We start from the raw sequence: 215,966 nt of genomic DNA on the forward strand, positions 1-215,966 counted from the left end.
CGACTAAAACAGCCGATAGTAAAAAGTACTCAATGCTATAATATATATATATATATATATATATATATATATATATATATATATATATATATATATATATATATATATAGATTATATTTATTGAATTTGATTCATAAATTTATTTTATAAATTAAATCGTATTTAAATTTTATTGGTCAATTATACATGACGTCAGAGCTGACCCCTTGAGTTTCTTCTCCATTACTTTATAGTCTATTCAAAGTTTTTTGTACATACGTCATCGAGATGTTTAATGTATTGCCTGTCGCAATTTGTAAATTCGTTTCAGAATCAGTTAAATAATATTTTCCTTCTCAACTTATTTTAGTTTAAAAGAGGCACAATGCTATCTGATTAGTTCGAACACGTACATGATTGAGCCTGTCAAAGTTGTCCGGTTGTCAGACGTACGCAAAATTCTTAAAGCATATCGATAAGAGGTTATAACTCTAACCTATAACCTATTATGGCTGTATACTTAACTGTAATTTTTAGATGTACTATAAAGTTAAAATAAATTATATTTGATAACGGTTTTGTTCATTTATTTTATTTTGATTAGAATTTTGCTATATGTCAACCTCAAGAGTCAAAACAAACTGAACTCAGAGTTGATGCGGCAACATTGCAATGTCACAAATTGAAATGACGTATGTACAAAACAACCTGGAACAAACTATATGCATAGAAGTATGGCTCACATATGGAATAGCGCCTTTAGAAATTAAATTATTAGTTCATTATTATATATAAGTAGGTAGTACAAAAAGTAAAGTGAATTATCGGAGGAATTTTGGTGTAAAATTTATTGGCCAAGTAAGAACAAATTTGTTGAAGTGCCATCAATTTAATAGCCGCCTTGAGGGGTTCATTTCATTAAACAAAGAAAAAGTGTAATTATCCAAATAAATATATGGGTTTAAGGCTACTTAACCAACATAGTTTTTTTTGGATCTAGCTCATGGATTCAGGAATATACATCCTCGGCTACTATGTTTTAAAAATCATTTGAAGCGCTCAACATAAGTTAATTTGTTTCATCTCATTGACCTTTAGGTAATTGTGAAGAGGATGGACATGAGGGCTCTAAATATTTACATTCTATACAAAACGGGGATGAAATGAAAATAGGCGTAGGCTATCTCATTGTCGATAATAACAAAATCTTTGTCAAATGTTTAAAAAAAAAGTAAATTTAAAACCCTTCAATTGTACATTTCATAATGATCCTTCAGATAAAATATTAAAAGAAATAACAAGGTGCGCTATATACTTTTGAATAACAGGGGAAGACTCAAAAGTTTGCTTTCAGTATAAGAAAACAAAAAAGCAGAACTCTGATAGATCCTATTAAATTGATGACACTAAACAAATACGAAAAAGAAAAAAGGCGGAAGAGATAATTTGGATTTGCAATGGACCAAAGTTTTTTGTTTACGGTGTTATATATATGTATATAATATTTACATTTTTTAGATATATTTATCTTCATATTATATTTATATTTTATAGATAAATTTACATTATATATTTATATTTATTTATTTTTATATATTATATTTTTATTTAATAAATTTATTTCAGAAAAAAATAGTTTTTTATTTAAATTTCATCGGTCAATTAAATATGACGTCAAGGTTACCGGTGCCAATAATGAAAATTTAAATTGACCAATCAAATTATTTGAACGGCTAATTATACTGCCCTCTGGAGGTTGGGCAAAGCAAAACTTTGCGTCAGAGTCCCCTATTGAGTTACATCTCTATTACTCTATGGCCGTACGGAAAATTGCGTTCAAAATAAATAAACAACAAACGTACCATAGAAACGAAATGAGGCAATCAAATCCCATCGGGGTTTACAGCGTACCGATTAAAGCAAGTAATAAGTTAAAAGTAGCGATATCTAGATGTTGGACATCGCAAAACATTTCCCCAAAATTTCCTATGAAGTTAAATGTCTATTTCTCTATGACTATATGCATTAATTTATTTCCTGTAGTCTCATGTCAGAATGGCATCTGATATATATCGATACTACTTACAGTGCGAGATATAAGTTAGTGATGAGTTATAACATTGCAAATTTCTTTAGAAATGTTTCTAATTGTTCCTGAATAATTTTTTCAATAAATAATTATACCTCCTCTAAAAGAAACCAAGGTTAACCGGTCTCTCTTCCTAACCTCAATAATATGATGTATGTATGCTCCGTCTACATATCAATAAATCAAATAAAAATGTCCTTATAATGTACCTAAATAATTAAGAAATATGTTTCAGTCTTTAATAATATATTATAGATAAAATATATTTTTATGATACCAAAATATACCAAATTTATCCTGACAACTGACATTTGTCATTTGTCATCATCGTAATCAACTTTTAATCCCAATAATTTTAAATATTAATACAAAAACAATTATTATTATTATTATTTATGCCTCAATAAACCGAAGAATTATTGTACTAAATATGTAATAAATTAAACCTTAAAGCAAATACGAGGTTGCATAAACATCGTATCTATATAGCAGCATTACTGCGCAATCTTGGAATAAGGGCACTCTCAACGTAATGAATATCCCGTCATTCATGCGTTTATATTCACTATCCTGACTTAAGTTGTAACCCAAGCGTGTGAAATATATTTTAAAATACCTGTTGAATCTGTCTGTCTTTTAACAAAAGCAGAGATACTATAAAGACGATCACAGTAAGCAACTATAAGTAACTCTGTCGAAATACATTATATGAAAGACATGAAGGTCGAATAAATAAATTACAGAACGAAATATATTTCAATCACGAACACTGTGTTTAATTGTCACTTTCGATGTACATCGTTCATTTTTTCAAATGGCCGGTGAAAGCGCTGCTATTTGTGTCAGACAATTCTTCCGACAGCGAGAAATTCTTCAGTGCTTCTAATCGTCCCGTACAGTATCAAATGTTTCCGCAATAAACACCGTGATTTTTGACCTCCAAGTAAGTATGTATAATAGTTGCACTGCGTATATGCAATTGTCGTTTAAGAATCATATACTAAACATTTCGCCAATATTAATATCACTACAAATATACAATAATATAAAATTGAACGATATGATAGATTACATATTAAAGGGCTATACCAAACAATATTATTATATGCTAAAATCAAAATAGATTATTAATAATTAAAACAATAATTAATTAATCTAAATTTTTCATAGAAAATAATAAAAATAACATAACTTATATAGATTAAGAACTATTATATACAGTTTTATATTAATTGTACATAATGCATTCTGGTAACCAACGTTAAAGCATTTAAAAGTAATACTAGGTGCGTAGTGTATAAAATCACATATCTAGTAATGATATGGGTAATAATCTATGATTAGAGTCATGTATAAACATGTATACGGTAAACAATTATTTAAACTAAACGTTATAATAAAATCAAAACACATATATATACATATATATATATATATATATATATATATATATATATATATATATATATATATATATATACATGTATATATATGTATATTTAAATATATATATATATATATATATATATATAAAGAATAATACATAAATATGATTTATTTTTATCATTATTTAATTTAATTTATCATTCCCTTCGACAGATTTCAGGAAACAACGTACATAAATGACAGACTACAAAAAGAAAGGTGAGTAACTCGATTTCATATAGTTTTCGCACAACTACTAGAAAACTTATTTACAGTATTCATATTTTACAGAATATTGGATGTAAAAAAATCAATTTATAGTTTTTTTTTATCTAAATCGAACAAAATTAGTAACTTCTTGCTGTTTTTCTATATTATTATTATGTTATATAATTATAAACAGAATTAAATTTATGACAAATAAAAAACAAATAATGAGGTGAATGTTCGAAAAACTCTCGCTTTCTTTTACTTTTTCGCATATTTAAACGAAATAAAATATTACTTGGCGGTATGTTAACACGTTCTTTATGCTTCAGAATATAATCTTTCAATTAACGTTTTATTCAAGAAAAAAATATTGACATATTGACATCGCCATATGTTAAACAAGATGATACCTTAAACTGACTTCTTTTTCAATTATCACATTGTTATAAAATTAGAATATATGGATCAATTCTGGTAATTATCTAATAGGAACTATCTCTATATAATGTATTATAATCTAATTAAAATATATGAAATACATTTTTAATTAATGAATTATTTATTTTTATCGTAATACAAATCTTTCAAATTTTTCTATAACATAACCTAGATAAAATGCCAAATGTCATTTTGCCAATTAAAATCAAACATATAGCTATTCAAAATAACAGTGAACTCACGTCATCATAATGTCGAATGTATTGCCTATCGCAATTGGTAAATTAATTTTAAAATCACACAATATTTTTCTTCTCATTTTATTCTAGTTAAAAAGAGATACAATGCTATCTTCATACATTCGAACACGTAACCAAATCAACCTACTAAATTCACCTGGTTCTCAAACATCAAAATTCTTCAAAATATTACTGATAATAAATAGAGATTATAAACCGGCAAAGGTTGTTTTAGCCCTTTGCTTGTTTTGAAAGAGATAATATATGCATTAGATTTACTATAATATTAAAATACATTATATTTTATAACATTATTTTTGTTTCATTATTTTATTTATTTTAGAATTATGTTGTCAAGCCAAAATAAACTAAAACTCAAAGTTGATGCGGCAACACTGCATAGTTTTGACGTCACAAGTTCAGATAACGTTAGTTCGCCGATTTATTGAACGAGCTATAATTCACACATATAAATATATAATATATAAATAAAATAGTAGCACCAGTAATAAATCACAGCAGCACTATATAATAAAATCATAATAATAAAAATCGTATCGTTGTTGATTAGAAATATATTCTACCAAGCCAAACTGGTCAAAACGCAATTCTTCGACAAGATTTCATTACTTTTTTATCAGAAATTCAACTGACATTACTCCGCGATCACCCTACTGGCCTGATTTAGCTCCATCAGAATTATAGGTATTCCCTAACCTCAAAAAACTTCTGCGAGAACATGGTTTTGGATCAACCCTGGCAGAAAATTAAGACGGAGCTAAATAAATTTGAAAAAAACAAATAATTCGTTGCGTTTTATTTGAAAAACATTACTATCTTTTGATTCAGAGGCATCAATAACTGTAAAAGATCATAATGTTTCTGTTTTAGCGGAAATTTTTGTTCAGCGTTTGCTAGACGAGGGAGCATCACAAAGTTGCGATGCTGAATCAGAAGCGTTCGAAAGACAAAATGAATTGCCGCAGTTTTATGATGAAAAGCTCTTTAAAATGTAAGGGAATAATATCGACCTTGGCTAAAAAAGTATACGTTATTTTTATAGGGGGCAAGCTTTTTATCACAAAAATATATTCGCCTTTACCGGCGCCAAGCTGCTCGGTCTGATGACAGTTCTTTCCATACCCACCATCGTTAAAATTCTGATACATACCGGAATGTCTGGTAGTGATTTTTCAGCTTACAAACGATACGTGGCTACTGTAATACACATGACAATTTGGTACGATGATGACTTTAAACCAGGGTCCCAGTAAGTATCGCAATAGCGTACGAAACACTCGTCCCACAGCACTCTCGACGTTGGCTCATTTTAAGGCTGTGGAAGTCTGTCAGGAATGTGAGGAACTTGCACAACTTCGCTAGCAATCGTTGTTGCAAAGCAGGCATCAATAGAATATCTCAGAAAGATATGGCACTGACGCAATTTGGTTTTGTGGGTTATCAGTTGGTTAGAGGACACTTTCTGGGTGTTCAAACAGCTTCCGACAGCGAGTGGCAGGCTTACCTTCATTTATGGCGTGTTATCGGCTACATTTTAGGTATAGAAGATCGGTGAGTTACCAAATTGTTAAATAAACTATATAATATTTGATTCAATATATTTTTTTACAATCAATAGGTTTAACATTTGCTCTGGCACAGTTGAGGAAACTAAGGCAATATGCAACGAACTTATCCATAAAGTATTTTTACCACAAGTTAGAAGGAAAGATCCCGAATTTATCAACATGTCACGCCACCTGATAAATGGACTATGGGCTTTTCAACCAATGCTTAACTTTAATGTATCTTACTGTTCTTTGTTGATGGTATTAGAGAACAATTTGAATATTATTCATAACAAGCAGGAAGAATATAAAAAACTCACCTGGCTGGAGACGTTTATGCTGTTCTTTACAGCGTTTGTGTTCAAGAGTTTAAAATGGGCGCCTTTGAGGTGGTACCATAACCAGACAAGATACCGCGATATGTGGTTGATAAAAAACTTCCCATTTTTAGCGTACTACCAGTTCGGATATAAGCACTCCATTGTGAATATTTTTAGTGAATAAAAGAAGTTCAAACATACAATACCAATATTTATTTTAACATTTATAAAGCACATATTACATTATTGATAAAGTATTTATATAAATGGCTATATAACAATTAATCTTGATGAGTTGAATAAAACTTGGAGGAAAATATCGGTGACACTGCCAGAGTTCCAAATCTTTCACTTTTTCTTCTGTCCAATAAACTATTTTCAATAACTTTATCATAGAATCTAGACAGTTTGACTGCATTTGAAGTTCCAGCAGCCAAATATCTCGATTGCCTGCAGTCTAATAGTATTTCTTCGGTATTATACCTACATCGAAAACTCTTATTAGTTATGTTGGACCTTTTATCATCTACTTGATCCAGTTTGGTACCAATTACCAACATGGGAATTACGTTATTGCCACCTAGCAAATTTTCAGCATCCAGATCTTCTCCATCACAAGAGACAGAGCTCAGATTAGATTCGCCATTGTTTTCATGATCTAACAACTCTGTAAGCCACTTTTGCAGATTTTCCTCGGATTTCCGATTGGTCAAGTCATGCACTAAAATTACCCCATGGCAAGGATTATAAAAAACTTGGCGTGTGTTTCTATGATTGTTGCTGCCCCCAACATCCCAAAATTCCACGAAGAATGTCCTCTGATCTTTGGTTCCCTCTTTGTATTCATGCAGTTTTACTTCTACTGAACAACCGATAGTCCAGCTGGGCGACTTTATAGACTCGTTATGTGCGGCTAAGCTAACAAAGGACGTTTTCCCTACTCCAGAATCACCTAAGATCATTATACGTACCCTATCTATCGAAGACATATTTTGACGTCTACAGTAAATAGGTTATGTTTACTTAATAGTACAAAACCACACAAAACAGAATTCTCAATATTTTGTGCTTAGTAGCCTTTAGCTATATAATTGAAGGTCATAATAAAAGTCTACGTTTTATCAAGAGATGTTGCCAGACCATACGAATTGTATTTACATATGGAGATTTTGTTTTATTTATAACACAACACTTTTAATGTTGTAGCCATCACCGCCAATAGCCCCAAAAAGTCCATATTTCAGACTTTATAATTTCTATGAATAATTTATATAAGAAAGCTAATAAGTTTGTTAATCAGCTATTAAAACTAATTAATTATATTAAAGTTTTATAATATTATTAATTGATTCAATTCAAGGAACATTTAACTCTTCCTGAAATTTGGAAAAAAGTTTTATTTGCACAAGCTGACAACATCGTGTACCCTTCAATGGTAAGGATTATTACTAAACATTTTCATAATTGTTTATAACCTAAGAATAAAAATCAAAATAAATAGTATTTTATAACATTTTATATTTTGCGATAAATATAATATTGCAAAGAGAATACGCTATATAGTGATACACTCTAACTAGTATGAATTATGGATAAAAAGGTTACTAAACAATCATGCTTACCCTGTAAAATAATTGCGGTTTGTTGTTTAAGTAGTATGGGATGTTATTTAATTTATTCTGCCAGAAATTACAAACGTAGCTCTAAAATATTTACAACAATTCTAGGAGGTGGTATGTACTTAAAATATTATATATCTGTATTTCTGTACTCATGTACTGTATATTTTAGGCATACTATGTTTAGGATTAGGAGAAATAGTGGATAAAAGCCCTTTCAGATTATAGAGGTCCTTTCTGAATAAAAATCTAGTCAAACTAAAATTCACTTCAATAATTTATTAGCAAAAAATGGTTATAAATAAATCTACATTTAAGATGCACCATGATAATTTATTTTCATCCAATGTCCAGTCTTGTTATTATAATTTAGCGCCCAACTTGTCCCAATTTGGTATCAGTTTTTGGATTAGCTGTTACACTCTGAACACCAACAATTAGCTCATTAGCTTTTGTTTGTAAGTTTCTCAAATCTTGAATGTATAGCATCCTAAGAATTTTGGCAGCCTTATTTAACACAGGATCATTCAAATCGAAACCTAAATCAGCATCTTGAAATGGAAAAGGTGTGCCCTAAAATTAAAACAAAAGTAGTGTATATTCTTATTATTATAAATAACTGACCTTTGCTATATATTTATCTGGATGTTCAACACAATCTGGAGCTAATCTAGTACATACAATTTTGCGCACTGCTTGAAGAGTTACAAGCGGATCAGGGTAAGGCACTATTTTTAAAGTTTTAGCCAACTGATTGATTCTATCCTGAAACTCTTTACTTCTAACTAAAAATAAAATCATTGAAAACATATAAAGCTAATAATTGGGCAGCCTTACAATCTAATTTATCAAGGGGGTTTTCAGCAATGACTTTGGGAGCACTCGAAACCCTTATATTTTCAACAGCATGTTGTAGGTAGACATTTTCTAAAATTTATAAAAGCCCAAATTAAGTGTTTCATCACTAAACACCAAGTACACCCACTATTTTTACTAGTCTCCAGATGAATAGCTTTGCCAAGAAGCCAATGAATTTCTTCTTGCTGGGATTCTAAAGGTGGACAACCCAACTGATCTTTGTAGGCATCAAAGTGGACGACCCAGTCCTTCGAACCTACGTCCTTCAATCCATTCAAAGTGCTGGTTTTGGCTCCATTGATCTTGTTAAGCTCCAACCAAACTACTATGCTTCTGATGGTTTTTTCCTCTAAAACATCTTAAAAGTTAAACCAATGTATTTGATTAAAATATTCTATACCCACCAGATAAATTTACATTATCGGCATTGGGATATTCAAGAGCAGATAACAACCTCTTAGACATTTTAAATTCACTTTTATATAGTTTTTATAAATTAAAAGCCGACAGATAAGTAGGGTTATATTGTTAAGCTCAGAGATGCCGAAATATTATCGATAGTTTTCTCCGATCATATCGATATTTTGTGCGAAGAAGTATCGAACTTTCTATTGAGATTTCTTTTTGTGACATTTTGTATTCGCCAATATATAGTTTGCCTTCAATTTTGTTTCATTGGTCATCAAAAAAACAAGCCCTTAACTTTATAATTATACTTGGTGCTCCGCCTTAAACAATCTATAATTCTAGCCGCTTTATTGCCAGATTGTATGAATTCCTTTATACATTGGGAATCACATGGAAGATTTAAAGAATAAAAACATCAAGATTTATTAATAACAATATTTTACAATTAAAACTTGATTATTATATATTAATTTATTCATATTAAGCCACAATCTGGCCTCTCTTACTTAATCACAGACTTATTTTCTAACTATACAAATAATATATCTGACTAAACTGGCAACATCAGATTCTCTTCAATTGTGAGAATAAATACTACCTGAAACGGGCCGCACTTTTTTCTATAGACCGCAAGCACTTGTACATTACGACAAAAGGAGGAAAATTACAACGATATATTACTAATCAAACAATAATAATTGCTTATATAAAACAATAATTGATATAATTTATTTTTGTATATAATACACAACTAATAAACATCTCAAATAATCTATTTGACTTGAATTGAAATAGGTGGCGTGAATTTCCAAATATGTCCCATAGGAATGAGTTGTCCGGTAGTATGAACACTCCCGTCAGGTGAATGGCATTGTATGTCCATTTTATACAGTCCAGGAGTAAAAAATACCACGTTACACTTATGCTTAGCGACATCCCTCGGGTCCAAACTGGGCAAAACTTTTCTGAAAAACAAATGAACTGGTATCGAAATAATTTTGTGGATATGCCGTTTACTTTGCCGTTCCGGACAAAGCCAGTCTTGTGTCCATCCTATAGTTAAGGGTCCCGTTGTTATAATCCTGGTAGAACTGAATGGACAATGTTAAATCCTTGATGGATATTCCCAAACTGTTGCCTATAGACATTTGTAGTTCCAAAGAGTCGCCCGCTTCGCAGGATATATCATCTTGTGCTGTGACCGTATCTCCATTAATCCTGACATCTTTAATAGGAAAGACAGATATAATGTGTTTTTGGTCAGTTTTAAAGATACTAACAAAATATTAATAGTGAATCGGTACAATAAATTCAAAATGGATTAAATATTATATATATACACAATATTTAATAAATGAATGAATCTAGAATCCTAGATTTTTATAAAAATCGTTATAGAATATATCGTTACATAATTTGATGAAGTGTTAATCCCTATTATTGTCCTATTAGTCCGTATTATTGTATATATATATATATATATATATATATATATATATACACACGATAATTTAGATTTATTAAATAATCTTAACACTTTATCAAATTATATAACGATATATTCTATAATGATTTTTATAAAAATCTAGAATCCTAGATTTATTAGGTTTACAAAACAGTCTGCCATAAGTGGGACTGCCTCCAATAAGACCCTTTATTCTAAATTAAATAAAACTGATATATATGTATGTCGTCACACGAATAACATGCTATCAGAACAAAAAACTATCCAATATAAATACATAGAAGTGCAAGGTTATCTTATAGAATGATTTAAGTTAAAAAGTATAAAATGGAGCATTCAATTATTTTCATACTTTTAATTTAATATATTTAAAGTATTTTAATTAATATACCAAATGCCTTACCCCAATCCAATGGCGACATTCGAACGATATCTAACATTCTACTGCTCAGAGTGATACCCTTCAAAGATGCGACTCCTTTAGCATCGGTCGTGTTCAATAGCCATTTTAATTTAGCTTGGTCAGAGATGTGCTCAGAACATATCTTATTTACGTCCATGAGCGTTCTTGAGGAACGATCTCCTTCGTCGTAAAAGTCTGAAACAATGCATAGTGACATCCGAAGGGCTTAATATTTTACATTCGTACTGGAGAGTTTCGATAAGGGGCATCTATCTATCGGCACAGGCACCCTGCAACTTTCCTGCGCTTCTACCAGCATCCGTTTAGACGGAGCATATTCCAGTTCCATTTCTTGCGATGTTAGATTAACTATGTCTAACACCAAATAAAATTGAGTACTTCTGTGAAATAAAAACGGGGATTGCAGGAACTATATGGATACGTCAAAGTTCTTACGTTTCAGCCGGCAGAACATCCCAATTGGTAACGTGCAGAGATGGTAAAAGCTCCACCATAAAGAAAACCGTACTGATACGGCAATACTGCGCCTGAAGGCCGCCTCCTCCGCTGTATCTTAGCTTTAATTGAGCTTCAACTGTAGAAGAGCCAGGTTGTTGTTGAAACAGTGTAGTTAAACCACCAGCTAGGCTAGAATGGCCTGAATTGGATGACCGAAAACTGAAAGGACACATATTAATGCCTAAACCCTCCAATTAATATTATATATGTATTATATTGTTAAGAGAATAATATTTATTTCTAAGTTATCTATTGGTAGTTCAAATATTTCTAAGAGTAGATATGTTACATTATATGATTAGTACTGGTACTGCATTTGCTACGGACTGCACTGTTATCTGTGGGTTTCCATCTGCTTTGAATGGTTTTATAAGTATCTAAAAATAAACGTCGGAATGATTTTTATCTGATTTTACCCTCAATGTCTCGCATCGCCGTTCAATCAATCGTTTCTTCTTCCGTTACATCCAAACAGTTTTAAAGTAAATTAACAGTTTTTAATATTTAAACCCCTTTCCCATTTTATACTGGCACAGCCGGTATGATTCTTGAGGCTGTTCTTTTTTGAATTCATTCAATTAAACAATATCAAATTAATTATCAAGAGAAGAAGATAGGTTGAAGTTGGATTGACAATGTTTTCGCAGCTGAACCTATAAGGTCCCAACAGGTGGATTGAAACTACTCAAAGACCGCTAGCCATAAACTGTTCCAACCAAGAAACATTCATATTTTGAGAAACACCCTTAATCCGTGGATTTCTGACACATGCATCACAGTTCAAAAGTAAGACCACCAAAGGTGGATTGAAGTTGCTGTGAATATACTCTACCGGAATTTGGACAGAAGCTTGTAGTTCAGGCTTTAAGAGAACGACCACCAAAGGCTAATATTGGAATATAGAGTCATCAGAATTTGAAAAACCATTCCATAGAGGGGTACGATAGAAATTTAGTTAAAAACCGAGCCATTTCTTAGACCTTCAAAGGCAAACTGACGGGCAAAGATACAGGCGATACTCAAACATAATTTTGTTAGAACTCTAAGCTGTCCAGACTGTTAGGAGGAATGTATTACATTATACTAACTACTACTACACTGACTACAGACTGAAGTGTGACATGAGGAATTTCTATTTGTTTTGAATTATACAAGATACCTGAAAATAGACATCCAGATGATCTCTATCTGTTTTTAACCTCAGTGTAGCTTTGTATCGCGGTTCAATCAGTCTCTTCTATTTCTATTTTAAATAAAATCGATTTTTTTAAGTAAATCAATAGTTTTTTGATTTCTAAACCCTTTCACATATTCTAATTCATATACCTGGAGTTAACCCTAGACAATGATGTTCCCGGTAATGATGTGGACATGCTGCTGAAAAAGCCACTGTTGTACTCATTGGGAATGGTTGGAGATGCGGCTGAGTTAGGAGCCAGGAAATTTGCGGCTCCGTAAATTCTAAACCAGAGTTTTGAATATAAACACTTCCATTCATGTTTCAATACACTTGACATTACTTCACCGTAAAGGTAGCAGACTGGGCTGGTAATAGCGGCAGTATTATTTTAACATCCTCTTGGTCGAACTGGAAAATCTGATCTTGTACCGTAGGCTCAAGCCCGCTGCTAATCAATACGTCCAACATCTCTATCGGGATCTGACTGGTATTGGTAAGGGTGATCGTGCAGCAGACGGTCTCTCCATGGTATAAGCTTACACTAGCAGATGTCACGATATTATCATCGTGGAAGTTTGAGAACGAGGCGCTCTGAGGCAAGGACGTTGAGGCCTAGATGAACGAAATAGATTCACACCAACATGAATGGAGTGAACGTATGTTTATCTTACTTGCAAGACTGGAAGATTAGGCACCACGTCTACCTTGTACTGGGACGGGAAGGAGTTACTCATGTATTTTAGTCGGCAGTTAGATTTCACACCTAGCGCGTGAGTACTATAACCTGGAATATTAACCAGAAGTTGACTTTTATTTTAACGAATGTTGAAGTCATATTAACAACACTATATCGTACCTGTGATTTCCAGTTCTCCACTCTCTCTGGCCCACCCACTAAGAGTTAGGGACGTGGGTACATCGGGAGCCAACACTACAGTCTCTGGTATAGACTCGAACACTACTCCAGACGTCAAGAGTCGCATGTTTGACACCTTTAGCTCAAAGGGCAAAGGATTGACCAGTTTTAAGGTCACTTCGCACACTTCATTCTCCACCCAGACGAATTCTAGTATAAATGACATCTAGAGGTATTCTTTAACAGTCATCCATGAAGCTTACCCATTTTAGGGTTAGTTTTATCACGTCTCCTATCCAAACTACCCGTGCCAAAGTGTATGGGAGTAAACAAGAACGGTCCGGTATCCTCTTTCTCCTTCTCGATCACTTTGGGTCGGAGATGAGGCTTCAAGTCCCGCAGTGTAAAACTACAACAAAGCGGGATATCGGTCAAGTTGGCTGGCGGCACTACAACACCGGAATCCAACACAAGCGGCACCGGAGAGCCCTCACATTGCACCGACAAGCCCTGCAGCTGAATGGATAATTCCTTTTGCTCGGTGTCGCTAAGATTATGCCACATTGTTTGCAGCAAAAAAGTCATGTGACGAGTAGCAAGTGCCGAATAGCCGGCTCGCTTAGCAGCCACTATCAGGTCCTAAAACGCGCCAATTATAGAATTTAGAATTGGTCAAATCATGTAGAAAATGACACGCAAACTACCTGAAGTATTTGGACCTGTAGTATGGGCCAACCCTGATTAGCCTCTATCATTTCTACGGGATCCAGGATGAGTTTATGTCCGGATAAACTCTGCAGCATCAAGGCGTAACACCTATTCCAATTGGGACTCGGATTTTGCTGCGACACGTACCTTGAGAAATATCTAGATTAGTTTCATGTTTTTTAAAATAACTGTTTTCAAATAATTTAATGCCGAAGATGCGGCGCTGTATCGTTAATGGGAAAAACCGTCAATAGATCAATCATAAAGGAAGGCTACAAGGAAAATTATAATTTTATAAAACATTCTTTAAATATTGCTTTTATTTTTCATTTACAGAAGTTTTTAATCGAAACTGGAATTAAAAATATATAAACTAAACTAGCATTAAAAAGACTAGCACTCTCAAAAAGTTTGCCGGCTTGGTAGCCAAAGAGATTAAGGCGACAGGATGACCCTCTTACTGCTGCGATAGTCACGGGTTCAAATCCCGAAGGGTCTGTGATTGCTTCTAATTGTATTTGCCCATATTGAATAAGTGTAAAATCCGACAAGGAAAACCATCCGTTGATTAAAATTAAAGCACTTAGTAGTTGCTTCAATTGAAACTATTTTACGGCAAAACTATTGATATTTCATTGGTGAAGCAGCACTTTCTTTTTCTTCAAATGTGGCCGTTTTCCGGCGATTTCGTCCTTCAAACGGTCCAATAAAACTATGTAATAGTCGCTGTTGATGGTCCTTCCTTTTTCAAGATAGTCAATAAAACATATACAGACGCCATAACGTTTTCTCGACTGTTGCGCTTTCCCACGCTTTGGAGCGGGTTCATCGTGTGCAGTCCACTCGGTCAATTGGACTTTCGAGTGAAATGATGGAGCCATGTTTCATACATTGTCACGTATCGACGCAAAAACTCGGGTTTATTGCGCTTAATCATCTTCAAACACTGCTCCAAATTATAAACTCGTTGTTGTTTTTGATTAAAACTCGCGCGGCATCCACTTTGCACACAGCTTTCTCATACCCAAATATTCGTGAAAGATATGATGTACACGTTTGTTGATATTCATTTCAATTAAATTTCAATTTACGGACATTCAAAATCATTTTGTGGATTTTTTAAATGTTTTCGTCGGTAACAACCTGTTTTGGGCGTCCATTACGTTCACCATCTTCAGTGCTCCAATCCTTGATGGTTGATTTTCCTGGGGCAGTCTCCGGAAACTCGGCATCAAGCCAAGTTCTTGCTTTAATTGTATTTTTTCCCTTTTCAAAAAGCAATATTTTATCAACACGCGAAATTCCTTTTTATCCATTTTTTCACAATAACAAAAGTTGCACATTTATAAACGCATCTTTGAAGGTTAGGGCTAACTAAAAATCATATGGATGTAATTCTGGTAGCGCCATCTATGTGTCAGGCCGGGGACTTTTCAATTAACCTGTTAAATATTAATATACTATAAATACTTATTTATATGCATTTATTATTTACAACATATTTAATATCGCCTTTCTAGGTAATAATCTCAATAATCAGACTGGATAAGACCGAATGTCTTCTAGAATGGTATCTAATTTGAATAAGTTGCTGACTCGCCAGTTGGTAAGGTTCGTCCATCGATCGATGGACAGTAGTGGCTACTTCTGAAGAATCCCAACTGTATTCAGCAAACTTCTGTAGTTTCCACCTGATTATATGGTACCATTTACAAGCAATTGAGAGGTCGAATCCAACGTACTACAAGTGCCATTTGGATTTAGCCATTGGCGTTGGAGGGGCTCTGTTTTGTAAGGTTAAGAATTGTTATAGTTTATTTGTTCTTGTGCTGTTTATATTTTGATTATAAATGGTAGGCATTCATGGATAAATCATGGACGTGTGAACATTGTCAAAAACTAATAGAACACTTTTAAACTGAGCAGACATAAGTACTACATTCCATCAACTAGATTCAATTATATATTCATATTTTAGGCATAGTTGACCTTGCGAAAGTAAAAGTACGGATAAGTATGCCTGGATGGTCTTTATGTGAGTATATCTCATCAGAATCACAGCTCGTTGATCATATAGTCGATACTTAGCAATAAAATTGAACAAAAAACAGTCAAGTTTGGGTCGCTTGAAGAAGATTGAGGGTTCGTAATTTGGTAAAAATATATTCAATATAGTATATAGTAAAAATACTATTTCTAAACTTGAGCGTCATCGATCAGAAGTTGATAGGAGGTAACTAGATAAAAAATATGACTGCGCCTAAACCCACTGCTAAAATTCAAACGAATTCCAATATTGGATAAAACACGAGCTAATTTAAGTAGTGGTCATTTGAAAAGACTAGATTTATTGACTCAAAGATTTATATAATATTCAGCAAGTAAACCAATTGAATTTCACCAAGTACAAAACATTAAAGAGACGCTACAAGTGTTGAAACATTGGTAAATGAGATCAAAAATAGAGGATGATTGTTAAATAAGCCGTAATCTTAGTTTCTGAGTACTTTCCCTACCTTAAATAAATAATATTTTATGTTAATCATAATAAAATGACAACATGAAATGTTAAAAGTTATATGCGCATGGATTTGAATTGCATTCATTGCTTTTATTGAATAAATTGAGAGGGGTTTCCATCGAAGCCTATCGAAGAGATTCGATGAAAAAACAATGAAGGTATTTTTTAGTGCAGTGCAAGATATATTATTGAATAATTTTAAAGATAAATGGATGCTTGCGCTTTTATATATTGATAAATAAATTATATTTGTTACATTACATGTTCTATGTTCCCTTTTTTCCTTTTAAAATTAAAAATATGTTTATTAAAGGTCAAATATAAATAACTTAGCCATAATATATAAGCTTAAAATAATAGACAGTAACCTTAGTTAAATTTGAACTTGAGTTTCAAGTGAGATTCTAAGTTAATTTGTGAATTCCAGAATATATATATATATATATATATATATATATACATATATATATATATATATATATATATATATATATATATATATATATATATATATATATATATATATACATGTATGAATAGTGTTTATGTATTGATAAATATTACATATTATTTTATTTTCTCTTTTTTTCTTTTCAGAATTATTTTATAATGAAAGATGTTTATGAAAGGTTTTTTATATTACATTTTTAATATTATAGGGGACGAAACATATATAAAATATTGTAACTCGGGCTTCTACAGAAATTTTAAGTTCTATCATATTAGGTTAACTTATAATTTTTAACAACTGGCAACGTTGCAAACTCAAAGCATTCTGTACAGGGGACTGGGGATTCTCCATAATTAGACTTTTGTCGGTAAACTGATTGTCGAGCGGCTCTCCTTAAGCTGTAGGTTCAGTCAATAAAAATCCAAGAGATTAACTTGACTACAATCCATGTACGTATATATATGTGACCATCCACTCCTTGACACAACTAGTCAGGATAAAACCCTGATTGCATATCCCCAAGAAACGTGAGAATCGGGACGCATCTTCCAAACTTGGCACGGTGACCTGGAGATGACCGAGAATCTCACGTCATAATCACGTCTCAGGCAATTAAGTTAATTTTAAATCCGGAGCGGATTTTTCCTTTCTAGTTTATCCTAGTTAAAAAGTGTCAGAATGCTGTCCGATGTGTCAATCATAGAAAAAACACAACATGTAACAGAATCAGCCGATAAAATTCGATTTGAATTGATGCCACTGGACCATGTTGCCAAATGTATTCAAAATTCTTTAAAACATTGGTGATAGAGTACTTTTTACCAGTTTTATCTATCTGATTAACTGAGATCATCCCAGGTCTTACCCGGCCTATCTAGTTATTGGTGCGATAGGTAAACAATCACAAACATTAATTCGAATTATCGCAAAAGTAGGCTTATTTCAAGTATTATTATTTTTTGATCACAGTGGCAAGAGAGAACCAACTGACTCACGTAGACTCCGAACCATGAATCAATGGTTACTCTCGATACATTAAGCCCTACTCACTCACTATGAGTTAGTGAGGTAGAAACTGGCTTTACCCAGCCCGGTTATCAGCGTGACAAAAGTTATTATTCCATGGCAGATTTTACACAGACACTTATAAACAACGGCTAACTTTCATGCTCTAATGTAATTTGAGCCTGTAACCCCTTTAATAGAGAATGAAGTTGCCTATGAATCCATCCAATTCCTGTGGACCAATAGATCCATAAATTAAAAAGAACTAAGTTCACAACAATTTAACTATATTGATAAAATAATTTTACTCACCTAGTGGCGGCTAATCTCAGACAAAAAGCAGCTTTTCTATTAAAACCAATCTGGGTGTACAAGTCCGAAAGAGTTTCAAATCGCTGAATTTTTTCCTGCTCCGACAGAGATAGATTAATATAAACGACATTTTGCAGGAAACTAGCTGCCTGCAGTGCATGATTCTGCTCTACGGAAATGCGGGCAGCTTTAAAGCTGGCTTCCGTTTCGATAATACCAGCATTTTGATACTTGCTATAATGAATGATAGCTTCCCTGTACCGTTTTGCAATGTCGTCTGGTGACAAAACATTGGGAATGTTCTTTTTTACTACAACTGTTTGATTTTGTAAAGTATCCATAGAGGGCTTCTTGGGAGAACCTTCTGGAAGGCTACCAATACGTTGAAAGTGCTCATTCCGTTGCATATTAGGATATAGAACTAAAGCTGATGCTGCACTGAGACCTTCAAAAGCACCACCCAGCCACAACCAGTCATTTACACTTTTCAAAATATCAGCAGCATTTGTATAATACTGCAGGCACTCAGAGATTAACCCAGCTTGCAAACATAAGTCACCTAGGTGTTTAGTCATCCTTCCAGTACATCTCTTTTTGTTCTGGCGTGATTCCATATCCAACCCAACAAAGTCTTTCTTTTCAAAGGGAGCATATAGTAATGATACTCTTTCCAGCTTTTCCCGTGAACGCTCTAATCGTTTTGATTCCAACACCCAGAACAGCGCACTGATGAATTCCGTTATTTGTTGCTCTAAATCAGCACACACTGATAATTCATCATAAAATAGTGCTCTTGTTTTAAAATTACTGGGAGTGGTAAAATGCTCCTTCTCAGGATCATCAACAGATCCTGCAGGGCCAAACAGAATACACCTGGAGTCATAAAGAGTAGCATTATACTTCACCTTAAGACTTTCATGAACTCTGCATACTTCATTTAGTTCAACTTGGGAGTCATATTTACCTAGAGATACCAAGCCCAACAACCGTCGATGTGTTTGAAAGTCTCCCCAATCATTATTTTCCACGGGGTGTTCTTTGATGAAACGAACTAGAATATTTCTCACTTGACCTGTAGAATCTGTTACTTTTACTTCATTAATCTTAGAAATGCGGTCATAAAACTTGTTGAATATTTTTGGTTTCAGTTGGGCACCGATGTGTTTTAGTAGAATTAAAAGAGCAGCGTGATCATGTGAAAACTGTTCGTAATCCGGATGAGACATATTCGGTTCAGTTGGACCAGTGGACAAGATGTAACTTACCGACGAACGCATTGGAATACAGGGCAGTTAAGCATTTATGCTTTTAAGTGACTTTTACTTCGACACATTCTAACTATTAGATCATAAACTTAATATGCAGGGATCGTTCTTTTTCAATAACAAATATCAGCTGTTTAATCATTTATTCGAAATTTTGACATAGTTGTCAAACTTAGTTCAAATTATCTAATAAACAACTATATTTTGACATTGCCATTAGATAAACAAACGATCTAAAATAATTGATGCAAGGCATGAATTCTAAACATAGTACCTGATATAAATTAATTGGCAATTGAACAATGCATATGCTTTTTTTATCAGATTCCACATCACCTCATGAAAAAAGAGCTGTGCTATCTTTTTTAAAAATTTTCGATAATAAATAATTAAATATATTTGCAATATTTTAATATTGTAATACTTGATACGATATGTCCTTGTTATATATATTAATTATAGTAGTTTTGTTGTCTCTTGCTAATGTAGTTTTAGCTAAATGATATAATCGATACCAGAAATCGATACAAGTTTTCATTATTGAAAACTAGTTTTCCCCCCCCATGAGATGTTGTCAAATTAATTCTGTGTACCAGAAGGTGAAGTTCATCAGCTAAAATTATTCGAAGAAAATTGAGACGTGAAAAGACATTTTTTTTGTAGATTAAACATGACTGAATTAAGAAATCGCAGAAAGTCTGAGTTATTGAAAGAATCACAAGTGGAAGGTAAGGAATAACATTCAATATGAATGTAAATATAACGTGTGTAATATTGGTCGTCACAAAGTAATACATTTCTGACTTCCACTTCGACTATTTTTACATTGTGGTAATTGATTTATTAATATTTTAAAACGTATTATGGGTTATTAGCAAACAGTGCTTTTATCCAGATTCCAAAGGTGTTTTTAACAGGTACAAGGTTATATTTTTTATGTCATTTGTTGACTATTGAAGTATAAGTAGGACATTTTTTCTAATTACAAGTATAATTCATTATCTGTTCACTTTATTACCTAGATGTTTACGATGATGTCGAATACACCCAACCTCATGCTGTGCCAATTATTGTTGCAAATAATGATCATACATTTAGACTGGATGAAGAAGCACTCAAAAAAGTTTTACTCAAGGATGAACTCAAGGACAGATATGTTGTTGTTATATCAGTAGCCGGAGCTTTTAGGCATGGAAAATCATTTCTACTTGATTTTTTCCTTCGATACATGAATTCAAAGGTAGTTATTGAATATTAAGTGTTATTGTTATTTTAATGTAAACATTTATTCACTAATTTGTGCTAGTCATTTCTTCATGAACCATAGTTAATATTATTTAAATTAGAAACGTATAATATTTATTTTAGTATGTGCATAAACAAAACACATCGGATTGGATAGGATCAGATGATGCACCTCTAGATGGATTCTCATGGAAAGGGGGCTCTGAAAGAGATACAACTGGTATACTGATGTGGTCTGAAGTATTTTTAACTGAATTGGCTACAGGAGAAAAGGTTACAACAGATTAAGTGTTTAAGAAAAATGTTACCAATCATGTTGTAATTTCAGGTAGCTATAATCCTATTAGATACGCAAGGAACCTGGGACAGTAAAAGTACAGTTAAAGAATGCGCTACAATATTTGCTCTTAGCACAATGATCAGTTCAGTTCAAATTTATAATTTATCTACCAACATCCAAGAAGATGACTTGCAACATTTACAGGTACAGTTAACTATGGTACTTTTTTTGTTTATGCTTTGTTTTAAGATAATGTAACCACAAGATATTTAATATTTAATTATTAAAACCAAACAATACATTTTGTACTGGAGTTATCAATACCATTTAATTAATGTTTATGTTAGGCACTGTGATTAAATATTGAATTATGGTTATTATCGTGTAACAATAAAATTATACAGGGTTATTTGAAAAGGAAAAAAAAAATTTTTTTCCATTAGCTGTTTACTGAATATGGACGTTTGGCTTTGGCTGATTCTGGAAAAACCCCATTTCAACGCCTTCAGTTCCTAGTGCGGGATTGGAGATTTCCCTATGAGGCGCCATATGGTGCTGTCGGCGGACAACAGATTTTAGCCAATCGACTAGAGGTGAGCGACAATCAACATCCGGAGCTCCAGTCGTTGAGAAGGCATATTACAGCATGTTTTTCGGAAATCGCCTGTTTCTTGATGCCTCATCCTGGTAATAAAGTAGCCACTAGCCCAACGTTTGATGGAAGACTCTCAGGTAATAGTTTACACCCACTGAACTGCAACAAACTTTTCCAACCCACTCTATTGTAATCTCAGAAATCGATTCGGAATTCAAGGACAACTTAAAGATATTAGTGCCGATGTTACTCTCCCCAGAAAATCTGGTGTTGAAGAAGATCAATGGGGAAAAAGTAAAAGTTCGTGATTTTGTACAGTATTGCAAGTCATATATGCTGATCTATGAAGGAAATGAATTACCTGAACCCAAGTCAATGTTGGTGGTAAGTTTTTTTTTTCTAGTTCTTTTTTGATTCATTCTCTTTCTTTTTGATGATAATGGATTGTGGCTAAAATGAAATTTGATTTCTTTTCATGTTTTTCAAAACATTAATAAATTATATGTGCGCATTTAATTGATTTACTATTTTTACTGTTAAAACTATAATTTGAGTAATTTTTACATAGCTCGTTTGAAACTTCGTGCCATTAAATTTTGGAAAAACCGGAACAAATAGTAAACGAAAGAGCCTAGGACCGCGCTATATGGTGGATACAGTTGATTACATCTGACTGTTATGTTGATATCTTTAATTGCCTGTTTTGCATTGATTGTTGGCATTAGAGGTTCGAATGATTTATGATGAAGAATTAATGTTTAATCGCCCTAAACACTTATCGTTGATATGAGCTTTCCAACCATTAGTAGAGCTTCTTCAGGTTTCTACTACGACTTATGATGTCCACTTTTCATCGCCCGTTTAATTTGTCTCAAACATAGCTCGATCTACACATTCTGTTCGTTCTCTTAAATCATGTAGATCGCAATTATCGAGCTTATTTTGGTATCGGGTCTTACGTAAATAGTTCAAAACTGTCTTGTGGTCGATTTTTTGTAGCGTAGTGATATCACGAAACCTTTGTATTTTTTAAAGAATCGTTTGACTGGTCTGAAGGGGTTCAGTGACGTTTACATAAGAACTCATCACCATAAATACAATCTTCAATGAGCTTGCGCTAAATTTTTCCCATTTTGAAAGCCCAGTAATGTTTGACTGAGTAAACGAATGACGCTGCTTTTATCTCTAGAATGTTTTATGAACTGCCACCTTTCAAACACTATTAGTACTACTTCATTGAATAATATTATTAGGGATATGCGATCATTTTTTTTTCGTTCATGCTTTATAACCATAGGCCACCGCTGAAGCCAACAACTTGGCCGCTGTAGCCGACGCTAAAGACGTCTATATGCAGATGATGGAAGATGTGTGTGGTGGGAATAAACCATACATGAAATCCGAGGCAATTGAAACGGAACACAAGCGGTTCAAGGATAAAGCGATTGATCAATTCGACAAGAAGAAAAAAATGGGAGGTGATGAATTCAGCGCCGCCTTTAGAGATCAGTTAGAAAAGGTGAAGCGACGATTGACTGTATTTTTTAAACGAATTGTAACTCGAATATTACACATTTTCAGGATATCGATGACGCGTTCTCCCAATTCAAGGCCCACAATGAAAGCAAGAATATCTTCAAGTCGGCCAGGACGCCCGCGGTGTTCTTCGCTCTAGCTGTTATCTTCTATATTGCGTCAGGACTGTTCGGTCTGTTTGGGCTCTACTCTCTAGCCAACCTCTGCAATCTGGGAATGGCCATAGCATTTATTACACTGATGACGTGGTCCTATGTCAGGTAATGTTTTTTTTTTTAATTTTTATTTAAATCATGTTTCTTTTCAGTTTCAAATTTTATTTATTAGGTAGTGTTGTGAATGTTTTGAAACTGTTAAAATTTCTAATTATTCGCGAATTAATTTGTGTCCAGAACTCTTGCTCTTGACGTATCGGGATTTATAAACTGTTACAGTTAAAATACTATCGTTCGGATGTATACTATTTATTTTTTACTGTGGTTTCTAAAATGAGAATTTTTTTAAATATCTAAAGTCTATGGTTTATGTATAAAACAGACATTCAAGTGAATGGGCCAACCCTTCATGGGCCCTGATTCGTACCTGAACTAGAACTAGAACATGCCTTGGAGGTGGGGGTTTTACCAAGAACGCTAGATAAGCCGATACAAATATTAAGCTTACAAAGATCATTATTTATTAGCAATGAAAAAACTTTTGGGGTGTTAAGTATTAAGTATAAGTATTCCTTTTTTAGAGACTATAAAATAGCCTTCATTTAAAAATTTTCTTATTGTCATAATTGTTAATATTAATATAGTCTAATAAAACAGCCAATGCACGTCATAGATAACGTTGAGTATGCTGCCAAATGCAGTTTGTACAAATGTGAAATTCGTTTTAAATTCGGACAGGATTTTTTCTTCTCATTTTACCCAAATTAAAGAGTATGCTGTCTGATACGCTGTAACATGTAGTCGAATCAATCTATAAAATTCGATTTGTGTTAGTTCTGATCAACTCTGTTGCGTATATCGGAAAAAATCATAACAGTTTTTACATCATTCTCTACGAACCTTAAAGGATGTAAAAATATTGTATATAAATGACAGCCCTGTAGGATATCTGTTTCGGTGTCTTTGGAGTGGCGAAAGATCGATAAATTGCCATATTTGTGGTGCTTTTTCTATTGATCTGAAACCATTCTTTTTCATTAAAGTTTCTGATATATACAGGCGAAAGAAAATTGAAATTGTTTTAAAAAATATACAATTAGAACTAAAGTAAAGTGTAAACTGCTTTTACCCCAGAAAGACAAATGTTTTCAAACAGTTATACATGTTACATTTTTAAAATTTGTAATTCAGAATAGAGGCTCCTTCGTTAAATATGCCAGTAGCAATGTAATGAGATTTCAAGCATTTTTGGAGAGCGTTGGATTGTCAAATTGTCATATTAAAACTGTTGTAGCCACCCATGTATCTTTACATTAAATCATCTCTAAACAAGTTTTCAGAAGTTGGATGTGTGGATGTTCTTTAATAATAGTTACAGTAGTACTACTAGTTTTTTATGGTTAGAAATGTGGACTAATAAGTAACTAAAATTTATTTTTTCTGTTTTCCTGGCTGTTTGCTTTAAGTAAGCTTTTCTCATAGCTCCATCGATCGCCTTTTCTGAAAGTTTTTTTTATCTATCAGTGTTAGGTGCCCATTCTCTGTTCTACATCATCAAAACGTTCAGTTTTAATCACCATTTTGATTCAACGACCAAACGCTTTGGCTACCAGACTCGTTAATTTACAATTTCTCGTCCTCTCGACTATGTGCGATAACTCCCTATATGTTTAACATTTGGACTCTTGCCAATATATTCTAAATACATTGTCCCATTATAAGATTTTTTGAAAATCATAAATGATGACATAACGTTATTATTCAGGTATTAACACATAATTACTCAAACGTATTTAACCATTGTACGCAAATAATTATTTTTTAATTATTTCAGTGCTCGTACAATTTGCTGTGGTTTATTTTAGGAAAGGAATGATCTAAGAGACTCGGAATATAAAAATTGTTGCAAACTGTGTCTCGATAATATTGTATGGAGGTACCGAGGGAATACAATTAGATTCTGATAGTGTTAATACTTGTGTGTTTCCTTCAGTATTCAATTGTAAATATATATATGATTGTCCAATTCTATTATTGCCAACCGATCTATGTGGTTCGGTTAGTTCGCGCTAGTTCATAGAAGTTACGAATGACCTGTTTTTCATAATTAGCGATGATTCATTTTTAAAATGGAACAGCTCACCCTATACCGAAGCGTCGATAACCTGAGTTCAAGATTTTTAAAATTATCTTTAATCGGGCGTGCATTAATATTTATTGACCTAGTACAGACAAAACATGGATTTAAGATGTGAATGTTATTTGAGTATTATGCGTCATTTGCAAAAAGCTGTTCGTTCTAAGAGACCTGACTGGTTATTCATTATACTCAAACACCGTGTAGAAGATGGCTTTAAAGGCCATTGCAGAAACCGAATTTAACAATTGTTTCGGATACACCCACATAAACGTTGCGATATCCAAAATCGCAATTCAAAAGAAATTACTTTTGGAACTAAAAGAAATAGACAATCCCTTCATACTCAATCATTTAACAGATTCGTTCATTTAGTTCATTAGACCAATAGACTTGCATATTTTAGAACCGTTATGGTTTAAAATTATGTATGGTATCAATACTATTTTTATTATGCACAATTTTTTATTTTTCTTCTGATGTCCACTTAAGTGCTAAAACAGCTCTAAATAGTTCTCCGTACATTAAAAATATATTTCCCTACATAAAATATCATATCATAGAAAGTACCTGTGTAATTAAAATAGAGCATCAAAATATTCTTTTGTCATATTTAAATATTTGCTAACTCTAAGTCACATTTACTTTATTCGGTATTTTTTAAAGATATTTCATGAAAAATAAACGATATCTCTTGAGCATCATTACAACACACAAGCTTAGTTGTAGGAATCCTATCCACCATCACCTACACATTCAATCTTATTCCTCATCTAGTGTTGTATATGGCGAAATCACAGTTTTATTAATATCTTGATGACTTGGTGTGCATTTTTTTTTCATTTTTTAATATTTTATGAGGCTTTTCCTACATCTTTGATATGATAGTATGAGGCACAATAATTTTTCTCCATTTTCTGTCTTGTTATTACATTTAACTCAGAAATGCATGCCTAGGTGATACAATAAAAACTATAAGTCGCCAGTATTATCATCATTTCATTGGTATGTATATAAATGATAAGACATTGATTCGTTTCACCTCGTTAAAGGCAAAGGAATAAAGTATGTTGTACATTCAAGGAACGTAGGTAGAATGACATTGAAACCGAATAATCGCCACAGTCAAGGTCGTAACAAATGATATCCACAGTAATTTTGCGTAGTGTTATTTTTAACGTAAAAGTTTGGGTTGATGTACCTAGGAGTGTCGCCGCCGAGAAAAATATCGATATTTCGATATTTGTTATAAAAGTATCGATATATTGGAGGAAAAAAATATCGAATGTTTTTGCAACTAGAAAAAATATCGATATTTTACATAAAATATATCGATATTTTCAAGAAATAATGAAAATATTAATATATCGGCCCAAAAAATATCGATATGCTCTATATATTTAAAATTAAGTACCAATTTTATAATGTTTATGAAATATCTTTTTTTTAATATCGACGTATCCCTACGATGTACCTACAACTTGATAAATTGTCGAGGGTCTAATATAAGGGCTTTAAGAGTTGTTAAACATATGTTCCAAATATTATCAGTTAATGTGGTGTGATAATATTAAAAAAACAATATACTGACAAAAATATATCGAAATAATTAACGATACCTTGATATGAAAACGGATAATTATCCTCCCAATTGACTATTATTAGTTAAAATGCAGTGAAACCGAATTATCCGCAGAGAGTACCTTATCCGTATAATTAATATATTTTTCTTTATTGCAGATATAGCGGAGAAATGCGGGATGTGGGCGGATACATCGACGAGACGGCTAATTTCATCTGGGAGAATGTAAGTTGGTCATCTATACGCTTGGTTGTGTTTAATTTCCTTCTAACCAACTAATCGGACCGTTTAGGCCGCCTTACTAATCATACATTTGTTGGCGTTCTAGCGATCCTACTTTAAAAAGAGAAAACTGAGAAAACAGAGTACGTATAGAGCGATGCGGAGTATTTGTTGCATGCTGCTTTTCCGCACACGAAATTATTTTTGTTTATTTAGTTTTCTTTTGCATATAAAATCCAGTGTATTTAGACCGACTGTTCACACGGTCCAATATTATCTTTTTAAATTCCTAAACATTCCTAAATTTTAAATTAAAAATTTCCTTTTAATATCCCTAATTTTTTTAATGATAAATTGTACCAAATCTCTTCAATAATAAATTTTATCTGTTTCAAGGATATCTCGATATAATGTTTCTATACTCAGTATATTTTTTTAAATATCAATCTGTCTCCATGCTAAAACTGTGATCATTTTTTCTGATATATTTTTGTCCTACTAAATGTCAGTTGAGTTGTTTTAGTGCATTAAGCCTTATGGAAATATATAATACAATCTGGTGAGAATTGCTACTATTGATTTGTTAAATTCTTGGGTTCAGTAAATTTGAATCGATCGCCTCCATTAATAATCCAGAAAAGGTTTTTGTGTGCTTATTATTTATTTGTTTTTTTTTAATGTAAGTAGATTTATATGGTTGTTATTTGTATTGTCGTTATTTTGAACGGTAAGGATCATATTGGAACGGAATTATTTCTAACTGAATCTAGTAAGCGTCAATTCAACGTTTTATCGTTGATTGGTGTAGATGTTGCTCAGTGCAACCTTTCTCGCGAAATAAGCTAGAAGGGAATCAAACATTGGTATGTCCAAAATTATTTTATCTGTTTGCTTAAGTTAGAATGTAGCATTAAAAGAAAGATCGAAAACAACCGAATGATAATTTATTAAACGACATTATTATCTTATTTTGCATTGTATGTAGTTTATTGTCGAGCGAATTTTTCAGTTTATCTTGCTGTTTTATTTAATATTTGGATTTCTAAAAATAAGACGTCTAAATTATGGTTGTATTAGGTAGGTAAAAGAACACGGTATTATAGAGAATAAAAATCCGCATTTTTTATTCCATATCACTTCTATGGCAACTTGATTCTTGCGAAATTTGATCAAGTTCATGAGTCATGATAAATCGTGAGATGATCCCAGATTAGGGCTGTATGACTTTTTTTCCAGGAAATCGCACCTAATCAAGCTTCGGTAACTGCCGCCACAATCTACGGTGCGTTATGATATGTAAGTTTTTACCATTAATACCTGAATTTAGAGAAGAGCTAAAACTACTTCATTACGTGGCCGTTGGCACATAGTTACCAAAACGTTGCACAAACGCGGCAAGGTTGTCTAATGCACCCTGCGGCCCCACCATCTTGTTCCCTCGCATTAAGCGAAACTTGAAAGAACGCCATCCGAAGACGTTGAAAACAGCGTTACCCCAATTCTTTCGGGAAATCGTATTCGATGTGTAGTATTATCTGGATTGATTTCCAGTTCGTTACACCAGCTCAGGTAACGCCTTCAAATATTCCTTAACAACTCGCCCAACTAACACTAGTCCATACATTCATATCTAAAGTCTTCACGAAATATCAACAAAAAGCAAGGTACTCTGAGAATAAGCTCATCCGAAATCTGACTGTCTTGTTAGGCTTCCAGTTACAGTGGCCAAGTTTCCATTCGTTGTTTAACAGGTGACCATTTTCCCGGCGTTTCCCCAAAATATTATCCAGCTACGAGAGCCAAATTTATCAGGAGTGATTGTACAATTGAAAGGATGAATTTAGTGGGTATTATCAGAGGTAGTCCCACATAACCTGGTAAAATCTATCTTAGACGCGGGTCTCCCTGTATCAAGCAAGTAGAACAAAAACAGGGAGTAAACAGCTCTTGAAATGCGCTACCTAAAGACCGTTATCTTTCAGGATTGACATAAACGCACTGTATCCAACGCCTAGGGGAAGGCTGCATAAAGGAATTTATGTAGCCTTCCCCTAGGCGTTGGTATAAAGTATAGTAAAGTATAAAGTTATAAAATGGGAAAGGGTTTTAAACACAGAAAAACTATTAATTTACTTTAAAAACGGTTTTATTCGGAGAACAGCGTTAAAAAACGACACTGAGAGTTTTTATCTATTAGAAAACAGGTCAAACCTATCTCACTCGTTTATTATTCAGGTAGTCGTAACACCGATGGCCCTTGCTCCTGGGATTATAGCTAGAAAATTACAGCTCCCTAAAATATTATCCAGCTACGAGAGCCAAATTTATCAGCAATGATCGTAAAATCAAAAGGATGGATTTAGTGGATATTACCAGAGGTAGTCAAGCAAAGTAAAACAAAAACAGGGAGTAAAAGCTCTTGAAAGTGCTGCCTAAAGACCGTTATCTTTCAGTATTGACATAAACGCACTGTATCCAACGCCTAGGGTAAGGCTACATAAAGGAATTTATGAAGGCTTCACTAGGCGTCGGTATAAAGTATAGTAAAGTATAAAGTTAAAAATAGGAAAGGGTTTTAAAGACAGAAAAACTACTAATTTACTTTAAAAACTGTTTTATTCGGAGAAGAGCTTTAAAAAACAGCACTGAGGGTTTTTATCTATTAGAAAACACGTCAAACCTATCTCATCCTTTCACCATTCAGGCAGTCGTAAAACAGATGACCCTTGCACATAGCCGCGATAGTCAGGGCTGTAGAGTTGCAATATATAACATCTCCTTCCTAAAGACACGGCCACAGTGATGTACGTCATCGTTGTCCTGTCTGGGCAGCTTACAGTTATAAAATTATTTTTGAATATCGATTGTTCCTTCGTCCGCCAATTTGTCTTCCATTCCATGGCATCCCTCTACGGTGTGGTTTTCCAAATGTTGGTGACTCCAGATTCCAATAGTCTATGTCTAAGAGACTGAACTACTACAATCCGCCTTTGACGACTGTTATCTTCTGTCAAAATTTCAGTAGACTATATTAATTCACAGTAACTCCAGCCCGCCTTTGGTGGCCTTACACCTTGAACTGTAATACATGTGCCGGGAATTCACAGGCCGGGGGTGTTTTTCAAAACTAGAATGTTTCTTACTTGGAATAGTTTATGGCTAGGGGTCGTTGAGCATCTTCAATCCACCTTTTGTGGCCTTACAGTTTCAGCTGCGATATGTTTGCCCAAACTATTTAACTACACCATGTTTCGACTAACTGCGACTAGATTGACAATCTAACGTCAACCTGTCTTCTTGATTATTAATTTGATTCCGGTTAATTCAATGAATTCAAAAGAGCACGGCCTTATGGCCTCCCCGGATGGACCAACTGCACCGATTAAATAATGTGAAAGGGTTTAGATTACAAAAACTATTAATTTGCTTTAAAAACTGTTTTATTCAAAGAAAAAAGAGGCAATTTGTTGAACAGCGAAACAAAACTACGTTTTATCTATTAGAAAACAAACCAAACATATCTCACTTGTTCACCACTCAGATAGTAGACAGATGGCCTTTGCACATGACCACGATGTCAGAGCCGTAACGCTGCATTATATAACATTGATACATTTATCGAAAGCTTTTAAGACGAGCCCTAGACTTTATTGTGAATTCGATACTATAATTAATGGTAGAATTGTATAGATCAGTTTAACCTAGACTGAATTGTCTATTTTGCCAACCTAATACAACACGTTTGCATTCGTTAACTGAATACCGACATTATTAAAAAGGCAGATTATGTTGAAATAGGTTTATGTCATGAGTAGGCTTTTTGTGTTCTTAATTTTATTAGTTGCGTAGATCAATATTCGTTATCCGAACACATTAAGAGCTGTTTAAATGTCGATATAGTCACGGTAATGTAAAGTCTCGGCGCGATAGAACCTTAGTTCAGCGCGGTGGTTTTTGCTGATCCTACCATTTTTATGTTACAGATATTGAAAACGGCCGTACAAGGATTCGTCGATTCCGGTATGCAACAAATGGCTGTCGAAGCAGCTGAAAGGACAGCTGTGAGCGCCACCCGCATAGTTCTCAACGGCAAGGCCCACAGCTCATGATTCTGACGAAGCCGTCGAGCACAAGAAGTCCCGCTGTTCCCACCACACCGCCCCCCCTCTTCCATCTATTTTATTTTTTAAATTAATACCGTAGATTTAAGCTAGGTCAAATGTTTAAGGTTATAATTATCGATGCGTCCACCAGCGGACATTAAATAATGAGTTTGACTGTGTCTCCGCTTACCGGGCCTTCGTATCACCCGTTGGGCACCGTTGGACTGGCCCATAGTGCTACGGGTCCGTCTCAGTAAGATTTAGAGCGATGTAATGACAGCGGTGCTGTAACACGTCTGTTTGTTTGTTTTCGTCTATTTTCCTTGTATTGTGTAAACCGCCATTACATCCAACAGGAACGCGAACCTCGTTGTACAGCTGATGTAAATAGGTGTCGTTTTAATCGTTTAAACTTATGTGATATGCATTAGCAATGTTGGTATAATTACGTTTTGTACTTGCTTCTCCGAACTCTTCATCAATCTTCGAGATATCTGGCCACTTTTTTCTGACCAAACCGACACAGATTTTACCACGAGACCCAGCAACTGTTATTATTTTTTATGATTATTTATTGTTAAAAGAAACTTGTGATATACAGAGCACTGAAAATTTTATTAGTCGCTTCATAACAGCGTCCCCCTTCCCCCGCCCGCGCCCCCTTATATTTCTACCCGATATTATTTTTTTATTTTAACGATTAGTTTTTTATCGAATAATTTTTATACATTATTTATGTAGGGAGTTGTCGAGCATTGTGTTGTCCACTCTTACTTTTATTTTACGTACTAACATTGCCGAGATAAAAACACCAACGTGCCTCCACTAGTGTAATTGCTAACGTAACTTAGTATAATTTGTTTCGGCCGGTCCTTCTGAACAGGGGCGGCCGGATTTTTGTATTCTGTACATCACCGATAAGACACGGACCGGTTCCGGATCATCCGCCATGACTATATATGCTTTATGTCTGACTGACGACCGTCGCCCGTTGCTTATTCCCCATTATATCGGGCGACGCCGTTAGCTATTTGAAAACCGTAATTTAAGACATAGATTAATCGGGTATATAAGAGTCGTGAATTAAAATTTGTCTGTTTTTTTTTTTGGTTTTGTTTTGTGTTTTCTCGTCGGGAACACGATGAACGCAATGCGACGCGTCCTCCTCCCAGGCCCTGTCCCCGTTTGTTTTCGTTGTTGTCCCTGTTCGATGCTATTCCAGATTGTTTGGTCTTTCGATGCTCAATCTGTTGTTTTGGATGTTGCAGACAAACAAAAAAAATGTAAATATTTATCTGGTTTTGGTAATAAACATTAATATGAACTTGGTTGTTGTAGTTTTTTTTGTTCGTGGGTTTAAAACGAGACTCCATCGTTATACTCTAGTTGTATATAAAGAGAGAATTGTGAATATATACTCATAAAGTTAAATGGTGAAAGTGACCTCTAAAGCTCATATTTCGCGACTAACTCGTCTATTTCGTTCTCACAATGAACCTTCTGTTCCCTGAGGTATGTGACTAATTTATATAGTCCCAGATAGAAATTAACAGCAGTTAACGAAACGCGGAAAGTGAAGCTAATACACACAAACACAAGAGAAATGCAGAAATGAACAAGTCTACAAACAATGAGTAATGAAAAGAAGAGAAAGGTCAAGACAAGATTGAAATAAAGTGCGAAGAAAAAAAAACAAAGATAAGGTAAAGAAGAAATCTAACAGGATAATAAAGAAGTGAGAAAGGAGATTGATGGGACAAATACAGGCAATAAAGATTATTACGTGCATGCACGTATTTTAACCATTTTTTCACTACGAGATTCGAAATTTTCGAATTAACAAATTTCGAAATCATTGTCAGTAAAGCCATGCGGCATCAATTCAAACAAAGGGTAATCAGAAAGAGCTATGTCTGGTAAGAACGCTGGAACAGTGATATCACTCAACTTGCGGCTGAGATTTGTCATCCACAAAAAAAATTATGCGCCTGTTACTATTACTGGTCTTTTTGCAACAATACTACAATATGTTTTATGTTTAACGACCTTCGCTGGTTGCTTTAAGATATAGATTAATCAGTTATATAACAGTCATGAATTAAAATTTGTCTGTTTCTTGTTTTGTTTCCTCAACAGGAAAACGATGAATGCAATGCGACGCGTCTGCCTCCAAGGCCCTGTTCCCGTTTGCTTTCACTGTTCGATTCTATTCCAGATTGGTCTTTTGATGCCCAATCCCGTTGTTTTGGATATTGCAGACAAACAAAAATAATGTAAATATTTATCTGGTTTTGCTAATAAACTTAATATAAACTCAGTTGTTGGTTTTTTTTTGGTTCATGGGTTTAAAACAAGACACCAACATTAAATCTAAATTATATTTATTCTAAATATATATAAAGAGAGAATTGTGAACATATATTCTTACAAAATTAAATGGTGAATGTGACTTCTAAAGTTCGTATTTCGTGACTAACTCGTCTATTTCGTTCTTAGAATGAACCTTCTGTTCCCTCAGGTATGTGATTAATTTCCATAGACCTAGATAAAAATTAAATGTAGTTAACAATGCGGGAAAGATGAAGTTAATACACACAAGAAAAGTTTAGAAATAAAATAAAATCTACAAATAATCAGAAATGTAAAAGAGCACAGAAAAGGTCAAGGCAAGATGAAATGAAATATGCAAAAATAGAAACGAACTAAAGAAAGAACGTAACAGGATAATAAAATGTAAGAAAGGAGATTGATGGGACAAATACAGGAAATATAGAGATAATATTATTAGGTATATGCATGTAGATACATTTCCACGCTTAAGCATTTGGAAATCGTGCGTCAGCAAAGCCATTCGGCATTAATCTGAACAAGGGATAATCAGAACAGTGTATTCCTCACAACTTGTGGACGAAATTACTGACCATTACTGGTTTTTTGCAACAACGCATCTTCCGATCTGTTCAACTGACGTCGTTAGTATGACGCTACAATTTGCTGATCCTACCATATGCATAGCAAGACTTTATGACCATTAATATTCCGGTTCAGTATCCTGGACTAACCCTTGGCTTTTTGCGCTTGAAATTGCCATAGTAGTAGTCGCAATTCATTACAAAAAATGATCCCTCTGACCGGCGAGTCCTTTTAAAATTTCCCCATCGATTTTAAACGCCTGGAAACAGTCGATTCATCAACGAAAGTTGTTTTCGTCCAATAAGTCTTAAAATTCATATTCTTTCAACCTTTTGGTCTTCTTTATCGCTGACATCTAAATCATTGAATCTGGAGTGAAAACAGGACAAATAAATGGGACCGTGAATAAGCAAAGAATAAATATAACGAGAACTGAAAATATAAACGCAGAGAAAACGAGACATTAAACCAAGAATTAGAGGAGGTAGTCGATTTTTTTTCAACATCTAAGAATGATATCAAGAAATAGCGACAGATATTAAACGAAAGCATTCTAGATAAAGAAATTACTTAAAGAAATAGAATAGAGTTACGATTAATGATGGATTATTAATAATTTTAATACAGAATGTAATAAAATTTATAATTAGAATAATAGAATATGTCAAAAAATTCCATCCGTCCGATGAGTAGAGGTGCTTTACTTTTAAAGAGAGAGAAGTAGATATAGTACGAAAATAAAATAACAGAGCACAATGGCAATGGTATATGTTGGAAGTGACCAGCAACGAAGAGAAATCACAAGTATACTAGCAATAAAAACGAACATCTAGGATTAGTTGGGATCTTACTTATTATCTTACCATCTATTAGTTGGGATCTTACTTATTATCTTACCATCTTAGATATGGTGGGATCAAGTAGAAAAAAGGATTAGTGGTGATAGGAATAAGTGAACAATAAAGAGAAAAATTAAGTAAAATAAAAGTAGTGTTAACCCAATTTTTCAAACAGTAATGGACAATTATACCTGACTATGAATTACGTGTATATTACATCAAGAGACATGGAACCAATAAAAACCAAGGCATTTACTTACAGTTTTTATCCTTTGAGTCCAAAAACATCACCAAAGTAGAGAATCTTTTCACTCTGGTTAAATTAGACATATAATCAAAGACATCCTCTTTCTCTTGGATAAAATATGTAGCCAAAACATCTAAAATATTGCTGAATATATTGCTCTCCAGAGACTCCTTAAAGATATCTGGTATTTTATTTGCTTTTACTCGCTTGAGATACTTAAACTTATCCTCCTGAGTTTTTAATGTCTTCCAAACCGTGTAAAACTGAACAGAACTTGTTGGAAATGGAAAAATCTGATCCTGCTTCGTTAAGTTCTCTATATTTTTAACATCTTTGAGATTGTCTTCTGACGGTAATTTTTTTTCGCATACTTGCATGTCCTCACATTTGATTACATTGCAGTTAGCTGTGGGAGTAGGCCATCCAACTGAAGATAACTGGTCGTTTTTTTTGTTCATGGTTTCTTCCCTTTTCATTTTGAAAGCTGATATTTTAGCTGGTGGTTCATTTTCAGTGCTCTTCAACTGTACATGTTCAATAACATGTTTCTTCACTGGATCAACATTTTGTTTGTTGTCGGGCAACTCACAGTGATCCACAATTTCAACACGTTTCAATGGTTTAGTTGACCGTAAATGTGGCGGTTTATTAATAGTTTTAACTAAGGTAACGTTGTCTTCTTGATTTTGCCAAACAGAAGCACTTTCCCCTATTTCCGGAGCGCGCGCCTGTTGATGTTCTACTTTGTTTCTTGATGCAGTAAATTTTGAAACAGGTCTCTGCATATCGATCATGGCCTGAAAAGTTTGAAGTTTTATTTTTACATTGCCAGTTAAAAAACACTTTACCTTTTTGGTCTTTTCACCCATTTTCTTACGAATACTTTCGAGAGCAGATAAAGATTCTTTATTCTTAGGTTCATATCCTAATACAGTTTCCAAATCATTGGCAGCCAGTTCCAGCTCCCCTAACTCTTCTCTAGCTACTGCTCGCCGCTGCAATGCTTTCACATAAGTTTTATCCAGCTTGAGAGACAAGGTACAATCAGCCTCAGCATTATCAAATCTAACGACAAATATTAGGCAGTAATAAGTATATTTTAGTTTGGTATAGAACCAAAGTATCTCATACTAATATAATTACTTACTTATTAAGCTTTATATAGCACAATGCCCTATTGGCATAGAATACTGCATCATATGAATAACATTTAATAGCCTTTGTATAACATTCAATAGCCTTATTCCATTCCTTTGACTTGACATAAAAGTTTCCCTAAAATAATAAAAATTAAACTCTGTTAACATTAAACAAACATGTAGAGATACTTTTTCCTTGTGAACTAAGGCTTCATCATGTTTACTCTCTTCAAATTCGTCTGTAAGCTCAGAATCATCTTTAATATCATCCTCTAAAAGATCACACTCTAATTCTGCATCAAATTTTTCCCACTTAGCATAATCGGTTGGCCCTCTTTTGGTCTTATTATTTGGCGTTTTCTGAGACTTCACTTTCTAAAACGTTTTTAAAAATAACGGGAAGATAAGTTAACAATGCTATTACCTTTACTACGCTATCACTTTCTTTTCGCGAATTTTCTTTGCGTTTCATTTCATCTCCCCAATTCTGTAGATCTTTGTGAAATTCTTCGATATCATTTACATTATTGTTTAACTGCTTTTGTAGTAAAATTGGATTTATCATTTTTCATAAGTAATTCGCTAATAATCAACAAAATTTTGGTTGTAACGTCTTGTTTGAAATGGTTGCTCAGGTTGGAATTTTATTTGTTGTTGACAAGGAAACTTAACCTAATGCGAAATTTTTTTATATCAGCTATTTTCGATATCGCGAGTGCTTGAAAAATAAGTTTATATCGTAGTATTGAAAGGCACATTTTATGTTATTAGCATAAAAATGTTATTAGCATTTAATCCCTATTCATCAGATTTAATAAATCAGTTAGCTGTATTAATGCTTAAAATACTAAAATACGCTAAAACTTTAGAATTAAGTACTATTTGAAAAGGTTTATTAAAAATAATTAAATGTTTGTTTATAACGTTTAATAAATACATTTAATTTGGAAATATAGGAAATTAACCCCTTAGTAAATATCGATAGATCGGCCAAAAAGTATCGATATATTTTTCAAAAAATAATTATCAATCGATATTTTTTCCTCATCCCTAACAATAATTTTATTTAAAGGTTAAAACAATTTTTTTTTTAATGTAAGGTTATAAGTTGATTTTCATTTTCAAAATAGGTTATATTTGAGTGTGTTTTGTAATATTTACCGAAGTAATTAAGTTAATATATATTTAGGAAATACGAAATGACAGTAAAAACGCAAAAGGCAAAAATTGTTATCGAAGGTAAATATATAAATTTAATTTAGTAACATAGCAAAAAATATATTGTGTTTATTTTAATAAGAGGATGGTCAATCCAGTTCAGACTCTTTAAGTGACATTGATGTTGCTAAAGAAGAACATGTTGAAAAGCCAATTCAAAAAGGTAAATTTATAAGTAAATGTACTTTCAAGATTAAATTTAATGAATTATTATTTATATTTTAGAAGATAACAATGAGTCAGATAGTTCAGTTTTGGATCATGAGTCCGATCTTGACAATAATGAGGATAGTAGTGAGGAAATGATTGATAGTGAAAGTAAATCTTTATTGAATGAAGCATGGGCAGATTCAATAGCCAAAATTTTGAATACAAAAAAACCTAAACGAAAGAAAACACTGGTGTTGTCAAAAGCCAAGAAATTAACTGATCAAAAAAAAAGGAAGGTAACAGAAATTTATGAAATTGCTACAGCTGATGGGCAAATTAAAAAGGAAGTGGTTGAAGCAAAAGAAGGTCCCAAGGAAGAGACAAAACTAAGGAAAAAGGTAATTTTGAGATGTGGTTAACTGTGTGGATGTGATGTAATTTAAAGTGAAATGGTTATTTTCTAATTAAAATTCCAGAGGAGAGAACTGCCACAACTGAGAATTAAACCAGATATTCTAGAGAAGGATAGAGAAAGGACCTTGCAGAAAATAGCTACCAAAGGAGTTGTTCAGTTATTTAATGCTGTAAAAACCCAACAGACAGACATTAGTAGGCAGTTGGAGGAAGCAGGGCCTTTAGAGGTACGTAAGGAGAAAGTGCTGAAAAATATTGACAAACGAGCTTTCTTGGATGTTTTAATGGGAGAGAAATCAGACACTATACAGAAACAACCTATAAATCCTCCTAAGACCACAAAAAATGAATCTAAGCAGCCAACATGGAGTGTATTGAGAAATGACTTTATGTTAAGTGCTAAAATGAAAGACTGGGATAAAAACTTAGAGGAAGAAATGGTAGAAAATTATGAAATTGAATTAGAAGGTGTCGATTCAGGCTAATAGTAATAATAAAGTTTAATATTCTTAATAAATAATAGTGTTTTCTTTAAATAAAAGCCAAATATTCATATAAAATAATATTTATTGGAACCAAAATGAATTACAATTATGATTAAATTTTGTTATTTAAAAATAAGTATATAACAAGGGAGTAAGTATTTACAGATCTGTCTTAGGACCTAGTGACAATGGTATAGCTGCAAGTTCTGTCCTCAAGCAAAAGAATTCAGCACAAACACACATTATTGTAGCACAGGCAATGTTCAATATCCACCAAGAAAATGTGGTAGGAAATTGTTTATTATAGTACCAACATATAACTAAATGAATTATGTGCCATGTAGAACTGAAGTCCATACACTGTTTAGTCCTCTCAACTATGAACCATAGCACCAGAGATCTGAAAGTACCTCTAGTAAATAAGACTGCTGTATAAAACGATATGCTTACCCAATAAGAGAATTAACAATAAATGCAATTATAACAATTCTTCCTCCTACATCTCTCACTTGTATTTCCTACATACATAAACCAATATAAACATTTAACTTAATATTTACGTTGATGGTCTTACATGATATTCAAATATATGATCTAAAGTGCGGGTATCCCCTACTAGCGCCCCAAAAATCACTAACAATATCCCCAAACTTAAATACAATATACATTGAACCGACACTATTTGTGATATTATTAGCCAGGGATCCCATTGTGTGTAGCGAAATGAACCTGTTAATTTCTTCATATTTTCTAATTTTACTCAATGACTCACTAGAAAATTATTTAAACCATCTTGTAACTCAAATTGTTTATTTAACTAAAACTTTAATCAGAGTGAATAATATAACCTATTAAATTTGTGTCAAAATGTAAGAAGAGTTTTTCTATGGAAGAGTTGTGGCAATTATCAACTATAACCAAAATTTCATGTTTTAGAATTTTAGATTGTTGATAGATGGGAATTAGTAAACATATTTTTATTTAACAAAAATGTCAGAAATAGATCAAGAAAAAGGATCACATTTAATTTCCGATCAAGAGAGAGACTTGGCTTTGAATGCTTCTACCGAATTTAAAAAGTAACAATTTGTTGTAACCCAAAAAAAAATGTGTAAATGTTAGTTTTTCAGGAAAAACTATTCAGCATGTTTTCAAATCATTAATAAATTAGAAACTAGTCGCCCAAATGATTTCAAGGTGGTTCATAACAAAGCTGTAGTAGAATATTTCAAAAGTGATCTTTACAAAACTGAACAATTTCAGAAAAATTTAACCAATGTATGCCAGCAGGCAAGTTAAGTAATCTTGTAATGTTTTTTTTGTTTAAAATTGTGGTTATTTTAGTTTAAAATCAAAGTAGATAAACTGGAAGAAATTGATTATTGCATTGCTCAGTTTAATCAAGCAATTATTTTGTATCACCAAAGGCAATATACAGCTGCTCAAAGGATTATGGACAGAGTTTATAAGTTTATTGAACCAATGGGTATATTATATGAAACAGAGATGATTTTTGTTGAATGAATTGTGTTGTAGAGGAAAATTTGGCAAAGCAAGTTAGCTTACTTGCAATAGAGCTACAGTTATGTCTCAAACAACCAGAAAAAGCTTTAACTTTTATTAGTTACTTGGAAAATAATCTCATGTATGGTGCCAGTATTCCTTTAAAAGGCCTTGATAGGAATGGTCGAGATAAAAAGGTTAGTATTGCTTAAGGTATACACTGAGATGCAATATAATTAATTATTTTACATATAGTTTCCATTGCCTACGCCAAAGCCAATATCTGAAGATTTTCAAAAGAAATTACTTAAATATAAAATCAGATGCTATTTACTGAAGCATTCTCTTACCATAGCTTCAAAAGGTCTTAAAACATTGCTCAAAGACAAAAATGTAAGTAAAACAGTTTTAATATAATTGGTCTTTCTTGAAGGTTGTATATTGTTCATAGAATGTGGATGCCTTGTTTATGGCTTCAAATTTAAAATATCTTAAAGGCAATTTGGATGAGTCCCTCAAAATATTATCTACAATACCTGAGGACTGTCTTAATTATAAGTAAGCAGTTGTTTGTATGTATGTGTGAATATATAGTGTTTATTTCATTCATAGTGATTGTGGAGAATCTTCAAGAATAATGCTTAATAATAACCTTGGTGTTATCCATCATGCATTAGGCAAACCAAACCTAGCTTGCCATTATTTTCAGAAAGCTTTAAAAGAAGATATTAATCTGAACCAGAATACACAGAAAAAAGGTAGTTGTATATTGTATTTTACGCGTACGCCTTGGATAGATTGTATTTTCCTGACATACAGAACGGAAAGATAAAAACTAGTATTTTTTGCTGCTGACCGCCACTCATGCCAGTTTGTTCTCTTGTTTTTTATTCTTTATTATTTCTTCTTATTTTCCATTGATAAAATAAAATATAATAAATATTTTTTTTTATTGACAACTAAATGGCAACTATGTTTGCTATGTATGCTTTGTGTACAGTTTTTAAATTAAACCTGTGTGTTCAGACCTCAACTGATGTTTTTTGTAACTTATAAAAAACCTTGTGTGAATGAGGAATACTTCATTCATTAGTATATTAATTATTATTTTGTAAATTATAAGACTTGAATAACTACTTCCTAGTAGTGCTATTCTATATCCTAATTTTTTTAAAATACTTACATATTGAATGCAAGGCAGAAGAAAATCCGCAAATACAGATAATTAGAATGGAAAGGTATTTTTTAATATACTTTATTTTCGATTTAGGTAAATTTTGAAATATAGTGTATAAGTTGCGATTGTGAATTTCCATTATTCGATGATACCTTATACAGTTATCACAAAATAAAGAAATCTGTTCGATGCGTACAGATGCTCGCTTGCTTTAAACGTTCGAAAAATAATTTTATTGCAGATGATAGACACCTTTATTGTATGGGTAGTTCCAAATATCATGAGCTTATGTACAATTTGGGGGTATCTCTGTTATACGCCGGAAGAGCAGCCCAAGCTTTTGATTGCCTTATCATCTGTGTGCGCAGATATCATAGAAATTCGCGATTATGGCTACGAATCGCCGAATGTTGCATGGTCGTCCATAAACAGTCGAATGAAATAGACTTCGACCTGAAGACGAAACAAAAGGAACTGATAGTTGAAGTGATCGGATCCAAACGACAACAGATGGTGATCCTGACTGACAAATTGTCCAAAGACAAGAAATATAGGTACTGATTTAACGACATTTTGTTTCGCCTCTTTTATTCATTCGTCTAGTGTAGAGAGCCAGTCGTATGCGGTACCAGTGCCATCGTTGGAATTCGCATCTTTATGCCTGAGGAACGCTAAACTGTTATTGCCAGCTGATGCGGCGGAACTTCCCGCAGTACCTCTCTTTTTAGTTCCCGGGGTTCCCGTGCCACCGCCCAGTCCTAGTCTAGCTCCATCTAGCCCATCCTGTGCTAGTGAAATACAGGTAAGATTGCATCTACATGTCTTAAGGGTTGTTTTTGTATGTTCAAAACACTTGCCTATGTGTTGCCTGATAACTTTTTAATTATCGTTTAGATTTTGAAGAACACTATTTTAGTCGCTAGCAGTTACGTTGCTCTCTGCTTAGGCGACTACATTATGGCTTTGAAACACGCTCAAGAACTATTGAGCCAGGAGAGGGCGTCTAGCGTGCACAGGTGAAAACAATTTATCACCACCTCCATACTTTTAGTTAAAACATGTTCGTTTTCAGACTATTAGCGCACATGTACGCAGCCGAATGCCTGATCTTATTGGATAGAATACCCGAAGCGTTGGAACATCTCAGCCTCGAAAACATCAAGGACCTAGAATTTAACCTCCCCAACGGTGCTTGCGTGAGCGCAGACGACCAAATCAAGACAAACCCACCGCCAAGTGAGTAATCGCTCTTTTTCTGAACGAATAAAATATTCCTAACCCTCCTGGTGATCCACAGAATGGGTACCCAGTAATCTTGAGAGCGTCCACGCGGTTTTGCAATACAACATTGCCGTGGCGAAAACGATTAGGGGGCAGTTGGATCAGGCGTCTGCGATATTGAAACAAATCTGGCAGAAACGTACTCCTACTTGCCGGGTACCAGCCCATATTATCATGTTGGTGATATATATCGAACTACAACTAGGTACGCATGTTGTACTTATATCCCATCAGTATTATACGAACTTTCCGTTTCAGGACATGCGGATGTAGCTCGAAACTTGTTAAGACAATACTCCATTCAGCATCGAATAACTGGGTGATAACTAGCTCGCGAATGTATTTAAAATGTGAACAATACCAATAAAATATATTTTTCATTGTTTTTTGTTTGTTTTTATTACTATTTTAAGACGGCTATTCGTTTTATCGTTTATTCGTCGGCATTTTACATTTTTTGCAGAGAAAACAAATTAATATGTCCGCTTTATCGGAACGTATATGACACAAAAACCTGTGACAGAAAAAACCAACAAAGGTGAAAATTTCATCCCAACATAAAATTCGAGAATAACAAGAATCGTCTGCTTACTTTGCTTACAAAATATTTATATTTTTGAAATCACAATATTAATTTAATTTGTGAGTCTGGTGTCTGGAATTCTGGTGAAGAAAAAGAAAACAAGAAATATTATTCTTGTCTCGATGTAGGTAATCAGTCCTATAGCATTTGGGTGCGCCCACAATACCTCCCAGGACTTTGTTCTGAATAATTTGTATTTTGTTTATGTTACTCTTTGCAGAACATCCCCCATAATTGAACTCCGTATGGACATAGGTTTCAGTATTTGCTTATATAATAGCAATTTATTATGTACTGGTAATTATGATTTTATCGAGTGATATAAGTTTTTGCAGTAATTCTTCTGTTATTAAATCGTAGCCTGGCGATTTCCTGGGTTTAATGTCAGTTTTAATAACTGGTTAGCTCTTTCGGCGTTACTAATTCAATCATCGAATTTTCAGCTTCTATATCCGGCAAATTATATTCAAAATTTGTTTCGTGTGGTTTGAAAGTTTTTTTTCTAGATATTCAGCAAATGCTTCTGCTTTTTGGTGATCGTCACGTGCCCAATTCCCACATAGGTCTCTTATAGGTGGACTGTGTAGACATGAGCGCTTTAGATATTTCGTGGCTTTCCAGAGGGAATAATCAGTTTCTTTAGCATCTGTTAAATTTCTCGTATAGTCATTTATGGTTTTGTTTTTAATCTCCAGTATTTCCCCTTTTCAGTCTTTCTTTTCAGGGTTTAAAGTATTTTTATATTCAGGTGTTCCGTTTTGTTGCCATTTTTTTCGTAATTTTCGTTTTTCAGCTACCACTTTTCTTATTACAATTTCGCTTAACGTCAGAATCACTGGCGTATGATCTGAGATTAGCGCAAAATTTTCTTAGACTTTTATATAGTTGGATGTTATGTTTAAAAGTGAAATAAATAAGAAAATATGTATTAAAAAATGCAATTTAATTTAGAGATTTGGGTAAAGAAATCATTCTTTTAATCAGCCTAATGTAGTTATTTTTGTAGTATATATATTTTAGGTTAGAAATATGGATAAAAGATAAGGACTATATGAATATGTACATAAATGAAGTAATAAAAATATACAGCGGCTAAAATGAAACTAACTACATAATTTGCACAGATAGAACACATATATATATTAATATATAGGTTTTTGCCATTTCACCGCAATGCAAAATTATATATATATATATATATATATATATATATATATATATATAAATATATATATATATATATATATATATATATATTTATATATATATATATATATATATATATATATATATATATATATATATATATATATATATATATATATTTATCATCTTTTGCCATTATATCTGTGTCGTTAGCAAATGTTTCAAGTACTGTTTCTTTTGTTGTTGGGATATTAGCAGTATAGAATGGTCTTAAGACGCTTGTGGAACTTCAGGCGATATAGGTTTTAGTGTTGAGAATGTCCCTTCATGCAAGACTCTATATTTTCTTTCGAAAATATATGATTTCTGCAGTCGACAGTAATTAATAATCCCAAATTAATCCCATACCCGGTTAAAAGCTTGCGAGGCATCCAGGAACACTGATGGGCAATATTTATTTTCTTCGAATGCCTTTTCAATAACCGCTGTTACCTGTGCATTTGGTCGATTGTCGAGTGGTGATTTCGAAATCAAAACTGGAAATCTGATATTTCTATAAATGATTTAATGTGTTTTAACAGCAGTTTTTCAAATAATTTTGATATCGCAGGTAGCAGAGAAATAAGTCTGTAAGAAAAAACTTGTTGTTTCGCTTTTTCAATAACCCATTGATTGAAATATCATCAATTCCAGGAGCCTTTTTAGGACTGAGGTTTTTGTCAATTTCTGTGGCAACTTCCATTAGATAAATCAGATTTACTGCTACATCGAAATGATAAACAGAATTTATAACTATCGTAGATATTATATCATTAAATTTTCTGCGAATAATTCAGCTTTTTCATCGTTGCGTCGAACCCATTCAATTTGATTATCTTTAATAGCGGTGCTCAAATAATTGGTAACCTCCGAGTTGCTTTCCATAGCGAGTAATCTTTGTCTGCTTCCTGACTTAATCCACTTACATATTTTTCGAGGCAACCATGTTTATATTCTTTAACCTTTTGATTTGTTTAATTGCTAATTATATTAAATATTACTTTGTCTACAGCATTTCTCGTTCTATTCCATACTCTTTTAGCTTTTCGTCTTTCATTTATTAATTCCTCAATTTCAATGAGGTAATTTAGCTCATATTCTGATTTTTATCTTAATGTTGGGTAGTTTCTTTTAGAGCAGACCGAATTTGTTCAATTATATTTCGGGTTTGTTGCTCAAGATCGTCTATACTTTTGAGTTTTACTTTTAAAGTGATTTGTTCCTGCATTATAAGTCTAAACGTGTCCCAGTTAGTAAAATTGTTAGTAAAATTAGGCTTCTTTGTTTTTTTTTTCACAAATGTCGTGCTTAGTGTTAACAATACTGTATTGTGATCAGAGGGTAGTTCGCACAAGCTCTCGATTTGTATTTGATTTGATGAGATGGCTGTCTAAATCTTAATGTCTAGTAGGTCTGGCACGTTATTACTGTCAATGGGACAGTAAGTGGGTTCATGCTGTGAATGTTAATTACAAGTTGTAATATTAATTGCTGCAAGTAATTAGTTTATTTTTCCAAGTGTTATTATTCGTGAAATCCAGGCTGTGTGTTTAACATTAAAGTCCCCGCCAATAATAAACATTGGACCTAATTTTAAAAATAAATCTCTGTATTGTTGTGTTATTTTGTATCTTGGTGGACAGTATATAGCACCTATGTTTATTTCAGCGCCATTCTTTTCAATAGTAACAATCGGAGCCTTTATTTCTTCTTGTCTTATCTCGTCTTGTTGGAAATGCTGTATATTTTATTTTATAATTAGAGCTATTTCGTGTCGAGTCCGTTCGTTAGGGTGTACTGTCCAGTATGCGTCTATGTTATTTGTTCTCAGAAATATTTATAGTTCCCGGACTCCTTGATCTAGCCGATTTGTCCTCCATGCTATAATTCTTAAGAACAAATACTGATTTGTTTTTGTTTATCTTGTTTTAGGCTTTGTCTACCGTTTTTGCTAACTGACTGAAATTGTGTCGCATTTCATATTTTTCACATGTTTTGTAGATATAACAAACGAGGATCGTATCCGATTATATCACAACCTGGTGAATTGCCGCAGAGCCTTGGTGGACCATGACGTAATTTTATGCCACAAGAGGAGTTATAAAATTTGCTGTCCACGGCATTTTTCTCATAACTAATTTATTATAAAATACTGTAGGTTTTTTCAATAAGAGTATGTTGATATTGGCAATCTCTGAGGACCATATTATTTTTTTCTGCGTTTGTTTAACATGTTATTCATTATTCACGGATTTTGGACCAGCTGGCTTTTTCAGAAGAACTTGAGCTGAGTTGTTGTTTGTGGAATGATTGAGGTATGACGTGCTTGATTTCTGGAGTGTCAGTTTCTCTATGAATTTGATTGTTTCTGACAAACCATGGAGCGTTTAAGACTGAACAAATGAATATACTTTTGATCCATGTCATGTGTATAATAACTATCATAAGACATAATTATTGTCCCTGTTGAACCCATACAAAAATGTTACTAATAGCTATAAAAACGGATACATATATATATATATATATATATATATATATATATTTTCATGCTCGGTAGTTGTAGAAAGAAATTATTTGAACAAACCGGCAACATAATAATTTAGCGCACAGTATGTTACCGAAATTTTAGTTTTATTCACAAAATATAAAGCATTCTGTTTATTAGATTTTTAGAAAGTTTTAGAATATCCGAGCATCCAAAAAAGTAATGATATAAAACCAAACATGAGGACCCCGGAATGAAATCTTCGGAATCGAACATCGTCAAATCAAAACAAATCCATCACCCCTTTTTCTTTCGTATCTTTAGTAAATTTTCCTGATACTCTTGGTAATTTCCAGATTTAGTGCATAGCAATCTAGAAGAATGAATCCAATTTTAAGGAACTGCTGGGTCGTAAATTTATGTTTGTGATTGTCTTAGGCAAGAGTGTAAAATCAGGCTGGGTAAGACCGGATGTCTTCTAAGATGGTCACTCGCCAGTCGGTAGGCTTAATGCCAAGAACCGTGGTTCGGCGCCAACGTTAAACAGTATAAAGCTATAGTTGGTAAAAGGAGATTTTAAAATATGAAAAAAATTAAGGAAATAACAAAGATTAGCGTAATTGCTTCAAATCTCTTCGCCAATAAAACACTGGTACATTTCTGACGAATATATTTAAAAATACACAAAACAAATAATATCATATTTACTTTTGTAGGTTTTTAAAGCTTATGTAAAATATAATTAAAGTATAAAATATAATGAAAAAAACATCTTACATATTAAATTAATTATTAGACCTTAAAAACTTATAAGCAAAGAATAACACGACACCAATAAAAGCTATACGCATGACATAATAGATTTCAAAACTAGGTGGATCTTTAAGCATAGGAACAGGAGTGGGTTCTACTAAAGAGCTCACATTTTTATTACCAGATGGAAAAGTCTGTAAAATATTATTCACTTCTTTCAATTCACCATAAATAAATTCCAGTGGTAAGTGGTTGGGAGTATAAATTCTCTGCATCAGCTTTTCAATTTCCACCACTAGTTCCAGCTTGATTTTTTCACGACTTTGATCACGTGAATCTCTCGAAGCACTATTGATCAATACCTTTTTGAGATCATTGTATTCTGTTAGAATTTGGTCTTCACCTAAATACCCGATTACATTAGGCATATCATTAACAGGTGGCAGTTTTAAAATGGAACTGGGAAGTTGATAGTTATTTGGTATTATCCCTGTATTTGTGGTCACGTCTCCTCTTAGAATGTTGTGATTTTGAAATTGATTCAAATTTCCTCTATATTGGTTTGGCATCGTGTTGAACAATTTATTATACTGTTCCGCACATGCTCTAGTTTCTTCTGCCCGCTTACTTTGCAACTTTAATTTGTGTCTAGTTGAATTGTAATGCGAAGCAGCTTCTTCAGAATTTTTTAGGTCTGTATCACATACATGACAAAAATCACGCAAAAATAATGTGTTATAACGTTCTTGAGCCAGAGCCTCTTCTAGAAGTATAATATATATTTTTTAAAATCATCGCATCGATATTAAAATACGCATACCTTCTGATTGTTGACGATCCATGTTGTAGTTTATCAATTTGGACTATTTTTAATAAATTTTTTTTAACCGCCTTAAAACTTGCTACTAAACTATAGTGCTCTAACTACCAATTCTGCATTCATAAATGGATAATTTAGATATGTTTATCATGGCTTATACACAAGAATACTCCAATAAAACCAATAGTCTACTGATGGGGACGCACGACATGTGCACTAAAATTAAAAAAAAACACGAAAATTTATTTCTGTATAAAATTTGATTTGCCACGCTACCAGTTCTTGTAAATCATACGTATATTTTAAGAATATATTTTCTTGAATCCACATATCAACTTTTTACATTTTTGGTAAGCTTATTACTTGCAAATACCTTGTACAAAGTTTTAAATTATCAAAAGTAGTACAAAATTATCCTTACTATATGAAAAATAATAAAATAGCATGTACTACAACAAATATAACGTGTGTATTAATATATAAACATTACAACAGACCAAAGTAACTTTCCCTCCCTTCGGAAAAATTTCAAACCCGATTGCTGACAAGTAGTTATAAATGTGTAACTAACCGGTCGTAACAATAATTTAATATTACCTTTCAACTTTTCAAAATTTTCATTAAAGTCAAATCTCAATGTTTCTTGGTCAATTTTTTCACACAAAGCACATAGACTGACATTTCTCTGAACTTTTAATATCACCGATTCAATTACGTTTAAAACATAGTGAATTTATTATATAATTGAATCCAATTATAAATAGAATAAATATTCCCTAATTACAGCTTGATTGTTTTGACAATAATCATAATTAAATGACTTAGCCTATATTTATTGCTTCTTAAGTTAAATTTCCAACGGCAGACCATCAAATTAAAATATAATAGTTAACTCTATATGTGAAATAAATTAATAACAGCAATACAAATGCAAATTAAGGATAAACTGATAACACACAACACAGAAATTTAAAAAATATAAATAATAATCAGATATAAATACACCAGTAATAATATAATAGGTATCCTCTAAGTTTAAAGTCAAAATGTGTCTACAAAATACTGAAATATAAATCTGTCATTCGTGAACGTGCCCAGCTGATTTGATTATGGTTCTGGAGAGCTCGTAAAATGGCAACACGGGACAATGATTCGAAAACTGCCGAAGTTTATCGAGTACTGATAACGTGTCACTGAAAGTAACCCTCACTTCTTAAAACATAAAAATTGAGGGAATTCTTCTTTTAATAAAGATCACTATTTAATATTAGTTCTAATGATCCTACAGAATAATGTATTCATTATTCTGTAGGATAATGTATATATACAATGTATTAATAAAATTATAGTATACATTTGTAACTTTGCTTGACTAATTTCGCCTAACGTAAATTGATTGACAAAAATATAATAATGTCAAAGTTTTAACGTAGGGAAGTATAAATTGAGAGAAGATTTTGACATTCGTTGACATATATATTAGTAATGGCGGATTTCAGATGGACAAAAACATTTATTTACAGAGAATTTGTTAAAAATATCGTTTAACATTTTGTTATTATACAAGCGCCGAAAAGTTGCAGGATTAACCGTATATATTTGACGGCGCGTCACCAAGTACAATCCAAACATCTCCAATCCGTATTTGCATTTAGTATACTTTTTAATTATTATGTTTGTATTTTTTTGTAAGACCCAAACTGAAAGAGAGTTATAGATCACAAAAAAAGTGCCGAAAAACAAAGCCCGGCCAGTAGTCGTTATGCGAAAGGGTAGCTGGGCATCAAACAGATAGCTATGGCGAACTTGAACTTTACAAGAACCTTAGGAGGTAACAACCTCGCCAGGACTAGTGTTGGTTTTGGAAATAATCCAATGTCTGGGCATGTTACCCCAGTATTTGGTCAGAGACCATCATCTGAAAGGAGGCCTGTTCCTTCAATGGGGTAAGGGTTTTTTATGTCAGCTTTGCGTAGTTTCATAAGCTGATAACAATAGTCATATGTGCAAATATCTACGCAGGGTAATATCACTTGAAGCACTTGTACCTGAAAACTGTGGTAGCATTTTTATGTTTTAGTTTGATAGTAATAAATAATACATTTTCAGCATTTTAAAGGAATATTTTTTGTTTTTCATGTAAAAAACATAACCAAGAAGTTCATATAGATTCTAAATGTATTTATGTTTCCTGTATACAATTATTTAATGTTGTTTTTGTATATACTCATTGCTGTATATTTAAACAAATTGTATTTGTATTCATGACTGTTATAATTATTTCATTATCATGTGTTTCTTTGGTGAAGTACCGAATAAGTAAAGATCATTATTATTTCTTCGTAATAATTCTTTATATATGAATGTTTTTTTGCTGGATAGTACTGATCGTTTTATGAAACAATAAAATCGTTAATATGAATAAGTCTGTGGTGTTTGTTATATTTATACATGTATGATGCTTTTTTTAGACTATATGAACAATAAGTGGGTTCATATATTTATATAAAATAGAATTTTGAGTCTTATGAAAATATAGTTATAAATGACATATATGCATATTATATGTATTTTTTAACGTTTTTATAGAAACTCAAACCAGATGGGTAATATTAACACGTCAATGAACACTCTAGGCGGTTATAGTTCCTTTAATTCCGTATTCGGTTCGGGAGATGCGAACACGCCGTCACTTTTGGATCTTAGCGAGTTTCCGTCATTGACGAATCGTAATTCAGGAGATGTGCCCCAACCAAGTCCGATGCCCGGGGCGAAACCCTACGTGGGAATGGTCAAACAGGTGAGTTCTTATCATTCCTAATATCAAAGATGCAAGACTAACGGTTTTCGTTGGGTGCACCCGAAACCAGTCAGTTTTGTATCAGTATTTGACCTTATATATTAAATCTAACTTCATGCACGAAGTTGGGTTTAGTTATAGGTTTGAGGATTATCTGCAACCTACAACTTTGTTTTTTCATTAGAGATTGTTAAATATTTAAAATTTTTGGCTGGGATTTTTAACCTTTTTAGCACAAATGGAATCAATACTATTAACTATATAAGGGCTCAGGGCTTTCTTTAGTTAAACTGTTGTATTTTTCCGAAAATTTTGTTGTATTTTATATAGTTTTTCGTAATTGATTACTGCACTAAATTAGTAGGTGCGGACAATTTTCAGCACTAAACAATGATTTGATTTATGAATATCTTAAATTATGGCTATTATCGTCGATCGGGCTTCAGGCCGATCAATTGAAACGTCAGTTGATGTTCCAGCCCACGTCTGAAACTAGCGAGTTTACCATGTCTAGTGAGGATTTTCCCGCGTTGCCTGGAACTCAGAATCGAATGGAGGGAGCGTCGCCCGCGGGCAGTCAGTCAGACGAGAAGAACGCACAAGAAGGCGGATCGGACTGCCAAATACCACCATCTGCGTCGACGCAGTCTAGTGGTGGCAATGCCGACAAGACTCCCAACAAGCAATCAGGTACGACAACTCTCGGCACCATCACATATTTGTTGTAAACGATTGCTTTGATGTTTTTTTAGGCGGTATTCGGTCGACGCCTGACGGTAGGGTGAGTAATATACCGGCCAATATGGTATCAGATCAGTTTGGTGTTGTCGGGTTGCTTGCCTTCATTCGAGCGGCCGAATCCGATCCGAACTTGGTGTCGCTGGCGCTAGGTCAGGACCTAACCGCCCTTGGGCTGAATCTCAATTCACCTGAGAACCTGTACCCATCGTTTGGCGGACCCTGGGCCGATCATCCGTGTCGGCCACAGGACGTCGACTTTCACGTTCCACCGGAGTACCTCATCAATCATGCGATCAGGTTGGTAAAACTTTTACGATAATCATCAGACTTTTCCGACGTTCGAATTACGCATTTTTTCTGATCTTTTTCGGACATCATATACATATTGTGCTCAAATTTCACAAACACTTTCATATTATTTTGAGGATAAGCATTACAATAATGAATATATCCCATTAATCATCATTAACAAACAAATGGATAGATTGAAATGGACTAGGGATGAACTCTGCAAGAGAAATTAGAAAGCTTGTAACAACAGAGAATAAGATAAAAATGGCGACAAAGTAGAGCACCGGTTGATAAAACTATGCTATCTAAACTGGGTCAGCAACTCAATTTTTCTGAATGAGCATGCGATAAGTTCACCAAAATACCAAAACTCGCTGATACATAGAGACATCATCATTCTCTAATAATAGTAAAAAAGCGGAATTATTTGCAAAGCTCTTAGCAGATATTTTCCAGTCTCATCTTGCTGACGCATGCTATATTGTACCTAGTCCAAATTGAAATTTAGATAGTTTTAGGAGTTAGAAGTTTTAAACCCAATAACTCCAAAGGAAATTATCGATGAAATTCAGAAAAATGTCAATATCAAAAGATTCTAGGGTATGATCTAATAGGTGGTCAAGTAGATAAAGCATGTTAAAAAACTTGCATACCTATTCAATGCTACACTTTGATTACCATATGTACCCATGCAGTGGAAGAATGTGGAAATTATTATGATCTCTAAATATCATATTAAGCAGTTGAGAACATTGGACGATTACTATTACCTTAGAATTTAAATGGTTTTCCAAAAAACACTAAGTGAGGTGTGTGAACATAAAAATGTCGAAGCGCTACAAATACAACGCTGGAGGATATTGGGAGACAAAAACCCTTTGAATTAGTATAGCTACTAGTGGGAGGACATCCATCGGACTTAGATCTGGATTTGAATTGAACAGCAATATTAAGGGAAAATTACTAGATAACGAATAAATAAATAATAAAAAGAAAATAGATTGCTTTTAAAAATGTTTTTGGGCTAATACTTATAAAAAATAAAGGGATATTTAAGAACATTTTGAAAAACGGAATATACATAAATATCGCATATCTTTAATGATACCAATCTTATCATAAAATAATAAAAACATATCTAAATTAGCCGTTCTAAACAAAAATAATATTGTTTTGAATATGAGTAAAATTCCAGCCAACATTGATATGTGAAATATTATTTTAATTTAGGTGACTGAATATAATGGACGTTTTGAAGATTGGCAATTGTTTGCAGTTAAAGTACACTTAACAATATATCAGTAGTAGAGAAGTAAAGTTGATAAAGCAATAAAATAATAGTGAATCTAGAAACCTATGTCTACTAAAAAATTCAGAGATGCATATTATAATGTTTTGGACATGTCTGTCGAATGAATGGTGAACGATTCATAGAACATTCTAGATCTTAGTCAAAAGTTATTGCGTTTTGAAAATGGAGACTCTAGGCAGTCATGTTACACACTTGAGATTAGCCTCAGAAAAAAAATTAATTATTATTGAAGTATCATAAAATATTATGTAGTATTTGTTCTCTGTAAAATATTTGATTTCTGAAGCCCGTGAATGATAATAATCTTTCCACCCAATATCTTAAAATTTTAATACAATGATCATTTAGTTTTGTATTTTGCAGAGACAAACTTGCTGCTATGAAGCTGAGCCGGTACAAAGATGATCTCTTGTTTTTTATGTTTTATACTAGCGTAGGCGACGTACTTCAAATAGCAGCTGCTGCCGAACTGTAAGTTTCACTGAACTATCGAAATGTTTTTGGAGATCCAACCGACTTTCTTAACCCGATAGGTACGGTCGAGAGTGGAGGTATCACATGGAAGAGAAGGTATGGATAACGCAAGTACCCGGCATGGCCCATATCGAAAAGACGCAAACCTACGAACGAGGCACCTACTATTTCTTTGACGTCCAAAGTTGGAGAAAGGTAAGATTGATTTCGAAAGACGTGTTTTATTTCAAGTGGTAACAGGTCAATTGAAAAGTCTCCGCCCTGACACATAGATGGCGCTACTAGAATTACATATGTTTGTTAGCCCTGACCCTCAAAAGATGCGTGTATAAATTTGACAGCTGTCGGATCATTATTTTGTGAATTATAGCATTTTGAGTGAAGCAACTTTTGTTATTGTGAAAAAAATAGATAAAAAGGAATTTCGCGTGTTGATAAAATATTACTTTGTGAAAGGAAAAGATACATTTAAAGCAGAAACTTGGCATGATGCCGAGTTTCCGGACACTGCCTCAGGAAAATAAACCATCAAGGATTGTTATGCTAAGTTTAGACGTGGTGAAATGAGCTCCGAAGACGGTTAATGCAGTGGACGCCCAAAAGAGGTTGTTACCGACGAAAACATTTAAAAAATCAGACACTCTAAAGATATCAACTGATCGTGTACATCATATCGTTCACAAATATTTGGACATGGAAAGCTCTGTGCAAAGTGGGTGCCGCGCGAGCTCACTTTTGACCAAAAACGACGAGTCGATGATTCGGAGCAGTGTTTGAAGATGATCAAGCATAATAAACCCGAGTTTTTGCGTTGATATGTGACAATGGATGAAGCAATCGACAGTCATTCGAGTGGACTGCACACGATGAACCTGTATTTTGGGATGTGCATGGAATAATTTTCATTAATTACCTTGAAAAAGGAAGGACCGTCAACAGCGACTATTACATAGTGTTATTGGACCGTTCGAAAGACGAAATCGCCGAAAAATGGCCGCATTTGAAGAAAAAGAGTGATGTGAGTGCCAAAACAACGCACCGTGACAAATTGGTCGAATTGAGCTACAAACTGCTGTCATATCCACCATATTTTCCAGATCTGACCCCCAGCGACTATTTCCTGTTCTCAGATCTCAAAAGAATGCTCGCTGGGAAGATATTTTCATCGAATGAAGAGGTGATTGCGATGAACTGAGGCCTATTTTGAAGCAAAGGACAAATCTTACTACAAAAATGGTATTGAAAAGTTGGAGGGTTGGGGGCTTGAAGGAAATTATATTGAATAAAAAAACTAATTTTGCCAAAAAAATGTATTTTACTATGGTAGACCGGGGGTTTTTCAATTGACCTGTCAGGTGGCGTTAACATTTTTTCTGGTGTATTTCATTAATTTCCAAAGGCCTCTAGATAAATTTTTTGGCAAAATATTTAGGGAACGATTACGACATAACACTGCAAGAGTTTGATAGTGATCATATTTGTAAACATAATAAAGGACTTTTTCGAGTTCATATAATTCAGCTGGTGTTTAACTTTATTAAAGGAGAAAAAAAGAACACCAACATTTTAGATATTTTATAAATGTATAAGTTTTTAGCAGATAATAACAGGTGTAAATAGCTAACATTAAAAAGAGAAATAAAATGTTTTTAACAGAAAAATTAAACTTTAAAAAATAAATAAGGAACTAATAAATAAGGAAGGAAAATAAAAAATAAATAAATACCTACCTAAACCTATTTATCTATTTACAATAATATTTTAACTACTACCAACTGATTACTTTGAAGTCGGTACCGAGTCCAAACAATACAAAAGTAAGAATATAATTTTGTGACATATGCACAAAGTTAAATGTCAAACTAAAAAAAAAAACAAAAAATTGTGGCCCCCGTTACGAATCGAACCCGCGACCTCCGCGTATGAGCTGAACGCCTTAACAATTATACCATAGAAGCAGTTGTCTGCAGTGTTTCTACGATTTCTCATATGATATTGTTAGTCCTTAAAAGGAAAACTGAAGCGCTTTTGCACTGAACGACTTACGATTTTCCGCCACATCAGCTCAGCAATAACATTATATCCAAATATCTGGTTACTTTAGATAAATACGTGAAAACTTTGTATGTGCCTTTGAAATTTCAGGATTTCCCCGGATTCCACCATCAGATCCTGACTCGGAAGTGCACTCTTTCGAATAACAAAATAATTTTGAAAATCGGTTCATAATTGACGGAGAAATCGGTGAACATAGATTAAAAAATATATACAGTCGAACATAGAACCTTCCTCTTTTTTGAAGTCGATTAATAATGCAAAACAACATAACTTCTTCACTTCTTCAAAACAATTTTTCATCTAGTACATTGAATTTGATGTTTATACTCACAACGTAACAATTATATTTCCTATATTTTAAGTGCCACCTTTCCAGTGGAGTACACATAGAGTCGCAATAATCTTTAACTTCCGAGTTACTTCAATGTGCCTCTATTGGGTAAAACGCCACGCCACTTGATTCAATATTGTTATTTTTATTAGACCCATTAAAATATATATGTTGAAATTAAAAAGGTAACTGGTAACTAATTATTTAACAGTGTTAAAAGTGTTAAATGTTGATACATTATTAAGTTATGTTGCAATTAGTTATTATTTATTACTTATTCTGGGGTTCTAAAATCTAAAAATGATTTCAATAAAGACTGGAAAATGTGGAATATGTTATTAGGATCTTGAATAAGCTCTTGTTATAACGCATCAGTTCTATCGATAGTAATCCACTAGTGGATTCTTTTGGGTCCCGTCCTAGTTCAGAATAGTTTTTACACCGAATTGCCCCTGAAGCAACTACTCACACTTGTAAAGACACCATTCAATTTTATTCCATCAACTAATATTTATTAACTTCTAGCGTCTGATATGAATCTTCATTGATTTATTTAAAATTCGTTAGACCAGCATTAAAATCATTATTGAAGCCTGTAAATTTAAATAAGAATTTTCAGTGATTCAGCTGGAACTTGTGAGCGTAATCGTCCGTTCTACATAAAAAATTGTTTAGGTTTTGAGGAAATGATACTCAGCAGCATCAGCATCATAATATGCTGGTATATATTCTTATTAATATCCTCTGGTAATTTGCATAGCAAGATCTTATTCAAGATCTCGGAACTAAATTAAATACACCGACAAAATGTCTTTTTAATATTTATTTCAATATCTTTTCGATTTTGTCATCACCTAAATCTCGATGATCAGTAATGTTTACCATGAAAAATGTCTATTACTGGTTAAGACCATTTGAAATAAGTCGAGTGCTTGTCTATTTTAATTAATTATTCGACTGATCACGTTCTTCGTGCCGTTTCGTATTTAGATTATCGATGTTGTTGTTCCTGGAAATATATCCGTTCTAATGTAATTTTCTCTTTTTCCCCCCACCAAGTTCTAGTTGTTTACGTACGAACCAGCCAGATCTAGCCCCACGCGGTAGCCGCACCGACTGTCGAAGAAGCCCCGCGTCACCTCGGCCACGCTCAGATGATTCTAACGCGTCATATCTGTTCGATTTCAGGTCGCCAAGGAGTTCCATCTGGACTACAGCAAGCTGGAGGGACGGCCCGTCCTCAACAGCACGTGAACGAGCCCGTCACCTTCCACACGACACCCCCGGAGATAAGGGGGCGGGGAGGGTCGTACGATTCTCCCGTCCCCCCACTCAAACCGATATAAATAAATGAAAAATGTATACATTCAAAATGGAGGTTGTTAATTTTAAGGTCGACCGTTCATGGGCTGTCCGACGGGGCGGGGGGAACAGACGTTCAAAGCGACCCCCCCGCCTCGTCGGTGTTAGCCGTGCCGTTAACGCGTCTTCACGGGCGACAAACCAGCGCATTGGATAAGGCAGTTTTCGAATAACGCAAAAAATCTATACAGTTTTCATTTTATTTGTATATTACTTTGTATATTAATAAATACTTACTGAATTTATTTTAATTTTGTGCACAGAAGTGTTATCGTCCCACGCAAGACCTCAATTCCGTCCCGTTACCCGACCCATGGCAGCGTGAAGCCGCGCTGCTAGCGGCAACGCCGCGTTCCTTGTGTTCGTATAAGTTTTATCACCTCTTTACCTGTGCGACGCTGTCAGATTTATATGATCGGACGCGCGTTATCCATTTTCCCAAAGAAAAACATTAGGTTTTGCAACGCAGGGGGTTTACTTGGATATTTCATGTAAGTAAATAATTGATCTAATCTGTGATATTATTACACTAGACAAATATCTTTATTTAAAGCTTTCCATACAAATGTTGCCATATTTTATAATACCGAATTTATATTTTACATATTCTACTGTACAAAATTGTGAATTAGTTTTAAAGACTCATTCTTTGTAATGTTAAGGTTTTACGAAGACCGTGAAAAATCATGTATATTAGATTATTAAAATACTTGGTACTGTTTTTTTAACTTTAATTCATCGTTGGGAATGCTATTTTGTTAGGTCGTACGATTTTCCAGTAGTATACTACTTAGACGCATAAATACTGTTCGGAATAGGTTTCGAACCATAAGTATTCAACTTTGATAATTGAAGCAATTTCTAATTTCCTTAATTTTTAATCATACAGTGCCGATTTTTTTTTTTTAATTTTTCTATCAGACATATATTTTATTGGTTTATAATCCCACATATCTGATAAGATATAGGTTTGATACGAATACTGCTTGAGTCCGTAATAGTTCAAAATATTTCTTTTTTTTGTAATATAGTCAATCATGATTCATTAGCTGTTATGTATTAAAAAAATATATATATATACCATTCTTTCACGATGAATTAAAAACATCAGGCAAATCCAGTCTTCTTGCACTTTATCCTACTTATTTTGGAAAATATTGTTGAGTCAATATTCAACGATTTAGAATGTTTTTTTTTCACTTTCCATTCATATTTTTTTCGAATGCTATAGGAAAAGTATAACTGCACAGATATATTTTATTGGCTTATAATCTTATATCTTATGAGATAACAGGTCAATTGAAAAGTGCACCGGCCTGACACGTAGACAGCGCTAGTAGAATTAAATCCATATGTTTTTTAGGTAGCCCTAACTCTCAAAAGATTCGTGTAAAAAAATTGATAGCTATCGGATCATTAGTTTGTGAATTATAGCATTTTGAGTGAAACAACTTTTGTTATTGTGAAAAAAATTGATAAAAAGGAATTTCGCGTGTTGATAAAATATTGCTTTTTGAAGGGAAAAAATACAGTTGAAGCAAAAACTTGATTTAATGCCGAGTTTCTGGACACTGCCCCAGCAAAATCAACCATCAAGGATTGGTATGCTAAGATTAGACGTGAGCACCGAAGACGGTGAACGCAGTGGACGCCCAAACGAGGTTGATACCGACCAAAGCATTTAAAAATTCCACAAAATGATTTTGAATGACCGTAAATTGAAACTACATGAAATAGCAGACACTCTAAAGATATCAACTGAACGTGTACATCATATCGTTCACGAATATTTGGATATGAAAAAGCTCTGTGCAAAGTGGGTGCCGCGCGAGGTCACTTTTGACCAAAAACGACGAGTTGATGATTCGGAGCAGTGTTTGAAGCTGATCAATTATAATAAATCCGAGTTTTTGCGTCGATATGTGACAATAGAAGAAACACGGCTCCATCATTTCACTCCGAAGTCCAATCAATAGTCATTCGTGTGGACTGCACACGACGGACCCGTTTCAAAGCGTGGAACAACGCAACATTCGGCTGGCAAGGTTATGGCGTGTGTATTTTGGGATGCGCATGGAATAATTTTCATTGACTACCTTGAAAAAGGAAGGATTATCAACGACGACTATTACATAGCGTTATTGAATGGTTTGAAGGACGAAATCGCCGAAAAACGGCTGCATTTTAAGTCAATGAAAAAATTTGATGGCAAAAATCCATGAATTGGGTTTCGAATTGCTTCCTCGTCCACCATATTCTTCAGATCTGGTCCCCAGCGACTACTTCCTATTCTCAGATCTCAAAATAATGCTAAATAATGCTCGGTGGGAAGACATTTTTGTCGAATGAAGAGGTGATCGCCGAAACTGAGGCTTATTTTGAAGCAAGGGACAAATCGTACTACAAGAATAGTATCGAAATTTTGTAGGGTTTCTATAATCAATGTTTCACCCTTGAAGGGAGTTATGTTGAATAAAAAAACTAATTTTACCAAAAAAATGTGTTTCACTATGGTAGGCCGGGGACTTGTCAATTGATCTGTTATATCAAAAGTTTAGTACCATTATTTCGTGATTCAGTTTAAAAATAGAATGAACGGCAACATCGCCTTATCTAATTCAATCAACCTTAAAAGAAAACCATTTTGGTTTGAGCTTTTGGAACAGTTAGTAACGGTTTTTGTTTTTTTTTACCTTAGAGCTAAAAGGGGACATAGCGGAATATAGACCTGTTCTTGGCATTTTAAAATTATAATACAACTGCTAAGTAAAAGTGTTCCAATGAAAGTTAATCAATTAAACTACTTAAATGATTGATGATTTGAATAAATGAATGGTCTCATTAAATTTAGAAAAAAGTCGTTTTAATGCGAAATGGAATACAATATATTTATTCCTCTTATTATTGACTTTTTGCCATTATTATGCCATGAATTCCAAATCAATAGAATAATTAGTTCCAAAAATGAAGAGCAAATTTAATTATCAGAATTAATTTGTAAATAAAATTCGCATTCAAGACCATATTAGTATGTTATGTTATGTTCTTCGGTTGTTTTTCAAACACCTTTTTGTATGATATTGTTTCTAATATTATCTTGGTCTTGAAATTACTTTTAGTTTTTTTTGTAAAAATTAATAAAATCATAACGTATTATAATGTAAATGATGATGTTTTTAATTGCAGATTTTTTCATCTTTCTGGCATTATTTCAATTCAATGTCAGAAAATAAGTTTCTTGGAGCTGTCCAAGGTCTGATCTATCGTTAAAGCCGTGTTTTGCTGCATTATGGGAATAAGTAATAGCCCAGTGAAGATAACGGGTCCATCTTGTTGCAAGTCAAGTTTATTTAACAGAAATCATTCTCAACATAAGTCTTCTTGTAGTAGATTCATTAGGTATTCGTCTTCATCTCATTCAAAAGATACAGACGTACTGTATCGTATTGGATCTTATATGCATCCATCAAACCTTTAATATCCGTGCAGTAAACTAATTCACCCTATTGGGCAAAATAGGGAGTGAACTCTTTTTGGCGATTTTAAAGCTAGACGAAAATACTTCTGGCAGATGTAAGTTCCGGCTTTTGAGCCTTGTTGCCAGAACGCTTTTTTATTGCCGCCCTGTCGCACAGTTGTGCCTGTGTAAACCCAGTTCACTGTAATAATCACCTGTATAAACCCGGATTATATTTTCGGATTTATTTTGGAGGCGAATCTTGAACAAAATTCCTTTTTCATGAAAATCAATTTCTCTTTAATCAGTCCGCTAAAAAAGCGGTTGTAATTATTTCGAAAAGGCAGAATACAAACAGAAACTGGACTTGTTGTTGCCACACGAATTAAACCAAGAAGTATTGGTCCGATTTGCAGAGCATATACTGGGAGCTGTACCACTGTGCCCAAACCCTTTAATTCGAATGTATATTCTGAACGTAATTAGTAGGACAGTATTTGTGTTTGTTTTGGTATTGCATCCAAATTATAGTCCGGACCTGGCATCAGATTATTACAGTTCCCGAATCTCGCGAAGTATTTTGTTGATGGAAAATTGGCCTTAAAAAAGATCTGTGAAGTCGAATGTCTCGGTATTTTGACAATGAAAATGAAAGGAACAAGGTCTTCTATAGGAGAAGCATAATGGTATTACCTTTAAAGTGATAACAAGCTATGGAACGAAACGACGCTGTTTAAAAAATAAATTTTCTTTAATTTCATACAAAAATAATGAATTTTTTTCTTCACACTTAATATTTATTGATATTTCAAGAATATACAGAAATTAGCACTCTTTGGTTGATATTATTTAAACCTTTTTAATAATCTTGTATCAAAAACAGTCGATTATTGGTCAATAAAGATGTCACTATTGTCCATGCCGTTAACATTTTTAACAGTAGTTAAAAAATGTCATATTTCTTGGACCAACAAGTCATTAACGATGTGTGTTTCAATGTTGTTGTGATAGGAGACAATGTTCTTATTTCATTGTCATTAGCCCATTGATTAGCTTTGTAATTATATTGGTTGCTTGTAGGTAATTTTTGTTAAATTTTTCTCTCATAATGCTGCCGAGCCAAGTAACGTGTATTCACTTCACTTTAGGTAGGTCCACTGCAGGACGGATAGTCACATCTGTTGTGCCTTTATAAACAGTCACTTAAATAATCGTAATAAAAAATAGATCTTTTCAAAAGGCATCTTTTTAGAGTTTGGAGTGTATTGAAAAAATACGCCTCCATTCTACGAAGGTTGGAACCGAACCTCCTACTGTTGCGATAGTCGCTGGTTCGAATCCTTCTGGGGCATGGATGTTTGTGATTGTAATTATCTTTAAAGACAACAGTGGAAAATCTGACAAGAAATAACCACCTCAGTTACGCCAGTAAGACCGGATGTCTTCCGGGATGGCCTCGAACTTGGTCACTGGCCAGACGGTACGCTTAATGCCGAGGACCGTGGTTCGGAGCCCACATGTTAAACTGTAGGTCCAGTCCAGATAAACCCTTTTTAATAAAAAGGAAACTTTAAAATGCATATAAGTAAAACTGGGTAGGAGATAAATAAAACGAAACGTGATCCGTACGATGTTTTTTTTCTGTTCTTTATTGGTATCCATAACATATATAATTCAGGTTTACAGTTATCCATCAACGTTCTCAGTAAGAGTTATAAGCTCTGTATTTGTTTTTTAGTCAATAATATGTGTAAGCGTACGCAGGACTAAGGAACTTCGTTAGAAACCAAATTCCGGGCCGGCCCGACGACCGTCCCCGCCCGCCACGGAAATACTTCGACCTCAACCAGGTGTCAAAATAAGAACTAGTTCATGTTACATGTCATAGAGAAGGCAAACGGTGCGAAAACATCGAGGAAAGCCCGGGGGCGGGGGAAGGGGCCGTCCGCTCCCTCGTCCCCGGGTCAGATAGGAATCAAACAGTCTAACGATTAAGATCGAGATCGGACGGCAGCGTCGATCTCTCGTACACTTAATAACCTAAAAACACTTAGAAGTTCTCTCCTAGGTTGGTGACTTTATCGGAAACAAAACGAGGTGCGGGCGACGAAGGGACGGGCAACGTCCGTGATGGCGTGCGCGCCCTGTGATCGAAACGTCTAGGTGCCGTGCTCTGTTCCCGCCCCGTCATCGCCCCCGAACTCAAAAACAATAAAGTCTGCAGGTCTAAGCTAACAAATTCATCATTATAGCACAGTATTAGGTGAGTGTCACCAAAATAACAGATGTTTTAAAAAGATTTATTCATCAATAAATCCATCGAATATATGAATACGTTTAACATTTAAATACAGATACTGTTTATCGATAATAACAGGAAAATAATCATTATTTCTCTCATTTTTCACCACACAAACTCCCCCTTAAGATCTAGGTAAATAAATAATATAATAAACTACGATAACAACAAAATAATAATAATAACAAAAAAGAATGATTGGATTTGGTGTAGGATAGTTAAAACAATAAACAAAAAAAATGAGCAAATTCTAGGAAACAACCGTTACTAGTTATGACGTAACAACCTCTAGCAACACAAATTCCTCCGGTCCCTTTTGATTGTCGATTGGCATTGACTAAACGTTTATCGTAGGAATTTGTCAACAAATCCGCACGGAATCCGCCGGAAACAACAGACCGCGGAAACGCAAAGATCGCGAATTGTGGTTTCCACAAGGAGTTCAGATCTAGTTCAGTCATTAGAATGGGCTTAAAATGGCATACGCAGGAAATCAACGAAACTAGAACAACAGTTAAAGCACAACCAAAAAGTGTCGTTAGTAGCTTCGACTTCCTCCGAAAAACAACAGACCACTCTCTGTGAACAGTGAGTCTGCGTCTTATAAAAGGTGAAATGATGTGATTCAGTCATTTAAAGCGTTAAAAATGGCATTTTCAACATGGCTCAGTGTGTTCTATCTTACTGTTTTTTGCTATTTATATAGTATTTGGTAGGAATACAACAGATCACGTCCCTAAAAATTTAACAGAACAACCATAACACATTGGAGCATTATTACTTTCTGCCACTTTAAAAAATCAACAGATTATCTAACTCATTCATAAAATATATTTAAACTGGCCGAACAAACAAGATTTTTTCATACAAACCAGTAGTCTCTGAAAAATAATGATACTAGATATTATAAATATATAAAACTTTTTTTTAATCAAATTATTTTCCTACACTAACATTGTTTAAAACTATATTTAGAATAGATGATAAAATTTTGATTTCCTCGGCAACAAGTAACAAATCACACGTCATCATTGTTGGAAACTATTTCCCAAATTCAACCTGCTTGGTTTCAAGATAGATTCAAGATTCCCAGATATTTAGAAAAAATGCCAAACTGATTTGTAGTTGTGTTGTGGGAGATTCTTGTGTTGTTCATACATACTTCATTAGTTTATTAATTGTGTTTAATTTTGCTGGAGTATGTTTATATGCTGCTTGTTATAACTGTTGAATTCAGTAGAACCAAATTAAAATTGCATGAAAATGTTGGTGAATATGGAACGGATGATACGAAAACAACTGTTACTAATAATACACAACCAAATGTTTGATGCATTTTCACAAGGAAAACTTGTTGTTTTAAATGGTGTGTTGAACAAATATGTATTATTTAAAGCGTCATGATGAGCAAATAGTAGGAACAACCGTCATAATTCCATACGCCATAAATCTAGTGTGTTGTGTTTGCCGATGACGGTTTAAGTAAGGAAAAACAACAGAAAATTTCCTCGCGGCATCAGTCTTAGGTCAACGCTTATGGCACTGTTTCGACTTCACCTCAGGTTAGATCACAACATTTCGAATGACTAATTGAAGACCGTCTTCCGCTGTTAACAATCCCGTAAGGAGAAAAATAAATACAGAAGAACGAGAACACCAAACAATAAATGCTTATCGCTTTCGCACGCGCTCTCACACACATCCACGCACGTTCATATACACACGGACGACAACAAAATTATAGCTAAACAGAAACGGAAAACTCCGACCAGCGGTTTCTCTCATTGTTCTCTTATATATTAAAAATCGAAACACATAAGATCTCAAAACATCCATCCTCTCTTCCACCGACATGCAGGGCCCCCTGCCACACCTGCGCCTACTAAAATTGCAAAAGTATGGCAGCAGTGGTCTTTCTTGTCGCTACTAATATTTATAATCGTATAAATGTTTTTGGATCTACAGAGGTGTTTTACTAAGGTACACTCACATGATGTGGTTGTGAAGAGAATTTTATTTCGACCACTTTTGTGTCCTTTGTTTTTATATCATAAAATTACAATCGGAGCAGTTTACTTCGAGCAACATCAGGTACGGGGAAAGGGGCCGGTACAGGTGGTGAGAAGGGAAGTCAGTTACATTATTTACACAATATATTATTCGACTAGTAATGGTAAAGTGATATTGATACACGTCAGGAGATTACAAGTAGAAAGTCCCCCTCCCTTCGCCCCATTACTACCATACTCATTACTTCTCCTCGTCCGACGATGTCGGGAGGGTCGTCGATTATAGACGCTCTGGAGACGACCGCTTGGCTACCAGCCGAGGGCAGAAGGAAAAAGTTGAATCGAACGAAGAACAAACGAAAGAAAACCGCCAACAGTTCAGGGGCGAGGGGTGAGGACGGGACGGCGGCCCCGCCCCTCGCCGTCTCCTCCACCTCTTCCTCCTACTTTTGCTCCAGTGGCAATGCCGAATAGCGAGTCGGCCGTCGTCTTTCATCGTATATCTTTGATGTTCTGCTTTGAGCCGAAGATCTTGAGCATCTGGTCCTCGTAATCTGTGATGTTGCGCTTCATGATCTCCATGCAGGGCCCCAAGAGACGCTCGAATGCCTCCACGTCCAGGACTGCAACAGGAATAGGAGAGATCGTTAATTTTAGGATTGATTGAATTACATAATGCGAGTGGTGATACTTACAGGCGAGTTTGACGTCGCCGTCCGCGAAAGCTGATGCGGCTCTTGGGCGATGTGTGACGAGGGCGAGTTCGCCGAAGTAGCCGCCTTTGGAAATGCGATTGATCTCAATCTCCTTGCCGCTGTCGTCAAGCACGCTGATAACTACCTCGCCGTTTTCCACGAAATACATCCCATCAGCTGCGTCACCCTAGAAACGATATTGAACGTGGTAAAAATATTTAACGGGCTGGCCTTTTGATCGTCATTACGACTGCCATTATTGTAGTGAAGTAATCGTAGCGACTTTGAGACATGTCGAATTTTACTTCTTAGTATAGCGGAGGATAAAATACCCAGAAAATATTATCCCAGATGTTGAACACGTGCGGAGTACTAGCAACGTTCAACGTTCGGTAAATGATAACGAAGATATGGCAACTCTGAGACGTTGATCTGGGATATTATTGAAGGGTACTTTAGATCATTCAGCCACTATTGTTCAGTTCAAACGTGCCACCATCGACTGCCCAAGCGTCTCTTCAAGTAACACTGCGCCGCTCCCTTTTCATTTATTTGTATTTCATCACATGTTATATTAAATCAATAAATAACGGTCACATCATGTAACCAGCACTGTTTTATTTCGTCTTAGATCCATTTACCGAGCCATATACCCTTAAATAATACAGAATTTTTCAATAAGGCCTGGTCCGATATTTACATGGAATGAAACAAACTGTGTATGAGATTCTAATATTTTTTTATTTAATAGACTTATGTATGTATATCGAAAATACCCAATTACCGGAGCAAATGACTTAAAATGATTTAAGGGTATTAATATCACAAAAATTGGGATTTTTTAAATTTAATGCTTTTAAAATTCCAGTTATATTAATAGTAAATAATGATATTAATAGTAGGTGTAGTAAATAAGTTGTAAATAAACAAAACAAAATTCGTCAGCCAGTTCATTCATTACGAAAGTGGCTATACGTCTCGCTGTTAAGTTAGCTGTACCGCTAGAGAGCGACAATAAATGTGTAATTTGGGAGAGAAAAACTAAAATGGAATTAATAACGTTTAAGTAAATTTCAACTCATCAGTCAGAAGACATTGGGATGGGATGTGGATACCACTCGGTTCACAACGCAATAAAACCAGCTGCAAATTGTATTTTTGTTGCATTTGAATGTATATATGTTATATCATGTGACTGTTAGTGGCCCTGGCTACGGTAAGTATGTGCCAGACGAGACGAGGTGTGGTGATGATGAATGAAACGTCTAAACATAGGTAGTTTGGTTTATATTAGAATAGATTTACATTGTCAGCGTCGTTTTGTAACGCCGTTCAACGAGCCCTTATTTCCTTAAATAAAATAGTTTTTGAAGTAAATTAATAGTTTCTGTGTCTTAAACCCCTTTCCATTTTATAAATTATATTATTGTAAAAAATAAATGATGTAAAATCATTTTTCTACATCTACAGAGCTCGACTAGAATCTTTGGAAGAGTTCTGTAATTCAACACATACAAAATATCTGAAACTGTTTAAAAAATGTGGATATAAAATATAACTATGTAATCTATAATAAAATCTAGTACAATATACATTGGTTTTCTATGTAATTCCTTGGCACACTCTGCTTACAAAAATAAATTTTATCTACAAAACATAAAGATCATGTCTCTTGGGATATATACTGATGTATTTATCCCCTACTCGCCTTCCTTGTGTATTCATGCAAGTACAACAGAACAGTCGTAATAAATTAAGTTGTAAATTAAGATATTCTAAGCATATCTAATGTATAAGATATAATTAAGACATGGTTTCATGAAATTGAAACTTATAGATGAATCTCAAAATTAAAGTTGCTAATTACCTTAACTAACTAACTTACCGTGTTGATATTAACAGGTCAATTGAAGGCCTGAGACATATATGGCGCTTCTAGAATTAAATTCATGTGTTTTTAGTTAGCCCTAACCCTCAAACGATGCGTGTATACATTTGACAGCTGTTGGATCATTGTTTGTGAATTATAGCAGTTTGAGTGAAGCAACTTTTGTTATTGTGAAAAAAATGGATAAACAGGTATTTCGCGTGTTCATAAAATATTGCTTTTTGAAGGGAAAAAATACTAGAAAAAAATACTGGAAGCAAAAACTTGGCTTGATGCCACTGCCCCAGGAAAATCAACTGTCAAGGATTGCTATGCTAAGTTCAGACGTGGTGAAATGAGCACCGAAGACAGTGAACGCTGTGTACGCCCAAAAGAGGTTGTTACCGACGAAAACATTTAAAAAATCTACAAAATGATTTTGAATGACCGTAAATTGAAACTGAATGAAATAGCAGTCACTCTAAAGATATCAACTGAATGTGTACATCATATCATTCACGAATATTTTGGTATGAGAACGCCCTGTGCAAAGTGGGTGTAGCGCGAGCTCACTTTTAACTAAAAACAACGACATTGATAATTCGGAGCACTGTTTGAAGATGATTAAGCGTAATAAACCCGAGTTTTGCGTCGATATGTGACAATGGATGAAACATGGCTCCATCACTTCACTCCGAATCAATAGATAATCAATAGTCATGCGAGTGGACTGAATACGATTAACCCCCTCCAAAGCGTGGGAAAACGCAACAGTCGTATAGTCTGTATTTTGGATGGGCATGGAATAATTTTCATTGACTACCTTGAAAAAGGAAGGACCACCAACAACGACTATTACATAGCGTTATTGGATCGTTTGAAGAACGAAATCGCCGAAAAACGGCCGCATTTGAAGAAAAAGAAAGTGCTGCTTCACCAAGACAATGCACCGTGTCACAAGTCAGTGAAAACGATGGCAAAAATCCATGAATTAGGCTTCGAATTGCTTCCTCATCCACCGTAATCTCCAGATATGGTCCCCAGTTACTATTTCCTGTTCTCAGATCTCAAAAGAATGCTCGCTGGGAAGAAATTTTCGAGGGATGAAGAGGTGATCGCCGAAACTGAGGCCTATTTTGAAGGAAAGGTCAAATCGTACTACAAAAATGGTATCGAAAAGTTGGAGGGTTATCACCCTTAAAGGGAATTGCGTTGAATAAAAAAAACAATTTTGCCAAAAAAATATGTTTTAGTGTAGTACGCCGGAGACTTATCAATTGACCTGTTAGCAAATGAATACCCTGAATTTTTTTAAAGCCAAATCTTGGATGTTATCTGTAACAGTAACAATTCGGATTCAAAATTCATATATGACGTTTCTGATAAGACATCAAAATAAGAATTAAAAACCATTTAGATTTGACGGTTAAAAACAAATGCAAACTGAATAATTACATAATGATCATTAACAATGATAATGATAGATACATGGCTCTTTATGAAAATAGAGATTCTAGTGGAAAATATTTTGATTTGGTCTAAAACAAGAAGTTTTCCAACTAGCATAGAATCAGAAATATTAAATGAATCTCACACCTAACAATATATAAGATATGTATAAAAAGAGTAACAAACAACTAATCATATATTGTTTTGTTTATTATATTGATTTAGTAGTGTTGAAATCGATTTGATATTTTTTATTACAGCTAATATTTTTTCTTGAAAGTTGGTTAGAAATTTTGTTTTTAAGATTTTAGGAATTTTAAAAATTGTGCTATAAGTACTCTCCGGCTTTTATATTGTGAATAAATGTGGAATAAATTACTAAAACTATTAAAAAAGCATTAATTAAAAATGTGTTTTATTATTCCCTGAAATCCCCCAATTAACCAATAAAAGGCCATAAAACCACGACTGCATTACTAACCTAAATGTATACCTACAATTTCTTCAAATTCCGGAGATACCAGAATATCGGAATTTATCTCAAGGTGAATGCCAAATATATGTCATTATAGATGACATATATCAGAAGACTGAAGCCAATCAAGCCACATGAACTTGTATAGTGTACAAGTATTTCTCTTAACTTTAGTTTAAGCAATTATTTAATTCTAATTTGGGAAATACATTCTGATATATTTATCCCGCACTCATATTGCTTGTGTGTTGGTGTAAATACAACAGAACAATAACAATAAATTAAGATAGTACTAAGCATATTCAACGTAAGATGTAATAAAAAAAGGACAAAGCTGTAAGGTCGGTTGCACCTTATAGACTTGTGATTACAGAAATCAAGAAAAAGTGTAGTTATAAATAGGTTAATAGGTAGTTATGAAGTAGGAATATTGGTGATGAATTAAATCGTCACATGTAATTAATCACATAGTCTCTTAAAATTATTGTTGATCACAAATACCCATTTTAATAATAAAGTGAATGTGCTGCCTAATCGTATATATTGCCATAGTGATTAGACGTCAGTGACTGGATAATAGATAATAAAAGATGCCACAGTCAGAAAATACACTATACAATAATATACTGTCAACATCGAACCGTCCTTATTGAAAAATTTCATAAACAACATATATTTCTTTCTTATTTGCGGCAGTTCCGTTTTTTAAGAATATTAAGCAAAAAATCGGAATGTATTAGATTTCGTACTAAACTTAATACTATTTCGAACCTGTTTGATGATGCGTTCTTCGTCCGCGAAAGTCCGAGGAACTAGGGCGTCCGCTAGGTTCATCCTTTCATATGCCTGTAAGGTTTTCAGCATGGGAACACTCTCTATCAAAGTTTCGTACATCTTTCGTTTTTTGAACGCCGATTTTAGTAAAATACGCCTGAAAATGTCAAGTATTCAAAAACCAGACGCAGAGTGACTCTTAGGCGATTTACCTGAATGTTTGGCGATCCATCGCCCATAAAGAACCCTCGGTGGCCGCTTTTATAGTAGCCGCCCTGGGCATGTTGTACAAAAGGGCCAATTCTCCGAAGGAACCCCGGTTATCGTAAGTGTGAATGTGATTGGGCTCTTGTCCAGGTTCGCTGGCTACCAAGGCATGAAATATGCCACTAGAAATAAATACAGTTACATGAATTCCTAACAATAACAGTATATTATTAAATTAATAATTACAAAATATTTTATGTGTGTTATCCGTTAAAAAGTCAAGAGTTATACGGAGTAATCATAATTGGGTTTAATCCTAATCATTCAATTAAGTAGATTATGTCAAACACAGTAATTTGATAATTTCAATTTAGAACACGACAATCGCATTTACTTGTATATAGTTTGGAATTAGACGGTCAATTAATAGATGGAATTTAGATATGTAATTCATATTAAATATTTGATATTTTCGATATTGGTTGGGAAAGGTTAATTTTTATATGAAATGCCAATATATTTTACTAAAAATTTTTGGTTGCTATTTGTAATTTGAGCCTATACTAAATATTCTTATGCTCCATCTAATCAATTGCAAGTTTGACCTTCAGAACGTTGTTTTCACTTTCGACTTGGATCAGGACAGAAGTTCATTGACTTATTTCAACTTTTGGCGATAAAGCCACATCCTTGGCCACTGTGAAATGTTGGTATAAGGAATGTATGCTTAGCTGCAGTTCGTTCAGGGACGAAACTCCTGAAGTCGGTCCAAAATCTGTGGTATCATACAATATTGGTACTGCAAGTTCGTCATGTGCGTTAGCGTGAAACTGAGTCATTTTTGGGTATTAGGATGACAAGCATCAATAAGACATTGCATCTCGTATAATTTGGTAAAAGCTCAAAATGATGTCTCTGTCAATTGGTGTAAAGAAATGGCTAAGAAATACAATCGCGGTGTATAACATCTATATAAGCGATGAATCTTGGATGTGTACGTTTTCCAAAACGAGCGAAATTCGATAAAAATTATTTGTGCGCGAAGCACTTAGCTACGTAGAATTGTGATCGAAAGGTTGAACTGATAGGCCATCCTTTGTACACTCCTGATTTGGCAACCAATAACTTTTTTTTATTACCGCATATCAAGAAATTTTTTTTCAAAAACCAACGTTTTTCGGTACCTGAAGAAGCCGTTGATGCTTTCATAAGAATGTTTTAGAGGAATCCCAATCAGAGTGGAAATATTGTTATGAAGATTGGTTCAAGCGCAAGCAAAACTGTATTGATCATCATGGACAATATTTCGAAAAACATCAAAGTTCATTTTCGTTAATAGATTACAGTCTTATTATTATTAGGCTTAAAATATAAATAGCAACCCTCGTATAAATTTATATTAACACATTAATTGAGTAATATATCGTTAATTAAAAAATTAAATGTGGTCAATTTTGACAGAGATATTTATAACAATATAATTAAATATAAACAAACATTTACACACGCAACATAATAAAATTAAATATAAAATAGTTCAATTTTATGGAACTTTCAAGCCCCGTTAGATATTTTAGCAACTGGATTCATAGCGTGGTCCCCAAAATACTGATTGTATCGATTGATTACACACGATTAACAGTAAAGTATTAACGGTAGATATCGATTACAATATCAAATATGCAGTTCTGCTGCTCTAATTCCCGTCTCGATTAAAGATAACTATACGCATTTAAAAAAATATTAACCGTAGTACCTTTGAATGACGTAAAAGTTGTCACCGTCGTCGCCTTGTTTGATAACCAGCTCATCTTTGTCCACTCTCCTCTCGAACATGGCGTCCAAGACTTCATTCATCTGCTCCTTCTCGAGGGACCTGAACAGGAGGATGTTCCGTACTGCCTCGGAGAGTCGTTGCCTCTGTTCGTCCGATTTGGGGAATATTGTGCGGGTACCGTCGTCATCCTCGTCCTCCTCGGGATCGTAAGTTTCGGCAAAGACCGACTTCCTGCGATTTTGGAAACGACCAACCGGGGGCTCTGCGAACAATGTTAACATTAATTGATTTGAATATAGCATAACATCAGTTAGGGATATCGACCACAGAGAAACCCTATCGCTTTTGTATCAAACTTTTTCTGCCCAGCTCTATTCCACGCAAAACTCACGTTAAAGGGAAATGGGTGGAAGGGGTTGTAGAAAACCCAAGACAAAAGTTCGATACTCTGCTTCGAAACCCTTATGTTTCTAATATCGATATATCAATTCATATATATAAAATTCTATATATAAAAATTCAATATTCTCATTTGCAACAAACAACTACTGACCTTTTGCTTAAAAAAAATATTGGCCCAAAAAATATCGATATATCGACCAAAAAAATAACAGCGAAAAAATTTTGAAAAAATCATAATATATCGATGTTCTGTGTTTTCTTAATATAATTTTGCCAAAAGTTAAAAGAACTAACATTTTACTGGATCGCAGATATATTTATCATGAATCTTTGCAATTTACTTTAATTTGACAAACGATATTGATTCTTGGTAATAAAATGTGTAATATAATTACGACGTTGGCAGAGGAAATGCATCAGAATGACCGACCCAGTAAGACTCGTCTAGATGGCGTTTTCAGTGCCTGGCTAAAAAGGTTCAATCAGTATCTTTTATCATTCATCGAATTGACTTTTTGGAGAGATTTATCAGTCTTAACGCCACGAGCTTTCTTAAGGGGTAATTTACCCAAGAAATTTGAAAAAAATCGATTTTTTCTGTATTTTCAAAGTTCAAAACTCTACTGTATCGATTTACTTCAAATTTGGTGGGTTTTCTCTATATAGTCTATTAAACGTTATTTTGTACATAAGTCATCTAAATATGTGACGTCAAAACGTTGCAATGTCTAAATATTCGTCGCAAAATACTAATCTAAATAAAATAATTGAACAAAAATGTTATTAAATATAATTTATATTAACATTATAGTACACCTAAAAACTACAGTTAATTATACAGCCACAATAGTTTATTGGTTAGAGTTATAACCTCTTATCATTATTGTTATCAAGAATTTTGCATACGTCCGACAACTGGACGACTCTGACAGGCTCATTCGTCTACGCGTTCGAATTAAGCAGACAGAATTGAGTCTCTCTTTAACTGAAATAATATGAGAAGGAAAATATTGTCTTATTCTGAAACGAAGTTACATAGCGGTAAAAAAAAAACTTTGAATAGACTATACATTCTCCTATCGCATCGAAGTAAAAAAAGTCAAAAAGATTTTTCATCAAATTACGATTGTCGTAGAATTTTTTAGCATTCTTTTTGACATTTTCACACTTTTTTTAATAGTAAAAATCCAAATTTTGTTATTGCTTAACTTGATACGATTAACCACCTTCGTTTTTAGATGCCAGCTTATAATGTTGGTTTAGCTGCGTCGGAACATGTAACAGAATCAATCTATAACATTTGTGTTAGTATTGGTTGGTATCAAATGTCTACAAATTTCAAACGTTTGTGATAATAATTATATTTAGAACCGGCAAACGCTGTAAATCAAAAGTCCAATTTGATGTGGTAATAACGTGCCGACGTCATAAATTTTGATGAGGTGCATTGCTGTTTTATTGGATAGCATACCAAATTTTACTGAAAGGATTTATATTTTATATTCTTCTATTGTATCAAAGTAAAAAAAAATTAATGAAGTTTTTCGGCTGTTCAAAAAAACGCCAAAGATACCATTTTTCAGCAATTCCAAATTTTGTTATAATTTGATACGATAAAAGAATATATGGAAAAAGCTCACTTGAGACTTGTTGAACTTGAGATATCAACCGTCTCGAAAAAAGTGGTTTGGTAAAAAAATCGTTAAAATTTCGTCTCTAGATGTCTTACAGTTAGATCTTCGAAAATAAATAAAAATTTAAAAAACACTGTTCAAATTTATTCTTAAAAAGTTATAAATTATGATATGAAAAAATCGATTTTTTCAAATCTCTAAATTAAAATAACTAGAGTACCCCCCTAATACAAATTTTATTTTAGTTTATAAAGTTAAGGAAAATCGCCAAAAAAGAAATCTAAAAAAAAGATTTAAGGGGGAACTAACAAGAGGATTAAGATATTATTAATAATTTTTACGCATTAGAAAACCCATTAGACATATATTAAAGCAATTAATCGAAAATATTGCTTTCAAATTTTGGAATCTGTCCTCGCAATAATAAGATGTCCATAGGAACCATGAGACCGGCCTCGGTCCGGAAATTCCCTCCCGCTTATATCGATAAGTTCAATTCAACGCTTTACATAATCCCAAGAGTTGGACCGCTTTGGCGGTCAGGAAACGAAAAATAAATCGATTCGGTCGTTTTGTTTGTGTGTCCGCGAATTCGGGATAGGATCGCCTTGATATTGTTCGGATTTGCGGCTTGGCTCACCCGCTCATTTGGCAAGTTTACAACGATATCCGACAGAATTAAGCGTGCACATATTTTATTGGATCGCGTAAAAACCGAAAATAATAACTGGGTGTTTTCTGATAGAGCGCCAAGTGTGTCTCCGTCCATATATCATCAACAAAGAAAACATGAGTGACTTCTAGGAGTTATACTATATAATCAACTCGAATCAATTAACATAATGGTGAAGGTGCTGTCTAAAACTATTTAAACAAGTTTAGAATTTTAACGTATGATATAAAAAGTTAATTAAAATACAGTATATAAGACTACAACGTGACTCTCGTGAACTGCCATGACACACTGAAGAACGAGCCATTCAGGTCAGCTGGTGCGATTATTACGAGAATCTCGAGGAACAGAGATCGATATTTATATATAAATAAGCGTCGGTGAGCTTCTGTCCTGTCGGAATATCAAGCAACATTAAATTCCAAATATAATATGAAAAAGGCCCATTTTAATTACACTTCAAAAGGCTATACCAGCTGTTAGTAGTTTCGGTAATAGTTAACACTGTGGTGAATTATAATGAGTGTTCCAATGACATTAAATATATTTATTTAAATCGTAAAAACGTCATTAAAATACTACAGTGTTGTTCAAATATAGTCGAAATACCTTGAGGGGTATAGGAAATAAAATATAACCACGTTAATTATTGTACTGCGAATAATGTTGCAAGGTGGTGCCAGGTGATTTTTGGATAACATTAAAAATCGATCTTTACTAAAAGTGAACGGCTCATCCAGAAAACTGTTCCATAAATATTCTCCCATCGATTTCCCGATCATTTTTCCACAAAAAAAAACAATTCGCTTCTTTTTTATTCCGTGACGTAACTTTGAAATATTTGTATGTTATTTTCGATTCGAATCAATTTGGCTTGTGTTTATATCACCAGCACTGGCCTTCTCTAGTGCCAAGAACCGTAAATTATCGAGGGAATGGAACATATCACTTACCTTCTTCGCGGGACAATGTCGATTCGTCCGGCGACAAGGTGTCGGAAGGTCCGGCGCCCTCCAACAGTAGAGAGGTGCACCGGGCTTCTCTCAACCTGTTGAAGTAGTCGGCGGCATAAGAAACGACGTCGCCAGGTTGCTCTAGGAGGTAACTAATTGTGAACTCCAGCAAGACTTCCCTGAGTTCGTCGGGAACCTGTATACGGGCCCCCACGCTACCACCGCGGCTCATACTTCCCTCCTTCTTCGTAATTTTGACTTGAATTTAGACACACACTGTTCCGAAAATGCTCGCGAATATCACTGAGCCACTGTCATGCAGGTCGCGCCGTCGATGTTTATTCTGGATAGTCACAGGACCAACAAAATCGACCTACTTCCGCTCAGGGACACTTCGCAGTTCCCGCTCAAATCACTGGACCACTAGACCGTTCACTGGTGTTTCATCGCTCACCCTCCTTCGGTTCAAAGGCGTTCCTGATTAAATAAAAAAAAGCGAGTTCCTTCGCTCGATCAATGATTAATGATCGGTGAGAGCAGCTATGACAACTGACAGTTGCATTGACAGCACAGGTGGGAATGGAATACGTCAGCCGACGTTGTCGTTGTTCCTAATCGCAAATATTTTAATTTATATAATTGCGATACCCATCAGTTCCGTAGATATTTAACTTATTATTTCAATCTTCTGCTATCTAATCACGTACAAAAATTACGTAGTTGCCGCAAATGTAGAGGCATTTCAGTTTAACTTGATAGAGAAAGAGGGTGGAAAACGAAGGTCTGACAACTTTCTACCTGCTGTCAAACTCACCGTTCGATAATGATATTCACGAGTAATGATGGATGCGTGGGTTGTTTTTTAATTGCTTTTTTCTATTGCAGCCACACCTGAAAAAATTTTAATTTCAAAACAAAATGGTTTTCGGTATAACGATCTTTATTCTTATAGAAAAATCCACATTAATGTCGGGTGCATAAACCTAGAATAACTTAGTTTGGTTTGGTAGTAGATGATAATAGTAATCATAATATTAATATAAAAATAAACACACAGCTTGTTTTAAACAAATTACTTAAACCTATAAGGCGTAAGGTAGCTTAACAATAATTTAAAAAATCAAAAGGAATTTTAAGAGCAGACAAAAATTTCAAGTTTAGTAGGATATTTCTTTCAAATTCATAATCCCTTAGTGTAATTACCATAAGTTAAAAAGCCTTTTGATTTTTCCTATTTTCTACGGATGTCATAAATATTATCTATATTGCTAGACCATAAACAGAAACAATACAAAACATTGTCTTGTTTTCCCAGCGTACTGTACAGCTCCCATCTGTATTGTTGTCCCAATAACAGGAACTAGCAGTATGCAGTCCGGCTCCATTTTTCTGCATAATTGTACAGGTTACTATGTATTTATATGGCTTCATTAACTTGGTTAGTTCAGATGTGCAAGCCTCTACAACTGCGGTGGTCCAATTGTTTACTTTATTTTGTTGATAACTGTTGCCTCCTATAACAGTCTCAATTGCATCCTTGATGATTTTACTTACATCGTCGACAACAAATTGTCCTTCTTCCTGCAAGTCTTGTTCAACTGTTTCCTGGGTAGTTTTTTCCATGGTCTACAACATAACCTATAGTGTATTTAAAGCCAAATTATATCCGCTCATTATATTTCAAAAACGAAACTTACAAGTTATCAGCACCAGAACCTCTAATATATTTCAGAAATTCGCTCTGCTTTAGTTTTATAAATAAAAAGTAAACGACTTTTAAGCCGTCAACCTAATTGTCAAAAATGTAGGAGTGGTTGTCATTCGTCATAACCACACAATTTTAACTTTTAACCTACAAATTGCTGGATTGATTTGTTTATGTTAAAACAAACTTTATATATGTACACTTTGTGATTGATAAAAACTTTATGTAGTGCTTGTAGAATCCGGAATCGAAATAAAATGTAAGTTTCTTAGAAATTTTATGGTCTTAGTTACATGAAAAAATGTAATCACGTTGTTATTATATTTATACTTTATTAATACAGTTATAAAATTACATTGACAACAGTACTCCTGGATTTCCTATACATTTGTTGTAAAATCAAAAGGTTCAAAATCTATCCTAATTTGTTTTACTAAATCATCTTCTTGATCCTTTTCCACAATGCAATCTCTATAATCTATTCTATCAGGTTTATTTAATATGGGGCCTGATGCCAATACTTCTCTTGCAAAGTTGAGAGGAAAATTCATAGAGGAAACCACTGTTGTATACAAGATTGTGTTATCTGGCAATTCTACAGTAAAGAATGGTGTTTTGGGAGGAATTACTTGATCTAAACGACTTGATGGCTCTAGACTAGATAACTGGAAACCTTGAGCATCAGACTCATCCTAACAGAACAAAAATGTCATATATCAATTATCTGAGTCACTGTAAATATTGTTAAAACAGTTTACCATGAATATATCTTTTAATTCTCTGGTGGCCTGCTGTGGAATTGGAACAACCTGTAATTGCATGTGAGATGTTTTATAATTTCTTTCAAAAAATACAGGAACTTTGCCATCTTTAGAAAAATATTTGTGCAAGGCATTCTTGAATTTTTCCATTTCCTTTTGGATGTCATCTGTGCAGGCTAGACTGCTTTGAAAATGTGTCATAGGGCTGATTAAAAAATGTTCTTTCACTAGACCACCTAAATATAATTGGCATCTGTTATTTATGCAAATTATCAAAACATTAGGTACTTACCTTTGGCTAGAGCTAAGTAAGAATGATCTCCAACACTAACTACCAAATGTTTTTCAAATGTTGGGCTAGCCAAACAAAACCAACACTTATTTTGATCAAATTCTACCTTTTGCCTTTTGGGTTTACTCTTTTTTTGATTGTCCTCCATAGGTGCATCCATATCATAGAAATATTGTTGACCGTTAGGTGCATGTCTTTTTTTCTTTGTCTTGAAAACTAGGAAAATGGTTTATTAGCATAAAGCAGATTAGTAATTTATCGTGCTTTCAGTACCTTTACTTTCAAGCTCACTCAAATTCAAAGGACATGGAGTTTCATCTGTAGTTTTTTGTAGTAGATCAGATATTTTCATTTTATCCATGGGTGTAAGATTTAAAGCATATAACCATTTATCTTTTTTTGGGTTCCCTACCCTTGCCAAAGCTGCAATAAATTATTTATTTATTTATATATATATATATATATATATATATATATATATATATATATATGTATATATATATATATATATATATATATATATATATATATATATATATACATACATACATATATATATATATATATATATATACATATATGACTTGCCTATAAATCTTGTAGCTATTTCCATATCATGATCTGTTAAGCTTGGACACCTGAAAGGTGATCTTTCATAGTGCATTCCCTCAAGGCCACTAATTATATATCTGGGCTTCAATTTCAAACACAGAAAACTGATCATTTCATTTTGCTGAGTAACAGTGATATTTGCCTGTTAAGGAATTTAATATTTTTAGATGAAAACATTGATTGGCTTGATTAATTTATACTTTTTTCTCGATAATACCGAGGGGCCACTGAGATGTGAGCAATATGTCAACACCTTTAAAGGAGGGATTTCCTTTTAGAACTATGTCACAAAGGCTGGATATATCAGTCTGGTTATAGGTCCACAACTGGTCTTGTGTTTCGCAAGTAACTCCACTAATGTAAGCTATTTTTAAGCCTTTACTGTCTGTAAATATACCTCTCTTCCCTAGAATTTTATTATATTTAAAAATTGTCAATGTAATCTATATCAGTACCTAAATAGAATACATTTGTACAAAGTTCATGGTGTTCATCGTTGTTTGGATATAAATTAACATGATCCTCCTTATTTGGTCCCAAAATGTAAGTGGGTATTGGAACTAAAAATATAGCAATGCAAAAGTGAAAATCTGGGTCAATTAAAATTAATTTAACATACTTTTCTTGTCTCCAATTTTATAGGGGATGAATTCCTTGTTGTTGATGCCAAAAAAGTTACCAACACAAAGAAGTAAATCGAACGGGCCCGATTTATTATTAATTGTATCGACCCTTTTAAACAAAGCATCAAATTTTCCTTCGACATCACCGCACAGTAATCTAAAACGAATTATAATATACCATTTATAATGAACCTGTATTGCATCGCGATAGCTATCAAATTTGACAGCCACGGTAATGCTCGCGCTATAAGTGAAATTCTAACGGAATTTTTGAAAGAATACGTGGAAAAACGCGCCTTCATTTGCTTATAGTTCTTGTGACTCTTCATAGTTTAAGGTAGGTTAACTTACATTTTAACTTTATTTGACATATTCAGTTTTTACCGCAAATCTTAATACATAAAAATATGTTTGTTTTTTTTTGTAAAATTTTAGTTTTTACTTATTAAAGTGCATTATGTAATATGTGCATTTGTTAATAAATACAATCGGGTTAGTTGTTACCGTATAGTCTCGTTATATTTTGAATAGAGGAAAAAAGTGCGGTTATCTTATTCACAACTGGATATTGGAGAAATAAATAAATTTTACAGGAATCTGTAAATGCGCTAAGCGTCCCTGAACTGCTAGGGCGGAAAACTTGAAAATATATTAACTAAATATAAACTCCTTGTAATTTGATGATAATGATCACTTAATTGTAAATTTAGGTAAAATGATTTAAATGTGTTTATTAAGTTGCTTATAGATAGATATAGTCTGATAAGGTTATATTGAAATAAAATTGAAGTAATAGTAACGAAAACTTATATTTAACACTAGTCCATATTATTAATAATTTAACCTTAACTATACTGTGTTATAGCACACATGGGTGTATACAGGTTGTTGGTTTGTATTGACAATAGAGGCCATTAAATATATAATTCATAGGGCAGAATAGGTGTACTAAAGGTTCACAGTAGTAGAATTTTTCACAGCTGAAGTAGTCTATGGCCAGCCTGTTACGACATTTGCCTCGCAATTTTGGGCAGATAGCTTTTCGTTCACATTTTAGTGTTCTTGAATTGAATTTGTAAGGCCCTGGAAAATTAAAATAAATTCTTATCATAACACCCGTGTATAAAAAGTTGCCTATATTCAAAACGATTCCTTTTTAATATTTATTACATCCTTTGTTTTTATTACTATTATTATTTTCTACTAGTCTTAAGGTCATATTGGATTTTTCAGACTATTGGTTACAAATAGTTCATACAAGTGTTGAGACATGATGTTTTTTGATAATGACATGTTAATTTCGTCAATTAATATTATTTTGGAAGATTTTTCTGTGAAAGAAATTAAATACAATAAAAATTATTGAAAAAAACTAGTCTTTTGGTTGGTCCCATTTTAGATCGTTATCTTAGATTTTACGTAAATTTACAGCATTTGAATGGTTTATGTGCTGTGCTCGTTTGTTTCTTGTGCTTTGAAGAGAAATTCAATTTTCGGAAATCTTCGTTTCCTAGCGAATCTACTGCATAAATTAGCAGAACCAATATGGTGGAAGGTGGATTTAACGGAAATTTGTTTAAATAAAGCAATAACAAAATGATATTAATTGTAGTCAGTCATTTCGGTCAAACAGTATTAGAAAAAAAGCGGTAGATAAGTCATCTAATCTTTCGGACTATATTACCTTGGCATTTTTTGACTCTGAGTCGATATTTGGTACCAACTTGAGTGCACTCGTAATATTTGGAACAATTTTCTGGCACTGGAAATCTTCCTGGGCCGGTACAATATCTAGAAGAAATAAATAAATATAGATGGCTAAAACTGTTTTTGTAATTCTGGATTTTGACTACTCAACATACTTTTTCGATTTACATTTGGTCTTGTAGAAGCCCTTTTTTGTGTTGTAATAGGTGCATTCTGGGACGTTTTCAGGATAGTCGCACGATCCTTTTTCAGCGTTGAATTTCAAACATTTTCTGCAGCTTTCGATGGCGACGACAACATATTTGTTACATGCTTTTTTATAGACACATGTGTAGTATTTGGTACAGGACTGGTTAAAGCGGAAATAACCGCTGTGCGGACACGGTAAATCTTGTTAGAATAATAATTGATTGTTACTATGGCTTTTGAAATCAGGTGCTTGTGTGTAAGAATATAAAAAATACAGAAAATAGAGTTACCAAGTAGAGAAGAACAATCCGTTGTTGTATCTGGAGTGCTACCATCGGTTGGGTTTATTTCCGCTGTTAAAGTTTCTTCTTTGCATGTGGTTTCCTTGGACTGATCATCAATGAGAGAAGAATTAGTTATACCGCCATCGGCTGTGTTAGTGATGCTTATATCTGGGGTGGTAGTATCATCGCCATATGGAGGTTCTGTAATTTGATCATCGATTACAGGAGAATCGGTTATTGCGTCATGGGTTGTGCTGGTGATGTTTATTTCTGGTATGGTAGTATCATCGTCACATGGAGGTTCTGTTGTTTGATCATCGATGAGAGGATATTCGGTTATTCCACCACCGGTAGTGCTCGTGATGCTTCTTTCTATTTCTGGTGTGGTAGTATCATCGTCACATGGAGGTTCTGTAGTTTGATCATCGATGAGAGGATATTCGGTTATTCCACCACCGGTAGTGCTCGTGATGCTTATTTCTATTTCTGGTGTGGTAGTATCATCGTCACATGGAGGTTCTGTAGTTTGATCATCGATGAGGGGAGAATCGGTTATTCTGTCATGAGTTGTGCTGGTGATGCTTATTTCAGGTGTGGTAGTATCATCGTCACATGGAGGTTCTGTAGTTTGATCATCGACGAGAGGATATTCGGTTATTCCACCACCGGTACTGCTCGTGATGCTTATTTCTATTTCTGGTGTGGTAGTATCATCGTCACCTGGGGGTTCTGTAGTTTGATCATCGATGAGGGGAGAATCGGTTATTCCTTCATGAGTTGTACTGGTGATGCTTATTTCAGGTGTGGTAATATCATCGTCACATGGAGGTTCTGTAGTTTGATCCTCGATAAAAGGAGAATCGGTTATTCCGCCATCGGTAGTGCTCATGATGCTTATTTCAGGTGTGGTAATATCATCGTCACATGGAGGTTCTGTAGTTTGATCTTCGATAACAGGGGAATGGGTTATTCCGCCATCGGTTGTGCTCATGGTGCTTATTACAGGTGTGGTAATATCATCGTCACATGGTGTTTTAGTAGCTTGATCATCGATGAGAGGAGAATCGGTTATTCCGCCATCCGTTGTGCTCGTGGTGCTCATTTCAGGTGCGGTAATATCATCGTCACATAGTGTTTCAGTAGCTTGATCATCGATTAGAGGAGAATCGGTTATTCCGCCATCGGTTGTACTCGTGGTGCTTATTTCAGGTGTGGTAATATCATCTTCACATGGAGATTCTGTAGTTTGATCATTGATAAGAGGAGATTCAGTTATTCCGCCATCGGTTGTGCTCGTGGTGCTTATTTCAAGTGTGGTAATATCATCGTCACATGGTGTTTCAGTAGCTTGATCATCGATGAGAAGAGAATCGGTTATTCTGCCATCGGTTATGCTCATGGTGCTTATTACAGGTGTGGTAATATCATCGTCACATGGCGTTTTGGTAGTTTGATCATCGATGAGAGGAGAATCGGTTATTCCGCTGTCGGTTGTGCTCGTGATGCCTATTTCAGGTGTGGTAATATCATCGTCACATGGCGTTTCAGTAGCTTGATCATCGATTAGAGGAGAATCGGTTATTCCGCCATCGGTTGTGCTCGTGATGCCTATTTCAGATGTGGTAATATCATCTTCACATGGAGGTTCTGTAGTTTGATCATCGATGAGAGGATATTCGGTTATTCCACCACCGGTACTGCTCGTGATGCTTATTTCTATTTCTGGTGTGGTAGTATCATCGTCACATGGAGGTTCTGTAGTTTGATCATCGATGAGGGGAGAATCGGTTATTCCGTCATGAGTTGTACTGGTGATGCTTATTTCAGGTGTGGTAATATCAGCGTCACATGGAGGTTCTGTAGTTTGATCCTCGATAAGAGGAGAATCGGTTATTCCGCCATCGGTAGTGCTCATGATGCTTATTTCAGGTGTGGTAATATTATCGTCACATGGAGGTTCTGTAGTTTGATCTTCGATAAGAGGGGAATGGGTTATTCCGCCATCGGTTGTGCTCATGGTGCTTATTACAGGTGTGGTAATATCATCGTCACATGGTGTTTTAGTAGCTTGAACATCGATGAGAGGAGAATCGGTTATTCCGCTATCGGTTGTGCTCGTGATGCCTATTTCAGGTGTGGTAATATCATCGTCACATGGTGTTTCAGTAGCTTGATCATCGATGAGAGGAGAATCTGTTATTCCGCCATCGGTTGTGCTCATGGTGCTTATTTCAGGTGTGGTAATATCATCGTCACATGGTGTTTCAGTAGCTTGATCATCGTTGAGAGGAGAATCGGTTATTCCGCTATCGGTTGTGCTCGTGATGCCTATTTCAGGTGTGGTAATATCATCGTCACATGGTGTTTCAGTAGCTTGATCATCGATTAGAGGAGAATCGGTTATTCCGCCATCGGTTGTGCTCGTGATGCCTATTTCAGATGTGGTAATATCATCTTCACATGGAGGTTCTGTAGTTTGATCATTGATAAGAGGAGATTCGGTTATTCGGCCATCGGTTGTGCTTGTGGTGCTTATTTCAGGTGTGGTAATATCATCGTCACATGGTGTTTCATTAGCTTGATCATCGATGAGAGGAGAATCGGTTATTCCGCCATCGGTTGTGCTCGTGGTGCCTATTTCAGGGGTGGTAATGTCATCGTCACATGGTGTTTCAGTAGCTTGATCATCGATGAGATGGGAATCGGTTATTCCGCCATCGGTTGTGCTCGTGATGCCTATTTCAGGTGTGGTAATATCATCGTCACATGGTGTTTCAGTAGCTTGATCATCGATGATAGGAGAATCGGTTATTCCGCCATCGGTTGTGCTCGTGGTGCCTATTTCAGGGGTGGTAATGTCATCGTCACATGGTGTTTCAGTAGCTTGATTATCGATGAGAGAAGAATCGGTTATTCCGCCATCGGTTGTGCTCGTGATGCCTATTTCAGATGTGGTAATATCATCTTCACATGGAGATCCTTTAGTTTGATCATTGATAAGAGGAGATTCGGTTATTCCGCCATCGGTTGTGCTCGTGGTGCTTATTTCAGGTGTGGTAATATCATCGTCACATAGTGTTTCAGTAGCTTGATCATCGATGAGAGGAGAATCGGTTATTCCGCCATCGGTTGTGCTCATGGTGCTTATTACAGGTGTGGTAATATCATCGTCGCATGGTGTTCCAGTAGCTTGACCATCGATGAGGGGAGAATCGGTTATTCCGCCATCGGTTGTGCTCGTGGTGCTTATTTCAGGTATGGTAATATCATCGTCACAAGGTGTTTCAGTAACTTGATCATCGATGAGAGAAGAATCGGTTATTCCGCCATCGGTTGTGCTCGTGATGCCTATTTCAGATGTGGTAATATCATCTTCACATGGAGATTCTGTAGTTTGATCATTGATAAGAGGAGATTCGGTTATTCCGCCATCGGTTGTGCTCGTGGTGCTTATTTCAGGTGTGGTAATATCATCGTCACATAGTGTTTCAGTAGCTTGATCATCGATGAGAGGAGAATCGGTTATTCCGCCATCGGTTGTGCTCATGGTGGTGCTTATTACAGGTGTGGTAATATCATCGTCGCATGGTGTTCCAGTAGCTTGATCATCGATGAGGGGAGAATCGGTTATTCCGCCATCGGTTGTGCTCGTGATGCCTATTTCAGGTATGGTAATATCATCGTCACAAGGTGTTTCAGTAACTTGATCACCGATGAGAGAAGAATCGGTTATTCCGCCATCTGTTGTGCTCGTGATGCCTATTTCAGATGTGGTAATATCATCTTCACATGGAGATTCTGTAGTTTGATCATTGATAAGAGGAGATTCGGTTATTCCGCCATCGGTTGTGCTCGTGGTGCTTATTTCAGGTGTGGTAATATCATCGTCACATGGTGTTTCAGTAGCTTGATCATCGATGAGAAGAGAATCGGTTATTCTGCCATCGGTTGTGCTCATGGTGCTTATTACAGGTGTGGTAATATCATCGTCACATGGCGTTTTAGTAGTTTGATCATCGATGAGAGGAGAATCGGTTATTCCGCTGTCGGTTGTGCTCGTGATGCCTATTTCAGGTGTGGTAATATCATCGTCACATGGCGTTTTAGAAGTTTGATCATCGATGAGAGGAGATTCGGTTATTCCGCCATCGGTTGTGCTCGTGGTGTTTATTTCAGGTGTGGTAATATCATCGTCGCATGGTGTTCCAGTAGCTTGATCATCGATTAGAGGAGAATCGGTTATTCCGCCATCGGTTGTGCTCGTGGTGTTTATTTCAGGTGTGGTAATATCATCGTCGCATGGTGTTCCAGTAGCTTGATCATCGATGAGGGGAGAATCGGTTATTCCGCCATCGGCTGTGCTCGTGGTGTTTATTTCAGGTGTGGTAATATCATCGTCACATGGCGTTTTAGTAGTTTGATCATCGATGAGAGGAGAATCGGTTATTCCGCTGTCGGTTGTGCTCGTGATGCCTATTTCAGGTGTGGTAATATCATCGTCACATGGTGTTTCAGTAGCTTGATCATCGATTAGAGGAGAATCGGTTATTCCGCCATCGGTTGTGCTCGTGGTGTTTATTTCAGATGTGATAATATCATCTTCACATGGAGGTTCTGTAGTTTGATCATCGATAAGAGGAGATTCGGTTATTCCGCCATCGGTTGTGCTCGTGGTGCTTATTTCGGATGTGGTAATATCATCGTCACATGGAGGTTCTGTAGTTTGATCATCGATAAGAGGAGAATCGGTTATTCCGCCATCGGTTGTGCTCGTGGTGTTTATTTCAGATGTGATAATATCATCTTCACATGGAGGCTCTGTAGCTTGATCATCGATGAGGGGAGAATCGGTTATTCCGCCATCGGTTGTGCTCGTGATGCCTATTTCAGATGTGATAATATCATCTTCACATGGAGGTTCTGTAGTTTGATCATCGATAAGAGGAGATTCGGTTATTCCGCCATCGGTTGTGCTCGTGGTGCTTATTACAGGTGTGGTAATATCATCGTCACATGGCGTTTTAGTAGTTTGATCATCGATGAGAGGAGAATCGGTTATTCCGCTGTCGGTTGTGCTCGTGATGCCTATTTCAGGTGTGGTAATATCATCGTCACATGGCGTTTTAGAAGTTTGATCATCGATGAGAGGAGATTCGGTTATTCCGCCATCGGTTGTGCTCGTGGTGTTTATTTCAGGTGTGGTAATATCATCGTCGCATGGTGTTCCAGTAGCTTGATCATCGATTAGAGGAGAATCGGTTATTCCGCCATCGGTTGTGCTCGTGGTGTTTATTTCAGGTGTGGTAATATCATCGTCGCATGGTGTTCCAGTAGCTTGATCATCGATGAGGGGAGAATCGGTTATTCCGCCATCGGTTGTGCTCGTGGTGTTTATTTCAGGTGTGGTAATATCATCGTCACATGGCGTTTTAGTAGTTTGATCATCGATGAGAGGAGAATCGGTTATTCCGCTGTCGGTTGTGCTCGTGATGCCTATTTCAGGTGTGGTAATATCATCGTCACATGGTGTTTCAGTAGCTTGATCATCGATTAGAGGAGAATCGGTTATTCCGCCATCGGTTGTGCTCGTGGTGTTTATTTCAGATGTGATAATATCATCTTCACATGGAGGTTCTGTAGTTTTATCATCGATAAGAGGAGATTCGGTTATTCCGCCATCGGTTGTGCTCGTGGTGCTTATTTCGGATGTGGTAATATCATCGTCGCATGGTGTTCCAGTAGCTTGATCATCGATGAGGGGAGAATCGGTTATTCCGCCATCGGTTGTGCTCGTGATGCCTATTTCAGATGTGATAATATCATCTTCACATGGAGGTTCTGTAGTTTGATCATCGATAAGAGGAGATTCGGTTTTTCCGCCATCGGTTGTGCTCGTGGTGCTTATTTCGGATGTGGTAATATCATCGTCACATGGTGTTTCAGTAGCTTGATCATCGATGAGAGGAGAATCGGTTATTCCGCCATCGATTGTGCTCGTGATGCCTATTTCAGGTGTGGTAATATCATCGTCACATGGTGTTTCAGTAGCTTGATCGTCGATGAGAGGAGAATCGGTTATTCCGCCATCGGTTGTGCTCGTGGTGCTTATTTCGGATGTGGTAATATCATCGTCACATGGTGTTTCAGTAGCCTGATCATCGATTAGAGGAGAATGGGTTATTCCGCCATCGGTTGTGCTCGTGGTGCTTATTTCATGTGTGGTAATATCATCGTCACATGGTGTTTCAGTAGCTTGATCATCGATTAGAGGAGAATCGGTTATTCCGCTATCGGTTGTGCTCATGGTGCTAATTTCGGATGTGGTAATATCATCGTCACATGGTGTTTCAGTAGCTTGATCATCGATGAGAGGAGAATCGGTTATTCCGCCATCGGTTGTGCTCGTGGTGCTTATTTCATGTGTGGTAATATCATCGTCACATGGTGTTTCAGTAGCTTGATCATCGATTAGAGGAGAATCGGTTATTCCGCTATCGGTTGTGCTCATGGTGCTAATTTCGGATGTGGTAATATCATCGTCACATGGTGTTTCAGTAGCTTGATCATCGATGAGAGGAGAATGGGTTATTCCGCTATCGGTTGTGCTCATGGTGCTAATTTCGGATGTGGTAATATCATCGTCACATGGTGTTTCAGTAGCTTGATCATCGATTAGAGGAGAATCGGTTATTCCGCTATCGGTTGTGCTCATGGTGCTAATTTCGGATGTGGTAATATCATCGTCACATGGTGTTTCAGTAGCTTGATCATCGATGAGAGGAGAATGGGTTATTCCGCTATCGGTTGTGCTCATGGTGCTAATTTCGGATGTGGTAATATCATCGTCACATGGTGTTTCAGTAGCTTGATCATCGATGAGAGGAGAATGGGTTATTCCGCCATCGGTTGTGCTCGTGGTGCTTATTTCATGTGTGGTAATATCATCGTCACATGGTGTTTCAGTAGCTTGATCATCGATTAGAGGAGAATCGGTTATTCCGCTATCGGTTGTGCTCATGGTGCTAATTTCGGATGTGGTAATATCATCGTCACATGGCGTTTTAGTAGTTTGATCATCGATGAGAGGAAATTCGGTTATTCCGCCATCGGTTGTGATCGTGGTGCTCATTTCAGGTGTGGTAATATCATCGTCACATGGTGTTTCAGTAGCTTGATCATCGATGAGACGAGAATCGGTTATTCCGCCATCGGTTGTTCTCGTGGTGCTTATTTCAGGTGTAGTAATATCTTCTTCACATAGTGTTTCAGTAGCTTGATCATCGACGAGAGGAGAATCGGTTATTCCGCCATCGGTTGTGCTCGTGGTACTTATTTCAGCTGTGGTAATGTCATCGTCACATGGTGTTTCAGTAGCTTGATCATCTGTGAGAGGAGAATCGGTTATTCCGCCATCGATTGTGCTCGTGATGCCTCTTTCAGGTTTGGTAATATCATCGTCACATGGTGTTTCAGTAGCTTGATCATCGATGAGAGGAGATTCGGTTATTCCGCCATCGGTTGTGCTCGTGGTGCTTATTTCAGGTGTGGTAATATCATCGTCACATAGTGTTTCAGTAGCTTGATCATCGATGAGAGGAGAATCGGTTATTCCGCCATCGGTTGTGCTCATGGTGGTGCTTATTACAGGTGTGGTAATATCATCGTCGCATGGTGTTCCAGTAGCTTGATCATCGATGAGAGGAGAATCGGTTATTCCGCCATCGGTTGTGCTCGTGGTGCTTATTACAGGTGTGGTAATATCATCGTCACATAGTGTTTCAGTAGCTTGATCATCGATGAGGGGAGAATCGGTTATTCCGCCATCGGTTGTGCTCGTGATGCCTATTTCAGGTGTGGTAATATCATCTTCACAAGGTGTTTCAGTAACTTGATCATCGATGAGAGAAGAATCGGTTATTCCGCCATCGGTTGTGCTCGTGATGCCTATTTCAGATGTGGTAATATCATCTTCACATGGAGATTCTGTAGTTTGATCATTGATAAGAGGAGATTCGGTTATTCCGCCATCGGTTGTGCTCGTGGTGCTTATTTCAGGTGTGGTAATATCATCGTCACATGGTGTTTCAGTAGCTTGATCATCGATGAGAAGAGAATCGGTTATTCTGCCATCGGTTGTGCTCATGGTGCTTATTACAGGTGTGGTAATATCATCGTCACATGGCGTTTTAGTAGTTTGATCATCGATGAGAGGAGAATCGGTTATTCCGCTGTCGGTTGTGCTCGTGGTGCTTATTTCAGGTGTGGTAATATCATCGTCACATGGCGTTTTAGTAGTTTGATCATCGATGAGAGGAGATTCGGTTATTCCGCCATCGGTTGTGCTCGTGGTGCTTATTTCAGGTGTGGTAATATCATCGTCACATGGTGTTTCAGTAGCTTGATCATCGATGAGAAGAGAATCGGTTATTCTGCCATCGGTTGTGCTCATGGTGCTTATTACAGGTGTGGTAATATCATCGTCACATGGCGTTTTAGTAGTTTGATCATCGATGAGAGGAGAATCGGTTATTCCGCTGTCGGTTGTGCTCGTGGTGCTTATTTCAGGTGTGGTAATATCATCGTCACATGGCGTTTTAGTAGTTTGATCATCGATGAGAGGAGATTCGGTTATTCCGCCATCGGTTGTGCTCGTGGTGCTTATTTCAGGTGTGGTAATATCATCGTCACATGGTGTTTCAGTAGCTTGATCATCGATGAGAAGAGAATCGGTTATTCTGCCATCGGTTGTGCTCATGGTGCTTATTACAGGTGTGGTAATATCATCGTCACATGGCGTTTTAGTAGTTTGATCATCGATGAGAGGAGAATCGGTTATTCCGCTGTCGGTTGTGCTCGTGATGCTTATTTTAGGTGTGGTAATATCATCGTCACATGGCGTTTTAGTAGTTTGATCATCGATGAGAGGAGATTCGGTTATTCCGCCATCGGTTGTGCTCGTGGTGTTTATTTCAGGTGTGGTAATATCATCGTCACATGGTGTTTCAGTAGCTTGATCATCGATTAGAGGAGAATCGGTTATTCCGCCATCGGTTGTACTCGTGGTGCTTATTTCAGGTGTGGTAATATCATCGTCGCATGGTGTTCCAGTAGCTTGATCATCGATGAGGGGAGAATCGGTTATTCCGCCATCGGTTGTGCTCGTGATGCCTATTTCAGGTGTGATAATATCATCGTCACAAGGTGTTTCAGTAACCTGATCATCGATGAGAGAAGAATCGGTTATTCCGCCATCGGTTGTGCTCGTGATGCCTATTTCAGATGTGGTAATATCATCTTCACATGGAGATTCTGTAGTTTGATCATTGATAAGAGGAGATTCGGTTATTCCGCCATCGGTTGTGCTCGTGGTGCTTATTTCAGGTGTGGTAATATCATCGTCACATGGTGTTTCAGTAGCTTGATCATCGATGAGAAGAGAATCGGTTATTCTGCCATCGGTTGTGCTCATGGTGCTTATTACAGGTGTGGTAATATCATCGTCACATGGCGTTTCAGTAGTTTGATCATTGATAAGAGGAGATTCGGTTATTCCGCCATCGGTTGTGCTCGTGGTGCTTATTTCAGGTGTGGTAATATCATCGTCACATGGTGTTTCAGTAGCTTGATCATCGATGAGAAGAGATTCGGTTATTCCGCCATCGGTTGTGCTCGTGGTGCCTATTTCAGGTGTGGTAATATCATCGTCACATGGTGTTTTAGTAGCTTGATCGTCGATGAGAGGAGAATCGGTTATTCCGCCATCGGTTGTACTCGTGGTGCTTATTTCAGGTGTGGTAATATCATCGTCGCATGGTGTTCCAGTAGCTTGATCATCGATGAGGGGAGAATCGGTTATTCCGCCATCGGTTGTGCTCGTGATGCCTATTTCAGGTGTGATAATATCATCGTCACAAGGTGTTTCAGTAACCTGATCATCGATGAGAGAAGAATCGGTTATTCCGCCATCGGTTGTGCTCGTGATGCCTATTTCAGATGTGGTAATATCATCTTCACATGGAGATTCTGTAGTTTGATCATCGATAAGAGGAGATTCGGTTATTCCGCCATCGGTTGTGCTCGTGGTGCTTATTTCAGGTGTGGTAATATCATCGTCACATGGTGTTTCAGTAGCTTGATCATCGATGAGAAGAGAATCGGTTATTCTGCCATCGGTTGTGCTCATGGTGCTTATTTCTGGTGTGGTAATATCATCGTCACATGGTGTTTCAGTAGCATGATCATCGATAAGAGAAGAATCGGTTATTCCGCCATCGGTTGTGCTCGTGGTGCTTATTTCAGGTGTGGTAATATCATCGTCACATGGTGTTTCAGTAGCTTGATCATCGATTAGAGGAGAATGGGTTATTCCGCCATCGGTTGTGCTCGTGGTGCTTATTTCAGGTGTGGTAATATCATCGTCACATGGCGTTTCAGTAGCTTGATCATCGATTAGAGGAGAATCGGTTATTCCGCTATCGGTTGTGCTCATGGTGCTTATTTCGGATGTGGTAATATCATCGTCACATGGTGTTTCAGTAGCTTGATAATCGATGAGAGGAGAATCGGTTATTCCGCCATCGATTGTGCTCGTGATGCCTATTTCAGTTGTGGTAATATCATCGTCACATGGTGTTTCAGAAGCTTGATCATCGATTAGAGGACAATCGGTTATTCCGCCATCGATTGTGCTCGTGATGCCTATTTCAGTTGTGGTAATATCATCGTCACATGGTGTTTCAGAAGCTTGATCATCGATTAGAGGAGAATCGGTTTTTCTGCCATCGGTTGGGCTCGTGGTGCTTATTTCAGGTGTGGTAATATCATTGTCACATGGTGTTTCAGTAGCTTGATCATCGATGAGAGGAGAGTCGGTTATTCCGCCATCTGTTGTGCTCGTGATGCCTATTTCAGATGTGGTAATATCATCGTCACATGGAGGTTCTGTAGTTTGATCATTGGTAAGAGGAAATTCGGTTATTCCGCCATCGGTTGTGCTCGTGGTGCTCATTTCAGGTGTGGTAATATCATCGTCACATGGTGTTTCAGTAGCTTGATCATCGATGAGACGAGAATCGGTTATTCCGCCATCGGTTGTGCTCGTGGTGCTTATTTCAGGTGTAGTAATATCATCTTCACATAGTGTTTCAGTAGCTTGATCATCGACGAGAGGAGAATCGGTTATTCCGCCATCGGTTGTGCTCGTGGGACTTATTTCAGGTGTGGTAATGTCATCGTCACATGGTGTTTCAGTAGCTTGATCATCTGTGAGAGGAGAATCGGTTATTCCGCCATCGATTGTGCTCGTGATGCCTATTTCAGGTGTGGTAATATCATCGTCACATGGTGTTTCAGTAGCTTGATCATCGATGAGACAAGAATCGGTTATTCCGCCATCGATTGTGCTCGTGATGCCTATTTCAGGTGTGGTAATATCATCGTCACATGGTGTTTCAGAAGCTTGATCATCGATTAGAGGAGAATCGGTTTTTCCGCCATCGGTTGGGCTCGTGGTGCTTATTTCAGGTGTGGTTATATCATTGTCACATGGTGTTTCAGTAGTTTGATCATTGATAAGAGGAGATTCGGTTATTCCGCCATCGATTGTGCTCGTGATGCCTATTTCAGGTGTGGTAATGTCATCGTCACATGGTGTTTCAGTAGCTTGATCATCTGTGAGAGGAGAATCGGTTATTCCGCCATCGATTGTGCTCGTGGTGCTTATTTCAGGTGTGGTAATATCATCGTCACATGGTGTTTCAGTAGCTTGATCATCGATGAGAGGAGAATCGGTTATTCCGCCATCGATTGTGCTCGTGATGCCTATTTCAGGTGTGGTAATGTCATCGTCACATGGTGTTTCAGTAGCTTGATCATCTGTGAGAGGAGAATCGGTTATTCCGCCATCGATTGTGCTCGTGGTGCTTATTTCAGGTGTGGTAATATCATCGTCACATGGTGTTTCAGTAGCTTGATCATCGATGAGAGGAGAATCGGTTATTCCGCCATCGATTGTGCTCGTGATGCCTATTTCAGGTGTGGTAATGTCATCGTCACATGGTGTTTCAGTAGCTTGATCATCTGTGAGAGGAGAATCGGTTATTCCGCCATCGATTGTGCTCGTGGTGCTTATTTCAGGTGTGGTAATGTCATCGTCACATGGTGTTTCAGTAGCTTGATCATCTGTGAGAGGAGAATCGGTTATTCCGCCATCGATTGTGCTCGTGATGCCTATTTCAGGTGTGGTAATGTCATCGTCACATGGTGTTTCAGTAGCTTGATCATCTGTGAGAGGAGAATCGGTTATTCCGCCATCGATTGTGCTCCTGGTGCCTATTTCAGGGGTGGTAATATCATCGTCACGTGGTGTTTCAGTAGCTTGATCATCGATGAGAGGAGAATCGGTTATTCCGCCATCGGTTGTGCTCGTGATGCCTATTTCAGGTGTGGTAATATCATCGTCACATGGTGTTTCAGTAGCTTGATCATCGATGAGAGGAGAATCGGTTATTCCGCCATCGGTTGTGCTCGTGGTGCCTATTTCAGGGGTGGTAATGTCATCGTCACATGGTGTTTCAGTAGCGTGATCATCGATGAGAGGAGAATCGGTTATTCCGCCATCGGTTGTGTTCGTGATGCCTATTTCAGGTGTGGTAATATCATCGTCACATGGTGTTTCAGTAGCTTGATCATCGATGAGAGGAGAATCGGTTATTCCGCCATCGGTTGTGCTCGTGGTGCTTATTTCAGGTGTGGTAATATCATCGTCACATGGTATTTCAGTAGCTTGATCATTGATAAGAGGAGATTCGGTTATTCCGCCATCGATTGTGCTCGTGATGCCTATTTCAGGTGTGGTAATGTCATCGTCACATGGTGTTTCAGTAGCTTGATCATCTGTGAGAGGAGAATCGGTTATTCCGCCATCGATTGTGCTCGTGATGCCTATTTCAGGTGTGGTAATGTCATCGTCACATGGTGTTTCAGTAGCTTGATCATCTGTGAGAGGAGAATCGGTTATTCCGCCACCGATTGTGCTCCTGGTGCCTATTTCAGGGGTGGTAATATCATCGTCACATGGTGTTTCAGTAGCTTGATCATCGATGAGAGGAGAATCGGTTATTCCGCCATCTGTTGTGCTCGTGATGCCTATTTCAGGTGTGGTAATATCATCGTCACATGGAGGTTCTGTAGTTTGATCATTGGTAAGTGGAAATTCGGTTATTCTGCCATCGGTTGTGCTCGTGGTGCTCATTTCAGGTGTGGTAATATCATCGTCACATGGTGTTTCAGTAGCTTGATCATCGATGAGACGAGAATCGGTTATTCCGCCATCGGTTGTGCTCGTGGTGCTTATTTCAGGTGTAGTAATATCATCTTCACATAGTGTTTCAGTAGCTTGATCATCGACGAGAGGAGAATCGGTTATTCCGCCATCGGTTGTGCTCGTGGGACTTATTTCAGGTGTGGTAATGTCATCGTCACATGGTGTTTCAGTAGCTTGATCATCTGTGAGAGGAGAATCGGTTATTCCGCCATCGATTGTGCTCGTGATGCCTATTTCAGGTGTAGTAATATCATCTTCACATAGTGTTTCAGTAGCTTGATCATCGACGAGAGGAGAATCGGTTATTCCGCCATCGGTTGTGCTCGTGGGACTTATTTCAGGTGTGGTAATGTCATCGTCACATGGTGTTTCAGTAGCTTGATCATCTGTGAGACGAGAATCGGTTATTCCGCCATCGATTGTGCTCGTGATGCCTATTTCAGGTGTGGTAATATCATCGTCACATGGTGTTTCAGAAGCTTGATCATCGATTAGAGGAGAATCGGTTTTTCCGCCATCGGTTGGGCTCATGGTGCTTATTTCAGGTGTGGTAATATCATGGTCACATGGCGTTTCAGTAGTTTGATCATTGATAAGAGGAGATTCGGTTATTCCGCCATCGATTGTGCTCGTGATGCCTATTTCAGGTGTGGTAATGCCATCGTCACATGGTTTTTCAGTAGCTTGATCATCTGTGAGAGGAGAATCGGTTATTCCGCCATCGATTGTGCTCGTGGTGCTTATTTCAGGTGTGGTAATATCATCGTCACATGGTGTTTCAGTAGCTTGATCATCGATGAGAGGAGAATCGGTTATTCCGCCATCGATTGTGCTCGTGATGCCTATTTCAGGTGTGGTAATGTCATCGTCACATGGTGTTTCAGTAGCTTGATCATCTGTGAGAGGAGAATCGGTTATTCCGCCATCGATTGTGCTCGTGATGCCTATTTCAGGTGTGGTAATGTCATCTTCACATGGTGTTTCAGTAGCTTGATCACCTGTGAGAGGAGAATCGGTTATTCCGCCATCGATTGTGCTCCTGGTGCCTATTTCAGGGGTGGTAATATCATCGTCACATGGTGTTTCAGTAGCTTGATCATCGATGAGAGGAGAATCGGTTATTGCGCCATCGGTTGTGCTCGTGATGCCTATTTCAGGTGTGGTAATATCATCGTCACATGGTGTTTCAGTAGCTTGATCATCGATGAGAGGAGAATCGGTTATTCCGCCATCGGTTGTGCTCGTGGTGCCTATTTCAGGGGTGGTAATGTCATCGTCACATGGTGTTTCAGTAGCTTGATCATCGATGAGAGGAGAATCGGTTATTCCGCCATCGGTTGTGCTCGTGATGCCTATTTCAGGTGTGGTAATATCATCGTCACATGGTGTTTCAGTAGCTTGATCATCGATGAGATGAGAATCGGTTATTCCGCCATCGGTTGTGCTCGTGGTGCTTATTTCAGGTGTGGTAATATCATCGTCACATGGTGTTTCAGTAGCTTGATCATTGATAAGAGGAGATTCGGTTATTCCGCCATCGATTGTGCTCGTGATGCCTATTTCAGGTGTGGTAATGTCATCGTCACATGGTGTTTCAGTAGCTTGATCATCTGTGAGAGGAGAATCGGTTATTCCGCCATCGATTGTGCTCGTGATGCCTATTTCAGGTGTGGTAATGTCATCGTCACATGGTGTTTCAGTAGCTTGATCATCTGTGAGAGGAGAATCGGTTATTCCGCCATCGATTGTGCTCCTGGTGCCTATTTCAGGGGTGGTAATATCATCGTCACATGGTGTTTCAGTAGCTTGATCATCGATGAGAGGAGAATCGGTTATTCCGCCATCGGTTGTGCTCGTGATGCCTATTTCAGGTGTGGTAATATCATCGTCACATGGTGTTTCAGTAGCTTGATCATCGATGGGAGGAGAATCGGTTATTCCGCCATCGGTTGTGCTCGTGGTGCCTATTTCAGGGGTGGTAATGTCATCGTCACATGGTGTTTCAGTAGCTTGATCATCGATGAGAGAAGAATCGGTTATTCCGCCATCGGTTGTGCTCGTGATGCCTATTTCAGATGTGGTAATATTATCGTCACATGGAGATCCTTTAGTTTGATCATCGATTAGAGGAGAATCGGTTTTTCCGCCATCGGTTGGGCTCGTGGTGCTTATTTCAGGTGTGGTAATATCATTGTCACATGGTGTTTCAGTAGCTTGATCATCGATGAGAGGAGAGTCGGTTATTCCGCCATCTGTTGTGCTCGTGATGCCTATTTCAGATGTGGTAATATCATTGTCACATGGAGGTTCTGTAGTTTGATCATTGGTAAGAGGAGATTCGGTTATTCCGCCATTGGTTGTGCTCGTGGTGCTTATTTCAGGTGTGGTAATATCATCGTCACATGGTGTTTCAGTAGCTTGATCATCGATGAGAGGAGAATCGGTTATTCCGCCATCGGTTGTGCTCGTGGTGCTTATTTCAGGTGTTGTAATATAATCGTCACATGGTGTTTCAGTAGTTTGATCATCGATGAGAGGAGAATCGGTAATTGCGCCATCGGTTGTGCTCGTTGTGCTTATTTCAGGTGTGGTAATATCATCGTCACATGGTGTTTCAGTAGCTTGATCATCGATTAGAGGAGAATCGGTTATTCCGCCATCGGTTGTGCTCGTGGTGCTTATTTCAGGTGTGGTAATATCATCGTCACATGGTGTCTCACTAGCTTGATCATCGGTGGGAGGAGAATCGGTTATTCCGCCATCGGTTGTGCTCGTGATGCCTATTTCAGGTGTGGTAATATCATCGTCACATGGAGGTTCTGTAGTTTGATTATTGATAAGAGGAGATTCGTTTATTCCGCCATCGGTTGTGCTCGTGGTGCTTATTTCAGGTGTGGTAATATCATCGTCACATGGTGTTTCAGTAGCTTGATCATCGATGAGAGGAGAATCGGTTATTCCGCCATCGGTTGTGCTCGTGGTGCTTATTTCAGGTGTTGTAATATAATCGTCACATGGTGATTCAGTAGCTTGATCATCGATGAGAGGAGAATCGGTTATTCCGCCATCGGTTGTGCTCGTGGTGCTTATTTCAGGTGTTGTAATATAATCGTCACATGGTGTTTCAGTAGTTTGATCATCGATGAGAGGAGAATCGGTAATTGCGCCATCGGTTGTGCTCGTTGTGCTTATTTCAGGTGTGGTAATATCATCGTCACATGGTGTTTCAGTAGCTTGATCATCGATTAGAGGAGAATCGGTTATTCCGCCATCGGTTGTGCTCGTGGTGCTTATTTCAGGTGTGGTAATATCATCGTCACATGGTGTCTCACTAGCTTGATCATCGGTGGGAGGAGAATCGGTTGTTCCGTCATCGGTTGTGCTCGTTGTGCTTATTTCAGGTGTGGTAATATCATCGTCACATGGTGTTTCAGTAGCTTGATCATCGATTAGAGGAGAATCGGTTATTCCGCCATCGGTTGTGCTCGTGGTGCTTATTTCAGGTGTGGTAATATCATCGTCACATGGTGTTTCAGTAGCTTGATCATCGTTTAGAGGAGAATCGGTTATTCCGCCATCGGTTGTGCTCGTGGTGCTTATTTCAGGTGTGGTAATATCATCGTCACATGGTGTCTCACTAGCTTGATCATCGGTGGGAGGAGAATCGGTTATTCCGCCATCGGTTGTGCTCGTGATGCTTATTTCAGGTGTGGTAATATCATCGTCACATGGTGTTTCGCTAGCTCGATCATCGATGAGAGGAGAATCGGATATTCCGCCATCGGTTGTGCTCGTGATGCTTATTTCAGGTGTGGTAATATCATCGTCGCATGGTGTTTCGCTAGCTCGATCATCGATGAGAGGAGAATCGGATATTCCACCATCGGTTGTGCTCGTGATGCTTATTTCAGGTGTGGTAATATCATCGTCGCATGGTGTTTCAGTAGCTTGATCATCGATGAGAGGAGAATCGGTTATTCCGCCATCGATTGTGCTCGTGGTGCTTATTTCTGGTGTGGCAATATCATCGTCACATGGTGTTTCAGTAGCTTGATCACCGATGAGAGGAGAATCGGTTATTCCGCAATCGGTTGTGCCAACGGTGCTCATTTCAGGTGTGGTAATATCATAGTCACATGGTGTTTCGGTAGCTTGATCGCCGATGAGTGGAGAATCGGTTATTCCGCTATCGGTTGTGCTCGTGATGCCTATTTTAGGTGTGGTAATATCATCGTCACATGATGTTTCAGTAGTTTGATCATTGATAAAAGGGGATTCGGTTATTCCGCCATCGTTTGTGCTCGTGATGCTTATTTCAGGTGTGGTAATATTATCGTCACATGGTGTTTCACTAGCTTGATCATCGATGAGAGGAGAATCGGTTATTCCGCCATCGGTTGTGCTCGTGATGCCTATTTCAGATGTGGTTATATCATCGTCACATGGAGGTTCTGTAGTTTGATCAATGATAAGAGGAGATTCGGTTATTCCGCCATCGGTTGTGCTCGTGGTTCTTATATCAGCTGTGGTAATATCATCGTCACATGGTGTTTCAGTAGCTTGATCATCGATGAATGGATAATTGGTTATTTTGGCATCGGTTGTGCTCATGATGCTTATTTCAGGTGTGGTAATATCATCGTCACATGGTGTTTCAGTAGCTTGATCATCGTTTAGAGGAGAATCGGTTATTCCGCCATCGGTTGTGCTCGTGGTGCTTATTTCAGGTGTGGTAATATCATCGTCACATGGTGTTTCACTTGCTTGATCATCGATGGGAGGAGAGTCGGTTATTACGCCATCGGTTGTGCTCGTGATGCCTCTTTCAGGTGTGGTAATATCATCGTCACATGGAGGTTCTGTAGTTTGATCATTGATAAGAGGAGATTCGGTTATTCCGCCATCGGTTGTGCTCGTGATGCTTATTTCAGGTGTGGTAATATTATCGTAACATGGTGTTTCACTAGCTTGATCATCGATGAGAGGAGAATCGGTTATTCTGCCATCGGTTGTGCTCGTGATGCCTATTTCAGATGTGGTTATATCATCGTCACATGGAGGTTCTGTAGTTTGATTATTGATAAGAGGAGATTCGGTTATTCCGCCATCGGTTGTGCTCGTGGTTCTTATTTCAGGTGTGGTAATATCATCGTCACATGGTGTTTCAGTAGCTTGATTATTGATAAAAGGAGATTCGGTTATTCCGCCATCGTTTGTGCTCGTGATGCTTATTTCAGGTGTGGTAATATTATCGTCACATGGTGTTTCACTAGCTTGATCATCAATGAGAGAAGAATCGGTTATTCCGCCATCGGTTGTGCTCGTGATGCCTATTTCAGGTGTGGTAATATCATCGTCACATGGAGGTTCTGTAGTTTGATCATTGGTAAGAGGAAAATCGGTTATTCCGCCATCGGTTGTGCTCATGGTGCTTATTACAGGTGTGGTAATATCATCGTCGCATGGTGTTCCAGTAGCTTGATCATCGATGAGAGGAGAATCGGTTATTCCGCCATCGGTTGTGCTCGTTGTGCTTATTTCAGGTGTGGTAATATCATCGTCACATGGTGTTTCACTAGCTTGATCATCGATGAGAGGATAATCGGTTATTCCGCCATCGGTTGTGCTCGTTGTGCTTATTTCAGGTGTGGTAATATCATCGTCACATGGTGTTTCACTAGCTTTATCATCGATGAGAGGAGAATCGGTTATTCCGCTATCGGGTGTGCTCGTGATACCTATTTCAGATGTGGTAATATCATCGTCACATGGAGGTTCTGTAGTTTGATCATTGGTAAGAGGAATTTCGGTTATTCCGCCATCGGTTGTGCTCGTGGTGCTTATTACAGGTGTGGTAATATCATCGTCGCATGGTGTTCCAGTAGCTTGATCATCGATGAGGGGAGAATCGGTTATTCCGCCATCGGTTGTGCTCGTGGTGCTTATTTCAGGTGTGGTAATATCATCGTCGCATGGTGTTCCAGTAGCTTGATCATCGATGAGGGGAGAATCGGTTATTCCGCCATCGGTTGTGCTCGTGGTGCTTATTTCAGGTGTATTAATATCATCGTCACATGGTGTTTCACTAGCTTGATCATCGATGAGAGGAGAATCGGTTGTTCCGTCATCGGTTGTGCTCGTGGTGCTTATTTCAAGTGTGGTAATATCATCGTCACATGGTGTTTCAGTAGCTTGATCATCAATTAGAAGAGAATCGGTTATTCCGCCATCGGTTGTGCTCGTGGTGCTTATTTCAGGTGTGGTAATATCATCGTCACATGGTGTTTCACTAGCTTGATCATCGATGAGAGGAGAATCGGTTATTCCGCCATCGGGTGTGCTCGTGATGCCTATTTCAGATGTGGTAATATCATCGTCACATGGAGGTTCTGTAGTTTTATCATTGGTAAGAGGAAATTCGGTTATTCCGCCATCGGTTGTGCTCGTGGTGCTCATTTCAGGTGTGGTAATATCATCGTCACATGGTGTTTCGGTAGCATGATCATCGATGAGAGGAGAATCGGTTATTCTGCTATCGGTTGTGGTCGCGATGCTTATTTCAGGTGTGGTAATATTATCGTCACATGGTGTTTCACTAGCTTGATCATCGATGAGAGGAGAATCGGTTATTCCGCCATGGGTTGTGCTCGTGATGCCTATTTCAGATGTGGTTATATCATCGTCACATGGAGGTTCTGTAGTTTGATCATTGATAAGAGGAGATTCGGTTATTCCGCCATCGGTTGTGCTCGTGGTTCTTATTTCAGGTGTGGTAATATCATCGTCACATGGTGTTTCAGTAGCTTGATTATCGATGAGAGGAGAATCGGTTGTTCCGTCATCGGTTGTGCTCGTGGTGCTTATTTCAGGTGTGGTAATATCATCGTCACATGGTGTTTCAGTAGCTTGATCATCGATTAGAGGAGAATCGGTTATTTCGCCATCGGTTGTGCTCGTGGTGCTTATTTCAGGTGTGGTAATATCATCGTCACATGGTGTTTCACTAGCTTGATCATCGATGAGAGGAGATTCGGTTGTTCCGCCATCGGTTGTGCTCGTGGTGCTTATTTCAGGTTTGGTAATATCATCGTCAAATGGTGTTTCAGTAGCTTGATCATCGATGAGAGGAGAATCGGTTATTCCGCCATCGGTTGTGCTCATGGTGCTTATTACAGGTGTGGTAATATCATCGTCGCATGGTGTTTCACTAGCTTGATCATCGATGAGAGGAGAATCGGTTATTCCGCCATCGGGTGTGCTCGTGATGCCTATTTCAGATGTGGTAATATCATCGTCACATGGAGGTTCTGTAGTTTGATCATTGGTAAGAGGAATTTCGGTTATTCCGCCATCGGTTGTGCTCGTGGTGCTTATTACAGGTGTGGTAATATCATCGTCGCATGGTGTTCCAGTAGCTTGATCATCTATGAGGGGAGAATCGGTTATTCCGCCATCGGTTGTGCTCGTGGTGCTTATTTCAGGTGTGGTAATATCATCGTCACATGGTGTTTCACTAGCTTGATCATCGATGAGAGGAGAATCGGTTATTCCGCCATCGGGTGTGCTCGTGATGCCTATTTCAGATGTGGTAATATCATCGTCACATGGAGGTTCTGTAGTTTGATCATTGATAAGAGGAGATTCGGTTATTCCGCCATCGGTTGTGCTCGTGGTTCTTATTTCAGGTGTGGTAATATCATCGTCACATGGTGTTTCAGTAGCTTGATCATCGATGAGAGGAGAATCGGTTGTTCCGTCATCGGTTGTGCTCATGGTGCTTATTTCAGGTGTGGTAATATCATCGTCACATGGTGTTTCAGTAGCTTGATCATCAATTAGAAGAGAATCGGTTATTCCGCCATCGGTTGTGCTCGTGGTGCTTATTTCAGGTGTGGTAATATCATCGTCACATGGTGTTTCACTAGATTGATCATCGATGAGAGGAGAATCGGTTATTCCGCCATCGGGTGTGCTCGTGATGCCTATTTCAGATGTGGTAATATCATCGTCACATGGAGGTTCTGTAGTTTGATCATTGGTAAGAGGAAATTCGGTTATTCCGCCATTGGTTGTGCTCGTGGTGCTCATTTCAGGTGTGGTAATATCATCGTCACATGGTGTTTCAGTAGCATGATCATCGATGAGAGGAGAATCGTTTATTGCGCCATCGGTTGTGCTTGTGGTGCTTATTTCAGGTGTGGTAATATCATCTTCACATGGTGTTTCAGTAGCTTGATCATCGACGAGAGGAGAATCGGTTATTCCGCCATCGGTTGTGCTCATGGTACTTATTTCAGGAGTGGTAATATCATCGTCACATGGTGTTTCAGTAGCTTGATCATCGATGAGAGGAGAATCGGTTATTCCGCCATCGGTTGTGCTCGTGGTGCTTATTTCAGGTGTGGTAATATCATCGTCACATGGTGTTTCACTTGCTTGATCATCGATGGGAGGAGAGTCGGTTATTCCGCCATCGGTTGTGCTCGTGATGCCTATTTCAGGTGTGGTAATATCATCGTCACATGGAGGTTCTGTAGTTTGATCATTGATAAGAGGAAATTCGGTTATTCCGCCATCGGTTGTGCTCGTGATGCTTATTTCAGGTGTGGTAATATCATCGTCACATGGTGTTTCAGTAGCATGATCATCGATGAGAGGAGAATCGTTTATTGCGCCATCGGTTGTGCTCGTGGTGCTTATTTCAGGTGTGGTAATATCATCTTCACATGGTGTTTCAGTAGCTTGATCATCGACGAGAGGAGAATCGGTTATTCCGCCATCGGTTGTGCTCATGGTACTTATTTCAGGAGTGGTAATATCATCGTCACATGGTGGTTCAGTAGCTTGATCATCGATGAGAGGAGAATCGGTTGTTCCGTCATCGGCTGTGCTCGTGGTGCTTATTTCAGGTGTGGTAATATCATCGTCACATGGTGTTTCAGTAGCTTGATCATCGATGAGAGGAGAATCGGTTGTTCCGTCATCGGTTGTGCTCGTGGTGCTTATTTCAGGTGTGGTAATATCATCGTCACATGGTGTTTCAGTAGCTTGATCATCGATTAGAGGAGAATCGGTTATTTCGCCATCGGTTGTGCTCGTGGTGTTTATTACAGGTGTGGTAATATCATCGTCGCATGGTGTTCTAGTAGCTTGATCATCGATGAGGGGAGAATCGGTTATTCCGCCATCGGTTGTGCTCGTGGTGCTTATTTCAGGTGTGGTAATATCATCGTCACATGGTGTTTCACTTGCTTGATCATCGATGGGAGGAGAGTCGGTTATTCCGCCATCGGTTGTGCTCGTGATGCCTATTTCAGGTGTGGTAATATCATCGTCACATGGAGGTTCTGTAGTTTGATCATTGATAAGAGGAGATTCGGTTATTCCGCCATCGGTTGTGCTCGTGATGCTTATTTCAGGTGTGGTAATATTATCGTCACATGGTGTTTCACTAGCTTGATCATCGATGAGAGGAGAATCGGTTATTCCGCCATGGGTTGTGCTCGTGATGCCTATTTCAGATGTGGTTATATCATCGTCACATGGAAGTTCTGTAGTTTGATCATTGATAAGAGGAGATTCGGTTATTCCGCCATCGGTTGTGCTCGCAGTTCTTATTTCAGGTGTGGTAATATCATCGTCACATGGTGTTTCAGTAGCTTGATTATCGATGAGAGGAGAATCGGTTGTTCCGTCATCGGTTGTGCTCGTGGTGCTTATTTCAGGTGTGGTAATATCATCGTCACATGGTGTTTCAGTAGCTTGATCATCGATTAGAGGAGAATCGGTTATTTCGCCATCGGTTGTGCTCGTGGTGCTTATTTCAGGTGTGGTAATATCATCGTCACATGGTGTTTCACTAGCTTGATCATCGATGAGAATAGATTCGGTTATTCCGCCATCGGTTGTGCTCGTGGTGCTTATTTCAGGTGTGGTAATATCATCGTCACATGGTGTTTCAGTAGCTTGATCATCGATGAGAGGAGAATCGGTTATTCCGCCATCGGTTGTGCTCATGGTGCTTATTATAGGTGTGGTAATATCATCGTCGCATGGTGTTCCAGTAGCTTGATCATAGATGAGGGGTGAATCGGTTATTCCGCCATCGGTTGTGCTCGTGGTGCTTATTTCAGGTGTGGTAATATCATCGTCACATGGTGTTTCACTAGCTTGATCATCGATGAGAGGAGAATCGGTTATTCCGCCATCGGGTGTGCTCGTGATGCCTATTTCAGATGTGGTAATATCATCGTCACATGGAGGTTCTGTAGTTTGATCATTGGTAAGAGGAATTTCGGTTATTCCGCCATCGGTTGTGCTCGTGGTGTTTATTACAGGTGTGGTAATATCATCGTCGCATGGTGTTCTAGTAGCTTGATCATCGATGAGGGGAGAATCGGTTATTCCGCCATCGGTTGTGCTGGTGGTGCTTATTTCAGGTGTGGTAATATCATCGTCACATGGTGTTTCACTAGCTTGATCATCGATGAGAGGAGAATCGGTTATTCCGCCATCGGGTGTGCTCGTGATGCCTATTTCAGATGTGGTAATATCATCGTCACATGGAGGTTCTGTAGTTTGATCATTGGTAAGAGGAATTTCGGTTATTCCGCCATCGGTTGTGCTCGTGGTGCTTATTTCAGGTGTGGTAATATCATCGTCACATGGTGTTTCAGTAGCTTGATCATCGATGAGAGGAGAATCGGTTATTCCGCCATCGGTTGTGCCCGTGGTGCTTATTTCAGGTGTGGTAATATCATCGTCACATGGTGTTTCAGTAGTTTGATCATTGATAAGAGGAGATTCGGTTATTCCGCCATCGGTTGTGCTCGTGGTGCTTATTTCAGGTGTGGTAATATCATCGTCACATGGTGTTTCAGTAGCTTGATCATCGATGAGAGGAGAATCGGTTATTCCGCCATCGGTTGTTCTCTTGGTGCCTATTTCAGGTGTGGTAATATCATCGTCACATAGTGTTTCAATAGCTTGATCATCAATGAGAGGAGAATCGGTTATTCCGCCATCGGTTGAGCTCGTAGTACTTATTTCAGGTGTGGTAATATCATCGTCACATGGTGTTTCAGTAGCTTGATCATCGATGAGAGGAGAATCGGTTATTCCACCATCGGTTTTGCTCGTCATGCCTATTTCAGGTGTGGTAATATCATCGTCACATGGGGGTTCTGTAGTTTGATCATCGATGAGAGGAGAATCGTTTATACTGCCGTGAGTTGTGTTCGTTAGGCTGGTTTTTGGCGTATTAGTATCATTTTCACAGGGAGTTTCAATAGATAGTTTATTTGGGTAAGTTATTTTAGCTGTAGTTATGTCCGTACTATATTTTTCAGCATATAATGTTTCAATAGGCATTTCGTCGGTGATTGGTGTATCTGTATTGCCTTTTGCTGTCGTGGCAATAGTAGGAGTTCCTATTAAGGGATTCTCTGTGATGGAAGGATCGGACATTCTCTCAAATAGGGTATTTGTTGGATCCGTGGAATTAAATAGGTAGATTGGATTGAGCTCAACATCGCATGACGTTTTAATCGTTTTATAGCCAGGATATTTATATTCGGTTTCAGTTGAGTCGATTAAATTCGACTCCTCGCTTTCATCAGATTCCATGGAAAACGACGTTTGAAATTTTTCATCATCAATACTTTCATCCTCACAAGATGTCTCAAAACTTGGGTATTCCTCGTCGCTAATATCCGTAGTAATTTTAGAGAAAGGCGCGATAGGTAAACTTACGTTATCGGTAGGATCAATTTCTTCATCAGAGTATACTTGGCTCTTAGAATGATCGCATTCGAATATATCTTCGGATATAAAAGTGCCAGGTTCACAAGGGTCAATATATTCGCTGGAAAAATACGTTGCAGTTTCAATTTCTGGATTACAGTTTACTGTCAATTCGAATGTGTGTGGATTTTTGGTAGCACATATGTAATAGCATCCTTCACAGTAGTTCCAATAACTTTTATCCAAGTGTTGCTTAAAATATAAGGAGACAGCGTTTATCTCAGGTTTGGAGCATTTAATGATATTAGCTTCTTTACACATTGAGTAACTAACGATTGTTTGTTTTACGTAATCTGGTTCACACTGTTTCGATTTTTGATTGTAATGTTCTTCAGGCTTACATTCAGCGACGAATATCCCTCCATATGGCAAACAGACCAAGTAGGATTTGTAGTACTCTTTATTAGGATGGGCAAGAGTGCCTATAAATCCTCCTAAAATAGTTGTATTTTGAAGTTGCGTGTAAAAATTATTTTATTCATACCTGGACAGGGTCGATTTTCGATGAAACAAATCGGTAAGCCGCCTCCGAGCAGTTTTTCGCAGTTCCGAGTCTCCTTGTTAATGATCTCGTCAGTTTCACAGTGGGTCACGCTGATCTTGTAGCCTCTTCTACCTGCCCTTACACAAATAGCTTTGGAGGTATATTGAGGGCTTATCCAAGTTTGTCCGACTCTTCTGCATTTCTTCGGATACCAAGCGATCTGTAAATTAATCGTTAATGATGCTTTTTGGTCAATTAAGCTTTATTATCTACCTCCTGCGGTTTGAATTCTTCTATTTCTAAAAACTTGGCTAGTACGGTGTCCTGATGAATCTGCGCGTGGACTGGATGAACCGGGTTGGATCCAAGCGTTGACATATATACTCTGGTTGCTTGGGAGTAGCACACTAGACGCAACAGGAACGCTATCGATGCCACATACATTTGTATAAGCTGGTACTTGCACTGGTCGACGAATACATGGCTTACTAATGATCAGAAACAAGCGAGAGAGAGAAGCGATAGGACTAATCGCTCGTATTAATATACTCAATTGTATACGCTTTTGCTAAGTTCGCGTGCAATTTGACGTCTAATGGTAACGGTTTAACGTCCAACGAGCCATAAAGATAACAACAACCTTTTGGCTTGTATTACAGTTTATTTTATAGCATTTTATATTTTATTTAAAATGTTGATCTAGAATAACTGAGATGCTGCAATATAGTAGTCTATCCAAAGTAACAGTGAACGTAGGTCATCTCAATTTATGATGTTAAAACGGTGTAATGTTCTCGAATTTAACGTTAATATTTTACGCATTTTAGTATATTTTAGCTTCGATATATAACAACATTCGAATATAGATAAAATAATGAATAAAAAAATGTTATGAAATTTAATTTATTTTTATATCATTTTACATCTAATAATAGTTTACAACCACAATAGTTTATAGGTTAAGGTCATTTTAATCTATTTACATTGAACTCTTTTCTAAACCATCTATGGTATCTTCTGAAGGCTTAATATTACCTAATCAATCATTATATATCCAAATAATGAATTTTATTTTTATTAAGGAATATATGTACTTCTTTAAGTTTGCGTGTAGTTTCCTTTGTTGCTATGTTTTCTCGTCAAATCACTCTGATATTACTGTATTTCTTCTTAGTTTCTGTTGTTACTACCTGTGTACATTTTTCTTGATGAAATTAGTTTTAATCATTGAATTCTCTCTAATGCATGTTCCATATCTGCAAAACAGTTAGTACTCATTCTCTCCTCGTACATTTTAACCAAATGATCTTTACAACTTTACATTACGACTTTACACAGTTATCCTATGTTAATTATATACTCATCTTTATTTGTTTCTGCACTCATCATTCTGTCTTAGTATTATAAGCATTGAACCATAATCCTACATCCACAAAGTTTCATTCACCCACTGTTACAATATAAATATATATATAAATATATGTATATATATATATATATATATATATATATTTATATATATATATATATATATATATATATATATATATATATATATATATTAGTATATCATTTTTGGCCTGCATATCTACTGTAATGATTATTTGCCACATGTCAACAATTCAATTTTATTAAATATGCAGTGATAAGGAGGAAGACGTTATACTCTGTGGCTATATCTACTGTGTATTTGGGGTTATTTCTAAAAAAGTAAATTGCATAAAACACAATTAAACATTTAATTTATATTTACTAAGTGACACTTTGAAATACTTCATTCTTTAATATCGTATCTTCAAAACTTAATGTATATTTTGCAAGCCACTCCTTAATTTCAGCCTTGATTGACCACTTGTTGGGATCCTTTTGTTTCTAGCATGAAAAATAATATATCTGCAATGAATTATTAAAAAAATATTATGATTTACAAGACTTACTCAAAGGTTATTCTAACTTTTACCTTCTTTCATTACCTTTTTTTTTGTTTTCTTTTTATTAGCGTCTTGCCTAGGGTTGCATAATATTCATTTTTATAATAATTATATCTATACATATACATATCCATAGCCGGTGCTTAGAAGGAGTGTTTTGTGGACTTATCTATTTTTTGTCGGATGGTCTTCAGCAGGTGTGGTGACCTAAGCAGGCAGACTCTATAAACTTACTATAAACTCTGTAGACTCTTGAAAGGGTTTCGCAGCCCGCGTGGTTCCTGGATCTCTCCGGTATCTCTAATCACGAAAAGGATACGAGATAATATTTCTGAAAATAGAGAGGGTTCAAGGAAAGCTGAGTTTAAAAGGAAAAATATTTTTATTAACTTATACCTGTATGAAATCATAACATAAATCAATAAGTAACAATAATCAACTTCATATTTAATACTAATATCTAGCAGTATAGTGGGTGACCAAATTATTAGGGACAATATTCCAATTATTATATTTTCTAGTTTAATTGGATTTCTGCAACGAATGATTAGTTGGAGGTCTTTTATATATTTTTAATTTGTATCTGCAATCTATTGGGATCCTAAAAACTACAAAAGAATATACGAAACAGTTTTATAATCTACCTTTTGGTAATCTTAATATTATTAAATAAAAATATTATAGAATTAATTTTAATATTTAGTGATTCCACCCTTTGATGCAATAAGAGCTTCTGTGCTTTGAAAAACTATGTCACAACTGGGGAGGGAAATATGTTTAATAATAATCTCATACAAAATAATTATTAACAATATAAAAAAAGATGTTTGCCAAGGGTTGTTGGAACATTTTTCACATATACAACGTTTTTCAATATATTTTAGTTCGGAACATGTAGGAAAGTTTTGTAAATACTAGAAATGGCAATTGAAAAGGTTGACAAAATAGGATACTGACATATTTCTACTAATTTTATTTATTTCATGGAACAATGCAAATATTTAAAAATGTATCAGATGCCATTAACCGCACTGTACTAAACAATTGGTTTTTTAGCTTCCTTCACGTCATCTCTAGTTATAAAGCTTTTTAGTTAAAAAGACTACCATATTTTCTACCTAAAATATAAAGTAAAACTGATCAAATACCACCTACCTATGTTATTGTTTAGTCTGTAGTTATCACATCACTGCGGTTTTAATGTCTTACTCGTTCATTTTTCGAAGATATGTCCCAAATGAGCTTGTTAGCAATTCAATTTTTTTGGTTTATGATTTTAAGAGATACTAGCATAATATTTTCTTATACGGCCTGTGGATTTTCTATCGAAATCATCAGGTTTTATGTGTTCATGCTACATAGCCGTTGTGTCTGAATTTATTTAATAGAGTTAACAAATATTTCACCTTCAAAACTGTAATTACCTTTCTAGAATATAACTGTACACCATGTAGTAAATACAAATTCGTAGCTATTTATTTAATTGTTGCCTGTATCTTTAACCGATTAGAATTGTTAAAATTTTCCGGCCGGCTTCGTTGGCGCAGTTTGTTGTTATAATTGTAAATGTTTTTATAGGCAACAGTGGAAAATCCGACAAGGAATAACCATCCCAGTCACGCCAGTAACCAGGCTGAGTAAGACCGGATGTCTTCTGGGATGGTCTCTAAGTTGGTCGCTGGCCAGCCGGTAGGCTTAATGCCGAGGACCGTGGTTCGAAGCCAAAGTTAAACTGTAACTTCAGTCCGAATAAATCCTCTTTGGTAAAAAGGATACTTTAATTTTTTTTAAAGAATCTAATGAATGTCGAAAATGCAATTTTGAACGTTTTATTACCGCCTGTATAACAGGTCAATTGAAAAGTCCCAGGCCTGCCATAGTAAAATAATTTTTTTTGGCAAAATTAGTTTTTTTTAACTCAACATAATTCCCTTCAAGGGTGATACACTGATTATAGCGACCCTCCAACTTTTCGATACCATTTTTGTAGTACGATTTGTCCTTTGCTTGAAAATATGCCTTAGTTTCGGCGATCACCTCTTCATTTGACGAACATTTCTTTCCAGCGAGCATTCTTTTGAGATCTGAGGATAAGAAAATGGTCGCTGGGGGGCAGATCTGGAGAATACGGTGGATGAGGAAGCAATTCGAAGCCCAATTCATGGATTTTTGCCATCGTTTTCACTGACTTGTGAAACGGTGGATTGTCCTGGTGAATCAGCACTTTTTTTTTCAAATGCGGCCGTTTTTCGGCAATTTCGTCGTTCAAACGCTGTTTCTCTATTTATGGTTCTTCCTTTTTTAAGGTAGTCAATGAAAATTATTCCATGCGCATCCCAAAATACAGACGCCATAATCTTGCCATCCGACTGTTGCGTTTTTCCATGCTTTGGAGCGGCTTCATCGTGTGCAGTCCACTCGGATGAGTGTCGATTGGAGTTCGGAGTTAATTGATGGAGCCATATTTCATCCATTGTCACATATCGACGCAAAAACTCGGGTTTATTACGCTCTCATCTTCAAACACTGCTCCGAATCATAAACTCGTCGTTGTTTTTGGCCAAAAGTGAGCTCGCGCGGCACCCACTTTGCACAGAGCTTTCTCATACTCAAATATTCGTGAATGATATGATGTACACGTTCATTTGATTTCTTTAGAGTGTCTGCTATTTCATTCAATTTCAATTTACGGTCATTCAAAATCATTTTATGGATCTTTTAAATGTTTTCGTCGGTAAAAACCTCTTTTGGGCGTCCACTGTCTTCGGTGCTCATTTCACCACGTATAAACTTAGCATACCAATCCATGATGGTTGATTTTCCTGGAGCAGTGTCCGTAAACTCGGCGTCAAGCCAAGTTTTTACTTCAACTGTATTATTTTCCTTCAAAAAGCAATAGTTTATCAACACGCCAAATTCCTTTTTATCCATTTTTTTCACAATAACAAAAGGTGCTTCACTCAAAATGCTATAATTCACAAACTAATGATCCGACAGCTGTCAAATTTATACACGCATCGCTTGAGGGTTAGGGCTAATTAAAAAAGTATGGATTTAATTCTAGTAGCGCCATCTATGTGCTAGACCGGGGACTTTTGTATTGACCTGTTACTTTTTCTATTATTCATCATCTGTATATACTGAATAAATCAATAATATCAAATGTAACAGTTAGGTTGTTTAAATTCATACTTCGTATTTTCACTAATAGATATTGCTGAACAAAGGACATGTGCGTTACTGACTTTGTTTTTTCACTCACTACTATTTTGTGGAAGGAATTTGCAGGCAACAGAGAACACTAATGATTTAAAACTTGTGTATTTCGATGTTAAAGATGGTACCAATTTTGCTAACGTTAAAATCCAGCATTTGGGTGTATTTGTGGTAAATACACTTACTAAGGAGTTGTTGATTTTTAATTGAAACGCTTCATATTGGGTATAGATAGATATGAAATAAAACGAATAAAGTAAATATATTTGTTATATTTCCTGAAATATTTACATTGTATCAATTTATATATGAAGCTTAAGGTCTAAGTTCAAAAGTGACGTGTGGCGTAATCAAAAGGAAAGTGAATCTATCCGTCTAATATAAGTTAAAATGTCATAAAAAATGGTATTGTTATCTCTTACGGTATTAGTCGATAATAAAAAAATGTACATATTTCCAAAGTTGTAGTTTCCGTCCGGGAATCAGAACAGTCTCGGAATTTTCTCCATTAATTTACGGTAATATTAAGGTCATATTGTTCCTATATATCTATATCATATAACGGGCGTCTAGTTGGCTTGGGCTGGGGATCTGCGTTTGGCGGTCACCGCGATGCTGCGCAGACTGCGCGATCTTTCGAACAGCGACGGGTCCGTGTAGATTGGTTCGCTGGGGTCTTCGAATGGGCCGCCCGAGCTTGTCGTCCCCTCCCCCTCCCCGTAATCAGCTCCTTTAGGTAAAATGGGGAAATTACTGGCCCGAGCTACGCTAAAATTGGCAAATGGCTTGTGGGTGTTGGTTCCGAATATGCAGATACCTTGAAATTGAAGAAAACATGTGTTAAAAAGATTGGTATCTAACTATTGGTACGAGGGTTGCTGTTATTGTATTACTAAATGTTTTTACAAGTGCTTTTAGGCTCCATCTGACGTTTGCAATTGGAAGTTTGATCTTTTTATCAAGCCTATAAAATAATTTTAAAGGATTCACAACAGGTGGTATTACTATGTATCAATTGCATTGAGTACATCTGTAGTCAAGTCCATGTTGAAGCTTCACTGACAGGCTTCGTTTTTTCAGTGTATGTAATTTCGTCGAAGTGTGAACAAACATTTTTTTCAATTCGTTGAGAACGTCTAAATTTCTGAGTAAATCGCATGTGCGGGGGCTCACATCATCATTCGGCATGACATCGGCTGAGGCAACTGCCTATTTTACTAACCAAAAGGTCGAGCTGATAGGCCATCCTTCATCCAGCTCCATCAAATGGCTTTTTTATTCCCGCATATCAAGGTTAAATTGCGGTAAATGTAAGTGCAAGGTATCGTCATCATAAGAGGTATCAGAGAAAAAAAGTGAACGCAAGAAATCTGAAAAGAACATTTCAATACTCTCCTTCAAAAGCCTTGGGTTTTTAATATCGATATATTAAATTGAACCTCAAAATTCAACACATTATAGGTCTCAGTTCTGGCGTATACCTCCTAATCTTCTTGAACTTTTAGTCATAATCTTCAAACGACTAGTAAAAATTCCATGACTATCTGAAATTTAGTTTAAAAGTTACACTGATTTTCGTGAACCAATTTTTTTAATCCGTGTCACAAGTTGCTGAAAACTATGGTCAAAATGAGCGAACTGGGCTTCGAATTGTTTTATCGCCCACCATATAGTCCAGATTTGACCCTCAGTGACTACCGGCTGTTTACACATCTCAAAATATTATTTGGGGAAAGAGGTTGGGATCAAATGAAGAACTAATTGTAGGATATTTTGAAAGCAGACAACAGTGGTGGACTCAACCATTATTGAATGAGACCTTTTTAAAAATGACTAAAGCGGAATTTTGATTACTACAACTTTATTATGTATTTGAGTAAGTTGCGTTTGATAATCGGATAATTTTATAACTTATAACAGTTTAGTTAATATTTTTATAAAAAGTCATTTAACAGTAAGACATTTTTTAGTTACCCATTTTACCTGTAGATAATCCACTGCTTCTGCTCGTGGGGTATGACGGTGCTGATGAGAAATTGGACGAAGACGATATCCGATCAGCTATCATGTTTTTCTTCATCACTAGCCAGTATTTCCGATAGGCCAAGCCCGCTAATAAAGCAGCTGTCAAAAGAATAGCCACCAACACGAATATGGTTCCGATGAATCCGTGATATTCTCCTGGAGACAAACATACATATTCTGGAGCGGCCTCAGCTATACGCGCCTGGGGCATTTCCTCTCGCGAGTCAAATACCTGGAAAGAAACAGGAATCACAATATGAACTACTTACACCGTCATCTAGTTCTACCTCAATCATTTCTCGTACATATTCTGGCTCTTCATCTTTACTTTTTTCGGATACTTTGATGGCGTCACCTCCGATCACTGGATTGGCGTTATCCTTTTGAACATTCTTGGACGTTGATAGTGTTGAATCTTTCGAAGTAATTAGTGAGTTCTTGATGGCAGTGATGTTTTGAGTGTTGCTCATGTTTGTTTTGGGATCTGTCATCAGCTGACTGTCATTAACAGATCTTCTTCGTCTACCGAATGATGGTTCTGATCTGTAATAAACAAATGCTTCGATTCTGTCTGAATAATCTTTTTTTTGAATCGTTTGAAATGTGACACTTCGAGTTTTATTAGAATCATTGAAATAATAAAAATAACACATAACAAAATATAAAAGTATAGAAATAACAAAGTAAAAAGACACATTTTTAAACTACATATGTAAATGTAACAGGTCAATTGAAAAGTCCCCGGCATGACGCATAGATGACCCTACTAGAATTAAACCAATATGTTTTTAGTTAGCCTTAATCCTCAAAAGATGCGAGTATACATTTAACATCTGTCGGATCATTAGTTTGTGAGTTATATGATCTTGAGTGAAGCAGCTTTTAATATTGTGAAAAAATGTATAAAAAGGAATTTCGCGTGTTGATAAAATATTGCTTTTTGAAGGGCAAAATACAGTTGAAACAAAAACTTCATCAATCAAAAAATCAATCATCAATTATTGGTATGCTAAGTTTAGACGTGGTGAAATGAGCATCGAAGACGGTGAATGCAGTGGACGCCCAAAAGAGGTTGTTACCGACGAGAACATTAAAAAATCTACAAAATGATTTTGAATGACCGTAAATTGAAATTGAATAAAATAGCAGACACTCTAAAGATATCAACTGAACGTGTACATCATATCATTCACGAATCTTTCGGTATGAGAAAGCTCTGCGCAAAGTGGGTGCCGCGCGAGCTCGCTTTTGCCTAAAAACAACGACGAGTTGATGATTCAGAGAAGTGTTTGAAGATGATTAAGCGTAATAAACCAGAGTTTTTGCGTCGATATGTGAGAATGGATGAAACATGGCTCCATCATTTCACTCCGTCCAATCGAAAGTCATCCCAGTGGACTGCACACGATGAGCCCGCTCCAAAGCGTGGGAAAAGGCAACAGTCGACTGGCAAGGTTATGCCGTCTGTGCGTGGAATAATTTTCATTGACTACCTTGAATAAGGAAGGACCATCAACAGCGATTATTACATAGCGATATTGGACCGTTTGAAAAACGAAATCGCCGAGAAACTGCCGCTTTTGAAGAAAAAGAAAGTGCTGCTCAACCAAGACAATGAACCGCATCATAAGTCAGTGAAAACGATGGCAAAAATCCATAAATTGGGCTTCGAATTGCTTCCTCATCCACCGTATTCTCCATATATGGCCGCCAGCGACTTTTTGCTGTTCTCAGATTTCAAAAGAATGCTCGCTGGTAAGAAATTTTCGTCGAATGAAGAGGTGATCGCCGAAACTGAGGCCTATTTTGAAGCAAAGGACAAATCGTACTACAAAAATGATATCGAAAAGTTGGAGGGTCGCTATAATCAGTGTATTTCCCTTGAAGGGAATTATGTTGAATAAAAAAAGATAATTGTTTCAAAAAATGTGTTTTACTACGGTAGGCCGGGGACTTTTAAATTGACCTTTTAGGGTATATTATAAACAGTAAAATTATGTACAAGTTATAAAAGTTGTACTAGGAATTTAAGGAACTTGATATGTTTCCCGAGGTGAATAAATCTGGTGGAGGATAACAGTGACAAGCAGTTCAGCTTTGAAAGTTTTGATCTGCTTGGCATTTTAAAACCGTAATAAGCAATTTTATTACAAAGATGAGAAGAACGCCTTTGTGAAGCTGAATCACTGTGGCGGTCATCACGTCCATCATTGAAAAAACTGATAAACTTTCTTAAAGAGTTGAGGTAGGTATTTATCAACGGTTGTGAATGAATTAAACTAATCAGACTACAAAAATAAGCCCGATGTATGTTTTTATTCATTGTTACACCATATATAAACCACTGTTTCCAACGGAAATTACCTGCCACTTCCTGTTTGACAATACGCGGGTTGACATCCGTCTCGGCAAGTCCTCACCGTGGCCTCAAACACCAAGAAATTTGATTCCGGAATTTTGAAGGCGTTAAAACGAGCTTCCAAACTGTCTCCGTTACGTCCTTTGTCCAGTTCAGGGAATACAAATGGGTCAACCGGGCATCTGAAATAATACATATCGGCTGAGTATCGAGATAAATGTAGACTGCTGAGTATCCAACCCGAATCGGTCTATCAACTGTACAGATCTGCCGGAGTACGGATCCCTGGCTACTACGTTGGTGGCGAAGATATCAGTGACGTAGTTGTAACCGTCTTGGGCTTCTAGTCGGAAAGTGAGGGGATCGCCAACGGCTATGGTCGTGGTGGGCCTTCCTTGGTATAAAATCATCAATCTGACCTTGGAACTCAGCGTATTCTCAGCTGGAAGATACTCGATGGGTATTGGACTGCCCGATCTGAAACATTGTTGAAGAAGTATTGAAATAAAATGCAGTGGAGAGCATCCCCTGCCTATTGAAGCCTGCCCCAGGAAAATATGCTTGGTTGGATCTTATATCATCTGTATACCTATAATCAATATCAAATTTCAGTACTGGATGAAGAATATGACTATTTTTTTATATTTTGTTTGTCTATGAGTTATGATGGCTTCGATTTTATTATGTAGTATGTTTTATTTCAAAGTACCAATTATATGCTTAACTTAGGTTATCATAATCAGCCAGCATATGTAGTGAAGATCAAAATAATTAACAGGCTTTACTGTCAATTGTATGGAGACCATTTCTTTCTCATCTCATCTCTTTATATCAGGTGTATACCAAAGTCATTACCAGTTTTGTATAAAAAAACTACATAATTTTCAAGAAAATTGCAGCTATTAACTGTTTCACAAGGTTTCAACAGTTCGTAATACCGCTAACAAATACAGAGCATTATTTTGCGACCAAAAGATTTGGCCTTGGAGACGATCTGCCGGCTTCGCCAGGTAATAACCATGATTTTTTACATTTAGGGTTTTTGAAATAAATCTACTTTTCATCACCCGTCACTATTTTTCTCTATCACCGATGGAGAAATTTCGATTGAAAAGACGATTTTTCGATTTTCCATTTACCTTTCATTTAATTGATGGGGCACCTATCTTGGCACCATCTTTAGTATTTTAACCATTTGTTGTAATCAGGCGCTAATTTTGTTTTGAGCCACATTTAACACACTTGTCAATTTTTTTGAGTCTTGATTGTTTGTTTGTGGCATCTATAAAAGTCATAAAAAACCCGGTAATGACTTTCCGGTACACTTGGTAAGTATACTGGTGTATACATTTTGACTACTGCTGATGATATTCGGAAATAGTTTTCCTTGAGTTAAGCAGAAAAATAAAATTTCAAAAGGTGTATGGTTCGGTCATTGTTCACCATTTTTGAAAATGAAAAAAGTAGAATAAACGCTATACCCCAATGCTGTTTTGATGTAGATATGGTTATAAAATTGGCTGAAACGGTTTGAACTGGCACTTTCAGTCATTTCATGAGGTAGTCATTTTCTCTCCTTTTAAACCTTTCCCATCGCATGTAAATGACTGGGAACTAATGATGCTACGCTGTCTTAAGGTTCTTTGAGAGTTTGAGCTGGCACTGACTTATTATTTTTATGTTGTTTTAAATCAAAACTGATAATTGGGATATGGCGAAGCAGCATCATCATTTTTTCTTCAAGTTTCTAAAAGTGTTTGATATGTTTTGGTATCAAATTGCTTTAAATCAAACAACAGTGAATGACTCAATAATGTCAAATGGAAAACTGTTGTTTTATTTCGAGAAATGCTAAAATAATGGAATTTAATAGTTATTTACTTGGATACTTCGCATTTCCATCAATAGATAGCGCTGATCAATATATATGCAAGCACCTAATACGAAAAGGTGAACCTATCGATTCAGGTACTGGAAAGAGAGAGAAAGGATATTGCTTACGAGAGAGAGAGAGTATACTGCCAAAAAATGTCAATGATTGAATGTGTGTTCTTTCTTCAACGTTATATTAATATAAAATTGAGTGTTTTTCTTCAACATTTTAACAACTTACCCTGCTCCAATAAATCCTGATGATACTATGGCTTCTCCAGGTCCTCTGAATAGACAGGTTAGATTGAATCTCTTGTCGCGTCCGGTCTGGACGTAGTCGCTAAATTGAACCACCACGATGTTGGTCATGGTGTCCCCGTATCGTTGAGTACCACATTCCGGATAGCCCTGGAAAACATCATTTGAAACTCGAACCGGTTTTCCATAATATTTAATTTCTATATACTTGAGCTCCACTGATTCTTAATACGTTAGCGGTGCCACCATTTCCTCGGAAGAAGCATCTGTCGTAGTATCCGTACGTATAGATACGCCCATAAAAGCCTTCTGGTGTCCTGAGGGTAAACTCCATTCCGTCTTCGTTGCAGATTTGACTCACTGTTTGATGAAAATACACATGGTTGCTGGGATATTTTAATTGTTTATTGGGAACTCACCGTCTAAGCATTCACCGTCGATACCATTGCCGGACAATGATCGTTCGTAGTAGTCAAAGTTGGCGGTATTGTCGAAATATTGTGTGTTTCCCATTTCCATGTCTCTGCTATCCCTATCGCTGAGTTCACAATTTTCACCTCTACTTTCTTGGCTTGGAGCAGCTTCCCTGATGCAAAATAATTTTTTCGAATAATTAAGATACTTATTTTCCAAAGATTAATTGATCATCAATAAAATAAAATAGGGCGGCATTCAAGAGGTTTTTCAGATATCTGAGGGCTTGGAAATAAAGAAGTCTTTGGGTATCAAATACGGTCAGTATGGTGGATGTTTAATTTCATGATTTAGAGTATTGAAGATGTGCAGCTGATGTAGTTTTGATGGAAAATTATCTTTTTTGTTGTTAGCTGCTGACTTTTTTTCTAGTTTTATAGTTCATCTTTTGGAATGACGACGCAAAATCGTCTTCAGTTCTTCTTTTTCTTTTTTTTTTCAATTAATTGGGGTAGATTATTGCCTGCACTGCAAAATATAGTGATCGCCTCTTTGCTGAAACTTGTGCGCCTTCAACAACCCATTAATTTTTACTAGTATTTTACTGTTTCTGGGGTGTAGCTAGTAGGGTATGTCTTACGGAATGTTTGTATCATATAGATGTATTTATCTGATACTCATCTGACATGACGTTCAATATGATGCTACGAACTCCTTGACCGAACTGATGTTCGCTGATACAGATGTGTTAAGGCTTCTAGCATTCTTCATGATATAGTTCGAACTGTAGAGCCACAATTGGATTAAGAATGAATGAAGAAAATAACAAAATATTGACAACTAACAGATCTCCTGCTATTGTAAATCTCAAGAGTAGTACAGGAGAACAAAGTGACATCTAGCACTGAAGTAATAGCTACAGGAGATATTGCTTCTCTAAGATGGTGCTTGTAGAAGAGAGCAAATACTCCAGTCAGAGCTAAAACCTGCCTCTCTCGAATGCTTATCTTGTCAATCGTTATGTATGACTCCGAGACTTGAACACTGTTACAGTCTGACATCTGTAAGAAGTCTGAGATGTGTTGCGGCACCAACAGCAGAATATTGGTTAAGAGGTAGACTGATATCTCTAGTAGTAGTGTAGTAGTTTGATATCTGGCAAAATATTTAATTTCTAGTGTACTGTAAAATATAAAAGAAAATTTGTTTATTGAATGTAGTGAAAAGTAGTTTCAGAATTTGATCCAAATGATAACGACGCACATAGCACCAGTTCTGTTCTGCATTTAATTTGTAGCTTTTTTGGTTGTTAAAATAGGTAAAATAATCAGAATATAACAGGTCAATTGAAACGTCCTCGGTCTACCATAGTAAGACAAATTTTTTTGGCAAAAATAGTTTTTTTTATTGAACATAATTCCCTTCAAGGGTACACTGATTATAGCGACCTTCCAACTTTTCGATACCATTTTCGTAGTACGATTTATCCTTTGCTTCAAAATAGGTCTCAGTTTCGACGATCAGCTCTTCATTCAACGAAAATGTCTTCCCACTGAGCATCCTTTTGAGATCTGAGAACGGGTAATGATCGCTGGGAGCCAGATTTCGAGAATACTATGGATGAGGAAGCAACTCGAAGCAAAATTCATGGATTTTTGCCATCGCACTGACTTGTGACGCGGTTCATTGTCTTGGTTGAGCAGCACTTTCTTTTTCTTCAAAAGCGGCGGTTTCTCGGCGATTTCGTTTTTCAAACGGTCCAATAATGCTATGTAATAATCGCTGTTGATGGTCCTTCCTTATTCAAGGTAGTCAATGAAAATTATTCCACGCGCATCCCAAAATACAGACGCCTTAACCTTGCCAGTTGACTGTTACCTTTTCCCACGCTTTGGAGCGTGTTCATCGTGTGCAGTCCACTCGGATGACTGTCTATTGGACTTCGGAGTAAAATGATGGAGCCATGTTTCTTCCATTGTCACATATCGACGCAAAAACTCGGGCTTATTACGCTTGATCATCTTCAAACACTGCTCCGAATCATCAACTCGTCGTTATTTTTGGTCAAAAGTGAACTCGAGCGGCACCCGCTACGAACGATAGCTCTCAAATTTATAGACGCATCTTTTGAGGGTTAGGGCTAACTAAAAAACATATGGATTTAATTCTACTAGTGCCATCTATGTGTAAGGCCGGGAACTTTTCAATTCACCTGTTACTACTAGCAATGACATATGCTTAATTTTTACAAGTATTATGCTATGTTATTATGCAAGAAAAACTATGTATATTCGAAATATATATGAATAATAATTCGTAAATATAAATATTACTAAATAGTTTGTAATAATTAGTAGTTAAAAAAAATAATATCAAGTATATTTTGGACCAAAATAAGAAAACAAATAATATTTACAGATTTAAATATTTTGCAAAAATTAGCGTTGTATTTTTAAATAAATTTTATGATATTGTTATTTTTATATGTTACATGGTAGTTAACTTTCTTGTAAGCAGAAAACCTATGAATGGACGAGAACTGATGTCAAGCGATTTTTAAACACAATTAACGTATGCATTTTATCTTAATGACATTTTAAACAGCTTGTGCGTGTTTAAATCGAGGTTTTGGTTGGAGAACAACACGTCAATTTCTTTCTGATCACTGCAGTTGATAAACCTGCTTGTTGAATTTCTGCTTTGTAAAATATTTGGGTTTATAAATATTGTTCTGTTAAAAAATAATATTGTCACGCTTAGGAAAAACATTTATTTCCGATTGGACTGGACACGCCATCAGTGTTTTATGAGTTTATTCACACAATTATTCAATTGAGTAGATAATAATATGAATGTTGTTAGGTTGATAAAATAGTCATTTAGATTTTGTGGTAATCTCAATCTGAAATATTTGAAATCAGTCACATTTTTTAACTTTATGGCTATGGAGTGTATGTTGGAAGGAACAATACCCGCTATTTTATGTTAAGACTGAATGTTATGAGTGATGCGTTTACTTCAGTGCTGTCTTGTATCGTTATTTCACAGATCGTTATTTATTTTTTTAAAACAAAATACTCTATACTATACTAGAATTAACTCGGATCAAATCAATTATGAAGAAAAGAAGACAAGTTGACGTTCAATTGCCAATCGTTCTACAGAGCATGCAAGAGGGTCAGGAAAGTCGCCTCGATCTGGCGAGCGATGAAATGGAACTCATTTCTCGCGGACCAAAGACGATCCCGCTTTTTTCTGGCGTGTCTCTAGATGCCTCGTGGGGAAGACGCACAATGTCACCCCCGTGAAGTCAGCGGTTACAGGAAATGCCGCAGTCACTAACCAAGAATGTTGAGCTCCTCGTAGAGACCCTCTAGCTGAAAACACCAAACCTAAATACAACGACACTGTCATCAACGAATCCAATTTCATCAAAAGACCAGTCTCCAAAGTCTCTACAGACTATGATCAGCAAACTTCAAACCAAAAATTCTTCGGGTTTTGGCGCAATATCAATTACCCAAATCAAAAAGCTCGAACATAAGCAGCTCGCAGAACTGGCTAACATAATTAACTGCATCATGCTGCAACATTCCTCGGCGTCTTGGAAACACGCACATATAGCGGTTATTTCCAAGAAAGAAGCAAAATCTTCTACATCTGCCTACAGACCCATCGGCCTTCTCAGTACCATTTCGAAGCTTGCCGAGAGTTAACAGGTCAATTGAAAAGTCCTCGGCTACCATAGTAAAACACATTTTTTTGGCAGAATAGTTAGTTTTTTTTTATTCAACAGAATTCCCTTCAAAGGTGATACACTGGTTATAGCGACTCTCCAACTGTTCGATACCATTTTTGTAGTACGATTTGTCCTTTGCTTTAAAATAGGCCTCGTCATCACTTTTTCATTTGACAAAAATTTCTTCCTAGCGAGCATCATTTTGAGATCTGAGAACAGGAAATAGTCGCTGGGGGCCAAATCTGGAAAATACGGTGGATGAGGAAGCAATTCGAAACCCAATTCATATATTTTTGCCGTCGTTTTCACTGACTTGTGACACGGTGCATTGTCTTGGTGAAACAGCACTTTCTTTTTTTTCAAATGTGGCCGTTTTTCGGCGATTTCGTCCTTCAAGCGCTCCCATAACGCTATGTAATAGTCGTTGTTCCTTTTCCAAGATAGTCAATGAAAATTATTTCATGCGCATCCCAAAATACAGACGCCATAACCTTGCCAGCAGTCCACTGTTTATTACGCTTGATCATCTTCAAACACTGCTCCGAAACATCAACTCGTCGTTGTTTTTGGTCAAAAGTGAGCTCGCGCGGCACCCACTTTGCACAGAACTTTCTAATACCCAAATATTCGTCAATGATATGATGTACACGTTCAGTTGATATCTTTAGAGTGTCTGCTATTTCAATGAATTTCAATTTTACTTTTTAAAATATTTTCGTCGGTAACAACCTCTTTTGTGCATCCACTCCGTTCACCGTCTTTGGTGCTCACGTCTAAACTTAGCATACCAATCCTAGATGGTTGATTTTCCTGGGGCAGTGTCTGGAAACTCGGCATCAGGCCAAGTATTTGCTTCAATTCTATTTTTCCCTTCGAAAAGCAATATTTTATCAACACGCGAAATTCCTTTTTATCCTTTTTTCCACACTAACAAAAGTTGCTTCACTCAAAATGCTATAATTCACAAACTAATGATCCGGCAGCTGTCAAATTTATACACGCATCTTTTGAGGGTTAGGTCTAACTAAAAAACATATGGATTTAATTCTAGTAGCGCCATCTATGTGACAGGCCGGGGACTTTTCAGTTGACCTGTTATGTATCAAAAAATGAAATTTATTTTTCCTAAATAATTTGCAGTTGCTTATAATCGAGTAAGTTTTAATGTGCCGTTCTCATAAGCCTAGAGGTAATAAAGGTTTTTATAACCATCACCTGTCTTACCGGTTCTTATGGCTGTAAAATAATAAAGTTAAACTAATATTTACCTGTAATTGAAAGACCTGCACACGAAATCTCTTTCTTCAACACATTCTTGTTGGCATCGCCCTAATGAAGGCGCAAACAAACTTTTCCTCACGTATTCTTTCCTGGCCCTCGTCCTGGTGCCCATTTGTTTAAAATTGTCGCCATCGTCGCACCTATACCCAATTTGAACCAAAATTATTTTTCTAAATTTTTTTGTCTAACATCATATACCTTGAGGAGTAAGGCCTGCCAGGCGCAAGAGATCCTACATGGTCGTATATAGGTCCATCTGGTCCGGGAGAGAGAGGTCTTCGATTTCCATAGGGTTTCTCATCGAATCCGGGACGGTACGGCGGTCTAGAGTCGTAACCTATTTCAGTGGGTGGTCTAGAATCAACTGGGCGACCTAAAACATTATTTCTAACTCTTTGAACCGTCCTACTTTAGCTTTTATCATCATCGAACTCACCGTATGGTCGACGATCTATCGATGGCCTGAAGAACCATTTTCCTCCGTCTCTGTCGTCTCCGTAGTAACTGTGGCGATTGCTATCGTATCTGTTGACTTCGAAACGATTCCCTCCGTAGCGGTTACCGCCATATCGGTCATTGTATCTGGTACCAAATCTGAAAGGTTATTAGAGATTTTTCACTCAATAGGTGTTATTTGTGTTATTAAAAAAATTGTTATGCTATATATCTCTACGGATTTTTATATTTCTAGTCTATGTTGAGTATATATTTGTACTAGTATAGTATGTACTAGTGTCATAGCTTCAGTTGAGGATGAATGTCTTTAGAGGATCAATTATTGTTAAATGTCAGTTATTAGGTTAAAATTTGCTTCCTGTCCATTGACGCATTAGTAAAATATTCGACTGATTTATTCGTGAGATAGTAGAGTAAAGCAAGTACACTGGATAAAGGAGAAAAAAAAATGTATGGAGTATGGAAAAGTTACAAAGCTGGCAAATGTTTGATATGATCAGAATTAAACACTATATAAGTCATGGCTGCAGGGTTTTGAAAGTGAACCTTGAAGAAATTTTGTGTAAAGGATATTGGCAAGCTTCAAAACTTTAGGAGCAAATATTTTTTAAATTATTATTTCATTATTACATTGTTACTAGTCGTTTCCGACTAACCTACAATTTGTCTTTATGATAACTTAAATTTAGGTATATGACTAGAAGGATCCATGGGCCCTATCTCAGTCTCTGGTGAAATAATGTCTATACATGAACTGATGTATTTTTTATTATATGCATCTCACTACCCAACACTACAAGATCAGATGGTTTAATTCTTTTGAATCTGTGTCCTGCTCTGGTCTGGTTGTATCCAAAAGTTGCAATACTTCAATATTCTCCTGAGAATGGAGTCTTTTCTCATGCCGCCTTGCAATTCTGTTGATTTTTTGGCTGACTGTGGGTATCTGAAGGTTTTGATGTAGGTAGTCAGTCCTGTATGCGCCTACAATACTTCTCAGGACTTTTTTCTGAAGAATTTTTATTTTGTTTATGTTACTCTTTGCAGAACATCCCCATAATTGAATTCCGTATGTCCATATAGGTTTCAGTACTTGCTTATATAGTAGCAATTTATGTACTAATAATTGTGATTTTCTTCCAATTAGCCATACATTTTCCTGTATTTCAATTCCAGTTCTTTTCTTTTCTTCTTTATATGTTCTTTCCAGCGAAGTTTTGCATCAAGATTCATTCCGAGATATTTAGCGTTGTTGCTATATGATATTATAGTATTATTTAATATTATTGGTGCTTGTACGGTCTGATTGTAGGTAAACTGCACATGTAGAGATTTACTTTCGTTAATTTTTATCTTCCAAGCTTGTGTCCAATTATTTATGTTGTCACCAGCCTGTTATAATTTTCATGAGGCTTCTTCACTATTGTCTCCGACAGCTTTAATCGCAGTATCATCAGCAAATGTAGCCATCATATTAATCTCCATTTGTGGTATATCTCAAGTATACAGTAGATAAAGCATTGGCCCCAGTACGCTTCCTTCTTGTACACCTGCTTCTTTATTGTAGAGTAAGCTTCTTCTTGTTTTACTATAAACATTCTGACTATAATGTATGATTTTAGTACTTCGGGGTGTTGCTTTGGTAATATTTTCTGTGGTTTAGAAAAAAGCCTTCATGCCAAACCTTATTGAAGGCTTGTGCTACATCTAAGAATATGGCTGAGCATACTTTCTACTTTTGTAGGCTTTTTCAATAATATCTGTTATTATGTGGACCTGTTCAATTGTTGAATGCTTGTTAATTAACCCAAACTGATGTGTTGGTATTAGGTTTTTTCTCTCTATGATCGATTTTATTCTTTTCGACAGGAGTTTTTCAAAAACCGTTGGTATTACTGACGGCAGTGATATATGTAAGCTTTTATTTCGTTTGGTGACTTTCCAGGTTTTAGGGATCATTATAATTTCCCGGAGAAAATATGAACGTACAATTACAGTTTATCTATAGTCGTTTGAATAGATTTCCTGAGAATCTGCAAAATTATAGTGAGCAATAGCTTCAACCAAGTTTGACAAGTGATAGAAAATAGTTATGTAACGTAATTCCGGAGTAATATTTAACATTATTACCTACCTTCCTCCATATCTGTCTTCCCCGTCGTACCGGCTACCATAACCACCTGCGTATCTATCTCTGTCTATGCGGTTTCTGTCTCTGCCGCCTCCGTATCGGTCCCTGTCCGATGGATACCTGCCTATACCCACCGGATAACGATCAGATCCGAATCGATCTCTATCCCGTCCTCCTACACGATCGCCATAGAAACTGTCGTGTTTATAGTCGTAACGGTCGCCATATCGACTTCCGTATCTGTCTCCGTATCCGTTATAGCTTGGTCTAGGTCGGGGATAAAGGCTTCCTTCGCTGGAAGGTCCTATGTATAGAGGATACCTAAATATAAAAGAGCATTAAACATTTTTAGAAAATCTGTTGATATTGTTAGGTGTCTGCATGTATTCTGATGATTTATACATTTTAAAAAGACATTTGTTGAGAATCAAAATAATTTTTGTCCTTTTCTGCAACTTTTTGCCCATATTTCTGACAATACCGTATCGAAAGAACGACGTTCGGCAAACCGTGTGCCAACTAATCGAACTAAACAAGTGGTAATTATATATTATAAATTATTTTCTGTTATTGGTTATTGATTGTTTTTTTCAACCACATTTCGTTGTCCATTTTGTTCATTGCACATCGGTAGACATCTATACTAAGAGTTTTATTCGGTTTTGGTAGCTCACTATATTATGTTGATGCCACTACGAGTATTTTTGAACAGCAAGACTTTATAGCCATGAATATTCCGCTTCGGTGTCGATGTGGATGGCTCTCCTAACCTAACTCATGATATTTCATAATTGAGATTGTCATAACTGATCCATTTTTAATTGCCGGTCACAATACTTCCAAGAAAACTCTTTATTTTCAGAAATTTGTGTGGCAACCATTTGTATTCCTTTTAGATCTTTTTCATCGTATTTAAACATCTAGAAACAGTTGACTCATCAACTACTAAGCGATTTGAAGATCCTTTGAGAGTTTAAGCTGGGTTTTCATCCACTGAGTCTATATGCTCGAACTTTTTGATTCCTCCAGGCCATTCTGCGTTAAAACCAAAACTCACATTTGGGATATAATGAAGCAGCGTCATCATGAGTTTTTAAAATTGTTTGACATTTGATTTTGCGTTGAACATTCCATGATTGGTGTCTGGATACCCTTATTTTATGGAGAGAAATGTCAAGACCATCGGTTTTAACAGTTGATTTAAGTTGTTTATATTGACTTGTGATCATCAATCGCTAATCGGTGAAAGTTACGAATTCAACATTGAAAGAAAATTATTATTGTATTGGTTAATATTAGTGCTATTAAGAAAAAAAGACTAAATGTATGTATTCACATATTTAATACTTGCAAAATTACGGTTACCTATCACGGTCTCTGTCATCTATTGGTGAATATTTGTCTCCATTAGCTGACGGTGGGTACCTAGAAGGTCCTACTGGTCTGGTTGGTAAATATTTGGCCGGTATGAATCTATCAGATGGTGGGTATCTATCCGAAGGATATCTGTCAGAGGATGGGTATCTATCGCTCGGGTATCTGTCGGATGGATATCGGTCGCCGGGGTATCTGTCAGATGGATATCGATCGCTCGGATATCTATCAGAAGGATATCTGTAAATTTAAGAAAACGACTTTGATATATTTTACTTATGCTTGCAATGAAATTTTCCTTCAAATAAATCTGAATATGAAGATTTTTAGATATCGAAATCTTACGCGCCCAAATATATAACCGAATCAGCTTATCAAATTCGATGCGCCATGTTGCTAAATGTCTGCAAAATTCTTCAAAATATTAGAAATAATAATTAGAATTTCTAAATCGATAAGCGTTGTAAATCGGAAGATTCGGCAACATTTCGACGTGTTAGTTTTTTTACTGGTTGCTGGGTAATAATTTTAACTGCAAAATGTCTGCAGAACAAAATACAGTAATTATTTAATGAAAAAGTTTCTTTACTTTGTTCATGATAAAGACAAAAATTAGTTGGCAAAAATATGTCTTATTAGTACTTAAGAAGATAGAAAATTAAACTATAATATATATGTCAGTATCAGGTGAACATAATCTCACTAGGAGATATGCACCAAGGAAGGCTCTACAAAGGAAAATGACTAGATGACTTTTGTTGATTAATACACCGTTAAATTATATATGTTAAATAATATATATATATATATATATATATATATATATATATATATATATAATATTATATTATTATTGTATGGTATTCAGTGAAAAGTGGAATTAAACTTAATATTAGAAATTATTTAATATGAATAGAAGTAATTATTTTTACAATTCAATGCTAATAATTTTAGGCAAGAACGCAACATCCGTAATTATTGTCTGTTTCGGTTTCTTTTTAATTCTCTTAAAGACGTTTACACGCTCCCAATCATTGCTTATTGCAATATTGAGATATCTTTGGACATTAGTACGATGTAATATTCAACATTGCATTCACATTTGTCGTATAATCTTGATTTGGTAGTCGGTGGTTTATTTTCATAAAATAAGAAACAATTACTGTAACGACGGTTATTATCTTCAAATATATATGTGTTTGAGATTTTTCTATGTGAATGGAAGATGTTTAAAAGAAATATAGCTCAGAGGCATGCTAGAGTGGCGGATTAATGACTGATGCAACAAATTATTTTTTACCTGTCATCGATTGGATATCTATCGGAATATGAGGGTTTTCCTGAGTATCTGTCATCATAGTCTGAGTCTGAACCTCCATGCGGTGGATATCTGCTGCCTGTAGTGATGGGATAACGCTCACCTGGAGGATATCTGCTTCCACCTGGACGATAGGACCCACCATCTCCTCCACTACCATGGTAGACACCCCCACTGTCAGGTCGTGAGCCTGTACCATCACCTTCCCCACCAACTAACCCCATAAAACATTTTACTTATCCCAATGCTCAATTTGGTTAAAAGTAATCTAATACATACGCATGAGATTCTCATAATAATCGTAATCCGCATCATAAATAATTCTCATTCCATCTCTCTGGTTGAATCTGGATAGTCTGCAGCTTCTGTATCGTTCACTGTATTCAGCTGACCGACATTGGAAGCTCGGTTGTCTCAGGCATTCGTCTAAGCATTCGCTCAATGATCTTCCGGATATTTCAGAGTTGTGATCACCTATAAAATCAACGTTTTACACTATTTAGTAACTGATGTTACGTATTTAGAAATGCTTACCTCCTAAACGACTGTTTCTGTAACGTTGGAAGGCTGTATCTGGTTTCTTGTCACTAAATAAATGGGATGTGACAGAATTGTCTGGATATTCTGATCCTCTCGCTAAAAATATGTGAATTTTATAAAATACCCTTTTGTATCTGAGTCTGATGTCTGATATTTTATCAGTTTTAAAATAGTGACAAATAACATAGTTAGGTTTCCTGAAACTCCTTATACCACACCAAATTTGTGGTGAATTAACTATAGTCACAACAAAATATAGCAATAATTTTGATAAAAAAGTTTTCTAACTTTTATTTTGGGTTTTTCATCAGTGAAAGTGATAAACATTGGTTACTGAAAATATATTACAGTTGCTCAGAAACATTAAGCAATTGGCTTGAAAGATTTCATAAAATTATTTTATATTCTTGATGACAGTATTAGATGGACATAGTGAAAGATTTTTCATTGATAAATGCACAGATAAAGACTATAATAGAGAATGGTTAGACATTTAATCATTATCCATTGTCAACTTTGGTTGGTTTTGTTAAGTTTTGTTGGTGGATTATTGAAAAATGTATCATTTAAACATTTTGACAGTTTTGTAATAATTCTTGCTATCACCAGCGTTATAATGTGTAAGTAAAAATAGCATTCTACTAAAACATAAAATTATATTCATATAAGCCTAGAATAACCAACATTTTTTGCAGTTCAATGTTGTCACTGTGTTTCTAAGTATAAATGTATTGATTTAAGCGATATGCTGAATATAAATAAAGTTCCTTAAATGTTATGAGAAAAAGGTACTCACATATTATTCTTATCAACAAAAACAAAGTTAACTAAACTTTATTCAATAAATATAGATGTTTTTATTAAATTTAGGTAGAGATGTATTGAGAAATACAGTATATAAGTGAAAGATAAAATAAAACTTTTCGTGTTAGTACAATATTATTTCAAAATAAAAATCAGTTGATTTTTTTAATAAATGTGGCTTGATAATTCGTAAATAAAATAATAATTAAGTAATTGTAGTATACGCAAGTATAGAAATCCAATTTTGAACCTGAGGTATCTCTGTTTTAAACTAGTGGCATTTTAGACTACTTACGGCTATCCAAGCAGACAAAGTCATAAAAATGATGTGTCGGACTACTAGCGACGCCTATGTCATCTTTCTGAGATACTGAGTCTTCTTCTGATAGAGTGCATTGTTTCGTCATTTCATCGTATTCAATTGATCTAGTCAAAAAATATAATTTGTTGTATCAAATTGACTATTTAATGGTTTTAGTTAAATTGTCTGTTTTCTTTATTTTTGATTTATCTGTAGGTAGCAAAATGATTCGTTCAATGTATATGTTGTAGTTGTTGGATACTATTTATTGAGTTTTTGACTAAAAAACGTTCCCAATGATACCCTTGTGAGATGGTGTGTTGTGATATAAAATCCAATAGTTTTCTCTTCACTAATCCGGTTTTTTTTATCTCAAACTTAAATTACGAAATTTGATTCAGTTGATTACCAACAAGAAAAATCAATTTAAGATCTTGTAAGGTGCTCATAATTGCTGATACACGTTCAATCTACTCGTATACACAAGTTGCTTACCTGCAAAGGTACTTTTCGGCCCTGACACACATAACCTGACATTCTTCCAGTGTTAAATTGGTGAACAGATCTACTTCGAAGGGTCCACCTAGTCGTTTATTTTCTTCCTTAATAAATACTGCTAGTCCATCGCATCTTCTCTCCGCTATAATGAAGTTATATTATTTACATTTTCAATATATTTACATGGGCCTCATACTTACCATTTAAACAGGTATTTTCCAAATAATCGCTATCAGGATCATCTTCCAATAGTTCTGGATGAGTTCTGCGAGTAAATCTACTCAAAGTGCAAGTCCTCAAGCCCAAGTCGAATGTGGCTGAGCGACACACGAAACTGAACTCATTCAGGCACTTATCTTCGCATTCGCTACGGTTTACGGCTGTCATTTCTTTAACATCTGCTGGGGGAAGCTTCAGTTTCTTGCGAGGATGACGTTCGAAAACGTATCTCCTGTTGGGACATTCTCTTTCCGTCCTGCTAGCTGTGTTACATCGTTATAAATAATCACAAAGATTCATGTGAATCGGGTTTAATATTTATGTGAAAACGGTGGCCTTATAGTTAACGAAGTAATATAATTAAAATTAATTGAAGGTATAATCCTGACTGATTTGTATACATAAAAAACTACTAACTATAGAGAAATCATCCAGGCATATTCATGTAAGAGGTGGGGCAAAAGTCCCGCTACCATTTTGATTGTTCGCCATCTTGGTGACGTTTAGCTCAGTTTCACTTTATCCATTGTGTTGTGTAGATGTCCAAATTTTATTAGGGATAAATATACGCCATAAGAACGAGCAGAAATAGTGACAATATTTATTAAAAATAATCGTTCCATTATTGCAACTCAGTGGAAATTGCGTCAAAAATATCTTAATCGTCCAGTGCCTCACAAAACAACAATTTTTCGTTTACCTTCGAATTTTAGATAGTACGATACCACAGCAGACATGCCTCGTTCTGGAAGACAACGGAGGTCTCGTAACGCTGACAATGTGGCTGTTGTGAGCGAAACCTGTGCCTGCAGAAACATCAATTCGGAGACGTGGTTCCCAATTATACATTTCTTCACACAGTTTAAGGCGAATTTTGAAAATGTTCCCTCGCAAAATTCAATTAGTCCAGAAATTGCTACCGAGAGGCCCTGATCAACGAGCTGAATACAGTAATGCAATCCTAAGGCTGTCTTGTGAAATTTAGATTTTTCCTCTAAATTGTTAATGAGCGATGAAGTCCATGTTTTTCTCAGCAGCCACGTTTTTCAGTCAATTTTGGGAAATACAGAATCCTCAATTAATTCATGAAACAGCAATGTATCCACAAAAAACTGCTGTTTTTATTTGAAAATAACTAAGGTGTTGCAGTTACTGTTACTGCTGAACGGTACCAAGACATGATTCGAAATTTTCTTGTGCCTGAAATGAAGGAGCAGGGACTAGAGGGCATGTGGTTTCAGCAAGATTGGGCCACAGCATATACAGTCTTCAAGTTAGTCTTCGTTTCGCGAAGTGGCGATTCAGCATGGCCAATCAGATCTCCGGATTAAACAGCACCAGACCTTTTCTTATGGTTTTTTTAAATCAAAAGTTTATATGAATAAGCCCCAAACGATTCAACATCTTAAAGACTATATTCGTCACGAAATTGAAAAACTTTAGCCTTATATATTGCAGGATGTCATAAAAATGCCTTTAAAAGAGCCGAAAGTTACATAGCGAATCGCGGTAACCATTTAGCCGATATAATTTTCCAATGATGACGAAAAAAAAGGAAACCCAACTTAGTTATATTTTCTTTGAGCAAAGTTATAGACAATCAAAATGATAATTGGACGTTCTCCCCACGTTGTACATATGTATTCTTATATTGCATATATGATATTTCAAGTAAATGAAAAGTTTTTGTTTTAAATTCGTACGCGTTTCGTAACTGGAGCTCTAAGCAATATTTCCATGATGGTGAGGAGATCAGAAGTCTGTTTTCTTTTGAATTAATTGTTAACGTTGAATTGGCAATTCTTTTGTAATTTATCGAAACACTCTCCGATATATTTAAGTTAATTTGAGGAAAAAGTATCGCAGCTCAAGCTGTAAAATCAATCAGGGTGCTCAAGGACCCCTAGCCAATGGCTATTACAATTGGGAAATATCTATGCTGTGAAGAACCGTGGATTCCAGATACAAGCATTGCAGTTACACCCTAAAGCCACCAAAGACAGATTTTGTTACCATTACAAGTCATTCTATATAGGGTATACCATGGAAAATTGATAAATACAGTAATATTCATAAATAGAGCAACAATAAGCTATCTAGATGTAACAAGGACTACGTATATCTTTTGGTCGCATCTTCAGGAGGGATATGTTATATAGCACGATTATTTTAGCACTGGATATTCTGAGAAATCGATCTAGTGTTCGATGACAATCTACAAAATGCGACTAAACCGACAATTTTATCTGTTCATAGGGACAATTAGTCCTTACTTATTTTCTTTTAAACACAAATGTTTAAAATTAAATTTAAAATTGTTTTTAAGTTCTACATTATAGTTTCATACCTTATCTTAATATAAAAGCATTACTCGATTATTGGTATAAGATTATGGTGAAGATCTGCTTATTATAAATATTTTTACGAGACATTCAATAATACTTACATGATATGCAAACTTCGGTAAAGTGAATACTATTAGGAGCCAGCATCAAAGTTCCCAAGCCTTCTGGACGCGATTGTTCCCCGGTAAGATAACATGTACTTTCTTCATACTGCGGATCTCCATTAAACGTTGCTATCCTACTACCTGGTTGGAAATCAAACGATGCGCATTGTCTGGAAGATAAAACAAAAATTGCCGTCGAGAATTGTAAAAAGAAACAACAATTTCACTTTTACCGGACTATGTTATTTGATGATCGATCCCTCAGGCACATGTCTTGGCATTTCTCGAGTACGGTGAATGGCGGAGCGGTATCTCTCACCACGTCATCATCGAAGCCTTGCAGTTGGATGTTCGGCAGGCGCTCGTATAAGATTTTGCCGTTTATTGAACCGGATCCGCATGAAGTTTGAGCTGAAAATAGCGGTTGATCGATCGGTGAAACCTTTTGAGTCTCGTGTTGTTAGGTACCTTTGGTCATCATTTTCAATACTGTGAGGACAGTTATAGCTTGCACCATACTGGGAATGTAAGGATAATGTTTCATTGTGGTTTACTTGCGTGGTTTATCACCCAGACTACTTGGACATACTTTGAAATCTAAAATATAGAATAGTTTTTTAGGTATTGTTACATCTGGTCATGTTTTATAGATATTGATTTATTATTTTGAAGGATAATTAAGAAATGAAGTGATAATATTGAGTTCACAAGAAAAAATCTTACTTTTTATTTTAAAAATAGGGTGGTAGTTACAAAAAAAGCTTACAAAAATAAGTTACAGACCAGATTTGATATAGGGGTTTAAAATATTACAAATTTTTGAGAATGGAATAGGATTAATCAACCCAAGCCACATCGAAAGCTGAATTATACCAAAATCATTGTTGGTTAATAAATGATGGACTAACATAGCCACAACTATGTTTCCTTGTAATAGTAGAATGTGTCAAGTTTCATCCATCTTTCGTAACCATTGCTTTATTGAAGTTGATGTATTGAAGTTACGTGCATTGCATTTTGATTGGTGATGAAAAGACGCGAGGTATGTAAGGAACTGTTGATACCCTAACCTAACTATTAAATTCGATGGCTTTAACATTTATCTACGTAGAATAACAGATTTTGATGAATTATTGTTGAATTATTCAGTTTATACAGACGTTAATGATGTAACGCTCAAAATTGTTCGGCATTTTCGACTTTCGGTACTGCTTTCTTATATCTTAATTGTTTCGAATATTTAGAATTGTCGATTTTGAAGTCTACGACAAAGAAAAGTTCGAAGATAATGCATTGTACGACCTATTGCCTAGTAGTTGATGAACTAAAGTCATGGGAAAAGGTCCAAAAGTAGGAAAATGCTTATGATACGAATTGACTAAAGATTCTATTTGAGCCGTTTCAACGCTTACCAGAAAAGAATATTTTCTGCAGCGTATTATGACTGGTAACGAAAAGTGAATCTATTACATCAATCCCAAGGGGAAAAGTCATTGCTACAATAAAGTTTTCCTGTTCATATGATGGGATCAGCAATGTTGCAAAAATCAAACAGAATTGGTGCTAAAGATGTCTACTGACCTCATTTGAACGAATTGAAGCATATTGTCCGTTGTATTGTTGTAAAATGGCCAGCAATAGCGAGTAATAGACGTCATCTTTTTGCATGACAAAACTTGGTCTGAGGAAGGATACAGTATTGCAGTTCGAATGGGGAGTTGTGTCGCCCTCAGCGTACTCACCAGATATGGCGCTATAATTTTTTTAATATAATTAATGTGTAATAAGTCATCGTACTATATGATATATGCTTATTAGCACTTCTTAAAGATGAATTATTAAAAGAAGAATCTAAAATAAATAATATATCGTAAGATAAATATCTAGTATCGAAAAACAACATTGAAAAATTATAAAATAGAATTCAAATTTGCCTTAGTCTTGACGTTAGAAATTATTATTGTATACTAATATTTAATTATTAGTTTTTTAATATTATTGCATTAATTAATTTCGATACAAATTTGATCTATTCTTGAAATTAGATATCTTTACTACTATGAAATAATAGCACAGCATAAAAAAATATAAAGATTTCTTCACAAATATAAACAGCTTTTATATTGTTTTTCAGACCTGTGTAATTCACATTATTTGCCTTATTGAGATCTTTTAGACATTTTTGTTTAAATATAACGAACTTTTGTATCCATTCATAAGGTATTCTTATATTTCGTAATACGGAGCTATATTTAATTAATTTCTAGTTATTTTTGTTTATTTTAATTAATCCATTTAATATATTTAAAAGGAGGTCGTAGAATCAACTATATGAAAATCTACCATCACCTGGTGCATCTACATCTAGATGTGAACTAACACAGATGATTTGGTATTAATCTACATAAAAAACAATAAAATGGTTTTGATGATTATTGCTTGATACGCGAGAACCATAAAATTTTATTTGTGTTCAAGCATCTATCGACACCATATAGTACGATTTATTTTATTCTTTCCGCTCACCTGATAAATGATGATGCATATTGGTGTGTATTAGATCATTGTTTCTGTATATTAACGGTTATTCTACAATTAATGATGGTGGATGACCTTTTATGGCGATGAAACCGAACAAATAATACATGAAAAACCTTTACGTGTGGATGAACCCATTATGTCCGGCGAAAATTACTTACAATCTGTATATGTGGTCAGTCTTGTTTAACCTTTTCGGTCGCTAGACCTGAAAGAGCATCCGATAGCTAGGCTCTTTCGGATACGGGTTCCTCCTAAACGGTCTATAAATAATAATTATACGGTCAGCCATGGTCCAAAATATTATTATCAATCAAGGTAACTTTAAAATGAGCTTTGAAGTGTGTTGGAGTTGGAAATTTAGGCCAAATCTGAGAAAAGCTTGTCTGTATCAGCTAATTTTAAAGTTTATTTTAGGTTGGGGGAAATAATTTTAATTTTTTCTAATAGATTGCTTTGAATATATCTAGTATTAGGTGCTTGATTTTATTTTAACATTTTTTTCGTTTTAAAAATGTATTGAGAAAAATTGATGCAATATTTTCCGTAATTTATACACCTTTTTGACATCTTTCTGACGACATGGCGATACTGTTTCGAAAGAATGATGTTGGTTGGGCAATGATCCACATCTTAGATCCATATTCGCACTTCTTCAGAATTTATAAATAGTGTATCAGTCAAGCCATGCCGCATCGATCTGAACCAGTGGTAATCAGAAGGCGCTGTGTAAGCCGCAACAATGTATCCTTCACAAGTCCGACACAGTGTGCTTGAATTGACATTTGACATCGGTAAATATCTGCAGTAATGGTTTGATTCGGTTTTAGCACTCGTAATAGTAAGACGTCGGTGTCGATGTGGATGGATCTCTTCGAGTGTCATTACTTTTGGAGGTTATCATAACAGATAACTTTTCATCGCCTGTTATAATGAGTTGCAATAACTTCTCACTCCTTCAAGGATTATTGTTTGTCATTTATATCAAAATCACCACTTTCAAATCGTTGAAATCAACATTCGCATTTAGGAAAAGTGCTCTAAAAGATTTCGACAGCAGATTTAAAAAAAATAACAAGTAATAATACGCTTAACAGTTAGGTTAAGTTGTTTAACAGTTATTTCAATTGATACTTCGTATTTTCACCAATAGATATCGCTGATCAAAATACATTCAAGCACCTAATTAGTAGTTGCCATTTTCGCGAAGGTTGATTTGTATTTTATTTCCAAAATAAAACGTGTAAATAAGTCCTACTTCTTCCATCGTGTTCATAAATATATTTCTATGAAGATACTACAAAATAAAATATTCTTCCTTAATATAAAAAAATATCGATTTTTTTTGATAAATAATGCCTCGAACTTGAGACCTTTGGAAATCAATTAACAGCTTTGGAATTAAATTCAATTAAATTGATAGAAAACTAACATCAGAGAAGAGTTTAAGATAAGATAAGAAGATAAGAAAAAATATGACTGTCGGATGGCATCCAATATAATTCTATTTTGAACATTTTGTTTAAATCATTGTTCTGATGAAGAAACGTTTATAGTTCTTGGTCAATAGTTCACTTCGACTAGTACATAAAATATTAGTAGACACATACTTAGGCTGCTTTTAGTATGAAGGAACAAAAAGATAGGAACTTTAATATATCTTACTTAAATTGATAGCTCTAAAGGAATATGAATACATAATTGGATTATATTTTCCAGGAGATACCAGGTCAATTGAAAAGTCCTCAACATATTTCTTTTAGTAAAATTATTATTTTTTATTCAACATAATTCCCTTCAAGGGTGATACACTCATTATAGCGACCCTCCAACTTTTCGATGCCATTTTTGTAGTACGATTTGTCCTTTGCTTTAAAATATGCCTCAGTTTCGGCGATCACCTGTTCATTCCACGAAAATTTCTTCCCAGCGAGCATTCTTTTGAGATCTGAGAACAGGAAATAGTGGCTGGGGGCCAGATCTGGAGAATAGGGTGGATTAGGAAGCAATTCGAAGCCTTCGTGGATTTTTACAATTTTGCAATTCGAAGCATTCATGGATTTTTGCCATCGTTTTCACAGACTTGTGATACGGTGCATTGTCTTGGTGAAGCAGCACTTTCCTTTTCTTCAAATGCGCCTGTTTTTCGGCGATTAACCTTAACGCCATAATTTTCGTCGGTAACAACCTCTTTTGGGCGTCCACTGCGTTCACCGTCTTCGGTGCTCATTTCACCACGTCTAAACATAACATATTAATCCTTGTTGATTGATTTTCCTGGGGCAGTGTCCGGAAACTCAAAATGGAAAAACTTGCTTCAACTGTAATTTTTCCTTTCAGAAAGTAATATTTTATAAACACGCGAAATTCCTTTTTATCCATCTTTTTTCACAATAACAAAAGTTGCTTCACTCAAAATGCTATCATTCACAAACTAATGATCCGACATCTGTCAAATTTATACACGCATTTTTTGAGGGTTAAGGCTAATTAAAAAATATAGGATTTAATTCTAGTAGCGCCATCTATGTGTCAGGCCGGGAACTTTTCAATTGACCTGTTATGTTGTACTCTCAATCTCATCTTATATTTTAGCATTTTTATATTCTATAATTTTTGTATTTATGTAGAATTTTATTTTAATGATTTTTTTTGAGAAATTGCTTTTGGATTTCACTTTCAATTGGTCAGTAGAATGTGACATCTTGTGTTAGTCATGTGATGTATATGAAGTCATCAACCATTGAAACGCCTTCCTAATGAAATATTTTCTTTACAGGTATCTGTAATGGTAATTTAAACCAACCATTGAAATGCAGCGAAATGGCGTTCTCAAAACCATTCTGAAACTTTATGTATTAAGTTAACAGTTTATATATTACTCTATGTATCATATTTGACATATATGTCATTATTTGTCAACTTGATTTTTACGTTATTGAATCGTTGTACATAAAAACTACCTACATTTTTATGTAATATAAATCGTGCTAAAGTATTGAACGGTCAGTGCCGAAAATATATTCAATATTAAATACATAATATATTCTAATCGCTGTTTCATATTAGTGGCCGGCAGTTTTGACAAAATGAAAATTGCTCAACAAAAATATGGATCATCTGTGATAGAGAATCTCTTGATGATAGCTACATTGACACTTGGTATTCATTTTCTCGCCATATAAACTTCTTCTTTTCTTTGAGGACTTCTTCAAATATTTTAAAAACAGTATTAGCCAAATCAGTCTAGCCATTCTAAGGTTATTCAAGGTTTGACGAGACTAACGAACAGTAATTCATTTTTATATACATAGGCAAAGACTCATTTTTATTATTAAGGCCTATTCCAAAAATATTTTAGAAAATTCAAACTCGATATATGTTCTCAAGATAAATCAAAATAAAACGTATAGAAACAATGAGGACGCAATAAACGAAACGGTAGAAATAGCGATAACGTGTATAACGGTATCGGGAACAATATAAAAGGGGAATCAAGAGCGGTACTGCGCTATAATGAGAGGATCTCGTTGTCAGCGCGACACTAATGAGCTCTTCATGCTTCATCGTGAACTAAAATGGTCGATGTCCTCTAACATTACGTGGGATTCCGGAAACAACCGGAACAATACCTATTTTTGGTGATCTACTTTTAAGGTCGTTTCATAATATCATTAGGTTTTATTATGCGTATTGGTTTTCATACAAAATACCTTTTGTGAACAATGAATACAAGATATTCTTCGCATTATTGAATCGGTAGTACTACGAGGGGCCTTTGATTGTGCGTGACTTGATTACTTCAGACTAATTATATAAAAAACGTTATTTAGCAACTGGAAATTTTACTTTTGTCTTTTCGGCTTATATGCATGGATTATTGATTTTGTCACATCATCTTTTTTATTTGATATAATTTGAAATATAACCGTTGCGTCTTGGGCATATAGTTGTTTTTATGCTGAAGTTATAGGGAATCCATTTAGAGCAAATCTTCTATGTCTAATCAATGTTTAAGGTTGCTTTAACTTCATAATATGTCATATAACGATTATTCACTGTCATTTTTTGTATATCATCAATATTTTCTAGTACAATAATTGATTTTGGAGGGTTCTTATGACTTCGACTGTGTCGACAGTTTCAATGACAGAATTTTTTCATATAACATACTTTATAAGATACATTTTACTTACATAGAGTTTTAATTATAAATTATTTCTACCTTATTATTACGAATTTATTTCTACACTGGATCATTCACTAACTGAATTTTTATATATAAACATGTTATTAAGAGTGCTAGGAGAGTGCGAGATAAATACGTAGTGTGTATTTCCAAAATGAAAACTGAATTAGACTGGTTAAATTAAGGTATTTGTTAGTAATATTTATACACTATACATGTTCGTGTAGTTTGGATTGCTTGGATCTACTGATTTCCTGTGCGTTGTCCTGTAGCTATATTGCTTCCATGTCGCTGTGATTTAGTAACCTTCTTTCATGTTTTACGATAAAATCTTGCAACACTTCGTGAATCCATTTGATTTCAAGCAGTTTTTCGTTAATTACTTAGCGATAATCATAGATAATTGACGTAAAGAACTTTGTTCTAGCAGCGTTGGGTTACTTGTCGGTTTGATGACTTATCCATAAATCCAAATAGGTTTCATAACTGACTGATAAACCAGCCTCTTTTAATATTAGGTCAAGTTGAGGTAACAAAGGTAACAGCTTATATAATATTCTAAATATGAAGGTAGCATTATTTGGTTAATTAGTCAATTAATGAAATAATCCCAAATCTGTTGGAATATTTTCAGTTGATTTCAGTTTGTATAGTTATCAAACATGGATCTTTTATGAATTTGTTAATACATTATCATCATGGTTATTGTTAACCAATCTATAATTTGTTTTTAGAATAAATTAAAACTGGAAGAATCACTTTATTGTGACAGGAAGGGTCACTTTACTTTTCCTGTTAGATTCACTTCGCTACTCTACACAAAATAGAATGTTTGGTTCTAATCCTGCTGGGCATGGTCGTAAATTTATGTTTGTGCTTGTTTAAAATGTGTGATTGTCCTAGACAAGAGTGTAAAATCCGACAAGGATAATGATTTCAGTCACGCCAGTAACCAGGCTGGGTAAGATTGGATGACTTCTGGGATGTTTTTTTGATTATCTTGAGTTTACGTCCTATTCCAATGTTATACAGTGGTATTAGTTAGAATGTGGAGTCTTCAGTTTCTAAAATTTCGTTGCCATTTTCTTTACTTCCTGAATCATATATATAGTCATTTATATATCATTTATAGCTTCTGTGACACTTTTTAGTACTTTATTTTGAAGAATTCGCATTTTACTCATATTTCTATTCGCATATCTAAGATCCGTAAGTCTATATATGTTTTAAAACTTTTTTGATTACCAGATTATTATGTACGACTAAATGAAATTTTCGTCTGATAAATTATTGCTTTTTTTCATATGTTTAGTTCGTCTGATAAATTATTGCTTTTTTTCATATGTTTAGTCCCATGGATGTTAGCATTAAGATTCATCCTGAGATGGTGTTGTTACTGTATAATATGATGAGTATTAAGAGTATACCGTTCATGGTTATTGGTGTACGTACAATTTTTACATTTACTATCATTGATTTTTATTCAGCACCCAGTTATTTATATTATTATGTGCCCGTTGCAGTTTTCTGGTTACTTCTTCGCTATTGTCTCCAATATTTAGCATTGCAATATCATCAACAAATGTAGCGATGATATTTACCATTTCTAATGCATCACAAGTGCAAAGTAAATAAATAATTGGTTGGAATAAATTGATTTCTGGTACATATTATCTAATTAATTTTATTCTTGAGTAGACTTCCTCTTGTTAGCCTATTATGTTGAAGGTTTGGGCTTCTCCTGAGAATAAAGCAAACTTTCAGGCTTTTCTACTCTTTTTCAATCAAGTCTGTATTCTAAGGATCTGTTTTTAGCCTTGTAGTTTTTGAAATGCCATAGTATTTCTTTCCTTTGGTGGTTGTCTAGGTTTTGGAATCATAATAATTTCATTTATTTTACAAATATCTAGAACATGTTGGTCACAATGATGCATTAAGTTTTTTCAATTTCCAGATAGATTTTCTTTAGTTATTTTTACTTCTGTTTTGGGTTGAATGACTTATTGCGGCAATTTCATTCTTTTGAGGCCCTTACATTTTTTAAAATATAATAATTTTTAATAGAAAATCATCGTTATTCATTATGGTAATCAAATACCGTTTTTGTTAATTAAAATATGTTTCGTCTCTTATTATTTTATATGGAGAGCACGACAGGCACATAATGAATCCGTGAAATAAATTCATATCAAAATGCGCGCAATTACAAGAATGTATTTATATTAAACGCGTAGCGCACAACGAAAAACGGAAGCTTATATCCTGAGGTGGGGGCCATCGACCGAAACCATAATGATATGTTAGAAAGGTGAATGCTGGACATGTCACAGCGCTAAAGTGACCGCCTATTATACTGCGGCAATGCTACAATTAATTTGTCACTTTTAAGCCAATGGCGTTAAATATTGTGCAATACATTTGGGCTTTTTTAAATTTTTTTTTAGACCGGATATCTATTTAATGCGAGTTTAATTCGATTAACCGTATCTATGCACACGAAAGGATAAAGCGGACAGTAAAAAGGAACAATAATTTTTCTATATTCTTTGTATATACCAGATGTACCAGAAAGTCATTACCGGTTTTTTGAATAGATGTTGTTGGCTATGGTATGGTTTGAACGTGTCAATCTATACGTATATACATATTATATTTTAACCTCTTGACCTCTATACCTATTTGAAAATGTCAAGTTTCGTACCCGTAGAAATAAAAAAAGCATGTGAGGCGTGGTTTCGAAAAATCAAAGTGGGGTTTGAGGAGGCGAAACTGCAAGAGTGGTTGGATAAAGACCCAATCCAAACCTAAAAACAACTGACAGAAGCGTTAAATGTGACCCAATATACGATTAGCGACCGGTTACTAGCAATGGGGAAATCCAAAATATGAGAAGATGGATGACAAATCAATTGAATGACAAGCAAATGTAAAATCGAAAAATAGTCTGTGAAATGATGCTTCAAAGGTACGATCGAAAGTGGTTTCTGCATCGTACAGATTGGTGATGTAAAGTGGATTTATTTTGAGAACCCTGAGCTTAAAAGATCATGGTTGTCACCTGGTGAAGTCAGTCGATCGACTCCAAGGCCAAATCATTTAGGTCACTAGAAAATGCTGGATGTTCGGTTGGACTAGAATGACGTGGTGTATTATTAATTATTAAAACTTGGTAAAGTAATTAATAGTGATCGATACCGATAACAAGTGATCAATTTGGACAATTCATTGATCGAATAACGTCCAGAATGGATGTAACGCCCCGTCTCATAAAGCAAAAAGGTCAAGGAAGCATTGAAAAGATTTGTATGGGATATATTATCGCACTTGCGGTATTTTCCAGGCCTTGGCCTGTTCGATTATCATCTTTTCACATCAATGGGACACGCGCTTGTGGAGCAACACTTAAAACAGCAAGTTAGAAAATGGCTCGATTAATGGTTTTGCTCAAAGGGTAAACAATTTTTTTGGGATGACATCCATAAATTGAAATAAAAATTGAAAATCTAAATGATGGTGAACGTTTTTAGAATCAAATGGACAATACTTATACAAATAATAAGAAATAAATTTTTCCATTTTCTTGAAAATTATGTTTTTTTTACGGTAATTACTTTCCATATCTGATACTTCTAGAAGCTTAAATTTGAAGATTCCTTTAATGATAACTTTTGAATAACACAGGGATATTGAGATTTGATATTGAGGATAGAACAATTGATAGATTTCAATAAATGCATTGAAAGTTTTCGGCATTTACAATTTATTTCTTTAATAATAAATGTGACTGTTGTGTTCACCATTGGTCACTTAATACCAAGTTAACCCCACGTTAAGCAGTATTCAAGGTTGGACCATATTTGAATTACTTGTAATTAAAATACGTAACTGAAATACAAATACATATTTGGTGTTCAATATTTCTTAAAAATGTAATTTGTAATTGGTATTTCAAATACCTGACTCTGAACTACTCTATTTTGTACTTATTATTTCAAATATTTATGGATTAGGCCGATTATTACTTTTAGGCCGGTTTTAGGTTAACTGGAAGAAAGTTTTGGGTGTCTGGATACATTTGGACAATTATATAATAGCAAATAAATTGAGGTTTGATATGAAACGTTATAGTTGGCATTTGGCGCATTTGAACTAATTGTTATGGGATTTATGTTATTAATAAAAGCTTTTTGGGAAGTTGACAGAGTTAGATAGTAGATCATATTCAATATGTCATGCTCTTTTAGAGTATACATTACCAGCTTCATTATGGTGCTTTCAGGAGGTGTAATAGTCCTGTGTGTGCTCTGACCTATTACAATTAATTTCTCTGTTGTTTTAATTTAACATTTTTTTGGATCTATAGCAAGTGTTGAGAGGTGTTGAAACCAGTTTTTTTTACATAACAGGTCAATTGAAATGTCCTGCTCATAGACGGCGCTACTAGCTAATTAAATCCATATGTTTTTTAGTTAGTCCTAACCCTCAAAATATGCGTGTATAAATTTGACAGCCGTGGGATCATTAGTTTTTGAATTATAGCATTTTGAGTGAAGCAATTTTTGTTATTGTGAAAAAAATGGATAAAAAGGAATTTGACGTGTTGATAAAATATTGCATTTTGAAGGGAAAAAATACAGTTGAAGCAAAAACTTGGCTTGATACCGAGTTTTCGAACACTGCCATAGGAAAATGAACCATCAAGGATTGGTATGCTAAGTTTAGACGTGATGAAATTAGTACCGAAGCCGGTACTCATTTCACGCAGTGGACGCACAAAAGACGTTGTTACCGACGAAAACATTAAAAAATCTACAAAATGATTTTGATTTGCCGTAAATTGAAATTGAATGAAATAGCAGATATTCCAAAGATATCGATTGAAAGTGTACATCATATCATTCACGAATATTTGGGTATGAGAAAGCTCTGTGCAAAATGGGTGCCGCGCGAGCTCACTTTTGACCAAAACCAACGACGAGTTGATGATTCAGAGCAGTGTTTGAAGATGATCAAGCGGAATAAACCCGAGTTTTTGGGCCGATATACGACAATGGATGAAACATGGCTCTATCATTTCACTCCGAAGTCTAATGGACAGTCATCCAAGTGGACTGCATACGATGAAACCGCTCCAAAGTGTGGGAAAACGCAACAGTCGGCTGGCAAAGTTATGGTGTCTGTATTTTGGGATGCGAATGGAATAATGTTCATTGGCTACCTTGAAAAAGGAAGGACCATCAACTATCAGAAGTGGCTGTTACATAGCGTTATTGGACCGTTCGAAGGATGAAATCGCGGAAAACGGCCGCATTTGAAGAAAAAGAAAGTGCTGCCTCATCAGGACAATGCACCGTGTCACAAGTCAGTGAAAACGATGGCAAAAATTCATGGATTGGGCTTCGAATTGCATCCCCATCCACCGTATTCTCCAGATCTGGCCCCCTGCGACTATTTCCTGTTCTCAGATCTCAAAAGAATGCTCGCTGGGAAAATTTTTTCGTCGAATGAAGAGGTGATCACCGAAACTGAGGCCTAATTTGAAGCAAAGGACAAACCGTACTACAAAAATGGTATCACTGTATCACCCTTGAAGGGAATTATGTTGAATAAGAAAACTAATTTTGGCAAAAAATGTGTTGTTATGTTTATTTACTACTGTAATGCTGAATGAAGCGAAATATCAGTAACTGATAATTACAAGATCTCCAGAACTAAACAGCTGATTGATTTTTTCAATTTGGCATAATTACTTCTTTGTTAACCTAGACACCCACCAAAATCTCGATAAGATGATTTTTGATAAGATGTTCAGAAAATTCTATTCAAAAGAGGTAGTTTGATATGTTTAATGATATTAAATTCATCTTACTTATGTTCGTCATATTTATGTTACTATGGTAACCGTTGCCATGGTGTCATTTTAAACGTTATATTAGTTTCATTCCCCTTTTTCTAATATTGTTTTAATTTCCATTGGTTGATTAATATATATTTTTTCGTATTGTATGTTAATATTCTATTAAGTTTATAAATTTTTAATGTATATTCTTTTGTACAATAAATATAGATTATATTTTAATTGACAGTCAGAATATTTCATTACAAATTGTCAAAATAACAGCTGAGAAAAAGAGCATGTAAATCTATTAAATATATGAGCAGTTACGTAAATAAAAGTAGCTGAGCAGGCAGTAACTTATGTGGTATTAATGGTTCAATAGTTCTTATGAATAGGTGATCATTATTCAATGTATTATTCTTACAAGTAAAATAGTTTGGTGCCAAAATATTTTTCAACGTACCTAATAAGTAATTATCGTAATGACACTGTAAAAACACCCCGTACAAAATGAAAAGTCATTTAAGACATGTTACTATGGATACGAAACTGTGTTGACAAAACGCTATTTCTATTTGTCAGTCGATGAGGTGCTGTTAAAAACGCGAAAAGGTCGATACATTAATAATAGGCCTGATAGTTGAGCAATATTGATGAATACATGTATTTTTTTTTGTTATTTTGCAGATGGCATTGGCACGGATGTTTGTTCGACCGATCAAGAGACAACTATGGCAAGTATTGAACCCCACTCGACCCCACCTACGTCCAGTCCCATCACCAGTTCCCATCACGTTTGACCATACGTCTCGATTCATCAGCCATCTCGCCATTAAAGACGAATCCGTGGAAGAGATGATATGTAGGTCTGTGGTAAAGCGTTTCCTTTATTCCCACATACATAAGTTCCCCTTAGGATTATATTTAATCACGTGTTTTTACGTCAATTTAATAAAAATTAACTAAAAATGTGGTAATAAAATATTGTAGTATTCTTATGTAAATATTAACGTTATCTCTGTTACGGTCAAGGATTTGATAACGTTAAAACTACTTATTGTGAATTTATCTCAAGGGTTCACGAGGAAACTAAGTTAATAAATGGTGACTAGTATAAAAATATACGATCGTTTTTGCAATAAGTTCACGAATCATCCTATTCGTCAATATCAGAACTAAGATTGCGACTGTCTGAATATCGTCAATTACAATTTGTTTACAATCTATTTAACGTGGACTTTTTAGATGTCGTACAGTGATTATTTTTTTATAAAGAAATGGTTTTGAAGACTCTGGTGAATATGTTCGCAAACTGTTGAAAATCATTGTAAAAATACACGACATGATTTTGGTTCAAAATTAAGTTTGGAAAAAGAAATTCGTAGGAATTTTTTTAACATACAGCTTATTCGTCCGATTTAGCTCCTTCTGATTTCTGGTTCTTCTCACACTACAAAGTCTTCAATTAAAATGGTTTTTATCAGACGAAGAGGTAATTGTTGGTAGGGAGTGGTATTTTCATGAACATTACTATAATGATGGGATCCATAAATCGAACACTCATTTGGATTAACTTTTGAAGTTGAGAGAAACTGAAAATCACTAGAAATAATTTTAACAAACCAAATAAATTGTCAAAAAATAAATAGCAGGAATCTTGTAATTGTAATTCTATTATCACTATTACTACTTAAAATATAGCATCCATATTAAATTAAGTAGATTAATTAGAGCGAATCTATTTAGTTATGATATGGTCTCGAATTTTCAAGTACGTTTAACACATTTTCGTTTCACTACCACCAGGAACAATTATAAAAGTTATTCACTAATTATTTTAAAGGTAAAGTTGAGTTAAAAACGTTTTTAAGTAGTAAACTTGATTATTTTACGTAGTCTAATTTGCTCTTAAAAATTTAGACATATTTTGAAAGCGTATATTTGAGGTATTAATAATTTTTATTCGGCACATTTCTTTTTTTTTGTTATTTTCGAGAATTTTTTGGTTATTTCTGGGATTTTATTGAACTGAGAGAAATTGATGAGTAACGATTGGTTGTGCTTTCAGTGGTTTACGAATTGTGAATTTAAACCTCAAAATGTATGAGGACTTAAAAGGAATTTCAATTTTACTCAAAACTTTATGGGAATATATCTTTAGTAGTATCTTGTATGAGTTTAAATCATTGCAGAATTCAATTTGTACTCATATTATAAGAGAAGGAATGATGTTGTGCTATTCATCTGAATAAGAAAAAAATACTTAATAGTTATCCAGATTTAGCATTAAGTGGTTATTCTATGTTTTGAAATCACATACAAGTTCCTCAGTGATTTTTGTATTAATTTCTTATGTTATTCTATTGTACATGTATTCGTTTTAACTTTCATATTTTTTATTGTCTTTTAATCAGTTTAACAAATTGAACTAATTTTAATTTACTATTCTCCTTTATTTGCAAATATTACTTTTGTTGTGTTGTAATTAAGTTATAAATTTGTTGTCATAATTTTTTGTTATTAAATTTTGAATTTTTATTGGAAGGTAATTTCTGGTTTCATTTGAAATTCTGCCATTATCTATACCTAATTTTTTATCAATGTACTGAAATAATTAGGAATTGTGAAACTATTAATAACAAATTTAAAACTGATTTTACTTTTACTGATGTTACTTAGTTATTGATGTAACATTATTATCAACATTTTAAATAATTTATTTTTGGAGACAATCGTATGAACCATATTATTAGTTAAAACTCTAAAAATAGTAATAAGATTATGTAAGATACAGTATTTGCTGATATAAAAAGGTTAGAGAAAAACTATATACGATTTTTGCTAATAACCATTAGTTATAGCGTTGAACAGACCATTGAACATTCTAAATTAAAGGTAGCGTTATTCGTTTATTCAGTCATAGTTGTTGGACTTTGAAAATGGAGATTTCAGAAGGTATGAGTACCTCGTATTGAACCTCGGTGTTCGAATTGCATTGCTCGAAAAGTTTATTCATCATGAGCATGTCTTTAATGACCAAACCAAACCAAATCAAACCGTTAATTAGACTTTCTACTATCAGAAACTCACTCGATCGAAGCCTGACTATTTAAAAAATGGCCAGAATTAATCAATAGGAAAGGCGTTTGCGCCCATCACGTCAACTCCAGACCACATACATCTTTGGGCTTGGCAAAAATTGGGAGACATTTTCTGGAAAGTTTTGATGTATCCACCGTATAAACCAGACCTTGTTCCGTTCGACTACGATTTGCACCGGTCTCTGTAAAATTGTCTTAATAGTTTAAAAATAGTTTCAAAAGAGGCTTGTGAGAATTAGTTGGTTCAGTTTTTCGCCTAGAAATCATAGAAATTCTACAGTTTGTACTTAATAAAGCTTGTATTAGAGACATAAAAATAACGAAATTATTTTTGGGTCGACCCATTGTAACACATAAAATAGTGATTTTTTGAAAATTTTTGTTAAATTGTAGATAGTGAATGTAAAAGTTCTAATATATTTACTTGACAGTGATTAAATGTATGCGACGACTGAATGTTTTCCATATGTTGTTTTATTTTATGCTGTTTAATTTGGATTTATGTTTATTTGTTTGATCTTGTTGATAACCATTATTTATATTACAATAATTAAATATCATACGAATGATTTAATATTTATTTTCACTCGTATTTTGTTTTGATAGATTTCGCAACAAAGAGTCTGTGTAGATTATTATAAACATCGAGAGAGAATTAACAAAGACAAAGGGTCTAAATATCTTGTTGTTTCTAAATTTTATCATAAACCATATTTCTATTTAATTAGACTAGGTTATTAAAATGTTCTTTCTCTGTTTCGTAAATACCCTGTGTTGCTTTTTAAAAGGTAGTGAGAGAGCATTAAGAACAAAAAGAATTAATATTTTGTTTGTTGTTTCCAAACATTATTTTCATCATAACACATGTTACTCCATTTAATTAGACTGTGTTATTAAAATATTTTTTTGGTTTTTGTTTCTAAATATTATCTTTATTAGAAAACATATTTCCATTTAATTAGTCTAGGTTATTGAAATCTCATGTGTTCTTTCTTTCAAAAAGAGAGCTTTTGTATTTAACATTGCAGAGTTCATATAGCATAGCTTATAAGAACCTCTGAAAGGAAATATATTGGATTTGCTACTATTTTAGATACGAGTGTATCTTTGGTCGTGACGATGCCGATGGCTGGGACGTACGTCAAGCTATGAACGACTTGGCAGGTTACGACTCAGTGCCCGAGCCAAGAATCATTATCGCTGCATTGCAAGCTTGCAGACGTCTCAACGACTATGCATTGTCAGTACGTTTCTTGGAAATGGTCAAATGTAAATGCGGAAACAATGTGGATATAATTTATCCATATATTGTTCAGGTTTGTCATATAAACACAAATGTTCTTGAATAATTTTTTCTTCAGTTTACACGTTGTACATTGATTTATATCTATATTCCAGGAGGTTGGCCCCACCGTTGCGGAGTTGGGCTGCGATTTTCCTGAAAATCTCGGGTACGATAAGCCAGAACTCTGGTTAGATTCGGTTTATGATTATTAGTGACTCACTAGTTCGCTTTCATTACAATAATTCGTTGTTATTTTTAGAATAAACGTTCATTGATTACGTTGGCTTTTTTTAGTATCATACGTAGGTTTGTTTGCTTGTTATACAAAGAACTATTATTGATTTTGGCTGATGATTATTTAAGACGCTTAATTGCACTTGCACAAAAAATCAGATCTATTCACTAGCACGAAAGATTAGGAAATAGTCTCTACTCACCAAGTATTATCCTCAGGAGTAACAATGTTCACCGATCGAGATTCTTCAGTGTGAATTGGGCAGTTGTGCCGATCGACAAGTTCATGCACGATATTTCTGGTGTTGTTGTTAGTACAACATCAACACAAGGACTGATATAGTATGAGCGGGTCCGTGCAGTTGATCTGGTAGTGCCCGGAGCCTGGTCAGCCCTGCGGAAACGCGAACAAAGCAGTTTCCGGGAAAGCTTGACTGGCCATCGCTCACGCGATAATCCTGACGATGATTTTGGACCTTTGGTGATTTTGTCACCGATATCAGGGGCGGCCCCGTCGGGTCGTCGGTTTCGAGTTAAATATTTTATCGAATAAATTGACAACTACTGTTACATCACAATTTTAGCGGTTAAATTATTTAAATTGAAATGGCTTTATTTTCGTTTTTAGTTGTTTTGTTTTGTATATACATTAAACTATAGAGCTCTTATATCGCCTATAAGTTTTTGACATTGTAATTTGTAAATTAGACATTGTTTGATGGGTTTCGACAAGAAATGTCTTTCAATTATTTCAATAGAGAGATTAGATTTAAAAAGAGATTGAATCTTTAATTAATAATTTGAAAAATTCTTAAAGTTAGGTTAGTCTGTAATTAACAGTTGTATATATTAATAGTTTGTATTTTCACTAATAGATATTGCTAACTGAAAATGTATTATCATTTTTTATAAAAACACAGTAAATATATATCATTAATTTCAATAATTATTTTAAATAGCTCAAAATTAGACATTCATAGATCTAGCACAATTTACTAACTAGTATAGACCACCATTTTCATGAAAAAATCTAATAAATTTGATTACAATTTGATTAGTAAGTCTAATATTTGTTCCACATTTATTCTATTATGTGATTATTGCAAGAAAACTTTTGTATATTTAACACAATTAAAAAGAAATATTTTGATGGGATTTTATAAAAATGTATATACCATCACATCTTAAACGGACATTGATGCGTTATTAACCGACATCACACCGAAAAAGGAGCAGATGTATGTTCTGCTATGAGATTTATAGCTGCTTGAGATGTATATTCTATGTTCGGCTGTATATATTTTTTAATGTATGTTCGCCGATTTCTCCGTCAGTTATGGAATTCCGCTTTTCAAAATGATTTTTTTATTCGAAAGAGTACACTTTGGAGATGGTCCCATTGGAACCAAATCAGAACCTGTTGGGGGAAGGGGGATAAATCGAGGGTAACGCTCAAATTTCCAAGACAAGTACAATGTTTTCACATATTTTTTATCTAAAATAATCGGATATTTGTATATAATGTTACTGATGAACTGAACTGATGTGATAGAAAATCGGAGGTCGTTCAGTACAAGAGTCGTTCAGTTTGCATTTTAAGCACTATCTATAGCGTATAAGACCTCGTAGAAATGTTGTAGAGAACTGTTTCTATGGTTCTTCTCAGTTGGTTAAAATATTTGTCAAATCCCCTAGACTAGGTAGCAGATCCGAGGGCCTGAAACGCTTCTTATTTTCAATAATTTTTTCTTTATTTCTATTTTTCCTCATACAGGTTGCACATTTACTTGGCCTACCCATTGTAATGTTATATAAAGTAACTTCGTAACTTAATGAGTGAATATCTAACAGCATATTTTTAACAAAAAAAAATGAATCGACTTCGAAAATAAATAAGGAACTCACTAACAATTAAAAAATAATCAAACTTAGATTTTTAACACAAAAAAAAACATTTTAAAATAAAATAAGTAGATAATAATCGTTGTAATAACTAAATGAAAATAAACCTTACCTTGAAATTAAACCTCCTTGCCGGCTTGGTGGCGCAGTGATAAAGGTGATGGGACGGTACTCCTACTGTTGCGATAGCCGCGGGTTCGAATCCTGTTGGGGCATGGTCGTAAAGTTATGTTTGTGATTGTTTAATATTTGTAATCTAGGCAAGAGTGTAAAATCCGACAAGAAAAATGATCCCAGTCACGCCAGTAACCAGGCTGGGTAAGACCGGATGTCTTCTGGGATGATTTCTAAAGTTGGTCACTCGCCAGTCGGTAGGCTTACTGCCGATGACCGTGGTTGGGAGCCCAGGTTAAATAGTATGTCCAGTCCAGATACAACCCATAGGAGGACGCAACAACAGGAGGACCCTCCCATCGCCTTTACCACTGCGCCACCAAGCCGGCTTATATAAAATATATTGATCGTTAAATGGTTTTTATATTATAGTTATCTGATTATCTTATTCATCAAGTATTTAATACAAACTATTAATATATGATGTGAGCACGCCCCTGTTCACACCGAAATTCATACATTCCCATTTTAATGTATGTACCTAGTGGTCTTTTAATTCGGTATTATGCCGAACGTTTCCTAATTAATGATTTTGGCGAAAGATAATAGTGTTGACGAACCAAATTTAATTGAGATAAATGAGATATTGACCTTATTTTCGATATGGTTCTGGCCTAATTTCAATATGTCGCTGTTCGCGTTCCTGGTAGTTCACCAGACTATGAATTTTATTTAATGCCAATCATTGCCGAAGGTGATTGTACGAGATCTTTGTCGAATCCATCGATTCCACCAATATCCTATGGTATTATATTATATTATTTGAATAAATGAAGCGTATGTGTTAATGTGTAATAATGTATCATTGAAAGGTGCCAAGTTTAAATAATAAAATATAATAATCTGTGAACAAATATAGAGTTAAATGTTCGGTTGGAGCAATATAAATCAAACGTAAAGTGATGTATTTAATACAACATATATCAGGTCAATTGAAAAATCCCCGGCCTGACACATAGATGGCGCTACTAGAATTAAATCCATATGTTTTTTACTTAGCCCTAACCATAAAAAGTTGCGTGTATAAATTTTACAGCAGTCGGATCATTAGTTTGTGAATTATAACATGAGTGAAGCAATTTTTGTTATTGTGAAAAATGGATAAAAAGGAATTTCGCGTGTTGATAAAATATTGAAGGGAAAAAATACAGTTGAAGCAAAAACTTTGCTTGATGCCGAGTTTTCGGACACTGTCCCAAGAAAATCCATCATGGATTGGTGTCCTAAGTGTAGACGTTGTGAAATGAGCACCAAAGGCGGTGATGCAGTGGACGCCCAGAAGAGGTTGTTACCGACGAAAAGATTTAAAAAATACACGAAATGATTTTGAATGACCGTAAATTCAAATTGAATGAAATAGCAGACTCTCTAAAGATATCAACTGAACGTGTACATCATATTATTCACGAATATTTGTGTATGAGAAAGCTCTGTGCAAAGTGGGTGCCGCGCGAGCTCACTTTTGACCAAAAACAACGACAAGTTGATGATTCGGAGCAGTGTTTGAAGATGATCAAGCGTGCGCACGATGAACCCGATCCAAAGCGTGGGAAAACGCAACAGTCCGCTGGCAAGGTTATGGCGTCTGTATTTTGGTATGCGCATGGAATAATTTTCATTGGCTACCTTAAGGAACCAGGAAGGACCATCAACAGCGACTATTACATAGCGTTATTGGGCCGTTTGAAGGACGAAATCGCCGAAAAACGGCCGCATTTGAGGAAAAAGAAAGTGCTGCTTCACTAAGACAACGCACCGTGTCACAAGTCAGTGAAAACGATGGCTGAAATCCATGAATTGGGCTTCGAATTGCTTCCTCATCTACCGTATTCTCTAGATCTGGCCGCCAGCGACTATTTCCTGTTCTCAGATCTCAAGAGAATGCGTGATCGGAAGAAATTTTCGTCGAATGAAGAGGTGATCGACGAAATTGAGGCCTATTTTGAAGCAAAGGGCAAATCGTACTACAAAAATGGTATCGAAAAGTTGGGGGGTCGCTATAATCAGTGTCCTTAAGGACCTAATTCCCCTTAAGGGGAATTATGTTGAATATAAAAACTAATTTTGCCAAAAAAAAGTGTATTATGGCAGACCGGGGGCATTTCAATTGAACTCTTACAATATATTGTGTGCTCAGTTATGTTAAATTAATAAAAATGCTTCAGAAATAGAAATATGTTATATATTTGGTTGGTTCAACCAGTTCGTTTAATAGTCATAGGCTGGTTTCATATAATCAGTTAATGTTGACAAATAAATTGAGTTGATTATATGATTAAAATTCTATTGTTGACAATTGGTGAAGTGGTTTTTTATTAATACCAAACCAGCATGAATCGCTAAGCCCTCACTCTTAAGTTTTATATTCACTATCGTGTTACTAGGCACTTCTAAATATAATATGGATAATTATTCCCATTCCCTTTTTATCTAAGTAATTTCTGTAATTACACGAAGGTATTACGTCTTCACAAAAGCTTTATATATTTGTTTTTGGTTTACGTATTTTTGCCACCTATGAATTTGTTTTTATTAAGGAGTTGTTTTTTTAGTTTTTTTTTCAAAATATCGTTTATTAAATTTGTTGATATATGGATGTTATATTGTAACAGGCAATTGACACGTCTAAAAATATTATTTTCTCTGCAATTCTTGAAGGTATTAATTTTTAATGTCGATATTGATCTCTGGTAAATAGCCCCCAACGGAGATTGGTACGATTTTTGTTTAAATTATCACCAAACAAGTAATTATTTACATTATCATTTTGTCGGTTATTTTTGTCCGCTATGTAAATGTTTAAATTTGAGCTCTTTTTGTTTATTTAAATTGGACGTAAGACGGAGACGTAATCTATTATAATTATAAATATTGGAATGCTGGCTATATTAGTTTTTAGATATTTATCAATATATTTTGTTTATGCATTATATTCTTAGTGTTTTAGGTATTTTATTTTATATACACAGTTCCGTTATTACTTATAACTTATAATAAGATATAACGTATTCACCTATTAGAAATTCTTTATAATAACTTCTACATCACCATATATATACGATATATATGATTTTTGCGTCATGCAGTTTTATTCAGTTTTAGTAACTCGTAATACATGTTGATGATTCCACTGTATATGCAACAGGAGTTTGTGATCATGAACATTTCGCTTTTGTCACAGATAATCATACATCATGTGTTAAGTAAATTTTCTTCCAATAATTCTTCATTCAACTCTTCATGTAATTTATTATTTCCTTCAAACTTGCTTGTCTTCCAGGACATTCTTTGACACTGAGCACGAAATTGCAACATTTAATTAGTTTAAATCAAAACCAATGATTCGGATATGACTGAGCAGTATCACCACAAGTTTCTACCATTATTTGATGGACTTGGAAAGTGAATTTGTTTACAAATCAAACAAAGAAGTAATGAATATCGAAGTTTTTGTTGGATTTTGGATTAGTTGGGATTAATGTATAATATACTGAATAACTTAATAATTCGACATGAAAAATTGTTATTGTTATTTTATATAGACAAATGTTAAAACTATTAACAGTTATATTAGGTTTAATATAATTATTGAGTTTTGGGTAATGATAGGATGTTGTTGGTGGTCCAGAATTCCGAACATACTTTGCTACATTCCCCACAATTGACTGTCCTGGTCTGGGATACAGGAGCCATATAAAATGGTTGAAATAATAAGCATTCGAAATATCTTACTATTTGTTATATTTTCCTTCTGTTATGCAGCATGTTAGAGGATCTTTTCTAATTTTATCAATTTGGTTTATAACTTCTAACGTATATATTTTCTATTATTGTACTTGGACAGCGTTATTGTTCTAATCGGTGCTTCCTTTGTAGATACTACATAGACTGCTATTTCAAGAACCACAGATTAGAGCAATAAAGGTGCTCCAGAAATATGCTGTAATAGCCTCTATGTTTTAAAATACTTCTTACATTACGTCCACTACTAGTTGATTTACTATGACTAGTTGAACTAGTGGTAAATTGTATACCATCATTGTTAACTTCTATTATTACGATTTTCTTAGATTCACTGGCTGAATGTTTTTAAACTATGACATTCTCAAAACATTATATAAATATTTCGTATTTGTTACTTTCGAGGTATATGTAATTTTATTCACAATAATTGATTTTTCTCAATCAAAACTATGTGGCTTTTAGTGCATGAGTATGTTCTTTCGTGTTATAAAACACGTTTTATATTTATATTCTCCTCACGACAGGTCAACTCACGTTCATATCACTTTTATCATCTTTTTTCTAGCTCGTAATGTAGCGTAATCTTACCGTATATCACTTGCTTTTGTTTTCATATCGACAGTATAATTAACATTTAAAGTCATGATAAATATTTTGTATATTATTTGGTTTATTTCAATAACATTCATGTTATGTTCTTCAACAGCGATGTCCCTTATCATTCAATATTGAATGCTGGCTAGGTTTCATTCAGTATAAGAAATTATTGAGTACCAACCTTTAAATATAAGTATGCTTACTATATTACTTATATTCAAATAGCAAGCATTTCAAAAAGTGATTTTGAGAATAAATAACCGCAGTTCGAGATTTGTGCTTTTCTTTATTTTCCATACTTAATTTATATATGCGCACGTGTAACGTAAAGACGTTTATCAAAGTTATCGTTGCCTAAATGACGTTTGTGGTTGCTTTCTGGTGATTGTTATATCTGATCTGAATCTGAATCATACTGCGTTCAAAACGTCAATAAAATGTTTCCAATTAACATTGATGATGCTAAACAATAGCGAAATATACATTTTATTATGATGATGTTGGCTTGTTCGCGTTAATTTGAAACATGAAATGAATGGAAACATTATAATAATAGTTAGATTTTTTTTGCTTTTGAGACTTGATATGAATATTGTGTAGAAATTTGCGATGTGACATGTTGTAATACCTCAAAATTAGCTCAAAATCCTAATAGTAACTTCAAACTAGTGATTGTAGATACGGCATTTGATCAATAGGAATAAACTTTGCCAGAGGGCTATCTTAATGATATAAATCTGGTTTCATAGAAGTCATAAGTTCTAACATTAACGGGACAGGCTAATAGGGATACCTGTAATAAAGAATAACAAAAATATTGATTTATAATAATAATATACTATAGAGAGATTATTTAAAATACATTTATTCTAAATTAAAACTAGTATTATTAAGATTTTACCAGAAATAAATACACAACATTTCGCCATGTTCAGTGAAACATCTACCAGAAACGCTACGAAACACTGACGTCATTTAACGTTTCCTAATCATCATCTAACCATCAGTTACAAAATTAGCTTTGTGCAACCAACGTAAAGGGAAGATAAATGAAAAAATAATTATTTTAAAAAGAATATTAAAACTTTTATAGAATTGAAGTGATTCCAGACACACTAACCATGAAATGTGGTAGAATATTGAAGAACTTGACAAGAAATAAACTACACTACAATAACACTTGATAAGAAAATTAATAAAAGCAGGTACTAGGTACTCTAAAAAGTACCCAATAATAATAGAATCGCCATTTGGAAACTGCGAGAATACTATTAAAATCAAGTGCCCTATATTTGCTAAGAAAAATCAAAATTATATCGATGGAAAACGTACCGAAAAATTTTATTATGGTAATTTTGAAGATATAGGTGCAAATGTATTTGATAGGGCTACCAAAATATTCATTTTATATAGTTTATCGTGACTATAACACAAAAAAAGGTTTAAATTATACACATTTGATGACACATAAATAAAATGCATAAATTGTAATTTCGAAGTTCATTTTAATAATAGTCTTACAATCGTATAATCATGTGCAACTACAGTACTTCATCAAGTACTTTACAAAATCTGTGTTTAAACGTCCTTCAACACATCAGGTTCTCCTATGAATTCTAGATATCTGCCTATTTTCGTTAGTCTTACTTGACATCAGTGACAACATTTGGTTCATACATCGTCGATGCGTAAATATTGTTTGAAAATGTTTGAAATATTTCTGTTTTCTATAAGACATATACTAGGCTCTAAAAACCTTCATAAAATAACATTGTTCAATCTAATATGTGTTGCTTACTCTTAATCTGGTGAAGTACAACCCATCGAACTATTTAATGTACAAGAAATCAAGTATTTGGTTTTGGCTTTTCGTAATCTAACCATGATGGGATTTGATTAATGCTTGTTGAAGGCTTGAATTTAATTAATATTTTTATTTGTATTTTGAGAATATACAGTCATTCAGTAGTTAATAGCAGCCAATGTTCAGTGGGTTCAGTTAGAAGCCCATTTTTTTATGCCTGATCAGATTTGCTTTGCAAGCCTGCAAAAAAATACAAAAAAAACTTTTTCTCGACTGCTTGTCACTATACATATAACAGGTCAATTGAAAAGTCCCCGGCCTGACACGTAGATGGCGCTACTAGAATTAAATCCATATGTTTTTTACTTAGCCCTAACCATAAAAATATGCGTGTATAAATTTGACAGCTGTCGGATCATTAGTTTGTGAATTATAGCATTTTGAGTGAAGCAATTTTTGTTATTGTGAAAAAAATTGATAAAAAGGAATTTCGCATGTTGATAAAATATTACTTTTTGAAGGGAAAAAATACAGTTGAAGTAAAAACTTGGCTTGATGCCAAGTTTCCGGACACTGCCCCAGGAAAATCAACTATCAAGGATTGGTATGCTAAGTGTAGACGTAGTGAAATGAGCACCGAACACGGTGAACGCAGTGCACGCCCAAAAGGGGTTCTTACCGACGAAAACATTACAAAAATCCACAAAATGACCGTAAATTGAAATTGAATGAAATAGCAGATACTCTAAAAATATCAATTGAACGTGTACATCATATCATTTACGAATATTTGGGTATGAAAAAGCTCTGTGCAAAATGGGTGCCACACGAGCTCAATTTTTACCAAAGCAATGACGAGTTGATGATTCAGAGCTGTGTTTGAAGATGATCAAGCGTAATAAACCAGAGTTTTTGCGTCGGTATGTGACAATGGATGCAACATGGCTCAATCATTTCACTCCGAAGTCCAATCGACAGACCAATCCACTCGGTTGTGGACTGCACATGATGAACCAGCTCCAAAACGTGGAAAAATGCAACAGTCGGCTGGCAAGGTTATTGTGTCTATATTTTGGGATGCGCATGGAATAATTTTCATTGACTACCTTGAAATTGAAAAAAGAAGGACCGTCAACAGCGACTCTTACATAGCGTTATTGAACCGTTTGAAGGACGAAATCGCCGAAAAACGGTTGTATTTCAAGAAAAAGAAAAGAAATAAACAATTCCATTAAAGCAAGTAATTAAATATACGGCATTTGATCAATAGCCGTAAGCCTTACCAGAAGGCTATCTTAATGTTATAAATCTGGTTAATTATAGAAGCATAAGTAGAAGTCATAAGCTCTAACACTAAGTCAAATATATCATTATTAGCGTTAAGCATATTTAGGAATAAAATTTGCTTTGAAAAACACGAAAAAAGGTATTTTCAATATCTTTTGAACTTAAGATACCTGTTTGTCTGTATGCATATACATTATTTCTTTAGTTACAGTGTTCTAATATCGGTATAGCGTTTCAAAAAAATATATTTCCTATTAATATTGATGATGCTAAACAATAACGAAGTATTGTACAGGTTGTTCGCGTTAATTTGAAATACGAACTGAATGGAAATATTATAACAATAATTAGAAAATAACTCTAGAATATTATAGCACCATCAAAGATTGCACCCATTGGGAATAGACGCAACAACACCAACAGGTAGAATCGTCTCGAACCCGAAATACACAAAAGAATCTGGTTTTCCTAGTCAATCGGAATCCGGGCACGACTTGGCACCGTGCGGGATCGATTAGTCGAGTGGTGTACGTGCTGATCGCGGCCTAGACAGAGAACGGCTGTTTGTTTTCGTCCCGTCTCTTTTCAAACGTTTATATATCCGAAACGTCTGCTATCTAGGAACAGTTGTTCAGTGCTATCTGGGCGTTATTCGGGTGATGATATTGTGTCCTGGCTTCTGGCTCGCATTTTCACAATGTTCTCAATGAAAGTCGTGAGGAATCGCTCTTGCCGAGAGGTATTCCGTCAATTGCGACGGGCCATCAGCAAGACGTCGACCGACAAGAACAGCGATGCTATTTCGCGGCTGCAGGACAACTCTTTGTCCAAGCTGGAGCTCAACGTCAATCAAAATGGTTCCTATCAGAAATGGATGAAGCACATGCAACACAAGAACGTGCGGTAAGTCGCGGACATCGAATTTAGCGAATACCGCATGTTGTTATTTCAAATAATTGTTGTTCATTAATGTAAACATGGAAGTCTTTCTCAAAAACCCAACGAGAAATACTCTATTCTTACCTTATTAGAAATACCTAAAAAAAATTATTGCTGCAACAGAATATAATTAATCAATAATGAGTGGTTTATTTGTTTCTCTATATTTAGAACAGAAAAATTATTTCTGTATTGATCAAAACAAGCATCTGTTTTTCTGCTTTAGTTTCACAATACTGTTATTATATTTCAATTATTTTTGCAGTCGTTAAGTAAGAACGGATTAAATTGCATGAAATATATTATTCATCTATATACTGTCAAAACAAAAAAAATCACTATTTTAGTATTTGATAAATAACAGTTTAAATATGCGAGAAATGTAATATTATCAATGTTAAGTATTGGCTCAGGGCTTTTAAGGGTCTATATGGGCTATATAACAATTAATTTATACTTATGTTGATTTGGATATATGACATTAAAAAAAGTGATATTAAAATAGCCCAATAGAATAAGATGTTTTTTCATAAAGTGTTACAAATGTAGAATGAGAATTAAATATAATTAGATCCAGATATAAGGATAAATGCAGTATATATTTTTTCATGCCAAATTTATTCATATGCATTTCAAGTACTTCACAATTATATTAAAACCTCTTGCCACTTTTTGGTCAAACTTTTTTTTGGAGATATCTGGGCCAAAAAGCTAAACCAATTGATTCTTTATAATCTTCTTCTGAAACTAGCTTTACATTATTAACAGAATGGAATAAATAGGTAGTCTGACTGAATGTCTAGGCTGTAGGGTGGATGGATACATCAAAACATATCAACATTTTCTCCCAATTTTAACTGATTAGTGATGATGTAGGTGGTCTAGTGTTGTGAGGAAAGACAAAGCATTTCCTTTTTTTTTGAATTTATTAATACTTTATTACTAGTCGTTGTCGACAATTACAATTTATCTCTATAATGACTTAAAACTAGGTACTGATCTAAGAAGATCTATTTATTTAAGTTTTATCTATTATATATCTATTATATATTATATCTATTATATATAAGTTTCGATTCTCGTAATTTTCTCTATGACAATTGAAATTTGAAGACTTATAATATCTGGGTACTTCCACACCACTTTTTAGGGCTTTATTCTGAAATACTTGTATTATGTTGATATTATTTCTCACAAAACATCTCACAAACATAACAGAATTCCATATAGGTTTTAACATTTTCTTGTACACCAGCAACTTATATGTAGATTTTTACATTTGTACAGTTTAGATTATTTTCCAAATAACTGATAGTTTTTGTATTTCGATTTCGAGTTCTTTTCTTTTTTGATATGCTACTATCAACGAAGTTTTGCGTCAAAATTTATCCGAAGGCGCTGAGTATTGTTACTGTACGGGATAATAATATTGATATGGGATAACAGTTCGGTTGTAAGTGAACTCAATATGGACTTATTTATATTATTACTTGAGTGTTGCAGTTTTATGTTTTTATGGTTGTTTTTCAATTCCAAATTATCATATATGTATAATTCTATAATACTGGTAATTATTTTTAAAGGGTTTTATTTTCTATTTAAATTATATTTAAAAAATCCTTTTCGGATTATTGTGACCAAGTAATTATCAGTCAATCAGAAATCACTCTGTTTGCTTTTCTGGTTCTCTTTATAACCACCGTTGGTTTTATTTCAATGCTTCGAACTAATTCAAGGTCATTAGAGAGTTTAGTAATACATTTTCATATAGAGCAAGTTTCTCTTCACTGTGTTTTTGTGGCTCATAATTTGACATCTTTGATTTTAATCAAAAATATGTTGGTTACATTTTAACCCTTAAGTTTAGTGACGGAGCCTTAACATGAGTGTTGTGTAAAAAGTTGCTAAAACTAATTTATGCTATCTTGTCGTAATCAATATTCATAATCTTGATAAGATATCCGAACTATATGAAATATTATTTTTCTAAATCAGAGCAAAACTATTTCTGTTAGGTTGGCGCAGTTGCCAAGGCGACACGACGGTCCTCCTATATAAAACAGTAAAAATTTTAACCAAAGTAATCTTGTTAGACATTTAATAATTTTAATCTTGATAATTTTTTAATTATATTTACAAGTAATTGGCTTTATGTTTTTATATCTATAAAACTTATCACCGTTAAATTGGTGATACATGATACCTGTTGAGTGGTACTTATAAAATACGTTTTTTTTTCATGAAATTATTTTATTCATTTGGCGTGTTGTCAGGAAACCCAATTTAATTTCCTTTATATGTAACTTTTAATCAAATAGGCATTGTCTTTATGTGTGTGTGTGTTATTGTTATTGTTAGTCTCTTCAATTGATATTTGTTGTTTCAACATACTTGAGATATATACATATTTTCACAAGGGATTGAGAGATTGAATATACTGAACATTATATTATCCAAGTCGTCTTGCTGCGACTGTGGACATTATAATCAACAATGATGGTTCTCGATGAAAGTATCTTCTTCTCAACCAATATGTCGCTGTTGGTGCAACGGGACTTCGAATATTCGTAGGTGATAGGTAGCAGCTCTTCTGGCTTCAGACAATGTTTGTTAGTCTCCTATTCTTTAGATCGCTTTCTATGATATTAATCCATCTCTTTTTCGCAGCTTTTTGCTGTGTTTTCTACGTAAGAGGTTGATTTCGCCACATTCAATTCTGTGAGGACTTCCTTGACCTTTTATTAGACAGATATATCTGAACGATTGTAATTTATATCTCTACATTTACTCCTCAGCTGTCATAACTGTCGATTGGTCTCGCATCTTATCAAATTCCTTCATTACTAATTCGTCTATGTTGTAATATTTTGTCTTTTCCATATGCACCATCTTAGAGTAGCCCCTGAAGCTTGGTTTATTCAACTTTTTGTTTCAGCCGTAGATGTCAGTTTTTTGTCCAGTATTACTGATTCCAAGTACTTGCCAGTCACTTGCTCTAACTAAATCCCGTTGAGATTTACAATAGTAAGCGATCCATCATTTGTCAATATTTTGGTCTTTTCTTCCCCATTTCTCAAGTCATATAATTCTACAATGAGAGCTATATCGAGAAAATGATAGAATCCTCAACATCTGTATAAGTAAATATCAAGGTTAAGGAGTTTGTAGAATCGTATCTAGCAGATGAGAGACGGTATCTTCTTGGTAAACACATCGCATTGTAACAGGTCAATTGAAAAGTCCCCGACCTATCATAGTAAAACACATTTTTTTGGCAAAATTAGCTTTTTTATTTAACATAATTCCCTTTAAGGGTGATACACGGATTATAGCGACGCTTCAACTTTTCAATTTGTCGTACGATTTGTCCTTTGCTTTAAAATATGCCTTAGTTTCGGCGATCACCTCTTCATTCGACGAAAATTTCTTCCCAACGAGCATCCTTTTGAGATCTGAGAACAGGAAATAGTCGCTGGGGGCCAGATCTGGAGGATACGGTGGTTGAGGAAGCAATTAGAAGCCCAATTCATGGATTTTTGCAATCGTTTTCGCTGACTTGTGACGCGGTGTATTGTCTTGGTGAAACAGCACTTTATTTTTTTCAAATGCGGCCGTTTTTCGGCGATTTCATCCTTCAAATTTTCCAATAACGCTATGTATTAGTCGCTGGTCCTCCCTTTTTCAAGGTAGTCAATGAAAATTATTCCATGCGCATCCCAATATAGAGACGCCATATCCTTGCCAGCCGACTGTAGCGTTTTCCCACGTTTTGGGGCGGATTCATCATGTGCAGTCCACTCGGATGACTGTCGATTGGACTTCGGAGTGAAATGATGGAGCCATGTTTCACCCATTGTTACATATCGACGCAAAAACTCGCGTTCATAACGTTTGATCATCTTCAAACACTGCTTCGAATCATCAACTCGGTGTTTTTGGTCAAAAGTGAGCTCGCGCGGCACCCACTTTACACAGAGCTTTGTCATACCCAAATATTCGTGAATGATATGATGTACACCTTCACTTGATACCTTCAGAGTGTCTGCTATTTCATTCAATTTCAATTTACGGACATTCAATATCATTTTGTGGATTTTTTAAATGTTTTCTTTGTTGACAACCTCTTTTGAGCGTCCACTGCATTCACCGTCTTCGGTGCTCATTTCACCACGTCTAAACTTAGCATACCAATCCTTGGTAGTTGATTTACCTGGGGCAGTGTCAGGAAACTCGGCACCAAGCCAAGTTTTTGCTTCAATTGCATTTTTTCCATTCAAAAAGCAATATTTTATCAACACGCGAAATTTCTTTTTATACATTTTTTTGCAATAACAAATGTTGCTTCACTCAAAATGCTATCATTCACAAACTAGTGATCCGACAGCTGTCAAATTTATACACACATCTTTTGAGGGTTAGGGCTAACTAAGAAACATATGGATTTAATTTTAGTAGCGCCATCTTTGTGTGAGGTCGATGCTTTTCAATTGACTGCCAACTCGTAATTGATAATAAACACTTAGGGCGTTAACTTTAAAGTATTTCTCGTTAACAATCAATTGGAATGGATGTGGCAGGACACCATAATTGTTCACATTATACTTGATATTAAAGAATAAACTAAGTAGCTGGTTTTTCCGGTGCAGCAACTCAGTTGCTCATTAGTTAGCGACTGAGTAAATAGTCTTTTTGAATGTCAAAAGCAGCAAATAACATGCGAATCATGATTCAAGTTTTATTAATTCTATTTTGACTCGTATTTTACTCAACAATATATTTATTTGATGTTGATCCGTATTATCGATATTTTCTACATTAGATTTACACAGTTTTCCAAACTAATGGGCAGCTGATGAAATACCAACCACGCTTTCATGTCGTCTGTAAATAATTAATTCATAGAGTTTGAAGTCGTTAACATTTAATCTGACAAAAAAAATTAAAACGAGTTATTTGTGTTATCGCCCTACAACGTTCTATCCATAAGGAATGTATATGTAGTAAATATTTCCGTAGGTTTATGATATAATCGTTTAAAATATAAACATGTTGAGTTAAAAATATTTTCGCGTCGATTTGCGAATTATCGAACATCAATAATAATAATCTCTTAACCTTGGACTTGGCAAATTTCAACTTTCACCTGTGTACATTGTTGAATAATTCATTTTACATTATAATTCGATTTTGTTACAAGTTGAAGTCTGCTAAAAACAATGCGTTTATTCAATAAAACGCCGCGTGGAAGAGCAAATAGACAACAAAATAATATCCTTCGAACAAGTGGTTTTTTTCTACTCCTGACTGACTCGTAGACGTAAACAAATAGCGTTATGATTGTTTTGTTGTCGCTACTAGAGTAAATGTGCGAAATGAATATTAATGACACCTTTATTTAAATAAAAATGGCTTATATGTTTCATGTCAACAACATCCTCCGTTTATTTTTTGCACTGGCACAAATTTTTTATCGTTGTTATCGTTAATTAATTTAAAGGATTTACTATTTAACTTAAGCTTGTTTTTAGCATGAAACATGTTTTTTTTGTTATATATAGGCCTATAAATTACTTTTAAAGGATTTTTTAAAATTTTAAGCTTTATTGTATTTTATTTAAAACTAGCGACCCGCCCCGGTTTCGCACGGGTGCAATGCTGATACTAAATTAAATACACTACAGAAAAAATATGAACGTTGTATATAAAAACATAGCGGCCCGCTCCGACTTTGCACGGGCATAAATATGCCTATGTCACTCAATGAAAACATGATTAAAATCGATCCAGTATTTTTGGTTCATTCATTACTGCCCTTGGCCTGCACGCATTAAATTTGGAGTAAAACAATTCCTCTTCCCCTATACTTACTATTAAGATTTCCTGCTATCTTTGGAATATCTAAATTCATACAATTTTTATTACATTACACATTTTTAAACGCAAATTTTAAATTTGTAATATCTCCGAAAATATTTGTTTAATTTACATGCTGTAAGGAACCATATTGATCTATATTAATTGCACACTGTATTTAAGGTACTTAATTCGATAAGGATTAATGCCGTATTGCTTAAAATAGCTTCGTAAATAAGCCATTTTCTCACGTAAAAAGTAAACAATAAAAATGGTTAATGTGGGTTATCCCTAAAAGATAAACATATACCATCGCGGACTTTTTTGTAGACCTTTTTATGGTGTACAATACTGTAGTACATTAATTTGATCTAACTCGTAGGGTTAGGTAGCGTTTTTGCTAATTGCTAAATAAGCCTAAAAAAATAGGTTAATTTACGACATCACGTTAGAAACCTCTAAAATTAGCAATGTTGCCTTAGTATATTATGCATGTATTATACATATAAACCTTCCTCTTGAATCACTCTATCAATTGAAAAAAACCGCATCAAAATCCGTTGCGTAGTTTTAAAGATTTAAGCGCACATAGGGATATAGGGACAGAAAAGGCGACTTTGTTTTATACTATGTAGTGATATCGCCTATCGATAGTCGCTACTTCTTCCCATCTTTTAGCCATTTTACGGGTTTCATCTCGAAACAACTATGTATCTTTGCTATTCACAAATCGATCGTGTTTTGTCGGAACAAGTAATAAGACATGGACTGAAAATTCCCATGCGTAACAAAGAAAGCGCGTTTTTTTTTTGTTCAAAATTGGCTTTATACATCAACATGAGCCACACAATCACTCCAGCCTCGCTCTAACATTTCAGTACCACTTTTGTAGAACGATTTATCTTTTGCCTCAAAATAGTCCTGTCACCAGTTGCTGTCCACTCAGATGACAATCGTTTTTCATGTTTCATTCATTGTCATATATCGATGCAAAAATTCCGGTTTGTTACGGTTACACATGGCCAAACACTGCTCAGAATCGTTAACGCAATCTTGTTTTTGGTGAACAGTGATCAAACCCAGATTCAGTGCCACACCCACTTAGAACAGAGTTTTCTCATAGTCAACTCAAGCAACCTTGATTTTTTTGATTCGTCGATTTTTTAAATATTTTCTGGTGTTACCATCTACTTTGGAGTTTACGACCACGTTTGAAGTCAGCAAACCAACGTTTTATTGTTATTTCTGATGGAGCGGGGTTCTTTTCAAGCCATTACTTTGCTTGAAAGGTATTTTTCCCATCAAGAAGCAGTATAAAATTAAAACACGACATTGTTTTGATGCCATTGTTTTTAAAAGTAGTGTCAACAAACTTAGGAGTAGAATATCATAAAATGTTATCGGCTTTCGTTTGAAGGTTAGTACTAACTGAAAAAGCGGTGAATAAAATAAAACTAGCGCCATCTATGTGTTAGGCCTTGGAAGTTTCAGACCCTTGCGTTAATCAGAAAGAGCAAGGTCTGGAGAATACAGCGGGTGGGGTAGTACTTCCCATTTTAATATTTCCAAGTATGTTTTCACCGCTTTTGCAACAGGTGGTCGAGCGTTGTCAAGCTGAAAAATAATATTGTTGTGTCTTTGTAATCAATAGAGATCCCCATTGATTTTTTTTTTTGATGTCCAGATCGGTCTCTGCCTTCGGTGTCAAAATCATCACTTTTAAAACATCTAAACTACTATTCACATGCTGAAATCGATGTAACCATAGGTTTCACACAGCATTCGATTGTCTTCAACCGACCTTTTCATTAAATTAAAGTAAAAAAAGTAATTTTCCGCAGATATGATTTATTCGGTACATCATTTTAAAAGCGCTGAAACATGTTTTGTTCACATTTCGATGAAATGACATACTGAAGAGTGACATGAAGTTTATTTAGAAATGTAGTCGATGCGATCTAACACAAATCAATACCATGTACTGTAATTCCTTTAAATTAATTAATAGGCCTGATATATTTTAGTATTTGTGATAACATTATAGAAATGTTTGTTAGTACAACTTTTTTCGGATCTGTTATCATCGTTTTTTATCGACCTATAATTATAAGCGATGCCAGGGCGTTGAACGCTTGAACTAGATTAAATCTAATAATTTTTTAAAAATATTAACTGAACGCTCCGTGGTATTCTATAAGTTCATATCATAATGATCAGTTTATAAACATGATCTTATTACTTACTGGTTATTTTCATTGTCATTAACCAAGGTCAAATGATCCTAATGGACGTTAATTCAAGTTTAGATTTTTCAGTTCAGTAGTACCGAACGAATATTAAGTTGAATGTAATTACTGATGCGAATATTGATATATGTTTGACAGTTTTTTTTGCTTAAAAAGCACATGACACATATATTACAACTAGACTATTTTATTATGATATCTAGTAGTTTTTCCTTTATTGTCATAAAATCGAAATCTAAGATTTTAGACTTAAACTTAATTAGTATTGTACTCTCACTGGTGTACTCCACATAATTTTAATTCTTTATATAATAACAATTTATTGTGAATTGTTAATTAGGATTGTCGTCTAAGATAATACAATATTGTGTTTACTTATTTTTAACATGCTCTTTCTACTTGAGCTTGGTGTCCAGTGTCATTCCCAAGTACTTTGCATATGGAATTACTCTTGAAGCAATTTTCACTGACAGATAGTGAATTTTATATGAAATCCATATGTGTTGACTTTCTTAGCATTCTTTCAATTTTATTCGCCATCGATGTAATGATATTAGCATCGCCTGTAATGATATTAGCACCTGTTTTTTTCTCTATTTGCACTTGTCTCAATATTGTTATTTGTACCTAGTGATGCAGTATTATTATAAAATGTGATCATTGTTACTGCCTTACTTTTAGGGATATCACTAGTATAGAGTAACTACACAATATTGGTCCAAGGACATTACCTTTTGATACACCCGCATAGATGAGTTTTAAATCTCCATATTCGTCATCATATTTTATTGAGAAATAACGATTACATACGACAGTTGGATTTGAGAATCTGACTCATATGTTTTGTGGGTATAAATAACGTTTCACTATTTTGACATCGTTTTCTTCTCAACGTACACACTCTTTTTAAGTTCCGCTAAACAGAATGGAAACTTAATCACCATCAGCTAAGGTCACATAGTGTGGCTTAGGGCTGTTAGTCGCCGAAGAAAATATTGATATTTTTTTACAGTAAGTATAAAAAATATCGATATTTTTAAGAAAAAATAGAAATATTGAAATATTAGCCTAAAATAATAGGCCAAACCTTGAAAATAAAGTACCAAATTTAAAGGTTTATTAAAAATGATATTTTATTCATTATGAAATAATACCGAAAAATGTCGATATATCGGGCAAAAAAATATCGGCCAAAAATATCGATATTTTTTCTGCATCCCTGGTGTGGCCTTCATCTTCATTCCAATTACTCATTTAAATGCTTAGAGAGTTTTCTTATAATCTATAAAAATAGAAAGCTGCAAAATGTTAAGGTAGTATGCTGTTGATCACAGGTTTGGTTAAAATGTTAAGGTAGTATGCTGTTGATCACAGGTTTGGTTTCAGTTTCCTCAACAATAATATCTCAACATATATTTCTAGATAATTCTAAAGACATCATTGTTTATAAAGCCTAAATTTACCGAAGTATAAATACTTTTTATTACGTAAATCTTTTCGAAAAACCCTGACGGGGAGCAACAGTAACAGATTAAATTTCTCAAAGGAATTTGTTACCTGTTTGATCTATTTTTACTACGATATTTGCTTTTATTTTATTTCTACCTGTTGATCCTCTCTGTTATCCTTTAAATTCTCGCATGCTCTTATCTCCTTTCCATATATTTAATATTTCTGTTTATTTTATTCTGTCATATGCTTTATATAATTCTATTTTATCTTCATTCATTCTCGTCTTTTCGACAAGTTACCAATCCATTCTAATAATTGTTCCGTCGTTTGGTAACTTCCGTATTAATTGATACTTGATTATGTTTTTGAGGATATATCTAGTTCTTTATATATTTCTTTAATTCATTTGCTAACAGTCACTATAGTCGTGAAAAAATTATAAAGAGTACAGGGAGACAAAGTGTTATACCTTATTAGAAATCATATTTGATATCAGTTAACTCTTGTGATATTGCTAACTATTTCACCATATATATATAATTATATTTCTGTTTTTGTATGCACTAAGGTATTGTTATTTCTTATAAAAATACAGATGAATTATTCAACGTCTCTTTAGTGTTAGAACAACAGTTTTATAAAAATAAATTACGATTTTAAATTATTACTACTTATTTATTGCACAATTATCAACATCTTCGTTAAATTAACGTTGAAGAATCTTTAAGGTTGTCGTTTTCTGGAAATTCTGTTTCTGTGGCGCGTATACTGACAATATTGAGGGCATCGAAATGCCATTTTTGCTTGTAACTGCGTTATTATATAGTTTTATAATCAGTTTAAATAGGTTAGTAGAAAAAGTCGTTAAAATCGTTCTAGGAAACACGATACCTCTTATTACTTCTTTAATAACCAATTATTATTGTTATCTTGTTTGTGATATGGTTTTCATGCAGTATTTTTATTGGATTATCGTTCAAACACTTGCATTGTACTAAGTATTGATCAGTGGGGCAAGGCCTGGAGTATTATAACTGCAAAATAAATAAAATCATAAAATAATAAGGTCATATATAATTGGAACTTGTAGTTTTGATGATGTAACCCTATAAATTATAACAGTGTGTTGTCTTCATAGATTTTCCACTACATTATTGTCTTTAAGTGATCTTGAGTAAGATTCTTGAGGCTCAATAACCGTTAAATCCATATATTCTAATCTACTTCCTTTATTGAATTTTTTTTGTTATAAAATATGATACTCTAGCAACACAATATCTAGCAATATATATATATGACACAAAAATCTTCATATTAAGATATAAACCTGTTTAAATGTCTAATCCTTCATTCGATAGTTTAAGTTCTTTTTTAAATGTACAGACAATAATCGTAGTATAGCATCTGTCAAGGAATAATCGGTTTAGTAATGCCTTTAATACAGTTGGCTAAGAACTGGTATTTTGATATAATCTATACGTTGTTCGTGCTTCAGTCGGAGCTTTCACGAATTATCTAGATTAATACCGTATGGGGTTATCCCACCGTGTTTTGGTAAATTATGGGTAATTAATTTGACAAAATCAAATTCAAAACCAAATTTGCTAAAATCAACTGTAATCTTTTTGTCGGAAACCTTGAATTCTCCATAACAACAATACTATTCAATAAGTTATTCATTATATAGTGGTCATCAGCTTAATACATATTAATTTAGGATTATAATCACTACATAGTATAAAACAAAGTCGCCTTTTCTGTCCCTATATCCCTATGTGCGCTTAAATCTTTAAAACTACGCAACGGATTTTGATGCGGTTTTTTTCAATAGATAGAGTGATTCAAGAGGAAGGTTTATATGTATAATACATGCATAATATACTAAGGCAACATTGCTAATTTTAGAGGTTTCTAACGTGATGTCGTAAATTAACCTATTTTTTTAGGCTTATTTAGCAATTAGCAAAAAAGCTGCCTAACCCTACGAGTTAGATCAAATTAATGTACTACAGTATTGTACACCATAAAAAGGTCTACAAAAAAGTCCGCGATGGTATATGTTTATCTTTTAGGGATAACCCACATTAACCATTTCTATTGTTTACTTTTTACGTGAGAAAATGGCTTATTTACGAAGCTATTTTAAGCAATACGGCATTAATCCTTATCGAATTAAGTACCTTAAATACAGTGTGCAATTAATATAGATCAATATGGTTCCTTACAGCATGTAAATTAAACAAATATTTTCGGAGATATTACAAATTTAAAATTTGCGTTTAAAAATGTGTAATGTAATAAAAATTGTATGAATTTAGATATTCCAAAGATAGCAGGAAATCTTCATAGTAAGTATAGGGGAAGAGGAATTGTTTTACTCCAAATTTAATGCGTGCAGGCCAAGGGCAGTAATGAATGAACCAAAAATACTGGATCGATTTTAATCATGTTTTCATTGAGTGACATAGGCATATATATTTTATGCCCGTGCAAAGTCGGAGCGGGCCGCTATGTTTTTATATACAACGTTCATATTTTTTCTGTAGTGTATTTAATTTAGTATCAGCATTGCACCCGTGCGAAGCCGGGCGGGTCGCTAGTTATATAATATTTTAAAACAAATATCTTATATGTAACACGTAAATGTGATATATTGATAATTATTGTAAAGAAATTAATTCTAAATAAAATATTATATCTAGATAAATTTGTTGATTTTAGACGAAATAATGTATTAATAAGACACATTTTACAAGGTATTCTACAATATTTTAGAACCAATTGTTTAATCTAAAGTCACCGTTTCAAAAGCTACAAGTGTGTACATTACAAAGTGAGAATAATAGCTGCTAAATATCAAATTTGGGTCAATACAATTGTTAGTATAATAACATTGCTGTATCTTGTTCATTATCATTCCTACATTGCTGGGAGAAGAGAATGTTCATTATTATTAATTGATAACGTATTAGGCCGATAAATTAGTTTTAAAGGATTTTTTAGCTTGAAGCTTTATTGGTGAAAAATTGTTACAATGTATTTTATTAACCGACTTCAAAAAAGGAGGAGGTTTTATGTTCGGTTCTATATATTTTTTGTAATGTATGTTTGCTGATTTCTCCGTCAATTATGGACCGATTTTCAAAATTCTTTTTTTATTCGAATTTATTTATTAGAGTGTACTTCCAAGGTGGTTCCATTGGAAACAAGTTAGGATCTGATGGGGGAAGGGGGGAAATCGAGGGAAAACTTCAAATTTCAAAGGCATGTATAAAGTTTTCCCTTTTTTTATCCAAAATAATATATAAAAATAATAAATAATAAAAGTAGTTCAGTGTAAAACCCATTCAGTTTGCTTTTTAAGCACTAACCACATCAAAATGGCTTAGAAATTCCGCAGGTAACTGCTTCTATGGTGTTCTTTTTACTAAGTTCCTTATTTATTTATTTTGAAGGCGGTTCAATTTTTTTGTTAAAAATATTTTATTCAAAGTATTATTCACGGAAAGCCGCTTCTTTTCACACAAATCGATCCATTTTTTGGTATTGATAGCGACAGCCATTGATGATGTCACCGAGTATTATCTTCAAATCCTCGTCTTCAGATCTAGTTGGCTCTCCAGTACGCTCTTTATATATTGAAATAGTTATTCGCATAAGCGGCATATAACATTCGACGACCTTCAGCATATAGTTTTTATTTTATAAGTTATTAATTTTGGTTACCATGTCTTTGCTGTTCAATAGTATAGTTTTGTTTTTCCTTATTTTAACAATTTATGTTTTCTTGTTAATGTAAGAGGTATTGATCAATATTTTAAGAAAACATCAACATCATTAGGAATAATTGTCGCTTAAAATTACTAGATATGAATCTGAATATGTATGCTTTTGATGTATGCACCAATGAAGTTCACTAATTTTTGTTTTTTTTTGGGATTTTCTCAAATCTAAGCAACTTCATTCTCTTTATAAGATTTTCTGTAAAGCACTAGTCAATATTTTTGTATTTTTTATATGAAATCGTATTTGTTTTTATTTCAAACCATTTTTAACCGCGAAAAAGTGAGTTTCATATGCAAATAGCATTATAAAATTTAATCTGTTTATTTAACTTAAATATAATTATTTTGAGAGATCTTATTGATTTTTTTAGAAAAATCTCAGAACTATTACATAAATAACATAACATAAACATTCAACAAATTTTTCTTTTTTTATTTGATGGAAAACATTTATACCAAACTGGCAACGTTGCAACCGAAAAATTCCTGATATCACCTACTTGGCCGCGGCAGAGTAACACGATTCGCTTCCTAACAACGCGGCTCTTCGCCACGTAATTTCCTAACAGCTTGTATGCAATACTATAAATAGTCGACTCTGATGAAATGGTGAAAGCGCGGTTAAAAAGTTTTCGTTGTCGCAATGTCGACGAACAAGTGGGCCCCCGGCTATTGGAAAATAGGATAAAGGCGCGATTGGGCCGAGACCGGGTCACAACGACCGGGATACGAAAGGGGAGACGCGAAACGGTTGCATGTCTTCCGTCACGTATTCTTTCCGAGGTGAACGTTCGGCACGGCTTTAGAACGGCCACATCTGCGTCGAATCCTCCGTAGGATTTGGCTATGGTGAAACTAAAATCGAACTGTGTAGGGGATCGACCCACCGGTCAAAAAAAAAACGCCAGTTTTTTTCGACGATCTGTATCTTGATAACCGTGATGTGGTCCCCTTGGGTTTATAATTAATTTAACCCTAAACTATGGGACCCTTTTTGCCAAACAGAATTACTTGATATTTTAAAAAACAATACAAAAATAAGTATAGTATTTTTTCTTTATCAGAACAAACGTTTAAGGAGGTATACTAGTCTAGAAATTTGAAAACATCGATTTTTTTATATTTTCAGTCCAATCCTTTAAGAATATATTTTGTAAACGATTTAAAAAAAAACGAAGACGAAATTTTAAACGTTTTCTTCGAACTACTTTTTTCTAGCCGGCTGATATGATATCTCAAGTTCTACTGATCTTCAGTTTTAGATGCCCCATGAATAAAACAGTTATTTCTCCGTAATTAATTAAAATCTTGAAAAACTCTCTCGAGGAAGAGCTCTCTTAAGTGTTAAAACTTGTTTTAGAAATCTCCTTGTTGTTATATTTATTTTTACACTCTTTATAGTTATTGATGACAATGTATCTTTTTTAACTTGAATATTAGAAACAAGTCTCTCTTTTTTTCTTGAGTTGTATTTATAATGAATATTTCAGTGAGTCTTGACGAATATTGATGGGAGGCACATACTTAAATCAATTATATATTAGTCTCTTAACATACGTTTCTGGACCTTTTTTCTCTTCTCATATTGGAACTGGCCAGATCTACCATCCCATTAAATACACACATTTGTGGCCATTCCAACTCCTTAGGCTTTTATTTTTAAAGTTTATCACGTACTTTATAATTGTACTTCATCATCATCATCATCAATGTTGTGAGTATTTACTTCTCAAGCAATACGCTACCGTTGGTGTCCCAGGACTATTGGCCGAAGCTGTTCTGGCCTCTTATAATGTTTGCCTTCTATTTTCCAGGTCTTGGCTCATGTCTTTTTAGGAACTTTTCATATATGAAAAGTAAAAAGTGAATACATGGAAAGAAGAAAATAATGTCATCTTTATATAAACTGAGTTTAGTTCTTCTTTAGATTGAACTCGGATATGTTCTTGTATAATGAGTCAAATTTGAATTATTATTTGCACCAATTACTCTGTCAGAACCAGATGATTCAACTTTTAAATTGTCTTGTCTCCAGTTACTCAATTAACATATATGGAGAAGTGCAGAAAATATGGAAAGCTAACATACATGTATACAATTTGTCATCACCATTTGTTGTTCTATAAGTTAGGCCGTGTACATATTGAGTGATGTGTTATTGAACCAATACAAATGAGGTTTCCTTGTTTGAAATAACTTTTCTCCATGTATATTGCACCTTTATATTTGTAAATAAAATCCGTAAAAAGTCATATAAACCATACCTTGGAATTAAGATAAAAACTTATAACTTAATTCGCATAAAAATGACAAATTTGAAATCTAGAACCGTGTGATGAGGATTCACAAAGTTAAAACAATTTCATTTCAGAGCAAGATTTAAGTTTCGTAAACTCTAACGGTATTCTTCTAATAAAGATTAGTGTCGATATGCCATGTACAAGTATGTAGCAATTTTAAGCAATTTAAATAACTGCTGCCATAAAATAGCTCTGGATCACTGTGCTCCCCATGCATGTATTGCTATTTCTTCCTCCAGCTCTTCTTCAGCCAAACGCACCTTTGTTTTTGAAACAATCAGGGTTCTGTCAGTCACACTATATAATACATTGTTTCTGATGAAACGATCAAAGGGATATATATGGTCGCTGTCTCGTCTGGATAGTTTACAGTTGTTTTCCCAACTTTAGGTATTTCTAAATTCCTATAATCTAGGGCTGAGTAACTGCAACCTCTTTTGGTGGCCGCATATCCTGAACTGCAAGCTTCTGTCAAAATTGCAGTAGATTATGCTAATTTACAGCAATTTTGGTGGCCTTGGCATACCATAGTAAAACACATTTTTTTGGCAAAATTAGTTTTTTTTATCAACATAATTCCCTTCAAAGGTGATACACTATTGCGACCCTCCAACTTTTCGATACCATTTTTGTAGTACGACTTGTCCTTTGCTTCAAAATAAGCCTCAGTTTCGTGATCGCAGAGGTGATCGCTCTTAATTCAACGAACATTTCTTCCCAACGAGCATTCTTTTGAGATCTGAGAACAGGAAATAGTCGCTGGGGGCCAAATCTTGAGAATACGGTGTATTGATTTTTGCCATCGTTTTCACTGATTTGTGATACGGTGCATTGTCTTGGTGAAGCAGCACTTTCTTTTTCTTAAAATGCGGCCGTTTTTCGGCGATTTCGTCATTCAAACGGTCCAATAACGTTATGTAATAGTCGTTGATGGTCATTCTTTTTTTAAGGTAGTCAATTATTCCATGCGCATGCCAAAATACAGATGCCATAACCTTGCCAGCCGACTGTTGCGTTTTCCCACACTTTGGAGCGGGTTCATCGTGTGCAGTCCACTCGTAGCGAAATGATGGAGCCATGTTTCATCCATTGTCACATATCGATGCAAAAACTCGGGTTTATTACGCTTGATCATCTTCAAACACTGCTCCGAATCATCAACTCGTCGTTGTTTTTGGCACCCATTTTGCACATAGCTTTCCCATACCCAAATATTCGTGAATTGTATGATGTACACGTTCAGTTGATATCTTCAGACTGTCTGCTATTTTATTCAGTTTAAATTTACGGTCATTCAAAATCATTTTGTAGATTTTTTAAATGTTTTTGTCGGTAACAACCCCTTTTGGGCTCATTTCACCACGTCTAAACTTAGCATACCAATCCTTGATGCTTTATTTTCCTGGGGCAGTGTCCGGAAACTCGGCATCAATCCAAGTTTTTGCTTCAAATGTATTTTTTCCCTTCAAAAAGCAATATTTTATCAACACGCGAAATTCCTTTTTATCCATTTTTTTCACAAATATCAAAAGTTGCTTCACTCAAAATGCTATAATTCACTAACTAATGATTCGACAGCTGTCAAATTTATACACGCATCTTTTGAGGGTTAGGGCTAACTAGAAAACATATGGATTTAATTCTAGTAGCGTCATCTATGTGTCAGGCCGAGGACTTTTCAGTTTACCTGCTATATCATCAATTAGTGTTGGAAATTTATATGCATAAATTCGTTTTGACAAATATGAAAAAACTAAAATTACCATTTTTAGTTATAGTTTTATCGATGTTTCATAGCAAAATAGTTCTCGCTATTTGTTTTTTTGATATCCCAGTTTTTGTTGATTTTGCCGTGCTGAGGCGGTGGTGAAAGGTGTTACACGCCATTGCGCGATGTTGTTTTGTTTTGAAATTTAACGTATTTTTTATTTTTATGTCATAGTTTTCAAAATATTATTCATGTTTATTACCATAATTTTTAAACGCATTTTGATAAGTTTTGAAGGTCAGGTCATGGTAATACAGCTGTAGTTTAACTTCTAACAGTTTACATATTTTTATTACTGGATATACTTTTATTACTATAAAGGCGTCGTAAATTACTTAAATCCAATTAAATATATTCATTTAACTCGAGATTTGTGGCCTGAAAAAATTGCGATAACTAAAAGCGTCTGCTTAAAAAGATAGTCAAAATGATTATTGTTGCTAAATTGACACAATTCTCGGTTATAGTGACGTAGAGTTTAACCGCCATATGTCATTCAGCACTGTTTACAGCGCGCTATTTTGTCAGTTCATCTGATATTAATTGGAACTTATGGAACAACTGTCACGGAAGTGAGCCTTCTAGCACGGGCTTATAGTAATAGTTCTACAAGTAATATCTGTTGCATTTTTTTATTACTCTTAGTGGTTCCACAATCTGCCCAATAGGCAATAAGTATATTCTTATGTTTATATTATATATATATATATATATATATATATATATATATATATATATATATACATGGCATGTAGAAAATCACCACTTCATTAAGTGATCTCCTGTACAAAATCCTATTTTAATTAATTCTAAAGTTTATATATGCCCAATAATCAGATCGGATGATGTTAGACATTTTAGTCTACGCACTTCGCATATTTAGCTGATTAGCGAGTGCCTTGGGATGCGCTGACACTCTTTCGAAGTACTTCACACAGACACGTCGAATTACACTCGTTATAGGTTCTGGAGGATTATCACTTCATTTGAAACATAGCACGGAGCATCAGCAATAGCACGCAACACCTTATTTTGGAATCGTTGAATGATGGATATATTAGATTTGCTAGCGGTAACCCATAGTTGGATTCCATATGACCAAATAGGCTTGAGTATAGACTCATACAGCAACACCTTGTTATCAAATGATAACTTGGATTTGCGCCTGATGAGCCAATACATTTGATATAATTTAAGTCCAAGTTGTTTTCGTTTAGAGAGAATGTGCTTCTTCCAGGTTAGGCGTCGACCTAAATGCATACCAAGATATTTAACATCCTCTACTTGGGGGAGTTGACAATGATTGTCCGTTACATAAGAAGCTAAACTTTTTTAAACGTAAATATGTATCAGATTTGATATATACAGTGGATTGATTGATGATGGCACTTTAATTGCCCATATCTTTAGGACTCTTTTATTGACTCTTCAACCTCTCTTATTGAACATATATTGTAAATTTATATTATATAAAATATATATTTGGGACATTGTTTATGGAGGTTTGTTCGATCCGAATTTTATTATATTGGTTAATTATAAGGTTCTTTAGATGTAGAAGATGTAGTGTCATAGTAAAGTTTCACCTGATTCGCCTCTAAGTCGGATCTAAATTCAATTATGAACCATCAAGGCATCTACGAGTGGAATGTAGTGATGCCTAATCGGGAATCATTGACATTATTAAAAATATAAACAAAGGGCTCTTCGCTCATTTCCGCTCGAGAGCTATCGAAGAAGTTCTTCAATATATGTTTGTTAAGTCATTCAAGAGTTTAATTATTCTCTTCACAAAATATAACAATTTAGTGGGGTGGTCATCATTCTTGTCGAAAATCAGTTTGAAGCATATATTATTTTTATTAATAATGATCCGTTTTTTAAATTAATAATGTTTTTATGAATTGTTTTTTGTTTCCATTCTTCTAGCTTTACCACTTTATGTATAAGAGCCTGTTTACTTTACATAAATATGTTGTAGAACTATTGTCAGCGTCAAAAGTATTCTATAGAAGTTTTCAACAAGATTGGGTTGATGTTGAAATGAACTGAAATAAGCTGCGAATTATTAGCGAAATTGCTATTATTTTTATTTGAAAGGCCAATGAGTGGTGTTATATATGGTACGGATCCTGGTGGTCCAAGGTTCAACGACTCTACCGTATGATACCGCTGAACTTGAGCGAATGTCTGGATAATCTTGTCTTGGTTAACTTAAATTCTACAAGAAAAAGTGTGGTTAAATCGTACCCTCTTGTCTACTTTTGAGAGAGATAACCATGTTCTCAGATCGTTCATGGAGAATGTCAATCGTAGCGAGAGCTGTTTGATACGTAGCGCCACCTTGCTTTAACAATGTGTCGTGCAAGTCCATATCGTTTGGTTTGAGTTAAAAGGAATCGGTTATCGGTGATTAATAAGATGAATGCGAGATAGGTACATCAGTATATATTATCCAAATTAAAATTCAATTAGACTACTTAAGTTTACTTAAGACCATGTGGTTTTATACACTTATATTTTTTAATTTCCTGTGCATTGTCCAGTAGCTGTATTGCTTCCACATTCCCATGATTTAGTAACCCTATTTCATCTTTTAAAGCGAGATTTTATATAAAATCGTAGATTCATTTGCTATTCATTAATTACGCAGCAACCAATATCTTTAATGTTACGTCAAGTTTCGATTAACTAGTACACTTCTTTGATTTTGCGTCCGATTTTCTCTGCTTTTTGTCTAAAGTAATGTAAAAAGTACTATTGATAATGACAGCGTTATCCCAAAAACTCGCGATTAAACATTCACTATTTTACAAGCTGGCAAAAATACTTATTCAAATTAAAAAAATTTATATAAAAAGTATAATATTGTGTATTAGGGCACATGCAACATATATAACCCTAAATTGTTGAAATCTGAACTATACCACATCTAGTAATATTCACCTTCTATATAATATTTTGTAGTATTTTTTTCTACTGCGAAAATACGTAGATCACCTGGCAACACTGGCTGCCGGATCAAATAATGGCTGCGTGTGTCATTGCCCTTCGTACTTTCAAAATATATAGATTTTTTGACCTGCATTAAGACAGATCGGTGATTTTTCAACTAATCATCTATATATGTTGATTAGTTTCATCTGATATTACAGTTATCTAATATTTATCATATATTATTTAATTTCAAGTATGTTACACCCTCAAGATGTCTTAAAATAAAAGGAAATACGACATTTTAAGTAAATTTTACAGCTAGTTATTTATGTAGCCGTGTATAATACTGATTATGCCAATATTGCCTCATGTACATGTATTTTTTTCAATTTACCGCCCTCTGGTGCTCTTCAATGTGTTAAAGTCAAAGTCCTAAGCAGCAATAGTTTACAGATCATCTGTCATGATTTGTCAGGTTTTACTAGGACATTAGAACTATGGGTACCCTGATATAATAATAAATGACAAGTGTCTTTGAATTAATCACTGAGTTTTATTAAATAAGGTTCTCTAATTGTTCTCAATAATCTTAACAAGCACAATTTGTTGTCCTTCACATTATTTCAGTTAAGATTGAAATAATGTTTAATTTTTTTGTTGCTTCTAAAAATTTAATTTATTTCATTTCTTTAATGATTCTTATACATATATAATACACAATCTATCAGTTGTTTATGATGCAATTAATTCTCTTTTCTCAAATACTTCTGCGTAATGCAAATAAATCATATCAATTGCTGAAGCATAATATTTTATCATTGTCATTAGCACATCATTTTGTAATGATTTGGTTAGTTTATTACTCTTGATTTTCCCTCATCCCGACTATCAGCTACTAAAATCGTATCTCACTGACAGACATTTTATTGTAAATCAAGGCGATGAACATACCGAATTAAATCCCATATATTCAGGAGTTCCGCAAGGTAGTGTACTGGGTCCAGTACTGTATCTTCTGTATACGGCTGATCTGCCCACCACAAAAATAACTACTGTGGCAACATATGCAGACGATACAGCAATCTTAGCATCCCATGAAGATCCAGTCACAGCATCAATAAACCTACAAACCCACCTGGAGCAAATCCAATTATGGTTGAAGACATGGCGCATTAAAGCCAATGAATCAAAATCCACGCATATAACGTTTACCCTGCGTAGAAGAACATGTCCACCAGTAAATATCAATCATCGCCAACTCCCCCAAGCAGACCATGTTAAATATCTTGGTATGCATTTAGATCGACGCCTAACCTGGAAGAAGCACATACTCTCTAAACGGAAACAACTAGGACTAAAATTATATCAAATGTATTGGCTCATTGGGCGCAAATCCAAGTTATCATTAGATAACAAGGTATTGCTGTATGAGTCTATACTCAAGCCCATTTGGACATATGGAATTCAACTATGGGGTACCGCTAGCAAATCCAATATATCCATCATTCAACGGTTCCAAAATAAGGTGTTGCGTGCCATTGTTGATGCTCCGTACTATATTTCAAATAAAGTGATACAACGCGATATTCCTCTAGAACCTATAACGAGTGTAATCCAACGTGTTTGTGTGAAGTACTTCGAAAGAGTGTCAGTGCATCCCAATGTACTCGCTAATCAGCTAAATATGCGACGTGATAGTGAAGTGCGTAGACTAAAACGTTTAACACCATCTGATCTGATTACTGGACATATGTAGAGTTTAGAATAAGCATTAGAATAAGACTAATTAATTAAGATAATATTTTATACAGAAGATTGCTTAATGAAGTGATTTTCTACATGCCATGTATATATAATATAAACAGAAGAAATACTTATTGCCAATAGGGCAGATTGTGGACTCACGAAGAGTAATAATAAAAAAAAAAAACTCTTGATTTTGTGAAATACGCTGATTCATATCAAACTCTTATTGAAATGTCTTTAGTGTTTCTTTTTTTTTTTGATAATCCTTGATATATTTATTTATCTTCTTCTCGTTCCCGTATCTTTCGTTCTCTTCATAAGAACCAAAGTATGTTTGTTTTCGTCTGAAGGAACCTGCGAAGTAATGCCACAACCGCATTTTCAACCATCGAAAAAACAGATTGCTACAATTTATTCTTGATGTGACTATAAAATAATAATAGTGGGTTTCATATCACTTTCAGATGGACATTTCGAGTACTCAAAAGTCACTAGATTTTAATTAGATACCTATTTAATTAGATTAGAATCCACAATGCCGTGATAGAGAATAGTGCACTTTAGTTCATGAAATGTTCATGTCTCACCTAAAAATATATATATATCGTGACAAATGAAGCATTATACTGTATAATTATCAATTTAGCCAAATCCCGAAATATAAAAGTTGACCCACGTGTTCTAAATAAAGCACAGTTTATGTCAAGGACAAAGTATGTTTTATTTATTTGATTGATTCATATCCAAGATTCTGTTTAAAATTCATATGTACCATTTGTTATACTTAAACTTCTTTTTGTTGTTAATGTTATTCTTATGGTAATATTGAAACAAGGCACTAACATAAAAAGGCTATTTCTAGCCGATGCCGTTTAGTCGTACGCTTGAGTTTAGTGGTCAGACAATGGATTCCACCAAAGAAGAGGAAAGGTACGTTTGCATTATTTCAATATTTGCCTTTGTAAATTGTCGGAGATTCTAAACTGTTTGTTTAGAAAACACGGAGTTTCATAAATGTACTCACAAATAGTAATTTTTTATTCTTATAATTAATATCATTTTTACATTTAATTTTTTGCGAGCCTTAAAAGTTCAACAATCTGGCCAGTATGCAATAAGTATTTCTTATGATAACTATTATATATGTTACATGATTGGCGGACTTGCAGACGATGACTCGGCTTCGTCAAGTGATAACCATCATTTTTGGCTTGATATTTTCGAAATAAATCCGTGTTTCATAACTCGATTTAGAGATGACTCTCTTTCACATCTTTGCAAGAGCATTTCACTGACCCATCTTCCCATCTTTTGGATCTTTCCCATCACTTGTAATCGTGGCTCGGTAGATGTTTACGTTTTTTGTCAGTTGTTTAAGTTTGCGTTAGGTCTTCATCGAATAACTACTGCAATTTTTTGTCTTGAACGTTGAAGTCACCACATTTGAATTGTCGAATTCACGCTTCACATGTTCTTATAGTTGGAGCATGCTCACCATAAGCAAACCATGACTTTCAGCGGCTTTTTTCTTTTGATGAAAACTTGACATTTTCAAGAAATATATATCTATATGTATCAAATTATAACGTTACATACTCATGGCTAGTGAAATGTGTTGTAAAAACTGGAAAATAATAAAACCGACACACCTGATAAAGAGACGTTAAGAGACAAGAACTTGCGTCAGTGAATATTGCATAAAAACTATTTTTAACAAAGTTTTAAATAATATTTTCGTTATAGATCGTCTGTTGCTCAAAGACGCATTCAAATCACATTTTGCATTTAAACCGTACGTGTTCATATTCACAAGACCATTTAATTAAAAATTAATCATTCATTCATTAAATTACAAAGCAAAAACTCATTTCAAAAATATAATTTTCTACGTATGACATTTCCTGCATGTTTCAGCCGACCAATTTAATATTAATCTATTCACAAATTAATATACAAAGCGATGATTCAAGATAGCAAATTGTCACGTGACGCAATCGGAACATGCACCAATACCATGATGGTTAAAATCCTGCCGGTCTTTTATCACTTTTTATGAAACAATTATAGATATGTAATATTTATTGCAACATCAAACAAACATAAACTAGAAGATAAACAATTGATAAGCTCAGCTTGGAGTATTACGTTTTTTTTTTATTTCATAAGAACACAATTTCTGGTCGTCAATTAGTTGTAAATCAATCGATATGAGATCCAATTTTTGTTAATGTATTTTTATGTGCTGACATGTATTCTGTTAATTTTTCACTTTTAGAGGAAATTTATTGAGAACAATTATACAATATATATCACTCAAAATGTTTTTCATCTTTTCCACAATTATTCCTGTGTCGAAATAATGGTGTTGGTTTGCCAGCGCTACAATCATTGATCCATTTTCGCACTTCTTCAGTATTTCTAAACTGCATGCCATCCTTCATTGATTGGACGCTATGTCTGGTGAGTACGTAGGGTGCGGCAGAACTTCCCATTCGGGCTGCAACAGTGTGTCCCTCATAACTCTTGCAACGTGCGGCTTGAGTGCATGAAGATGACTGTGCGTCTGTTACTCGCTATTGCTGCTCATTTTTGCAATAATACGTCGTTCCTTTTGTTTAATTGGCCTCAGTAGACATTTCTATAATAGTTTTCGGTTTCGGTTTTAGCGGTCGGTCGATATGGATGATTCTTCTGAAATAACCTATAACTTTTTGGACTTGGCTCGTGTGGTAGTATTATTAAGCTATGCTGCTAACAGCATCACCAAAAGCTTATAAAAAAATTGAAGGGCTTCAGTAGAATTATTCCTTAAATTAAACAAAAAAGCACCGTCGAAAATGTAATTTTGAGCGATATTTGATTAGATTTTTTACTGAATAACTCAATAATACTAAATGAAAAACGATTATTTTTTATTTGTATAGAGAAATCTCAAAAGCGTCGAATTTAACAGTTAGGTTAGACTGTTTGAAAGTTGCTTGCATTGATACTTTGTATATTCCAATACATATCCTCGATCAAAATACAGACAAGCTTGTAATATAATATAAAAATAAAAATACTAGTAAAATATATTTTGATTTTAACTTAAACAATAAAATATCCCTTTCTCCATATCCATATATCCCATCGTTTTCCTCTATACTTCTTCTTTACGAATTTTGTTGATCTTCCAGGTTTCTTGCCATTGCCCACAATGGGGGTATGATCGAGCAGCGTTAATATATGTATTCAAAAGTGTTTGAATACATTTGGGCAGCATAATTCTTGAAATCAAGCAATGAAAGTAATGAATGTAGAAAATACAATTTTGAGCGTTCTATGATTATCGTTTGAATATACTGAATAACTCAATAATACTAAATGAAAAACTTTTATTTCATTTAAGGAAATGTCAAAACCATCGAACTTAACAACTAGGTTAGATTGTTTAACAATCATTTACAATCATACTTCGCATTTTCACCAAAATATCGCCAAGATATCGCTGATCGATAAGCACGTAATAAAATATAAAAATATTTTACTTTAACTTAAAGTTCAATACAACTCAATAAAACAATCTTCATTACTCCAAATTATTTTCTTAATTTTGAATTTGTTTTTCATTAACTATAAGTCAGTCGGTTTTTATTCTATTTAGTTTCTTTATGAGGTTTTTTTGTCTTGGCATTGAGACTGATACCGAGTTATTTAACATTAAAATTTGATTCGAATAAAGTGAGCTATTATTTCGATATTAAATTGTTGTGTATATTACAGCGCTTTATCGACTATTCAACGTACTATGGTGAATTCCAACCCTTCTCCCTCACTAGTCAGCAAGGAACAGTCGAGAGAATTCATGTCGATCTTTCCGGACATCGTCAGAGAACTCACGGAGGCTGGAAGGAGTCAGGAGTTACCGGAAGTGATGCGAAAGTTTGCTAGGGTGCGTTTTAGAATATTTTTTAATCACGACACAAATAACTACTATTTCAATGATGCTCATGCAGGTGTTACAGTACAATGTTCCTACCGGCAAGAAGAATCGAGGCCTACTCACGGTCATGGCATATAAATTGTTGGAGGATCCCGATAAACTCACTCCAGAAAACTTGAGGCTTGCCCAAGTACTGGGATGGTGTGTAGAGTTTGTAAGTATTTTGATTTAATTGTGAATATTAGTTCTAGATGAAATACTTATTTATTAATGTACTATATTTTATGGTATTCATATCATTTTGTGTTTCCCCTAAAATATTATTAAAATATTCTTAATATACAGTATAAATAACTAGATTTAGGTAAGATTTTTTATTGTTGCATATTTTTAATAGTTCAATATTTGTGAAACCTATGAAACAATAGTATTTATGTCATCAGATATTTTAAATATTAGTACTAATTAAGTCTTGAAATAATTGGTTTATTATTTAGATTATATATAACATGGCCATTTGTTTTTTCATTAGACTAGGGCTCTTTAAGAAACTGTGTAGTATTTCATTGTAAATCATCAATAGCTTTTGTTCGCGAAACAAGTCAGATAAATTTATTTATCAGAATATCTATTCTCAAACCTATTTCGGCTTAAGTTCTGCAGAGTAGTGTTTTAGGACAACTCCTATTGCTGTTTCCTACATTGCTAATATTCTAAGAACAAAAGAAACAGTACGAATGTTCCAATTTGTCAGCGATACAGATATCTGTCTGTATTATCTGGCAAAAGACATATCTCTACCTAAGGCTGTCGGAAGATTCTTTTAACTTGACCTAAGATTACAGAGTTCAATATAAAAATAATTATAAAAACCTAATTAGATTTATAGGGTTCAAATATGGGGTTGCGCTGAAACTTGATGTTTATCGATATCGATTAGTAAGACAACGCTGACAAAACAAAAGTTTTTCTATTAATTACCAATGCTTATCTTTAGCAGAAGCATTTTTATGAGAAGCAAATCTGTATGTTTGTTAGTTAGCCTTAACTCTCAAAAGATGCGTGTATACATTTGACAGCTGTCGGATCGTTAGTTTGTGAATTATAGCATTTTGAGTGACGCAACTTTTGTTATTGCGAAAAATGATAAAAAGAATTTCGCGTGTTGATAAAATATTGCTTTTTGAAAAGAAAAAATACAGGTGAAGCAAAAACTTTTCACTCCGAAGTCCAATCGACAGTCATCAGAGTGGACACGATGAACCCCCTCCAAAGCGTGGGAAAACGCGACAGTCGGAAGGCAAGGTTATTTTGGATTTTGGGAGGATTGATGGAGGATTGGATGGGAGAGGCACGGATTTTGGAATGCGCAAGGAATAATTTTCATTGACTGCCACGGAAAAGGAAGGATCATCATCGGCGACTATTATATAGCGTTTTTGACCCGTCTGAAAGACGAAATCGCCGAAAAACGACCGCATTTCAAGAAAAAGAAAGTGCTGCTTCACCAAGACAATGCTCCGTATCACTAGTCAGTGAAAACGATGGCAAAAATCCATGAATTGGGCTTCGAATTGCTTCCTCATCCACCTTATTCTTCGGATCTGTATCATCCCTGAAGGGAATTACGTTGAATAAAAAAATACTAATTTTGCCCACAAAATGTGTTTTACTATGGTAGGCCGGGGAATTTTCAATTGACCAGTTACGTAACCAACGAAGAACTACACGATGACTTCGAAATTGAATGGATCCACGAAGTTATCCGAGATTTTGCATCAAATTATAAAATAATATTATTAAATCACACCAGCGTGGAAGCAACACAGCTAGTGGACAACGAACAGGAAACCAGCATTTTTAAATGAAGTTGATTTGGGAAACACATATTAATGTTTTCATTCTTTACTCGTCTTGCTTGAATTCTGGAAGACTGAGCAACTAAATTTAAGTAGAAAACATCGATATGATATATGTATGTACCAAAATTGAAATTGACAATTAAAGTTTCATAATACATTATTAAAAGTGTTTTGAACATAAAAAGCTAAAGAATCTGTACAAAAATATTTTTAATCAAAGTTTTTAGCATATATTTACACTATGTGTTATAAAACTGTGTTATTACATCTACCAAGCTATTTAAACTAATCATATTTTGCCATCTAGACCCCTAAACATGTTACATAAACTAAGATGATTTATATTTCAGTTTAATATATTCTCATCTCATTTATATTTAGTCATAATAAGGAATCAGCCGCAGATAACCGATTATTAACAAAGAGTAGTATTTGTTCTTTATCTCGAAATTGGTAAACCAAATTTAATTGTTTAATAATTTTGTTAATTTTATTTGTATGCATTTCGAGTGGATTATAAGAAATACACGATTTTTATTTATTTTTTAAAAAACAAAAATTCTTTTTGTACTGAATTATAACAATACAAATTACTCATGATCAGGTATATTTTAATTATCTATTATAACTGTTGTGTACTTTTTAGTAAATGAAAAGTCTAGTAATTTATGGTGGTCTTGGAAAACTTTCTATGAGCCTATTATCTTTTGAATTGTGAACTAACTACAAGTGTTAATAATTTTTCATTCGGTCGTTTTATTCAAATGTTAACGAATCCATTGTACTACTAAGAGTTTATTCTGTTTAGAATAGAATTATCTACATGTTTTATTATTATATTTTTATATATATTTAACCTCTAAGCTTTTGAAAGTCATTATTCGTTATTCATATTCGAAAGTAACAGTAAAATATTTTAAATTTGACTCTTAAATACGCGAATATTGGTTAGTGTTTAAACAATTTTCTAATCATTTTACTTGACTAACAAGTGTATCCCCGTATCTGGGGAGTATATCTCCCTCTCGGTATCCAGATACGATATTTGCTGAGTTAGAGTTGCTGATTTGAATGTAGGCTCGCATGTTAAGTCTCATCGATAGGACTCTCACATTAAGAAATACGAAAACTTTAATTAATGTAAAGATGCTAACCTTGATAAAATATTAACATACAATAAGAAAAAGTCATAGTTAGTTAGTGGTAATTAGAATAGTTATAAAACATCAAAATCACATTACAAATAAAACTGACAATGACACTGTTACCATAACAACGGTCGTTACTGCCTTGGTTACCATGGTAAAAAAAATTTTACAACTTTCGGATAGGATTTCTTAAAATCCGTTTGCAAACTTCGCGATTATCTATCAGTCAATAGTATTTCACTTATACGGCCGCGACAAAACTTTAGCACATTAAAAGCATTTTTTACAGCTCCTAACGAACATAAATATATAGCTTTTAGATTCTAGGGTTATAGACGATTGGACAAGATATTCATTACAAAGAGACTACAATTGTTTACGAGTACTTATAGGTTCGGCATAAGATCGTGCCCACCAAATGACATGACAAAATTATAGCACACATGCAATGTGCAAAGTTGTCGAGCAAATTATTAATACGTGTTATTTTGTGAATACCATAAGTATTTTAAGATATTACGTGTTTAAAATATCTGTTTATCTTTTCATCATGTCTCGTAGAAAAAAAGTAATTACTATTTTCAATGATCTAAAAAAATACAACAAATATAATATATATATCTAGGAAAGTCATCATAATTTTTTTAAAACATCCGAAAAATATTTTAAAAAATTCAGGAGGCCTGGTTTGTAATGTTAACATCGAAAGAAATGGTTTCTGCACCTGGCATAAAATGCAAATGTAAGACATTTCGTTATCTACATGATGCTAGGCATTTAAGAAGAAATACAATTTTACAGAAACCACGTTTAAGTGAAAAACATAAGAAAGAACGCTTATAATTTGTCGACGAACATATCTCATTGAAAAGAGTGGCGTCGTGTAATATTTTCGGTCGATTTAAATGTTTTGAAAAAATAAATGAAAATTGTTGGGGTGAGCTAGTACTCAAATGCTAAATAATTTAACAATGTTGAATAAATGAAAAATCGCTATCCAAGATCAGTTAGATCCAGATTATACTAAGAACACATACGAAACGCTTCCAAAGAGACTGACTTAAGTTTGCGAAAAATATCTTTAACCGTATAATAACGTAACCGAATAACGTAACCGTGTAATATATACACACAATTTAGTTTAATACCTACCTACATCTATTTACCAATTTACAATATTATTTTAACTACTACCAACTGATCAGTTTCAAGTCGGTACGAGCAACAAATTAAATTTGTTTTGTTCGTAATTTAATTTTGTGTATGTCCCAATGTTATATTTTATAATTTTTTTTTGTAAGTAAAGGTGCAACCCGTATGAGGAAAAATAGTAATAAAAAATGATTGAAAATTAGGAACGCTACCGAACCTAGGTGATTTGACAAACGTTCTAACCAAATTAGGAGAACAAAAAGTCGTTACCCCCGCCAGTAATCGAACCCGTGACCTCCGCGTATGAGCTGAACGCTCTAACCACTATACCATAGAAACAGTTGGCTGCAATATTTCTGCGACTTCGCATATGAAATGGTTAGTGCTTTAAAAGCAAACTGAACGGCTTTTGCACTGAACGACTTTCTGTCTCCTATCACATCAGTTCAGTAATAACATTATACACACATATCTGATCATTTTAGATACAAAAATATGTGAAAACTTTGTACGTGCGAATTTGAGGGTTTCCTCAATTATATATATATATATATATATATATATATGGCTATGTGGTAATTGTTTTTCATATAGAGATAAAAACCAACACGATTGACGGCATCATGGTATTGGTGCATGACATCTTATACAGAAATGGATATTAATGATTCTACTTTATATTCTAATTGTTAATAAATCTGTTATTTAATCAACTTAAAAGTTTTAAACAACAAACAAGCAGAGTCTTCGTTTCAAAGCTTTTTTTGGTACTATTTCGCGAATTTCGATCAAATAGAAAGTCCATATCAAATAAAAACGGAACCTCCGAATAATTCTTTTTGTTCTCTCGACCTTGAATAGACCGTTGTTCAATCCGCATTATTTTACTATTGTTTTGCGGTTTTATAGCGCAAATAAGGGACTACCGTTTGTTTATTAAATATAACAACTTGGGACGTATTCAAACACAATGTTCGTGATCACCGAGTGATTACTTAATGTAGTCGAATGGGTTAGAATGTGATATGTCGTTAATTAGGATGCCTTTGTTATTGGAGGTTTATGTATCAGCTGATCAGACATGTTAGCATAGGTGACTTTTCGTAATTCTATATCTATAAAGAGTTGTTGTGTATTGTTAATATAGAAAATGTTGGTTAATAGTTTAATTATTTTATTTGCTATCTAAGAATAAGCAAAGGAATATTGTCGCAGGAAGATGAACGTTGTAGTTTCTCTAATGAGATGTAGGGTTACAAGGTTAAACTAGTGAGGAGTCATGGGAACTTGATACTCCTATACTCGTATTTGATTTATTTTTTTTGTGATGGAACTGAGACTTAGTGATGTAGGATGAAGTTAATTTTGTAGGACTTGTAAGGACACCGCTTTTGGGCCGGGGAGAGTGGTGAGCTGGGCACCAAAGTCTCTGGAAAGGATTGAATGTAATTATTTTGGGATTTTGCGAAGACTGAGAGGATTTTTTAATATAGGGATCTGATCAGTGGGCCACTACTTGAAGTTTCATCATCTGTTCCTGACTGATGAATTCAAAATAGGACTTCCATCCGTATAATAAAACGGATCTTATCCTGTAGAGGAAAACTGTACTTGCATTGGTTCTGGTCATTTAATTTTTGATATTTTTGAAACAAAGGAACAAAAGAATTTCGTTTTTGATAATAAATGATGGATTCGAAAAAGTAAAATTTTGAGTTTTTTATATTCTTCAAAGTGATTTTAATCGGTGACTTTTTGTCATTTTTACGTCACTGATTATAGCGACCCTCCAACTTTTCGATGCCATTTTTGTAGTACGATTTGTCCTTTGCTTCAAAATAGTTTCGACGATCACCTTTTCATTCGACGAAAATTTCTTCCCAGCGAGCATTCTTTTGAGATCTGAGAACAGGAAATAGTCGCTGGGGGCCAGATCTGGAGAATACGGCGGATGAAGAAGCAATTCGAAGTCCAATTCATCGATTTTGCCTTCGTTTTCAATGACTTGTGACAATGTGCATCGTCTTCAAACATTGCTTCGAATCATCAACTCGTCGTTGTTTTTGGTCAAGTCAGCTCGCGCGGCATTCACTTTGTACAGAACTTTTCCATACCCAAATATTCGTGAATGATGTGACGTACGCGTTTAGTTGATGTCTTTAGAGTGCTTGCTATTTCATTCATTTTCAATTTACGGCCATTCAAAATCATTTTGTGGATTTTTTAAATGTTTCCATCGGTAACAACCTCTTTTGAGTGTCCACTGCGTTCACTGTCTCCGGTGCTCATTTCACCACGTCTAGACTTAGCATACCAATCCTTGATGATTCATTGTCCTGCAGAAGTGTCCGGAAATTCGGCATCAAGCCAAGTTTTTGCTTCAAGTGTATTTTTTTTTCCTTCAAAAAGCAATATTAAAACACGCGAAATTCCTTTTTATCCATTTTTTTCACAATAGCAAAAGTTGCTTCACTAATCAAATGCTATAATTCACAAACTATTGATCCGACAGCTGTCAAATTTATACACGCATCTTTTAAGAGTCAGGGCTAACTAAAAAACGTATGGATTTAATTCTAGTAGCGTCATCTATGTGTCAGGCCGCTGACAATTTTTCAATTGACCTGTTAGATGCTCATGTCAATTAGTGCAAAGAAATGGCCAAGAAATACAACAGAGGTACGTCAAAACCTGCGTAATATCTACACAGGTAACGCATTATGGCTCTATACGTATGAGCTCCGAAACAAGAGCCTTTAGAGTAATATAGAACGGTTAATTCTAAATGCTACACAACAATTAGTTTATCACAAATGCTTTGAGAATTACGAAAAAAATAAGATGCAACAAAGAGTCATTCTTCATCAGGACAAGGCAAGGTCTCATACATCTACTAAAACAAACACCTATTTGACTGGTTAAAAAATCGAATTGATGGACCACCCTCCGTACACTCCAGATTTGGTACGAAATTACTTTTCATGACAGTTTTCATTTCCACGTACCGAGAATAAATTACGTGGATAACATTTTTTGGCGGCCGAAGAAGCCACTGATGCATCCAAAAACCATGGTTCGGAAAAATATCGATCAGAGTAGAAAAAGGGTTACTAAGATTGGTTCAAGCATATTCAAAAGTGATTCGGTCCTAGTGATCATCATGGATGTTCATACTTCGAAAAGAAATGTTCGTTAGTAAATTAATGTCTTTTCATTATTAGGTTGAAATTATAAATAACAAACATCGTATCAATGATGTTTATATGCGAACCATTAAGGTTTCGACAAGCACCATTAATATAATTATTGCGTGATTTGCTTATCAGTCAAAACATTCGCATTTTGTGACCTTCGATGACTTTTACCGTTATCTTTAATTCAATTGCTCGTCAGTTATTACTACACCGTCCTATAGGAAGATAACCGATGTTGGCAATTGCATTGGTTATTTTATTTAGACCACCCATTAAAATTACAAAATATATTGTGAAGCCTCAATAGGATCACTGGTTATGTTGTGCGAAGACGTTCGAACCTACCGTATATTTACCATCACGATCGTGTTCCAGTAATGTTATTTATTTTTAGCGTTATCTATAATGTTGTAAAGTGGTATTTGTGTTAATTATTAAACATTCGCTTAAGCTTAATTTCGCACAGATGTTTATCTATTAATAGAACGCTAAGTTGTGTATTTATTTACAAGTTTTCGATAGTACTCGTTTGCTGCCGGTTATCAGTGAAATATTTTTAGTCGGTGGTATTATGTAGGATATGCGGAAGCTGATAAGAAGCGGCTAAGCGTGACCTTCGTTAGCGGTTGCTTGTTTTAAGAGCGTCGTTGCATCTAAAATTATGAAACATTGAAACATTTGAAAAATGATGTAAACACCTTTTATTTCTCATGTTCCGAAAATTAGTTCTTGTTGGGTTCCGAGTTTCGTTCGTTTTGCATAAGAGTTATTTGTAAAATGTTATTTATTATGTAATATCATAGAGTAGTTTATAATAAACCAACAATTATATTAGATATGTAATTAGATAGAAATTACTTTTAATAGGTGTTAATTAAATTGTGACATTGACCATAAACAGTGTTGTCACATTAGGTAATATATAATAGAAAGTTGCTCAGTGCTTTATAAGTTGGTGAAGGTGAGAATGAATTTCTTATCTCGTATATAAGTAAGATATTCAGGCTCATTGGCTCTGTTTCACAATTCACAAAGCACCGTAAAGCCATGTTGTTTTTCTAAATGTGTTTTGAATCTTTATTCTACATTTCTGCCATTGACGTCAGTCCAAAGATTTTTTTTCATTTTCTTTTTCATTCATTGTTAGGTACCAACAAAATCAACCTACGCGTACTAAAATTTGACTGCGAAATTATAACCGCACTACTTTCTGATCATTTTTTCACGGAAGTACACTGTTATAGCTAATATGGACCGGATGAAAAGTCGGTTGTAGTTAAAGAATACAACAAAAATAAGGTTGTAGATAAGGAATATTAAATATGAAACCAATAATTTACTAGATGGTATGAAAGCGCTACGTAATTCCCGAACTTAACTAATAAAACAGCAACTTTTAGGGGAAATTGAGCTTTATTCATCAAGAGTGATACATTCAGTCAGTTGTGTTAGCTTTCAAAATTTACTTGAACATTTTCAATAAAGAAGTGATTGATTTGAGTCTTCTTAAATCGTCTTTACCCAGAGACTAATTTTGTATTCTGAAAACGACTACTAATCAGTGGAAGCAGTATCTGGACAATGCGATGGGTAGTAAAGCAACTGGAGCCCCAATTCGTTCATTTATGCCATCGTTTTTATCGACTTTTCATATGAGATATTCTTATGTATACTAGTGAGAGTTTGAAACCAAACGTCAAACTGCCATGAAATTTTAACATGAAGATTAAAACTATTAGGTTAAATTTCGGAGTTTCAGAGGTGGAGTCATCTATATGTTGGGCCCAGAACTTATTCAGTAAAAGGTAACTCATGTATGTAATTCTTAGAACCTCTTTATGATGGTCAATACTCGTGGTAAGATTCCTTTGAAATATATTAAAACATAACAGAAGAAGTTTCGAAGGTTATAACACATGGAAGATGAAAGGGTTTGAACTATCTGTAACTCTGTTGAATTCCATATTTCTAGTTTTCTAGTGCTTCAATGACCCTTTTAAATTACATACATACATTTTATCCTACCGATAACTCTGGATCCCATTTTTCTAGTTTTCTAGGGTTTCATTGGTTCTTGAGTGCTTTAGTGCTCTATAACTTAATTCCCCCATCTACCGCCTACAGCCATCTTCCTACTTGTATATATATTTATAAATATACCTTACAGAACTCGAACTTTACATGACCTCCATACCCCTGCAATCTCTCTCCTCAGCTTCCTGCTTCTTCCCATTTATACCAACAGATCTGAGCTCATAACCTGTTACGAATCACTTATTATTCTATATTTAACTGTGTGTACTAATTATATATTTAATAATGTGCATTCCTTATATATTCGTTAAATATCTGACAGTAGTGATGCCAACCCTGTGTTAGAGAGGATATTTATTGATGATTATAGAACTGCGACAATTATATACAAAATATATACAATTTGGTCGAAAAGTAGTAGAATATATAATGTTTAATCTAAAAAGTGTCAAATAACATAAATGTTTTTCTTTTTCAGTTGGAAGCATTCTTCATAATGACCGACGACGTGATGGATAATTCTGAGCTACGCAGAGGAGCCCCTTGTTGGTATCGGCAACCAGGTGTTGGTTTGAGCGCCTTGAACGACGCCATAATGATCGAAAACGCCATTTATGGTTTAATGAAACGGTGAGGTTCATAATGCTTTATCAGTTATTTTACTTTTTTTGCTAAATGCTTTTTATTTGCAGGCATTTCCGTCATCATCCAGCTTACCTCACCATGATGGAACTGTTTCACGAAACGGCACTGAAAACCAGCTACGGGCAAAGTTTGGATACAATGTGTCTGGATTTGAATGGAAAACCTAAACTCGATATGTTTACTATGAACAGGTACTATATTTATTCAAAGAGAATCAACTAAAGTATTCAAAATAAATAGTATATTACACCACAAGGGCCTAAAGTTGAATTTTTGGTCCTGCTCTATAACGGCTGGAGGAAAGATTTATTTCGATTTATTGAGATTTATTTATTCTGTCGCTACAACAAATTGTTTACCGCTGTCTTTAACGTTGCTACTTCTAACCATAGAGTAATATATAGAGTGTTAACTTAATACAAATAATTTTAGAATTGTTTTGCGTGGTCCCAGCAGGAAGGCGCTGAGAACGCCATTTCGCTGAATTTCATTGGTTAACTTAAATTACCATTACAGGCACCTGTAAAGAAGATATTTTAATAGGAAAGCCTTTCATTGGTCGAGGAATTCATACGCATCACGTGACCAATCTCTGACGTCACATTCCACTGACCAATTAAATTTGAAATAAAACCCAAATGTAATTTTTCAAAATAATTTATACAAATAAAATTCTGTATAAATACAAATATTATAAAATATCATAAAACTAAAATATATAGGTATATAATGAATATAAATAAAAAAATAATGAAATATAAGTATATAATTAAAAAATAATTAAATGTGAATATAAGAAAGGCTGCAATCTAATTGAATACATAAGATATCTCCTGGCAAATATAATCAAAATTGTCTATAGCGCTTTTTCCCTTTTTCATATTTCTTTAGTGCTATCAATTTAAATAATATGTATTAAATTTTCTATATTTCTGTTCCCTCATTCTGAAAGCATAGTAGCACAGCTAAAAGTCTGTGTCTGTTTATATTTTACTTGCTTATTCAACGCAAAAATGTATTCAGACAAGTTATAAATATTTTTACAATGTGAAAATTATGGAACGGGTCATTATAACCATTAAATTGTATAATATACGCCAGAATGAAGAAAACAAAAAATTAACACTTTAAAGAATGGTGACAAAAAATTAAAATGTATGATATATATATCAAAATTACTACTGTGCCCTTATGGTAAAGTCGTGGAGTTAAAGAGACAGCTTAAGGATCTATTAACAATATAATAAAACAACCTGTTGTCTGTAAAATCAAGCTTATCTTGTTGATCTACAAATTGTATAATTTTATTTTGTATTGATGTATATTTTTAACATCTTCGTTGAAAAGTTATCTCGGTTAAGGAGCCAAAATATTAATTATAAGTATCTTAACCAATATAGATTTGTTTCAAGTAAATGAACCCCTTCAAAATAATTAAGTTTTTAATTGATGGCACTTTACAAGCAACTTTTTAAAATGTAACAAAAACTTTTCATGTAGTATAATCAGATTTACCTTCAATGTAATTTTGCCATCGCCCAATTGTACCAGATAAAAGCAATGCTGAGTCACACACACATCCTTAATATAGCTAACTTGTTGTTGTTTGTTTGTTTGTTTGGTTGTTTATTCCTATGAAAACGACGCCTGGTTTGTTTAATTCCGCACATATACTGGATACACAACACTTGTTCATGTTGATCGTACTCAATTTCAGACAAACAAAAATGACGTCCTAAACAAACCAGAGAAACAAACAATCGGATTATAGAAATTGGCCAATCAAATGCTTTTGTAAGGAAATTCAAATGAACCAATAAAAAAGTGGTCTCAGAGCCAGCATTGGTTGGACCACGCAAAACGTTTCCTCGATTTCGCCTATTTAAGTAAAACTTCTATATATACTCTATGCCTCTAACCTTAAAAATAATCATCAATGTTGTTAATAACGTACTTTCGACCGGCTATGAAAAAAAAAACCGTATACCCCACACGGGCCAAAAGTTGAAATCTCGGTTCTGCTCGTCATGATTGAATCAATTGAATAAACCATGACGGGCAGAGCCGAAAATTCAACTTTCGGCCCTTGTACTATTTCTATACTATTTCTGACGGGTTTTAAGACAACACTTAACGGTGTTGCCAAATTGTTAAAAAGTTTTGTAACTTAGGGAAATGCATTCTAAAATTTGCCAAGATAATTCATTAGTCTGAACTGTTGGCTTTCGAATTGCGGCTACGTTTATGGATTAAATTAATACATTGATTACTTCCATTTAATCAATGAGTTTGGTTTAAATCAATAAAAACGTCCACAATATGGAAGCTTATAGATCAGATATGAGAGACCACGTAAGTCTCATGTTTAAAATTAATGAGTGTCCATAAAATAGTCCATTGTTATATTGAGAGAGTTTGGATAAAAATCTTTTATAACTAAAATATACTTAAAGCTATATTAATAATAAAATACTTTAAGTAATCTCAGATTATAAAAATTTGTTGTAAGCGAATAATTATGTCAAAACCAGTTTAGTAACACATTTATTTTTATTACAGATATACGTCAATTGTAAAGTATAAGACTGCTTACTACAGTTTCCAGATGCCCGTAGCCTTGGGCATGTATTTAGCGAATATGTTCGACGAAGAACAACATCGTCAAGCCAAAACAATTCTATTAGAAATGGGACAGTTCTTCCAAATTCAGGTAAAGCACGTTCCATTGCGATTCGATATATTTTGAAATGATTGTATGTGTGGTGCAAAATAAACTTGTGTAATTCTTTATTAAACACTTTATTATACATTTATGATACATGATTTATCAGATTAGTTTCTTAATTTATATCATACACTATTTAAAATATGAGAGGCTTTTTAATACTTATACGGATATTTTAACTTACAAAACTATTTAATCCAGTTTCTTCATATAAAAAAAACACCTATTTTGATGAGCCTCTGTTATTAGCCTGTGAATTACACTATTATAAATATATATGCAACGCTGATTTAAGGAGCTATAACCTGACCCCTGAATAATCCTCTCTTCCTCTATATATCTTCAGACGTACAGACATACCGTAATATGAATTCTTTATACTACCTTGAACAAAATATCTTTAGTACACATCATTTTTGCTCTGAAAGTGGAATAGATTTTGAGGAAATATAATTTATATACCTGGTGTGTAAGTAATTCCCTTTTTCGTTAAAAAAAACACGTTATTTACAGTGGACAGTTAAAATATATTTATTCAAAATATTGACCATTCTATTCTATAGATTTTGCACATTTCTCAGTTCAATTTATGGATGCTGGTCTAAAAGAACAGTTTAATTTTTGAGCTAAACTATTCACAGAGCCATTTTAAACCTCTTCGAGTGCTGCTCTGCAAACGTGTGCCCCATCTGACTGATTTTGACACTTCTTTGACTCTTGACAAACACGTTATCATGTTTTTTAGTGTAATGTGGGTGTTTTGTATTAATACGCGTTTTGAATTAATCATTTGTTGTCGGTAGCGATCAGTACTAACTGTTTCTCCAGGTTTCAACAGTACCGTAATTCAACGTAATATACAACACCAGCTTGTTACCACCAGATATTGAGCATGGTCTTGCGATCAAAGCAACTTGACTTTGCACTCAATAAGTCAGTTTCTCCAGGTTTTTTTTTCGTTTAGAATTTTCGAATTAAATCCGTTTTTCTTCACTACTATTCGAGATGACTTCCTTTCATACCTTCGAAACAGCGTTTCATCTTTTGGATCTTTCCCATTACTTATAATTATTTACAAATTGTGATTGGGCTCACATTCAACTTTTCTCCCAATTGTTTGTGACTTTGTGTTGATTCTTGATCCAATAAGGCCAAAATACAATGTGATAGATAGAGCTATACATGTTGTTAAGCTATTCACCACATTTAATAAACTAGATCCAGATTGAGATTTCGCTCAAGAACAGAGAGTACAAATTAATTCGGATTATTTCTTTGGAATGAACTCAATCATAATCTTGACCCAATTTTTAGAGTCTTCATGTAGTATAGAGGTTATAAAGTTGATAAGGCTCATGGAGGTATATATGTTTTAATTTATGTAGTGATGAAAATACACTTTTATTTTACCAAAACGAGTTTATATTAAGAACAAGAAGTGGTGACTTATTGGATCCATCAAGATTATTACAATACTACAGTTCTTTCTTATTTTAATCTCTTAATCTAAAAGAAAGCTAATAATGTAATAAACGCTTACCCCCGCGTGAAAAAGAATATCATTTTCACCGGTGTGGGGAAATAACCAATGGCATACCATCACACAATCGTCGTGAAGAAAATGGTTTAGACAAACATTAATTTGGAAAACTTTGAAATTTATATTCGATACCTTAATAAAAGACCAGTTCTGGTCTTCTTTAGCATCAGAAGCTTATATTTCAGAGAGTCCAGTTAGTTAGCGTTGAGCAGTGAACACATAAGTTTCTGGGCCAATTGTTATACCAATGAGCATCATGTTGTACATTATTTAGATATAAATAACAAAAATGTGTTTCAACGATGTGAGAAGGCCTATTATTTCGTAGTTCTTTGAGATTCTTTTCAGATCAGTTTATTAAACAGTTCCTCATTGCTGTTATTTCAAGGTTGAGTGATGAAACTTCCCTCTGACAGATGAAACACCATCTGTTGTAAATCTCTTAAAATTAATTTATAGACCTGATGATATTCTCAAATTTGTAGCCCAGAATATAAAGAGCCTTATTTTGTGGAACAGTAGACATTTATTTGTACATTAGATAAACACATTTTTATTATTTGCAGGATGACTTCCTGGATTGTTTCGGTGATCCTTCTACCACCGGTAAAATCGGCACCGACATTCAAGAAGGAAAATGTACGTGGTTGGCCGTGGTCGCCTTACAAAGGGCGACGCCAGAGCAACGGAAGATAATGGAAGAGCATTACGGACGGTAAGACTCGTTTTCGTGCCTCTAGTATCATTTCTGATCGATTAACTTCTCTCTCCAGATCTGAGCCCGTGTCTGTCCAAACCATTCGACGTCTTTACGAAGACCTTTCGTTGCCCAACACCTACGCCATCTACGAAGAAGAGAGCTTCAACATCATCAGGACTCACATACAGCAAATATCCAAAGGTCTGAGACACGACCTGTTCTTCAAGATAATGGAGAAGATCTACAAGCGTGAATGTTAAGCAGGAAGAGCGTACCTGGCATTTGTATCTTTTAGTTCATAAGAATTCCTTGGTTCTATTTTATTATTATTATTATTATTTGTCGTCAGTTTCTACTGTACTATAATAGTGAGAATTTCTCAGTCTATTATCGATGGAATTATATATTGTTGATTATTTAAAATAAGAGTTTTTTTTGACTCCTAAATTGTAACTCGTGTATGATGTGTTGCGGGTTTACAATTAAAGTTAAGCAGTTAGTTACACAATTACAATTATAATATGAGGAAAAATCGAATAGGTGTGTCTTAATTATCTTATTTAAGATAAAATCTCATGGAGAATATGGAAATTTGGGCGATTCTTTAAAGAATTAGGAGACTAAGTTAAGGTTTATTATTGTCTACTATAGTCGAATTGATTGTTTTAGAGTATGAAGAGTAGCTTAGCAACAACAAAGAGACGGACAAAATAATATAAACACCTGACATGTACACAATATTTATTTATTTATAAGATATTGACCATTTGCTTTTAAAATTTTGCTGAAAATCTCTAAAAAAATCTGAAAAATTTGTAGTGTCCAAATAGTTTCCAATGGAATGTTGTCCCATTCTTGTGCCAAACTATCAGCCAATTGCTTTCATTATGTTGGAGATGGAAATCTACTCTTCACTCTCTGCTCTAAATTTTATCACAACCCAATTATTTTGCGGTCTGGCGATTGTGCTGACCAGAAAAGGTGTCTGATGATATTCTGACGCTCCTCAAACCAAGATTGAACCGTGTTGAATTATGTATGACTTTACCTTTTTGTCCTTTCCTCTTGAAATCCTTTTTAAGAATTTTCTCGAATGTAATGGGAACGTTCATACCGAAAATACATGGTTTATATTGTTATATAGGGCTTTTCAATAAGGAGAGATTGATATTAGCGGCCTATGATAGATATGTCGTTTTGTTTTAACATGTATATGTAAACAAGCGTTTTTAAAACTGTTATTAATTTCAAAGTACTACAAGTCATTGGATTGGGCCGAGTGTCTAAACTATAAAACTGGTCGGAACACAAATGTTGGCACAAAAAATTCAACTTTATTTCATGCTTGATGAATTGGCTCTCAGAATATGTTGTAGTAGTTGCCCAAGAATTTTAAAATTTTGTGGAATTGGCTTGAAAGAAGTCGTAAGAGTTTTATAGAGTCCTATAACAGGCCAATTGAAAAGTCCCCGATCTGACACATAGGTGGCGTCACTAGAATTAAATCCATATGTTTTTAGTTAGCCCTAGCCCTCAAAAGATGCGTGTATAAATTTGACAGCAGTCGGATTATTAGTTTGCGAATTATAGCATTTTGAGTGAAGCAACTTTTGTTGTTGTGAAAAAAATGGATAAAAAGTAATTTCGCCTGTTGATAAAATATTGCTTTTTGGAGGAAAAAATATAGTTCAAACAAAAACTTGTCTTGATGCCGAATTTCCGGACACTGTCCCAGGAAAATTAACCATCAAGGATTGGTATGCGAAGCACCGAAGGCTGTAAACGCAGTGGACGCCCAAAAAAGGTTGTTACCGACGAAAACATTTAAATAATTCACAAAATGATTTTGAATGACCGTACATTGAAATTGAATGAAATAGCAGACAATCTAAAGATATCAACTGAACGTGTACATCATATCATTCACGAATATTTCGGTATGAGAAAGCTCTGTGCATAGCGGATGCCGCGCGAGCTCATTTTTGGCCAAAAACAACGACGAGTTGATGATTAGAAGCAGTGTTTGAAGATGATCAAGCGTAATAAACCCGAGTTTTTGCGTCGTTATGTGACAATGGATGAAACATGGCTCCATCATTTCACTCCGAAGTCCAATCGATAGTCCGAGTAAACTGCACACGATGAACCCGCTCCAAAGCGTGGGAAAACGCAATAATCGGCTGGCAAGGTTTGTAATAAAATAAAATTTGCGATAGCTTTACAACCATTAGTAATATAAGGTAATTAGTAATATAGCATTAGATATAAGATGCATATTCACAGATATTGCAGTAGATATGACTTGTTTGTCTAAAAATCAAGCAGTTATAATTTATGTTACCTTATTTCCGATTATTATATATTTTCGTAGTATTATGACATAATTTAAAATTCTTTAAAATCTACAGGACAAAATACACTGAAGTACATTTATAATATCGCTCGACTGATGAGGCAGCGTTTATTCTAAAAATTTAGGATATTAAAAGGTAAGGTTTTAAAGTCTGCTTTTTTACCAAAGAGGTTTGATCTGGATTGGACCTACAGTTCAACGTAGCCACCATCCAGCCTGGTTACAAGCGTGACTGGGATAGTTAGGATAGTACATCCATTCCCGCAGGATTTGAACCCGCGACTATCGCAAAAATAGGAAGAAAGTCCTGTCGCCTTGTATAGTGCGCCAACGCCACCAATTTAGGATGTTAATGTCTACTTTAAAAGTAGACATAATTTTGTATTTTGTTGTTTTGTGAATATAGTGTGTCGAGTGTTGAAAATATACTATTTCGTATTTTTATGATGTGCTTACATGTGTTTCGATCGACATTTATCAGTGAAGATGCGAAGTATCAATATATAACTGTCAAACAACCTAACCACTTTTTCGATGGTTTGACATTTCTCTTTATATTTCCGTTTAGTATTATTGAATTATTTAATGTATAGAGGGATTGATCACACAAAATTCCTTTTTTCAATTATTTAATATTAGATATTAGATTAAATATTAGTTGTATATCAATGGCAGAGGACGGATTGGAGGATCAAAAGTGTTTTAAAATAGTAAATAATAGTCAATCGACAATTCCAAGAATTTGGACGAAAACCTAGCATAAGCTCTCGAAGAACTTCCTGACAGTTTAGTATATGGAGATTCAGCTGTTCCCAAATGTTTACATGCCATGGAAAAGATCCAAAATGTGGGGAAATGGTTACTACACGAATTGACTGAATATGTGATTTTGAACCGTTTCAACACCACGGTTTTACGCTTGCTAGATAAATAAAGGAATAGTTCTTGGTGATGTATTGTGACTGGCGATGAAAAATGTATGCACTAAGACAATCCCAAGTGTAAAAAGCGGTGGATTAGTCCAGAAGAGCCATCCACATCGACCAAAATGGAATATCTATAACTACAAAGTGTCGCTATATATATGGTAGTATCAGTAAGGTGTTAAATCAACTAAAACCGAATGAAGCTGTTGTACAAATCCGACAGCAGCTCGGATAGCAAGTTACCCAATGTAATGAACAAATATGGTTCCTTTTGACTGTCACATGTTCAGATCAAAAAATTTGTAGAAAAGGATACAAAATATTTTCATTCACGTATATTGTAAACATTATTCCCAATAAATGTATTTTATAACTTAATAATATATTGGACCTATTTTGCCAAGTAGTAGCAATAAATTGCATCATTCAATTTCTTTGTTTATTTTCCTTTTCTCGGCCTAGTCTATTGTATTCGAGGTAAACTCCCTATATCTTTGTTCCCTTTCAGAATTGGACTGTTTTATAATAAACTAGCTGACTCGACAGACATTCTTCAATTCGAGCTGAAATAAATAATTTTTAAAAACATAATGTTTATTGTAAAGTTTATTGAAAGCAATTATTTTTAGTTTGATATTTTTTATTGTTTTATGATATTTCAGATTAAATTCGCACTAGAAATTGCGACTGTCGAATAGCATATTGATATCATTTTGAATATCTTATTCCAAAATTCGACGTGAAAATTGTTAAAGTAAAGATTTCTTCTTTAGTTAAAAGAAAGAATCTGTGCTAACTACAATAATGAAATGTTATTAGTTTCTAGGAACTTTGGAGTTATGTAGTTGTCAGACATATACAAGTGTAAGTGAAGAGAGAAACCACGTTTATATAAAGTCTTCAACTGTTTAGATAGGTGTATAAAATTAATTAATAAATAAATAAACACACTCACTACGGGTTGCTTTTAGCAACTTCAGAGCTGTCAACTTACTTTAAAGTCTGTCAATTGAAGCCTACCAATATATTTTGCACTACATGATGGTAAACGTTTATTGTTTCTCATTATACTTGTCTTGAAAATACCAGATGTATCGGAAAGTCATTACCCGTTTTCTAACAGATGTCGCTAGTATTAAGTATGCATTATTCTATGGACCTCTTAAAACTCTCTGAAAATGTCAAGTTTCCTGCCTGAAATGGTGCATTTGCGAGACGTATTACTTTTCTTAATCAATCACAATAAAAAAGTCACTGCACATGTGAACATTCAAAAATTCAAAAGTGGTGATTTCGAGGCGCAAGACAAAGGACGTTGTGGTACACATAAAAGTTTGAAGATTCGAACTGCAAGAATTATTGGATGACTCAAACTCAAACATAATTAGCAGAAGCGTTAAATGTGGCCCAAAAAACGATTAGCAACCAATTACGAGCAATCGGGAAAATCCAAAAGATGGGAGGGATGGGTCGAACATCGAATGATGACGGATGATTTATGAGTCAAGTGGATTTATTTTGAAAACCCTAACCGCAAAAGATCATGGTTATCACCGAGTCAAGTCACTCGATCAACTCAAAAATGCATCCCGAGATGCATGATAACGCACCGTTTCTTAAAGAAAAACCGGCCAATGAAGCGTTGAAACCAGTTGTATGGGACATATTATAGAACCAGCCGTACTCTCCAGATCTTGCTGACTATCAACTTTTCGCTTTACCAAATGTTGTTCGTTGCGCCAAATGACGTCATTTGAAAGCTATTATTGTATAGCTAGATATGATACGAAAAATTTATAAAATCCCGCCCATTGCCGGTAACCAATGAATGCAGGGGCTTTAATGATTGTACCAATGGCGCTAGTTTCACTTGGCCACTGGCGGAACAAAACTCAGGGGCTTCATTTTAATAACATTATAAATTAAATGTCTTGCAATGAAGAGACAAAACGGGATTAATAGCAATATCTCTATGTTACGTTGTTGATTTCGATTCCATCGATATCGTTCAACTTAATTTCGCACTTCGCATTGCCCGTCAGTTTGTCTTGCTCAGTTTGTCAGTTTGTCTTGTATATATCTTTGACTTGCAGTATTGCGGGTTCTGCGACCTAAGTTGGTATGTCTAATTGATGGCATTTCGAAGAACCCAATTCAAATGAAAATGAAAAATGGACTCTTTTAGTGTTTCTGTATAATAGTGGATACCACTTGTTAGTGTATTAAAAGTTACCAACAATCTATATTAAATGAAACTTTTAATGTGCACTTTGCTGAACAAGAAATTCACTCAACAAACTCAAAACGTTCAGATCGAATGCACTTTGCAGTAAGAAATGAATACATGACATTTGTGGCATGCGAACTGTCAAACGCATTATAGGATTTACGCATTTTATTTTATTTTTTTCATAAGAACCATCTACAGAATATCAGAAAACATACCAAAGAATTAATAATATTATATTTGTTGAAATCGTTTTCATTTTATTTTTTGGAAAACTCTAGGTAAGTGTCATTGGGGCTTCCCCCCATGATTTCAATGATGTTAACGGAACTTACGTCATCAACGAATTATCCATAGTCGCAAACTATATTTACTATATGAAGCCAATAGTATTAAGTTTTTTAGTTTTGATATCTAATTTTTAAATAGTTATAGATAACCATAAATATTGATTAACTCTCAAAACAACATTTGCTGTTATTTGTTTTTTCATAATGATTTATTACCTTTATCTTTTATATAGCTCGTGTATATAGATACGAGGGTTCGAATTCCGTTTTTGCTTAAAAAAAACGAAAGAATGAAATGCGAAATACAGAATTAATTCTTTTTTTTTTTCACTGAGGTTTTCTTAATAGATAGCTTTAATTTAATTACTATTTTTTTAAAATATATTTTAAAATCTCATTTTACCAAATAGGGGTTTATCTGGACTGGACCTACAGTTTAGCGTGGGCTCCGAACCACGGTCCTCGGCATTAAGCCTACCGACTGGCGAGTGACCAACTTAGAAATCATCCCAGAAGACATCCGGTCTTACCCAGCCTGTCTACTAGCGTGACTGGGATCTTTTTCGTTGTCGGATTTTGCATTCTTGTATAGGAGAATCAAAAATATTTAAAAATCACAAACATAAATTTAAGATCATGCCTCAGCGGGATTCGAACCCGCCACTATCACAACAGTAGGTGGACCGTCCTGTCGCCTTTACTACTGCGCTAACCAAGCCGGCCTATTATTATTTATATACATATCCAATGAAGCCGAATAGTCATAAAACGAGTTAGTAGAATTTATGAATAATTAATTAAAAATATGCGTGGCCATTTTGGTGAGGTCAAAATTGAACGAAAATGTATTTTATTTTTGGTTTATTTATACTAAATATATTTACTTTAATAAATAAACTGTAAATGTTAGTCAAATGTTTTATTAAAATACTAGCGACCCGCCCCGGCTTCGCACGGGTGCAATGCTGATACTAAATTAAATACACTACAGAAAAAATATGAACGTTGTATATAAAAACATAGCGGCCCGCTCCGACTTTGCACGGGCATAAAATATATATGCCTATGTCACTCAATGAAAACATGATTAAAATCGATCCAGTATTTTTGGTTCATTCATTACTGCCCTTGGCCTGCACGCATTAAATTTGGAGTAAAACAATTCCTCTTCCCCTATACTTACTATGAAGATTTCCTGCTATCTTTGTAATATCTAAATTCATACAATTTTTATTACATTACACATTTTTAAACGCAAATTTTAAATATCTCCGAAAATATTTGTTAATTTACATGCTGTAAGGAACCATATTGATCTATATTAATTGCACACTGTGTTTAAGGTACTTAATTCGATAAGGATTAATGCCGTATTGCTTAAAATAGCTTCGTAAATAAGCCATTTTCTCACGTAAAAAGTAAACAATAAAAATGGTTAATGTGGGTTATCCCTAAAAGATAAACATATACCATCGCGGACTTTTTTGTAGACCTTTTTATGGTGTACAATACTGTAGTACATTAATTTGATCTAACTCGTAGGGTTAGGTAGCGTTTTTGCTAATTGCTAAATAAGCCTAAAAAAATAGGTTAATTTACGACATCACGTTAGAAACCTCTAAAATTAGCAATGTTGCCTTAGTATATTATGCATGTATTATACATACAAACCTTCCTCTTGAATCACTCTATCTATTGAAAAAAACCGCATAAAAATCCGTTGCGCAGTTTTAAAGATTTAAGCGCACATAGGGATATAGGGACAGCAAAGGCGACTTTGTTTTATACTATGTAGTGATTAGTGTAATAAATCATAACTTATCTATTTTATTGTGTTTTTTTCAAATTACCTTATCCTGTTTCCAAAATTTCTAAAGTAAATCCGAAATTATATCCTCCATAACAAATTATTTAACATTTAGCTCTATATAAGTTATATACAGTTCCTTGTAATCCTCATAGGTTGTTAATAAGAAGTAATCAAGATCCGTGGCTCTGAATCACTTACATCGTTATCTTTTGCATCCTTTAATTATTTTATGAATCATTTCTTATCGGTTGTAAATCTTAAAACAATTATAAAAATGAAATGATTACGGTATTTCGTTAGTAATCTTGCTTTACTAAAAATATTTATTCGTTTAATCCTGATTACGCATACCATTAGAATGCAAGATCACCCAAGATGAATTTACATTGCTATTAACCATTGCAATTAGGAAACATCCAAGCTTTGAAAGCACCCATAGTCTGTGGATTTCTGGAATAAGCCTTGCAGTTCACTGTCTTCAACGCCTCAGTTCATTTGCTGTTTACTGTAATAGTATATGAACTGTGTCCATAGGTACAATCTTATTTATGCATTATTATTAATTTTTTTTTGTATATTTTAAAGTCTACTTTTACCAACTAGCGGTTTATCTGGACCTACAGTTTAATGTAGTTTTCGAATCACAGTCCTCAGCATTAACTGCCGACTGGCGAGTGACGAACTTTAGAAATAATCCCAGAAGACATCCGGTCTTACCCAGCCTGGTTACTGGCGTGACTGGGATCAGTTTCTTTGTCGGATTTTACAATCTTGTCTAGGATAATCACAAATATTAAACAATCACTAACATAATTTTACGACCATGCTCCAGCAGGTTTCGAACCTGTGGCTATCGCAACAGTAGGAGAACCGTCCTGTCGCCTTTATCACTGCGCCACCAAGCCCGCTAATTATTAATCCTATGTTATAAGCGTAGAGTAATAGAAATATAACTCAATAGACGTCTCTAGCAAAAAGTTTCGCTACGTCCAATATTTAGGTGGGGTTATAATCGCCCCTTCAAGTAATTTAATTGGTCAGTTTTAATCTCCGTTATAGGCACCTACCTATAAAGAAAATATTTTCATGTGAAGATATTTGATTGATATTTTGATAAAGTTTGTTACACACAGCACGTGACAGCTCTGACGTCACGTTTCATTGACTAATGAAATTTAAATAAAAAACAATTTAATGTCTGAAAAAAAAAATTAAATAAAATACCGTACGATAGCAAGATTTTAAATAATTTTTTTTACGATATCTGTTAAAGAAATTGTAATAATATCGCGAGATAAAATAAAAGAGATAGCCCACTAACAACATAACAAAACAATTTTGTTGGAGTTTGGGGCATGAGATATTGCCTTATCTCTAGAAAATTACTCTCAACTTGCCGGTCTACTGAGTTACTCAAAAGTGAATGCAGTCTATAATTATAATTAACTTCTTTTTCAATAGTTTTAATAAATAACGTGAAATATATGCTACAGTACAACGTAAAATGTTGTTTGTTCCTATAGGAACATGTAGAACGGAAGGCACAAAATTAAGTTGAAATTTAGATATGTATGTGGATGTTTAATTTAATATGTATAAAGTGTCTCATGAACGTAATATCGAGATAAATATCTCTATTGAGAAAATTAAAAGATGTCTTATTTATTTTGTTTATTGTGTGTATGACTCTAGTAATTTTCTTCTTGTTTCAGTTACCAAATAATATGGAAAACTATCATTTTTTCGAACATTTCGAAAGTTGTCACAGATATCAAGTAAATAAAAGTAACTAAGCAGACATCTAGTCTAAGAATTCATAGAATAATTTAATATTTTAAAGCATGTTTAAACAAAAATTTGGTAAAGTATGGATACTGGTAAAGTGTTGGAGCTATAACAAGCAATTGACCATAGTAAAACACATTTTTTTGGCAAAATTAGTTTTTTTTTTATTCAACATAATTCCCTTCAAGGGTGATACACTGATTATAGCGACCCTCCAACTCCTCGATACAATTTTTGTAGTACGATTTGTCCTTTCCTTCAAAATAGGCCCCAGTTTCGGTGATCATCTCTTCATTCGACGAACATTTCATCCCAGCGATCATTCTTTTGAGATCTGAGAATAGGAAATAGTCGCTGGGGGCCATCTGGATCTGGAGAATATGGTGGACGAGGAAGCAATTCGAAGCCCAATTCATAGATTTTTGCCATCGTTTTCACTGACTTGTGAAATGGTGCATTATCTTGGTGAAGCAGCACTTTCCTTTTATTCAAATGCGGCCGTTTTTCGGTGAATTCGTCCTTCAAACGGCTCATTAACATTATGTAATAGTCGCTGTTGATGGTTCTTCCTTTTTCAAGGTAGTCGAAAATTATCCATGCGCATCCCTAAATACAAACGCCATAACCTTGCTAGCCGACTGTCGCGTTTTTCTACGCTTTGGAGCGGGTTCATCGTGTGCAGTTCACTCGGATAACTGTCGATTGGAGTTCGGTCAAAAGTTGCTTCACTCATAATGCTATAATTCACAAACTAATGACCCGATAGCTGTCAAATTTATACCTATGATTATACCTATTATAATTTGTGATAATATCATATGTATTATTTTGTTTCCACAACTGCTAAAAATTTGAAAAAATCAAACATTTATCTTCAATGGCATATAATTTAAAACTTTTTGTACTGTACTTACGATCAGTTGTGTTAAATTAACATTTTGGTAGCACTGTGAAATACGTTTATATTTACATATATTATCATCATAGATCATCAATAGATCAACGCCATCGATACAATTATTTAATATCGCTTAATTAATTAATTATTTCGTAACGCTTCTGATTGGTGTTTAACTTAACGTATCCAATTTTTGTTTTCTGTTTCTTTTTTCTACTGAAATCTTGGTAGGCAGCCTTTAATTTAAAAATAAATATATTTTTTTTTAATTTGTCTATCCTACATTATTATTATAAATCAATGTTTTGTGATTCAACAATTTTCTGTCAACTTGCCTATTTAGGAAGAAGCTTCTAGTTTATGATGTATAGCCACTAAAGGCGTTTGTATATAGTCGCTCAGATGCGCAGTTTGGACTAATAGAATTTGGTGACGACAAAACTTCGATATACCATAAAAACTTAGGTAACAGGGGTGCAAACGAAGGGAACTAAGATATAATCTATATTCGCAAATACATTTGGTACAAATGTAAACTGTTCAGGCGGGATACTGGCTACGTACATTCTTTTGGTTATATTTTCAGGTGGTAGGTGTGAAGACGAATCTAAACTGGTCATGGTTAAAGGAAATATTGGTGCTTATGTATGTTTGGTTTTCTTTTGTATTACTAAGAATTATCTCAGCGATATTACTATAAATTATAGTCTAAACAATTGCAGTCTTATTAATTGAATAATATTATGCATTTCTAAATTTCATTTAGGTTCGGCTGGTTTAATCATTTACCAATAGTAACTTGTACACTAGCACTGTGCTCTGTTTCTACATTAACACCACACAATATCAGCGCAAAGGATTTATTATATTATTTCAGTAATTTTTTTACAGTTTTTCAGTAGCTGATGCTATAATTATGGATTGATAATATTTTCAAGCATATTTATATAGCTTGTTTTGAAGGGCCTTAATAGGCAATTGACACAATTAGAAGAAGAGAAGGTCCCATCTCATGAAAAACAATAAATTATGGGAAGTCAAGAGGATCTTTTATCAATCTATAGTCCATAATACAACACACAAATCAAGCGTCCTCGCATGACTGCGAATGGGGCACTGTAGACTGACACATGAATATT

At 34.8% G+C, this 215,966-nt stretch overlaps 19 protein-coding genes and 2 long non-coding RNA genes across 39 annotated transcripts; 8 read left to right on the forward strand and 13 right to left on the reverse strand.

Moving 5' to 3' along the window:
* Positions 1 to 2,597: 2,597 nt before the first annotated feature.
* Positions 2,598 to 6,471, forward strand: LOC143200998 (uncharacterized). Of its 2 annotated transcripts, none has more exons than XM_076411833.1 (6): positions 2,598 to 3,011; positions 3,668 to 3,712; positions 5,272 to 5,392; positions 5,444 to 5,650; positions 5,716 to 5,952; positions 6,020 to 6,471. In XM_076411833.1, the coding sequence occupies exons 2-6, from the start codon at positions 3,691 to 3,693 to the stop codon at positions 6,450 to 6,452; spliced, it is 1,020 nt and encodes a 339-aa protein (XP_076267948.1). In that variant the 5' UTR covers positions 2,598 to 3,011; positions 3,668 to 3,690; the 3' UTR covers positions 6,453 to 6,471. The 2 variants fall into 2 exon arrangements, with proteins under 2 accessions (XP_076267948.1, XP_076267949.1); XM_076411834.1 differs by having other exon boundaries at positions 2,884 to 3,015.
* On the reverse strand, positions 6,467 to 7,367 carry LOC143201001 (rab-like protein 3). Its single transcript, XM_076411838.1, has one exon. It carries the CDS (start codon positions 7,255 to 7,257, stop codon positions 6,550 to 6,552), a length of 708 nt encoding a protein of 235 aa, XP_076267953.1. The 5' UTR covers positions 7,258 to 7,367; the 3' UTR covers positions 6,467 to 6,549.
* Positions 7,368 to 7,577: 210 nt separating this feature from the next.
* LOC143201003 (uncharacterized) lies at positions 7,578 to 8,210 on the forward strand. 3 transcript variants are annotated; one of them, XR_013006866.1, is made up of 3 exons: positions 7,578 to 7,703; positions 7,925 to 8,001; positions 8,060 to 8,210. It is a non-coding gene; the product is annotated as an uncharacterized LOC143201003 (long non-coding RNA). The 3 variants fall into 3 exon arrangements; XR_013006865.1 differs by lacking the exon at positions 7,578 to 7,703 and adding an exon at positions 7,737 to 7,868; XR_013006864.1 differs by lacking the exon at positions 7,578 to 7,703 and having other exon boundaries at positions 7,868 to 8,001.
* On the reverse strand, positions 8,147 to 9,309 carry LOC143201000 (RNA transcription, translation and transport factor protein). The gene is made up of 5 exons (XM_076411837.1): positions 9,150 to 9,309; positions 8,873 to 9,094; positions 8,725 to 8,814; positions 8,512 to 8,672; positions 8,147 to 8,460 (listed from the first exon to the last, which is right to left on the reverse strand). Exons 1-5 carry the CDS (start codon positions 9,208 to 9,210, stop codon positions 8,257 to 8,259), a joined length of 738 nt encoding a protein of 245 aa, XP_076267952.1. The 5' UTR covers positions 9,211 to 9,309; the 3' UTR covers positions 8,147 to 8,256.
* Positions 9,310 to 9,851: 542 nt separating this feature from the next.
* Positions 9,852 to 20,113, reverse strand: brun (trafficking protein particle complex subunit brun). Of its 3 annotated transcripts, none has more exons than XM_076411825.1 (12): positions 18,574 to 20,113; positions 14,281 to 14,431; positions 13,840 to 14,215; positions 13,577 to 13,786; positions 13,392 to 13,504; positions 13,061 to 13,332; positions 12,867 to 13,001; positions 11,478 to 11,699; positions 11,268 to 11,422; positions 11,022 to 11,216; positions 10,171 to 10,378; positions 9,852 to 10,113 (listed from the first exon to the last, which is right to left on the reverse strand). In XM_076411825.1, exons 1-12 carry the CDS (start codon positions 19,848 to 19,850, stop codon positions 10,080 to 10,082), a joined length of 3,348 nt encoding a protein of 1,115 aa, XP_076267940.1. In that variant the 5' UTR covers positions 19,851 to 20,113; the 3' UTR covers positions 9,852 to 10,079. The 3 variants fall into 3 exon arrangements, with proteins under 3 accessions (XP_076267940.1, XP_076267939.1, XP_076267941.1); XM_076411824.1 differs by having other exon boundaries at positions 9,852 to 10,118; XM_076411826.1 differs by having other exon boundaries at positions 9,852 to 10,118; positions 19,839 to 19,984.
* Positions 20,114 to 20,406: 293 nt separating this feature from the next.
* LOC143200996 (atlastin) lies at positions 20,407 to 33,021 on the forward strand. Its single transcript, XM_076411830.1, has 10 exons — positions 20,407 to 20,566; positions 20,861 to 21,078; positions 21,207 to 21,356; positions 21,412 to 21,567; positions 21,807 to 22,095; positions 22,158 to 22,342; positions 23,256 to 23,477; positions 23,540 to 23,754; positions 27,527 to 27,593; positions 31,574 to 33,021. Exons 1-10 carry the CDS (start codon positions 20,509 to 20,511, stop codon positions 31,697 to 31,699), a joined length of 1,686 nt encoding a protein of 561 aa, XP_076267945.1. The 5' UTR covers positions 20,407 to 20,508; the 3' UTR covers positions 31,700 to 33,021.
* A 1,036-nt stretch (positions 33,022 to 34,057) lies between these two features.
* spag (RNA polymerase II-associated protein spaghetti) lies at positions 34,058 to 37,500 on the reverse strand. Of its 3 annotated transcripts, none has more exons than XR_013006863.1 (6): positions 37,256 to 37,500; positions 37,021 to 37,206; positions 36,840 to 36,967; positions 36,541 to 36,757; positions 35,504 to 36,489; positions 34,058 to 35,435 (listed from the first exon to the last, which is right to left on the reverse strand). XR_013006863.1 is itself a non-coding variant. In XM_076411831.1 (6 exons), the coding sequence occupies exons 1-6, from the start codon at positions 37,394 to 37,396 to the stop codon at positions 34,146 to 34,148; spliced, it is 1,545 nt and encodes a 514-aa protein (XP_076267946.1). In that variant the 5' UTR covers positions 37,397 to 37,500; the 3' UTR covers positions 34,058 to 34,145. The 3 variants fall into 3 exon arrangements, 2 of the variants coding, with proteins under 2 accessions (XP_076267946.1, XP_076267947.1); XM_076411831.1 differs by having other exon boundaries at positions 34,058 to 34,234; positions 35,706 to 36,489; XM_076411832.1 differs by having other exon boundaries at positions 34,058 to 34,234; positions 35,706 to 36,489; positions 37,265 to 37,499.
* A 413-nt stretch (positions 37,501 to 37,913) lies between these two features.
* On the forward strand, positions 37,914 to 39,133 carry LOC143200999 (RRP15-like protein). The gene is made up of 4 exons (XM_076411835.1): positions 37,914 to 38,070; positions 38,132 to 38,212; positions 38,275 to 38,597; positions 38,676 to 39,133. Exons 1-4 carry the CDS (start codon positions 38,031 to 38,033, stop codon positions 39,096 to 39,098), a joined length of 867 nt encoding a protein of 288 aa, XP_076267950.1. The 5' UTR covers positions 37,914 to 38,030; the 3' UTR covers positions 39,099 to 39,133.
* Positions 39,134 to 39,162: 29 nt separating this feature from the next.
* Sys1 (Sys1 golgi trafficking protein) lies at positions 39,163 to 39,982 on the reverse strand. The gene is made up of 3 exons (XM_076411839.1): positions 39,673 to 39,982; positions 39,549 to 39,616; positions 39,163 to 39,498 (listed from the first exon to the last, which is right to left on the reverse strand). The coding sequence occupies exons 1-3, from the start codon at positions 39,841 to 39,843 to the stop codon at positions 39,258 to 39,260; spliced, it is 480 nt and encodes a 159-aa protein (XP_076267954.1). The 5' UTR covers positions 39,844 to 39,982; the 3' UTR covers positions 39,163 to 39,257.
* On the forward strand, positions 39,970 to 43,444 carry Not10 (CCR4-NOT transcription complex subunit 10). 2 transcript variants are annotated; one of them, XM_076411828.1, is made up of 13 exons: positions 39,970 to 40,177; positions 40,229 to 40,388; positions 40,443 to 40,584; positions 40,635 to 40,798; positions 40,857 to 40,994; positions 41,053 to 41,159; positions 41,214 to 41,359; positions 42,020 to 42,332; positions 42,382 to 42,580; positions 42,673 to 42,794; positions 42,851 to 43,014; positions 43,076 to 43,264; positions 43,318 to 43,444. In XM_076411828.1, exons 1-13 carry the CDS (start codon positions 40,089 to 40,091, stop codon positions 43,380 to 43,382), a joined length of 1,998 nt encoding a protein of 665 aa, XP_076267943.1. In that variant the 5' UTR covers positions 39,970 to 40,088; the 3' UTR covers positions 43,383 to 43,444. The 2 variants fall into 2 exon arrangements, with proteins under 2 accessions (XP_076267943.1, XP_076267944.1); XM_076411829.1 differs by having other exon boundaries at positions 40,018 to 40,177; positions 40,221 to 40,388.
* Positions 43,445 to 47,970: 4,526 nt separating this feature from the next.
* Positions 47,971 to 49,959, reverse strand: LOC143201004 (uncharacterized). 2 transcript variants are annotated; one of them, XM_076411840.1, is made up of 3 exons: positions 49,486 to 49,626; positions 48,889 to 49,104; positions 47,971 to 48,831 (listed from the first exon to the last, which is right to left on the reverse strand). In XM_076411840.1, exons 2-3 carry the CDS (start codon positions 48,908 to 48,910, stop codon positions 48,101 to 48,103), a joined length of 753 nt encoding a protein of 250 aa, XP_076267955.1. In that variant the 5' UTR covers positions 48,911 to 49,104; positions 49,486 to 49,626; the 3' UTR covers positions 47,971 to 48,100. The 2 variants fall into 2 exon arrangements, with proteins under 2 accessions (XP_076267955.1, XP_076267956.1); XM_076411841.1 differs by having other exon boundaries at positions 48,889 to 49,959.
* A 391-nt stretch (positions 49,960 to 50,350) lies between these two features.
* Positions 50,351 to 58,502, forward strand: Rga (CCR4-NOT transcription complex subunit regena). 6 transcript variants are annotated; one of them, XM_076411842.1, is made up of 7 exons: positions 50,351 to 50,834; positions 51,478 to 51,688; positions 52,135 to 52,378; positions 52,441 to 52,726; positions 54,381 to 54,503; positions 54,566 to 54,701; positions 58,084 to 58,502. In XM_076411842.1, exons 1-7 carry the CDS (start codon positions 50,686 to 50,688, stop codon positions 58,147 to 58,149), a joined length of 1,215 nt encoding a protein of 404 aa, XP_076267957.1. In that variant the 5' UTR covers positions 50,351 to 50,685; the 3' UTR covers positions 58,150 to 58,502. The 6 variants fall into 6 exon arrangements, with proteins under 6 accessions (XP_076267957.1, XP_076267958.1, XP_076267959.1 ...); XM_076411843.1 differs by having other exon boundaries at positions 54,396 to 54,503; XM_076411844.1 differs by having other exon boundaries at positions 52,156 to 52,378.
* Positions 58,503 to 63,336: 4,834 nt separating this feature from the next.
* Pka-R2 (cAMP-dependent protein kinase type II regulatory subunit) lies at positions 63,337 to 77,487 on the reverse strand. The gene is made up of 6 exons (XM_076411856.1): positions 76,929 to 77,487; positions 73,246 to 73,528; positions 71,495 to 71,671; positions 71,280 to 71,439; positions 66,718 to 66,904; positions 63,337 to 66,645 (listed from the first exon to the last, which is right to left on the reverse strand). Exons 1-6 carry the CDS (start codon positions 77,158 to 77,160, stop codon positions 66,515 to 66,517), a joined length of 1,170 nt encoding a protein of 389 aa, XP_076267971.1. The 5' UTR covers positions 77,161 to 77,487; the 3' UTR covers positions 63,337 to 66,514.
* A 363-nt stretch (positions 77,488 to 77,850) lies between these two features.
* Dlc90F (Dynein light chain 90F) lies at positions 77,851 to 78,773 on the reverse strand. 2 transcript variants are annotated; one of them, XM_076411859.1, is made up of 2 exons: positions 78,626 to 78,773; positions 77,851 to 78,566 (listed from the first exon to the last, which is right to left on the reverse strand). In XM_076411859.1, the coding sequence occupies exon 2, from the start codon at positions 78,549 to 78,551 to the stop codon at positions 78,189 to 78,191; it is 363 nt and encodes a 120-aa protein (XP_076267974.1). In that variant the 5' UTR covers positions 78,552 to 78,566; positions 78,626 to 78,773; the 3' UTR covers positions 77,851 to 78,188. The 2 variants fall into 2 exon arrangements, with proteins under 2 accessions (XP_076267974.1, XP_076267973.1); XM_076411858.1 differs by having other exon boundaries at positions 77,851 to 78,554; positions 78,626 to 78,772.
* Positions 78,774 to 78,945: 172 nt separating this feature from the next.
* LOC143201009 (CWF19-like protein 1 homolog) lies at positions 78,946 to 81,490 on the reverse strand. 2 transcript variants are annotated; one of them, XM_076411852.1, is made up of 9 exons: positions 81,273 to 81,490; positions 80,918 to 81,078; positions 80,754 to 80,858; positions 80,499 to 80,704; positions 80,275 to 80,440; positions 79,960 to 80,109; positions 79,687 to 79,902; positions 79,392 to 79,630; positions 78,946 to 79,325 (listed from the first exon to the last, which is right to left on the reverse strand). In XM_076411852.1, the coding sequence occupies exons 1-9, from the start codon at positions 81,290 to 81,292 to the stop codon at positions 79,014 to 79,016; spliced, it is 1,575 nt and encodes a 524-aa protein (XP_076267967.1). In that variant the 5' UTR covers positions 81,293 to 81,490; the 3' UTR covers positions 78,946 to 79,013. The 2 variants fall into 2 exon arrangements, with proteins under 2 accessions (XP_076267967.1, XP_076267968.1); XM_076411853.1 differs by having other exon boundaries at positions 79,960 to 80,094; positions 81,273 to 81,488.
* On the forward strand, positions 81,072 to 153,757 carry LOC143201013 (cytochrome c oxidase subunit 5A, mitochondrial-like). The gene is made up of 4 exons (XM_076411857.1): positions 81,072 to 81,258; positions 149,150 to 149,328; positions 152,657 to 152,879; positions 152,962 to 153,757. Exons 2-4 carry the CDS (start codon positions 149,150 to 149,152, stop codon positions 153,058 to 153,060), a joined length of 501 nt encoding a protein of 166 aa, XP_076267972.1. The 5' UTR covers positions 81,072 to 81,258; the 3' UTR covers positions 153,061 to 153,757.
* Positions 81,715 to 84,532, reverse strand: LOC143201008 (uncharacterized). Its single transcript, XM_076411851.1, has 4 exons — positions 83,108 to 84,532; positions 82,784 to 83,018; positions 82,606 to 82,712; positions 81,715 to 82,004 (listed from the first exon to the last, which is right to left on the reverse strand). The coding sequence occupies exons 1-4, from the start codon at positions 84,498 to 84,500 to the stop codon at positions 81,781 to 81,783; spliced, it is 1,959 nt and encodes a 652-aa protein (XP_076267966.1). The 5' UTR covers positions 84,501 to 84,532; the 3' UTR covers positions 81,715 to 81,780.
* Positions 103,052 to 109,155, reverse strand: LOC143201548 (uncharacterized). Its single transcript, XM_076412672.1, has 4 exons — positions 108,985 to 109,155; positions 108,712 to 108,931; positions 103,434 to 108,661; positions 103,052 to 103,081 (listed from the first exon to the last, which is right to left on the reverse strand). Exons 1-4 carry the CDS (start codon positions 109,153 to 109,155, stop codon positions 103,052 to 103,054), a joined length of 5,649 nt encoding a protein of 1,882 aa, XP_076268787.1.
* Positions 111,510 to 112,376, reverse strand: LOC143201015 (uncharacterized). Its single transcript, XR_013006867.1, has 3 exons — positions 112,067 to 112,376; positions 111,852 to 112,013; positions 111,510 to 111,760 (listed from the first exon to the last, which is right to left on the reverse strand). It is a non-coding gene; the product is annotated as an uncharacterized LOC143201015 (long non-coding RNA).
* On the reverse strand, positions 114,116 to 153,441 carry nompA (no mechanoreceptor potential A). 2 transcript variants are annotated; one of them, XM_076411849.1, is made up of 24 exons: positions 153,286 to 153,441; positions 138,596 to 138,697; positions 136,365 to 136,493; positions 136,130 to 136,307; positions 135,894 to 136,066; positions 133,429 to 133,710; positions 133,226 to 133,370; positions 132,725 to 132,855; positions 131,620 to 131,721; positions 131,365 to 131,559; positions 131,068 to 131,299; positions 129,759 to 130,007; positions 128,397 to 128,714; positions 126,243 to 126,400; positions 126,005 to 126,179; positions 125,794 to 125,946; positions 120,792 to 120,958; positions 120,581 to 120,732; positions 120,356 to 120,522; positions 118,483 to 118,719; positions 118,248 to 118,424; positions 116,171 to 116,426; positions 115,842 to 116,115; positions 114,116 to 114,675 (listed from the first exon to the last, which is right to left on the reverse strand). In XM_076411849.1, exons 3-24 carry the CDS (start codon positions 136,438 to 136,440, stop codon positions 114,428 to 114,430), a joined length of 4,245 nt encoding a protein of 1,414 aa, XP_076267964.1. In that variant the 5' UTR covers positions 136,441 to 136,493; positions 138,596 to 138,697; positions 153,286 to 153,441; the 3' UTR covers positions 114,116 to 114,427. The 2 variants fall into 2 exon arrangements, with proteins under 2 accessions (XP_076267964.1, XP_076267965.1); XM_076411850.1 differs by lacking the exon at positions 138,596 to 138,697 and having other exon boundaries at positions 153,286 to 153,419.
* A 9,229-nt stretch (positions 153,758 to 162,986) lies between the features above and the next one.
* On the forward strand, positions 162,987 to 204,961 carry Fpps (Farnesyl pyrophosphate synthase). 2 transcript variants are annotated; one of them, XM_076411854.1, is made up of 8 exons: positions 162,987 to 163,493; positions 189,379 to 189,547; positions 189,612 to 189,752; positions 199,407 to 199,558; positions 199,621 to 199,764; positions 202,133 to 202,283; positions 204,405 to 204,553; positions 204,612 to 204,961. In XM_076411854.1, the coding sequence occupies exons 1-8, from the start codon at positions 163,288 to 163,290 to the stop codon at positions 204,796 to 204,798; spliced, it is 1,299 nt and encodes a 432-aa protein (XP_076267969.1). In that variant the 5' UTR covers positions 162,987 to 163,287; the 3' UTR covers positions 204,799 to 204,961. The 2 variants fall into 2 exon arrangements, with proteins under 2 accessions (XP_076267969.1, XP_076267970.1); XM_076411855.1 differs by lacking the exon at positions 162,987 to 163,493 and adding an exon at positions 186,447 to 186,546.
* The last annotated feature ends 11,005 nt before the right edge of the window (positions 204,962 to 215,966 follow it).

This window comes from Rhynchophorus ferrugineus, unplaced genomic scaffold (assembly GCF_030347505.1).
Source record: "Rhynchophorus ferrugineus isolate W39M unplaced genomic scaffold, kcgeb_rfMv2 rfM8, whole genome shotgun sequence".
Lineage (NCBI taxonomy): Eukaryota > Metazoa > Arthropoda > Insecta > Coleoptera > Curculionidae > Rhynchophorus > Rhynchophorus ferrugineus.

What these genes read in the sequence shown, in the direction of transcription:
- Fpps (XM_076411854.1), top strand. Translation starts at nt 163,288, where the DNA reads ATGTTCTCAATGAAAGTCGTGAGGAATCGCTCTTGCCGAGAGGTATTC. An exon ending in TGGGATGGTGTGTAGAGTTT is followed by an intron (nt 189,753 to 199,406) that starts GTAAGTATTTTG and finishes TTTCTTTTTCAG; the next exon opens with TTGGAAGCATTCTTCATAAT. An exon ending in GATATGTTTACTATGAACAG is followed by an intron (nt 199,765 to 202,132) that starts GTACTATATTTA and finishes TTTTTATTACAG; the next exon opens with ATATACGTCAATTGTAAAGT.
- Dlc90F (XM_076411859.1), bottom strand. Translation starts at nt 78,551, where the DNA reads ATGGAAAAAACTACCCAGGAAACAGTTGAACAAGACTTGCAGGAAGAA.
- spag (XM_076411831.1), bottom strand. Translation starts at nt 37,396, where the DNA reads ATGATAAATCCAATTTTACTACAAAAGCAGTTAAACAATAATGTAAAT. An exon ending in TGCTATATAAAGCTTAATAA is followed by an intron (nt 36,758 to 36,839) that starts GTAAGTAATTAT and finishes ATTTGTCGTTAG; the next exon opens with ATTTGATAATGCTGAGGCTG. An exon ending in GGACTCAAAGGATAAAAACT is followed by an intron (nt 34,235 to 35,705) that starts GTAAGTAAATGC and finishes ATTTTTATCTAG; the next exon opens with GTCTATGGAAATTAATCACA.
- nompA (XM_076411849.1), bottom strand. Translation starts at nt 136,440, where the DNA reads ATGAAACATTATCCTTACATTCCCAGTATGGTGCAAGCTATAACTGTC. An exon ending in GCCGAAAAGTACCTTTGCAG is followed by an intron (nt 132,856 to 133,225) that starts GTAAGCAACTTG and finishes TTTTTTGACTAG; the next exon opens with ATCAATTGAATACGATGAAA. An exon ending in CTTTGTCTGCTTGGATAGCC is followed by an intron (nt 131,722 to 132,724) that starts GTAAGTAGTCTA and finishes ACATATTTTTAG; the next exon opens with CGAGAGGATCAGAATATCCA.
- LOC143201548 (XM_076412672.1), bottom strand. Translation starts at nt 109,155, where the DNA reads ATGTATGTGGCATCGATAGCGTTCCTGTTGCGTCTAGTGTGCTACTCC. An exon ending in AAGAATTCAAACCGCAGGAG is followed by an intron (nt 108,932 to 108,984) that starts GTAGATAATAAA and finishes ATTAATTTACAG; the next exon opens with ATCGCTTGGTATCCGAAGAA. An exon ending in CTCCTCTCATCGATGATCAA is followed by an intron (nt 103,082 to 103,433) that starts GCTAGTGAAACA and finishes CATCTGAAATAG; the next exon opens with GCATCACGAGCACAACCCAT.
- brun (XM_076411824.1), bottom strand. Translation starts at nt 19,850, where the DNA reads ATGCGTTCGTCGGTAAGTTACATCTTGTCCACTGGTCCAACTGAACCG. An exon ending in CCCCTTATCGAAACTCTCCA is followed by an intron (nt 11,217 to 11,267) that starts GTACGAATGTAA and finishes GCATTGTTTCAG; the next exon opens with ACTTTTACGACGAAGGAGAT. An exon ending in GCTTTGTCCGGAACGGCAAA is followed by an intron (nt 10,119 to 10,170) that starts GTAAACGGCATA and finishes TTTGTTTTTCAG; the next exon opens with AAAAGTTTTGCCCAGTTTGG.
- Not10 (XM_076411828.1), top strand. Translation starts at nt 40,089, where the DNA reads ATGTCAGAAATAGATCAAGAAAAAGGATCACATTTAATTTCCGATCAA. An exon ending in AGGGCGTCTAGCGTGCACAG is followed by an intron (nt 42,795 to 42,850) that starts GTGAAAACAATT and finishes GTTCGTTTTCAG; the next exon opens with ACTATTAGCGCACATGTACG. An exon ending in CAAGACAAACCCACCGCCAA is followed by an intron (nt 43,015 to 43,075) that starts GTGAGTAATCGC and finishes GGTGATCCACAG; the next exon opens with AATGGGTACCCAGTAATCTT.
- Pka-R2 (XM_076411856.1), bottom strand. Translation starts at nt 77,160, where the DNA reads ATGAGCCGCGGTGGTAGCGTGGGGGCCCGTATACAGGTTCCCGACGAA. An exon ending in AACTTTTACGTCATTCAAAG is followed by an intron (nt 71,672 to 73,245) that starts GTACTACGGTTA and finishes ATTTATTTCTAG; the next exon opens with TGGCATATTTCATGCCTTGG. An exon ending in AAGAACGCATCATCAAACAG is followed by an intron (nt 66,905 to 71,279) that starts GTTCGAAATAGT and finishes TATCGTTTCTAG; the next exon opens with GGTGACGCAGCTGATGGGAT.
- LOC143200999 (XM_076411835.1), top strand. Translation starts at nt 38,031, where the DNA reads ATGACAGTAAAAACGCAAAAGGCAAAAATTGTTATCGAAG. An exon ending in GGCAAAAATTGTTATCGAAG is followed by an intron (nt 38,071 to 38,131) that starts GTAAATATATAA and finishes TATTTTAATAAG; the next exon opens with AGGATGGTCAATCCAGTTCA. An exon ending in AGACAAAACTAAGGAAAAAG is followed by an intron (nt 38,598 to 38,675) that starts GTAATTTTGAGA and finishes TTAAAATTCCAG; the next exon opens with AGGAGAGAACTGCCACAACT.
- LOC143200998 (XM_076411833.1), top strand. Translation starts at nt 3,691, where the DNA reads ATGACAGACTACAAAAAGAAAG. An exon ending in GACTTTAAACCAGGGTCCCA is followed by an intron (nt 5,651 to 5,715) that starts GTAAGTATCGCA and finishes GCTCATTTTAAG; the next exon opens with GCTGTGGAAGTCTGTCAGGA. An exon ending in ATTTTAGGTATAGAAGATCG is followed by an intron (nt 5,953 to 6,019) that starts GTGAGTTACCAA and finishes TACAATCAATAG; the next exon opens with GTTTAACATTTGCTCTGGCA.
- LOC143201004 (XM_076411841.1), bottom strand. Translation starts at nt 48,910, where the DNA reads ATGGATCGTCAACAATCAGAAG. An exon ending in GGATCGTCAACAATCAGAAG is followed by an intron (nt 48,832 to 48,888) that starts GTATGCGTATTT and finishes TTATACTTCTAG; the next exon opens with AAGAGGCTCTGGCTCAAGAA.
- LOC143201008 (XM_076411851.1), bottom strand. Translation starts at nt 84,500, where the DNA reads ATGAGCATAACCGATGGCAGAATAACCGATTCTCTTCTCATCGATGAT. An exon ending in GGATTGTTCTTCTCTACTTG is followed by an intron (nt 83,019 to 83,107) that starts GTAACTCTATTT and finishes TATTCTAACAAG; the next exon opens with ATTTACCGTGTCCGCACAGC. An exon ending in ACCAAATGTAAATCGAAAAA is followed by an intron (nt 82,713 to 82,783) that starts GTATGTTGAGTA and finishes TATTTCTTCTAG; the next exon opens with ATATTGTACCGGCCCAGGAA.
- LOC143201001 (XM_076411838.1), bottom strand. Translation starts at nt 7,257, where the DNA reads ATGTCTTCGATAGATAGGGTACGTATAATGATCTTAGGTGATTCTGGA.
- Sys1 (XM_076411839.1), bottom strand. Translation starts at nt 39,843, where the DNA reads ATGAAGAAATTAACAGGTTCATTTCGCTACACACAATGGGATCCCTGG. An exon ending in ATCATATATTTGAATATCAT is followed by an intron (nt 39,617 to 39,672) that starts GTAAGACCATCA and finishes TTATGTATGTAG; the next exon opens with GAAATACAAGTGAGAGATGT. An exon ending in ATTGTTAATTCTCTTATTGG is followed by an intron (nt 39,499 to 39,548) that starts GTAAGCATATCG and finishes AGGTACTTTCAG; the next exon opens with ATCTCTGGTGCTATGGTTCA.
- LOC143200996 (XM_076411830.1), top strand. Translation starts at nt 20,509, where the DNA reads ATGACTGAATTAAGAAATCGCAGAAAGTCTGAGTTATTGAAAGAATCA. An exon ending in AATTGGCTACAGGAGAAAAG is followed by an intron (nt 21,357 to 21,411) that starts GTTACAACAGAT and finishes TTGTAATTTCAG; the next exon opens with GTAGCTATAATCCTATTAGA. An exon ending in ATGACTTGCAACATTTACAG is followed by an intron (nt 21,568 to 21,806) that starts GTACAGTTAACT and finishes TTTTTCCATTAG; the next exon opens with CTGTTTACTGAATATGGACG.
- LOC143201013 (XM_076411857.1), top strand. Translation starts at nt 149,150, where the DNA reads ATGGCATTGGCACGGATGTTTGTTCGACCGATCAAGAGACAACTATGG. An exon ending in GTGGAAGAGATGATATGTAG is followed by an intron (nt 149,329 to 152,656) that starts GTCTGTGGTAAA and finishes CTACTATTTTAG; the next exon opens with ATACGAGTGTATCTTTGGTC. An exon ending in TTTATCCATATATTGTTCAG is followed by an intron (nt 152,880 to 152,961) that starts GTTTGTCATATA and finishes TCTATATTCCAG; the next exon opens with GAGGTTGGCCCCACCGTTGC.
- LOC143201000 (XM_076411837.1), bottom strand. Translation starts at nt 9,210, where the DNA reads ATGTCTAAGAGGTTGTTATCTGCTCTTGAATATCCCAATGCCGATAAT. An exon ending in CGATAATGTAAATTTATCTG is followed by an intron (nt 9,095 to 9,149) that starts GTGGGTATAGAA and finishes AAGATGTTTTAG; the next exon opens with AGGAAAAAACCATCAGAAGC. An exon ending in CCCCCTTGATAAATTAGATT is followed by an intron (nt 8,673 to 8,724) that starts GTAAGGCTGCCC and finishes TTTTATTTTTAG; the next exon opens with TTAGAAGTAAAGAGTTTCAG.
- LOC143201009 (XM_076411852.1), bottom strand. Translation starts at nt 81,292, where the DNA reads ATGTCAAATAAAGTTAAAAT. An exon ending in TAAAATTGGAGACAAGAAAA is followed by an intron (nt 80,859 to 80,917) that starts GTATGTTAAATT and finishes CTATATTTTTAG; the next exon opens with TTCCAATACCCACTTACATT. An exon ending in AATAGCTACAAGATTTATAG is followed by an intron (nt 80,110 to 80,274) that starts GCAAGTCATATA and finishes AATTTATTGCAG; the next exon opens with CTTTGGCAAGGGTAGGGAAC.
- Rga (XM_076411842.1), top strand. Translation starts at nt 50,686, where the DNA reads ATGGCGAACTTGAACTTTACAAGAACCTTAGGAGGTAACAACCTCGCC. An exon ending in ACGTGGGAATGGTCAAACAG is followed by an intron (nt 51,689 to 52,134) that starts GTGAGTTCTTAT and finishes ATCGGGCTTCAG; the next exon opens with GCCGATCAATTGAAACGTCA. An exon ending in GACTCCCAACAAGCAATCAG is followed by an intron (nt 52,379 to 52,440) that starts GTACGACAACTC and finishes ATGTTTTTTTAG; the next exon opens with GCGGTATTCGGTCGACGCCT.